At 48.6% G+C, this 243,467-nt stretch overlaps 8 protein-coding genes and 2 non-coding genes across 20 annotated transcripts; 3 read left to right on the top strand and 7 right to left on the bottom strand.

Moving 5' to 3' along the window:
- Positions 1-6,844: 6,844 nt before the first annotated feature.
- Positions 6,845-8,265, bottom strand: Ccl17 (C-C motif chemokine ligand 17). The gene is made up of 3 exons (XM_042689995.1): positions 8,152-8,265; positions 7,480-7,597; positions 6,845-6,960 (listed from the first exon to the last, which is right to left on the bottom strand). Exons 1-3 carry the CDS (start codon positions 8,219-8,221, stop codon positions 6,846-6,848), a joined length of 303 nt encoding a protein of 100 aa, XP_042545929.1. The 5' UTR covers positions 8,222-8,265; the 3' UTR covers position 6,845.
- A 17,606-nt stretch (positions 8,266-25,871) lies between these two features.
- Positions 25,872-38,289, bottom strand: Cx3cl1 (C-X3-C motif chemokine ligand 1). The gene is made up of 3 exons (XM_042689938.1): positions 38,065-38,289; positions 31,120-31,240; positions 25,872-28,144 (listed from the first exon to the last, which is right to left on the bottom strand). The coding sequence occupies exons 1-3, from the start codon at positions 38,132-38,134 to the stop codon at positions 27,130-27,132; spliced, it is 1,206 nt and encodes a 401-aa protein (XP_042545872.1). The 5' UTR covers positions 38,135-38,289; the 3' UTR covers positions 25,872-27,129.
- A 5,762-nt stretch (positions 38,290-44,051) lies between these two features.
- Positions 44,052-47,268, bottom strand: Ccl22 (C-C motif chemokine ligand 22). The gene is made up of 3 exons (XM_042689964.1): positions 47,183-47,268; positions 45,748-45,871; positions 44,052-45,052 (listed from the first exon to the last, which is right to left on the bottom strand). The coding sequence occupies exons 1-3, from the start codon at positions 47,253-47,255 to the stop codon at positions 44,971-44,973; spliced, it is 279 nt and encodes a 92-aa protein (XP_042545898.1). The 5' UTR covers positions 47,256-47,268; the 3' UTR covers positions 44,052-44,970.
- Positions 47,269-67,122: 19,854 nt separating this feature from the next.
- Positions 67,123-67,205, top strand: Trnal-cag. The gene has a single exon. It is a non-coding gene; the product is annotated as a tRNA-Leu (tRNA).
- A 236-nt stretch (positions 67,206-67,441) lies between these two features.
- Positions 67,442-67,524, bottom strand: Trnal-cag. Its single transcript has one exon. It is a non-coding gene; the product is annotated as a tRNA-Leu (tRNA).
- Positions 67,525-75,611: 8,087 nt separating this feature from the next.
- On the top strand, positions 75,612-98,965 carry LOC122116291 (plasmolipin). The gene is made up of 4 exons (XM_042689937.1): positions 75,612-75,875; positions 93,506-93,679; positions 96,865-96,987; positions 98,198-98,965. The coding sequence occupies exons 1-4, from the start codon at positions 75,741-75,743 to the stop codon at positions 98,312-98,314; spliced, it is 549 nt and encodes a 182-aa protein (XP_042545871.1). The 5' UTR covers positions 75,612-75,740; the 3' UTR covers positions 98,315-98,965.
- A 1,393-nt stretch (positions 98,966-100,358) lies between these two features.
- LOC122116313 (ADP ribosylation factor like GTPase 2 binding protein) lies at positions 100,359-110,214 on the bottom strand. Its single transcript, XM_042689972.1, has 6 exons — positions 109,848-110,214; positions 108,051-108,112; positions 104,552-104,658; positions 102,719-102,804; positions 102,493-102,589; positions 100,359-101,648 (listed from the first exon to the last, which is right to left on the bottom strand). The coding sequence occupies exons 1-6, from the start codon at positions 109,883-109,885 to the stop codon at positions 101,547-101,549; spliced, it is 492 nt and encodes a 163-aa protein (XP_042545906.1). The 5' UTR covers positions 109,886-110,214; the 3' UTR covers positions 100,359-101,546.
- Positions 110,215-115,327: 5,113 nt separating this feature from the next.
- On the bottom strand, positions 115,328-161,845 carry Rspry1 (ring finger and SPRY domain containing 1). Of its 6 annotated transcripts, none has more exons than XM_042689910.1 (16): positions 161,632-161,820; positions 154,701-154,703; positions 143,308-143,812; positions 138,109-138,161; positions 136,285-136,397; positions 134,739-134,865; positions 133,285-133,343; positions 130,582-130,648; positions 130,065-130,196; positions 129,208-129,323; positions 127,929-128,072; positions 122,966-123,077; positions 121,856-121,958; positions 121,373-121,525; positions 119,350-119,454; positions 115,328-115,487 (listed from the first exon to the last, which is right to left on the bottom strand). In XM_042689910.1, the coding sequence occupies exons 3-16, from the start codon at positions 143,655-143,657 to the stop codon at positions 115,391-115,393; spliced, it is 1,731 nt and encodes a 576-aa protein (XP_042545844.1). In that variant the 5' UTR covers positions 143,658-143,812; positions 154,701-154,703; positions 161,632-161,820; the 3' UTR covers positions 115,328-115,390. The 6 variants fall into 6 exon arrangements, with proteins under 6 accessions (XP_042545844.1, XP_042545845.1, XP_042545846.1 ...); XM_042689911.1 differs by having other exon boundaries at positions 161,683-161,820; XM_042689912.1 differs by lacking the exon at positions 161,632-161,820 and adding an exon at positions 161,337-161,584.
- A 200-nt stretch (positions 161,846-162,045) lies between these two features.
- Psme3ip1 (proteasome activator subunit 3 interacting protein 1) lies at positions 162,046-195,619 on the top strand. Of its 5 annotated transcripts, XM_042689916.1 has the most exons (8): positions 162,084-162,285; positions 174,430-174,522; positions 176,122-176,259; positions 176,873-176,971; positions 177,372-177,493; positions 182,263-182,396; positions 185,862-185,926; positions 194,699-195,619. In XM_042689916.1, exons 3-8 carry the CDS (start codon positions 176,133-176,135, stop codon positions 194,914-194,916), a joined length of 765 nt encoding a protein of 254 aa, XP_042545850.1. In that variant the 5' UTR covers positions 162,084-162,285; positions 174,430-174,522; positions 176,122-176,132; the 3' UTR covers positions 194,917-195,619. The 5 variants fall into 5 exon arrangements, with proteins under 5 accessions (XP_042545851.1, XP_042545850.1, XP_042545852.1 ...); XM_042689917.1 differs by lacking the exon at positions 174,430-174,522 and having other exon boundaries at positions 162,046-162,105; XM_042689918.1 differs by lacking the exon at positions 174,430-174,522 and having other exon boundaries at positions 162,084-162,262.
- A 5,304-nt stretch (positions 195,620-200,923) lies between these two features.
- Positions 200,924-237,989, bottom strand: Cpne2 (copine 2). 2 transcript variants are annotated; one of them, XM_042689969.1, is made up of 16 exons: positions 237,945-237,989; positions 224,599-224,807; positions 221,155-221,334; positions 218,809-218,883; positions 217,156-217,227; positions 216,428-216,511; positions 216,242-216,331; positions 215,142-215,240; positions 214,685-214,771; positions 213,417-213,476; positions 212,738-212,871; positions 211,723-211,777; positions 208,685-208,736; positions 207,667-207,800; positions 202,413-202,649; positions 200,924-201,299 (listed from the first exon to the last, which is right to left on the bottom strand). In XM_042689969.1, the coding sequence occupies exons 2-16, from the start codon at positions 224,770-224,772 to the stop codon at positions 201,192-201,194; spliced, it is 1,641 nt and encodes a 546-aa protein (XP_042545903.1). In that variant the 5' UTR covers positions 224,773-224,807; positions 237,945-237,989; the 3' UTR covers positions 200,924-201,191. The 2 variants fall into 2 exon arrangements, with proteins under 2 accessions (XP_042545903.1, XP_042545904.1); XM_042689970.1 differs by lacking the exon at positions 237,945-237,989 and having other exon boundaries at positions 202,413-202,646.
- Positions 237,990-243,467: the final 5,478 nt, after the last annotated feature.

Raw genomic sequence — 243,467 nt, 5'->3', positions numbered from 1 at the left:
TAGAGAACAAAGCTTTTCTTGATAACCATGCAGAAAGGAAGTTGTCACGCTGGGAGGTTTGTGGGCAAGAAACTGCAAGTACAAGGTGAGCCTCCTGCCCCCACAGAAATGGAAGTGCTGGGCCAGGGGTACAGCTCAGACAGGGTTGGTGCACTTGAATCAACCCCAGCACCATAGGAAAAAACACCTGTGCTTGTAAAGTCTACCCGGGAAAATGGCTCTTGTCCCATGCCAGAGCAACTAGTTGAGAAAGGTGGTAATTAGTGGCTTTGTTGAGTGGCTAGCTAGATTTTGAGGTGGTTTGTTACTCAGCAAAAAGAAATGGTGTAGACAGGAAGGGGCTCAGGCTCCAACTGCCTAGGTGGAGGACACTTTGGCCTCTAAGCTGAGGTTGACCTGAGCCAGCCTTCCCTTCCTGCGCGCCCTCATCACCGCTGGAGATAATGGATACTGGGGGGCTGAGAAGTTGGCTCAGTGGTAGAGTGCTTGCCTTGCATGCCTGAGGCCCTGGGTTCAATTCCTCAGCACCACATAAGCAAAAAGAAAAAAGCCGGAAGTGGCACTGTGGCTCAAGTGGTAGAGCGCTAGCCTTGAGCTGAAGACTGAGGGACAGCGCTCAGGCCCATTGTTCAGGCCCCACAACTGGCCAACCCCCCACCCCCCCAAAAAAAAAGAATGGATACTGTAGTTAGAGGGGTCAGTGGAGCGACATAGGCAGCTGCAGCCTCTCCAGGGAGTTCAGCAGGAAGTCAGCCAGCATAGTCAGGGCCTTCGGAAGGTGGGAGGAGTGTCTGGCCAGTGAGCAGACACGGTCTCAGCCAGCTGCAAGTCCACAGGGAGAGGATGGGATCCTTGGGTCCATGACTTTGGAGGACACTAGTTTAAGTGCAAGTCTTTTTTTTTTTTTTTTTGGTCATAGGGCCTGGGTACTGTCCCTGAGCTCTCCAGTCAAGGCTAGCATTCTGCCACTTGAGCCACAGCGCCACTTCCGGCTTTTTCTGTGTATGTGGTACTGAGGAATCAAATCTAGGGCTTCATGAGTGCTAGGCAAGCACTCTACCACTAAGCCACATTCTCAGCCTTGTTTTCTTAACTGTAGTCTTCCACCTAGGATCCTTCAGTGTTCATAGGGGACTCCTTTGGGAGTCCCTCAGAAGCAGCAAGGGGAGGGGGCAGTAGGCAAATCATACTGGCCTCAGGTAACCGCTGGAACTTGGAAGGGCTGAGACCAGGAGTCTTAGGGCCGGATAATGGCAAATCTGCTCCAGGGTGAGGTGCTCCAGCTGCCCAGTTCCCCCTGTTGTAACTCTGGCTTCCCAGGGCTATGGGGGCTGGAGGAGAGAGGCCATATTCTGTGGGCAACCACCCTCCACTATTGGGACAGGAATGGGAAGGTTTGGCCAGTGGGAACACTGGAATCACTGCGCAGGTCAGCACTGCATCACCTGAGTAGTTTCTTTTAAAAAATTTCAGGCATGGTCTTACCACATAGCCTATGCAGACATGGAAATCAATCCTCCTGTCTCAGCTTGCTGAGTGCTGGAATTAAAGGTGTGCACTACCATTACAGTCTGGCTGTATAACCTGGATCATTTCTCAAAACCACCTACATTTGGGTTTCCTTTCCAAAGACAAGTTCGAACCTTCTGGAGCCCAGCCTCGGATAGCAGTATTTTTGCAAAGCTTTCCCAATTGATTCTACCATGCCCAAGAGAAACTTCTTCACCTGGCTCTAGAGGAACACAAGAAACTAGCAAAAGCAGTCACTGCAACAATCTGGGGGGCCGTGCTGTGAGGATCCCTGGCTGTGCATACAGATATAAATACAAAGTTGCAGGACCAATAGCAAGATCTTGGTCAAGCCTAGAACTAGGAGATGACTCACCCACCACTTCTCAGCCTGGAGTTGAAGCGGTCCTAGAGAAGCAGTGAAAGAAATGGGAAGAGGGCAGGCCAGCAGGTGGGAGAGAAATTCGTGTTTTTTCTGGGAATGGTAGGGACACAGCCGCCCCCACCCCATAGTTTAGGCTGAGGCCCCTGTTAGATTTCTTGCACTAGTGTGTGGAGCGTTGAGCATGCAGATGGTCAGCCCACCGGAACTGGGACTTGAGGCCTCAGACCACATCCTCAAAAGTAGACCAAGTGTGTGGGGGGAGGGAGGATTAGCTTTGCCACCTTGCCAGTACTCAGCAGGACATAAGCCTCCAAGTTGATAACTATTCAAAAAATACCAAATATGCATGCATGCATATAAATTATGCACACATGGGAAACCCAAGATGATGGAAGGAGATGAGAACGCAAAAGGGGTCTGGGGGGAGGTGGGAGTGGGAATGAAACCGGTTTGGGGTTTGATTTATTTCAGTGCCAGGGTTCGGGCCCAGGGCCTCCCTCACCTAGTGCTAACCCACGCTTTACCACTGAGCTGCAGCCCCAGCCCCCTGATGGTTCTAGGTCTTAAGCAATATGGTAGGAATACAGAGAAAGACAGATGTAGTAAAACATCTGCTAGCAGTGAGGAAATGGAAACATCGCTAGCAAGAATGGATAGTGCTGAATGCAGCCAGCATAAGCAAATTAACCCAAATCACATAGATTGAGCCATGTGTGGGGGTCCATGCCCGCAATCACAGTGCTCAGAAGGCAGGAGGATGGAGAGAGTTCAAGGCCAGCCGACTACAAGGTGAGACCCCGAGTCAAGCAAACTCCCCAAACAATAGGATACTACCAATAACATGAATGAACTAAAGTTTTGTGAGTCCTGAAAAGTTTCTGGTTCATTTCCGGTGGCTTTATCCTGACAGTCCCCTCTGTCTGTCTTTGATTTCACTGTAGTCCTGCTGCAGACAGGCATGATGACAGGAGGGTGGAGTGCTCTTCAGGGACAGACACCTCCAGGGGCTTCGAGTCGCTCAGTCCTCACCATCATCTCTGTAGTCTGACCCCTGATGACCCACGGGACACGTCTAGCATGCCACCTTTCACCTCCTCAAAGCCCCATGACATCCAGAAACCACACTGAGGCTCAACCAGGCACCAAAGGGCCCTCAAGTTGTCCCCATTTCTAGAGAGAAGAGGAACTTAGCATGGTGAAGTCCTCCAAATGGGAGTAGATTTCACTTCTTTTAAAAGGTGAAATTTGTTGGGTGCCAATGGCGCATGCCTGTAATCCTAGCTACTCAGGAGGCTGAGATCTGAGGTTTGCAGTTCAAAGCCAGCCAGGGCAGGAAAGCCTGTGATACTACTACCAGAATGTTGGAAGTGGCACTGTGACCCAAAAGTGGTAGAGGGTTAGCCTTGAGCAAAAGAGCTCGGGGACAGTGCCCAGGTCCTGAGATCAAGCCTCTCCACCACCACCGCCACCCCCAACAAAAGAAGATAAAGAGAAGGAAGGAAGAAAAAATTCACTGAGCATCCCTGGCTAAGTAGAGACTGAAAACAAGTCCCTGAGCCCTCACATTATTATGGACCCATTAAATTTATGGAGGCAACAAGTGACAGCCTAAGGAGAATTTATTAATTTGCAAGAGAGGAAAGGCATACCACACTGCATAGGTCCATAAAGAACACACAAGAGCGAGTCAAGAAGTAGGAGCCAGGAGAGAGGAGTCAGACTGGATAGGGAAGAAGTAGGCTTAGTATCAGTGGGAGGAACAAATCAGAGGACCTGGGCTGTCCTCAGCTGTCTGGTACCTGGCCTAGGTCATTTGGGGCAGGGGAAATAATGACTTGGGTATGTGGGTTCATAAAGGAGAAGCCTGGGGGAAAGGGTTGTCTGGAGGATTTATAATCACACACACTTTTCAACTTGAACTCAGCCGCTTGTGGTTTTCTGGTTGGTTAGTTGGAGATGAGTCTCAAAGACTTTCCTGCCTGGGCTGAAATCAAACTGCAATCCTCAGATTTTAGCCTCCTGAGTAGGTAGGCTTACAGGCAATAGCCACTGGCGCCTGGCTGATGCACACTTTTTTTTTTTTGGTCAGTCGTGGGGCCTGAACTCTGGGCCTGTATGCTATCCCTGAGCTCTTCAGCTCAAGGCTAGCATCTACCACTGGAGCCAGAGCACCACTTCTGGCTTTTTCTGCTTATGTGGTGCTGAGGAATTGAACCCAGGGCCTCACGCATGCAAGGCAAGCACTCTACCACTGAGCCACTTTCCCAGCCCACACACATTTTTTTAAATGGTAGCCAGGTTGGATTTAAATTCTTAGGCTCTAGGGATCTTCTTGCCTGGCTCAGCCTAGATGTTAGCTGAAACTACCGGTATGAGCCACTGTACCTGGCCTTGTGATTTTTGGAATGGGAGAACACTTGCCTAGCAAATGTGAGGCTGAGTTCAATCTCTATAGTGCAAAAAGAAAAGGGAGGAGGAAGAAGAGGAGGAGGAGGAGGAAGAAGAAGAAGAGATAATGATCTTGAATACCCACAAGAGCAGGGCATAGGAGTGTAAATAGCTTCAGTGCTCATCTCCCTGCCAGGAATGGATGCCAAATAGAGATGGTAAGAAATCTCAGAGCAGCACTGCCTGGTGCTCCTGACACTGCCCAGGACCCTCCCTCAAGTCCTGAATTTTCCTCTCTATCCCTCCAGGCCAGGCAGCACACTTGGTATCCTGTCTCCTGGGCCCCATGACAGGAGCCATCTAGCCACAGATACACCTCTACTGAGGCCTTGTACAGTACACTCGCTGTCCCCTGAGGCCACGCTGCAGCCACTGTCCTCCCAGAGTAACCTTAGGATTTTATCATAGGGCCGAGTGTCCTCTAGTGGGCATTCTTTGAACATTCTGATTGTAATTCCCACTCTGCACCATAGGTGGTGCTTCCACTCCAGCAATTAGGGCTCCTGGGGCAATTTCCCTCTCTTGTACCCCTTGTGGAATTCACCCCCACTGTGCTGATGAAAATGTATCCATTAAATATCCACTGTGCACAGAGCACTCCCCCCCCCCCCACACCTTGCAAATGAGTCATATACCGAGTTGCTTGATCCAAATAGCTGTCCCAAGGAGCTTATTGGGTGATGTTTCCCCAGCAAAGCAACTGCAAGGACAAGGACACAGCATGGAGCCAAGATAAGACAGGCCAGGCTGGGAGCAGGCAGGGAGCAGACGGAAGGACCTCCTGGAAGAGGTGCGGATGGGCTGAGCTCTGATAGGGAACTGGATTTCAGATGTGAAGGAGCCCCTCCCTCAGCAGGCCAGTCCCTGTCTGCTTCCTCTCTCCCTGTTCACCAATAGAGGCAGGTGTCTCCAAACAGTTCCTCCCAGGGCCCCTGGGACTGGTAGTTCTTACCCCACCCTCCTCACTCCCTGACACTGGTTTGCAGCCTATCCTGGCTCCACCTCTTCCCTGCCCTGTGACTTAGAAGCAGTCCTGGATCTCACTTCCTGCAGCCACTGCCCCTCTTCCCTGGACTCCCCCAGGCCCTGCTGAGTTTACCACATGGCTGATTTCCCAGTTATTGGTGAGGGGTGAGGTTGTAGAAAAAAGATCTTGCCCAGAGCTAAATATACTCAGATCCTATGGCTCTGGCTTTCAGGGTACAGGGGCCCAGCCCTTGCTCTCCCTACTGTCTTAGGGGCTCCTCTCCTCACCCTTTTAGATAGTACTTTCTCTACCCCATGTATTGTTTTCCCACTGACCCAGGACTGTGAGTCTGAGACCATTGTTGGAGGAAAACTCAGCCTCAGGGCAGGGGGGTGGGTGGACCCTGGTGTCCCAGAGAAGCTGGTTCACCACCACTATCAGCCTCTTAACCAACCTGCCCCAACTGGGAAGTGGACTAGCCTGCAATGAAATGTCTGGCCACGAGGGAGCAGCAGGAGGTCAAAACTTCTTCTGACCTACACTGCTCCAGACCGAGAAGCTTGGCCTGCAGTGCAAAGACCCGATTGTCCTGACCAAGGCAGCTCCTGCCCTGAGCCACCTCTTGGTAGACGGGACTGGAGACTCCCATATCATTCTTCATTGTGCACAGGGTCCCAGCGTGGCTCAGGGAGCCCCCAGTGGGTGGAGGAGCAGGCACTATCATCACTGGGAAGCTGGGGAGGGACGTCAACCCCAGAAATCAACCCCTAAAATGGGGAAGAACCTGCGGGAGGACCTTCAGCCTGTTGGGAGGGGACAGCTTCCCTTCCCCCACCCCTCACCAATCAGGAACCGTGGTGCTGAGGGCATGGGAGGCTGGATGGGATGGGTTTGGGGAGATGAGGGGCTCAGTCCTAGAACTGGGCTGACAGATCATGCTGGACAAGACCAGGGCACAGGAAGAAATGAGCTGCAGGTTTTCTGGAGTCCACTGGCCTGCAGGGAGTGTGGAGAGGCAGAGTGTGGAGGGACTGAGGGGAATCCCACAGGACCCACTCACACACTCCCCACTCAGCCTGGGAGCACCCTGGGACTGTACTTCCATAATGGAGTCAAATACACATGGAAGCATTTGGTCATCCCCAGATGGGAAGAGAATAGAGGTCGGGGGCCTCTGGGAGATTTCAGGTACAGAGGAGGCAGGAGGGGATCCAGGACCCACACAAACCCTGAGAGGAAAGGGCAGCCTGCCTGGTCCCCGCTGAGCCCCTGCCCACGCTTCCCCGCTCCCCTACCGCCCTGGCCTTTCTCAGCCAGGCCTTCCTTCACAAGACGGTTCCCTCTCAGTGTTTCCCTTTCTGACCTAGGACAGGCCAGAGTGGAAGCATATCTGTCCTGAGCCTTAGGGACAGAACAGGCTGATTCAGATTGAGGGAGAAAGGCTTTAATCGGGACTCCTTTGTGCCATGGAGGCTCATGGAGGCCTCTGGACGCAGAGCATGATGCTGGCCATCTCCATGTGGCCCAGAGAGAAAGTCACGATGATTCAGAGGCCTGAGATTTCCTGAGGCTTTCCAAGTATCTCAAAGCCTTCATCGTGTGCTTGGCCTTGGGGTCCGAACAGATGTATTTGTCCTGGATGGTCACCAACCTATGAGGAAGGATGTGGGGTGTCAGGGTGGGAAGAACTTTCTAGAGCCCTATAAGCAGCCCTTCCTTTTGCCAACCAGGTCTCCGGGGTCCCTAGAAGCAAGAATCTGATGTGGTTATACAGCCATCTGTCACAGATCTTGAACCCCAGGCTCTAATGGCTCAGTGACTCAACCTCCTCCCTCCATTGCTCTGCCTGGTTCCAGCCATCCTAGGGGCCAGGGCTGCCCAGACCACCCTGAGCCTGGCAAATAGGGCTGATGCCAGGGCAGGGGGCTGCCCTCTGCCTGGCTACGGCCCAGGCCCAGGATGGTGGAAGTGGCCACATTGCTGTGGCCTGATTGTCCCATTGCAAAGTTGGGCCTCACAGCCTGTGGCCCTTTTTGGTCCCACTGGAACTAGGGGCACAGAGAACATGGACTGTTCGTCGTGCCCTTCCCTAGTAGCCATCTGGGAGTGCCAGAGCCCACCCACTCTACACCTTCAGTCCCAGAAGTCGGGGTGGTGTGGAGAGACTCACACGATAGCGTCCTTAGGACACTCAGCAGAGGTCCTGTACCATGCCACCAGCCTTCTGATGGGAATGGCGCCCTTGAAGAACTCCATGCAACATTCCCGGCCTGCATTGGGGGCTCGAGCTGGAAAGAGAGCAGAGCTGGACTCGTGTGTGTGTGTGTGTGTGTGTGTGTGTGTGTGTGTGTGTGTGTGTGCAGATGGTATACCTGGGCCTCCCTGAGCCTGTGTGTCTGTTACTGGGTGGGTTCTTGTGTGTGTGTTCGGTGGGGTGTCTGTGTGTTGATGTGTGTGTGTGTGTCTCTGTCTGCTGGGCGGGGGGCTTGTATGGGTGTGCATATTGGTACATTTGCTTTAGATCTGCTTTTCTATTTAGCAACCTTATTTCAACTTAACTTTCCAAACTAAATGGAAAACATCATTTCAAGAGCTCCTGGAACCAGTTCTCCTGTCTTTAGGTTCCAGCACATTGTACCTAAACCCTATGAAATAAATAATGCTACAGCCGGGTATGCCTATAATCCCGGCTGTTCAGGAGGCTAGATCTGAGGCTCAGTGGTCATCACCATTGTCTTATTATTTCCTTGGATTGCTTCCCGCTCAGAGCTGCAGCTTTGGGAATGTTGGGGTGTCAGTGGCAGATGTCTGTGTGGAAATAAGGCGAGTCCTTCTCTCTCACCTGCCTGGATGTACTGCAGAGAAGCTTCCAGAAGCAGGACAGTCAGGAGCAGCATCTTCAGAGGCATCATGGTTCCAGAAGTCAGGGAAGTCTCTGTGAAGGTCTCTTGACTTGGGGAAAGAAGTGCCGGCCAAGGTGGAGGTGACCTATTTAACCTCTGAGGGTCATGTCCCGCCTCCTGTCCCCTCCCCCACCCCCTTCCTCCATCTGGGTAATTCAAGGAATTTGAGATGATTCTGTGGAAAGCTAGTCTTGGAATGTTTGTGGCTTTCTCCAGAATGGCCCCTGGACGGAGGCAGAGGTGGGGTCCATGAGCTGGGGCCTCCACAGTGACATGCTTCTCCTTTCTAAGGGGACATTTCTTGGTTCCTCTATTAGCAGAGCTGAGAGCCCCCGGCTTGTTTTGCGACTGTCTGATGATGGTGACTATCAGTCAGACCGGGACAAGACTGTGGTGCCAAGAGGCCAGCACGCACCTCTGGGTCTCCGTTTCATTACAGGGAAGTAAGTCTAGATGGTTCCCCAGGAGCCCAAACAAGATGGTAGATCTAGGTAAACACTGTGGTGCACACCTGTAATCCCAGCTGCCATGCATCTGAAGCCAGCCTGGGCTACCTAGAAAGACGCTCTCCCAAAAACGGAAGGGTAGGGGGGAGAAAAAGACAGCAGAGGTAGGAAAGATGGAGATGCCTTTTGATTGATCTTTGATGGCTCTCCTTTGGCGGGCCTCACACCAGTGTTTATCTGCTTCTCTTGGAATCCTATCTGTCAATGACCTACATCCTGCCCCTCCCAAAGCCTCAGCCTGTCTAGCTGGATTCCATGTGCTCGTGACCTGGGGTAGGCAATTCCAGGGTGCATTGTTTGGGCAGCTTGTCCATACAAGAGCAGGGGTACCCCCTGTGCCCCAGCCTGCAGAGTCGGGGCAGGGGCTGGGCAGCCGGGAAGGCTTCCAGGCAGGAGAGTCTGACCAGAGGGCAGGAAGGACCAGGAAAGGACCAGGCCCCAAGAAAGAGGCCAGTGGAGCCCTCTGAACTGTCCATCCCAGCCCTGGGCACGCAAGGGACTGCCATGCTAGGACTGGCAACACCATTGTCAGTGACTTGACCCCAGGCTCCGGTGCTGTGGAAACTCCCCGTGTGGGTTTGGAACCTTCCTCGCTCTGCTGCACACTCAGTTTTCTCCAGAAAGACCTAAATTCCCCTGTCCTTCTGGAGAACACGTTGCAGCAGCAGGAGCGGAAGGTTCTGGATGGTTACTGAGGTGGTACAGCCTGCCTGGCAAGGGAAGGGGGGGGTGGTACAGAGCAAGCAATTAAGGGAGCTGTCTGGGGGTGCCCCTTGGAGCTGGGCTAGTTCTGTGCAGCTCCTGTCCTTAAGGGGTTCACAGTGGGAGAGGTGGTGGAGCAGGGCCTGGCTGTTCGTAGGGATCTGGTGAGCAGAGGAAACCTGGGAAGGCTGCCTGGAGGCAGCAGCAGTGGGCTGGGCTTTGTAGACCAGAGAGTCAGGAAGGCCATTTTCTACAAGGGCATCACAGAGGAGGAAATGTGCAGGAAGACACTGGGGGAACAGCATGGAACTCTGGTGGGAAGGTGGGGAAAATAGCCTGCCATAGCCTGCCAGGCCCCAGCTCTGTCTTCTCTGCCCCCAGCATCCCCAGCACCAAGTGCACTGGGCTCCATGGGCTGAGAAAGGGGTAGAGGGAGGAGGGGTGAGTGGTGAGTGAGCTCAGGGCTGAGTGCGCCCCTTGCCTGATTTGGAAAGCCACACAGCCCGGTGAGGGGTCCTATCATCCTGCCAGGGATTAACTTCATGCTTTCTATTTCCCCAGCAAGGACCTGGATTCCACCCAGAATATTCTAGGCCTCAACACACCATGCTGGGAGAGAAGGCTGCAGGACTTGGAGGTCCCAGGGGGCAATCTAGGATGCTGCATGGAGGAGGAGGCAGGCTGCAGTGACAGGCACCGTGTGGAAGGGCCGCAGGGAAAGGGAAGAGGAGTATACAAGGAGAGGAGGATCGGGTGGGAGGAAGGCCCAATGGCGGCCCCCTGTTCTGAACCCAATGACTAAACTGGGTACCTAGATACTGCCAAGGCACCTGCCAACACTCAGCAGAATGATCACATGCCCTCCCTCCACTGTAGGAGAAGAGGTCTTCACCCTGAGAGAGGTGGGCAGAAGGAGGGGTGCTCTAGGGCATGGGGTATGGCCAGGTGGCTGCGGAGGGGGAGGGAGGGAGATTTTTCACTTGACACTTGTCATAGACCAGAAGTGTCACCCCAGCTTCTTGTCCAGTGATGCTCCCAGAACCCAATCTGAGCATGGCTCTCCACTCCCCAACCCTTCCCTGCTTCCCCAGTGCCCTCCCATGAGGCCACCACCCCCACCTCCAACTTCTCCATCCTACCACCCACTTTTTTCTGGTTCCTTGAAATGTCAGCAATCTCTGAGGCCCAAACCTTATATCCAGATAGTCCTTCTTGTCTGGAACATTCGCTTCCTCCCCTCCCTCCCTCCTTCAGACCACAGCTTGGACCTCCTCTTCTTCCCATGACCTCTTGTCCCCAGAGACCATTGACTTCCCCACCACAGCTTTCTTCGCATTGCAGTATGGTTACCTTTATTTGTTGTGTCACACACAAAAGGCTGAAATCCTTGAAAACAAGCATCTCCTTTGTGTTCCACCTTCCAGGACTTAGCAAGATGTATTGGGCTAAATAGGTGTTCAATAAAGTATGTTTGTTGAATGAATGAAGAGGTATGTGGCTTGGTGGGTGTGTGGATGGATGAATGGATGGATGAATGGCTGATAGGTGGATGGGCAGTAACTGGATGTGTGGATGGGTGGGTAAAATGATGATGGAAGGATGGATGAACAAATCAGTAAATAGGTGGGTAGTAAATGGCTGGGTAGATGGATAGATGAATGGGTGAATGGATGATGGATAAGTAAATAAGTGGATGGATGGATGGTAGTGGATGGAGATGGATGGATGGATGGATAGATGGATGGGTGGATGGATGAATGATGGGTGGGTAGATAAATTAGTGGATGAGTAGGTAGTGAATGGATATGTGGTAAGTAAATTAGTGGATGAGTAGGGGTGAATAGATATGTGGATTTGTGGATGGATGGGTGGGTGAGTGGGTGGACAGATGGATATGTGTGTGAATAGTGAATGGGTGGATGTGTAGATGGATGGTGGGCAGATGCACAGTTGCATGGACAGACGGGTAGTCACTTTCAAACATCTGAACTGCAGCATGGGTCCAGCTTACATTCTCTGTGCCTTCACCTCAGAACATTCTGGATTCAGTGTGTCTCACTGAGTCACTCTGGAGTTCTCTCATACATAAGGCAGCATTAGTCTACAACTTTGGGGGAGGGGTGGGCTGAACTAAGATTTGAGCTTGGGCTGTTGAGCAGACACTCTACCACTTGAGCCACTGCACCAGTCCCTTTTTGTACTAACCAATGTGAAAAGATAGGATCTGGCTGTGTATCTGGGATAGCCTGGACTTTAGTCCTCCTGTTTGCTTCACTATGTCACTGATGATAGGCGGCTATCACTTCACCCAGACATTGGTTGAGATGGAGTCTCATGAGCTTTTTTTTTTTTTTTTTTTTTCGGTTGTGGGGCCTGAACTCTGGGCCTGGACACTGTCCCTCAGCTCTTCGCTTAAGGCTAGCACTCTTCTACTTGAGCCACAGCGTCACTTCTGGCTTTTTCTGCTTATGTGGTGTTGAGGAATCAAACCCAGGGTCTCATGCATGCAAGGCAAGCGCTCTACCATTGAGCCACCTTCCCAGCCCATGAACTTTGTTTTTAAATCCAGGCTGACTTCAAACAATGACTCCCCATCTCTGAGGCCTATGTAATAGCATTGCAGGCTTGAGGCACGGTGTCCACATGCCTTACAGCTTTCTTGTGGGTTGTGGCTTTTTTTTCCTGCCAAACTTCAATTGCTTCAGTGATTTAAATCTCAGGCTTCCTTCATCCCAGGGATGCCTCCCTCACCTCTTGGCCCTTCCATTTTCCATCCAAACCTCCCATCTTGCTGATACAGGGTCCTGGCTCCCCCACTTTATAATGACCTCTCCTTGACCCCGGCACCTCCCTGCACTGCCATCTTATTCCTCCTCTCACCCATGACCAAACTTCCTCACCATGTGCTCTACACTTCCTACCACTATTTCCCCTCTGCTCACTTGTGATTTCATTCATCCTTAGGTGTATGGATTTGGGCTCAAGGCCCTGCTGGCTGGGGTGGGGGTTGTTGTCTATGGAAGTCAGTCTCTGTGGCTGCTTCCTGAACCCTCCACCCCTCACAGGCAAGCTCAGACTGCCTAGAAGCAGCATCTCCCAATGAACAACCCAGAATGTTGTGCTATCTGCACAACAGGATGATAGCAACTCTCTCAAGGTACAGCTGGGAGGTGACGTACATGAATTTCCTCTCCCCAGTGGGCTCAGTAAATCTGGGAACATTTGTTCTTCCTGATACCCTACCCCTTGTACTGGCATTGGAAAGAGATTCCTCCCTCCTGGGGTGCCCTCTCTCAGGAAAACCTCTATGTTCCATCATGCCTGAGTGGGTTGTAGCAGCTGTCTCTATGGGTCGATTTGTCCTCAGGACAGTTACAGGAGGTATACACTGTGGTCTCGATGTTAACAGGTGAGGAAGTTGGATGGATGGATGGATGGATGGGTGGGTGGGTGGATAGATGGGTGGATGGATGGATGGATGGGTAAATGAATGGATGGATGGATGGGTGGGTGGGTGGGTGGGTGGATGGGTGGATGGATGGGTGAATGGATGGATGGATGGATGAGTAGGTAAATGGATGGATGGATGGATGGATGGGTGGCTGGGTGGCTAGATGGGTGGATGGATGGATAAATGAATGGATGGATGGATAAGTGGGTGAATGGATGGATGGATGGGTAGGTGAATGGATGGGTGGATAGATGGATATGTGGGTGAATAGTGAAAAACAGTTCCTTGGCACAGAGCCCTCAAAGTGTGCCCAGAAATGTGCCCAGACCTCTGTTCTAGACTTTGTTTTGCTTCAAGCAACACTTGCTCCCCCACCCCAACCATGACATCTTCTCCAGACCTTTGTCTGTGCATGTGTGCGCACATGTATGTTCATGTCGTCTGTACACACGTGTATGTGTGCTGCTACAAGGCTTGAACAGAGGGCCTTAGCTTTCCTGCTCAAGGCTAATGTTCTAGCCCTTGAGCTGCACCTCCACTTCCAGGTTTTTACTGGTTAATTAGAGATAAGAGTCTCACAGATTTTCCCGCCTGCTCTTGCTTTGAACCATGATTCTCAGATCTCAGCCTCCTGAATTACTAGGATTATAGGTGTGAGCCATAAGCACCTGGCTGGATGACAATTCCTTAACATCAGTCTTCAGCACAGACAAGGCTCAATTTGGATACATCCACCTAGCAGCAAGGCTGCCTGGGTTTGTCATCTCAGCCCTCAGCCACCAAGTCCTCCAGCTCTAGGCAGGTCTATTCCTTACCCTGCACAGGCTCCTAGGAGCCACAGCTCTCTGTCCTGTTCAGGTTCATGAAGCCCCAAGCACAAGTTCCCTCTCCAGCCAGCTTCACTTCTGCTCAAGCCAGTGTCATCCTCACCTCCCCAAGTCTGGAACGTTGCCCTTGACTCATTTCTCACCTCTAGCTTCCACATTCCAGTTGAAAGGCTCTGAGATACTAAGGGTGCTCAGTTTCCTCCCCGCCTCCTCAGCTCTCTTCCTTCCCTCCCAGACAGCCAAACAGTTGGGCTGCTTCAACACTCCTCTAGCTGGATGCTGTCCAGCCTGAAGGCCTGCTCCAGCGGTGGGATGCTCTCCTTGGAAACCATCAATGGTGTCTGCTGGTGATGCAATTGACAGGTGATTGATTGACTCATCGTTGGGTTAATCCACTGATGAGTTCATAGCTCAATGGGCTATAAGGAGGGTGCCTTGTTGGAAGAAGTAGGTCATTGTGGATGGGCTTTGGAAAAACATACCTTGCATCTCATGCCTGGATTCTGACTCTCTCTCTGTCTCTGTCTCTGTCTCTCTGTCTCTGTCTCTCCTTGCCCCTCCTATTTCTTATTTATCAAGGTAAGCAGCTTTGAACCATAAGCCCTTCTATCATGATGCTCTGACATCTGACTCACTTTGGGCCAACTACAGAGCCAAGTGACCATGAATTAAGATTGTGAACCAAAATTAATCCTTCCTTTATTAATTAATTACTTTTGTGCCTGTACTGGGGTTTGAACTCAAGGCTTAGGTACTGTCCTGAGATTTTTTTTTTTTCCTCAAGGATGATGCCCTATCACTTGAGCCACAGCTCTACTTTTAGCTTTCTGGTGGTTAATTGGAGATAAGAATCTCACAGACTGGGGCTGGGAAGGTGGCTCAGTGGTATAGCACTTGCCTTGCATGCATGAGGCCCTGGGTTCGATTCCCCAGCACCACATAAGAAAAAAGGAAAAAAGCCGAAAGTGGCGCTGTGGCTCAAGTGGTAGAGCACTAGCCTTGAGCTGAAGAGCTGAGGGACAGTGCCCAGGCCCAGAGTTCAGGCCCCACGACCAGATCCCCCCCCCAAAAAAAAAACAGAGAATCTCACAGACTTTCCTGCCCAGGCTGGCTTCAAACTAAGATCTCAGATTTCAGCCTCCTCAGTAGCTAGGATTCCAGGCATGAGCCATGAGTACCTAGCTCCTTCCCACTTTGCCTTCTTCTTCATCTCTCCATTTGTTTTTCTCACCTGGACCCCAGATCTCCCCATCCCTCCAACATGCCATGCCAGGGGTCACTAAGCAGAGGGTTGGGAAGAAGGCTGGGTCAGGTGGCCAGGGTTGACTTCCGCTCTTACGTCAACCGGTGGTAACACTTCAAACTTAAAGTCACTTCTCTCTGAGCTTCAGTTTCTACGTCTCCAAAATGAAAATAATAATAGCAATGACATTAGAAGGCTTTGGTTTGCATACTGCCTTGATACCATATCTGGCAAATAGTACATGTTCCTGACTTTAAATATCACCTAGATGCCAGCGACACTCCAATCACACAAACTCCGCAGCCAGCTGCCTACTCAGCCACCACAGAGGCGTCTCCAAGCTCCATGACTGGGGCTGGGTTCCTCTTTCCCTCACCCCCACACCTGCACCACCCCATTCTGTCAGCCTCTTCCTTCCGGTGACTTGGGCCAGAAAGTTGGGAGTTCTCTTAGCGCCTCTTCTTCTCACACCCACGTCCCATCTGCTGGGCAGCTCCTGGCACTGCCTCCAGTCCAGACTCCATCACCCCCTCCCAGCTGGATTCCTGTGCCCACCTTACAGACAGTCACCCATACCCACCCAGCACTGTGGCCCAAGGGGCCTGGCTCGCCTGTCTCTGCCTTCACTCAGAGGACAAGCTCAGAACCTTGTCCTCTCTGCCCCCCGCAACCTCCTCCCAGCACCCCCCAATTTGGCTGCCACCACCCTGACCTTCCACACCAGATATACTCCCTCCTTAGGCTGTCTGCTCTTCATGACTGGAATGTTCTATCCCCAGAGACCTGCATCAGGCCCTTGCTTATCTCCCTCAGGCTTTTGTTTCAAGGGCCCCTATTTAAAACTCCCACTGTGGTCCCTCTTCTCTTTTGCTGTCTTTCTTGTCCTCAGGCACCCCCGGCCCCCCGGCCCTCACTGTCCCATGGGGTGTTATCCCCTGGGGCCGAGCCTTTGTGAGTAATACCTAGTGAATGACCTCTGCCCGTCGTAGGTCAGTGCAGGCTGGCTGAGGTGAATGAGTGAAGGAAGGACTGGATGAGTGAGTGCTGGCATGAGTAAATGAGCAAGTTTGTGAATGAGTAAGGGAGTGAGCTTGTGAATGGCAGGTGTTGTTCTGGGGTTCCGGAAGCTCTCTCTTGTCTCTGTTCTTGTCTCCTGCCTCTCAGATCCCCGGGCCTCTGGCCTGCAGTCCTGAACATCAGCCCTGCTGCCCACAGCTAGAGCTTGGCTCTTTTCAGGAATGTCTGTTTCTGCTTTCCAGTTTGTTCTTGGGTTCCCCCTCAGGGCTCCAGGAGAATCTGAGGCTCAGCCCTGGTGCACTGACAGAAGTCACTGAGAAGTCTGCCTGCAGCCTGCCCATCTGCCTGAGGGGCTGGAGGCTTGCCTCTGCCTCACTGACCCTGCCATGCACCCTGGGAAGGGTGTTCAGCACCAAGGCCAGCGCTAGCCTCTGGGCGGCCCCCTCCCCCACTGAACAGGAGCACTTGGGACTCGGTCCAAGGAGTCACGTGCTTCTGTCTTCTTGGAAAGGCTGGAGAGTGATGGAAAGAGGAGACCACAGAAGGGTGCTCCTCCTCTCAACTAACCCCAGCCACATTGAGGAAGTCAGCAGGGAGAGGGTCATGGCTCATTGGCATGTGGCAATTGGACCTGTGTCACAGACTTTCCTGGATTGTGGTTCTTCCCAGGGGGCCAAGGTGTGGCAAAGGGGTGAGCAGGGCCCAGACTCAGGAAACAAGACCCTAGAGAGGCCTTTCTGGGGGAAAGCCAGCACCCACAGCCTGCTGCACTTGCGTAGCACCAGCGGCGCCCCATCATCCTCCTTGGATTGCTGGAGCCACCTCCCCTCCTGCCTCACTGGGCTCCTGCCAGCTCCCCCAGCTCATGGCTGCTGCTGCTTCTATTTTTAAATGAAGCTAAAACAATCTAATCCATCTCCAAAAATAAGGCAGCATTTTGATTGAAATTGCATCAAGTTTGTAGAAGACTTAGAACAGACATCTATACCACTTACCCCCTCTGCCCAGAGAGTCAGTCTCTACCCCCACAGCCAGCAACCTCCTGCCAGCCCTGAACCTAGACAGCACCTCCTGCTTCTCCTCCCCACACACTGAAGCCTGGGAGCAGGTACCTGAGCCCCTTCCTCCTCTTAGGTGGATCATGAAGAATGTACTGGACTCTGGTCATCAATGGCTCATACCTGTAATTCTGGCTACTCAGGAGGTTGAGATCAGGATTGAGATTCAAAGTCCACCTGGGGCAGGAAAGTGTGAGACTCTTGTCTCCAATTAACCACTAAAGAGCTGGAAATAGATCTGTGACTAAATTGGCAGAACTGAAAATGAGGGTGGGAGTAAGACTGTTTGAAGAGAAATGTACTCGTTACCTTACTTATGAAACTGTAACCCCTCTGTACATCACCTTTACAATGAAAGAAAAAACCCTAAGGGACAGAGAGCAAACTCAGAACTGGGCATCTATCCATCCTCATATTCCTGAATAGCTTGCTAACCAGCATGTGAATGTCTTAAGCACCTCACATTCACTTCTGTCTCCAAGAGGAGATGGCGTCAGGATCCCTTGAGAATACCAAAGCCCAAGGATTTGCAAGGCCTTTCTAAAAAAGGATGTAATATTTGCATATAAGCTACATGCATCCTACCACATACTTTAGATCATCTCTCGATTATTTCTAATCCCTATACAATGGAAATGCTAGGCAAGTAGTTGGTGCATGGTACACATCAGGGAATAATGTCAGAAAAGGCGGGCTTGCATGTGTTCTGTGCAGATACAATTTTACCCCCAAATATTTTAGATCTGCAGTTGATTGGTTCTACAGAGGAAGAAATTGGAGATGGAGATCTGACTGCTTGGAACTGTTCCTGTATATTTTAAGCTTACTAATTATTATATTAATGCTCTGGTGTCATGTTTTACCTGCTCTTCCACATCTGCCAGCTCTGTGATTGCACTGGTGGGTAATGTACACATTCTTCCTTTTCATTACAGTATGCTATTCCATACATGAGCAATAGCTTAAATAGCAAACCAACCAACCTAAGGAGTTCTCTGAAAGCACCCTGAGTTCTGGCCGAGTCATTTCCTAATTGTGAGACTTTGGATAAGTTCCCTAACCTCTCTGAGCCTTTGAACTCCAAAGCTGAAAAATGGGTCTCCTGTGAGTATGAACTGAAAGCTGGGGCAAGGATTGCATGAGAAGTTCATTCAAAGGGTCACAGAAGCTCAGTGGTAGTGGACATGCTCAGCATGTACAAGGCCCTGGCTGTGATCCCTGGTCCTCTCCCCAAAGACTCACCTGGATGTGCTCAGGACAGTGACCCTAAACAGGTGGCCAATGTTTCTGGCTCCTCCCCTCCCCTCTCTCTTGGCCACTGTGCCCAGGAACAAGGGCCCAGGGATTGGACTGTGCCCTGACTCCATCTCCCTTGTGATTAAGATGATATACAAGCACCAGGAAATGGCATATAGGCCCACAGGACCAGGGGAGAGCCAGAGGCGGTCTAGGTCGACACCCATTGGTGCAGGATCTCGGCACCCAGAGTTGGAGTTAGTAGATTCCCTTTCCACCTGCCACTCCTCTGGGGAGGCTGGAGCAAGGCCTGGTGAGCAGCGTCCTGACTAGGGTTCAGGGGAGACTGGAGCACAATTCCCAGGCTGCCACCTTCAGTCTCTGAGCAGTGAGATGTTCCTTCCTCCCCGAAAGTGCCTTGGTGGGCATCTCCCCCAGGGACCGGGCCTTTTCTATGACTCAGAAAGGGGTGTGGCTGATTCTGGACACAGGAGGCTCTAACCACCCCTCTTCACTCCTGCCAGGTGACCACTGGCAGAGTGGGGACTCCATACATACCTGCTCTCTCTACCTTACACACTCAGGGTCAAGTGAACAGGCACAGTAGGGTCTCCTGAGGGCTGCTGCAGGCACAAACAAAACAAAACAAAAACTGAAAACACCATTAATCTAAGAAGTCAGGGAAGACTTCCTGGAGGAAGAGGCAAAATGTGTGAACCAAAGGCATCAGGGAGATGGGGGATCTCCAGGTAGAAATGTGACTGGTGTTCAGCCGGCCAAGGCACATCCTTGGAAGACATTAACACAGACACCCCCTCCCCACGACCATCAGTCCCAGAACCATGGCAAACTACCTACTTGACTCTAATGACCTCCATCCCAAACCAAGTTGCCCGGCTTTTGCTTCCGGACTTAGGAGATGTAGAAACACTAGCTGATCCTGGTTGCCTGGCAGAATTCCTGCCCAACGTGGTTCGTATTCTTCTCCCCAGCTATGTAAAGTACATCCAGACTCTTAGATCACCTCTATGTTCAGAGGAACCTCAACCCTTCTTTGCAGATACGCTGAGAATTCCCGGTGAACCTGTAGATGACTGATTGGTCTAAGGCTGATGCTCGCCACCCTGCCCCCCGCCCCCATCTGCAAAAGAGTGAAATGAGGGTGAGGGCTAGGAGGGGACCAGTGACCTTATCTCTGTTGAATAACCAGGTCCTCATGCAGATTGCCAGCCACTCATCCAACCTCATCCGAGACACATGTACTTCCTTCCTGGTTGTTATGGAATCAGTATAATCTGGGTTATGCTGTAATAACAAATAATCTGGAACTCTTCCAGGTTAAAAACACATGTTTAAGCTGGGTGCTGGTGGCTCATGCCTGTAATCCTAGCTATTCAAGAAACTGAGATCTGAGAATTGCAGTTCAAAGCCAGCCAGGTCAGGAAAGGCTGTGAATACTTATCTCCAATTAACCACCAGAAAATCGGAAGTGGCACTGTGGCTCAAGTGGTAGAGCACTCACCTTGAGGTGAAGAGCTCAGGGACAGTGCCCAGGCCCAGAGTTCAAGCCCCATGAGCAACAAAGAAAGAAAGAAAGAAAGAAAGAAAGAAAGAAAGAAAGAAAGAAAGAAAGAAAGAAAGAAAGAAAGAAAGAAAGAAAGAAAGAAAGAAAGAAAGAAAGGAAGAAAAGAAAGAAAGCACAGGAGTTTATTCTTCCTTATCCTGCAAGAGCACATCAACCAGTCAGGGCTCTTTCTTTCTGTGGAAGAGGCTCAGATTCACTTGCAGCCTGGGGCCCAGTCACTTCTGGAATGTTCCAGATACTAAGCCAGACCCACTGAACTCTCTGTGGTCTATTCTCAATTTCATGCACAAGCCCTGAGAAGTACACACTGTGCTTCCTTCTGGGCTCTCTGGCCTGATGATCATGAGGTCCCACCCATACCAGGAGGCTGTGGAAGAGTCCCCTGTCATGTGCGGGGAGGTGGCCAACCAGATAATCCACGACAGAATGTTTCAGTCTCTGTGGACCTGGAAACTTACAAACTTCCCTAACTGCCCCAACTGTCTTGCTAGTCTGCTTTCTATTAGGTATGACTGAGGAGTTTGTGGCTTTAAGAATTGTGATTTTTTTTTTTTACTTTGCCCAGTTGAAAAGTAATTATAAACCTCATACCTGTCATCCTAGCTACTTACGAGGCTGAGATCTGAGGATCATTGTTCAAAGCCAGCTTTGGGGGGCTGGGAAGGTGGCTCAGTGGTAGAGCAGTTGCTTTGCATGCATGAGGCCCTAGGTTCCATTCCTCAGCACCACATAAGCAAAAAGAAAAAAGCCGGAAGTGGCTCTGTGGCTCAAGTGGTAGAGTACTAGCCTTGAGCTGAAGAGCTGAGGGACAGCGCCCAGGCCCAGAGTTCAAGCCCCATGACCAAAAAAACACAAAAAACAAAGCCAGCTTGGGCAGGAAAATCTATGAGATCAGTTAACCACCAAAAAGCAAGAAGTGGCATTGCAGCTCAAGTGTAGAGCACCAGTCTTGAACAAAAGAAGTTTAGGGACAGAGCACAGGCCCTGATTTCAAGCCCCAGGACTGGCACACAAAAAAAGTAATCAAGAAAAGGTTTAGCTTAGGGGAATAACACAAGTTACACATCTTTTTTTTTTTTTTTGTCGGTAGTGGGGCCTGAACTCTGGGCCTGGGCTCTGTCCCTCGGCTCTTCAGCTCAAGGCTAGCGCTCTACCACTTGAGCCACAGCACCACTTCCAGCTTTTTCTGCTTATGTGGTGTTGTGGACTCGAACCCAGGGCTTCATGAATGCAAGGCAAGCGCTCTACCACTGAGCCGCTTTCCCAGCTCTCTCTTTTTTTTTTTTTTGCCTAATGATATCATAATATTTCTTTACCCTATTTTTACTGAACAGCAAGAAGACTGACTGTATGGATTAATAACCCGTAATTCTATACTCTGGCTTGATGACCCAGCAACAAAACCAAAATCAAATAGGATCTTTAAAGTCTGTTGTTTGTACTCATGGCTAGCCTGGACAATATAGCAAGACATGCTCTTGGAAAAACAAAACATAACAATGACAGCAACAACAACTCCTGTTGGGAAAATGGAGGAGGGAGGAAGGAAACCGGCCAGAATCCATCTTCCACAGGCAGTCCCGTGGGCTTGGAGACCGTGTGTCAGAACTGGGACAGGAGCTGGGTTTTATGAGGGCTGAGCAAGGAGGCAGAGGCTAATGAAAAAGCTACTAGGTCAAAGGAGGTGGGGGGAGCTTTTTGGTTGGGCCAATGATAGAATGTTTACAGCCAGGCTTAGATAGATTGCCCTGCTGGAGTAAGGCAGTCTGCACTTATCTTCGATGGGTTGCCTGGTATCTATCTGTATGTACCTGGGAAAACAGAGTGGGAGTCAATCCTTCAACCTCAGTTTCTATTTCAAGACCTTTAAAACACCTATTGTATGTCCCAGATTCAATTTCTATTCCTTGGCAAGAATTATCTTAGAACATCTTTGTCTCTAAGATGAGTTATCATTCCCATAGTACAAAGGAAAAAAATCAAAGGCCCAGAGAAGTTAAGAAACTTGTCTTGGGAGGGTCACACAGTTAGAGAGTCACGTATTAGGTTCTGTCTCTGTATTGCTGAGGAACAAAACGCTCTTTGCAAATAATTCCATTCTGTTGTCTGGAAGCAACAGAACCCACCCAAAAAGTTCATGAAAGGCACATCTTCTAAAACACACAAGCTATGCAGTCCCTACTGGTCAGAGATAGAATCTTCTCTAATTTGAGAAGATTAGGAAGGTCCCTGGGGGTTCTATCTGTTGATCTTGGCTCTGACCCAGGACAAGCCAGCCTGGCCTGGATCTCATTCTAAAGTCCTTGCAGCTGAGTCGCTATTTGTGGAGGAAGCATGTGACTGAGTGAGCAAAAGTACCTGGGCTGTGGCCTCCCAGCATTCACTCGCGCGCGCGCGCGCGCGCACACACACACACACACACACACACACACACACACACAGGGGCAGCTAAGTATGTGTGTGCAGTACACACATAATACACACACACTTACACATTGTCCCCCCTTCTCCCCTGCCAGGCACCCAGGCATCTATTATTCAACTTGAAGCTGGAAATTCCCAGCCATTCATTTCTGTGTTTTTCTGTCTGGCCTCACCCTTCTGGGAATGTCCAGGGAGCAGAGAGGAGGGAGTGGGGATTAGAGCCAAAGGCCCAGGGGAGAAAGAAGGACCTGGCTGGCTTCTGCCAAAGGGTTGGTCACTAGTTATAGATGAGTGAGAGGGCAGAGACTTGTGTAGAGTGGTGTGACACCCTACCCTGGAAGGCAAGACATGGTGGAGCTGGAGGCAAGGGAGGGATGGGGTTTCTGCAGCTTGAGGGTACAAGTTCCCAGCGCCCCCTCCCCCCCACCCCCCAGATGAGCAGTATGAAGTGAGTTTCCAGAACTGGCAGCTCACCTGACCAGAAATGGCGCCTACAATTCACATTCTGGAGAAAGAGTGAGAGGAGAGGTGCAGGTCACAACACAGATAGAACTGCTGGGCACTGGGAGATGTTAAAAAATGATGGCTATTATCCTTCCTGTTATTGGATTATCACCTTAGTGGTGGGAATTGCTTCAGCTAGTTCAATGCGTCTGCAACTGAAAAAGAAACCAGAATACACACACACACACACACACACACACACACACATACACACACACACACACACACACACACACACACACACACACACACCACTTCCCAGCCAAAAGGTGGGGCGGTGGCTGCGGCCTGCTTCTTCCAGTGAAGGGTGCATGAACTAGGAGTCTGGGCAAAGCAAAGCCCCCCACTGCCGGGGGGCAGCTTGATATCAATCACAGATTCTCCTAGAAACCACAAACCCAAACCTGGGAGGTGGTAAGGCCGGGAGGGGCTCAGCAGGCAGCCTCATTTCAGGGACCAGCAGGGAGCAGAAGCAAAATTCTGTATAAAATCCACTAGGGTCTGCCATTGAATGGCTTTTTTTTTTTTTTTTGTCAGTTTTGGGGCTTGAACTCAGGGCCTGGGCACTGTCTCTGAGCTCTTTTGCTCAAGGCTAGCCCTCTACCACTTTGAGCCACTGTGCCACTTCCAATTTGCTGAGTAGTTTGTTGGAGGTAAGATTCTCATAAACTTTGCTACTGGGGTTGGCTTTGAACTGTGATCCTCAGTTCTCAATCTCCTGAGTAACTAGGATTACTTACAGGCGTGAGCCACTGGCACCCGGCTCTGCCCTTTAACTGCTTTTGATGGAGACTCGAGACCCCAAGAACAATATCCTTAAGAATGACCAAGACGGGGCTGGGAAGGTGGCTCAGTGGTAGAGCGCTTGCCTTGCATGCCTGAGGCCCTGAGTTCGATTCCGCAAGCACCACATAAGCAAAATGAAAAAAGCCGGAAGTGGCACTATGGCTCAAGTGGTAGAGCGCTAGCCTTGAGCTGAAGAGCTAAGGGACAATGCCCAGGCCCAGAGTTCAGACCCCACGACCGAACCCAAAAAAAAAAAAAAAAGAATGACCAAGACAATGGCATTGGATAGGGCATGTGGCCAGGCACCTGGGAGAGGGAATAGTAGGAAACTAGTATCCTGCTTGGGCCTGGGCACCCCTGCCAGGCTAGGATAGAGAACATGGGTCATGGGTCAGATCTTTTGAGTCACCTGACAGAACATAGGAAGGTGAAATTTTGTATGCAGTTTCCTAACAGTAACATAATCCTCTAATTTTTAAAAATACCATATAAACATCGAAGCCAAGAGGTTCTAAGATGATAAGGTGTTCTGATATGCAATAAACTTTTCGTTTTGGCTGGCCTTGGAGCTTGAATTCAAGACTTGATCACTGCCCCTGAGCTTTTTTTTTTTTTATGGGGCTTGAACCTGTGTCTAGGCGCTGTCCCTCAACTCTTCAGCTCAAGGCTAGCTAGCTACCACTTGAGCCATAGCACCACTTCCATTTTTCTGGTGGTATATTGGAGATAAGAGTTTCACGGCTTTTCCTGCCCAGGCTGGCTTTGAACCAAGATCCTCAGATCTCATCCTCCTGAGTAGCTAGGATTACAGGCATGAGCCACCAGTGTCTGGCTGAGCTTTTGTACTCAAGACTAGTGCTATATCACAGCTCCACTTCTGGCTTTTTTTTAAGTAGTGAATTGGAGATAAGAGTATTGTGGATATGGTGTTTGAGTTGGCTTTGAATTACAATCCTCAGATCTTAGCCTCTTGAGTAGCTAGGATTAAAGGTGTGAACTACCAGCATGGGTTGCAATCAACTGTTAGTAAAGCTTCAACTATGAAATCATTGATGCCAGAGCAATTTCGTAATGTCATGGTGTAGAGAATGTGCCTCCTAGAATCCAGGAAGGGCTATCCGTCAACAGGTGGGAAGATGTGGGCACTTGTGATGCTCCCAACCTAAAAGTTGGCACATGGCAGCCACCAGGAGGCTCATACCAGTCACATCCATGCCCTCCCAGGTCCCTTGAGAAAGCCCTCTTTGGTCTCTCAGCTGATCTAGGAGTGAGTCAAGGCAGGGTCCCATTTGCTCCCCTGAGTCACTGACTCATCACTGACAGAATAGGTCTTCATGAGGAGCAGATATCACACAGTGCTACAAGCCCAGAGAGGTGAAGGCCCTGGCCCAACCTCACACAGCTGGGCAGAACAGAGCCCAGACCCAGAGCCCCTGGGATAACTGCAAAATATCTCTGGCTCCCCTACCAGGTCAGGTGGAGACAGGGCACCTCTGCTCTTCCCGTGTTCCCTCCCATTCCCAAGTCTGCTCCAGAAAAAGCCCCTGTGTTTGACTCACAAGACTTTTAAGTTTTATTAGTAAAATACAAAATGGCACAGACATTGATAATGAGGGCTGAAAAAGCAAAAGGACCCATCAACTCCTTCCAAAGTCCTCCCCAGCTTGTCCTTGACTGCTGGGAGGAACCAAAGCCAGGGAAGGGGGACTCCCTACCTCCAGCAGCCCTAGAAGGTTGTCCCAGCCAGGAGGGCAGAGGTGGGCAGGAGGGTTTGCTCCCTTCCCATCCCCTCCTCCGTAGCCCACAGCTGTTTTCATCCACCTGCCAAGGTGTGAGTCACTGGCCCAGCCCAGGAGAGGCTCTGCAGGTGGAGGACAAAGGTCAGTCTTGGGGACAAACATGATAAGCTGCCACCAGGGGCCCTGAGGAGCCAGATCTGCAGGTCCAACTCTGGCTGTGGGGTGCTGGCCACGCACCACACACCTCCAGGCGTGGCCATCTTCGGCCTCCACCAAACAAACCCTGGACTTTGTGCCCACTGCTCCTCCCTCCCCACAAGGCAAAGTCTCTTCCACAAATACACACACGACTTCTCATTCACCTTCTGTGAGGGCAAAGGTGAGAGGAGAAGGGATTTCCCATCCACCTTCCGTGGGGGCGAAGGTGAGAGGATTCAGAGCGTGCTATCAGGGGACAAAAGGTAGAAGGAGGCCAGGTGCTGGTGGCTCACGCCTGTAATCCTACTCAGGAGGCTGAGATCTGAGGATCGTGGTTCAAAGCCAGAAAACCGGAAGTGGCACCGTGGCTCGAGTGGTGGAGTGCTTGCTTCAAGCTGAAGAGCTCAAGGACAAGGCCGGGGCCCAGAGTTCAAGCCCCCACAAGTGAGGGCAAAGAACAGAAGTAGAAGGGGAAGGGGACTGGGACCACAGAAAAACCCCTGGCTATGTGGGACCACAACAAGCCATTGCTGCATGAGTCCCCACACAGATGCCCCAAGTGTGGCCCCCTCCATCCGCTTACTCCTGGCTCCTTTTACACAGCATCATGGCCTAGAGGTGGGGGGGGGGTGCTACCTCCCGCCCCCACCCCACTCCTCATCCTTCTGGAAGGGCTGTGGAGGTGGAACAGAGAGTCTGGCCAGGGCACAGAAGGGCCTTCAGAGCTGCCTTCTAACTCCTACAGCTGCCCAGCCCACAAGGTCCAAAGAAGTGCCAGTCTAATGGACATCTGCGGCTGTCCTTGGTGCTCTGCTGCTGAGGGCTGGGAGCTGCATCCAGGGGCTGGAGCCAAGGGATGAGTAGTGTCAGTGGGTGCAAGTTATTGCCACCTGCCAGCCATCCCTCTTCTCCTTTACAGATGGCTGTCCTGTTGGGTGGAGGGTGGAGCTGGGGCTGGAAGCCCAGTCTTCAGACAAAGCAAACTTTTACTACCAGGAAAAATAAATAAAAAACAAAACACCACCTCAAAGCCACCAAACACTCTCATCTGGCTCTCTGTGACACCAGAAGCTTTGCAGGCAGCAGTCCCAGGACACACAGCACTGGCCTCATGCAAGACAAGACAGGACCTGGGTTGGGAGGTGGGTTCTGTACAAGGGTCAGGAAGAGAGAGTGAGAGCACCGCAGCTGCCCAGGGGTGGCTGGCGACTGCAGCAGGACCAGGAGATGCAGGAGGTCTGGGGGAAGAAAGGGGTCCAGGAGGAGGGGCCGGGCCAGCTGCTCCTCTGGGAGACGGGAGGGTCACGTGCTCATAGGGTGAAGAGGATCAGGAGCTGGGCAGTCAATAAATAATTGTTCACTGGGGCTGGGATGGTGTCAGGGAGCCTCTAACCAGCCAGCAGCAGAGGAGTGTGCAGGTCTGGGAGCATCGGAGGCCACCTCCTCTGCCCCTGGTAGGTGGAGAAAGGTCAAGGGTGGCCTCCTGGGCCACCCCTGGGGTCTTGGAGCAGCTGGAGGACCGCGGCTCTCCATTCCTATCATTCCAGCTCAGGCCAGGCCCAGGGGTGAGGGTGGGAATGAAGGTGGGGGGGCCCCAGGCACCTTCTGAATCAAACAACAGGATGCCAACAGGTGGGCTGCTCACACTGGCACCAGGACGTATGAGTTGCTACCACAGCTGCGGGGGACGTAACGAAGACCTTCCACCATCTCCCCCGCCATCTTGCGGGGGCAGCCCTGAAGGCTCTGGTAAGCAAACATGGCCACCCCCAAACAGAAGAGGAGACCAAGGAAGGCCAGCAGCCCCACCGCCTGCCTCCGGGTGGCTGCCTGCGAGTCGGGGACAGGAGTCATCAGGACACTGAGCCTCTGGGGGTCTGCTGTGGCATGGATGGGCTCCTCAGCCTTGGGGGACCAGCTACCAGAAGCCACTGGTTCCCTGCTGGGGGCCCCTTCAGAGGAGAGGGAGTTCACAGAAGGATGAGCCATACTACCAGGCACCCAGTCCTGGGAAACACTGGTGTAAGCTGGAGCAGGACCCATCTCTTCAGGTTCCAGAGAGTTCTCCGGGCTGGGGCTCTGTTCCTGGACCCATACTGGTTGGCCTACAGACCCAACATTCTCCTCTGGGGCTAGCTGTGAAATGGTGGGGGTCTGGATGGAGGAGGCCTGAGTGGAGGGGGCCTGGGTGGAAAGGGCCTGCAAGGAGGGGGTTTCAACCCGGAGGCCAGAGCCCTGCCACTCCATGGTAGTAGACATGGAACCTGCACTGGAAATCTCAGTGCCCTCAGGCCTGCCTATAGGCTCTCCATCGTAAGCCTTGGACGTTGGGGGCTGCCAGGTCCTCAAGGATGTAGTCACTTCTACCAGCAGCTCTGGGGATGTCCCTGTGGGTCTCCAGGCCTCCTGGGAAGAAGCAGTCAGCTCGGAACTCTTGCTCTCCCCGGTGGCGGCGGCAGCAGCCTCTGCCATGGCAGGCTGGGGAGGTCCCCTGGAGGTGGGGGTGGTCCCCAGCTTCACCACACCGATTTGCTTCTCAAATGTACCACCATTCTGACTCAGTGTAGCCGCTCTCTCGTCCAGTTGCTTCATCACTTTTTGGACCCACTGCTCCTCTGGGTTAGCACAGAAGTGTCTGTGTTCTATTGTCTCCAAGCTACAAGGAAAGAGGACAGGGATCAATGATGCCCAGAAACCAGAAAGCCTGGCTGAAGTGGTATGGGGCCTAGGACAGACATTGTGCACATAAGCAGACCTAGCTGGAATCTCAACCCCACTTACTAGATATAAAGCTTGGACCACTCAGCTTCTGAGGCCTGAGGCCTCACCTGAAACATGGAGTCAGGCTTGTCTACCTTGGGAGACCTGTCACCCCAGAAGAACTAGGACAGAGGTATTCTCAGGAGGAAGAACTCTGTCTCACTTCCTCCTCCTCTTCTTCTTCTTCTTCTTCTTTTTTTAATTTTTTGTTGTTTTTTTTGGGGGGGGCCGGTCATGGGGCCTGAACTCTGGGCTTGGGCGCTGTCCCTCAGCTCTTCAGCTCAAGGCGAGCGTTCTATCACTTGAGCCACAGCACCACTTCCGGCTTTTTTCTTTTTGCTTATGTGGTGCTGAGGAATTGAACCCAGGGCCTCAGGCATGCAAGGCAAGCACTCTACCACTGAGCTACCTTCCCAGTCCATACTATGCAGCCACATCTTGAAGGAAAGTTTCTTTTTTTGGGGGGGGGGGGGTCCAGTCGTGGGGCCTGAACTCTGGGCCTGGGCGCTGTCCCTCAGCTCTTCAGTTCAAGGCTAGCACTCTACCACTTGAGCCACAGCGCCACTTCCAGCTTTTTTCTTTTTGCTTATGTGGTGCTGAGGAATCAAACCCAGGGCCTCATGCATGTAAGGCAAGCGCTCTACTACTGATCCACCATCCCAGCCCTTCTTCTTCTTCTTCTTCTTCCTTCTTCTTCTTTTCACTGGTCATGGAGCTTGAACTCAACACCTAGGCACTATCCCTCAGCTCTTCAGCTCAAGGCAAGAGCTTTACCACTTTGAGCCACTTGTCTCATGGACAAGTCTTGTGGACTTCCCTGCCCAGGCTGGCTTTGAACCAAGACCCTCAAATCTCAGCCTCCTGAGTAGCTAGGATTACAGGTGTGGGCCACCAGCACATGGCTAGGACCCTGTTGAAGGCCAAGAAAGTTCCAGACAAATAGAGACTGCCAGTCACCCTACTTCTGTGTTGTTAAAAATAGTAATAATACAAGCTGGTTGCTGGTGGCTTACGCCTGTAATGCTAGCTATATGGGAGGCTGGGATCAGAGGATCCTAGTTCAAAGCCCACCCAGGGCAGGACAGTCTGTGAGATTTTTATCTCCACTTACCCACACAAAAGCCAGAAGTAGAGCTATTGCTCAAGTGGTAGATCACTAGCCTCAAGAAAAGTGCCCAGCCCCTGAGTTCGAGCCCCAGTGCCAGCACAAAATTAATCATAATCATAATCAGTATTAATGGCACTATTGTTGCCATTGTGCCAGGGGTTTCCGATTGGGAGCAGATGACACAGATGTTCTCTGACATCAGGTATAGACAGGTGGGCTCTGCAGTGGGAACTCCTCACTCTAGAAGTTTACATCACTAAGTCCTGTGCCCAGCTCTCCTCCCTGATTCAGGGCTACAACCATCCTCTGGACCCCCAAGCCTCCCCTCCCAGTGTGTGCCCTGAGCTAAAGCCCCATATCTGGCGGCCCCATTGGGATCTTGAATGTGTGGCTGGCTCACCCCTGAGGCTATACCAGAGAGCTGGATGAGCCCCACCGTCTATGCCACAGCCTGAAAGGTAGTTGGGCCCCATTTTACAGATGGGCAAATCAAGGTGGAATGTGCCTGGCCCCTGGATACTAGGAAGCCAGAGAAGTCCAGGAAGCCAGGGTGGCCCTGAAGATCCCTTTGGGGCGGTAGGGGGGAACCATGTTGCCCCTTCCCCACTTCCCAGGTCTCCTCCACCTGGAAGACAGCCAGTATTTGGGGGCATCTGGTAGAAGCAATCCTTGGTGGGCGAGCAGAGAGATAAGGCAGGAGCAGGCTCCATACCTGTTAGAAACTACACGAGTAAGGAGAGGACATGCTGGGCTAGATGCAAAGGGCCAAAGGCCACTTCCTGCTGCCAGACTTGGCTGGCCCAGATTGCTCTAGGGCCCAGAGTCAGTCCCGGTGAAGGATCTCAGGACTAGGGGATGGGGGCAGTGATCCCAAGATACCTCAAGAGGAACAAGGGGCCAAGATGATCAGGATTCTCTAGCAGCCAAAAGAAAATGGCTAAGCAATTTGTGCACGTGTGTGTGTGCATGCGTGTGCACGCGCGTGTGCGCATGTGCTGAGGCTTGAACTCAGCGTCTTGTGCTTTCCCTTAGCTGTTTTGCGTAAAGCTGGCTTTCTACCACTTGAGCCACAGTTCCACTTCTGGTTTTTTTGGGGTGGTTAATTGGAGCTAAGAGTCTCATAGACTTTCCTGCCTGGGGCTGGCTTTGAACTGCAATCCTCAGATCTGAGCCTCCTGAGTAGCTAAGATTATAGGCATGAGCCATCTGCATCAAGCTACAAAAATGGCTCAGCTTGATCTGGCCCCAAAGCCTCCTAAGGCTCTGTGTCCTGGCCTGTCACATGGCACTGGTGATCTCAGCCACTTGGCCCTGCCAAGTATTCGAGTGACATTAGCTCGGGGCTGGGAAGGTGGCTCAGTGGTAGAGCGCTTGCCTTGCCTTGCATTGGCTCCTCCACTGTCCCAGCTCCCCATGTCATGGAGAAGGAAATCACCTGTAGAAGGCAGGCAGTGTAATCAGGGGCCAGGACCTGTGCGGTAAGACCCATGCTTTGCTTCCCCATCCCTCAGGGATCTAGTGGGATGGGGGTGGGGCTCAACCCAGTAGGAATTACCACTGTCAGTAGCTGCTCCAGGCCAATAAACTGGGCCATTTAGGAAGCCATCTATCACCTCCGTCTGCGGCACAGAGACTGGGGTCAGTGATGTGGCCGTGGGGCCGGGAGCAAGGGCAGCACATGGAGAGGCCTTTGGTGGGGAGCCCAGGGTGAGGCAGGCAGGGGTGAAGAGACTGCTGGGGGCCGGGGGGGCCGGGGTACCTACATGATGGCACGCTTGCCGCACGACTCCTGGTTCCACCAGTACCGGCTGAGTAATTTCACTGGGATCTTGGAGGTCATCCTGTGGCACATGATGCTGCACTTCGTGACACCCTGATGCTGTCCTGTATCCACAGAGGTCTCTGGTCAGCAGGGTTGTCCAGGGGCATTTGGTTTCCATTGTCCCCACCATTACCACCCAAGACAGAGCTGCATACCTTAAACAACTCTCCTCCTCCTCCTCCTCCTCCTCCTCCTCCTCCTCCTCCTCCTCCTCCTCCTCCCCCCCCCCCCCTCCTCCTCCTCCTCCTCCTCCTCCTCCTCCTCCTCCTCCTCCTCCTCCTCCTCCTCCTCTCAAGCAGGCTGGACCTCTAGTTCCTGTAACACGCAATTACTCTATACACTCTCATGGAGGCTGAGGGACTGGTGAAGAGGAGTTTTATTTATAAAACTTATTTTATCTGGTGTACAGGACGTGTCTAATTTTTTTAAATGAGGCTGTGATTGCTGGCCATACAACTAGCAAGTGAGGGACAGGCTCTCCTATGAGGCTGCTCCATGGCCCTGCCCATCCCCCTTGCTCTGCCTTTAGCTGGGTAAAGTCACCGGCTTAGCCTTGGCCCCGTGTGTGAACTACACCTCTCCTTCCCGTGTGTGAACTATACCTCTCCTTCTTGGGCAGCTTCATGTTCATGGCTCCCAGACCTTTATCCATCCCAACACATTTCCCATGCCCAGGCTATGTGATGTGAGCACACACCAACAAACACGCTGGCACGTACATGCACCCAACCCAGCACGAGTGCACACGTGCACACACAGCCAAGTAATATGCTTCATTAAATAGGTTAAGTACAGCCACCACGTGAGGGCGGGGCTTCTGCCGGATGCATGCCTCATGAAGAAGTGGTACTTGTAAGCCAGACACCAGTGGTCCTCTCGAGTGCTATTCTAGCCACATGGCAGACTGAGAATGGGAGGATCATGGTGACAGCCAGTCCAGGCAGAAAAGTCTATCAGACTTTTTCTCCCAGCAACTCCCGGAAGTCTAAAATGGGAGGATCAGGATCCAGGCACTTCCCAGACAGGAAGTGACATCTTATCTCAAAAATAACCAGGGAAGCCAGGCAACAGTGAATGGCTTATGCCTACAATCCTAGCTACTCTGGAGGAGGAATGTGAGATTCTTGAGGAAGAATGGCAGAATGGGATGAGCAGGGCATGCAGATGGCTGAGGACCAAGTGAACCAATGGGAAACACAGGACAGGACAAAATAGAACAGAGATGAAGGTGAAAGGACCCAATTATTTCACATAAACATTTGATGTAGTTTGCATTCTATTTCTATCCCATTTCTGTCTCTCCTGCTACTCAAACCCCTCCAGCACGCCGACAGCACACTGCATGTGTGCTGTGTACACACTGTGTGTGCGCTGGAGGCTCAGGGAAGATGGGTCCAAAAAAAAAAGAGAGAGAGAGAGAGAGAAAGAGCTTGAGTTTGGTCAGGTTTCTAGAAGGGTTTGCAAACATCCAGAATCCAGGCCTGTGAGGAAGACATAGGAAGATTTAAGTAGCCTCAGACCTTACCTGAAAAATAGCTTAAAGTAAAACAAGGCTGGGGGTGTGGCTGAGTAAAAACCCTGAGTTCAAAATCCAGTACCATCAAATAGTTAAATACCCACAAAACAATAAAACTAGGCAAAGAGCCAATCCCCACCCCTAATCTTTCTCTCTCCCAGGAATCTGCCACCTCCTCTTCTCATAACTCCCTGTTGTCACTGCCCGCCTCATCTTGTGGGAAGGATTTTTAGGGCTATAGGTCTGGGCTGGGTCCTCAAGGGGCTATAACTCTCATTCCTGGGAGAGAAGGAAGGTTGTTTCTGAGGAGCCTGATATGAAGTCACAGATCCTGTTTCCTCTGGGTTCTCAGAATGGCCCAGCTGCAGCCTTCCTGGGTCCTGGGGATGGAGCCAGGTGGGCGGCCACCACTGCCGGTCTGGCAAGGGTCTCCCTGGGGGAAGCCCCAGGACAAATAGCCCTGAGCAACCTGAAACACAGGAGAAGGGAGGCTGTGTAGTGGGTGAGAGGAGGCCCCCAGAGTTGAAAGGCCACTGCCCACCGGCAGGGCTGTAAAGAGCCAGCCACAAAGGCACTTGGGGCCCTGAGCCCCCCATCTTCTACCCCAATGCTCTTGGCTGAGCTCAGGGCTTGGTCCTACTAGGGAGGCTTTGTACAAACCCAGGGAGGCCTTTCCCTTCCTGGGGCCAAGGTTTGTTTTTCTATAAAGGGAGATGAGGCCTCCAGCCCGCCAGTCATCTGCTCTCAAATGAGCATCCGAAGAACAGCAGGGACCTCGTCTGTCTCGGTGTCAGTTTTTTCTAGCATCAAGCACACAAAGTATGTACTCAATAAATGTTCAGAAAATAAAGTCTTGTCTCAGTCCACTCATCTCTCCTTTATGCTCTGACCCATTTACCCATCCATCCATCTGTCCATCCATGCACCTAGCTGCTCATCCATCTAGCTACCTGCCATATCTCCATCATCCATCCATCTACTATCTCTCCATCTTCCATCCATCTATCCATCATCTCTCTACCCATTTGCTTCTCCACCCACCCATCCATTTCTCCATCCACCCCTCCCTCTTTCCATTTGTTCCTCCCTCCCTTCACCCTATCCACTCATCCATTCATCCACCATCTCTCCATCATCCATCCCTGTACCACCTCTCCATCATCTATTTACCCATTCACTCTCTCTCCATTATTCTTCAGCCACCCATCTGCCATATATCATTCATTCATCCTTTTCTCCCCTTTTCCCTTTACTCCTCCTTCTTTCCTCCATCCCATCCACCAATCTACCTACCCCTTTGTCCTCTCCTGTCAATCTCCTGCTCACCCTGTGTACATACCTATCTCCTCTCACTGCCTCATTCTCATCCATCCACCTACCCACTCCAGTCACCCGCCTGGCATCTGTCCATCTTCTCCTACCATTCATCTCCCACAAGCTCATTCATCAATCATCCATCCACCCACCCACCCACCCACCCATCCATTCATCTATCCATCCATCCATCCATCCATCCACCCATCCATCCATCCATCCATCCACCCACCCACCCATCCATCCATCCACCCATCCATCCACCCACCCACCCATCCATCCATCCACCCACCCACCCATCCATCCATCCATCCACCCATCCATCCATCCATCCACCCATCCATCCATCCATCCATCCATCCATCCATCCACCCATCCACTCACCCATCAACCCACCCACCCACCCATCCATCCATCCATCCATCCATCCATCCATCCATCCATCCATCCATCCATCCATCCATCCATCCATCCATCCACCCATCCATCCACCCACCCACCCATCCATCCATCCACCCACCCATCCATCCATCTATCCATCCATCCATCCATCCATCCATCCATCCATCCATCCATCCACCCATCCATCCACCCACCCACCCATCCATCCATCCACCCACCCATCCATCCATCTATCCATCCACCCATCCATCCATCCATCTATCATGGCTCATGAGCACATGCTGAAATACTTCCCAGTCCACACAGACTCTTGTCTCAAACGCTGATCTCTTCCTGAGCAGGTGCTGGGGCTAGGTTGATAGCAAGCACCTCAGTCCCCATTAATGCCAGGACTGCCCTTCATCCAGTCAGCCACACGCTGCTTCCTGCTTCTGGCCCGGCCCTGTGCTGGGTGCTGTGAGGCCCAGGGACATGAACAAGGCCTGTCTCTGCGCTCTGTAGGCTCCCAGCCCTACAGGCAGGTAAAACACACCAAGCAAGGCTTAGAGCTTGGGGGCGGAGGTACACCTACTTGCATCAAGCCCTGTGTCCATCACATGCACATCTGCTCTTATAAATTCCCAATTGCTCTGCAAAAGGAGTATTGTTATCTCTTTTATTTGTTGGGAGGGGGTGCATAAGCTAAGAATCAGAGAAGTTAAGCCACTTGTTCTAGGCCACACAGCTACTAGAGGCAGAACTGTTTCCACCCAGGACCTAGAGATACCAGCATTGCCACAGATACCTGGCAGAAACAGCACATTCTTGAACATACTACAATCATCCTGGGGTAGGGGTGGGAGTCACGAAGGAGAGACTAGAGAGGAGCCAATGTAAGAGATAAGGCAAGGCTTGCTGGTGTGCTTTGTAGGCTGGCCCCAGGACAGCTAAGAGGCTGAGAGCCACTGGGTTTGGAGGTTCTGCATCGTGGTTAGCAGTGTCTGGCTCTACCCACTAGATACCAGGAGTACCTCCGAACTGCAAACAGTGAGAGCTTTGGAAGAACCAAAAATGTCTCCAAAAACTGTCAAATAGGAGGGTCAAAGTTACCCACTGAGGACCCGCTCTGGCGTTCACCTTCCTCTCCTCCTCTCCCCTCTCCCCTCCCCACTCTCGCCCTTCACTCTTTTGATGATCTTCTCTTCTAAGGACCCAAGGCTTCACTGAGTGCAGTGTCCCTCTTCTCCTCTGGAATTTCAGCACCTCAAGAGCCAGGACTTTTGTCCCCTTCGTTCCCTGGGGGGTGGCCCTGGCCCCCAGAGGTGTGCTTGTCAGGCATCTAACACATCATCACCAAATGGATGGGCAGAATGCATTATGGAAATGCGTTGGGACACAGAAACCTTAAGCAACAGAGGAGCAGCGGACAGCTTATTGACATTGGATGGGGGCCTGCATCTGACATCTAAATGTATCCTCTCCTCCCCCCTCCTCCCCCACCGTGAGCAGTGGCGAAGGCTCTAACAGCTGAGAACAGATTTTTTCTTTTCTTTTTCTTGCCGGGACTTGAGTGGGAGTAAATGCGTCAGTGCTGGGGAGAAAAATTCCCTGCTTTGACTTGCATCCGCAGGTTTGTTATATAAAGCGCGGAGCGGCTGCCTGACACAGCTCTGCAGACCCACATTTGGGGCTGACGCAGCGGCCTTGAAGCTGCCCCCCCCCCCCCCCCCCCCCCCCCCCCCCCCGGGAGGAGCTCAGACCGGACCTGGCAAGATGTCTGGTTTTGCTGGAGAAGAAACTGAGGCTCAGGAAGGTTGGCATGATGCTCCATCTCTCAGCAAAACCACGACAGGAATCTGAGGGGCTCAGGCTTGAAGACACCCTAGACTAGAATCCTCCTCTGTCCCCCAATTACCCTCATAGACACAGTAGCCTCCTCACCAGACAGGCAGTAGCTGTACATATGTCCCACACAGTATGTGGGACCAGAGAGGGACACACAGCTGCTCAGGGACACCACAGCAAGGTACTGGCAAAGCACTCTCAATTTGACACCCACACCCATTTCCCAGTGCTCACTGTCCCCAAACACTTCAAGCCTCAGGGCTCAAGCTCAGGTATTGGGGCCCAAGCAGCAGTTTGCTTCCAACCCCTACCCCTCACTCCCCACCTCCTCCCACTCCCTTTTGCTCTGGTGGTTCTGCTCCCATGGAGATATCCTGGAGTCTGGGACTTGTTCTCATTCTCCTAGACTGGCTGTGCATGCTCAGGCAAAGTGCCACCTTCTCTGAGCATCCACCTCCTGGATGAGCTGCCCCAGTGGTGGTGGGGAGGGGGAGGTCCCACAGAAATGGTGACAACGGAGAAGCCTTGCTCTCCTCTGCTTCAAGACCTCTCCTGGTCTACCGGTTAGCTGTGCCTTTTCAGGCCTGTGTCTAAACCTCTCTGGGTTTCCAGAGATGGCTACACCTTGCTCTCCCAGGTCCTCACCTACAGAAAGCAAGTGACTATAGATGAAAGCCTTCCCTACACTGGCACGGGAGGAGGAGGAGGAGATGGCAGAGACCCGACCAGTGCAGACCAGCGCAGCCATGACAAGCCCCATCCCAAACTGCAGTGACCTTGACCTTCATAGTCCTGACTCCCCTTCTCCTGGGAGCCTTGACATCCAGGACAGGAGAGAGTCCTCAGCGCCCCGGGGCTGGAGCCAAGGCGACCCTGGCGGGAAGACCCAGCCCGCTGTGGCCAGGGTCTCCCACCTCCTCCCCACGGAGCGCCTCCCAGGCCTCCCAGCCTCTCCACGTCCGCAGCCCCGCGCCCCGCGCCCCGCGCCCCGCGCCCCGCACACCCTCCCCCGCCCCAGCCCGGGCCGTCCTGCAGCCACCGGCTCTCAGGCCGCCGCAGGGCAGCGGCTGGAGGGGAAATCTCTCCAAGGTGAGCGGTGCTGCACCCCACGCAGTCCTTCCCCTTCCCCAGCAGCGCCCCCCCCCCGCCCCGTGTGTGAGGTCTGGGGTCCCCAGGTGGGGCCTGGGGGTTCCCTGGTGTCAGGCCTGGGGGACCCCTGGTGTCGGGCGTGGGAGGGTGGCGGTGTCGGGGCTGGGGGGGCCCTGGTGTCGGGCGTGGGGGGTCCCCGATGTCAGGCCTGGGGGGGTCCCTGATGTCGGGCGTGGGGGGGTCCCCGATGTCGGGCGTGGGGGGTCCCCGATGTCGGGCCTGGGGGGTCTCCGATGTCGGGCCTGGGGGGGGGTGTCCCTGGTGTCGGCCGTGGGGGGTGGCGGTGTCGGGGCTGTGAGGTCCTTGGTGTCAGGCCTGGGGTCCCCGATGTCGGGGCTGGGGTCCCCGATGTCGGGGCTGGGGGGTCCCTGGTGTCGGGCGTGGGGTCTCCGATGTCGGGGCTGGGGGGTCCCTGGTGTCGGGCGTGGGGTCCCCGATGTCGGGGCTGGGGGGTCCCTGATGTCGGGCGTGGGGGGTCCCCGATGTCGGGCGTGGGGGGTCCCCGATGTCGGGCCTGGGGGGTCTCCGATGTCGGGCCTGGGGGGGGGGTCCCTGGTGTCGGGCCTGGGGGGTGGCGGTGTCGAGGGTGTCGGGGCCGGGGTACCCGGCGTGGGGTCCGGGGTCCCCGGCGTGGGGCCCGGGCCCGCTCCCCTCCTGGCCCCTGCCCCAGGCCTCACTCACCAGCCAGCAGCGCGGTCAGATGGCACAGCGCGGCCAGGCGCAGCAGCCAGGGCAGCGGGCTGGGAGCCATGGCGGAGGGTGGGCGCGGGTCGGCGCGGGCGCCGGGGCAGGCGAGCGGGCGCGGGTCGGAGCGCAGGGCTGTCCCTCCGCCGCCCAGCTCCGTCGCTTTTTATAATGGGGCTCGGCTGCCTCCGCCTCCGGCCCCCGCGGGCGAGGGCGGCGGGAGGGAGCGCGGGGCGCAGCGGCGCTGGATTCCCGGGGACGTTGCCAAGGAACCGGCGGCTCGCCGCGCTCCGCCGCCGCCGCCGCCCGCTGCAGAGGCGGCGCCCGCTCGGGCCCGGCTCCCGCGCCCGCCCCGGCCCGGCCCCGCACCCGCCCCGGCCCGGCCCCCGCCCTGCCAGCCTGCGATGTCCCGGTTCAAAGCGCCGAGTCTCCTCCCGGGTGCACCCCCCGGGGGGCTGGCCCTGCCCCCATCCTACGTGGAGGACCGGCCGGTGCGCCCCCCACCCCTCCCCAAGCCAGGCCTGACAAGCTTCCCGCCCCCTTTACTCCATGAGGGAGCCCCAACTTTCACCCCTAAGCTCCAAACTGAGCTTGCCGGGCACCTGGCTCATGGCTGCACTCTGAGCCAGCGCCAGGCAGGGACCTGTGTGCTGGGACAAGGATGAAATCCCACTTCTTACAGACGGGTGGGGAGACTGAGGCCCGGTGGGCCATGGTGGGGGCAGAGCCGTTCTTGGTCAGACAGAACATTGGGGTGGAGAAGCCTCCTTCCACCACCCCAGTGAAGAGAGTTCAAGGCTTGGTCAAGGACAGGCTGGGACATAGAATGCAGCCCTGGCCTCTAGCTTCCAGCCTCCAGCTCCCCAGCCTCCTTTTCTGCTTTTGCATGGCTCCCGTCTCAAGCCCTGGCCCTGGCTCCGTGTTAACCACACAGCACAGCCCTGGGGCCTTCTTACCATCAAGCCATAATGCCACCTTCTCGTGGGGTGCAATTCTGTGTACAGAAGAGGGGAGCCCACTCACCCACAGGGAAAGCAGCCTTGACCTTCCAGGTACTTCTTCCATGAGACCAGGCAGGACCGGTCAGCAGTGGTTAGGTGGGAGCAGCACAGCTGCCTTCTGGAACCTTCCTTCCCCAAAGGCAGGAGTGATCATCCGGCAGTTCAGAACTGTGGAGCACAAGCCTTGTTCAGTCTCAGCCTTGGAATGAACTGTGCTGGCCAGGTGAGCCCCTAGCCAGAGAGAGGTTCCCAGTTTGTCTGGGAACCTGTGTCCCAGGTTCTGCTGGGCCCTCTCATTCTCTCCTGCCCACCCCATCCTAGGCAGTTGGGTCACCTGCGGGCACGGGGGAAGGCTGGATGCTTATTGTGTGTGGGAGCCACACTGGCAGGGGTCAGTGTTACAGGCGTTCAGAGAACCTTGCCAGCAGATAGTAGATAAGCTAGACTGTCTGGAATTTCCAAAGTCTTATTTGATAGCTGGAGAGACTTAGATACAGAGAGGGACAGGGAGTGATCAAATCAAAGTCCTCAACTATTTGTACAATGCTGCAAAAGTGGAGGTCAGGGCACAGGAAAGTGGGAAAGGAGACGGAAAAGAAGAAAGGAGGAGGGCTGGGAAGGTGGCTGAGTGGTAGAGCGCTTGCCTTGCATGCATGAGGTCCTGGGTTCTATTCCTCAGCACCACATAAGCAGAAAAAGCCAGAAGTGGTGCTGTGGCTCAAGTGGTAGAGTACTAGCCTTGAGCTGAAGAGCTGAGGGACAGCACCCAGGCCCAGAGTTCAGGATCCACAACCAACAAAAAGAAGGAGAAGAAGGAGGAGAAAGGAGGAGAAAGATAAAAGAAAAGGAGATGGGGGAGGAGGTAAGAAAGGTAAGGATATGCTGGTTCTGAGGCTTGAACTCAGGGGCTGGGTGCTGTCCCTGATCTATCATGCTCAAGGCTAGTGCTCTCCCACTTGAACCACAGCTCCACTTCCACCTTTCTGGTGGTTAATTAGAGATAAAAGTCTCATAGCCATTCCTGTCCAGGCTAGCTTTGAATCTCGATTCTCAAATCTCAGCCTCCTGCATAATTAGGATTACAGTGTTCAACTTGCTTTTAATTTTGAACCAGGATCCAGTCTAGGTCTATATATGGTTACTTTCTTTTTGTCTTTTTGTTTGTTTGTTTGTTTGCCAGTCATGGTGCCTGAACTCTGGGCCTGAGTACTGTCCCTCAGCTCTTCAGCTCAAGGCTGGTGCTCTACTACTTGAGCCACAACACCACTTCCAGCTTTTTCTGCTTATGATGCTGAGGAATCGAACCCAGGGCCTCATGCATGCAAGGCAAGTACTCTATCACTGAGCCACCTTCCCAGTCCTTCTTTTTGTTTTTTTTTCAGATGACATAAATGTTCATTGTTTTTGTTTTGTTTTGTTTTTGAATAACACTGACTTTGGAATTGACTTTGCATTATCATGGAAAAAAAGTTCTCATTCTCTACTCACCAACGTATTTCCTTGTGACTCATGTAATGTATTCCTTTATCTCATATTATTTCCTATAAACCAGAATTGAGCTCTGAAGGCCCATTTAGACCAGGGTTACATGCTCTTGGCAAGGGTCCACTGGAATAATTGTGGGTATTTCACTCTTCAGTGACAGCAGGCAAACACGATCATAGCTATTGGTCTATGGACTGATGATGGATGAGCCATTTCTCCACTGCAGTGTTTTCCCTTGTAACTCAGGAAGGCTGGCTCCAGGCAGGATTTTGACACCCACTCAGATAGAGGGAAGAGACTAGTCAAGATGAAAGGTTCAGTTGCCCCCTTTAGGACATGGCTCCAGGCCTTTGGCTCTGAGGATGGGGTCATGAGAGAGGCTATGATTGGACCATAGTATGAAAGATTCTGAAGCCAAGTAAAGAACAAAAGCAAAGGAAAGATGGGAAGGCTTTGAGACAAGGGATAACTAGAAATGACAGTTAGAAAAGTGGACCCAAGGGCTGGGAATATGCCTAGCATGCATGAAGCCCTGGGTTCAATTCCTCAGTACCACATAAACAGAAAAGGCCAGAAATGGTATTGGGCTCAAATAGTAGAGTGCTAGCCTTGAGCAAAAAAGCTCAGGGACAGTGCCTGAGTTCAAGCCCCAGGATTGGGAAAAATTAAAAAGTGGACACAGGCCAGGTACTGGTGGCTCACATGAGCTGGGAAGGTGGCTCAGTGGTAGAGGACTTGCCTTGCATGCATGAGGCCCTGGGTTCGATTCCTCAGCACCTCATAAAAAGAAAAAAGCCAGAAGTGGTGTTGTGGCTCAAGTGGTAGAGCGCTAGCCTTGAGCTGAAGAGCTGAGGGACAGCACCCAGGCCCAGAGTTCAGGCCCCAAGACTGGACCCCCCCCCAAAAAAAACCAAAAAACAAAAAATAAAAACTGATGGCTCACATGTAATCCTAGCTACTCAGGAAGCTGAGATCTGAGGATCATAGTTCAAAGCCAGCCCAGGCAGGAAAGTTCATGGGACTCTTATGTCCAATAAACTGTCACTAAAAGACTTGAAGTGGAACTGTAGTTCAGGTGATAGAGCACTAAATGAGCAAAAGAAGCTGGGGGATAGTGCCCAGGCCCTAAGTTCAAGCCCCAGGACAGGAAAAAATAATAATAGCAAGCAGGCAAGAAAGAGGGTACAGATGCAATGCATATCCTGCAAAATTAAGAAAATTGAGGGAAGGGGTGGGGTTGGGAGGAATGGAGAGAATGATGAAAGTGTGAGATATTGATCAAGTTGTGTTTTATTCAAAAACTGCTGTGTTAAATGGGAGTCCCTTTGTACAACTAAGGATAAGAAAAATGCATTTAAAAAGGAAAAAGAAAAAGAAAAGTGGGTATATGAACCAGGTGCAGTGGCTCACGACACAGGAGGTAGAGATCAGGATTACGATTCAAGGCCAAACGGGAGGAAAAAAGTTAACAAAGCCAGATTTAGTGACAAATACATTTAATCCCAGCTTAAGTAGGAGGAGTCTTAGGAGGAGGATCATGATCTAAAGTTGGCCTAGGCAAATGTAAGACCTTATTTTAAAAAATAAAGCTAAGGTCTTGAAACATGACTCAGGTGGCAGAGCGTTTGCCTAGCGAATATAAGGTCCTGAATTTGAACCTTAGTACTGCACCCCATAAAAGAAAAGTAGACCAGGGGAAAGCAGGTTTCCTGTGTGGCCACTGGGTGTGTTCCCCAATACATCCAGGGAGTATCCCTGCCCACAACTGCTTCAAATGACCAGGATCTGGGCTGGGTGCCCCAGGGGGCAGAGAACCTGGGCTGTGCTTGAGGGACATGAGGGGTCCCCCACTTTGGAAGCAGAACAAAGATGAGGAGATAAGCGTGGGGAGACCTGAGGCTTCTTGCAGGACTTGGGGGAGGGAGGGAAGTTGAGCCGGTCCCCTGGGGGTGGGGGTGGGGGCACAGGCTTGCCTTCTCCTGTCCCCTGACTGGCAGGGAAATCCCACGTGAGCCTGCCATGGAGGGGACAGCATGTGACAGATGAAGAGGCTGCCATCTTGGCAGAGCCAGCAGTGTCGGGTGCCTGGAGGAAGGGGGCTAAGCCAGTGGGAAAGCAAGATCTTTAGTGGATACCAGCACCAGATGACCCCCTCGCACAGCCTGGCTCTGATCCTCAGCGCCCACTGAGGTCAGCAACAGCACGTGGCAGCATGGTGGGCACTGCCTCTGGCCTGGCTCATGGCATCCTGGCACCACAATCCTCCTTCTCTTCCCCTCTCTCATGGAGCAGGGTGGAGCCATGAGAAGCAGGGGAAGGGACTGGCGGACCCCTGCTAGAGTGTGTCACGCAGGCTGGGTGCTGGTGGCTCACGCCTGTAATCCTAGCTACTCAGGAGGCTGAGATCTGAGGATCGTGGTTCAAAGCCAGCCCAGGCAGGAAAGTCTGTGAGACTCTGATCTCCAACAAACCACCAGAAAACTGGAAGTGGTGCTGTGGCTCAAGTGGTAGAGTGCTAGCCTTGAGCTGAAGACAGCGCCTAGGTCCAGAGTTCAAGCCCCACAACCGAAAAACAAAAACAAAAAAGTGTCACCCGGGCAGGCATTGAACAGCTGCCTGGAACTCCAGATGGAATGGCTGGGTCTGTAAGGCCTCCTGATCCTGGTCCCTGGGCCGCCTGGCCAGGTGGCTGAGAGCTCCGGAACACAAGCCTTCACTTCCCAGTTGACACCCATGTGATTGATTGCCTGTCTGGCCCCTGTGTCCACTCACAGTAGGAAGCCATGTGGTGTTTCAGTGTCAGATCCCCCACTGTGGGAGACAGGGACTGTGATGCCTGCCATAGTTCACAAGGACCACAACCAAGCCGATACCGTTGGAAACTATTTATTTTCCAGAAGGTCTAAGCAGCAACAGCATGACATAAGAGGGATTCTGGGACTTGGAGAGCTCTGTGCATGGCCAGCACCCTTCCCTGACATGCTGTGGTGTGTACTTCACCACAGCCAGCTGCCTCTGGGAGCCAGGAAAGTGCCACCTCATGTATCCATCCCTTTACTATCTAAAATCCTCCCATTCAGTCATTTGGTCCCATAGTTACCCTCTTTTCCTATATAAGGATAACCATAATGTATAATACAGAGCCAAGGTAGTCGTTGACACTATATCAAGAATTTGCTTTTCACCCTCCCCCATGGTATAACCCTTGCTTTCACTGTATTCGATGTTGGTATAATTTGTGGAGGGGAAGGGAAAAAACAAATCGTTTAGGGATACAGGTGGACCCATTGCAACAATGAGATGTACAAGACGTTATGTCAAAAACGAACCTTACAACTTTGGTGGCAGGGGGGGAGGCTCGGGTGGGGGGAGGGGAGGAGGGGGAGTATGGGAAGGGGAAACAAAGAGGAGGCAACAATGCTTGATAAGAAATGTACTCGTTATCTTGCCCATGTAATTGTAACTCCTCTGTACAGTATTCTCACAAAAAAAATAAAAATAAATAAAATTAAAAAATAAAAAAGAATTTGCTTTTCAGCTATTGAAGGAAGGAAACAAGGGAATTGGAAGGGGGCAAGCTTAACAGGTCTAAGTGTTGGGACCTGGAAGAACACTAAAAGTCTAATAGAAGAACAAGCAAAAAGACCCAATGTGAGGTTGAAATAAGATGATGACCCAGCTGACTAGAAGGATGGGCGCTCTGTGTTCCAGGTAATTGGTGTTTGTGGAGGGTGGGGAGAAGTTACTTTCACCTATTCAGTCTGAAGACCCCTTCTGAGCCTGGATTCTGAGCCAGGATCAGTGCTGGAGTCCAGAAGTCAAGGAGCAGTGAGGACAAGGGAGGCAGGAAGTTTTCCATTCACCCAGTGAGGCTGGAAGACAAGCCCTGCACCCCAGGAATCATGAGCAGACTGCGGTCACGGTCACGTCAAGAGCAAGCAGAGGGCCAGGCAAGTCTGGGAAGTGAAACTTGCTGGTGCCTGTTTGGGCCCAGCAGAGCTGTGGAGGGCGGGGCAGCTGGACACAGCAGGCAGTGGGAGATGCATTCTGGGTACCAGCAACCTCCCGGGAGAGATCCACACTGGAAATGGTTGGCATGGGCTTGGAGAGTGGGACCAGGTGGTTAGGGGAGGGACACGGGGGGGGGGGGTGAGGGCAGGGGACCAGGCAGAGCTGTGACCTTGCCAGGGAAGAAATGGGCTGGTCTCTGTCCCCCTCTGGCTACACTGGGGCAGAAGAGGGATGAGGAGGTTGGAAAGGAGAGGTTGTGGGTGGGAGGCCTGGCTGGAGGTGCCAGATGCAAGGATGGAAGTGGAGGAATGCAAAGAAGCTTGGTAGATGCTGGAATGGCAGAGAGGCAGGGCACGGTGAGCCTTCCTGGAACAGCCAAGGCTAAGGTCATCAGAGCCCCAGGTCCTTAGCCCAACTTCCGGAGTATCTTCTTCACCCAAGGCATTCTGGGATTGGCACAGATTTCCAGGCCCCTGATGGTTTCCAAGCTAGAGGGAGGAAATGCCAAGAGGCACATCTCAGTGTGGGTGTGCGGTGAGGAAGCCACACATCCCTGACAGCTTAGCTTTTATGAGACATGTACTGTAGGTGAGGCTCAGCATGGATGAGCCATTGATAAAATGTGGTCTGCAGACCACATTTCTCTAGGGGAAGAAGGGCAGGGAGCCCTGCAAGTCTTTTCTGGACCCTCAGCTCCTGAGACTAACAGCCTAGTCATGGGCCACGAAATAAAATTTCAAGTCACGAAATAAAATTTCAGGCCACAAAATAAAATTTCCAAGGGTCTCATGATGTCACTGACATTGCCTTGCAACCAAGAGTTGGGGACTTGGGTGCCTGTCCATCTGGGTTAAATTCTAGCTCTGCCATTTCTTAGCAAGCCACGGAGCTCCTCAAAGCCTCAGTTTCGACATCATGGATTGAAGAGTTGATGAATGAATACACACTGACATGCTCAGAAAAGCATGCCCCATGCATCTAGCCCTGGCCGGCTATCCGGGATATTCTAGGTGTCCCATGATATTGACTGATATATGTATTTGTCTTTATTCTTGGCACACCCAAGCCTGGACTGGGCCATTGCTCCCAGCCAAGCCTCCTGGGTTCCCTTCAGAGCCTAGCTGCTTTTCCCTCACCCCTGTGCTACCTCTAAAACCCTGTGGCCCCAGTCTCCCCCACTCACACGACACCGGGCCTGTGGCAGGAGTCCGAGGTCCAGTAGACACGACTTATCACAGACAGGGGCAGGGCGCGGCGGATGTAGTCACGGCAGCAGACACTGTCTTCCACATTGGTGCCATAAGGGGCTGCAGAGGGACAGGCAAAGGACACGGAGGTCAGCTGTGGCCCCAAAGCCCTTACACTGGTCATTCAATTTTATTCTGCAGCCCTCAGAAACCATACTTTGGGGCTCTGAAATGCCAACGGGGTTCAAAGCCTCCATATACTCTGGTAGGGTCAGCTCTAGGAATTAGGTTCCAAGCAACCAAGCATCAATGACACCCCCAGGCTTCTGGAAGGAGCCTTTGAGGCTTCCTATTCAGAATGAGATCTAAGGACCAGCAGCATGGCTCACCTGGGAGCCTGGGAGATGCTCTCTGCCCCTCCCCTCCCTGCCAACCCCACCTGTGTGCAAATAGCACTGAGAGGTTGCTTCAACTCTGTCTCCTCCATCCCCTTTCCCAGAGCTCCAGGGAGACGATTACAGTCCAGAGAAGGAGAAGTGCTGGACCAAGGCCACATGGCAAAACTGGGGTAGAGCCAGGACCAAGACTCGCACAGGGGATAGGCACACAGCTTTGGGTTCAAGTCCTGCTCTGCCCTGAATTGCCAGATCACCTTGGTCAAGTCATTGAACATCCTTGAGTTTCATTTCCTCCTCTCACCAAAGGAGTAATAACAATCCTGACTTTCTGGGGGTGGTGCTGGGATGTCTCTCTGGAAACCCCAGACCTATGAGCCTTGATTGGTCGTGACTGCCTGACTCCCACTCCAGTGCTTGCTTTTCTGTCTGGCTTGGTGCTCGGCTTCAGAGCAAAGCCAGGTGATGGGAAGTCAGGGCCAGCTTCTCAGGATCCTGGCCCCATGGGCCCTCGGCCTCACATCCTAAGACCCTATGTTCCAGATGTTTAGGGCAGGAATTCCCCCAAGTCAGCTAAAACAGGTTCTAGAAGCAAGCCTCCAACATTGCCCACTTAAGCTGGGCACTGGTGGCTCATGTCTGTAATCCAAGCACTCGGGAGGCCAAGATCTGAGGATCCTGGTTCGAAGCCAGCCTGGGCAAGAAAGGACCTGAGACTCTTATCTCCAATTAGCTAGCAGAAAGCTGTAGTCCAAGTGGTAGAGAATCAGCCTTGAGCAAGGGATAGTTCCCAGGACCTGAGTTCAAGCCCTAGTACCAGCACAAAAAAGACTGCCCATTAGAGAGAGAGAAAGAGTGAGAGCAAGAGCGAGAGGAACATAGAGGCCCAGAGAAGCACCGTAATGAATCCGAAGCTACAGAGCCAATGGCAGATTGGGCTCTTGTGCTCCTAGTCTAGTGCTCGTTCCTGGAAAGGAATAAATGGCTTCGTTTCAGCCCTGGCCTCCACAGAAAGCCGTCCCATCCCCAAGCTCACCTGAATCACTTGCTTGAAACACCATGAAAAGCAGGAGCAGGGCTGCCAGGAGTGGGGCTTGCAGGCCAGCCATGCTCACAGGCCCAGGCCAGGTGTCTACTGGCCAGAGGATGCGGAGGACTGGTATTTAAGCACAGCCCCCACCCACCCGCCTTGAATTCCTGTCTTAGTCACATCACACTGGGAGACGAAGACATTCGCAAGAGAAGTTCTCAGTTCCTCCACTGGTGGGGAACCACTTAGAGGGGACCCCCCAACCCCGTGCTAACCCTGCATCTCTAGAGACGTGTAAAATCCCCTGGCCTGAGCACCCCGGGTTCTGCTTGTGGTGTGGCCCCAGGCATGTCCTGGCGGCCCCAGGGACTTCCTTCTCCAGATGCAGATGGAGAGTTGGGTCTACAGGCCAACCCGTGCATCTCAGAACAGGAGCCAGTGCCTGCCAAGAAGGAAGAAAAGAGGGAGGGAGGGAAGGAAGAAAAGAAGAAAGCAAAAAAAGAGGGAGAGAGAGAAGGAGGCAGGAATGGAGGGAGGAGGAGAGGAAGGGAGGGAGGAAAGGAGGAAGGGAGAAAAGAAAGGAGGAAGGGAGGAATGGAGGGAGGAACAGAAGGGAAGGAAAGGGGAGGGAGGAAAGGAGGGAGAAAAGAATGGAGGGAAGGAAGAAAGGAGGGAGGGAAGGAAGAAATAGATGAGAGAGGAAGAGGGGAAGGAGTGGAGAGAGGAAGGAAGGAAGGAAGGAGGAAGGAAGGAAGGAAGGAAGGAAGGAAGGAAGGAAGGGAGGAAGGAAGGGAGGCAGACAGGCAGGCCTAGCTAGGAGCTTGGGGGCTGGCACCAGGGCCTCCTCTCTAAGGTTCTGGAGAGTCATGGGCTGACCTCTTGGCCCCTCAGCAGCCAGAAGTCTTAAAGAACTTGCACCCACACCTCTGTCCTGTGTTCTCCTCACTTCTCCATCTGTCCCACTGACTACTTCCCAGCTCTCCCTTAGATCCATCTCCTTCTCTCCATTTCCACTGCTCTGTCCAGTCCCGCCAGCTCTGCCTGAGTCTTGGTCCTCGTGGCTGCCCGAGTGAACAGTCCAGGCTCCAAGCTGCACGCACCCCTCTCCCACCTGCTGTGGCCTCCCTGAGGGCAGAGCCCAGGCCCCTGGCTATGACCTTGAGGTCCTCCTTTCAAAACATTTCCCCTCCCAGAGAGATCGGACCACATCACTCACAGTTCCTTAAAGAATCTGTGGCCTGACTCCGGCCATGAATGACATTTTCCACTTCTGTACCAAAGAAACTCCTACTCATGCATCAAGACCCATTTCAAATGTCACTTGTTTGGGCTTCATACTGTTGTGATCAGTGGCCTGGAATGTGGCCCGAAGGACACTGTGTCAAGACTTTTTGTGTGTAAAGTGTGGCCAGCACTAGGTTTGAACTCTAGGGCTAGGTGCTGTCCCTTAATTATTCAAAGTTGAGGCTCTACCACTTGAGCCATGGCTCCACTTCCAGCTTTTTACTGGTTAATTAGAGATAAGAGTCTCACAGACTTTCCTTCCCGGTCTGGCCTTTGAACTGCAATTCTCTGATCTCAGCGCTAAGCAGCTAGGAAGACAGGCTTGAGCCACCAGTACTTGGCTGGGGTAGATATATACTTGAAGACAGTCAGTTTTGCCAGCTGCAGAGTTCTGGAGGAGATGGTAACAATGGTCACACTGCCATGTGATCTCTCACTCAATGCCACTGCATTGCTCAGTGACAATGGTAAATGTACGCTTATGTATATTTTACCAATAAAGTGTTTCCTCAAATTGAATCAAGCCTCTAGAACTAATGTCCAGGGTTTTTGTTTTTGTTTCTTTTTTCAATTTTGAACAGCATGATGGTATTTGTTCACACTTCCTCCTCCCCTTTCTGTAACCCTCCTTTGCCCCCTAATGTCCAGGTTTTTCTTAAAAAAACAAAAACAAAAACAAAAAACACAACTACCCCTATCACCACAGGATTGCACACAGTGGTGCACCTATATAATCCCAGCGACTGAGGCGGCTGAGGCAGGAAGATCACAACGTTAGAGGCCTGCTTAGGCTACACACTGATCCCGTCTCAAAGCGTAATGCAATAACAGCAAACATAAGCCACGATTAAAACCTGGGGTTAAAAAGAAGAAAAAAACTGCTTTGAGCCAAGAGTCTTGCTATGTTGTTCAGGCTGGTTTGAAAGTTCTGGGTTCAGGTCATTGTTTAGTCAGCCCAGGAATGTCTTTTCATTGTGACTTCAATGTGGAAGTCACCCTGAGTGGAATGTCCTCAGAGTGAGTGGTAGCCTTGGCCTGAGGTTCTTGCTCCAGCCTTGGGGTTTTCTCAGAACTCCTCCAGGGCTGAGGCCCCTCCATGCTGGATCCCCAGGAAGTTTCCCCTTGGACAGCACCCTGTATCGCTTGAGCCACACAGCTCCACTTCCATCTTTTTGGTGGTTAATTGGAAACAAGGGTCTCATGGACTTTCCCGCTTGGGCTGGCTTTGAACCTTGACCCTCAGGAAACTTTCTTTCTTTCTTCTTTTGTCGGTCGTGAGGCTTGAACTCTGGACCTGGGCACTGTCCCTCAGCTCTCCAGCTCAAGGCTAGCTCTCTACCACTTGAGCCACATCGCCACTTCAGGTTTTTGGAGTGGTTTATTGGAGATAAGAGTCTCACAGACTTTCCTGCCCGGGCTGGCTTTGAACTGTGATCCTCAGATCTCAGCTTCCTGAGTAGCTAGGATTACAGGCATGAGCCACAGGCGCCTAGCTGCCATTTATTTTCTTGATGACAGCCATTCAGTCTTCAGTCAGCTGCTTTGCACCTAGCTTCACTCACCTAGGCTGGGTGTTGAACGCAGCCTCCTGGACCACCCTCACTCCCCATCGGCCATGAGGTCTGTGTTGTATGAATAGACCATCACCTACATGGCCAAACCCTATTGGACATTTGGGGTTTTCCAGTCCCTTGCACTTACATTTTTAAAACCCCCAAATAACACTTTTTGAGTAAACTTACGAGGAAAGAGAAGGGGGAGGTGGTGGATCCATTCCTAGAAGTAAGGCAGCTGAGCTTTTGATACCCCAGAGAAAATCCCTGCCTGGAGCAGCTGCCGCGCTTCCTCTTTTCAGCAGAGCAAGGGACCGGTGCAGATGAGGGATCCTCTTGGGGCAATCACCTAGCTGGTCCCAGGAGCCAAGAGGAAGGGACATGAGTTGGCGAGTCTGAGGCCCTTGGGAGCAAACCTTGGGAGGCACCAAAGGCGATGAGGCTGAGTCAATTATTCTATAGGCTGGGGGGTGGGGGGGAAGCTTCTGGGATGACTAGAGAGGCTGGAGGACAGGGGGTGGGGAGAAATGAAGGTCATAGTGGCAGCTACCACCACACTAATGATAATAATTAGTAATAATAGCAAAGATAATTTGCTCTAGTTTAGGTCTGCAATATTCTACAAATGCCCCTGTGTTGAGCCAGGGGCTGGTGGCTCAGAGATCTGAGGATCTCAGTTCTAAGCCAGCCGAGGCAGTAAAGTCCAGAAGACTCTTATCTCCAATGAACCACCAGAAAATTGGAAGTGGAGTGGTGGCTCAAAGTGGTAGAGTGCTAGCCTTGAGCAAAGAGCTCAGGGACAGCATCTAGGCCCTGGATTTAAGCACCACAACCAAGACCTCTTCCAAGGGATTGTCTCCACATGCTTGTCAGAAATCGATTGCACTTGTTTCTGCACTTCTGAACCTCAGTTCCAATGCACTGATTTACTGAATTGATTTGTCTATACTTTTACCAGTGGTATACTGTGTTTGTGTGTGTGTGTGTGTACTGTGTGTGTGTGTGTGTGTGTACTGTGTGTGTGTGTGTGTGAGTGAGAGAAAGAGAGAGAACTAAGACTTGAACTCAGGGACTCATACTCACAGCTGGTGCTCAACTGCTTCAGCCAAATGGCTTTTTCTTTTTTTGGATCTGATCGTGGGGCCTGAACTCTGGGCCTGGGCGCTGTCCCTCAGCTCTTCAGCTCAAGGCTAGTGCTCTACCACTTGAGCCACAGCGCCACTTCCAGCTTTTTTCTTTTTGCTTATGTGGTGCTGAGGAATCGAACCCAGGGCCTCAGGCATGCAAGGCAAGCACTCTACCACTGAGCCACCTTCCCAGCCCCCTGTTCAGCTTCTTAAGTGCTAGGATTACAGATATGAGTCACCACACACACTCAGTCCACTCAGCCTTATCTTCTAAATTTATAAAGGACCTATGTAAAACATACAAGTCTTATGATACATAACTTAGATTTAATAGCAGTTGACCTTTTACTGTATTTTGTTTGTTCTCTTCATTAAAAAGTAAAAAAGTATATAAGTTAATAAGTATATTATATACATTATTATAATATTTCATTAGAAAGTATCTTAGAGTCAAAGCTACCCTGTCCAGTCCATTTCCCTCCGTCTCTCTGTATGGATAACCACAGAATCTACCCCCAAAGCTACTGGAGATCTCTCCTCCCCATGATTTTATAAATAAACTTAGGAGCTGGGCACTGCTGGCTCACACCCATCACTCTAGCTACTTGGGAGACTAAGATATGAGGATTGTGGTTCAAAGCCAGCCTAGGCAAGAAAGTCTGTGAGACTCGTATCTCCAATAAACTACCAAAATTCCAGAAGTGGAGCTGTGTGGCTCAAAGAATAGTAGAGCACTAGCCTTGAGCAAAACCAACCAAACAACCTCAGAGACAGAGCCCTGAGTTTCCGCCCAGTACCTGCGTTACCTAAGCAACTGGCACACCTAGAAGAGGTCACATCTGCATCTGCTGAGGTCACATCTGAATTTGATGTGGCCACACCTTTCTCCGCCCATACGCTAGATAAGGCCTAGCGCAGGCCCAGGCGCCCTCTTTTCTCAGCTCTTTCCCAGGCCTTTCCCAGCCGCGTAGAGGGCCAAGATGGCCTGGTGCCAGCCAGGACGATGAATAAACCTACCCCTTACCTGAATACCACATGCATGGTGTGGTTCTTACTCGGTTACCTCTTTTTAATAACCTAACAATCTGCACTGAGCCAGGCACAGAATGTAGGAAAGGGCCCAGAGTGCACAAAATCCTTGCCTGGTAATTATATACAGAGGCTCTGATCGTGTTCCATTGGCTACGGTTCTGTCACTAGCCTCACTAGCTGCAAGGGAGGCAGGGAAACAAGCTAGCTGAGCATCCAGGAAGAAAAAGACACAGGTTTGGAGAAGAGCCAGCCAGTCGGTCAATACTAGCAGTCATCCAAGGAACAAGATTTGGACTGGAAGATGGTTCACCTCCAACTTCTGCCCTGATAGAATGACATATTCCAGTGTAGCTCCCCAGAGCAAGTCATATAGCACAATTGTGATGGCTATCATCCAAGAAGCAGCCCCAAGAATAGTGAATAATCTCATGGATCCCATCTACCTGTCAGGCAACTGCTGTGTGGTGTAGATTTCTGATTTAGGTTTGCTTTTCTTTTTTTTTTTTTTTGTAATATTTGTTGTGGGGCTTGAACTCATGGCCTGGGTGTTGTCCCTGAGCTATTTTGCTCAAGGCTAGCACTCTACCACTTTGAGCCACAGTGTCACTTTCTAATTATCTGGTGGCTCATTAGAGATAAGAATATCATAGACTTTCTTGCCCAGGATGGTTTTGAACCTCAATCCTCAGATCTCAGCCTCTTGAGTAGCTAGGATTACAGGCATGAGCTACCAGCTCCCGACAACGATTTAGGTTTTCAGTGTCAAAGAAACAACAGGCATCTTGGAGCGAGAGACATGACAATACCCTAAGTCCTAGAGGTAGACATCACCAAGTGGCAGCAAGGACTAGACCGCAGTACCCCACACTCTTGTGACTCCATCTCTGACTCTGTGGCATGTGGATTCATAACCCTTGCCCTACCAAGTTGAGGGATCAAGGACTTGTACATTTTTGATTCTCAGTGATCCTCATGGTAATCCTTTGGTATTGGATATATGTAGATGACCATTGGAAAGGCCCAAGCAACACGCAGGCTCAGGGAAGTCCCAACTCACAGTCCCTAGATCTTTGCTGGCTCAAACAAGGAGAGAGAAAGCATCCTCCAGGGAGGAAAGTCCTAGCAGAGGATCACAACAGCCCAGTATTTATGTCCATATGACCATATAAAATGATGCTAATCAAAATGAACTCCATGATATAGAAACAAGAGGTTTGGGTTTTCTTTCTTTCTTTTTCTTTTTTCTTTTTTTTTTTTTAGTGTACTGTTTACAGTTATTTCTTTTTTTCTTTTGTTTTTCCCCCTCTGGTTTATTCACTGTTTCTGATTTCAGTACCCTTTGTCTTGTACATAAGTTGATCTGATTTGGGGAAGGGACGGGAAATCACAGAAATGAGACCAAGGGTGAATCAATACCACAGCAAGGTTCACTAGATACTCTGTTGGAATTAACTTTACAACTTGGTGGGGGAGCAGGTGGGGGGAGGGAAAGTGGGAGAAAACAAGGAAGAAAGTAACATTGTTTGAAGAGAAATGTACTCATTACCTTATTATGTAACTGGAGTCCATCACCTTTACAATAAAATTAAATTAAAAAAGAATACTCATCAAGAACAACAAAAAAAGAGCCCTTCTTGGGGTTAGAGGCATGGGTCAGTTGGTAGAACACCAGCTAATGGGTGAAAGTAGCTACAAGTACCAAGTTCCAGTTCCAGTCTTAGGTCTAGGGGGGAAAAAAGAAAAGAATGAGTGCTCCTGGGTGGGGTCAGGGGAAAGGGGTGGATGAAGAGAAGGGTGGGAAAATGCAGGCAAGACCCCAATGTATATCCTACAAAATTAAGAAGAATGAGGGAAGCTGGGTGCCAGTGGCTCACGCCTCTAATCCTAGCTACTCAGTGTAAGGTATATTAAATAGGTAGGTTTCATTAGGTAGCCGATGAAGAGAGCACCACATGCTATTCAGGCAGGAGAAGAAGTTTATTTACTGAACTGCTGCATGGTGGAGAGGCATGGCTGAAGAGGAAGGAGCGGCCCACCCTTGGGCCAGGACTTATCTAGGCCAGGGACAGGGAGAGGTGTGGCCAGGTGGGGGAAAGGTGTGGCCAGGTGGGGATCCAGATGTGACCTCAGGGTCTGGGACCCTCTTAAGGTCAGATGGGAGGCGAGTGACCAGAGGTGGCCCAGGATGTGACCTAGCAGGAGGGGAAGGTGACTGCTTCCCGGTCTGCCAGTTACCTAGGTAACAGATACTGGGCAGAAACTTAGCCAAGAGATAGGGAGGTGTCCCTGTGCAGACCTTACACTCAGGAAGCTGAGATCTGAGGATCTTGGTTTGAAACTAGCCTGGGCAGGAAAATCTGTGAGACTCTTATCTCCAATAAACTACTCAGAAAAAACCAGAAGTGGCACTGTGGCTCAAGTGGTAGAGCACTAGCCTTAAGTACAAAAAGGCTCAGGGACAGCACCCAGGACCTGAGTTCAAGCCCCAGGACCAACCAAAAAAAAGAGTGCGGGAAGGGGTAGGTAGGGGAAGGATGGGTGAGTATGTTGAAAGGGTGACATTGATCAAGAAATAATCTATTCATAAGCTGCTTTGCTAAATGATAACTCCTCAGTACAAATATTTAAAGATAATAATAAATTTTAAAAAATAGGCACTTTTATTCTGAGCTTCAGAAAGACTCTGTCTAGTGGTGCTGTGCTATTTCTAGCTTCATCACCTTTGTAAGCCTGAATTACCTGAACTCTTTTCTCTAGGAAGAAAGAAGGACCTTCTGTTTGTTTAAACTCAGGCCCTCCCATTTGCTTGCTTAGCTGACACTCTGCTGCTTGAGTCAAGCCTCCAGCCTAGCTTTTTGCTAGTTATTTTGAAGATGGAGTCTCCTGGACTTTTCTGCCCAGATAGTATTCCATTGTATGGACATTTTAGATTTTTCTACTTTTTTGACTATTATGAAGAGCTCCTATGAACATTCCTACACAAGTGTTTGAGTGGGTGTATATCTGCATATTTTCATTGTTCTAGGATGGGGGGATTACGCTGTTGGTGGGAATGTAAACTAGCACAACTACTCTAGAAGGCAGTTTGGAGTTTCCTCAAAAAAACTAAACATACTCCTTCCCTACAACCCAGCCCCCCCACTCTTGAGCATCTACCAGAGCATTGCAAGCTCGTATACAATAAAGACACTCGCACATCCATGTTCATTACTGTACTTTCCTGAGTAATGGAAACAGTCCAGATGCCCTACAGTAGATGAGTGGATCAAGAAAATGTGGCACCGATACACAGTGGAATTTTACTCATCTGAAAAAAATAATATTATGTCATTTTCAGGGAAATGGATGGACCTAGAACAAATCATGTTAAGGAGGTAAGCTAGGCTTGGAGAAACAAACAGGCATGTTTTCTCATATGCAGACATGCATGACAACATATACAGGGCTCTGTACATATACACACACAAGTAAACTGACTGAAGGATGGCCCTCTCTCCCTGTCTCCTGGGCATTTCCTGTCTTGCTTTCCCTGGAGACTTTCCCCTCTGCCTTCCCTAGAGACTTCTCACCACTACCTCCTAAGTCAATACAGTAGTTCCTATGAAGAAAACAGGCATGAGGCCAGAGGTGGTAAAAATCCAGGGGCCCAGGATCCCAGAGCTCTGGAGGCTGAGGGCAGGAGGAGTCAATGTTCCAGAACAACCTGGGCTACAAAGCCAGATCTTGTTGGAAAGACAAGGAGAGAGAGCAGAGAAGAAGGAGGAGAAGGAGGAGAAAGAGGAGGAGGGAGGTAGGGAGGGAAGGAGAACAAAGAGGAGGAAAAGAGGGAGGGAGGGAAGGAAGGGAGGAAGAGGGGAGGGGAGGGAATAGAAGTCCAAAAGTCCAGATGCCATTGTCTCTGGGGAGGGTAATTAGGGGACTGGAAAGGAGCCTCATTTTTTCACTTTTACAAAATAAACAGTATTTGTCTTTATTTCACAATCACTAAATAAAACATTCAATCGCCATTTGACTGAACAGACCGAGGGTGTTAGGAAAACACCTCTCTTGGAGAACGTGTTGGGATGCCAGCCCTTCTCCCATCCCACTGTACTTCTGATGGAGCAAAAAGAACTGCCCAGGAACCTGCCCCCCCCCCCCCCAACTCCCAGCAAGAGGTAACTGGAAGCAGCGAGCAGTGAACCATGTGAGCCAGTGGGGGCCGTGGCTACTCATCTTAGAGAAGCACAGAGTCACAAAGAAAGCTGAGCACTTGCTGCAGGAGTTGGTGGGTCCTGTTTCTGCAGGACAGAGGATGCCCGGAGGCGGGGCAGGAGCCCCAGCGCCCCTCTGGCCTCCTCTGCTATCCCCCAACCAGCTGTTTCTGGTCCTTCCTGCCCCAGCTTTGAAGGCTCAGGACATTCTTTCTGGGTTCTAGTCAGCCATAAATCTGTGACCTTCCTCTCCAGCTGACCTACCCTTGTGGAGCTCTTAGGCATGAAGGCCTCTGCGGGAGACAAGCTGTTTCTGCTCTGTCTTGGCAAGTCCCTTTCCTTCCTGGGCCCCGACCTCCTTGGGGAGTCCCCTCCTTTCTCTTGTCTTGACCCCCAAGATCAGAGCCAAGATGGCAGCTGAGTGGGGCTGGGAAGGTGGCTCAGTGGTAGAGCGCTTGCCTTGCATGCCTGAGGCCCTGGGTTCGATTCCCCAGCACCACATAAGCAAAAAGAAAAAAGCCGGAAGTGGAGCTATGGCTCAAGTGGTAGAGCGCTAGCCTTGAGCTGAAGAGCTGAGGGACAGCGCCCAGGCCCAGAGTTCAGGCCCCAAGACTGGACCCCCCCCAAAAAAAAAAAGATGGCAGCTGAGTTCCCAGAAGTGAAGGTCTTCCTTCTCCCTCTCCACTCTTACAGGATTTCCAACACCCGATGAGCTTAGGGAGATGGTTACTTAGGATCCCTGAAAGAAACCCTACATGGAGCCAAGCCTAGAAGAAGAGCATCAAACAGGAGCCCTGATGCAGATCTGACCCCACCGGCACCAACCTGGACGTGACCAATGGCCTCGCTCTCCCAAGCCTCTGGTGTGGACTCATTTCTCCACTCTCTCTCTCCGTTTTACTGAGAAGGAACTGGAGGCACCAAGAAGCTGGGCCACTGGCCAAGGCCCACAACTGTAAGGACAGAGCCAGGGTTCGAAGCTGAGCAATGCTTCCCCGTGTGCTGCTCACTCCAGACAGAATCGGCTAGTGGCCTCCTGGGCCCATAGACAGCTGTGCCCTGCAGCTGGGCATGGATGGGCAGGGCCATCTTCGCCCTCTGAGCCAGGAGCATTTCCCAGCAGGCCCTGGCCTGCTCCTAGTGCCACGGTCAACCCCAGCCCCCAGGGGCGGGCGCCAAGTGCATTCAGCTTCTGGATTGGGGGGGGGGGCACCTCAATCTCCATGTGCCATGGGCTTTGGGTGAACTTCAACCCCCTCCATCCAGTTGCACCATCTCTAGGCTGAAATCGTGTTTGCTGGGGTTTCTTCTAGCACTGCTGCCCCACTCTGGCTGCTAGGAACTGGTTCAGGACCTCCCCCTGGCACTGGGCCGTGGCAAGGGGTTCCTAAGATGGACTTGGACAGTCTGGAGGAATGTCTGAGTCATGGTACTGCCTTGAGAGAGACTTGGAGCTTGTGACACTCCCTGCCCCCCCCCCCCCCCCCCCCCCCCCCGTCCTGAGCAGCCCTGAGATTGAGAATCATGCCTTGAGAAAAATCATGGCTGTCAGCGGCTGGTGGTTCACACCTGTGATCCTAGCTACTCAGGAGGCTGAGATCTGATGATTAAGGTTTGAAGCCAGCAAAGCACAAAAGTCTGTGAGACTCTTCTTTAATGAGCCAGCAAAAAGGGCCAAGCTGGCAGCTTGTCATCAAGACAATGGACTGGGGCCAGGCCAGTGTTGCTGTGGCTCCTTCCCTCGCCCTCTGCCACCAACCAGAGCCTCAGTTCCCTCATGAAGAATACACCTCTCGAGCCAAGGCAGGGTGGCTCATGCCTGCAATCCTAGCTACTCGGGAGGCTGAGATCTGAGCATTGTGGTTTGAAGCCAGCCCAGACAGGAAAGTTGGTTGAGACTCTTATCTCCAATTAACCACCAGAAAAACAGAAGAGGCGGGCTGGGAAGGTGGCTCAGTGGTAGAGCGCTTGCCTTGCATGCCTGAGGCCCTCGGTTCGATTCCTCAGCACCACATAAGCAAAAAGAAAAAAGCCGGAAGTGGTTCTGTGGCTGAAGTGGTAGGGCACTAGCCTTGAGCTGAGGAGCTGAGGAGCTGAGGGACAGTGCCCAGGCCCAGAGTTCAGGCCCCACAACCGGACCAGAAGAGGCTCTGTGGCTCAAAGTGGTAGAGCACTAGCCTTAAGCAAAAGAGCTCAAGGACAGCATCCAGGCTCTGAGTTCCAGGCCCAACAGCAACCAAAAACCAAAAAATTCTTACCTCTCCGATAGGTTTTTAAAAAAAGGTAGCTGAGTAAGAACAGCACCACGCACCTGGGAAAGAGAATGAGCTAGGAAAAAGAAAGAGCTGGGAAAGAGAGAGAAAAGAGCTAGAAAAGAGGGCATCTGGGCCTGGGCTAGGCCTTATCTAGGGTATGGGCAGAGAAAGGTGTGGCCACATCAAATTCAGATGTGACCTCACGGATGCAGATGTGACCTCTTCCAGGTGTGCCAGTTGCCTAGGTAACCCAGGTAACTCAGCCCACCTCGAAGATAGATGTGCCAGCACTGAGGCTTGAACTCAGGACCTCTCATTCTCACTTAGCTTTTGTCACTAACGGCTGGTGGTCCACAACTTGAGCCACATCTCTACTTCTGGCTTTTTGCTGTTTCACTGGAGGTGAGTCTCTTAGATTTGCTGGTCCTGGCTGCCTTCAAATAGCAAGCCTCAGATCTTAACTGCCTAAGCAGCCAGGATTACAGGCATGAACTACTGATGCCTGGCCAAGACTGGTCATGTGAAAGTCAACCAAAAGCAAATAAAGGCATTTAAGTAGAGGTGTGGGGTTTACTCAGTTGGTCCCTTGATTTCAAGACCATGGTTTAGCTTAGGAGACACCTCAGCACCTGGGGACAAACTGCAACTGTCCTGTTCTCTGTCCTTGGCATCTGCCACCTGATAAATATTTAAATGCCCAAGGATGAGCCACTCTGCTCTCCTTCTCCGGACTCAGTTGCTTTGTTTTGGATGGACTTAAGATTGTCCCCAGGCTGCCATGGACACACACAGCCAAATGTGAATACTGCCTAACTAGCCAGTTCTGTGACTAAAGGAAACTTTGGGGGTAAGGAAATCTGTCTAAGCCTTCATGTTCTTATCAGTGCGATGGGTCCAAATTCTCCCCAAGTCTCCATCTTGCTTTGAGACATTAATGCAGGAGAAGTGCCTGGCATAGATAAAGGACAGTATAAAAGCTCAATTAAAGAATTTTGGCTGGGGGGCTAGGAAGGTGGCTCAGTGGTAGAGCGCTTGCCTTGCATGCCTGAGGCCTTGGGTTCGATTCTTCAGTACCGCATAAGCAAAAAGAAAAAAGCCGGAAGTGGCGCTGTGGCTCAAGGGGTAGAGCGCTAGCCTTGAGCTGAAGAGCTGAAGGACAGTGCCCAGGCCAGAATTCAGGCCCCACAACTGGACCCAAAAACAAAACAAAACAAGAATTTTGGCTGGGTAGATGAATGGATCAAGAAAATGTGATAATATATATATATATATATATTATATATCTATGAATTCTATGCTTCTATCAGAAAGAATGGCACTGCCCCATTTGTAAGAAAATGGAAGGACTTGGAAAAAATCATCATATTATGTGAAGTAAGCCAGACCCAAAGAAACATGGTTTCCCTTCTTTATAATAATTAGTATCTGTCCAGGATAATCTTAATAGATGAGCAGAATAGCTCAATAGCTATGAATATATGACTAAATGCTAAGTGAAATGAACTCCAAGACGTGGACACAAGAGGTTTTTCTTTGTTGTTGTTCTCAATGTGCTATGTGAATTCTTTTTTCTTTTGTGTTTTTCCCCCATGGTTGATCCCCTGTTGTCACTGTATTCGGTTTCGGTACCCTGGGGATTGTATATATATTTATCTGAACTAGGGAAGGGAAAGAACAAAGTGGTGAGACAAAGGACCTTTAAAGGGGGGCCTATGCAACAGCGATGCTCACAAGACAACTTGGGGGGATTGGGGAGAGGGAGAGAAAGAGGGAGAAAAATGAGGGAGAGGGTAACAAGTTAGACAAGAAATGCACTCACTACCTTACTTATTTATGTAACTGTAACCCCTCTCTACATCACTTTGACAATAATTTTTTTGGGGGGTCCGGTCATGGGGCCTGAACTCTGGGCCTGGGCGCTGTCCCTCAGCTCTTCAGCTCAAGGATGGCACTCTACCACTTGAGCCACAGCACCACTTCCGGCCTTTTCTGCTTATGTGGTGCTGAGGAATTGAACCTAGGGCCTCATGCATGCAAGGCAAGTGCTCTACCACTGAGCCACCCATGGCTGTAACCATTAGAGGAGCCAGAAGAAGAGGAAGAGAGACTTAAAGAGGGACCCCTGTAGAAGGTGGGCCTGGAAGCCCAGAGAGGTGAGTTAACCTACCCAATACCACACAGCTTCTTCGGGCCTGGGATAGAGCCCTGGGTGAGATGTGGGTACTGGCTCTAGGAGGCCTCCAGGCAGGGGTGTGTCAGAGTGTGTTCAGAAAGTTCAACTTCCTCTGCACTAGAAGAAACACACCCATAAGCCTTGGGCTACCTTGTTTCATTCATTAAGTGAGCGCGAGCCTTTGGAATAGAAGAGATCTGTGCAAGGGAAGTTTAGCCATCCAATTTCACCCTTCAACTTCAAGAATGGGCCCGGAAGCTGTGGGAACTGCAAGTTCCAGACCACTCTGGGCCTCAGTTTCCCCTTTTGTAAAATCACCACTCTCTAGGCATTCCTATTCTCTGGCAGACAACTGGTAAAACCTGAGGTTAAAAGGGAAATATTACACACTTCAGAGTCTTCTGGGTAAAAGCTGGAGACCCTATCTGAACAGGACACTAAAAGTAAAAGGGCTGAGCTAGGCCCCAGTGGCTCACACCTGTAATCCTAGCTACTCAGGAGGCTGAGATCTGAGGATCACGGTTCAAAGCCAGCCTGGGCAGGAAAAATCTGTGAGTCTCTTATCTCCAATAACCACCAGGAAAGCCCAAAGTGCAACTGTGGTTCAAGTGGCAGAGCGCTTCAGGGACAGCCCCCAGGCCCTAAATTCAAGCCCCAGGACCAGCACACACACAATGAACCCAAAAAGCAAAAGGAGCTGAGGTTGTGACTGAAGTGGTAGAGCACTTGCCAAGTCCAGGCCCTGAGTTCAGACCCTAATATCCCCCAAATATATATGCCTAGATCTAACAGAAAACATATTGAAAAACAGCAATTTACTATTTTTTTAAATTGTATAATGTTGACAGCAGTTTCGGTTTCCTTTTAAGACACTGAGGTTCAAAGAAGAAAAACAGGACATGACTCCTGCTGGAGAGGAAGGCCAGGAAGAGGGAGGAAGCGGGCACAAAGGAAATAGACCTGGAAGGTCAGAAAATTCAAAAGATTGTTAAAGCACCAAAGGAAAGTGAAAGTCTTCTGCCTCTCTACAGAGGCAGGGGAATGGGAAGCAAACTCTGTTGGCTTTGGATGAGTCACTGGGAAAGTCAGGGGGGAAAAACCAAATGCAAATAAAGAAAAAGAAAAGCCAGGCACCAGTGGCTCAGGTCTGTAACCCTAGCTACTCAGGAGGCTGAAATCTCAGATGGGGGTTCAAAGCCAGCCCAGGCAGAAAATCACCCAAAAGTGGGAAGTAGACACACACACACACACACACACACACACACACACACACACACACACACACACACACGTGAAAACAGAGACTTTCGAAGCAAGTTTCCATTCTGTCAAGTGGGAGTCCTTTCAAACTGCAGACTACTGGGCTCTGGGTCCAGTTCACAATCTCAGAGGGCTCCCTGGAGGCAGTGTTTTGTGTCCTTGTCTTCTCTAAATTAGTCAGGGTCATTCCAAGCAGGTTCCATAGAGGGGAAGCATCCAGAGCCTGTCCAGCTGGATGTTCTGTCCCCTGGCAGTAGCCTGAGCCCCAGCTGCTGTCATCCCCACAGTCCTCTGTCTTCAGAACCACAAGCGTTTCCCCCAGCTGGGCTGAGAAAGGAGTGGGGGGGGGTCGCAGAGCACAAAGGCCTGTTTCCTACCTTCTTCCCCTCTACCACCCTCCTCCTCCTCCTCCTTTTCTTTTTATTTCCTTTTTGGTTTGAGAGTCTTACTATCTAGTCCAGACTGGCCTCAAACTCCTGGTCATCCTGCCTCCATCTCCCAGGTGCTGGGATTACAGGCATGTGCAACCATGTCCAACCTAACATTTATTTTTTCTTGTTATGAAGTAGCATGTGCTCATTGCAAGGTCTCCATCTCCTCAGAAGACAAAGTCAGGGGACAATGAACCCGAGTCCTCCTCCCAGGGCCATCCAAAGCTGCGGAGGGTGGGAGTGGATTTGAACACGGCTCATCTGTGCACATGTCTAGAACTTTCCATGAGTCTCCCAGGGGTATAGGCTCTAACTGGCTCCATCTCAAGTTTACAGTGCTTTGTGGCTCCAGCCGTGGTCTTGTGCATGCAGGGCAGCTGAGCCAGGCTGGAGGGCAGGGAGCCGGGGCGGGGATGCAGTGCCAGCAGCTGGGGGCTGTGAAGATGCTCAACCCCCTCTGCAGCTCAGAACCTTTCTCAGTGTACTTCACCTGGAAAAACCCAGCACGGGGCTCCATGGCTTTCATGGAGAGCTTAGGGAGCCCAGCGGCTCACCCTCCATACCGTGGGGGACCTCGGAGCAGAGCCACCCAGATGCCACAGATACTCTCTGTTGGGAATGAATAGGAATCTTGGTGGCGTTTCTTCCTTCCCCCTTTGGAAAGCAGGGACAGGACACCTGCTCTGTGGTGAAAGGCCATGGCCCAGGAATGATGGGTGGCAGCCAAGCCACACACCCCCCTCCCCCCCCTCCCCTGTCCAGCAGCCTTCCCTTTCCACACAGAGCCCCATGGCAATCCTCCGTCATGGTGCCCAGACCAGGGACGCAAGCTGTGGTAGGTGCACTGTTCATGTGACCCATTCCAGTCTGAGACTCTGTCCCTGACTCAACACTGGGTCCCTGACTCAACATGGGGTCCCTAACTCCCTGCTGAGGGTGGCCCTGGGTGACTCTGGCTCTCGTCCTTCCCATCTTACCCCATTAGAGATTTGCACCTGCCACCTCCCACTCCACCCCTGCCCCTCTCGCCCCACCCCTGCCCTACTTTCCCCCTGGGTCTGGCCTGGTTTTCCCTTGATGACTGAGATGGTAGACAGAGCCTTGGCAGAGGTTTGCTCCTGGTGCCTGGTAGCTCCCGCCCTTCTCTCTCAGCCAATGAAAGCAGAGCCCGGAGCACAAAAGCCCGGTCATGCCGCTCAGACAACAGACATGAGCTGGCAGAAAAGAAACACCTACCCTTTCCTTTACGTCTCCAAGAATGGAAGCAGCTAAACATAGCACTCCTGACCTGGCACGCCCTCAGGGCTCTGGAAAGACTTCCTTCCCTTTAGGAGACAGGATGACAAAAGCCCTCAGCATAGTGCCAGGCACAGTGCCAGTCCTCCCGGAAGGGGTGGGCCAAACTAGTCAGGCTCCATCTATCTGTGTGTGACTCTAGGTAAGTTCCTTGACCTCACTGGGCCTGGTTTTGCTCATCTGTGAAGTGGGGTGATGCGTAGTGCTATGGTGCTGGATGGACTGGAGCGCTTGCTGAAACCCACGTTCCCAGCAGGGTTGGTGATGTGAGCCAGGGGGCCCATCTTGGACTCTTAGCTGCACGGCCACGCAGGTCCCACCTGACCAACTCACTCTGTCCACACTGGACAGGGTTCTCACAGCAAGAGCCACGCTGGGACTTCCCTGGTTATAGGTGGGCTTTCCAAGCCTGGCCGGGGACTTTCCCTTGCTTGGACAAGTGCCCAGGGCAGGGCACGGATGTCCAGACTGCTTAGAAGAACCTGAAAGAAACGTGAGCCCTGGCCTGCTCCTGTCCCAACTTGGGTCTTGAGGGGAAGGGGGTGCCTGGGCTGGGCTCTTAACAAGTATCCTCAGGCCAGGGGCTAGGAGGCTGAAGAGAGTCAGGAATTAGCAGCTGGCCACCCCTCATACCCAGGACTCACCTGTCTGTGTGTTCCCCTCACACTCTGGTTGTAGGGTAAGGAAGAGCTGCTTCAGCAAGGACCTGGGGCGGGTCCCTGGGACTGTCTGAGTCTCAGCACCCTGCTTGATAAATTAGGGTGTCTGGCAATCTCCACTTCCCTAGCCTAGCCTGGCTCACCTTCCCCCCCATGGCCCTTGTCCCTGGTCCCCAATCTCTCCTGGCCTCTCATCCATCCTCCATGCCAGTGGGGTCATTCTGAAAGGTCCTTAGGACCTGACACCCTCCTGCTTCAAACACGTCAGCGTCTCATCACAGGTAGACAGAAAGCTATACTGCTTTTCCTGGAACCCTAGCCCTATGTGGTATAGATCTGAGCCTCCTTCCTTCACCCTTGCCCTTACAGTTCTTTTTCCCCTCCCTCAACAGACCATACTCCTCTGCCTCAGGGCCTTTGGACCAGCAAGTCCAACTTTGATCTTGTAAGTGTCTCCCCATTTGGACTCTGGGAAATCTACATACACCCTACCTCTGAAGGTCCCAGACCCCACTCACTGTGAGAGGATGCATTTTTAAAGTAAAATCCTGATTCTCACCAACACACCAAAAGTTTTATTTAGGTCGTTAATCGATGAGGACATCATCACAATGTTACAACTGGTTTAAGGAAAATTCAAGGACATGTACATAAGGCAGCCGGGAATGCTGAGGTTATAAATGGAGGCACTATTTGTCAGTCGCTATAAGACAAGTCGTGATCAACTCCAGCCTGACAAAATCCACTTGTATTTCAATGCCCTTTGCACATCAAAGTAACACAAAGTGCCAGCCATAGAGAACCTGAAGGAGTTGGCATGCCTTCAGAATCCCAACCCTGGAGGCCAGGAGGCTGGAGACAGGAAGACCCAGAATTGCGGGCCAGGCCAGGCTCCGCAGCCAGACCTTATCTCAAAACACCCACACAAACCAACCCAAACCAACAAGCCAGTCAGTGGTAAGGGTACAGACAAGCTATCTTTTGGCCATTTCGAAGTTTTGCACGAGTTTCCAGCCGTCCCAGCCCCCCAAGCCACGGGCTCCCCGGCTCCTGAGCTCTCTCCCTGGGCTCTAAGTTGGAACACAGCTGGAGAGCAGGGATTCCCTTGGTCACAGCCTGTGTCTGGCACACAGTAGGTGCTCAGTCAGTGTCGGGGCAATTTGGAAGTTAGGACGGGACGGAGGGAGAGATGGGGTCATGGGGGCCGGGTGGCACCCGGGGCAGACAGAAAGGCGGGAGGGGGCTCATCAAGGATCTGCCCTCTCCAGAAGGCCACATCCCAAACTCCGAGGGTCCAGAGCAGGGGTGAGGAGTGGACTCCAGCGCAGGCCACCCTGAGCCGTCTCAAGGCAATCTGGGGCCACCAAGGGGTCAATAGGACCCCCCCCCCGCCCGCGCCCCTGGACGCCCCCAGCCCCGACAGCCCCTCTGCACTGATGGGGTGGCGCAGGACAGCTCACACCGCCGGGGGGGGGGGCTCCCGCCTTCCCCCAGTCTGTGCACCTTCGGGGATCCCAGGCAGCCTAGGGTGGGGCCGCTGAGACCCCGTCCCCCAGGAGGAGAAGAAAGAGGAGGAGGAAGAGGAAGGCGGGGGGGGGGGGGGGGGGTGGGAAGGCAGAGAGGGAGGGGGAAGGAGGAAGGGGGGGGAGGAAGGAGGAGGAGGAGGAGGGGGGGGGAGGAAGGAGGAGGAGGAGGAGGAGGAGGAGGAAGGGGGGGAGGAAGGCCGAGAGGGAGGGGGAGGGGGAGGGAGAAGGCGGGGGAGGAGGAGGAGGGGGAGGAGGGAGGAGGAGGGGGAGGAGGCCCACGCCCTTTGTGCCCCGCGGAAATCCGTGCTCATGGACTCGTCCCTGGACACCGCCGGTGGAAGACGAATCTGGGGTTAGGGAAAGAGGGGGGGCGGGGGGACAGGTGGAGAGGGGCCCGAGTGAGGACCGGGGAGACGCTCGGCCGGGGAGCGGCGGCCCGGCTGGGCCCGGCGCGGGTCTGTCTGGCCGGGCCTCTCGGCGGGCGCGGGTCTGTCTGGCCGGGCCTCTCGGCGGGCGCGGGTCTGTCTGGCCGGGCCTCTCGGCGGGCGCGGGTCTGTCTGCCGGGCCTCTCGGCGGGCGCGGGGCTCCCCGGCTGCCGACGCGCGGGCGGCCTGCGCACCGGAGCCGGGGGAGGCCCGCGCGCGTCCGTCGTGGGCGATGAGACGTGCCGAAAGGAACTCCGGGAAGTGAAAGCGCGGTCTTCTCGCTGCTTTGGCTTCCCCTTGGTTCCGTGCGCTCCTCGGTCTGTCTTCGGGAAAGCGGCCGTGCTCACCGGACACTGGACTCGCGCTCCGCGGCTGGCGGGTGTGAACGGGGCGGGGCGGGGCGGGGGGGGGGGGGGGGACCAGGAGACAGCCAAGAAAGGAACTCTTCGCCTGCTACTGTGACCCCTCTGCGCATCACCTTTATTATTCTAATAATTACAATGATATTGATCCTAACGATAACGCAAACAATATAAAGGGGGAGGGGAAGGAATCGGTTCTAAGGATTTGTCCTGGGCCTCCAACCTCTTGGGTTCCCCAGCAAGCCGCGCGCGCCCTCTGCCGGCCACCAGGGCCTCGCCCCGCCCTCCTCTTACGCGCCTTGCTACCCACTGGACATGCGCACGCCGCGAAGTTTCCAAAGGGGTTTGTTTGCGCAAGCAGACACAGGCAGTCAGGATGGCCGAGCGGTCTAAGGCGCTGCGTTCAGGTCGCAGTCTCCCCTGGAGGCGTGGGTTCGAATCCCACTTCTGACAGAGCTTCATACTTTTCTCCGCCGGTAATGAAGGCAAGTGGATAGTATCTCACGTTCTCTTCACGGCCTTTTTATTAGATCATCACGTTTATCTAACACAAGTTTCACTGGACAACGAAAAGAAAAACATCTACTGGTAGTTGTCAACACTGGTAGTTGTCGTCAAAGATCCTCTTTTGTCGTCGTCAGTGGTCAACTCGATGCGTGGGGAGCGAAAATAGGTAAAAACACATTAGTTGTCAGAAGTGGGATTCGAACCCACGCCTCCAGGGGAGACTGCGACCTGAACGCAGCGCCTTAGACCGCTCGGCCATCCTGACTTCCTGCTCTGTGGCCTGTGATGTCTCCTTTCGTTCCTGGCACGCAGGTTGACTCAACCCGTAGTCCGCCGCGGGATCTTGAGCGGCTCCTGCGGGCCCGGGTTACCCGCAGCTGGAAACCACCCGGGCTAGTCAGACTTCCCGCTCCCAGAAAGCCATGTTGTTATTTTATAAATGTCCCTATCTATCTACTTCTTTGTTTTAACTGGAAACATAGCTATTCTAAGTGGAAACTCTGCAGTCTGCGCAGAAATAGAAACGCACCATAGGAAACAACCGTCGAAGCGCCTGCGAGGAAAGGCGCCCCGGCCACCGGCAGCTGGAAAGGATTGTCACCCGCCGCCGCTGCTGGGGCGGAGGCGCGCCTGCCCAGGGGCGGGGGCGCGCGGGTGGGGCGCGCCTGCCCAGGGGCGGGGGCGCGCGGGGCGGAGACGCCCCTGCCCAGGGGCGGGGGCGCGCGGGGCGGAGACGCCCCTGCCCAGGGGCGGGGGCGCGCGGGGCGGAGACGCGCGGGGCGGGGGCGCGCCTGGTCAGGGGCAGGGGCGCGCGGGGCGGAGGCGCGCCTGCCCAGGGGCGGGGCGCGCGGGGCGGAGACGCGCCTGCCCAGGGGCGGGGACGCGCGGGGCGGAGACGCGCGGGGCGGGGGCGCGCCTGCCCAGGGGCGGGGCGCGCGGGGCGGAGACGCGCGGGGCGGGGGCGCGCCTGCCCAGGGGCGGGGCGCGCAGGGCGGGGGCGCGCGGGGCCACCGCTCTGCACCAAAGCCGGCCGGGCCCCCGCGATCCCGACGGGGTTCGGGGTTCGTCCGAGGGCCCATCCGGATCCTTGAGCTGGCGCCTGCAGCGAGGTAGGCGCAGAGCTACCAGGGAAGGTTTCCTGGGAGCGAGTTTGCTGGAAGAAGGCGGGTGGTAGTGAGACCCCGGTGGCCCGAGGTACTCCAGACGGCCCCTGGAGGGAACTTCAGACCTAAGTCCGAGGTGTTATCTATTCCGATCGTAGTTTCATATTGCTCTCACGTTTATGTGGTACTGTTTGGGATAGAGTTGGTTAAATGAAACGTATTATTGTACAATAACCTATATTGCATAAAGGTTATTTGAAGAACAACTCAGAAGAATGTAAATGAAAGCCAGATCATCCGCCTGGTGGTTCATGCCTGTAACCCTAGCTAACTTAGGGAGTCTAAGATCTGAGAATTAAAGTTTGAGGCCAGACTGGGCAGGAAAGCAGATGAGATGCTCCAATTAACCAGCAAAACAAACAAACAAACAAAAGTTGGAATTGGAGCTGTGGCTTAAGTGGTAGAGTGACGATTGTTGAGCAAAAAAGCTACAGGACAGCATCCAGGCCCTGAGTTCAATCCGCATCACCACAGAAAAGAAAAAGGGATGCGAATAAATTATGTCTGGTGGAGATGTAATTGATTTCACTCTGGTAGAGGCCCGTTTTAAATTAGCAAATTCGTTTCAACATTTCTGACTATATGCATAGAGTCACCTTTAAACCATTGTTTTTTCTTTTTGTAAGAGAATGTTGTTGTAGTAGAAGAAACTCAATACAAAACTTTTTTTGTCACTATCTCTATACAATAAAGAGATTCCCAGCCCCCTTCCTGCATCGAGACCCTCCCAAACGCAGGTTCTGCACATTTGTAAGCACTTAAAACCAGTATGTCCCCACTTCACTCAGCACTGTTGAGATCTGTGTGGAATCAGTGCAGTGGCCATTTACTTGAAAGGAAGAATGACAAAGGACCAACAATAAGTGACCTCCAAGTCACATCACAGTTAACAATCAAAACAGGATCTGTATCACTAATTGTGGATACAAAGGAAAACCAGCCAGAGGAAGTGGTGTGCAGGGCAGTCCAGGAAGGTCCTGAACCAAGCCTGCCTGCCCTCTCCCTGTGGAGCCAGGGGCAGCATACTTTTCCAGCAGCATCCATGTATACAATACATCTGGGGCATTGCCATTCCCCACACACAATAGACACTGCCAATATCTACCTGCCCAGCTCCAGGTCCAGAGCTCTAGCTATGTGAGTGGATATCTGTGCCCTAAAGCCCCTATTCGAAGTCACATAATATCCTAGGGTGTGCTCAGACCACAACCTAAATGATACTAGTTGTGCTGCCTGGTGAGGCCAGGCCCACCCTGAATAAAGACATTTCTGTCAAGTCTGACATCCCAAGGGGATATTGTCCCAGAAGCTGGGGACAAAGGCCAGATCTCTCTCTGGTCAACTTTAAATTCTTTCCTACACAAAGGTAAATGATTAAAGCCATAAACTAACAGAAAAGGATACCTGAATGGCTTAGCTCTACTGGCTAAGTATCAAGACATTCAAAAGATAAGCTTTTTTTCTCTCTCTCTCTCTAATGCTCATCACCTTTGTCCAGGGCATTGGCAAATAGTCCATCTCAGTCTTTGGGGTTGTCAATGAATGCTGAAAAAAAATTGAAATGTACTTATGTAACTGTAACCCCTCTGTACATCACCTTTATAATAACAACAAAAATTGAAATGCAAATGCGCCTTCCATCCGGTGCTTCGAAGATTACATCCAGTGGTGTGTGTGCAAAAGTGCTTATGTAAATTACATAAGAGTGCTTTCCTAAACTGGGCACTGGTGGCTCCTGCCTGCAATTCTAGCTACTCAGGAGGCTGAAATCAGGATCACATTTTGAAGACAGCCTAGGCAGGAAAATCTGTGAGACTCTACCACTAAAAAGGCAGAAATAGAGATGTACCTCAAATGGCAGATCACTAGCCTTGAGGGAGAAAAAAAAGTGCTTATGTAACATTAGTTATAGTGTAGAATTATTGGAAGTCACCATTTTTTCCTTTAGTGTTTGCAGCAAGATCTTGCTCTATAGTCCAGGCTGGCTTTGAACTCCAGATTGTTCTGCTTCCTGGAGTACTAGAGTGCTGGCATTACAAGTGTACACTACTGCAACCAGATGGAAGTTACTGCAGTGTCTACCTAAGTGTGATGGGCTGGGCTGGCCACTCTGTGAACTGTCTACATGCATGTAAGAAGAATGAGTTCATCTTTATGGACTGTCACAGACATAATTGCAAGGCACAGTATGTGACAGCCAAGTTTTAATATCTACAATATGGGGTAAAAATGAACACAAAAAATTTTTAATGATGCACAAAGAATGTCTATATTTCTACATACACATGTCAGAAAAAATGGAAGAGACGAAGGAAGGGAGGGAGGGAGGAGGGAGAGAGAGAAGGAAAGGGAAGGAGGGAGGGCCAGTGGGCAAGGCAGAATAAATCTGATATTCGAAACTTAGCCAGTGACTCACTAGAGGCAAATAGCAGGTTTGGAGAGATTTGGGTAATGATATGTGCCACAAGAACAGTTAATGAATTAATTGTGACCAAAAAAAGGAAATCTGGGTGACATTGATCAAGATATATTGAATTCATAAGGTGCTTTGTTAAATGACAACTCCTTTGCACAACCATTTAAGATAATAATTAAAAAATGTATATATTAAAAAAAAAAAGCCGGGTTGGGTTAGGGTGGCTCAGTGGTAGAGCTCTTGCCTTGCATGCCTGAGGCCCTGGGTTCGATTCCTTAGCACCACATGAGCAAAAAGAAAAAAGCCAGAAGTGGCGCTGTGGCTCAAGTGGTAGAGCGCTAGCCTTGAGCTGAAGAGCTGAGGGACAGTGCCCAGGCCCAGAGTTCAGGCCCTATGACCAGACACCCCCCCCCCCCCAAAAAAAAAAAAAAAGCCAGGTGCCAGTGGTTCATGCCTATAATCCTAGCTACTCAGGAGGCTGATATCTGAGGATCAAGGTTCAAAGCTATTCCAAGCAGGAAAGTTTGTGAGACTCCTATTTACAATAAACTACCAGAAAACAGGAAGTGATGCTGTGACTCAAGTGGTAGAGAGCTTGTCTTGAGCTGAAGAGCTCAGGGACAGCGTCCAAATCCATAGTACAAACCCCACAACTGACAGAAAGAAAGAAAGACAAAAAGGAAGGAAGGAAGGAAGGAAGGAAGGAAGGAAGGAAGGAAGGAAGGAAGGAAGGAAGAAGGAAAGAAGCAATCAGAGACCAAGTGTGGAGGTGAATGGCTGATGCCTGTAATCCCAGCACTCCAGAGGCTGAGGCAGGAGGAGGATTTAGAGTTTGAGGCCAGTCAGAACAATATCGCAAGACCCTGTCTCAACAAGAAAACAAAGAAAGAAAACAGTCACACACTGCTGCGTGGCTGCTCATAGAGCAGCCAGAAAATACTCATTATTTGCTGATGGGCATCAGCACCTTCCCAAAGTCAGTTCTGGAATTTGATGAAGCCTACAGAAGCCGGCTTTCCTCCCTCCCTCCCTCTGTCTTCCTTCTTTCCCTCCCTCCCTCCCTCCCTCCCTTCCTCCTTTCCTCCCTTCTTTCCTTTCCACAGGGGTTACCTAGAGGCATGCACCACCACACCCGGCCTTGAGATTGCCTTCGTTTTTTAAAAATCATTTTATTGTTATTATAAAAATAATGTACACAGGGGTTAGAGTTTCATAAGCCAGGTAATGACTTATAAATGATATTCTATTTGGTCCATGGCACTCCTTTCTTTGCTCTCTCCTAGCTGAGAATTTCTTAAGTTTTAAATCTAATAGTGTAACTATCCTTCAATGGCCCGTGTTTTATGTGTCCTTTTAGTTCTTTGTCTCCTACTGTAGCTTACCACTGTTAGTCTGTTTTGAGATTCATTCTTTCTCTCTCTCTCCCAGTGTCTTTCTCTCTCTCTCTCTGTGTCTTTCTGTGTCTCTCTGTCTCCCCCTCCCCCCCACTCTGCCTCCTTCCATTCCATTCCCAGGGGTTTAGGACCCAGCTGATCAACTCCCCCAGACCCCCAAATCCTTCCCATGGGTCTTAAACTTCAAAACTCCCTCATTCCCCTAGCCCATAGCCTTGTGTCCTTCCTCAGAGGCCTCAGGACCTTTGCACACATTGCACTTTTCTATGTTTACAGTTCTCTTCTGCCATGCTTCAGGTGTCTGCTTGAGTGATTAGACTTCGATAACCTGGCTACCTAAATAACACTTTCTATTTCTCAGGATCTCTCTCCCTTGGCATTTCCTGAGGGAACAGGACCATTTTCTATTTCTTGGTTCTGCATCTGACCCTGAGCTCGGCCCCCTCACCACAGTTGCTTTTTTGGGGGGGGGAGGGGCTGGTCCAGTCATGGACCTGAACTCTGGGCCTGGGCGCTGTCCCTCAGTTCTTCAACTCAAGGCTAGCACTCTATCACTTGAGCCACAGCGCCACTTCCGCCTTTTTTTTTTTTTTTCTGCTTACATGGTGCTGAGGAATTGAACCCAGGGCCTCATGCATGCAAGGCAAGCGCTCTACCACTGAGCCACCTTCCCAGCCCCTCACCACAGTTTGGATCCCAATTTTCTGGCACTTGTTGCTCCCAAGGTACCCAGAAACATCTCCCCACTGTACCTCCAGCATGCCCAGTCCCAGCCCACAGAAGGGATCTTTTGCCAAACTGAGAACTCAGAGGTTCATTCAGCAGGTGCTCTATGTGGGGAGACCAGGCCTGGGCAAGGCTATTGCCTCTGCTCTCCACCCTGACACCCCTCCTTTCCAGGAACCCAGGGCTCCCTGGGCACCAGTGGAGATCTGGGTGGGCAGCTGCTTTCAGTCCTGGCCAGGTTCCTTCCCACTTTTTCTGAGGGCCGTGTGCAGTGGGTAGGAAGAAAATGTCCAAGAATAAACATGCACAGGGCTCCAGTCCATTTGCTGCCATTTGAAAGGAATGAAAGTGGGATTCACAGGGAAAAAAAATACCCCAAATCCAAACAAACAGCAAAACAAAAACACCCGACTGTTTTAGCATTTGCTTCAGAAACAATGGCCTTACTGTGCTCTGTGTCATGATAAAATTAAGAACTCACCCGAGCTTTGTTCTGCACTTGGCCCGGTCCACAGAGGCTGTCTCAGGGCCTCGGTACTGCAGCTACTAAAAATGGATTTACATTTGCAGAGTTCTTGCTGGGAGAGAGTGGTAGTGGGGAGGGGTCCCTGATACCTTGGAGGAGGAGAAGAGTTTGAATGGGTTAAAGGTTAGCTAGTGTCAAAGTGATGTTCAGTAGTCTTAATCAGGAAGATTGTTCAAATCTCCAGATCTTGTCATTTGCTGCTTAAAACCTGCCATACCAAGCTGGTGCCTGTAATCCCAGCTACTCAGGAGGCTGAGAACTGGGGCTGAGATCTGGGGATCACGGTTCAAATGCAGCCCAGGCAGAAAAGCCTATGAGACAACAAGATTTTTCTCCAATTAACCAACAAAAAAGCCAGAAATGAGCTGTGGCCCAAGTGGTAGAGCTGTGTTGAACATAAAAGAGACAGTACCCAGGCTCTGAGTTCAAGCCTTACAACTGGCCAGGAAAAACAACAACAACAACTGAACAAACAAACCAACAAACCACCACCACCACCAAACACACACACACACACACACACACACACACACTCCAAACAAAATCCTCTCCCTCCACAAATGCCAGGCCTTAAAATAAATTGCTCAGTCCTCTTTCCCATTATGGTAGATTCAGTAAAGGCCACCCAAAGATATTCTCTGTCCTGGTCCTTGGAGCCTGTGACTGTTACCTAATAAAGACAAAGGCCATGGTGGATGCTGACGGCTCATGCCTGTAATCCTAGCTACTTGGGAGACTGAGAACAGGAGGAACTTGATTGGGGGCCAGCTGGGGCAGAAAACTTTGAGTGATCCCTTTCAACCCATAGCTGGGTACAGTGGCATACACCTGTCATCCCAAGCTGTGTGGGAGGCTGAGATTGGAAGGATCATGGTACCAGGCCACCATGGGAAGCTGTGATGCCAGCTTCCTGGGATGCCAGCCACTTGTGAAGCTTCAAGTAGGTGGATTGCAGCTCAGGCATGTACCTGTGCTGGAGGAAACAAAACTGGGCTGGAGGCATGGTTTATCAATGCTGTGACTAGCCCCAGGCCTTGAGTTCAAACACCCAGAAGGACCAAAACAAAAAGGCCATTCTCAGGCAGTTAACCACTAACCTAGTCTCTGACACAAAATACAAAAGAGATGTGGATCAAGAGGTAGAATCTTTGCCTTAGCTGCTTGAGGCCCAGATTCTATCTCCTGAGAAGGATCCTCACAGACTCAATCAGGTGAACAAATCTGGAATCCATTCTCCTTGATTATGTAACTGAGGCCCTTCCTGTTCAGCTTCAAGTTCCCTTCCCTCACAAGACAGAGAGTTTTTGTGCATACAGGAGGGAAAGGTTTGCTTGGCCTGGTGGCTCAGGCCTGAAATCCTGGCTACTCAGGAGACTGAGCTCTGAGGATGGTGGCTCAAAGCCAGCCTAGGCAGGAAAGTCCATGAGACACTTAACTCCAATTAGCCACCTTGAGTTCAAGTTGCAGTACTAGTACACACACACACACACACACACACACACACACACACACACACACACAAAGGATGGGAGAAAGGGAGAGGAAGGAGAATCCATCTAACTTAGAGGTAAAGATAGGGATGGTGAGAACTTAAATCAAGTGGTACCAGCAGCCACTAGAAGAATCTGGGAAATTCTCTCCTGGAGTCTCACCCAGAGGGAGCAAAACTCTTGCACCCTGAGTTTGGTTCCATTACCTTTATCTGAGTCTTTTTCTTTTTTTTGGTTGGTCGTGGGGCTTGAACTCTGGGCCTGAGCTCTTCAGTTCAAGGTGAGCGCTCTACCACTTGTGCCACAGCGCCACTACCATCAACCACCTGCATTTGAGATACTGGCCTCTAGAATAGTGAGAGACTAAATCTCTGTTGATTTAAGCCCTCAAGGTCGACACCAGCACAACCATCTACATTGCCCAGGTGATGGCTCTCAAGGCTACAGTAGCCAGGCTGGAATTCTTCCTGCTCCAGTCCCACCTGCGTGGAGCCTCTCTGCCCCGCGAGGTTCTGCTTCTCAGCTCAAAGAGGCGGTGGCCCGCACGGCCGGTGGCGCGACGTGGGTTAAGGGGGCGTGTCCGTGGGCGGGGCCCGGGTGCACGGGGCGGGGCCGGGGCGGAGCGTCCGGCCGCACCTGGCGGCGGGGTCCTCGCGCGCCGACGCCTGGCGCAGCTCCGGCAGCCGCCGCGGGAGCCGAGGTCCCGGAGGAGCCGTGCGGAGCTCAGCCACCACCGAGCGAGGGCGGCGTCGCGGCCGGAGCCGCCATGGCCGAGTTCCCGTCGAAAGTGAGCACGCGGACTAGCAGCCCCGCGCAGGGCGCCGGCGTCTCAGTCTCGGCGCTGCGCCCGGACCTGGGCTTCGTGCGCTCCAGCTTCGGGGTGCTTATGCTGTTGCAGATGGTGAGCGCGCGCGACCCCGCGGGCTGGGGGGAGGCGGGGGGGGGGGTCCCCGTCAGGACAGGCCGGCAACGGGATCCCGGGGCAGGGGGGGGGGGGGCATCTGCATTTTGCGCCCAGCACATCCTCAGCGCAGGCTCGCGCGCCCCGACACCCCGCGCCTACCTCGGGGTGCTCTTCAGGATGGGCGCCCCCAAGTTCGCCCTGCAATCTTGTCACCCCGAGACGCCCCCTCCGGCCGACCCCGCAAACCTGCTCTGTGCACCCCTGGTTTGGGCGCCCCAATGTCACCGCGGCCACTCACACCTGCTGCAATCGCGGCGCCTCTGCCTCTCCCTCCCCCCCCCCCCCCTTTCTGTTTTCTTCTGTGTCTCCCATCTTTCTCTGTGTCTCTCGCCTTCAACCCCCCTCCCCCCGCCCCCAGCCCTTCGGTGCTAGGCAAAGTCCACCTCCTGCTCAGCTCCTTGGGCTCCGCCCCGGACCCCTGGCTGAGCCTCCGAGCCTCTGCTTAGCGCTTGGGCCTCGATCCCTGGGCTCCCTCCTCATCCAGGTCCTTCTGGCTTGCTCTGGGGGCATCTGCGAGGCGTTAGCTAGTTCAGGAAGCCCCGAGGGTCCCTAAAATCACGCCCTGCGCTGTAGAGAGTAATTTGTGGGAAGCAGAAATCAGACTCCTAACGCCTCCTGACCAGGGTGCAGACCCCAGCTGTAGCGAACCAGAGGGAACATCCCACCCCAGGCTGCAAAGCCTGGGGACGTCAGCCCTTCTTCTCATGGTACCTTCCTGATCTGCGTGCCAGATGCCTGCTTGTCCATTTTCATTGGACTGGGGTGGATCTGGAGGAAGGCTTGGATCCATTTTCCCATCCACTGAGTGGGTTTTCTCACCTGCCCCTTTCCTGCTGGGGGCTGGTAAGGCAGACCCAGGCTGGGTTGCTGGGTGATCCCCTGGCGCCATCCCAGCGTGGAGATCAGCCCCTCAGGGAGCCCCCCCCCCCCACCTGCTGCTTGCTACCTCTGTCTGGATTCCTCAGATTTCCTCGGGCAGCGCCCCTCCCCACCCAACCTCTGAATGCCTTGCTGTTTGTTTAAAATGAAGATTTTTAGACTGCACACCCCGAAGAAATGTAGAATTTTGATTTGAATCTTAGGAAGTACAGCCTGAAATCCACGTTTTAAACCTGAGTAGCTTTTATTTTTGTTTTATTTATTTTTTGTTCATTGGTGAGATAGTCCTGGGAGTTGATGGCCTCTTCTGGAACTAATCACCTCAGTTTCCTCACCTGGCAGATAGGTAGGAAAAGGAGGACACCAAATCTAGTTCTCCATTTCTAGTGGGAAGAGCCCTGTGAGTGACAGGGCTGGCTGGGGAGCCTCAGGGACTGGGAGCCTGGTCAGAACTACTCAGGAGGCTGAGATCTGAGGTGCACAGTTCAAAGCCAGCTTGTAGAAAAGCCCATGAGCCTCTCATGTCTAATTAACCACCAAAAAGCCAGAAGTAGAGCTGTGGCACAGATGGTAGAGCTTTGAGCAGAAATGCTAAGGGACAGTGTCCAGACTCTGAGTTTAAGCCCCAGGACTGACACACACACACACACACACACACACACACACACACACACACACACACACACACGTCCTGAGTGGGAGATCTAGTGTGCAGCCTGGGAGGCCATGGAGGAAGTGGCTTTTGATCTGGGAATTCACACACACACACACACACACACACACAGGTCCTGAGTGGGAGATCTAGTGTGCAGCCTGGGAGGCCATGGAGGAAGTGGCTTTTGATCTGGGAATTCACCCGAAGCTGAGACAGAGGAAGCAAGTGTGTGAATGAGGCTGGAGATAGGAGAGCTGAGGGGAGTTAAAGGGCTAATTTCTGGGGTGGCCTGAAGCAGAGGGAGCATGCACCTCTGCCAGAAGTGCGGTGGTGGTAGTCACCTGGGTGATCTTGGAGCAGCAGGGGCTGGTGGGGGGGGGTCTGTGTGGAACGTGGGGGTTAGTTCTTATTGAGTAGCCCCTGGTGGAAAGGACAGGAGCATTTTGCATCTAAACGATGAAAAGTCTAATAAAGGGAACAAAAGAACTGGAATAAGAGGGTTCTCTGTGGTTTGAAGGGACTGTGGAAGCTGCCTCTGGAGGAGGCTTGTGGTCTTGATTTGGGGGACCCCGTGAGCTCAGCAGCCCAGCCATGAGCGCCTGGTCTCCTGATACCAATGCAGACACAAGTCTGGGTCTAATGTAGGTCCCACTGGGAGTCATGTAGTGGAGCGGAGCTGCTGGGTATGCAGATTGCTAGGGACAGACAGGCTCTCAGGGTGGTGCTCCCACACCTCAGCTACCATCCCCCCTAAAGGAGTTTGGAAGACCTGCAGGCAGCCTGGAGCTGGTTGGAGAAGCTGCTCTGAGCTGTTTCTGTGGCAACAGGCAATTCCACTGGATCTGAGATAGGGGTCCACCCAGCAAGGCCACAATTGTTTCTACCAGCCAGGCCCATGCTGGGCAAGAGGCCCATTGACCACAGCTTCATGTCCTCCTGTTCTCCTATATTTGACAAGTGAGGAAATTGAGGCTTAGAGGTCATTCTTTTGCCCAAGATCTCACAACTTTGTGAGTTTTTTTTTTTTTACTTTTGTGGTTCATGTTCTTTTCTTTTTGTTGGTTGTGGGGCTTGAACTCTGGGCCTGGGCGTTGTCCCTCAGCTCTTCAGCTTAAGGCAAGCGCTCTACCACTTGAGGCACAATGCCACTTTTGGTTTTCTAGTGGTTAATTGGAGATTAGAGTCTCATGGACTTTCCTGCCCAGGCTGGCTTTGAAACTTGATCCTCACTCAGCTTTCAGCCTCCTGAGTAGCTAGGATTACAGGCGTGAGCCACCAGCACCCAGCAAGTTCATGTTCTTTACTATGACACTCAGCCCTGCTCCTACAAGGCGAGGGGTTTGGTTTGTTAGGAGTGGTTAGGAGCCCAGTACCTGCCTGGGATCAGGGATAGGGGAAGGCTGCCTGGAGGGGGCTGGAACTGAGGCCCTCAGCTTGCCAAGATTGTACTTCATAAAGATGCCCTGCAAAACACTCTCAGTATTTCTCAGATTTGTTTCTTTCCCATTTCCCAAAGCTGCTTCCATAAAGACTATTAGTTGGGGTTATTAAGACGTGTAAGACAGAAAAGTTCATGTATTTCTAAAGGTTGATGGTAGAGCGAGGAATTGACTTCAAAGACAGATAATATGACTACTTTACCAGGAATCTGTAGCAAGTATAAAGCTCTTAGTTCACGGTTGAGCTTCCCAGTAACTTGAGCAAAAAGGGAACCATGAATGTATGCAGCTAGCCTTGAAATGGAGAGATAGACAAGTTTGACCTAGAGACAAGTCTTCTGGTGATAAAAACATGGAGTCATCCTTCAGGCTGCAGTTCTTCATGCAGCCAGGGAATGAAAGAATTTTATGGACGGTGTGGTTAACTGGTGTAATACCAAGCCCAGTAGCCTATTTTTGTCACTCATGGGGCTGGAACTCAGGACTTAGGTGCTGTTCCTGAGCTCTTCGGCTCTAGGCTAGCACTCTACCACTTTGAGCCACAGTACCAATTCTGGTTCTCTAGTGATTAACTGGAGATTAGAGTCTCACAGACTTTCCTCCTGGTTGGCTTTGAACCATAATCCTCATATCTCAGCCTCCTGAGTAGCTAGGATTACAACAGGTGTGAGCCACCAGTGCCCGTCAGTTTGTAAGTTCTGAAATCCTCCCCTACCTGTGGGGAGGAAAATGGCTTTACCTGGAGTTACTGATGAGAAGCTAAGGCTCAGGGAGTGAGGAGCTTGTCCAGTGTCACATAGCAAAGAGTAGCCTACCTCTCAGACAGTCAGGACTCACCCAGATCTGGCAGTCAGAAACCTGGCTCTCATTATACTTCCTGTTTGTTTTGTTTTGTTTGGGGGATGGGGTTTCAGGGTGCTTTGGAAAAGGAGAGCAATTTCTGGCCGGGGAGGCTCATCAGAAGTCTCTTTGGAGGGTTTTCTGGCAGAGGTGAGCATAAAGGAGCTAGCAAAATGGAAAGGGGGAGAGGGTAGGAGGTTCAGAGAGGTATGGCGATCCATACCTCTAATGCTAACACTGAGGTAAGATGCCTGAGGATGATTGCTACTATGTAGCAAACCTGGGCTACAGAATAACAAAAACAGAGAATGGGGGAACTCAGAGTAGATCATACAGTCAAAAGGCCCCTGATGTGTAAGCAGTGTGAAAGCCCTGCAGTAGTAGTGCCATTTGTGCTGGGCACCTTCCATCCAGCCTTGTTTGCTTAGTACTCTCCCTCCTGGGACTGGGGTTGGGGGCAGCGGGTACATAGCTCCCAGTTTTCAGGAGAATAAACAGACCATAGGCCTCACCTGGCACCTGATCACACTGATCCATTAGATCTCAGTGATCTATGAAGTGGAGCTAAGTGTAACAGGTGTGGAAGCAGAGACCCTTGGGTTCAAATCCTGCCTCTGCCCCTTCCAGGTTCAGGATTTGGAGGAAGTTCTCAATCTCCCCCTGAGTCCTGGTAGTGGTGGGAGACTACAGAAAGTCCTGCCCACCCTGGGCAGGACTCACCCTGGTGTGTTTAGGATGAAAGACAGGGTCCACAGGGCTTTGAGATCCCAAGGCTCTTCTTTCTTTCTTTCTCTCTGTCTTTCTTTCTCTCTTTCTTCTTTCTCCCTCCCTCCCTCCCTCCCTCCATCCCTCCCTCCCTCCCTTCCTCCCTTCCTTCCTTCCTTCCTTCCTTCCTTCCTTCCTTCCTTCCTTCCTTCCTTCCTTCCTTTCCTTCTTTCCCTCTCTCTCTCTCTCTCTCTCTGGGTCTGTCTCTGAGCCCTTTTGCTCAAGGCTAGTGCTCTAGCACTTTGAATCACAGCTCTGCTTCCTGTTTTTGAGGGGTTAGTGAAGATAAAAGTCTCATAGGGACTTTTCTGCCCCAGCAGACTATGAACCTTGATCCTCAGATCTCTGCCTCCTGTATAGCTAGGATTACAGGTGTGAGCCACTGGAGCCCCATTCCAGGGCTCTTTCCAAGCCCAAGAAATCCAAGGACTGGGTCAGGGACAGAGGCTCAAAGCCTCCACACTGGGAGGTCAGGCCTCTGAGGCTGGCTGTTCCATTCTTATGCACTGGGAGTGTAGGGAGATTCTTCTTCCATTCCAGCCCCAGCAGGTGGGCCAGAACTCCAGGGAGGGGACAAGGCAGGGTCTGAAAGTTCACTTGGACCTGGAAGGGGGCTGCCTGCTTGTTGAGGTCATGGAATGTGAGCAAGGGCTGTGCTGGAACTCCCCGCCTCTGAGACCCAGTGCTGTGGGGTACACTGGGGAGATGCAGTGGTCCCCATCAGCATTTTGGGCCCCAGTGTTCCCTGAGCCTGGCACACAGGCCCTGTTTTGTACATTTCTGCCACATTCTTGCTAACTATAACTACCTAAGGAGCATATGATGTATGTGTGTGTGTGTGTGTGTGTCCGTGCCCCTATCCTGGGGCTTGACCTTAGGGCCTGGGTGCTGTCCTTGAGCTTTTGTGCTCAAGGCTAGTGCTTTACCACTGGAGCCACAGTGCCACTTCCAGCTTTTTGGGTAGTTAATTGGAGATAAGTCTGGGCTTTCCTGCCCAGGCTGGCTTTGAACTGTGATCCTCAGATCTCAGCCTTCTGAGTAGCTAGGATAACAGGTGTGAGCCATCAGCACCTGGCTTGAATCAATTTTTCTTTAAAAAACAAAAACAATAACAAAAAATCCATAAAGCCAGACATAGACAAGGCTGAAGTTGTCCTTGGGTCAACTTCAACTGTTGGTACAACTGCTTAGGGGTGTGTTTTTAGTCCTTTTCTTTGCATTTTTAAAAACAGTTATGTTTTTCTTCTGTATCAGTAAGTTGCGTTGAGATTTCTTTGTGACCGTACAGCCCCTGTCACCTTCCTTTTTAACTGTGGTAGAGTATCTGTAGCAGTACAATAGTGGCTCATAGAGCTGCTTCTTGATTTTTTCATGGACCCACTGTGGGTTTGTAAAATTCTTCTATTCTTGCTCATGGCTGGCACTCTACTATTTGAGTCATGCCTCCAGTCCAAACTTGTTTTTATTTTTTTTGAAAAATATTGTATACAGCAAACACTCAAATGGTACAAAGACTAACTGGTAAAATTTCATCTCCCATTACAGACCCATACCCTACCTGCCCTCACCCCTAGATCAGCACTGATCATACTGTGAATGTCTTTTTTCTTTCATGTCTTTATTTCTATATTTTAATTTTATTTTTTGTGGTATTGGGGATCAAATCACACATTCTGGGTGAGCAGTCTATTATCTATTCCACAGCACTGTCTTTCTTTCTTTCTTTCTTTTTTTTTTTTTTGTCGGTCGTGGGGCTTGAACTCTGGGCCTGGGCGCTGTCCCTCAGCTCTTCAGCTCGAGGCGAGCGCTCTACCACTTGAGCTACAGCGCCTCTTCCGGTTTTCTGGTGGTTTATTGGAGATAGGAGTCTCACGGTCTCTCCTGCCCAGGCTGGCTTTGAACCTCGATCCTCAGATCTCAGCCTCCTGAGTAGCTAGGATTACAGGCGTGAGCCACCAGCGCCTGGCTCTTCTTTCTTTCTTTCTTTCCTTCCTTCTTTTCTTCCTTCCTTCCTTCCTTCCTTCCTTCCTTCCTTCCTTCCTTCCTTCCTTCCTTTCTTTCATTCTTTTTGGACTCTGGGTCTGGGTACTATCCTTCAGCTCTTCAGCTCAAGGCTAGTGCTCTACCACTTTGAGCCACAGCACCACTTCTGGTTTTCTAGTGGTTTACTGGATATAAGAGTCTCATGGACTTTCCTGCCCGGGCTGGCTTTGAACCCCGATCCTCAGATCTCAGCCTCCTGAGTAGCTAGGATTACAGGCGTGAGCCACTAACACCCAGCTAATTTTCAATATGTTTATTAAAAAACATCAAAACAATAGAATGGAAGAATGCTGTGAAAAATCTACCTCCTTTGGTTAGAGTAGACTCTTCTGTGCCTCTTGTTTCCTATATATTTGAAGACAGTGTGTAAGGTGGTGTATGCAAATATGGATCTGAATATGCAAATACAAATGGAGAATGTGACTGTGGGAGAAGTCCATTTCTCCCTATTTACATGTCTGTGAGCTGTGCATTGCCTTATTTGTGTCCTTCTTGTCTTAGTGCGGGAGCTGCAAAGCCTCCTCAAAGGCTGTGATTGGTGCTAGCCTTTGGATAACAGGAATTTGGAATTTCCTTTAAAAAAATGTTTATTTAATTTTGACCGTTGTGGGGCTTGAACTCTGGGCCTGGGAGCTGGCCCTGAGCTTCTCTGCTCAACGCTAGAGCTCTACCTCTTTGAGCTATATTTTCACTTGCAGTTTGAGATTGGAGTCTCATGGACTTTCCTGCCCCAGCTGGTTTTGAACTGTGGTCCTCAGATCTCAGCCTCCTGAGTAGCTAGGATTAAAGGTGCGAGACACCAGGAACTGGCTTTGTTTTCTTTTTTTTTTCTCTCTTTTGTACCCTGCTACAAGGAGTGGCCTTGCACATGACATCAACGCTCCGATTTCATGGACCAGAGGCAAGTACACTTGTGATTTTGATAGAGGTGGCCACATGCCTTCTGTTCAGGTTTCACCTGTCCCAGGTAGGTTTGTTCCCGCAGCCGCCCCAGCTGCTGACAGGTGCGGGTGCGGATGTGTCTCAATCTGATAAGCCAACATGGCTGGTCAGTGTACTCATTTCTTTTGTCCTCCGAGATATGAGATTGACCTTTAGAAAATGTTGCAGAGGCTGGGCGCTGGTGGCTCACGCCTGTAATCCTAGCTACTCAGGAGGCTGAGATCTGAGGATCGAGGTTCAAAGCCAGCCCGGGCAGGAGAGACCGTGAGACTCCTATCTCCAATAAACCACCAGAAAACCAGAAGTGGCACAGTAGCTCAATTGGTAGAGTGCTCGCCTTGAGCTGAAGAGCTGAGGGACAGCGCCCAGGCCCAGAGTTCAAGCCCCACAGCCGACCAAAAAAAAAAAAAAAAAAAGAAAGAAAGACAATGTTGCAGAGCCTTTTGCTTTTTCTTGTCTGTTCCACAGACAGTTTGGCTTTTTGTCTTGTCCTTTTCTAGGAGCTCTGGAAGCTGTGCAGATAATTTTCTTCCTACTTTGCTTTTGGTGTTGTTGCTGGTTGGTATTTTATTTTGCCAAGGGCTCCGTGAGGGTTTCTCTTTTTCTTTGCTTTTTTTTTTTTTTTTTTTGCAGCTTCTGGAAATTGAGTCATAGTGAGTCCCTTTCCGCTATGGTAATGAAGAAGTTCTATGCAGAGCTCTTGGATCTTCTACACTAATCACAGTTGGGGAGATGGTGTCTAGGAGTGTGGGGGTAGCCAGGCTTAACTTAGCCTTTGACGCCTAAAAGTGCAGCAGTCCCTCTTTCTCCTTGGAGATCTGTTCTAAGCAGATGTCTGAGGCCACCCATAGTTCTAATGCAAAACTGTGTATATATTCCCTCTCTCCCTACCTCCTTTTTTGGTGGTGGTGATGCTGGGGTTTGAACTCAGAACTCTGTGCTTGTTCAGCAACCCCAGTTCCATCTCTTTCTATATGTACTGGCCCCATAGGTATACATAATTGTGATAGTTTTATTTATAAATTGGACACAGAAGAGAGTAATAGCAATAGCTAATAAAATGCAACAATTATAGCAACGAACCTTCGTAAAAATTTTCCACGCAATATTTTCTGGCTATAGGTACCTGGAACCACAGAAATCAAAACTAATGGTGTGGTGTGGTGGTGGTAGTGGTGGTGGTGGTGGTGTGTGTGTGTGCACTGTAGTAAAGGGAAACTCCAGAATTGGCTGAGGACTCTGCTTTATGTTTTTCTGCAATTAATTTTATAATTAGTTGCTGTCATGGCAGGTAATCCAGATTTCCTATTTATTAGTGATTTCAGTTTCCTTTTTGATTAGAGATGCTTGTGTTATGTAAAAATCCATTTGCTGGGTGCCTGTGGCTTACGCCTATAATCCTAGCTACTCAGGAGGCTGAGATCTGAGGATCATGGTTCAAAGCCAGCCTGGGCTGAAAAGTCCTCATGAGACTCTTATCTACAACTAACCACCAGAAAGCCGGAAGTAGCACTGTGGCTCAAAGTGGTAGAGCGCTACCCTTGAGCAAAGAGAGCTCAGGGCAGCACCCCTGAGTTCAAGCCCCATGACTGACAAAAAAATAAAAATAAAAAAAAGCCCATCATTGGGGGGACTCCTTATGTAGGTAGTTGAGTGCCGCCTTCCTGCCCTGTGTAATGATGGACAATGTCTGGGCTGGGGTGGGCAGCGCACACACAACCACATGTAGTCTGGGAGCATTTGTGTGGAGGAAATACAGACATGACTCCCTACCCGCAACAGAAACTGCACACAGCGTCCAGGCGTTTCTTATGTGTCTGTTCAGACACTTTTGGATCGAATGTCACAGGTTAGTGTTTCAGTACTGAAACCTTTTTCATCTGGGTATGGTGGCTCCTATCTGTAATTCCAGCACTTAGCAGGCGTGAACATGAAGGAGGATCAGAAGTTTGGTCTATAGGGTGACACCCTGTCTCAAAGCAAAACAAAAAAATTAAAATAAATGAGGGGAAAAAAGGTGCAGGTACTTTGTGGAGATGGCAAGGCTGTGAGGGACACAGATGAATGTGGCTCAGGCCCAGAGAGGGCAAGACACTTTTCTCAGGACCCACAGCAGCAGGTAGTAGTTGTGAGTTCTGAGTAGTTTGCTCCTGGCAAAGGTAGGAGGTATCCCATGTGTCCTCTGTATAAGTGGAAAGAGGCTATCTAGCTCCTGAAGGGACAGAGGTCAGAGGTTGGGTCTACAGAGCTGTCCCCAGGCCTTGGGCAGTTGCTCTTTTTCCTTGTCAGCTGATGGCTTAGAGTGAAGTTTAGTGCAGGCCAGGCCTGGTTTTCTGCTCCCTGGTGATCTGGGAGCTGCACCCCCACATTGGTCTCTATGGTCACCACAGGATGGTAGCGTGCTAGGCTGTTTTTCTTGGCAGCCTAGTGAACCCCAGCCCTAACACAGAACGCAGCCTTGATGGCTGGGCAGAGTTGGCCCCTCCTGCTTGCCCAGGGAGGAGATGCCAGGGTGGCATGCCAGGGTCCTAGGGAGGCGAGGGCAAAGGTCAGCCAGCAGTCAGAGTGTGAGCTGCCCTGGAACATTCCAGCCTTAATTGAGCTCTCCCCCACTGCCATCTGGGGTGAGGAGGTGGGCGGGTTCTGGCTCCTTCTGGAAGTCAGGCTCACAGACTATGAGGGAGATGCCCTCTCAGGCTGCCCCAGTCCTGTCTCTCGCCCCCTGAGAGTTAGTGACAGGGGATAGAGAGTCTGGACTCCAGAGCTTTCCAGCCCCACCCCATTCTCTGCCTGACCCTCCGGCCATTTCCCCACCTTCCAGGAGCTTCACTGGGGTCCCCTGAGTGACATGGGGAGCTGGCCCAGATGGAGGGAGGGAGGGAGGCAGGGGGGACTGGCAGTCAGGCCGAGGGGCTGCTGCTGGCGGTGAGTGCCAGGGCTCCAGCCCGGCCTTCTCCAGCTAGGGTTTGGCTCTGTGTGGCTGGGGGGTCCTTGGTGCTGGGGTTCCTCTGGTGCTGGGAATCAGAGGGGAAGGAGGGAATGTGGCAAGCTGGTGAGGTGTTGGGGGAAGGGAGAGAAGAGGGATGTTCCGGGACATGCAGAACGCAGGGGTGCTGTAAGGTCTGGAGCCCCATCTAGAGCAACCTCATCCGGCAGCTAGAGAAGGCAGCATGGGCCTGGAGCTGGGGTTTAGTTGGAGGCAGAAGAGTTCCTGCTGGGAAGATGTTCTAACTCCCAGGGGAGCTGCGTGCAGGGGCTGTGTGGCTCGGCCAGGGACCCTCCCCTATCCCAGGGATCTGAAGGCTCATTGCTAAGATCCAAGACTAGGGACCTGGGTGCTGGGCTCCAGGATAGCCCCTGCCATGGACCTAACCTGGGAAGAGTGGTCCAGCAACCAAGTGGTTGGGTTTGGCCCTTCCCAGGCCCATTTCTCAGAGACGGGAAGGGAGGCGGGGGCAGCGTGGGGCTGGGCTCTGACTCCACTGTCAGGCTTCCTGGAGAGCTGGGTAGCAGGGCTCTCTGGTGCTCTGCCCAACCCCAAGTTCGGCTTGGGAATTCCAAGGTGATTTTCTGGCCCTCCCCTGGCATGAGGAGTGGGTGGTGTGTGTGGTGGTGTGGCCAGCCCAGGCGCCGGAGCCGCTGTCCCCTGCCCCTTTGTCTCCCATAATACAATGGGTAGCTTTTGGTCCCCATAAAGTCCCTTTCAGTGTAGGGAGAAGGGCCAGGCGGGGGTGGAGGCTGGGCCTGGGCAGGCCAAGTTCTGAGTGTCCTCAGGCTGCCCAGATGTGTCCCCAGTGAGGGGAACCCCAGGAAGGAAGGGGTCCTCCCCTGTCCTGGGCCTCAGTTTCCTGCTGATGTAGTAGAAAGAGCCAGGGAGCCTGGAGTGGGCTTGCGGCCTTGCCCCTGCCCAGCAACGCCCTCGTGTGGTCTCTTCAAACATCTGTTCAGTTGCCAACAAGTCAAAAACGAGAGCACATAGAAATCCTCGTTCTAGTGTTGCTTAAGACTTGCTGGGTCTGGCCCGTGTTTCCAGCCATCACCCGCATGGTGTTCTTCTCCTGAGGCCTTCTCCCTCCTCCCCAGTCCTGTCCGTGGCCCTGACTCCTCCCGTCAGCCTGCAGCCCCGAGCTGCTCCCCTCCCCAGTGCTCAGGGGGGCATCTGCCACCCACAAGACCACTCCCAGCCTGCTGCCGCTGTGAACTCCTCCTCTCACAGCAACCTGCCAGGTGACAGAGATGGGTACCGCCCTCCCAGCTCCCTCCCGTGCCAGGTGAGGAAGCAGACCTGAAAGCCACACAGAGAGTCCACCCGGGTCTGACGATGCCCAAGGATTGAGCAGGGGGAAGAGCTGGAGCAGTGTCTTGTTCAGGGGAGTTGTCTTCACCCTGGTGGGGTTGCAGTCAGTCTCTCGTAGGGTGTGTGAGTTAGGCACTTAGAGGAGGCTGAAAAGCCACAGCCCTTAGACTTGGGGGAACTGGTAGGGGACATATAGTGGGCCAAGCACAAGTGTGTGTGTGTGAGAGAGAGAGAGAGAGAGACAGAGAGAGAGAGAGAGAGAGAAACAAGGGCCAAAGGGGTAAATAGGGTCTTCCTGTCACCCCTCAGCCTGTGAAGAGCTTGTAAGTACAGCCCAGGGGAGGCCCCAGTCCCCCCCCCCCCCCCCCCCCCCCCGGCCCAGCTGCGTTCTCTGTATCATGGGAAGGGCCAGCACTGCAGGCCCCGTATCTGGGTGGAGCCCCAGTGCCTGGTACTTGTGGTTAGATATGTTTGTTATCTCACTGGGCCCCATGACTGGGGCAAAGAGGAGGAGCTCCATGCTTAGTCCTGGTGTAGTGCTCAGCCTGTGCTGGGTATGATGGAACCACTGGGCCCCTCTGACTTCATTTATACCTCACCACCACCACCACCCTATGAGGTTGGCAAGTGCACATAGCACAGAGAGAGTATGGAACCGGCCTCTAAGTTGGCAGGGCCAGAGCTTGATCCCAAGGAGTTAATTTATACCAAGAGCACACCATTGGATCAGCACATGGCAGCCTTCCACAGATTCAGAAAAATGGAGGAATGTCCCCGGATTGTCCTAGGAAGTCCCATACTTAGCTAAGTGGCTTAAGGCACAGAAATGTTTTGTCTCACGGTTCTGTGGGCCTGAAGTCTGAAATTGAGACTCTGACAATCCTCTCTCCTGGCTTCTGGGAGTGATTGGCAATCCTTGGCAATCATAGCCTGTCTTCATCTAGCCTTTTTCCCTGTGTGGGTCTCTGTCCAAGCCCCTCCTCGGACCCCCCCCCCCCCCCAGCCCTGTTCTAATATTGGGTTTGAAGTCAAGGCTTCGTGCTCAAAGCTGATACTACTTGAGCCATACTTCCAGTTGCAGCTTTTTTGCTGGTTAGTGGGAGATACATTTCCCAGCTTTGTCTGCTTGGGCTGGCCTTGAACCTGCATCCTCAGATCTCAGCCTCCTGAGTAGCTAAGATCACAGGCGTGAGCCACCTGTGGCCCTGCTCAAATTGCCCTGTTCTTACAAGGGCACAAGTCCCCCTAGTCCAGTGTGACCTCCCCGTAACTCACCTGCACAGACAGAGTCTGCAACTATGATGTCACTTTTACTGGTGCTTCAGTATTGAGCACACTCCAGGGACACAATTCTACCCACAACAAAAGGCCTCCTGGGAAGATGCCCCATTGGGAGGGGTAGCAGCTGTGGCAGGGTTGTCCTGAGAGGTCTGCTTCTTGGTTGGGGCTTTGTGACAGATCCTCTCTGGCCATCAGTGGTGATTTTTTTTTTGGGGGGGTCCGGTCGTGGGGCCTGAACTCTGGGCCTGAGCGCTGTCCCTCAGCTCTTCAGCTCAAGGCTAGCACTCTACCACTTGAGTCACAGCGCCACTTCCGGCTTTTTTCTTTTTGCTTATGTGGTGCTGAGGAATCAAACCCAGGGCCTCATGCATGCAAGGCAAGCGCTCTACCACTGAGCCACCTTCCCAGCCCCAGTGGTGATGTTTTATGGAAATCTTTCCCTTTTGCCGAGTTGGTGAGCAATTAATTCTTTGGTGATGGTTCCTTTTGTGAAGGTTCCTTTCTGGCACTGTGATTCGCATTGGAAACTAAGGTTCCTAATCCAAGTTCTTTAAGCTTTTTAGAAAACATGAGAAATGAGTCCCATGTGCCCCTGAGATTTGCAGACAGTCCTATTTGTCTGCAGCAGGGTCTGTCTGGGGAGCCATTTGAGCATTTGGGAGTTTGGAAGTGTGTGTGTGTATGTGTGTGGGGGGGGTGTTGGCTCTGTGTATGTGTGTAGACACCTACAGAACCTTGTGCAGAAGGGCACCCACACAGACATCTGTCACCTCCCTGTCCTCCCTGGTCTGGGCTCCCATGTCACTGTACCTGTGAGATCTTCCTGGACTCTCTCCCTACAATGACATCAGGCCCCACTGCCTTCTTGTTCCCTTCTGCACCCACTGCCCTTCCTGTGACCCACCTTAGTTTGCTTGCAGAGGGTTTTGCCTGACTCTGCTCACTACAGAGGGGGCTCCAGGAGAGCAGTAAGTGCAGCAGAAGGGATTCAGAGAGGTGCACTGGGGACCCTGGGCTGGGGCATTTGAGCTGTGTGAGGGTTGCAGGAGGAAGGCCTCAGGGCAGTGGAGCCTGGACCAGGCCCTGGAGGGGCAGGTTGGGCTCTTCAGACTCACCCTCCTGCCCCCACACCAGCTACTTACTGCCATTTTCCTATCTCTGGGCAGTGGCCATGATAGGACAGGTCCTCTGACCCTGTGCTACAGCTAGCTGGGAGACATGGAGGAAGGGGTTCTGGTGGGTCCTCCAGTGGGCTGGGGCTAAGAAGTCCTACAGCTTCTGGAATTGAGGCCTGGGTCTTACTACCCTGACAGGGCCAGAGAAGGGGAGCCCTGTCCAGATCTGGTTCTCCCTGGGAGAGCTGGGGCCAGGAGAAACCAGTCTATCTGGTTCCAGTGGTAGAATGGGCCTTCCCTGCAGTGGGGAGGGGAGCCAGGCCGCACAGCCAGAAGGAACACATTCCTGCAGGCTGTATTTGCTGATCTGGAAAGCAGGGGTGGGGTAGCAGCTGAAGGGCAGGGACAGGGGTTTTCTGGGTGCCCAGCCCTGCCCTTGGAGGCAACTGAAGTGCCTCAGGTTTCATGTCTCCTAGTCCTTGAGACGGGCAGATCTGGGTTCCAATCCTACCTGGCTTTTTACCCATGGTGACTACAGTCATGTCTCTTGAGCATCTATTCAGAAAATGGGGTGACTCGTGGGGGTGGGGTCACGGGCGGCACCTCCCATGCCTGGCACAGAGCAGGAGGTGTGAGGCCCTGTGACAAAGCCTATGAGTTCAGAGGCAGTCAGGAGAGCATCGACTGGCCTTGCTTGTTTGATCTTGTTTGCTCCACCTTGCCTCGCTTCTTTTTAGATCTACACATTTGTCCCTGAGAGGCCACTGGTCACCTGGAGGTGCCTGAGGTGCCACCTCCATAGTATTTGTTCTGAGGCTTGCGGTGGGGTGTATCTCTTAGGCAGGGTGCCCTTGGGGTGGGTGGTAAAAGGTGGGTGGGCCCTGTTCTAATACATCCTGCCCCGGAGTCCTCACTACTGAGGCCTCTGCCACTGGTGTGCCTGTGGCTACAGGCCAGGGCTCCCTGCTACTCTGCCCCTTCTACCTCTCTGGAAAGTGATCCCAGGGCCACTGGTTGCTTGTGGAGGGGGGTGGTGAGAACAGGTCTGGGTGAGCTGAGCGGGTGCAGAGTAGAGAAAGACTCCCTGGGCCTTCTGCCTAGAACTTGAACTCAGGGCCTTCAGTTCACTTGCTTACATAGGGTTTTGCCTGGCTCTGTTTGCTACAAAGAGGGCTTTTTGCTTAGGGCTTATGTACTACTACTTGAGCCATACCTCCTCTAATGCCTATTTGGTCGCTAACTGGAGAGAAAAATTGCAAGGATTTGTTTGCCCAGGCTGGCTCTGAATGCAGTTTTGCAGATCTCAGCTGCTTTTTTTTTTTTTTTGTCAGTGGTGGGGCCTGAAGTTGGGGCCTGGGCGCTGTCCCTCAGCTCTTCAGCTCAAGGCTAGCATTGTACCACTTGAGGCACAGCACCACTTCTGGCTTTTTCTGTTTATGTGGTGCTGAGGAATTGAACCCAGGGCCTCATGCATGCAAGGCAAGCACTCTACCACTGAGCCACCTTCCCAGCCCCAGATCTCAGTCTTTTTAAGTAGTTAGGATTACAAGTGTGTGCCACCAGTGCCCAGCCTGGTGACCACAGGGGGTCATTGGTTCCCAGGGATGTGCTGTTGTGGCAAGGGAAGGCAACCCAGCCTGGCCCTGTCCTAAATGGGCCCTCTGCCAAGCCATACTCTGTAAGCTCTCCTGCCCCCTGTCCCCTGGCCCTTGCCCTTTGCCCCGATGGGGAAACTGTCCATGTCAAATTCCCTGTGGTAGGGCTGGGAATGTGGCTTAGTGGAAGAGTGCTTATCTAGTTTGCAGGAGGACCTGGGTTTGATTCCTCAGTACCACATAAACCCCCCCCCCAAAAAAAAAAGTAAATAAAATTAAGAAAAAAATAGAATCAAATCCCCCATGGCTCAGAGGGATAAAAGCAAACACTGTCATTGTGTGGGATCATGGGTTCTCCAGTAGCTGTGAGTTTGGTATGCACTGGTACTTTTTTTTGTTGTTGTTGTCAGTCATGGGGCTTGAACTCTGGGCCTGGGCACTGTCCCTGAGTAATTCAGCTCAAGGCTAGCACTCTGCCACTTGAGCCACAGCGCCACTTCCAGTTTTCTGGTGGTTTATTGGAGATAAGAATCTCATGGACTTTTCCTGCCCAGGTTGGCGTTGAACCACAATCCTCAGATCCTCCTGAATTGCTAGGATTACAGGTGTGAGCCACAGGTGTCTGGCAGGTACTTGTTTTATTAGTGGTGATCACAGCACAGAGAGGTTATGCGCTGGGATCACACCAGTGATGAGTGGAGAAGGAATTAAGCCAGGCACACATACTCCTGGCATGTCCAGGCCCCTCCTGCTACTCAGTGCCACATACAGACTTGGGTTTGCTGGAAAGACAGGATGCTAGGCACTTGCAGAGCTGGGCAATTGGGAGTCAGGGAGGTGGGGCAAGAGAGGGCTTGGGGAGACATCAGGTGGCTGGTCATCAGAGTCCTCCGGGACCTAGTCAGCATGAGGACACGCAGGTTTTATTTTATTTCCCTCTCTCCCACCCCCCGGTTGTGGGGCTTAACCTCAGGGCCTGGGTGCTGTCTGTCCCTGGTCTCTTGCTCAAAGCTAGCACTCTACCACTTTGAGCCACAGCTCTACTTCTGGTGTTCAGGTAGTTAATAGGGGATAAGTCTCATGGACTTTTTTCCTGCCTGGGCTAGCTTGGAACTGTGATCCTCAGATCCCAGCCTCCTAAGTAGCTAGGATTACAGGTGTAAACCACCAGCTTTCAACTTCTTTTTAAGAAGTGGATGAAATTTATATCACAAGATTAACCATTGTACACAGGCTGGTGTTTTAATCCCGTCTCTGGGACTGCATGCCCAGACAACTCCCAGGGTCATGCAGGTGACTTGATCTTCCTTGGAGCAGATTTTCCTGCATCCCTGTCCAGGCACAGGTCTGTACTGGGTGTTGGGATACAACCATGAGATAGCTCTGCATCTGCCCTCAGGGAGATCCGAGTCTGGGAAAGAAAACCCTACTACCTCATGTACCGGGTGCCTGGGGCATGAAGGTTCTAGAACCCAGGTTACAGGAATAGGAACTATTATCTCTGCCACATGACACCCCGTATCACATTGCATAGTGAAGGTCAAAGAGAAATGAGTAAGAGTGGCCAGGCAAAGGCCCTGACACAGAAGTACATAGTGGGGGCCAAATCAATAGTTCTTGACAGAAAAAAAAAATGGTCAAGGCCAGAAGCTAGGCCTGTGGTTTCCAGCTGGAGTTGGGGATCTCTGAGAGACCATTCCTGTCTTGTCCCCACAGGTGCTGGGGCTGCTGGTGTGGGCCCTGATTGCTGACACCCCATACCACCTGTACCCTGCCTACGGCTGGGTGATGTTCGTCGCTGTCCTCCTCTGGCTGGTGACAATCGTCTTCTTTGTCCTCTACCTGTTTCAGCTGCACATGAAGTTGTACATGGTGCCCTGGCCGCTGGCGGTGAGTCTCACGGGCACTGGGGGTAGCTCCAGGTTGACCCCTCTGGCCTCTGGGTGACCACAACAGGCCCACTGTGACCTTCCATAATGAGGAACAGTGGGTGGAGGTGGGCAGGGGGAGGTCCTTGCTGACCCCCAGCTCTCCTGCAGAGCTAGGGTCTGGGGAGATCGGTGGTTCTGGTGGCCCAGATTTTTTTTGGGGGGTCCGGTCATGGGGCCTGAACTCTGGGCCTGGGTGCTGTCGCTCAGCTCTTCAGCTCAAGGCTAGCGCTCTACCACTTGAGCCACAGCGCCACTTCCGGCTTTTTTCTTTTTGCTTATGTGGTGCTGAGGAATGGAACCCAGGGCCTCAGGCATGCAAGGCAAAGCGCTCTACCACTGAGCCACCTTCCCAGCCCGTGGCCCAGATTTTTAAGAGCCATGCTTGACTTTGGGTCTGTTGAGTGGATTCAAATGAGGCCATCTAGAATTTGGAAAATTCTGTTCCTTTTCATGGTCAGAATTGGAGCCTGAGTTGCCTGGGCTGGTCATCTGTGGCTGGGTCCGGGCAGGCAGCCCTGTGATGGATGGAGGCTAGGGAGGCCAGAGTGGCCCAGGCTGGGGCCTGGCATGTGTGGGAGGCCTTGAATCCAGAGGCGGGGCACCCCAGGTTTGCTCTGAGGCAGTCCCAGGATGGAGGAAGTACCCTGGACAGAGAGAAGGCTGCTGGGGTTTTCTCTGACCAGGAAGCCTCCACAGCTGGAGTCTGAGCCTTTCAGTGAGCAGAGAGGCACGTGATTACAAGACTAGGCAACATTGTTTGCAATTCAATGACTTGTCAAACCAAGGAAATGTGAGTCACCCTCAAGACAGAATGGGCTTGTTAGACCTTGACATCACTGGCTGGAGCCAGGCAGGATTTGCAGTGGCTGCTGGGGCACAGTTGGCAAGAAGGTGATCTGAGGGCAAGCAAGCAACAGCCTGCCTTGGAGCTCCCTGCCCCATGACCCTGGCTTCTAAGAGGCCTGTGGAGCTGAAGGCCTCCGGCTTCTAAGACATGTTTGGGCTCTGGTACAGCTGTCTGAAGGTGGCTGCTTTCCAAGGCCCCAGTGGCTGGGCACCATCTCTAGGCTCTTGGACCAGTGCCAGGCCAGGCAGAGAGGGTGGGGCTGCCTTTGGAGAGGGATTTATGGACAGCCCATCCTGTGTGGATCTTCTGGTCAGGGCTACTAGTCACAAAGGGTCCAGGCAAGATGATGTGTGAGGTAGGTCAGGAGGGGCCTAGAAAACATGGCCTATTATCTGTCCTGGAGACCCACTACTACTCAGGCCTGTTGGAAGTGCTGGGGTACAGGTCCCTTGGAGCCAAATCTTTTATCTTATAGCACTGAGGACCCAACTCAGGGTCCTGTGTGTGCTAGGCAAGTGCACTGTCACTGAGTTGTATGTCTAGCCCCAAGAGTTTTTATTTTTTAATTTACTTATTTTGTTGGTTGTGGGGCCTGAACTCTGGGCCTGGGCTCTGTCCTTCAGCTCTTCAGCTCAAGGCTAGTGCTCTACCACTTGAGCCACAGTGCCACTTCTGGCCTTTTATGCTTATGTGGTGCTGAGGAATTGAACCAGGGCCTCGTGCATGCAAGGCAAGCACTCTACTACTGGTCCCCAAGAGGTTTTTTTTGGTCATGGGGCTTGAACTCTGGCCTGGGCACTGTCCCTCAGCTTTTCAGCTCAAGGCGACCACTCTACCACTTGAGTTACAGTGCCACTTCTGTTTGTTGAGTGTTTTATTAGTGACAAGAGTCTCACAGAGTTTCCTGCCTGGGCTGGCTTTGAACCGCGATCCTCAGATCTCAGCCTCCTGAATAGCTAGGATTATAGGCGTGAGCCACCAGCGCCTCATTCCCAAGAGTTTTTATTTATTTATTTATTTGGTCCAGTCGTGGGCCTGAACTCTGGGCCTGGACGCTGTTCCTCAGCTCTTCAGCTCAAGGCTAGCGCTCTACCACTTGAGCCACAGCGCCACTTCCTGCTTTTTTCTTTTTGCTTATGTGGTGCTGAGGAATCGAACCCAGGGCCTCAAGCATGCAAGGCAAATGCTCTACCACTGAGCCACCTTCCCAGCCCCCAAGAGTTTTTAATATGAAACTTTTATATAAAAATTTGTTGCCAGGGCTGGGAAGGTGGCTCAGTGGTAGGGTGCTTGCCTCTCATGCATGAGAGCCTGGGTTTGATTCCTCAGCACCACATAAACAGAAAAAGCCAGAAGTGGTGCTATGGCACAAAAACAAACCAGGAAAAAAAAAACCCGACAAAAACAAACAAATGAACAAACAGAGAACTATGGCTGAGTTCAGTGGCTCACACCTATCAGCCTAGCTATTGAGGAGGCTGGGATTTGAGGATTATGGTTGAAAGCTAGCCTGGGCAGGAAAGCCTGAGATTTTTTTTTTTTTTTTTGGGGGTCCGGTTGTGGGGCCTGAACTCTGGGCCTGAGTGCTGTCCCTCAGCTCTTCAGCTCAAAGCTAGCGCTCTACCACTTGAGCCACAGTGCCACTTCCGGCTTTTTTGTTTTTTGCTTATGTGGTGCTGAGGAATTGAACCTAGGGCCTCAGGCATGCAAGGCAAGCGCTCTACCACTGAGCCAACTTCCCAGCCCCAGCCTGAGATTCTTATCTCCAATTAACTACCCCCTCCCCCAAAAGCCTATTTTTTAAAAAAAGCCAGAAGTGGGGTTGTGACTGAAGGGGCAGAGCACTGGTCTTGAACACAAAAGCTCAGTAGCAGCATCCAGGCCCTAAGTTCAAGCTTCAGGACCAGCACAAAAAAAAAACCAGGAAAAATACAGCAAAAAGGGCCACCAGCATTTTGGAGGTGGATCTGGGGCCTGAGTGCAGTCTGACTTAGTGTCCTCTGAGATCCTGACTTTGAGGTTTGCCTTGAGCCTAGGATGTGGCCAAAGGGAGGTGTAGATTCTCCCCCTGGAGAAAGCTGACCCCCATCCCACATCCCCAGCCAGCCTCAGGCTTGGCCTTAGTGCCGGGAGGCAAGGCCTGGACCCTGTGTAGACTTAGAGGTAGATCACAGGGTTTGCCTGGTGCTGCCGTCAGGTCATTCTTCAAGCTTTCCCACCGTCCCACTTGGCTTCAGGGGAGTGTATCACACTTCCTGCCCTGCTGAGTCTTACGTCTTTCTTCCTGCTTCTGCCAGCTAATGGTCTTTAATATCACTGCCACCATTCTCTACATCACTGCCTTCATCACCTGTTCTGCTGAAGTTGATGTGAAGTTCCTGAAGGGCACCCGGTCCTATAACCTGCGTGCTGCTGCCTCTGTGAGTACGAACCCCCCCCCCCCCCCCAATCTCTGCCCGTTTGAGGCCAGGCACTGGCCATCTCCTGGCACTACCTGAATGCTCAGGGGGTCTCCACAGGGAGCTAAGCTCAGGTGGTGATGGAGTTTAGTGAGTAAATCTGGAGTGGCTTGTGGTGTCCAATGGAAGTTATGGGTGAGCTATGAAGCTCTGCTGAGAATCCCTTGTGCCCCACTGATTTGGGGTATGCCAACAACAGATCCTTCCTTGTCCCTGGCAAGTGCACACGCAAATTGGATTTAGGCCCTATCTGGGGCCTTGTAGTCTCTCCTAGCCAAGTCCAAAATTAGGCTCAGTCATCCCCATACCTGTCATACTTGCTCCACAAGGCCCTGTACACTTTGCTGCAGTAAGAAAGGTCTACTGGTCTCTTTACAGACCAGGAAACTGGCTCGGACAGGCTAAGTATGGTACCTGGAGTTGTTATATCTGGGTAGGGAACCTGTTGGTTTTAAAAAGCAGTGAACTCAGTTGGGTATGGAACATCTGAACACAGATAAAAGAAGTGTGAGTGTAGAAAATGTGTGGGGTAGGGCATGGTAGTGCATACCTGTAATCCTCACACTTGGGAGGCGGAGACAGGAGGATCATGAGTTTGAGAATATCTGAACTCCATAGTGAAATCTTGTCTCAAAACCACCAAACAAGCCGGGTGTTGTTGGCTTATGCCTGTAATCCTAGCTACTCAGGAGACTGAGATCTGAGAATCACGGTTCAAAGTCAGCCCAGGCAGGAAAGGCTGTGAGACTCTTAACTCCAATTAACAGCCAGAAAACCAGAAGTGGCTCTGTGGCTCAAGTGGTAGAGCACCAGCCTTGAGCTGAAGAGCTGAAGGACAGTGCCCAGGCCCTGTTCAAGCCCCATGATTGACAAAAACAAAAAAACGACCAAACAAGAAACCTGGATGTTTTTTGTTTTCCTTGTGATGCTAGGGCTTGGCCAGGTAAGCCCTTCCCCAGCCAGAGATATAGAGGGGGCTTTGATCCTGTTACTTTTGTCACATTATCCTGACACTCCCTCCTATGAGGTTTTAACTGTTTTCCCCACTCAGCATGCAATGCCAACCTTCTCAGCCACAGCCACCAGCTTTGGATGAAGGGGCTGGTGCCTCTGTCCTACTGTCCCCCAATACTCCATTCAGATTGGTCATCTGGGTCCCTTTTCCTTTCAGTTCTTCGCCTGTCTGGTGATGATCACCTATGGAGTGAGCACTTTCTTCAGCTTCCAGGCCTGGCGAGGAGCAGGCAGCAACGCAGCCACCAGTCAAATGGCTGGTGGCTATGCCTAAGCCACCTGTGCTGTGGCCCACACCAGTGCAGGGCTACCTACATGCCCAGGGCCGGGGCCCTGTGGGTCAGCGCAGCGCCCTGCTCAAGGGACATCAGCTCTTCAGTACCCCTGAGGATGCAGGCCTGGGATGAACCTGTGTGGGTGTGGTTAAGACTTCCTCATCCCCCTTATTCAGCAGAAGGTGACGGGGGATGTGGGGTTTTCTCACCGGCAGTCTTGCCTTGGAGGACCTCAGGCTCCAAGGCTGGGCCCATCCCTCTCACTCAGCGCTAAATGCACTAACAGACTCCAAGCCTGAGCCCTGAGCTGCCATAGGATAAGCTAACAAGCAACACAGATATCATAGCCTTTGTTTCTGGAGAGCCAAGCAAGCCCACCACCATTCCTTAAGGGGCCACCCTGACCTCCCCCAGGCCCGTGTGTCACCCAGCAAGGCAGCCTGGTAACTTCCTCAGCTGTGATCCTCCTTGTGAAATGGTGACATCCATGCAGACTGCTTCCCCAGGCTGCTGATTAAGCTCATGGAATGCAGGAGGGAGGGAACAGGACTTTGCCTGAATTGTCACATGGTTGGTGGTATCTCTGGGTTTTTTGTTTTGTTTTGTTTTTTACAATTTAAATAAAGATGAAGGAACTTATTTGGAAAAGATGTTGAAATCGTAACTGTGGATGTGTGTAAACTCCAGGAAGCGGTAGATGAAGACTGCAGAGACTCCAAAATGCCTATTCGAGGACAGGCCAGGTTGCAGAGTTACTCAGTGCCACTAGCCAGCTGTCCTGAGGGAGGATTGCTCTACTTGCTGTAGACTCTGTCTCAAGTAGTCCTGGCCTAATGTATCTGAGGGTGGAGCTCAATGGCAAAAGATATATATGATTACTGCAGTCCCTCCATACTGCACCCCCAGGAGTCCAGATTAGCTACCCTTGTGCTCATAGCAGGGATTTCAGTAACATTATTTGCCTCGTAAGTGTGTGAAGCTTAGAGATGCTGTCATCTAGGTGGCTGCCTTCTGTACCTCAGCTGGTAGACAGCAAGCGGAGGGCAGCCCAGTCTTGAGCTGATTTTGCCACTACCATGTAAGCAACACCCTCTGAATAATAAACTAAAAACACTTCTAGGCACCTTTTAGTACTTCTAATATATATATATATATATATATATATATATTATATATATACACATATATATGTATATCCATAAGCTGGGTGGCGGTGGTGGCTCACATCTGTAATTCTAGCTACTCAAGAGGCTGAGATCTGAAGATCATGGCTCAAAAGCCTGTCCAGGCAGACAAATCTAAGAGACTTTTATTTCCAATTACCCAGCAGGAAGCCAGAACTGGAGGCATAGTTCAAGTGCCAGTGCCAGTCATAAGTGAAAAAAATAAAGTGAGAATGCGTGGCTTAGAGTTCAAGCCCTAGTACCAGTATTTGTGCCTGTGTTCATGGGCATGTACACACCACACAGACACACTTAGGTTCGGCTGTGGATGGGCCTCGGCTATAGAGGGATAGGATCAAGTCCAGCTTCCATCTCAGTGTGTACTTGCTGTCCTGGCTATTGTAAATATTAATGACACCGGCTTTACTCTCCAGTGTTAGAATTTAATCATTTCTTGTCACTCCAGCATTAAGTCATAAAGAGAGGCCTAGTTTTAAGGAAGAGGCTTAGAGCCTACCCCTCCATTTCAGGCAGCACTGCTTGGCAGCCCACCCACCTTAGGCACTTTCTAGTTAAAGTTATCTGCAAGATCACTTAGAATGCTAAGCTACTAGTCTTGCTTTTGCTTTTTTCCTAAGTAGGAAGAATGGAAAGAACAGTTTACCTTCCTTCTCAGTCTTCACCCGACTTGTATACTTGCCACTTCTCCACTAGGCAGGCTGCCCGTGGACCTTACTATGCACTCCCACTGTGTCCACTGTGATGGGCAGTTCTGCAAGGAGCAGGGAGGGCAGGGCCCTGGGGGCAGCATCTATAAAGCTGTTAATAACCAGGTGGCGCTGGGTACTTTAAAGAGAGGACTGCTCGTTTAGAATGATGGTTCTTGCAAAACACCTCGAAATTTTACTCAGGTTACAAAAGTAGCAACAAACTACTACAGAAAAACACATAGTATAGCTTAAAGCTCATCCTCTGAAACTGCAACAGTCACTGAAAAGCCAGGATGGGTTTTCGTGTGGAAAGTACATATTAGGAATCGAACTGCTTTCTGGCTAGCTATAGTCTACCAAATGCTGTTCTAAACCAAGGCAGACAGGTGACCAGCAGAGCTGTCCCCCATCCACTCTATGCTGAGCTAGACCTTCTCAGATAGGTTTTTGACAGAAGAAAAAATTGCTTCTCTACCTCCTCCAAGAAAGCCCACCAAACTGGTTTATGCAGAAAGGATTTTAAGCAAACCTGCACATACACTTAGCATGCTCCAAAAGCAGGGCAGTTCCTACTCTATTTCTAGCACATAGCCTATGTTCACTGGAGCCAATACAACAGGTGCACCAGTGCAGACAGCATCTTTGCCTTCACAGAACTAACTCAAAAGAACACAGAGAATACTTTGATCTTAAGTGGGGGATCATGACAGTTCCATGACCATATATATCTACCAGGCTAGCCTGAGTTTTCATCTATAAAAATATTTTTTTCAAAAATAATGCCTAAGAGATTTCTAGAAAGTGGGACTACATGAGAAAAACAGCAGAGTGGTACAAGCACTGCAGATGTAAGATGGTTTTTGGGTAGAGGATATCTCTCTCGGTTCCTACAGCCAACACACCTTATGGCGGACAGCTGGCACGAGGATCTGGCAAGGTGAGTAGTCCCAGACAAAACCCTCTGAGGATGCAGGACTGAAACTGACCCATGTGACAGAGCTGTGCACACACTGACTTGTGCAAAGTCTGCTGGGACAAAGGGCTCATGATGGCGGGTTATTTCACGCTGTTGACACTCCATGTGCCCTGGAGAGGGGTCTGGCTCAGAAGCACCTGGGAGAGGTGTCTACATGGGGAAGGAAAGAAGCACGAGGGTGGCTGAATACAAGAAGGTGTTCTAGGAGAAATGGTCCAGAAGGGTCAGGTCATGTTGTCTGTGACCCATCAATACTTAACATAAATGGCAACACAGCAGCAGTCTTTCAGAGACCATGTCTGTGGGCATAACTGAAGTCTCTAAGCCCACCAGGCTAGTGACATCATCCGAGATGGTCCCACCCATTGCCTGGAGGTGGGCCCTAGTGACGTACATTGTTCTGGGAGGCTGGTGTAGAAGATGATTTGCATAAGGACGTCACCACCAAGCCACTGCTCAAGTCTAGTCCTCGTCCTTCTTTTTCCTACAAGAGGAAAAAAAAAAATGTTCAAGAGGCAAGGAACATAAAAAGGGCTTTCAGTTTCAGGCCCCTGCTTTTAGCCTGGGAAAGGGGAAGGAGTTTATAGTGGCAGAGTGGCTGTGTGGCCCCACAGGGGAGTACACAAAGCAGGGTGGTTGGCCTTAGGTGCTCTTAAAAGTGATCCTTTTCAGCCAGGTGCTGGTCTCTCATGCCTGTAATCCTGACTACTCAGGAGGCTAAGATCTGAGAATTGATTCAGAGACAGTGGCCAACCCCTGAGTTCAAGCCTCAGGAGCAGCACCAAAAAAACAAAACAAAACCCCCCCCCCCAAAACAAAAAACAAAAGAACCTCTCTTCTCTAGAAAACACTTCCTGCAAAGAGCCTGCATTACAAGCTGGCCTGGAGGAGCACACTCGTGGCATCTTGAGAGGTAGGGTAGGAGGACTGTCTCAGGCGGACTGGGGCATAGTGGTAGGGCCCTTGCTTAGTATGCATGAGACCCTGGGTTCAATCTCCAGGCTTGCCAAAAAATAGTGAAAACTAAAACCTGGGTTGCAGAAAAGGTGAGGAGATTCTATCTGTTCTTTACTTTGAGCTCTTGTGACTATTTAGAGACGCCCTCCTCCACCACCACCCCTGGGTGGTACCTGGGCCTATCTCTCCAGCATATGAAAAGGTCTGGCTTTTGGGGCAGCCCCCTTGACTGACACCTCGCTAGTTGTGTAGCTGCTATTGCCCAGTTGTAATGGGAAACATGATGGGAAGCAGGGGAGGTTGTGTTTAATACCTCTGCTTGGAATTCTCTAAGAGGTTCGGGACAGCAGGTAAAGGTAGTCAGAACTTACTGCTCTGTAGTCCAAAAACATTTCTTTAAATGCCAGAAAATCAGTAAATGTGAGCAGCATGTCAAATATGTCACCAGCTACTTCATCTTTATGGTGCCTGCAAAAGAAAGGGCTGTGATGATGCCCGTGGAGTGGGGAGGGCCTCCCGCCCAGGACCTCGCCTGGGAAGTTGCAGGAAGGAGGGAAGGAAGTTAGGACAGAAATGGAATGGAGTGAACAAACTCACTGTAGCGCTGTTGTGAAAGTGGCCATGTTGAATCCAGGGATCCGCTCCAGCAGCTGTTCTTCAATATATTTTTCTACCAGAGAAATCTACAACAGTGGAAAGGATCTTGGTTAGACCCCGCTTTAGGGAAACAAGACTTCCTTTCAGAAAACCTGCCCCCATCCTTGGCGAGCATCTCCTGAAAGCCTATGCTGAGTGCCAGGGTTACGAAGGGAGACAAAACCCAGCTGTCCTGGGCCTGCATGGTACAGAGAGGGGCATTTGTGGGTAACTGTGCCTAACAGGATGATCGCTCTAAGGCAGGTGGAGAGAGCCCCCAGTAGGCTCTCATAGGAAGTGGGGTTATTCTCCCCAAATAACCCCACCTATGAGGTCTGTGCACACAGAAAACATATGAAGCACAGGAAGAACACGGTTCACAGGTCCTGCCAACCTGTTTTTCTCCATGGTTGTGTGTTCAGAAAATAAAATCCTGGAGGCTCAAACCTAGTCTTAGATAGATGAAATAATTCCAGGAGGCCACAAGAGATTTCAGGGTTCGATGTAAAACCCAAGGGTGAGGCGAAGGTCCTGTATTCTAGTCTTGGTTTCTCACACTTAGTGACTCTCTCTGCTTGTTCTCACTTTTACATAGTACCTGACTAGCTGATAAAGAATACAGTGTTTGGGGCTGGGAAGGTGGCTCAGTGGTAGAGCGCTTGCCTTGCATGCATGAGGCCCTGGGTTCGATTCCTCAGCACCACTTAAGCAGAAAGAAAAAAGCCGGAAGTGGCGCTGTGGCTCAAGTGGTAGAGCGCTAGCCTTGAGCTGAAGAGCTGAGGGACAGCGCCCAGGCCCAGAGTTCAGGCCCATGACCGGACCACTCCCCCCCCCCCAAAAAAAAAGAATACAGTGTTTGAACAATATTTATTAAATTGGGCATGGTGGTACACACCTATAATCCCAGATTTCTGGAGTGTGAGACAGGAGGAGGTTAAGTTCCATGCCAGCCTGGCTACACACACTCCTGCTGTCTCAAAAACCCAAAGGCTGGGAATGTGACTCAATGGAAGAATACTTACCTGCCATGCCTACGGCCTAAAGTTTCAGTCCCAATACTGAAAAATAGTAAGTTTGCTGAAACTGAAGGTGGGACATGGTAAAGCCAAACTTCTCCTAAGTGAGAAGTTCGTAGGCTCAAATATTGCCTGAAAGCCTGTTGAAAAGCAGCCTTTTGAAAACAGCTCAAATACTGCCTGACTTTTGAAAAGAGCTGGAGAAAAATGAACCAAAGCAGATTCTAACCATAATCCCTGGCAATATTTCAAAAGATGAGCAAGTTTCAACACCTGATTCTAAATCCAACTTTCTTTTTCTTTTTGGCCAGCAGTGGGGCTTGAGCTCAGGGCCTGGGCACTGTCCCTAAGCTTCTTTTGCTCAAGGCTAGTGCTCTACCACTTGAGCCACAGCACCACTTCTGGCTTTTTCTGTGTATGTGGTACTGAAGAATTGAACCCAGGGCTTCGTGCATGTGAGGCAAGCATTCTACCATTAAACCACCTTCCCATCTCCTAAATCCAACTTTAAAGAAACCCTAATCTATATTTATTTATTTTTGGGTCTGATCATGGGGCCTGAACTCTGGGCCTGGGCGCTGTCCCTCAGCTCTTCAGTTCAAGGCTAGCGCTCTACCACCTGAGCCACGGCGCCACTTCCGGCTTTTTCCTTTTTGCTTATGTGGTGCTGAGGAGTCGAACCCAGGCCTCAGGCATGCAAGGCAAGCGCTCTACCACTGAGCCACCTTCCCAGCCCATGAAACCCTAATTATTAAGAGAAGCACAAATCTCTACTTACATATTCGTTAAAAATGGGCGTGTAGGTAAGTTTATTCTCTTCGGTGTCTTCAAACTCCTGGTAATACTTGTCCATGAAGTTTCTCTGTAATAACTGGAACTCATCATCTGAGCCACAAAGGGGAAATGTATTGTTTTTAATGGAGACTAAAGCCATTCAGATTTATGGGGTGGGGGAGGGGGGAGGGGGAAGTACTGCTTCTCAGCAGCCTGCCTCTAGAGAGGAAAGGCTAGGATTCAAGAGAGGTTAAATGGGACACCAGTGTTCAAATAGAACAATCAGTCTTCTTAAAAACTGGGAAGATATTTTGCCATTTACCCAGTACTCAGTGTACAGTTTCAGGGGCTTCAAAATGTTCACACTGCTGTTTAAGCAGTTGTAAACATCCATACGGATGGCCTGGAACTTTCTTACCTGGCCTGTCAGCAAGGAAACGACTACGTCCCCCCAACCTTCTCCTTCCCCTCTCCCTGCACAAAATTTTATTGTGCACACAGAAGGTCAGTTCCCCAACTGGGGGACTTCAGATGAATTTTAGCAGCAACACGGAAATAACAGGAATGAAAAGTGCGGCCGACAAGAGGCTGGACATCCTCAGTTCCCTCAGTTCCTCAGCCATGTACTAGTTGTGAGGCCTCAGACTATTTACTTATTTATTTATTTATTGCCTGTCATGGAGCTTGAACTCAAGGCCTGTGTACTATCCCTGAGCTCTTTGGCTCAAGACTAGTGCCTTAGTAAAGCCTTAGCTTTACTTCTGGTTTTCTGGTGGTTAATTGAAAATAAGAGTCTCATAGGGACTTTTAGGCTTAGGCTGGCTTTGAACTGTGATCCTTAGATCTCAGCCTCCTGAGTAGCTAGGATTAACAGGTGTGAGCTACCACACCTGGCTTCATACCACTTATTTCTATCAACTCCAAATTCCTCATCTGAAACATGCTGATTTTATCATATGGGATTGCTAGATGAAATTTGGATATTCATGTAAATAGTAATATTCCTGCTACTGAATAGGATCTTATTTCTAAATAAGAAGAATGCTTCAAGGGCAGCTCCCACAACCTGCCTCTGGGTTAAATACCCTGAGCTTACAGAGGCTCATTCCCTCACAGCAGACAGGGTGCCTGGTAAGGGGCAGTATTTGAGAGAGCTGAGGGATAAACCATTCATACTTGAGACTTCAGAACACTGACCTTTACAGGACCTGAAGGGTCACAAACTTAGCAACTTCCACACTACACTGGATTAACCTAGATAGCCAGTAACTGCAAATCACTTTTTTTCCTAATTCTCAGAGAACATAAAAGACTATGGACAAAAAGTTCTCTCAAGTTTAAGTTTTTTCCTTCCCCATGTTTGCTTTAAGTTCTGGGGCCTATTACTGCTTATTTGATACTTAGCAGCATTTATTAAGGTACTAAAGGAATCTACAAATGGGAGTTTTGTTTGTTTTTTTTTGGTTCGTGTGACTTGAATGCTGGGCTTGGGTGCTGTCCCTCAGCTCTTCAGCACAAGGCAAGTGCTCTACCACTTGAGCCACAGTGCTACTTCTGGCTTTCTGGTGATTTATTGGAGATAGGAGATAGGACTTTGCTGCCCGAGCTGTCCTTGAACCACGATCCTCGGATCTCAGCCTCCTGAGTAGCTAGGATTACAGGCGTAAGCCACTGGTGCCTGGCTTCAAATGGGAACTTTTAAGCTCAGGAAAACAGAACCAGCTGAATTCTGATTCCTTATATTATTCATGGACATGTGTGGGTTTTATGTTGTTTTATGGCATAAAAATGCTAGAATTTACCTGGCACTAGTGGCTCACTGTAATCCTAGCTTTACTAAGAGGGTGAGATCTGAGGACTGAGGTTTGAAGCCAGTCCTGGCAATAAAGTCCCTGAGACTCTTATTTCCAATTAATCTCTGCCCTCCCCTCACAACTGGAGGTGGAGCTGTGGCTCAGGTGGTAAAGCACTAATCTTTTTTTTTTTTTTTTTGGGTCCAGTCGTGGGGCCTGAACTCTGGGCCTGGGCGCTGTCCCTCAGCTCTTCAGCTCAAGGCTAGCGCTCTACCACTTGAGCTACAGCGCTACTTCCGGCTTTTTTCTTTTTGCATATGTGGTGCTGAGGAATCGAACCCAGGGCCTCATGCATGCAAGGCAAGCACTCTACTACTGAGCCACCTTCCCAGCCCCTAAAGCACTCATCTTAAGCCAGCCAAAGAGACTAGGAGACTAGGACAGTGCCCAGGCTCCAAGTTCAAGCCCCAGGACTGGCACCAAAAAAAAAAAAAAAAAAGGCCAAAACTCAAGCCAGATGCTGATGACTCACTCACACCTGTTATCCTAACTACTCAGGAGGTTGATACATGAAGATCTAGGTTCAAAGCCAGCCCAGTAGAAAAGTCCATGAGACACTGATTTCCAAATAACTATCAAAAAAGCTAGAGGTGGAGCTGTGGCTCAGGTGGTAGAATGCAAATCTTGAGCTCAAAGCTCAGGGACAGTGCCTGGGCCCTGAGTTCAAGCTTCAAGACAGGCACAAAAAAAAGGGGGAAAACTAAAAAAGCTGCCACTCAAAACTATCTAAAAACCACAGTACTCTGTGTGGGCAATAAAGCAGACCAAAACTCCTAGAAGCCTCAGCAAGAGCACAGAGTACTTCTATGGGCTGTCACCTGAATATGTTTTGAGTACTGTGCTGTTTCTAAGACATATCCCAGTGTAGCTCTTAGATATTGAGTTGTACCTTATTAAAATATACATGAGGGGCTGGGAAGGTGGCTCAGTGGTAGAGTGCTTGCCGGAAGTGGCGCTGTGGCTCAAGGGGTAGAGTGCTAGCCTTGAGCTGAAGAGCTAAGGGACAGCGCCCAGGCCCAGAGTTCAGGCCCCATGACCGGACCCCTCCCCCAAAAATATATATATACATGGAACTTGAAGTTCTCTATTGTTAGAAAACTTTTAAATAAGTAATTTTTATTGTGATTAAGTGATTACATAAATTTCACAGTATTGTGAGATAGTGGTACTTATTTAAAGTCACAAACACATTCTAACCTTCATAAGGCAAATTTTCATTATCATGGTCTATAAAGTTTGTGAATTCTATGACAATACAGCTATTTCTTCCACATTGGGTGGGATGCACATTTCTTTCCTTTTGCTTAGTTAGCTGTTCCCTCTATCCCTCTCATTCCCTCCCTCCCATTGCTGCCCTTGGGTTGCTTAGTCCATTTTCATCAGTGTCCAGTGCAGCTGATGGGCCCCTCTGTTGTATGTTTTCGCCCGTTTCCCTCTGATTCTGTGTCCTCCTCCTAGTTTCCCTCAGATGTGCATGTATACCATATATGTGGTCAACAGCTTGGGGTCATTTAGTAATGATACAAGATGAGTGAAAGTCTTTTGATTTTTGAGTTCTGTTGAAAACTAACTTTTAAAATTAAGTTCAATGTCCATAAAAGCAAGGATCTAAGAACCAGAGAACACAGGCCAGGCTGCAGAATACTTTACCCATGATAATGTCCTCTAGACATCCGACCACAGCATCGAATTCTGCATCAGAGGCAGAAGAGCTGAAAAATAAGCCAGGATTAGATGTTGGTTCAAATAATTATTTTAAAAAAGAAAGTTGGGCTGGGAAGGTGTCTCAGTGGTAGAGTGCTTGCCTTGCAAGCCAGAGGCCCTGGGTTCGATTCCTCAGCACCACATAAGCAAAAAGCAAAAAGCCGGAAGTAGCACTGTGGCTCAAGTGGTAGAGTGCTAGCCTTGAGCTGAAGAGCTGAGGGACAACGCCCAGGCCCAGAGTTCAGGCCTCACGACCGGACCCAAAAAAAAAACAAAAAACAAAAACAAAAAACAAAACCAAGAAAGTTATTCCTGGCAGGGGTGAAAAGGATAGCAAAATCAGTATCTCGTCCTTCATCTTCAAGAATTAGGAGGACCCTGCCTGGTTTGGTGGCTCATACCTGTAATCTTAGCTATTCAGGAAAGTTGGGGTGAGGTAGAAATTGGAGATAGGGAAAAGCTCAATGGCCTGATTTAGCCAACAAAAATATGGTGTGCGCCGGACTCTGGTGGCTCACAGCTGTAATCCTAGCTAGTCAGGAGGCTGAGATCTGAGAATCGCGGTTCAAAGCCAGCCCGGGAAGGTAAGTCTATGAAACTCTTCAATAAACCACCAGAAAAACAGAAGTGGTGCTATGGCTCAAGTGGTAGAGCACTCACCTTGAGCTGAAGAGCTCAGGGACAGTACACAGGCCCATGGCGGACAAACAAATTAAAAAAAAAAAAAAACCCAACAACAAAAAGTTGTGTGTGGTGCTCGTCCATCATCCCATGCCCTGGTCAAGTTTTTTGTTGGAGAATCTAGATCTATGCCAAGGTAAAAAAGATCCTATCAAAAAATAAAGAGAAGGGGTATGTGGCTCAAGTGATTCAACCCCCCCCACCCTCCGTACCTCCCTCCCTGTCCCTCCAAATGAAGTCCAGGTCCTGTGGCTCAAACCATAATCCCAGTTACTTGGGATTATGGTTTGAGGCCATCTGGTGGAAAAATGCAAGACCCTATCTGAAAAATAAAATGAAAAGGGCTGAAGGCTTGTCTCAAGTGGCAGGGGCCCTGAGTTCTATCCCCAGCATGGTCAAAGAATGAAAAAATTAAGCATTATTAATTTTTTGTTGTTCAGGCCCAGGGCCTGGGCGCTTGCGGTCCCTGAGCTTTTAGTGCCCAAAGCTGGCACTCTACCACTTAAATACGCCTCTACTTCGGGCTCTTTTAGTGCTTAATTGGAGGTAAGAGTCTCCAGGACTTTCCTTTCCTTGCCGGGGCTGGCTTCGAACCACGATCCTTAGTAGCTAGATCGCAGGCGTGAGCCTAGGGCACATGCTTATTTCTGATCTAAAATTTCAAACAGAAGGAAAACACCCGTGACCTGCCGCCTCTTTCATAAAACTTAACATCACAGACCACTGAAAGGGAGCGGAGGATGGCTTGGCCATCTCCAGGCGGCAGATCTCTTATCCCCTGGGGGTCTACTCACCGCATTTTAGCGATCGCACCACACCTGGCGCGGGGAAACTGGATGGGAGAGTGCTCGGGTCGGAGGTCGTTGGGGGACAGGTGCGGGGGGAGGGGGTGGGGAGGACAAGCGTGTTGGGGGGAGGGGATGGGTCCCCGGACTGCGGGCCACGCCTCGCCGCTCAAGTGCGCCGGGCCGGCCTGGGATTGTGATGGAGGGGTGACAAAGCCCCACGCCCTCGGAGGACAGGCCCAGGCCCGCGGCGCATCCTCCAGCCACGGTCACTCACAAGGACAGCGCGATGCTCTCTTCCTCCAGGGCGTCCATCGCCGCGGCGCAGCATCCACCCGCAAGGGTGAGCGGGCCCGCCGCCTCCGCCTCTACTCCGCCCGCCGCCCCGCCCCGGCCTCCGTTAAGCTCCGCGGAGCCCCTACTCTCATGGAGGGCGCGGCGGGCCCGAGGAGGCCTCACTGCCCAGCCGCGGGCCCGCTCACGGCGCAGCTGGGTCAGGGATCACAAGCAGGGCCGAGCCTCGGGTCGAGCCTCGGGTCCCGGGCTGCAGCCCAGCGCCGGCGGGGCTTCCACGCGCGGCCACACCGCGCTACTCGCGCCGCGCGCAGCCACAGTCGCCCAGCTTGTCTGACTGTCCGTTACTAACCGCCGCACGCCGTGCCCCGCCTCCCGTTACCATGGCTACCGCCTTCTGGGCTCTCAACAGCCAATCACAGACGCCTTTTGCCGCCGCCAGGGGCGGGGCAAAACGGGGAGAGGAAGTCCGGGAAAGAGAACGTCGTGCAGTGATGCTGGTCCTTGTCAATCATTCAGTGAAGCGTGGAGAGTTTCAGGGCTTAGTCGCCGAACTTCACCTGGTCCGTATATTATGGACGAAGAAATCGAAGCCAAGATCCTCAGTTTCCTCACTTGTTGGGTGTGTTTTTCAAAGAGCCTTTTAAAGAACGCCGTAAATTGTTAAATCGTTTGAGCCAGACTTTGATCTTGCAGATTTGTAAGTTACTTCCCCCTTAGGGGAAGATGGAAAAAAGGCTCTACTGCATGTGGTGGAACTCTTGCAAGTTGCATCATAATCTTTGCATTATAGATTATGAGGCTTATTATGGATCTAATTATGCAAGTCAGAAATTGAGAACACTACTTTGAGCCAGTCAATCAGAAACTGAACTGTTCCAGAAGTTTCATCCAGAATGTTAAACCTTTTTTGGGTCGGTCGTGGGGCCTGAACTCTGGGCCTGGGTGCTGTCCCTCAGCTCTTCAGCTCAAGGCTAGTGCTCTACCACTTGAGCCACAGTGCCTCTTCCAGCGTTTTCTGCTTATGTGGTGCTGAGGAATGGAACCGAGGGCCTTATGCATGCAAAGCAAGCACTCTACCACTGAGCCACCTTCCCAGTATTCCTCCATCAGGTACTTTCTGGTCTCGAAAAGAACTTACCTACTAAGTCATGAGGTCAGAGTGGAGAATGAATGAAACAATGAATAACTTCATCTGTTTTGATTGCTGTTACAAACCACACAACCTACTGGTCTAAAACAATTATGTTCTCACTATTACAGCTTGCGCAGGGCTCATCATGAAGCCAGAAACTCCTTCAGAGGAGCTCACTCACCTGGCCAGCAAATTAGTGTTGGCTGTTGCTAAGAGATCAGCTGTGGATGTGTATATTTAACCTGAGTTCCTCTGCATAGAGGTCTTTCTGGGGATATTTGGGTTTTCTTACATCATGGTGACTGGGCAAAAAGCAAGCATTTCAGGGACTGTCAGTCACTTAAGGGTCTGGAATTGGAAATGGACAGAGTCATTCATATGTTGTTCGTAAAGCATAAAGAATACATAGAATCTACCCAGATTTAAAGGTCATAAACCTTTAAAAAAAGGGGGAGGGAGAAAGGGATATTAGGGATTGATACAGAGATTCATGTTTGCTAGGTAAAACTCTACCACTGAACTACACTCCAAATGCTATGAACCTCATTTCTTCTTTCTTCACTGTTTTCTTTTTGCTCTGGTTGCTTTTTTTTACAGTCTTACTTTTCTATCAGCCTGGACTGTGATCCTGCTTATGCTTCCCCAACATACCTGGGATGACAGGCACATGCCTTCATACTCAGCTATTTCTGTTGAGATGGAGGCTTAAGAACTTTTTTTTTGCTTAGGCCTGCCTCAAATGAAGATCCTCCCCTTCTTCCCCGAGCAGTTAGGACTTACAGGTGTAAGCTACTGGTGCCCAGCCTTAAACCTCATTTTCTTGAAGGTCTTGCTGACACCCAGGGTGACCTCAAATTGGTGATTCTCTGGAATTACATGTGTGAACAACCACACCAGGCTTTAAACCTCATTTGCTGGGAAGAATACCAAGGATTTTGCAGCAATCTTTTAATCTATTTTGCCATGTTTGGCTCTAGGAAGAAAGGATAAAGATAACAGGTACCTGCTTACTTAGGCATTTACTAGACACTATATTAAACATTTATAGTTTCCTTTAAAAGTGCTTTGAGGAAAGGGCCAAAACTACAACCCTGGTTAAAAGAATATTACCTCTATTTAACCGATGAAGGCCTGGTGGGCACTGGCTAAGTTCTACTGCAAAGGATCATTGATCATACTATATTGCTCTCAATGCCTGCTATTAAACATACTCTTAGAACATGAGGTTTTTCTGCTGGAAACAGAATACTGGCTCCCCCCCAATAAAGTTCAAATTGAATATATCTAAATGATGCTTTTCCATTAATAAAATTTAAAAGCCTTTGTGGATTAGCATTAAGAATAGTTGTAAGTGATGTTTTCATGGATACACCATGAAGATGGCTGAAACACAGGCCAAAGTTTCTGCTTCTAAGACTGAATCACTATTTCCTGGCACTCTGCAAATGACAATTTTCTCCTGCTTTATTTACTAACAACAACAACAACACCCCAGCACTTCATTTTTTCCCCTCCTGAAACCTTAATTTTCTTAACATTTGGGAAGTGTTATTACTTAATCTGCCCCTTCCAGCCTGTAGCAACATAACAAGAATAAAAGACTCCCGTTTAATTTCTCTTAAATGGTTTCCTTCAGCACAGGATCTTGTCCTAGTTTGCCAATCCTTCCCTTCTCCTCTGTGGAGTAAACCAATGTCTTTCCTTTGTAATTCAAAGGTTACACTTTTGATTCCTTCATGAGTGGTTAAATCAATTTTAATATTTTAGCCTTTTGCTTCTGTGGTCCATTTTAAGGCCAAAGGCCTGACATAAATGTATGGAATACTGATAGGTTCCTGTGTTCCTTTGATTCCTCACAGATTAACAGTTAATTTCATCTCTTTTCTCTCAAGAGTTTTCATACAGCCTTCAGCTGGACTATTTCAGCCTCCTTACTGGTCCCACCTCTTCTATTTTGTGCTTCTGTAACCCCAACCCATTCTTCCATCCCAATCTCCAAATACAAGCTAGAGCCATCTGAAATTATCAGATTACTTCCACATTCAAAGTCCTTTTTTTTCCTACTGAATTTAGGACAAAATAGAAAACCCTTCACAAGCTTCCAACACTAGCACATACTATTTTTTCTTGTTTCTCAACAGAGACAGGACCTTCCACCATATCCCAGCCTTGAGCTCTTTAGTGAGGACCTGAGCTTCTAATGCAGTGCTTATCTAGTTACCCAGTCCTCAGCCCCTCTGCCTGGCTGTAGCCTTTTTCCTCCTCCTGACAACCTCCTACATCCAGCTAAACATACAAATAGGTCTGCCTTCTTCCTTAGAACTAACTATATTCTCAGTTGGGCGCCGATGGCTCACACCTGTAATTGTAGCTACTCAGGAGGCTCAGAGGTGAAGACTGCAGTTCAAAGTCAGACCAGGCAGAAAGGTCCCTGTGAGACTCTTATCATTAACCACTCAAAACCTGGAAGTAGAGCTGTGGCTTAAAGTGGTAGAGAGCTCACCTCGAGCATAAAAGAGCTCAGGGACAGCACCCAGGCTCCGACTTCAAGCCTCAGGACCAAAACCAAACCAAACCAAACCAACAAAAAAATAACTATATTATTTTTCTTCAGGGCACTAACAAATTATCACAGCAAAAACAAAAACAAAAAACCACCAACAACAAAAAACCACACTCCCCCTTCCCCACAAACTCCACAAACACAAGTACTGTACAACAGGCAGGGCCCAGGGTAGATTAGGAGCTCAGTGGGGACCTGGTCAATAAAGAAAGTAATCAAACTTCTTCAGTGTGTGTGTGTACACGGTGGTGGTGGTGAACCTAGGGCCTTAAGTATGCTGGGGAAGTGCTCTACCTCTGTGCCCTTTACTATTCTTACATGAGTCTCTCCTACTCTGAAGAGTAGGGACTTCAGCAGAAGGCAGCAATGAAAGCTATGAAACCTTAGTTAAAAAAGGCAACAGATGTTTTATTCTTCAATGCAAATTACTGTATTCACCACAAGCTAAAGAGAACATATATCTCTATAGATGTATATTTATATATATATATTTTTTTGGATTTATGGAAGACTAGAGACATGGAAAAAAAATCCAGCACCCCAACAAGTACAGCCAGGAAGGAAATCTCTGTAATGGACAGATTTAATGAACTACAAACAAGAAAGGGTGGGAAAGGAAGAAAAAATGTGCATTGAGTTTAAGACGCTATAAAACTCAGAAGACATATTTACTGTTCAAGTATAAACTCAGTAAGGACTTGGCGTAAATTGAAAGGCAGCTGCTGAGGTACACCATTATAAAGTAAGCTCTATGAATTTACAGTTCTACCTTCCAATTTTCTGGGAGAAAAAAAAAATCGAACTCTTGAAGGTCTTCACCAGAGACCCTGAGAGGGATAAACACTTTTGATGAAGACAGTCAACAATCCATGATTGAATTTACTATTCAAAACCATGTATTTATTTAAAACAACAGAAATAAGTGTTCTCAGACTGTCCTTTAGAGTTTTTGAGACTACTGGTTCAAGAGTTTCAAAGTGTATTACTTCCCAAAACAATACTGATTAAAAAAATTTTTAAACAAAAAAACCAAACAACAACAAAAAAACCTGATTTGAATGGTACCTTAAAAATACCCTAAATACCAAATTTTCTCCAGTCTAACATTACAGTTGATTTAAGAATTCCTCCTGCATTGGTAAAACATTTTTTTTCCTCATAAAATATGGGTACGGAGATTGGATAGAAACACCATGAATGTGAAAATACCACCAATTTTCTGCAGTTAAAAAAAACTAGAATGTTCTTTGGAATCACTGAAGTATAAAAAAATTTGTGTTTTTTTCTACAGTCTGCACCTTCCTTCAGGTTCTCCATGTTGCTTGGTGATGACCTGTGGAATTTTACTTTTACAGATTCAGGTCTGCCATGCAACATCCATGCCAAATGACCTGTACACCTGACAGGTGATGTTGACCCCAGAAACACTGTCACTCACGTCTCCAAAAGGACTCCTCCCCCAAATAAAAACTTCAGATTGTGACACAAAGCATCCCCTGTTAAACAATCAAATGAACCCAACATGGAGAGTTCTGGTGGTTTCAGCACTCAGAGGGCATTGTCACTTATTGATTTTCATGGAAGTACCACAGGCCTGGCTGCTGGCGTTCAGCTTTCCTTGGCCTTAAAAGGAATTCAGGGCTGGCAAGTTGGATTAGATTCTAAGAGAATTTTGTCTTTGAGAAACTACCATTTTTAGCATAAAATCTGGCCATGGCTATAAGTTTCAATGTGCGTACAACTGATTCGAGATGGATTTTTTTTCTTTTTCTTTTTGACATTGGCTGGAATTGAGTAGAAATGAGTCCATGACGCCTCTTCACATGTGTCATGAAATATGAGAAATCTGTCTGACTCTAGACACTATTTCTTTACGACACAATGGGCAGGTCTCCAGTTGCAAGGCACAATCCATGCACAGGTCACTGGGGAGAAAGACATAAAAGAAGTTAATGCTTCAAAAGGTCAGACTCTACCTGCCAACTAAATCTAAACTGTTAATAAGTTAGGTGAAAGGGTAATATTTATAGATGGCTTAAAAAATAAAATGAAGGGGCTGGGAAGGTGGCTCAGTGGTAGAGCGCTTGCCTTGCATGCCTGAGGCCCTGGGTTTGATTCCTCAGCACCACATAAGCAAAAAGATAAAAAGCCGGAAGTGGTGCTGTGGCTCAAGTGGTAGAGGGCTAGCCTTGAGATGAAGAGCTGAGGGACAGTGCCCAGGCCCAGAGTTCAGGCCCCACAACCGGACCCAAAAAAAAAAAAAATGAAGCCAGCTGCTAGTGGTTCATACCTGTAACCCTAACTACTCAGGAGGCTGAGATATGAGGACTGAAGTCTGAAGCCAGCCCAGGCAGGGAAGTTTGTTGAGACTATTAAAACGACTGCTGGAAGTAGAAATGTGGCCAATATGGTAGAGTGCTAGCCTTGAGTAAGAAAGCTAAGGACAGCACCTAGCTCTGAGTTCAAGCCCTAGAGAGTCTTGCTTGGATTCTTTCTTGCAGATGGGAAGGTTAATTGCTGTGCTGATCTTCTCAAATGTTAATTGCTGTGCTGACCTTTTCAAGTGTATTTTAAACTGGGATTTCCTTCTATCTATATTTGTGTTATAATATTCCATATGTCAAGAATGGGTATTGGCCAGGCACTGGTGGCTCATACCTGTAATCCTAGCTATTCAGGAGGCTGAGAGCTGAGGATCATAGTTTGAAGCTAGCCCAGGCAGAAAAGTCCATGAAACTCTTCTCTCCAATTAACCACCAGAAAACTGGAAGTGGTGCTGTGTCTGAAAGCTCAGGGACAGTGCCCAAGTCCCACAGCCGGGTTGGGGGGTGGGAAGGAATGGGTATTGACCAGGAAGTAGAAACATGTCTTCTTTGGGAGGGGGAAAAAGAGGACACACAAATGGAGGAAGGGTGAGCATATGCAGTCATTGTATTCTATGTACATTATGTAAAAATTGAACTCTATAACTTGAGGGCAGGGGTAGGAGGAGGAAAGTGAGGGAAAACAATGGAAGGGGAGACACTGATCAAGACTCATTGTACTTATAACCTGACTTACAGAATTGTAACCTCCTTGTATGACTACTTGGTATTAATAATTAAAAAGAATTGATATTGAGCTGGGCACTGGCAGCTAACACCTGTTGATCTTGCTACTCCAGAGGCTAAGACCTGGAGAATCTCAGTTCAAAGCCAGCCTAGGCAAAAAAGTCTGTCAATTAACCAGCGGAAAGACAGACTAGAATGTAGCTCAAGTGGTAGAGCCTTAGCTATAAACAAGAAAGCCCAGTGAGAGCTTAAGGCCCCAGAGTTCAAGCCATGGTACCCTCCCCTGGCAAAAATAGAATGGACAGTGAATTTTCTTGGTTGAAGCAATAACACCCTCTCAACAGCTATATTTGAGTAAATTATATTAGTAGATTTACATTTTGCCATTTTTGCATCCATTTGCTTTGCTTTTTTCTATTTGGTGGTGATGTAGAGGACCAAATCCCAGATTCTAATTCATGCTAGGACTAGGCTGTACTACTGAGCTACATCCCCAGCCTACCTGTGAATATTTCATTTACATTTTTTATATTTTTAGATTTATAATCACAAGCAAAAAAGTTTTCTTTTTTTTTGGGCTGGCCCAGGGGCTTGAACTCTGTGATATCCCTAAGCAAATTTTGCTTAAGGGTAGTGCTCTCTACCACTTGAGCCATAGCTCCATTTCTGACTTTTTCTGTCATTAATTGAAGAATCTCACAGATTTTTCTGCCTGGGCTGGGTTCAAACTATGATCCTCAGCTCTCAGATATCAGCCTCCTGAGTAGTTAGGATTATAGGCTTGAGCCACTGGTACCTGGCAGTTTTCTTTCTGTGTGTGTGTTTTCTTTATCAGTTTTTGATATGATTAACATGCAGTCTTTGTAAAAATAATATTGTGGGTTTCTATTTTTTATCTGTGGTCTATTGAAGTTTAGCTGGAATTTGACCTCTTCCCTGAAAATTATGAAGAATTCACCTGTGAAACCATCTGGGCTAGGTGCTTTGGAAGGGAAGCAAAGGCAATCTCTTCTGTAGTACTAGGAATGCTTAAATTTTCAGTTTATTCTAGTAGTCCAGTTCTAGTAATTCAGATTTCTTTTCTTTATTGTCAATCTTTAAAGATTGTTGCTAACTCAAGTTAGGCTAAATTTTCTTATCATTCCCTTAATTTCCTGTTTTGAATATGCCTATTATAGAAACTATGATCACGTTTAAGATAGGTGGTCCTGTTTTCACTTTATACAGTAGCACTTTTGAACAAGCCCTTATTGTATGCCAAATCATAGGGAAGGACCAGAGGGCTCTCAGATGAATACCAGGATCCTGTTGTTTAGGATCTTAACACTCTTACAGAAATAAAAATAGAAAAGAGTATCAATATCAGCATTCAAGAGGCTGAGGTATTCAAAGCTAGCCTGGGCTATAAGACCCTATCTTAAAAAAGTAAAAATCCAAAAAAAAAAAAAAAAAGGTACAAAGACAAAAAAAAAAAAAAGTAAAAATCCAACCTTTAAACTCTGTAAGGCCCCAATAACTAATACCTGCCTGCAAAGGCAATCATTTGGAAATTCTGGGCTTTGAAGAGAAACTGGTATAACTATGGGTGAAATGAAACAGCCAGATAGCAACCCATCTCAGAAGATAAGTATACAGAAGCTGAGTCAGGAGTCAGGCTGGCTCATTCATGGGGATGATGAACTAAGGTTTATATTCCAGGTTCTGGACTGCAGGAGATCAGGTGGCCTAAGCTTTGTGAATAGCATGAGAAAGACAACGTATGGGATGTGATGAATTACAAGCAGCTGGCTATAACACTAGCATGAGTGTTTTTCACTTAGACTGGCCAGGGAAGCTCTACACCTCTTCCTCTTTGTAATCTTGGTTGGGATGGCTTTCTTCGGGCCCAGATTATTTGCTGCTCTGGCCAATGCTTAGATACTATGTCATGAAAGATCTAAGCTGTCTGCTAAGTTCATCCCCTACAGCTGATTTTTTTTTTTTGTAGGTCGTGGGGCTTGAACTTGGCTTGGGTGCTGTCCCTGTGCTCTTCAGCTCAAGGTACTGCTCTACTGCTTGAGCCACAGCATCACTTCCAATTTTCTAGTAGTTTATTGGAGATAAGAGTCTCACGGACTTTCCTGCCTGGGCTAGCTTTGAACCGAGATCCTCAGATCTCAGCCTCATGAGTAGCTAGGATTACAGGCATGAGCCACTGGCACCCAGCTTACAGCTGAAATTTAAGATGGCAGGGAGGGTGTTAGCCTTCTCAACTGGCTTTGAACTGCCATCCTCAGATTTCAGCCTCCTGTGTAGCTAAGGTTACAGGTAAGAGCTACTGGTACCTGGCTGTAACCCACTTTTTTTTTTTCTTTCCCCTCCATAGCCTTTTTTCTATTTTAAAAATTAATTCATGCATTTAGGAAAAATTCTTCAGGGGCTGGGAAGGTGGCTCAGTGGTAGAGCACTTGCCTTGCATGTGTAAGGCCCTGGGTTCGATTCCTCAGCACCACATAGGCAAAAAGAAAGCCGGAAGTGGCGCTGTGGCTCAAGTGGTAGAGTGCTAGCCTTGAGCTGAAAAGCTGAGGGACAGTGCCCAGGCCCATAGTTCAGGCCCCACGACCGGACCAAAAAAAAAAAATTCTTCAGTGTGTAATCCACTTTTGATATAAAATTCCTGCTTAATGGCTAGGGAGTTGGCAGTACCCTAAAAGTGAGTCAAGAGAGGGGTAAAATGTTGCCTCTGCAATGTACAAACCTGTGTCCACATGGCTTCAGCTGTGTGTCTGCTACTTCATCACAACAAAGGGAGCAGCAGTTCTCACGGATGCTGACTTGTTTCAACAGAGCCAGACGCCTGTGCCTGCATAGACAAAGCAGTTTAAAATTCATTCTCCTAGCAGGAAAAGGGGTTTCTTGTTAATTGCGATGCATATAAAACACTTTGAGTAATGGCCTACCTATGAGAGATATACTAAGCCTTGCTTCTGCTTTGTTCAGTAAAGTTTTCAAACATAATACCTCATACTTTACTCTCAGGAGGCAGTGAAGGAGACTTGGACATTCTCATTTTACAGACAAATTAAAGTTCAAGGGAATGATTTACCCAAGATCACGGTTACTAAAGTCAGAAATCAAATTAAAATCCTTTGATTCTAAGTCTAGTGCTCTTTTTACTTTTTTTTTTTTTTTTTTGTTGGTCATGGGGCTTGAACTCTGGGCCTCGGTGCTGTTCCTTAGCTCTTCATCTCAAGGCAAGCGCTCTACCACTTGAGCCACAGTACCACTCCTGTTTTCTGGTGGTTTATTGGAGATAAGAGCCTCAAGGACTTTCTTGACCAGGCTGGCTTTGAACTGTGATCCTCAGATCTCAGCCTCCTTGGTAGCTAGGATGACATGCGTGAGCCACTAGCGCCCAGATTCTTTTTACTTTAAAAAAAATCTGAACTATATTGGTCTATTCACTTCATACAGAGATGTGTTTGTAAACATATTTTCAGAGTTCAGAGATGTTGAAATAATAAAATTCCATTGCAGAAAAACCCAAACTAGGGCCGGGAAGGTGGCTCAGTGGTAGAACGCTTGCCTTGCATGCATGAGGCCCTGGGTTCGATTCCTCAGCACCACATAAGCAAAAAGAAAAAAAGCCAGAAGTGGCGCTGTGGCTCAAGTGGTAGAGCACTAGCCTTGAGCTGAAGAGCTGAGGGACAGCACCCAGGCCCAGAGTTCAGGCCCCACGACCGGACTCGCCCCCTCCCCCCCCAAAAAAAAACCCGAAACTATTAAAAACCAGTTTTGTTTTTGTTTTTTTTTCCTAGGCAGGTCTCAGTATGTACTCTAGATCAGATTGGAACTCACTATGTAAACCAGGCTGGAGCAGAAAAAGCTCAGGGACAAAGCCCAGGCCCTGAATTCAAGCCCTAGGATTGGCACAAAAAGAAAAAAAACAACAAAAAAATGGGTATCAATCTAACTAAGGAAGAGAAAGACTTCTACAATGAAAAATACAAGACTGTGAAGAAAGGAATTAAAAAAGATATCATTAGATGGGAAGATATCCCATATCATGAATTGGCAGAATATTTGAAAATGGCTATATTGATAAAAGTAACATACAAATTCAATGGAATATCTACAAAAACCTCATTAGGGAGGTTGGGGGTGGGAGAAGAGGAACAGACGTTATGGGGATTAGTTGGATGGTGGGTGGGCTGGAGGGGAGAACAAAGGTGGTTAAATACTGTGGAAATAATTTGCAACTATGAAAATGAATCAACGAAACTGGTTGGGGATGCTATTTTTTAGAAGGAGGTGAGCAAGGAGTATGATAGAGGGGGTGACATTGGTTGGAATACAATATAAATGTGTGGAGCTATAGCAATGAAATCTCTTCTCATTTAACAAGCCAATTTGAAAAAAAAAAAAACTTTCTAGGTTCTTCAACACTAAATAACAGCAACGTTATTACCTACATATTTGGTCTTAATCAAATTCTAGAAATCCCTGTGAAACCACTTAGTACTTTAGGGAAACATGGGTCTTAATTATTTTCCCAATAATTTCATATTAATAACTGGTTCATATATATATATATATATATATATATATATATATATTTTCCTGATATGTTTCAGTTAATTTATATTTCCAAGAAAGTCAGCATGTTTAGTGAGGGTTTCAAAATTTCTTAATAAAAGTTGAAAAATGTCTCTCATAAATGGTTTATCCTAAGTATATAAGTATATGTAACAATCAGGAGACAGCCTTGGTACATTTCTCACCTTGGCAAAATTATTTTTTCTTCAGCTGTTAGGAAGGCATAGTCATTAAAAGTGCTGAATTTCATAGATGGAGGGTACTTGAATGGTTTTGCTCCAAAATTGAACTCACATTGTTGATATGACATGAAACTAGCTGCAGCGAAAAATCCAGATCTATAAATAAAAATGAATATGGGGTCAACAGAATTCATAAAGCCAAAGTAAATCCTCACATATATTGGTTTTCAGAGTCAAGGTGAACCAGTCACATGCTGGCAGAGAGAAAGGAGAACAGTTGCTATGTATTAAGCTAGATAAGCCTGTAAGCCCGAGAATACTACACCTTTATCTTTTATGTCAAATAGGTTTAGGTCTTACTATAGGCATTCCTAAATAAATAAAAAATCACTTTCTCATTATGATTGTTTACATAAAATAAAGTTTTTCTCCTGGAGAAAAGTATATTCCGTGCATCTACTTGAATTTCTGAGACAAGCTACTTACACAGTAGATGAAAAGACTTGCTTCTCAGGAGGCAGCTGGTTGCCATTTAAAAAGAAGATCATTTGCTTTTCATTCAAGTCTAACAGAAACCCGACTGTGTCTCCTAGCAGACAAAACAAAATGCTGTTAAGGATAGTGCTGTGTATTATCAAGATTTTTTTTTTTTTTTTTTGGTACATTGTGGGTCTGAACTCAGGGCCCAGATACTGTCCCTGAACTCTTTTGCTCAAGGCTATTGCTTTACCACTTTAAGCCATACCCAGATCCTTTTTTTTTGAGTGGTTAACTGGGGATAATGGTTAATTGGGGATAAGAGTCTCATTGAGGACTGTCTTGCCCAGGCTGGCTTTGAACTGTGATCCTTAGATCTCAGCCTCAGGATTACAGGTGTGAGCCACCATAACCAGCTAATAAACAACTTTTTTGTTGTTGTTGATTGTGAGGCTTGAACTCAGGGCCTGAGTGCTGTCCCTGAGTCTCTGTGCTTAAGGCAAGCGCTCTACCACTTGAGCTACAGTGCCACTTCCCAAGATTCTCTTATGTGCTTGAATGTCACTGTTCAACGTTAACCACAAACTCTACATGCTCATCCTTTTTTTTTTTTTTTCCCGCCAGTCCTGGGGCTTGAACTCAGGGCCTGAGCACTGTCCCTGAGCTTCTTTGCTCAAGGCTTGAGCCATAGCACCACTTCTGGTTTTTTCTGTTTATATGGTACTGAGGAATTGAACCCAGTGCTTCATGCATGCTAGGCAAGCACTCTACTATTAAGCCACATTCCCAGCCATGTTCATCCTTTTTTCTTTTGCAACTGATCTGACCTCCACATACCAGTGTTTTCATAAGCAATTAAGAAAACATACTGCCAGTTAAACTCTGACAATGTAGGATGCACAATTTCAAGGATGTTAAAATGTGGAAAAAACTGTGCGTTATGTGAGCAATGAAATATCGATGAAATCATGATTTATTTGCCTCTCTGGTAAGATGTGAAACTCCCTAGATAACATCTACCCAAAAATATGCTAAAGAGAAAAATGTTAAGGCCTAGGGTGAGAAATGCGCCATTATACCCAACTGATAAACTCATGATGGAGAATTCTGAATGAATACCTTCTTTCCAGCATGGGTGTGCATGAGGCTTACTTCTGGCATTGTACCAAATCAGCTGCCGGCAGCCATCATACGCACAGGAGTATTCATCATCCCCAATGCCATACCCTTCCTGGAGAGAGACAAGGCCCAGAGGATGAGCAAGGTTCTGCCTGCTCTGACCTGGGAAGAGAGTGTATCATATGTAACTATTAACCTGGTGGCCGGACTTTAAACTTTTTGGATAAAGGAAAAGCCTTATGGTTCCTAGTAAATAGATTACAGCTTTATATACTGTATTGCTAAGTATCTCCTTTGTTTTAGGCATTTTCACATTTTTATTTCTCACTAAGCACCATAAGGCTGGTGGCTTACACCAAGGTGGAAGAGGTAACACAGGCACAGAGAGGTCCATCAACTTCACCTACAGACATGTTACATGAGAAGCAGAGGCAGGTGTGGACTTAAAAGTCTTGATGCCAACATCACTACTCTTTCTACCTCACTGTGGCCAGGCAAACACTTTCCTGCAAGTAGATTAAAAATATTCAAATGCTTATAGATTTTGAGACAGGTTAAAATGGCCCCCCTTTTAGAGGTTCCACCAGCTAAAAGCTACTTTAAGAGTAGCCCAATTTGAGTGTCATACAAGTCCTTGATAATTTTTCTTTAATTACACATTGCCTTTCAATTATCTCCTAGAATTATCAACACAGATTTATAAATAGGACCCTAATGAATTACTTTCAGTGCTTACAAAAAATAAGAATGTTCTGATATTTTGCTTATTCTATGGCCTAAACAATGAAGCCAGCCCCTTGTGGAAATGTAAACCACCCCCTGTCTGTATAGTCAAAAGCATTCAGAAAAGCCAGAACAATGTCTACTTGAAACAAAGTTGTAAGTATGGGGAAAAAAATCAATAAAATCCTGTTTGGGAAAAGGCAGATTTCATCAGTTTATAATAGGGACTCAATTAGTACTTGGATTAGAGAAATGCATTTGTTTGTTTTTAAAGAACGAAATCATCACAATATGAAGGGTAAGAAAAGTTCCTGCAATGGTATTCACTGGACACTATGTTGAAAATGAACTATATATAACTGGTGGGTGGGGATGGGAGGGAAAAACTGGGAGAGAGCATTTCAAAAAGAAATGTACTCTTTCCCTGACTTCTGTACTGTGACCCCTCTGTACATCACCTTTATAATAAGAATAAAAAAATTAAAAAAAATATCTAAGAGTAAGAAAGGAATCCAGAACACCAGTGGAGAGAGTAATTGTCAAGTGCTGGGGGAATACCTAACTCAGTGGTTACAAGAGTAAATGATTTTGTATGTGGGGTTAAAAAGCAGAATATGAGACATCAGGGCTGCTCTTGGTCAAAAATACATGAGTAAACCTCACTAAGCAGTTTCACTTACTCAAGCAATGGTCATGGGCTTGATCTTTAAATAGAACTAAAAGTGCTACCGAGGCCCATAGTGTAATAGTTAGACTAAAGGCAGATTTATAAACTAATGATGTGATCTGAGTCTAACTTGCATCTTAAATACTAATATAACATTTACAGGTCAAGAGGGTTACTTACAGAGTATTTTATTTTCTTTATCGAATCAATAAACAGAAACTGGAAATAAAAAGATAAATTAAGAAAAAAAAGAAACGCTCAACTTGAATCAAACATCTGCAACTATATGGCAGAAATCAGTCTCACTCAGCAGATGGAATGATTCAGCTTCACTGGCCACTAAAAACTATGTGTATAGAGGAAGCAAAGGAAGGGGTGATATTGTCCAAAAAAGAAATGTAATAATCACCTGACTCATGAAATGGTAACCCCTCTGTACAAGACCTTAATAATATCAAATTATATTAAAAATAAGTCCAGGGGCTGGGAAGGTGGTTCAGTGGTAGAGCGCTTGTCTTGCATGCATGAGGCCCTGGGTTTGATTCCTCAGTACCACATAAGCAAAAAGAAAAAAGTCGGAAGTGGCGCTGTGGCTCAAGTGGTAGAGTGCCAGCCTTGAGCTGAAGAGCTGAGGGACAGCACCCAGGCCCAGAGTTCAGGCCCCATGACCGCCCCCCCCCCCCAAAAAAAAAAAGTCCAAAAGATAAAACTCTATTATGTGTAACATTCATTGTCAGATGCCCTATGCCTAGAATTGTGCCTAGATTTCATATAGAAGCTGCCTTCATAGAAGAATCCATACTTGCTCTAGCTCTAGGATAACTTTTCAGTGCCAAATGTCTCACATTCTCCTCATGTTTGGGGGTTCGAAGAGGGTTTTGTGGGGAGGGAGGTTTTTTTTTTTCTTTTTCTTTTTTTGGTTGTGGGGCTTGAACTCTGGGCCTGGGCCCTGTTCCTGAGCTGTTCAGCTCAAGGATAGTGCTCTACCACTTGAGCCACAGCACCACTTCTAGTTTTCTGGTGGGTATTTGGAGATAAGAGTTTCATGGACTTTCCTGTCTAGGCAGGCTGTGAACTGCAATCCTTAGATCTCAGCCTCCTTGGTAGCTAGGATTATAGGCAAGAGCCACTGGTGTCCAGGCTGGGTGGGAATTTTTGAGACAGGGTTTCACAACGTAGCCAAGGCTGTCCTCAGGCTTGTGATCCTCCTGCCTCAGGGTCCTGTATGCTGGATGATAGGTATGTGCCACCAAGCTTGGAGGATTCTCCCCATATTTTGAGTACAAAGTAAATGACTGCTATAGACCTTGAATGGAACTGAATTCTAGTCCTATTTTCTTGTCTCAGTTTTCTCATCCGTAAAATGGAAATTGTAATATTGCACATGAGTATCAGTATGAATTCAGCATAAGATTTTTTTTTTTTTTGGTGCTGGTACTGGGGTGGGGCTGAACTCAGGGCCTCTCATGCTCTTGTTTAGCATTTTATTCAAGGCTAGCTCTCCACCATTCAAGCTACAATTCTAATTTGCAGCTTTTTGCTAGTTAATTTGAGAAAAGAGTCTCTTGGTCTGCTGCTTGGGTTTGCTTCACATCTCAAACCTCAGATCCCAACCTCCTGAACAGCTATGATTACAGGCATGAGCATCAGCTTCTGGAAATATGCATTTTTTAAAACTTAAAAAAATGGTCTTTTGGGCTGGGAAGGTGGCTCAGTGGTAGAGTGCTTGCCTCATATGCATGAGGCCCTGGGTTCAATTCCTCAGCATCACATAAGCAGAAAAAGCCGGAAGTGGCACTGTGGCTTAAGTGGTAGAGAGCTAGCCTTGAGCTGAAGAGCTGAAGGACGTGTTCAGGCCCAGAGTTCAGGTCCCACAACCGATCGCCCCCCCTCAAAAAAAAAAGGCCTTTTAAAAGGGGTAACAATGATCAACAAGTAATGCACTCATTGCCTTACTCATGTAAGTAACTGTAATCCCTCTGTATAGCATCTTTATAATAAAATTTTTAAAAATGACCTTTTAAAAGTCTTAAAAAATAAATCACCTCTAGGGACTTTATTTGGAGTAGGCAGTCAGTATAATTGGTAAACTAGTGCTGATGTTAGAAAACAGACACTGGAATTTTTCTTCAGACCCAGTTTCTTTTGACCCTTTGGAGGCTCAAAAAGGCCCAGACTTTCAAATGTCAATGTATGGCCTAGAAAGAGGGAGGGGAGCACTTTTGATGGGAAGTCTCAGCAGAAGAAATGGAAGACTGTGCTTTACTTTTCTACTTTTACCAGAGTTCAGACTTCACTTGTACATTAACCCTTTTATTCCAACATTTTTCTTTGTCTAGGAATTTCAGTAAAATGCCATGAACAATTTCAAGGCATAATAAAGGGCCCTTAAATATATTAATATTTATTATGTACAATATATTTATATATATATTCCCCTACCCTCCCACCCGCCCCAGTACTGGGGCTTGAACTCAGGGCCTGAGTGTCATCCTTGAGCTTCTTTGCTCAGTGTTAGTGCTCTACTACTTGAGTCACAGTGCCATTTCCAGCTTTTTCTGAGTAGTTTACTTGAGATAGAAGTTTCAAGGACTTTTCTGCTATGGCTGGCTTCGAACCATGATCCTCAGCTCTCAGCCTCCTGAGTAGCTAGGATTAAGGTGTGATGCCCAGCTTTAAAATATATTCTTATGGCTGGCAAGTTTAGAATGCTCTTATTGGATCACTTCTACAGCCAATCTCAGGATCTTACATACGGACTGGAGTATTATTTAGATTAATAAAACAATCAGGGTCTTTTCCTATCTCAAGGGATGAAAGTCATATGAATGCAAAATACTTAGTAGAAACTGATTTAATTTTAAGTAGCTTACAATTTGGCCAAAAGAATAGTCAGTTGGGCTGGGCTTTGGAAGACTATAACTTGGCCAAAAAAAACATGTATCTGCAGGATAGGGAGGAACTCTAGTGCTCTCCGGTTTAGTAGTAGCCTAGGACTGTGTAGTCTAATGGATTTATTAATCTTCCCTTTTGTATCATTGCTTTCTGTAAGAAAAGGTAAGCACTAAATTTTGACCATAAATGCATCTACGATTTATAAAGTAAAAGTCAAGTGAGAAAATTCAAGTCAACACTTAGTATTGTATGAAAGGAAGAGAATTCCTTCAAGATTTCTCAAAGGAATTCCTACAAGATTCTCAAAGGTTAATCTCATTGTAAAAAGTCATCCTGACTCAATATAAAAACTAAGCCAAAAATATGGTTGGTTGGGGCCATAACACAGCCTACAAAGATAAAGGCCCACCCAACCCCTAGTTGGACAATTAGATGAACTTTAAAACTCAAGGGAAAAACCCACAAAACAAAAACCACAGAAGAAAAAAATGGCAGAGGGGCAATTTCGCTTGTGTTTTCCCATTTTTCAATCACTTTAGCAAACCACTGTTAGGAATCGGGCACTAGATAGTTACTGAGCAAACTTGTTCAAAAAGTGTGTGGCCCTCTTCTGCCCATCCACCAGAACTGCTGAGCAGAACTGCTGTTGCTTCCTCTGCATGGCTCCATGGTACTCACATGATTGAGAAATTTGCTGTCTCTAGTGGCCCAGCCAATCTGCATGACACCAGAGGTGACCACAGTTACTTCATAGTACCATACTCCAGCATCTACACAAAACGTGCAGCGCACACTTTCAAAAGAGGAGGCATCACAGCGAGCCTGGAAAAATAAAAAAGTACAATAATCTACCATTAGTGCCTGGAAACCACCAAGTAAGTGAGACTGGCAGAGCTGAGTGTAATTTTCCTTGTTAAACTCTAGCCCATCCTCAGTGACAAAAAGTATAAAAGCAAATGAAACACACTGTACATATTTCCTAGTTTAACTTCCAGGGAGATCTCATAAGATTGGCACTAATCTTACAAGACCTTGAAGATGGCTGCAATAAGAAAGGCTTTTGGCTTCATTTTTCAGTACTTAAAAAGCTTTGCTTTCAGACTAAAACCTTTTACAAGTGCATAAATCTTCACCTGGCAAGGGGAGAGAAAGGCATAAAACAGGGTACTGAAGTATAACCTAAGAAAGAAAATAACACAAAAGATTGGGCAATATATAGAAGAACTGTAGCCATCATCCATCTAATTCTTTGCTTCTGACATGCCTAGATGACTGGCACCTTCTTGTACATAAGCAACCTTAACACTAACCTTCACACCAACATGGGTAGCATTCGCTACACAAGGAGAAAAGAAAGCTAGGCCCTCTGACAACTGGCTGTAGGGTTATTTAAAAAGAAGGGGCTTCTGTTTGAAACAGCAGTCTTTGGACCTTTGGTTGAGCAATGGCCAAGATGAAAAGCAGAAACTTGAACCAGTCAGGCAGTATGACAATGCCTATAGCAGGGTAGCAGCATGTGTGACATTACAGAGTAGATGAGCCAGGAGCTGGTGGCTCACGCTTGTAATCCTAGCTATTCAGGAGGTTGAAATCTAAGGATCGTGGTTAGAAGCCAGCCTGTGCAGGTAAGTCCATGAGACTCTTATTTCCAATGAACTTCCAAAAAAGCCAGAAGTGGAGCTATGGCTCAAGTGGTAGAGTGCTATCATTTGAGCATAAAAGCTCAGGGACAATGCCCAGGCCTTGAGTTCAAGCCCCCAAAAGACAAAAACCCCAAAACCAGATTAGATAATGCTCTATAATAACACTAGCTCATATCTTCTGCTCTTAACTACCCTCCAGCTAGAAAATAAACTTCCACCTGTTCTGCAACCCATTTTGCTTTTGTTCAGAAGTAGGGCATGAAAATGGGAACAAAATGATTTTATTCCCTGGAGTCCCTCTGTGAGAACTTTACCTCCAAGCCATGAGGTGAGATCTTCAGGTACTCGCTGACATCATTGCTATTCAGCATGGCCCTAATGCTACTCAAATCCACTTTCTCATAAGTCAGTTGTCTACCTTCTTTTAAAACTGCAAAAGAAAAAAAGTGGTCATGTTTCCTAGACAGGCTGCTATGGGAAGAAAACGAAAGCTACTGTCAACTGCCACCTCCATCTACCACTAGTATCAAGGAGCAGAGAGAATCAGTGGTGAGCTTAGCGCCTTATATGTGCTGCTACACTATCACATGAAGGCGACAAGCAATTCCAGGTAAGGAAGCCCTGGGGAAGCTCATGCTTTCATTCCTTGTATCTATTATTTTGCATAAAACAACATTCACATTGCACTATTTCAGAAGTCTTAACCGTCTTAATTATCACTATACTGAACTCACAATGATGAGGCAGAGGAGGGAAGTTTCACATCCAACAGTGCATTAGCCCAGTGCTAGCAGTGAGGAGTGAAGAACAACTGTTACAGTGTAAGACATGACTAGGGTTTAAAGTACAAAGCTGAGAGGGGGGAGGGAAGTAAAACGAACAAAGTCCAAGTGCAAGGAACAGGTCCAGAGGCAGAAGTCACTGGGGTTTGCTTTCAAGGAGGTGAGGAGACAGTATGCATTGGAGAGTTGGTTACTTAGAGCCGTATGACTAATGAACCTCACTGCAGTAGGAAATGAGAAAATAAGGTTTAACATTCCTGTAATTCTTATCTGAAGGGTCTCTTATAAAGGGCTCACATCCACTACTATGAAAGAAAGGCCAGTGAACCTATCAAAGAAATAGATTTAGAAATAAAAGCACATTTTAATGAAGGACAACTTCTACTTACAGAGATTGTCTAAACTCCACTGGGCACAGAAGCCAACTTGACGTTTCAGATAATCAGGTTCATAAGCCCAGGACTCTAATGTGACAAGCCGGTCGCTAATACTGGATTCGGAGATAGTCAATTTATTTTCACCTGTTGAGAAAGATGCAATTGTTGAATTACCCATAAAAGAGTGGAATGATTTGCTGGGTGAATTAGTGGCAATAGGAAGTGATGAAAACCAATTGGAAAAGTAGAAGCCATAATGGACTTCTACTAAAGCTTCCAGGGATGACACAGCCAAAAAGCCCTGAGTACATTCTGGCGATCTCTCCTCTCTAAATGCTTAGTGACTTAGGTGGGAAAAACCCTTGCCTTTGTCCCTGTTGCACTTCACTGGCATTGAAGTGTCTATCCAGGCAAAAACAGCGTGTACCACAACTGCTAGGATGTAAAGCGTACGCTCATTCAATAACTCAGAAAAGTAAGATTTTTACATCATAGAAGGTCGTTAATGCAGAGAAGTCACTATACCTACTTGTCTGTGCAAACTTTTCCAGTGCGATAAGTGCAAAAAGCATGACAGTGGGGTGGGACTGTAACTTCTGAAAGACAACACAAGACAGAAACAAGTTATTTCCAGGCAGAGGCAGCAAGTTATCAGTTCCTTCTTCTTGCTCAATATGTGGTAGATATATGTGTATATATATATATATATATATATATATATATATATATACACACACACACACACACATATATTTTAGCAGTCAGAAAAACTTCACTCATTCAAGTCCTTTATTGTCCATTTGGCTAATAGTGTTTGTAATGAAGAACTATGATAAGAATCTCGTAATCTATTTTTTTTCAAGTCACTGGGGTTATCTATAAATATGAAAATTTCAACTGTATGTATCATTAAGTATATTATATCATTTTACCTAGCAAAATTTGTATTAGGGCTTTGTTAAATAAAATTATTTTTTATTATCATATTCTTTAAAAGCAAGTGATCTTTTATTCAGAATAAGAACACCAGGTTCCAGAACTACAAATAATGAAATTAACAACTGTTTTTAACCTGGTCTCTGAAAGGATTCCTACAAATGCTGCTAACAGAGGAGAGAGCAACAAGTGTGCTGTTCATACATGTGAGTCCATATCCTGTAAGCTTGCACTTAAAGAAAGGTCTACCTGTTTTCTTGTTTTTATTTTTGTTTTTTGCTGGTCCTGGATCTTGAACTCAGGGTCTGGGCTCTGTCCCTGAGCCTCTCTATGGTCAAGGTTTGAGCTCTACCACTTGAGCCACAGCACCATTTCTGGCTTTTTCTGTTTATGTGGTACTGAGGGATCAAACCCAGGGCTTCATGCATGCTAGGCCAGCACTCGACCACTAAAGCTACATTCCCAGCCCATAGTCTACCTGTTTAACATCCTATCTTCTTATAGCCATCCTTCCCCACAGCTGTGCTGTGAGCCTCCAAAGTGCTCTAGAACACCAGAGAATGCCCATTTATTTTTCCAGTGCCCACCTCAGCAGGGAAAAGCTCATATAGCCACCATCCTGCTCTGCCACAAAGCTACGCCATTCTTGTCTTCCTGTCTCTGGGCTTCTACTTGTGGGCCAAGAACTCATTGTGTCTTCTGGGAAGAATCAAGTCCTAACTTTATGGCATGGCCCAGCTGAGGCTCATCTTCATTGAGATGTGTGTCTCACCCTTCATATGCCATCCGCCTTATTTTCTTGAATTTTTATGGCACTTAAGAAGAAGTTTGTCCTTGATCACATCCTGTCTTAAGATGGAGGCTCTGTTGTCTGAGCAGTTCTGTCCATTAACTTACTAGGAAAACTCCTTGAAGGGAAAACCATGAGTTGCCACTCCTGTTTCTTCAGTGTTTACTCAAAGCAGCAGTGTAAGGGTACTCTTAAGCAATATCATGTAGGCACTAACAAATAAGGTCTTTAACACTGGAGTTTTGAAAAAGGCCAAAATTTACTGTGAAAGTAACTAAATCTATCTATCTATCTATCTATCTATCTATCTATCTATCTATCTATCCATATATCTATATATATCTATATATATACACACATACACCACTCTGTATAACTACTTAAAGATAATTTTGAAAAATGAGAAAAAAATATAGACCAGTCAAGACTAAAGTTCATCATGATGAGGAATCTGAAGGCATACACAGCCTCACTAAACAACAAGCTTCACAAACGATATACAAAATACTCAGAAAATAGAAGCTTTAAGAACAGTAATAGAGAGGGAAAGGGGACAGGCCTAGAGATTTATATATACTAGGATCCTGGCCTGATGTTGGAATGCCACACAGTTTTGTTCCCATTGAAGAAGTCCCTATTACCACATCGGAGACTATACAGACACACAAGTTAATAATGGCAGCTATCTTATGGCTAAATTTAAAACCAACCCAGGTGCTGTGGCTCATGCCTGTAATCCTAGCTACTTAGGAGGCTAAGATCTGAGGATTATGGTTCCAAGCCAATATTGGCAGAAAAGTCATGAGATTCTTATCTTCAATTAACCACCCAAAAACCAGAAGCAGAGCTGTCGCTCAAGTGGCAGGCTGCTAGTGTTGAGCACAAATAGACTCAGGGACAGTGCTCAGACCCTGGATTCAAGCCCCACAACCGACTAAAAATAACTAATTTAAAACCTAACAAATTCAGATATTTTTGCTTATAATAATTTGCATCCCAGTTTTGGTTGTTATTATTGTTGTTAAAGATAAAGGAGCCAGGTACAGGTGGCTTATACCTAGCTACTCAGGAGCTATTCACAGGAAAGTCTGCGAAACTCTTATTTCCAATTAACCACCAGAAAGCTGAAAGTGGAGCTGTGGCTCAAAGTGGTAGAGCGCTAGCCTTGAGCAAAAAAGCTCAAGGACAGTGCCCAGGTCCTGAGGAGTTCAAGCCTTATGGCTGATGAGAGAAAAAAAAAAAAAAAGGATGTGGGCTGGGATATAGTCCAAGGTAAAGTCCTTGCCTGGAGCACATAAGGCCCTTGGGTTCAATCCTCAATACCATAAAACAACAACCACCACCACCCTAAAAACAAAAACAAAAACAAAAACAAAAAAAAAAACCAGGACAGAGTAAGTAAACAAATAAAATATAGACCTGATTCTACTTTCTGTGCCAAGAACTATACTGGGAAATTGAGAAAAACAAACAATTCTACATGACTAAGAATAACTAGCCACTTACCAGACACTGCAGCAAATATTCCAGTATTCCTGGGCTAAGTAAACCTATACTTGCAGGACCTAGACAAATACAAGAGACACTGGATATAATTAAGAGTACCATGTTATTTTTAATTGATAACTAATGACAAATTGCTAGTAGAACTCTGAATGCTTTACAAAGTGCTCCATGCATATTCTCTTCCTCAAGCCTCCTATTCTTATTCTTCTTCCTTTTTTTTTTTGGTTGGTGGTGGGGCTTGAATTCTGGGCCTTGGCTCTGTCCCTGAGCTCTTCAGCTTAAGGAGAGTGCTCTACCAATTGAGCCACAGCACCACTTCTGGTTTTCTGGTGGTTAATTGGAGATGAGTCTCATGGACTTTCCTGCTGGGGCTGGCTTTGAACCAGCCTCTTAAGTAGCTATGATTACAGGTGTGAGCCACTGGCACCTGGCTGAGCCTCCTATTCTATGTGTGGTTATAGTTACCATGTTCATGGCACAGCTGAACAACTGAGCCAGAGTGCAGAGATCAACCCAAAGGCACTGAGGCCCATGCCAGAGTAGAAACTAGCACCCATGTTCTGATTTCTAATCACTCTGCCAGTGTACTTGAAGGAATTAGCTGAGCTATTTATGTGAAGCTTTTGTTGTTAAAATTTCTAAAATGAGTAACATTCATAGATAAGTCAAATAACTCTGTCTCAGGAACTGTTCCAATTTAAAGTCCTTTCTGTTAGGCATCGGTGGCTCATACCTGCAACCCTAGCTACTTAAGAGGAGTAGCTAGGATTTGAGGAACATGGTTCAAAGCCAGCCTAGACAGGAGAATCCATGAGACTCTTATCTCCAGTTACAAAAAGCTAGAAGTAGATTTGTGGCTCAAGTGGTAGAGTGCTAGCTTTGAGCACAAAAGCTCAGGGACAATGCCTGGGTACAGAGTTTAAGTTCCAGGAATGGCAAAATAAAAACAATAAAAATAATATAAAGTCTTTTTCTTTTCCCCTGTTGTCTGGTAAGTGTTCATTATCTAGGTACATTTTATACAATGTATGTCACATGTTATTATATCCATGTGTAATTGTTGTTACACTGAATTTAGCTTTTATCTCATCATCATCATTACTATCAGTTAGGGTTTTGTTTTTTTGGTTTTTTTTGACAGAGTGTCTTACTATGTAGCCCAAGCTGATCCTCTTGCCTCTACCTCCCAGGTCCTGGAATTACAGACCCTTATCATTACACCAAGCTTTCCTTTAATTTTAAAGAAAGTAAATACAATTTTTACCTTTTAAATTCCTCTGAAAAGTAACAAAATTAAATTAGATCACATTTAATTCTGTATCCTTTCATTATTTTCCTTATTAGTCCTTTCCTTCCTTCTTTTTTCACCAGTAGGTTTGATGACAAGTTCACACTTCAGGTTTCCCCTCAATGTCAGACTAAGGGTCTTTCTCCACAGCATTTCCTAGACTTACCTGCTAGTTTTTCGGCCAAGCAGCCTAGGACTGCAGATGTGTTCCTATGTTTGGCAGGATGGCCTGAGTCCTGGCAAGCTACTTCTCCATTTAAATTAAGAATTTCAGTCAATTTCTGGAGTGCATCCTAAAAACAAAAATGTACAAGTATTTTCCTAAGAGAATTCTTTGAGGACAAAGTTAAAGCCAGATATTAAATAAGCTCAGATTGTACATAATAACCCTAATATCCTTATTCATGAGAAATATTATTTGATCAGCCTGAAAGTTTTCTCATACAAGCTGCTAGATTCCATTTCATTCCAAATACATGATACTTAATCTTGAATCATTATGCTAACTAAACCCACTCAAATATGCTTAATAGTATTAGGCCCTAGTAATACTCAAGTAAAAAGTTACTTTTTAAAGTTTTACCAAGTTAGAACAAATCCCACCAGAGTTTTTGCTTGTACTGGTGCTTGAACTCTGGGTCTTTGAGCTCTTGCTTAGCTTTTTCCAATTAAGGTTAGTGCTCTACCACTTGGGCCACATCTCTACTTCCAGCACTTTGATGGTTATTTGGAGATAAGAGTCGCTTAAGATTTGCCTAGCAGGCTGATTTCAAACCAAGATACTCAGATCTCAATCCCCTGAGTAACTGGGATTACAGGCATGACCACTGGTGCCCAACCACTATAGTTTTTGAGGTAAATTAAAATGGAAACAGCTTATAAGCTTAGGTATAAATATTAATCAAACATCAATGACTAGTTTAAAGACTTCCATTCTATCCATAACACTTTTACTGCACAGGACCCGAATGTCTGAGGCTTAAGCAGACAAATGAAAGATACTAGAATTAAAAAAAAAAAATAGGTAAAACATATGATTTTTGTTCTAAGGTAGGAATAATCACTATAAAATCTGTAATGTTTGAGGAAGACTCTGAAGTGCTTTTTGCATAAGACTATTCTGTTTTATTTTATTTTATTTTTTGTCGGTCGTGGGGCTTGAACTCTGGGCCTGGGCACTGTCCCTCAGCTCTTCAGCTCAAGGCGAGTGCTCTACCACTTGAGCTACAGCGCCACTTCCGGTTTTCTGGTGGTTTATTGGAGATAGGAGTCTCACGGTCTCTCCTGCCCAGGCTGGCTTTGAACCGCGATCCTCAGATCTCAGCCTCCTGAGTAGCTAGGATTACAGGCATGAGCCACCAGCGCCTGGCTGACTATTCTGTTTTAATAGAAAGCCTTTGTCCTTTGTTCTGAGGAAATTGGTTAGAAAAAGATAAGAAAATCAGCTTAGTAACTGAACATTCTCTTCTAGTTTCCAGATTGTCACTGTAGATAGAAATACTTTTACTTTTAACAGTTGGAAAACATTAAACTAAAACCTTAATAGTATACTATTATAGACTAGGTAGCACATCATTAGTAATAAAACTTTTCAACATGAAATCATTAGTGAATAAAACATCTCAAACATATATAATGTATTATATCAATTTTTTATGGTTATTCATCCTGTGAAAAGATGACAGCATTATACAAGATCAGTATTTACTTACTTTAGTGGGCAATGGACATTCATCTAGTAACAATGTTATAACAGCTGGTCCCAATGGATCTTCTAATGGTATTACTCTAATTAAAGATTGGACAACGTCCAACCATCCTTCATCTAAAGGCAAACCAAGAAGATTATGTAATGGACTACCTTGAAAAAGTGAAAATATGCAAATAAAAGTCACATAAGGGGGCTTCATGTTAGCATGAATTTGGCCTTTACTGTATAACTTTTTTGGCGGGGGGGTCAGTCCTGGGGCTTGAACTTTGGGCCTGGGTGCTGTCCCTGAGTTCTTCAGCTCAAGTCTAGTGCTCTACCACTTGAGCCATGGTGCCACTTTGGTTTTCTGGTGGTTAATTGGAGATAAGAGTCTCATGGACTTTCCTGTCCAGACTGGCTTCAAACCATGATCCTCAGATTGCAGCCTCCTGTGTAGCTAGGATTACAGGCATGAGCCACTGGCAGCCAGCCACACTGTGTAACTTTTAAAAAGCTAATTAATACCTTTCATGGACATAATCACCTATTGTTAACTGTTAAAAATCTAGTTTCATGTGTCTATAAATTCAGTTACATTTTTTTTTTTTTTTTTTGGTCCGGTCGTGGGGTCTGAACTCTGGGCCTGGGCACTGTCCCTCAGCTCTTCACCTCAAGGCTAGCACTCTACCACTTGAGCCACAGCGCCACTTCTGCTTTTTTTCTTCTTGCTTATGTGGTGCTGAGGAATCGAACCCAGGGCCTCATGCATGCAAGGCAAGCGCTCTATCACTGAGCCACCTTCCCAGCCTCCAGTTACATTTTTTTTAATGTTGGTTCTGAGACTTGAACTAATGGACTGGGTACTTTCTCTGAGCTTTTTTGCTCAAGACTACCACTTCAGCTATACCTCCATTCCAGCTTTTTGATGGTTAATTGCAGACAAGAATCTCATGGAGGTTCCTGTCTGGGCTGGATGAACACTGATATTCAGACGTCAGCCTCCTGGGTAGCTAGAATTACAGTCATGAATCACTGATGTCTGGTTCAGGGACATTTTTTTTTTTTTTTCAAATTCTCATTATTTATTTTTTTTTAATCTATTTTTTTTAATTTTTTTTTTTTTGTGAACATACTGTACAGAGGGGTTACAATTACATGGGCAGGATATCAGGGACATTTTTATATGGAGAAAATTTAAGCTATAGTTTTTGGTTTTCAAATCCTGATTTAATAGTAAGAGAGCTGGATACCAGCTGGATATTCAGGAGACTGATATTAGGAGGATCAGTATGAAGCCAGCCCAGAGACTTCATATTCAAATGACCAGGAAAAAGCTGGTCTGGAGGTACGGCTCAAATAGTAAAGTGCTAGCTGAGAAAGCAACCAAGCAAGACAATAAGGGTGTGAGCTCAAACTTTGGTACCAGCAAAAAACAAACACTTTCCATCATGTAGGACTTATTTGGGAAAAGTAAATATTACTAGCAGTTGGCTCTATTTTTTAAATTACACTTAGGAAATAAGTAAATATTACTAGCAGTTGGCTCTATTTTTTAAATTACACTTAGGAAATTGAGGAATAAAGTTTATCTTCCCATTCTAGAAGTTATGACCAAAGATTTATCAATGCCAAAAAGACTTTCTTTTCTTTCATAATGTCAAATAAGATAAAATAACCACAGAGAAATGCAACTGATATAATATATGGTGCCTATTACACTTTTACTGGGAAATCTCCATACTCCAGGGCATTTTCCTGTGAACATTTAAACATTTTTTATTTTACGAAAGTGGCTATATTTCTTTATTATTAATTAAAATCAGATCATATTGAAAACAAAAATTACCTGTTTCTGCCATTTCATGTAATGTAATCATTGAATAGGGAGGTTCCTGATCACTGGAAAATAAACATTTGAGGAATTAAAGAAGGCAATAAGGTGAAATTCCAAATGCAAATTCTAACTGGAACTGTGGGATGGGAAAGAAAGAAGAAATGACCATGAGCAAATGTAGAGAAAGCAATAGAAGAATGAAGCGGAGCTGGAGGCTCTAAGGACAAATGTATACTATATCCTTGACCCTCATTTCCACTGATACTATCCATGATAGCATCTAAATGAGCAGATAGACACACAAGAAACTATGTGGCCTGAGGGAAAAACACTAAAACTGGAGACCAAAGTCTGCTCTAGGTTTACCTCTAAAGGCCCAAGACCACCTGACCTGTAGCAGGAAGACTAACAGCATCTTCCCCACTTACCTGGAAGAAATGCAGGATAAGAGATGGCAATGAGCCGGGAGCCAGTGGCTCACACCTGTAATCCTAGTTACTCAGGAGGCTGAGATCTGAGGATCGCGGTTCAAAGCCAGCCTGGGCAGGAACATCTTGTGACTCTTATCTCCAATAAACCACTAGAAAACCGGAAGTGGCACTGTGGCTCAAGCAGTAGAGCGCTTGCCTTGAGCTGAAGAGGGCAGGGTCAGTGCCCAGGCCCAGAGTTCAAGCCCCACAACCACCAAAAAAAAAAAAAGAGAGAGAAAGAGAGAGAGATGGCAACGAAGGGTTTGGAAGCAAGGGCTTACAGAAACAGCTTCACTTGAGAGTCCTCTGGGAAATATTACTGCATGTTTAAACTTCATACAATGGTATTATAAAAAGAAGCCAAATGTAACTGAGAACTATTTAGTATCCCAGACACTGTTCTAAATGGCATTTTGTGTGTGTGTGTGGTGTGTGTGTGTGGTGTGTGTGTGTGTATATAAGATCTATCTATCTCTATACATATATATGCATGGGGTTGCACACTGCAATCCCAGACATCCTCAGGAAGTACTTTAGGAGAACTTCAATGCTGAAATATTTGTCATTGAACAACGATAATTTCTTTGTTTACATATTTTAGATCTCTTTTTCCCTGTCTTGAAAAACACCGTAACAAAGTGGCGCTGTAGCTCAAGTGGTAGAGCGCTCGCCTTGAGTTGAAGAGCTGAGGGACAACGCCCATGCCCAGAGTTCAAGCCCCACGACCACCAAAAAAAAAAAAAAAAAAGAAAAACACCGTAACATTGTTATAAATCATGTAATCCTCAGAGCAATCTTGTAAGGTAGAAATTACTATGTCCATCCCAGGTTCTCATTAGGTGAGTTTGCATATCTTGGATACTTCATAATAAGGGAAGATTTGTATGTAAAAAGAATTTGTATGTGAGTATGGTGGTGAATGCCTATAATCTAGCAATCAGGAGGTAGAGGCAAGAGGATTGTTGAGATCAAGGCCAGCATAGGTTACATAGAGAGACCCTGTCCAAAAAAAAAAAAAATAGAATTTTAAAGAAATAACCAACTGTTACAAACATTTCTAGGGAATAATCTGACAACTGGGTATAATCTATCTAATAATTATAGAGAAAATAATTAGAGAAAAACAGCACAAGGATTTGTGTTATTTACTAGAGTTATTTGTTGGAACAAAAATTTAGCAGTGACCTAAGTAGTTAAGATGAAAATAACTAATGCGGCATAGCAGTATGAAGCAGTTGTACTTTTACACACAGCAATAAAGGTTTCAATACATATATATATATATATATGCATATATATATATATATATATATATATATATATATATATATATATATGGTTTACATTTTTTTGAGACAGGTACTTGTTGTATAACTCATACTGGCCTGTAACTTGTGATCCTCCAGCCTCTTATATATATATATATATATTTTATCACAGGGCTTGAACTCAGGGCCTGGGTGCTGTCTCTGAGCATTTTCATTCAAGGCTAGTGATCTACCACTTTGAGCCACAGCAACACTTCTGGTTTTCTGGTGGTTAATTGTAGTCTCATGGACATTCTTACCCAGGCTGAATTCGAATTGTGATCCTCAAATCTCAGCCTCCTGAGTAGCTAGAATTACAGGCATGAGCCACCAGAACCCGGCTTCTGTTATAGAAAAAATTTAAAGCACACACACAACTCTTATAGGAATAGTTTTCCTATAAACATCTAAAGACAGTGTCTAAACTCATTAGAATGGTGACTGAGTGATAACTGGAGGTGTGTAGGAGAGAATGGGATTAAGGAGAAAAATGATAAAATACAACTGATAAGGAATGGGAGTACTTCAGTTCTATAGCAGCCCTTAATGAAAACATATACACACATGATGAATAGGATTGGGCAGACATGCAAAATGATGCTGGGGCATGGTTCCCCTCTCAGAGAAAGGAGCTGGAAAAACTACGAATGATAACCTGTATTACAAGTGGTATGAGGCACAAATTTCCAGGGTCAAAAAAAGGCAAAGAAACTATGCACATAGAACTGAGCTTTTTACAGTGGGTTGGGAGCTTAGAAGCAGTCAATTATAAGGTTACTCAGAGGTGGAGGGAGTGCATCGGCTCCTTCAAGTGAGCACAGCATGTAGATACACATAACTAGTGAGAAAAACAATTCAAATCTATCATGAGTAGTCTGTCTGGAGCAAGGGGTGTGGTGTATTTAAATAGTAGACCACCTGCCTGGTAAGTTTAAGAACCTGAGCTCAAACCACAGTACTGTAATAAGTTTCGATATCAGCATAGGTAACACATTTAGGTGTACTTTGTCTGAACTCACCTGCTTTATCTTTCATATCCTGTCTTAATAGCTCTATAAATTTAATAGATTAAATCTAATTAAATTAAGATTAAATTAAATTAATAGATTAAGTCATTTTCCTGTAATAGTCTAAAAAATAAGCTGTACATCCATGTTTATGAATTCGATTTTGTCATTATTTTCTCCATGTCCCCTTTCTATTTGTTCTTTATCTGCCTAATTTCTTCCATCCTTGTAGGGGTGATTCCTATCATGCAGTAAAACCAAAACCAAAACCATAGCTGTTACTTAGCTCCTAGAAGTGAATTATGGGCTTTGAAAACAAGGCGACTTATAATTTGTGGTATCTTCCTGGGAGCTGGGATAAGGCTCTTAGCTTGCTCCTATTTACCTTAATCATTCTCTTTGAAAATTTGGCAAAATCTGTTCTGCACCTGTTTATCCAATGGGCTTAAATTAACATTGTATGTGGGTTTCCTTCCTTGCTTGGGAAGGATACCTTTTCACTACAGTTTTACAGTATTAGAGAAACTTTTTTCTACACATATTATTCTTGAAGACCAGTGAATAATCAGCATTTTGTGGGAGCATTTAACATAGTTCTAAGGATTTGTTCATACATGCAGGTATACACTATTTTATGTTAGAATTTTTTTTTTTTTTTTTTTGGTTGGTCATGAGACTTGAACTCTGGGCTTGGGCACTGTCCCTGAGTGCTTCAGCTCAAGCCAAGTGCTCTACCACTTGAGCCACAGTACCACTTCCAGTTTTCTCATAGTTAAATGGAGATAAGTCTCACGGACTTTCTTGCTGGGGCTGGCTTTGAACCGTGATCCTCAGATCTCAACCTCCTGAGTAGCTAGGATTATAGGATTACAGGCGTGAGCCCTTGGCATCTGGCCTTATGTTAGAATTTTTGAAGAACAAACTTTTTTTTTTTTTTTGGTTCAGTCGTGGGGCCTGAACTCTGGGCCTGGGCGCTGTGCCTCAGCTCTTCAGCTCAAGGCTAGTGCTCTACCACTTGAGCCACAGTGCCACTCCCGGCTTTTTTTTTTCCTGCTTATGTGGTGCTGAGGAATCGAACCCAGGGCCTCATGCATGCAAGACAAGTGCTCTACCACTAAGTTACCTTCCCAGCCCAGAAAAACAAACTTTTGTTAGTATGATTATCAAATCATCTGAAATTTACTAGCAAGGTCTAAACCAAAATTAATCCAGAAATAACTTTTAAAAAATGTACTGCTATCTCTTGAGTAACTATTGTACACCATTATCTCACTGTAGTTCCCTTATGAAAAGCATCATTTCCATTTTACAGAAGAGGGCTCTGAGGGCTAAGAAGTTCTTCCCAATGTCATATAGCTAGTAAGTACAGGCCCAGTGGTGAACTCAGGTCCATGATGGTCCTAAAATTTATGCCCTTACTTTCCAAACAAACTTAAGTTAATCTGTTTTTTCAACTTGAATAATGCCCTTTAATTTCACTGTTATTCAATCTGAGATTTACTTTTCCTGAGTTACACAAACCAGGGGAGAGACAACACAAGTTCAGGTATGCCCTGTGGTTTCAATTTACAAGTGCCCGCAATGGATCTAAGAGGCCAAATAAATATTAAAGCAGAGTTGGGAGCAAGGGGCTCATGCCTGTAATCTTCACTACTTGGGAGACTGATACTGGAAGAATGGTCGTACCAGGCTAGCCCAGGCAGAAAGGATCACAGGATTCCATTTCAACAGCAGAATCTGAGCCTGTGATGACAGATATCTGATGACAGATATGACACATATCTGTCATCCCAGTTATACTGGAAGTCTAAAATAGGTGGATCACAGCCCAAATTTGTCCAAGGCAGGAATTGAGACCCTATCTCAAAAATAACCAGTGTCAAAAATGAGCAGGTGTGGCTTATCCGTAAGTCCCTGAGTTCAAACTTACCATCTGAAAACAAACAACGAAAAACAAATACTAAAACAGGAGAACAGGGTGTGGTGGGGGCAGGCATGGGAGGGGGAGAAGAAAAAGTTTCCTGACCCTTGGTGCATAACTGTCAACAAAAGCTGCATCTAAACATGCCCTTGGTAAGACAATTCATGATGACTGCCCATGTAATAGGCAGACATAAAACTATTTCCCATTGTAGCTGGCATCACAACCACTCTGTATTTACTAAATTCCCTACTAGAGATGGTTTTACTTGGCATTTTCTGCTACCAAAATGTTTTGACATTTGTACACAGTAGTAGGTGGTAGAAGGGAAAACATCAAATCTTATCATTTACTCTGTCACCACAGGGAAGAAATATTCTCCTTTGGACTATGAGCACAAGGTTTGACGAATACATCCTGAATGAACTGGAGAAGTCCAGAAGTTGAGGCTCCTAGCAGAACATTTCCGGTACACTGGAGGCGGCACTGAATCAGCAGATACTTACTTGTCAACTAGAGTCCGTATAACCGCCAATGTGTCCAGCACTAGGCCATCCACATTCTGTTTCTTTCGCCTTGGCTCATGGGGTCCTCGGCCCCTCCTAGGAGGCCGAACAGGGTCTCTAGGTTGGCTCCTCGTGTCAGCAGTGGGGACTGCACTGTTCTCGGCCTGCTGCTGGTGGGTGTCAACACTGTCTTCTGCTCCACTGTCATCACGGCAGATACAGGAATTGCCCATGGTAGTAGTGGCACCTATAGTCCCCAATAGGTGGGCTATGTGCTCCTCAAAAGTCAACAGCAGACCCTGGCCAAGGCTTCTGCTCGCTAAGAACACGGCCCAACCAAAGACAATCATTTAGATAGTTTTCAGTTTTCCAAGTACTGTTTTCATAATCTGGAGTTGAGGAACTTGCATTCTATTCGTGTTTAAAAACTGAATTCCAAAGAAAGCTGCAGAGTTGTTCTTCAACATTATCAGCTACAGGGAATGCTGGTCATCCACTGGGAATTCTGTAAGAAAGGGAAGAAAAGAAAAATGAATAGAAGATTCTTGGCCACGCAATTATACAAACTTTCCTAGTTTTGCTTATAGGTCTTCAGATTACAACTAAGAATCATCTTTGGTTGCTTTATAGGTTTCCAACCTGAAGAGCTATTTTTGGATTACAGTATGACTGACTAACCAACCAATTCCTTTCTTTTTTTTTTGGTCGGTCGTGGGGCTTGAACTCTGCGCCTGGGTGCTGTCCCTGCGCTCTTCAGCTCAAGGCAACACTCTACCGCTTGAGCCACAGTGTCATTTCCGGTCTTCTAGTGGTTTATTGGAGATAAGAGTCTCATGGACTTTGCTGCCCGGGCTCGCTTTGAACCGGGCTGGCTTTGAACCACGATCCTCAGATCTCAGCCTCCTGAATAGCTAGGATTACAGGCATGCGCCATCGGCGCCAGGCCAACCAGTTCCTTTTAATCACTATATTATAAAGTTGACTGCTAGGGCTGATAATGTACCTTGTTGCAGAGTGCTTGCCTAGCATGCAAGAAGCCCTGGGTTTGATTACTCAGTACCAGAAAAAACTGGAAGTGGTGCTGTGGCTCCAGTGGTATAGTGCAAGCCTTGAGCACAGAAAGATTCAGGGACAGAGTCCAGGCCCTGAGTTCAAGCCCCAAGACTGGAAAAATAAATAAATAAATAAATGTGACTGCTAAACCATGTCCTTGTAAACCAATCAGGAGTTCCAATCAGTGCTTATAAACACGAGCAAATGTTGTAGTGATGTATCTTCCTATCTGTACAGAAACACAAGCCTCAAAGGAGGCTTATCCAAGAATTTACAGAAATCATCCAATTGTTACAAAGTTTTCCTGTAGGGACACAAGACACTGGGAAACACAAATTCTTATCACAAAGCTTCATTCTCATGATGATCAGTTTGCTGCACAGCATGTCTGTGACTGCTACAAGAATAAGATGCAACCATTATTTTTGTCTAAAAATACTAAGAACTATGTGCAAAACACCAGGCAGGGAGCAGAAGAACAAAGACAACGAAGGCACAGTTCCCTGCCCTCTGAATTCATGTGGGGCTATTCTCATCCCATATAGTCACTTACCCTAAACCCACTGAGCTAGGAAAATTGGCTTAAGTCTGGAAAGATGGAAAGACTTAGAAGTAGCAGACAAGGCATAAGGCTGGTAGCAAAAAGTAAAAAAATCATGCTGACAGCCCTGATATTCAGTATATGTGGGAAATGAACTATGCAACTTGTGGGCAGGGACAGGAGGAGGAAACGGGGAAAAGCCAAGGAAGGGGTGACATTGTCCAAAAAGAACTGTACTCATTACCTGACTTATGAAATAGTAACCCCTCTGTAGAACACCTTAAAAACAATAAAATTATATTTAAAGAATCATGCTGACATTTGCAAGCTAGCACATATAAAGAACAGACAACTAATTCCTCATGTCCTGAGCACTTGATCAAGATTAGATGTAAATAACATTTATAACTTAGTGGGATTAGAAGAGAAAAATTATTCCATTATTCTGGATGGATTCATAGCATTTTCCCAGCTTCTACTTATAGGGGAGAATCAGAAGGAGAGGAAGGGATATGGGAGATATGAAAAGTCTATACTTGACCCGGGCGCCGGTGGCTCACGCCTGTAATCCTAGCTACTCAGGAGGCTGAGATCTGAGGATCGCAGTTCAAAGCCAGCCCGGGCACGAATCTATGAGACCCTTATCTCCAATAAACCAACAGAAAGCCAGAAGTGGCGCTGTGGCTCAAGCGGTAGAGCACTCGCCTTGAGCTGAAGAGCACAGGGACAGTGCCCAAGTCCAGAGTTCAAGCCCCACCACAGACCAAAAAAAAACAAAGTCTATACATGTATGTATATATACATATTCACATATGTAAATATATACACATACAAGTAAATATGTATGTAAAAAATACAATTTAGCATAAAGGAATGGGAGGGAATAAACGAGAGGAGAAAGGAAATAGATATCTTCCCCAGACTACCAAGAGAGCAGAGGCTGAACCCCTATGGATCTTCTTAGTTCCTCCAAACCAGTGAGGCTGTCTTTTAAAGTTTAGAGGTTGCACTTAAAAGAATGAATATATTGGGGCTGGGGGTTTTAGCTCAGCGGAAGAGCACTGGCCTGGCAAACGCAAGGCCTTGAGTTGGGTCCTCAGCTCTGGCAACAACAACAAAAAGAATGAATAAAGTTAGAGGTCTAGGCAAGGAAGGGAGAACACATTCAAATCAGCAAAGAATTCAAATAAATGACATCTACTGCAGGCACAAGCGCATAATTTCTTCCAGATAGTAGCAACTGAGAGACTTAAATGCTTAAAAAGATTGAGACGAGGGGCTGGGAAGGTGGCTCAGTGGTAGAGCGCTTGCCTTGCATGCCTGAGGCTCTGGGTTCAATTCCTCAGCACCACATAAGCAAAAAGAAAAAAGCAGGAAGTGGCGCTGTGGCTCAAGTGGTAGAGCGCTAGCCTTGAGCTGAAGAGCTGAGGGACAGCGCCCAGGCCCAGAGTTCAGGTCCCACAACCGGACCCAAAAAAGACAAAAAAAACCCACAAACAAACAAACAAACAAAAACCCAAAAAGATTGAGACGAGACCAGAAATAACTATATGTTAAAAGGGTCTGTGGCATAAATTTCTATTAATCTTCTAAGTTATGCTGGATTTTGTAACAGACCACAAAGCAACATTTAAGTACCCATGTTCTAAAACCAACATGGTGATATACACTTGTAATCTCATCCTCCTGCCTCAGCACCTGAGTGCTGAGATTACAACAAATACAATGCTCTGGACCTTCTCAGATTTTACAAAGATAGGCACTGCTAAGATGATTTACATGAAAGGTTTTCTGGCAGGCCTATGGCTGGCTAGTAGCTCAGGCAATTATGCCACTTAAGTACTTCCTTGAAATCTTGCACTCTATCACGAGCCACAGCGCCACTTACAGCTTTTACTGCTTATGTGGCACTAAAGGAATTGAACCCAGGGTCTCATGCATGCAAGGCAAGCACTCTACCACTGAGCCATCTTCCCAGGCCCCTCCTTGAAAGCTTAACATATCACATTCTTTCTTTTTCTTCTTCTCTTTCCCCTTCCCTTCATTTCCTTCATTTCTCTCTCCCTTTCTCATCCTCCCCCCCCCCTTTTTTTTTAATGTGACAGTATTAAGATTTGAATTCAGCTTTTTAACTTAAGGCTGTCACTCTACCACTTGAGCTACCCCACATCTTCCCTTCTGGCTATTTGTTGATCAACTGGAGATTAACAATCTATGGGATTTGTCTTCCCAGGGTGGCTAGAATCTTGATCCTCAGATCTCAGGAATTATAGGTTTGAGCCGCTGGTGTCCAGCTAGCAATATTTGTGTGTGTGTGTGTGTGTGTGTGTGTGTGTGTGTGTGTGTATGCGTGTGTGCATGTGAGCTTGAACTCAAGACCTGGTCACTATCCCTGAGCTATATTGTTGAAGGCTAGTACTCTACCACTTGAGCCTCAGCTCCACTTCCAGCTTTTTGGGGGTTAACTAGAGATAAGACTTTTCTGCCTGGGCTGGCTTTGAACCATGATCCTCGGATCCCAGCCTCCTGAGCGGCTAGGAATACAGGCATAAGCTACCAGTGTGTCTGGAAAGTTATTAATTTTTAAGATCTTATCAAAAAAAAAATTGGAAGGAGCCGGGCGCTGGTGGCTCACGCCTGTAATCCTAGCTACTCAGGAGGCTGAGATCTGAGGATCGCGGTTCAAAGCCAGCCCGGGCAGGAGAGACCATGAGACTCCTATCTCCAATAAACCACCAGAAAACTGGAAGTGGCGCTGTAGCTCAAGTGGTAGAGTGCTCGCCTTGAGCTGAAGAGCTGAGGGACAGCGCCCAGGCCCAGAGTTCAAGCCCCACGACTGACCAAAAAAAAAAAAAAAATTGGAAGGCTGGGAAGGTGGCTCACTGGTAGAGTGCTTACCTTGCATGTATGAGGCCCTGGATTCAATTCCTCAGCACCACATAAGCAAAAAAAAAGCCAAGTGGTAGAGCGCTAGCCTTGAGCTGAAGAGCTAAGGGACAGCACCCAGACCCAGACAGCACCCAGACCCAGAGTTCAGGTCCCATGACTCACCAAAAAAAAAAAAAAAAAGGAATGTTGGGCACTGGTGGCTTACACCTGTCATCCTAGCTACTTAGGAAGTTGAGATCTGAGGATCACGGTTCAAAGCCAGCCCAGGCAGGAAAGTCTATGAGACTCTTATCTCCAATAAACCACAAGAAAACTGGAAGTAGCACTATGGCTCAAATGGCAGAGCACTCACCTTGAGCTGAAAAGCTGAGGGACAGCACCCAGGCCCAGAGTTCAAGTCCCACAACCAACAAAAAATAAAAATAAAAAATAAATAAAAATAAAAAATTGGAGACTGGGTATTGAACCCAAGGCCTTATAATTGCTAGGAAGGCACCTTAACCATGCTCCAGCTTTATTGGTTTGATTATTTTTCTGGTAAGGTTGGCTTTTTAAAAATTATTATTTTTGCAGTTCAGGGCAGGCCTGAATTGCAATCCTTTTCTAAACCCAGCTACTTGGGAAATATGAATAGAAGGACTGCAAAGGTTGTTTGCTTATTTTTTAAAAATTGAGGTGGGGCTGGGCGCTGGTGGCTCACACCTGTAATCCTAGCTACTCAGGAGGCTGAGATCTAAGGATCTCCCGTCAAAGCCATCACCGGGCAGGAAAGGCCGTGAGACTCTTATCTCCAATTAGCCAAGTGGCGCTGTGGTTCAAGCAGTAGAGCGCATGCCTTGAGATAAATTGCTGAGGGACAGCGCCCAAGCCCAGACAGAGTTCAAGCCCCACAACAAACCAAAAAAAAAAAAAAAATTGAGGTGGGGTATAGCTATCTTTTTGTCTGGCTGGCTTTGAATCCTGATCCTTCTGATTTCTGCCTCCTAAATAGCTAGAATTATAGGTATGAGCCATCATGCCGCGATCATATTTTATCCACCATGTTACAATAAAATCCATTATTTTATATAAATAGTTGATGCTAATAAAAAAAATAGCTCCATATATTTCTAATCTGTAGCTAAACCAACCAACACACTGGAGATAGTGGAAGGCAGCAGTCCAAGGTCCAATATAAAGCAATTCCTGAGGAATGCTTTTGCCCTCTAGGAAGCGCTCTCAGGTTCCAAACTCCTTCCCCATGGTGAGGGCCCAGGACTGTGCTCAACATTGAGGGCAGAGTGGGTTCCACTGGCTTCTCTAATATGTCAGAGCCTTTCCACACATCAGTATGGGAAGCAGGATGGGATAGGAGATGCAAACAACAGATTCAATCCATCTAGACATCTTAGACAGGAGAAAGCAGATATTAAAAACAACTAGCAATGATATGAGAATGTTAAGGTGAGCTCAAGAGAAGACGGGATTACATAGAGTTTAATGTCAAGAGAATTAAGCTACATTAAGTTATTCAGAATACTTAACAACAAACAAAGAGGATCACTTGAGTCCAGGAGTTCAAGCTCAAGGCCCTGAGTTCAAAATTCAGTGGTATAGGGGAAAAAAAAAAAGAAAAAAAAGAGGAGGATCACTTTGTTGAGTATGCATGTGAAAGAGGATCTCAATTTTCTCTAAATCTCAATTATTAATTTTATCCTACTTAAACATTTTTTGCTAAGACATATCAATAGAATACAGAATCATTAATTTTCCCCCTAGTACTGAGTTTTGAACTCAGTACCTCTTGCTCACTAGATAGAGTTTTACTGAAGTAATTATCTTGCCTCAGCCTCTCAAGTAGCCAAGACTACAAGCTCATGACACCCACTCTGACAAGAAGTTTTCACATACTTTAAAACTAGTCTCTTTCAACAAGATAAAATGTAAAGACCAGATAAAAGAAGACTATTATGAGGTGGTGGAATCCCTGAGGTATTACAACAGAGGAAAGCCTATGAAACACCCAAAACACGAACTATTACCTTCAGAATTTCCAAAATGGGCAAAGAATGCTTAAGGATGACTGCCATAGGCAGGGCACAAAGGACGCACAAAGGATATGATCCTCTGGATTTATTAGAACTGAAAACATATAACTTCAGGCTGGGAATGTGGCTTAGTGTGGAATATTTGTCTAGCATTCATGAAACCCTGAGTTCAATTCCTCAGTACCACATAAAACAGAAAAATCCAGAAGTGGTACTGTGTCCCAAGTGGTAGAGCACTAGCCTTGAACACAGAGAAAGCTCAGAGAAAGCTCAGAGAAAATAGGCCCCGAGTTCAAGCCCCAGGACTGGCAAAACAAAACAACAAACAAAAAAAAAAAACCCACATAGTTGCCACCACTTCCCCCCTTCTTCCTTTATCTTTCGTTCTTTCCATCTTTCTCTTTCTTTCTTTCTTTCCCTTCCTTTCTTCCCCTCCCCCTCCTTCTCCTCCCTCCCCCTCTTTCTCCTTTGAAAGGGTGGCTACTTAAAATACTTCTCTTCGTCCCCCTTAACAGTGTCTTATTATGTAGTCCAGACTGGGTTTAAATTTATAAACTTCCTGAGACTAATGAAGTATACCAACACAATAGTACTCTCATGATATTTAACAAATTACCAATTGGATAATAAGGTTAAATAAATACAAAAACAACTTCCTTTTATCTCATTTAAAAAAAAAAAAAAGCAGGCTGGGCCCTGGTGGCTCACACTTGTAATCTTAGATACTCAGTCCTGAAAATGGTCATATCAGGTGTAGCTAGCTCACTCCTATAATCCTAGCTATTCAGGAGGCTGAGATCTAAGGATCAAGGTTCAAAGCCAGCCAAGGCAGGAAAGTCCATGAGAATCTTATCTCCAATAAATCACCAGAAAACCAGAAGTAGCGCTGTGGCTCAAGTGGTAGAGTGCTTACCTTTTGCTTAAAAGCTGAGGGAAAGCACCCAGGCCCAGAGTTTAAACCCCACGGCTGACCAAAAACAAACAAACAAAAAAACAGTGTCCCATTTTCCTTTTTATTTTTTTTTATTTTTGCAGTACTTTATCGCTGGAGCCACAATTCTGCTTCTAGCTTTTTGGTGGTTAATTGAAGATAAGAGTCTCATAGGCTTTCCTCCCTGGGCTGCATGATCCTCAGATATCAGCCTCCTGAGTAGCTAGGATTACAGGAGTGAGCCACCTACACCTGACATGACCATTTTCAGGACTGAGTTTACAGTAGTTCCACAGGATGTCAGAAGCCAACTACAGAACGAGCTTTACAGTCAGACATGGTACAAGTTCTAGCTCTGTAGTGTTTACTGTTATACATCCTAATCAACCTGTTATACAGTTTATAAAGCAGAGATATTCATAGTTCTTACCTCATAGTATAGCTCCAACACAACCAGAATCCAGGGTATTGCCAAGCCTGGGTTCTCTTAAAAGCTTCTCAGGTGATTCTGATGGCAGCCAGGTCTGAAAATCTGTTATAGTACTTAACCACTGAACCTGGCATAACTAATAGGACCAACTGACTACAGGAACACACTGAGATGCTAAAGGGGTGTGTGTGTGTGTGTCGGTCATGGGGCTTGAACTCTGGGCCTGAGCACTGTCCCTCAGCCCTCAGCTCAAGGCAAGTGCTCTGTCCCTCAGCCCTCAGCTCAAGGCAAGTGCTCTACCACTTGAGCTACAGTGCCACTTCTGGTTTTCTGAATGGTTTATTGGAGATAAGAGTCTCATAGAGAGCCAGGCGCCGGTGGCTCACGCCTGTAATCCTAGCTACTCAGGAGGCTGAGATCTGAGGATCGCGGTTCAAAGCCGGCCCGGACAGGAAAGTTTGTGAGACTGCTAGAAAACCGGAAGTGGTGCTGTGGCTCAAGTGGTAGAGCGCTTGCCTTGAGCTGAAGAGCACAAGAGCAGCGCCCAAGCCCAGAGTTCAAGCCCCACGACCGACAAAAAAAAAAAGAAAATAAAAGAGTCTCACAGAGTTTCCTGCCCTGGCTGGCTTTGAACCGTGATCCTCAGATCTCAGCCTCCTGAGTAGCTAGGATTACAGGCGTGAGCCACCTACACCTGGCTTAAAGGGTGATTTTTTTTATAGGGTCCAAAAATGTTGATAACCCTTCCTGGAAACATGAATGGAAACTACCTTTGAAGATGTTGACCAAAATAACCACTGGAGAATAGTATCCATTAGTTAGATGTACAACACATAGCAACGAAGTGAATAATATTTACATCTGAACATGTCACAATAAAACACACTGTTCTACAGAAGTAACAGATGCTATAAAAATTAGCTGCATATGTCTATTGCAGGAAGCATCATTATGTATGTATGCTGTAGCCAGCTTACAGATAGTATAATCCAGGGTTGGAAGATTAAACAGAATCAGCAATGGCTCATAAAGTCAATTTTGAGAGGTGAAAAAAAGTTATTCACATAATTTAAATATACATAATTATGTAAATACATCAGGTGTAAATCTATGGTCAAGACAATCATCAATGGATTTAATGACAATTTTTATGACTCATGTCATTATTTAGTGGACTATCTAAATAGCAAAACTTCTAAAGCCATTAGATTATTGGTAACTATTTTGCTGCAAGATCATAATTACAAGTAAACATTTCTTTTACACGTACATTATTTTTAAGTATAGCATTATTAGGTCTGGAGACTTAGCTCAAGTAGTGGAAGTGCCTGTCTAGCAAGCACGAGGCCATAAATTCAAACTCCAGTATCACCAAAATAATAATAGTAAAAAACTTGTGTAATCATTATCATCATTATTTGATGGTTTTGGGAATTGAAGTTAAGGCCTTACGCTGTGGAGGTCTACCACTTGCGCCATGTTCCCAGCCTCTTTCAGCCTTGGTTATTTTTGAGGCAGGATCTCACTTTATGTCTAGATTTGACTCAGCTGAGATCGTCCAGTTTGTGCTTCCCTGTGTCACTAGGGATAACAGGCGTGTGCCACTGCATCTGGCCATTGTGCTTTCCTTGTAGTTGGGATAAGAAGCCTGCACCCAGATATCAAGTAAAATGGAATTGTAAATTTGTTTGAGTCATCTCACTTGACTGAACTGTGTCATTATTATTTTGTTCCTGCTTTTTTTGGGGGGGGGGTGCTGGGACTCAAACTCAAGGCCTCATGCATGCTAGAAAAATATTCTACTGTGAAGACATACCACCCAATTCCTTTTTAAAAAAGAAATATTATTATTCACTTTTCTATATTGTTTGTAATTTATTAGATTTTTATATTTTCAAAGCTTCTCCGACAGAAATAATAACTCAAACTTAAGAGTCTCAGTGAACTTCTGCTAAAGCAGTGAGGTTCTGGTACTTGCTGTCAGTGTAAAACACAAGCCTTGGGCTGGGAAGGTGGCTCAGTGGTAGAGCTCTTGCCTTGCATGCATGAGGCCCTGGGTTTGATTCCTCAGCACCACATAAGCAAAAAGAAAAAAGCCAGAAGTGGCGTTGTGGCTCAAGTGGTACAGCGCTAGCCTTGAGCTGAAGAGCTGAGGGACAGCGCCCAGGTCCAGAGTTCAGGCCCCACGACTGGACCACCCCCCACCACCAAAAAAAAATAAAAAAAATAAAACACAAGCCTCTACCCTCACAGCTAGCTAACCACCCAGGCATCTGGCCAGCTGGTCTAACCCTCTCCAACAAATGGTCCAGGAATCAGTGATTCATCTCTTCAAATATTTGCTTGCATTTGGTTATTAAGCACATCGGTTACAGAGAGAACTTTCTTTTCCATGAAAAAAGGACTTCAGGATTATACTTTCAAGGGAGAAATTTCTTCAGTGCATAACCATAAGGAAGAAAAAACTAACACTGGGCACAAAATTACTATTGCTGGAATCTTCACCTCATCATTCCAAGTAGCATTATAGGATGTAGTACTTTTTCCCAATCTCCACCTTCACCCCACCCAAGGCTAAACCAAACAGCACAGATGGCAGCCATATATCATTGATTTTCTGGAAAATGTTTTCAGATTTTCCCTCAGACAGCAAGTATGTTACAATAGCACCTGATGTCATATTTACTGCCTCACCACTATTTTATTATGAACAATTTCAATCATACAGTAAAATTAAAATTCACTATGAACAGTAAACATCTACACGTAAGTCACCTAGAGCCTGCCATTAATATTATATTTGCTTATTTTTATTATATCTATTCATCTCCATTATCAATGTATATAATTTTCATTGCATTTCAAAGTAAACTACTGGCTTTAGTGTGCCTTCCCAAAATAACTCAGCATATCTATCACTAGCTAGACCTCAATGATTTTCATATAGTGAAATGTGCAAATCTTAAAGCTTATATATTCTGAGTTTTCTCAAATGCACACATCTGTATCTTCAAAACCTATGAAATTAGGGAACTTATCCAGAAACATATCTGCTTTGAAACTACCATGCAGGCCACCCCACAGACTGTAATTTCCTTATTGAAGATTAAAAATAGAAGGAGGAAAACATGGAAATCAAGAGGACTGATTATTTGATACTATAATATGTCAACAGGAAATATAGACATATTTCAAGAGTACATTTGCTAGTTGAAACAGGTGTTTCTGTATACTGGCTCTAAAGAATCTGGCATTTTGTTCATGGAGGAGAGAAAGGAAACACTGAATGAAATACAGTCAGCCCTCCATATCCACAGGTTCTGAATTTACAGGTTCACTAGCTATAAATTAAAAATATTTGAAAAAAATCCAAAAATTATGACTGAAACTCCTTTGACAACTACATAAAGATAATTTTAAAAACAACAATGTGTACTGAACACGTACAGATTTATTTTTGATCATTATTCTCTTAAAAAATATAGTATAAGCTGGGCCAGTGGCTCTTGCCTATAATCCTACCTACTCAGGAGGCTGAGATCTAAGGATTATGGTTCAAAGCTAGCCTGGGCAGGAAAGTCCGTGAAACTCTTACCTCCAATAAACTACTCAGAAAAAGTCAGAAGTGGCACTGTGGCTCAAGTGGTAGAACATTAGCCTTATATAAAAGAAGCTTAGGGACAGAGCCTAAACCCAGAGTTCAAGTCCTAGGACCAGCAAACTCCCTGCCCCCCAAAAACCTCCCAATATACAGCATTTGCATTTCATTAATTAGTAGTAATTTAGACATAGTGTAAAGAAGAGGGAAAATGTGCACAGTTTATATATAAATATTGCACCATTTTACATAAGGGACTCAAGCATGGTAGATTGTGCTATCTGCAGTTTTTGGAACCAATCCTTTTGGAATACTGAGGATGGAATTTCTCCCCCATACAAAAAGGAAAGAGCCTTTGCACCTGGTGTTCAAAATGACCTATTTGCTATAACATTAAGCCCAGGAGGTTTAAATTACATATGATACTATTATCCTCTGAGTTGTAACCTTCATGAAGTCTAGGAGAAGCACAGGAGGATTCTGATACTTTCTTACTCACTGAAGTTGGTTTAAGAAAAAAAAATATGCCTTTGGGACTAAAGTGTGGCTTAAAGTATAGGGTGCCTACAAGGCCCTGAGTTCAAGCCCTAGCATCCTAAGAAAGTAGACTTTTGAAGGGACTTTCATTTTTCTGGGGGGCAGGGAGAAAGGTTCCCTGAGAGCTTTTAAATTGTAGCAGTGGTCAAAAACTTATATTGTGGCCGAAAAAAAGTACAAAACACATTCTTTACCTGAAACAGTACAAAGGAGAAAGAACAAATCATTTTATCATTCAAAAAAAGTATTGAAAAAGGAACATTTAGGGCTGGGAAATATGACACAGTAGTAGAGTACTTGCCTAGCTAGCACAAGACCCTGACTTAAAAATTCCAGAACTGCCAATGATTAAAAAAATAAAAAATTTAGGGCTGGGATAGAACAAGGAATTTCCAGAAACAAATGAGAGAGAAAGGGGAGGGGGGAGAGGAGGGAGGAGGAGGAGGAGAAGAAGAAGAAGGAGAAGGAGAAGGAGAAGGAGAAGGAGAAGGAGAAGGAAAAGAAGAAGGAGAAGGAGAAGGAGAAGGAGAAGAAGAAGAGAGAAGTAGTAAATAATTCCTGGTAAAGTCTCAAGGATTGAAAAATCTGCCTTGGCCCCAAAAAGGAAATCCAAGGAAGAACTGAGGTAAGTGTTAATGACATCTGCAGTCAAGGGAGAAAAACAAATGTTAATATTACACACTACTTGAGTTTTCCTCCCCAGGAGATCAAATAACATGAAGTCATATAGTTGTATTATACAAATACTCGAAAATGTGAAGGATAAAGATTTTTCTACTGAAAACTTTATTCTATTAAGAAAAGCAAACAAGATTTGTTTAAATGTTCTAAAAACGACCAAGTACATACTCTACTGGGTATCTGTTAAGACCTAATAGTAGTCAATAAAAGATTTTAAGTAAATGTATTCTAAAATATGTAAACAAAGAAAAGTGTCCCTAAGCTGGGCGCCATTGGCCGAACTTGTAATCCTAGCTACTAAGGAGGCTGAGATCTGAGAATCACGGTTCAAAGCCAGCCAAGGCAGGAAAGCTCAGTGAGACTCTTATCTTCAATTAACCATCAGAAAACCAGAAGTGACTCTGTGGCTCAAGTGGTAGAGCACTCACCTTGAGCTGAAGAGCTGAGGGACAGAGCTTAGGCACCGAGTACAAGCCCCACCACCCACCAAAAAAAAAAAAAAAAAAAAAAGTGTCCCCAGAACATTTACCGCTTAAAACACCTAAGATGTTACCATTGGATGGGAAAAAAAGATAGATGGGTAGATATTGCAAAAAGGAAAAGCTTTTGGCAAAGTTGGGGGTTCAGGAAGAGGGAAGCAATGGACAATACACAACTCCCTAACCAAAGCCTGGAGATAAATACATGAAGCACACTTGGAGACCTCTGGCCTCAACCAACTTTTTGGGGATTAAAGGATTGAGTAACGTAAGTTTCTCAGAACAAGCAAGTTTTTAGATGACCATATAAATTAGTATTGATAAAAGGGAAATAGAGGACTTATATTTGCATCACAACACCTTCACTTATTAGTGTGCATGCCAAACTATAGTGGCAGAAATATCCTCATTCACATAATGAAAGATTTGCCAAAAGCTCATAAGTCAAATTGAAACAAAGCTGAATTTAAACAGTCAAAGTCTTATAAAAAAAAAAAAAAAGCAAGGAATCACAATATGAAGAATTATAATGGAAAACCAAGATTATCTTAAGACAATATGGACGATGGACCCTAAACTAAGCACCCACCCTTAATATTTCAGGAATATCCCTATTCCATACATCTCTGGTGCCAAGTTTCCTAAAATAAGTGCCTAGGAAAGAAAGCATTACATAGCCAGTAAATTCTAATCGCTGGCTTTGGATAACCAAATAATAATTAATAATTAATAACCAATTATTAATCTATAATAATTCATTTGATACTTTATTAATAAGCAGCTCTTAGGCATACGTGCATATGAATAACTATGAAGCAGTAAGCAACTAAGAAAAAATGAGCTATATTTCTCATGAGGAGGGGTGGGAGTCAAAGCCTTATTTTAAGAATCACTGCATTAAGGAACAAAGGAGATGAAACTTGATTCTTCAGTAGGTAGAAGAGGTAGGAAAAACTAACACTGAAACTAGGTGTTAAATTGTGAGGTAGGGGCTGGGAAGGTGGCTCAGTGTTAGAGTGCTTGCCTTGCATGCATGAGGCCCTGGGTTCGATTCCTCAGCACCACATAAGCAGAAAAAGCTGGAAGTGGTGCTGTGGCTCAAGTGGTAGAGCACTAGCCTTGAGCTGAAGAGCTGAGGGACAGTGCCCAGGCCCAGAGTTCAGGCACCACGACTGGCAAATAAAAAATAAAAATAAAAAAATAAATTGTGAGGTAATAATATACTTGCTGAGTAAGGAATTCAAACCTTCTATCTGATGTATATAGGATCCCCAAAATTACTCCTGGAAAATTGCAATTTCAAGTAGCAAGAAAGCTACATACTGAGTTTAATCCTTAACAAACTTAAGGGGTGCATCCATTCTTGCTATTTCAAAAATTTTCTTAGTTCTTCCAAAGCTTAGAAACAGAAAAAAAGGAATATTCTCTTAGAGCCCACTAGTGTTTACAAGATAACTTTACCTGTTTTAACCTTGTATGTAACACATATTTATCTGCAGTTACTGCTTTTACATAGAAAACCAGCAACCACTAACCTTTTAGGATGGATGAGAGAAAAACATGACACATTTGTAGTTATAGTTATAAATGTTGGCAGGAAAACTATTTAAAAATGCTTTTCTTTATAGCTGAAAGAATAGCTAGTATGGCTGGGTACCAGTGGCTCACACCTTTAAACCTAGCTACTCTGGAGGCTGATATCTGAGGATGACAGTTCCTAGCCAGTCCAAGCAGAAAAGTCCCTATGAGACTCTTATCTCCAATAAACCACTCAAAAACTGTAAGTGCCACTGTGGCTCAAGTGGTAGAGTGCTAGCCTTGAGCACAAAGAGGCTCAGGGACAATACCCAGACCCTGAGTTCAAGCCCTGCAACCAACAAATAACTAGTGCAAAGGGAAAATAATCATTCTTTTGCACTTGAAAAGTTGTAGAGGTTGTAAAGGTTTTTTTCTAAAGATGGTGGTCCAAGTTTTGGCATCCACTACTTCTTGACTATTCTGTTTTTCAATTTTTATAATTTGAATACTAGAATAAAACTATCTAAATTCAATGGCAAATGCCTTAAAAATGCCAAAAGCTTGAAGAGAAACTAAATCCATAGCTTACTGTACTCAAGTAACCTTTTTTGTCAGTAGTGGGGCTTGGAACTCTGAGCCTGGGTGATGTTCCTAGCTCTTCAGCTCTTACACTCTACCACTTGAGCCACCATGACCCTTCCAGTTCTCTGGTGGTTTATTGGAGATAAGAGTCTCATGGACTTTCCTGCCCAGGCTGGCTTTGAACCATGATCCTCAGATCTCAGCCTCCTTACTAGCTAGGATTATAGGCGTGAGCCACTGGCGCCCAGTCCCAAGTAACTCTTGAACTAGATCTCTGGTTCTATTGTGATTCTCATTTGGGGCACTGTTTGACTTTCCGCTTTTAGATCCTTATAATGCTTATATTCTACTTTATAAGGACCTTGTTCCAAAATACAGATTATTATCTTTGAGAATTCCTAATAACTTCTCTAAGCTACATAAGTTCTGTGGTGTCAGAGAAAGTTGTATTTTCAAAGATGTAAAGTAATTTCCCACTTCCTTATAATAAGTTATTTCATTACTATAGAAAAGATAAACAATCTTTGATAGGCTGAATTAAGCTAATGAGTTGAAACAGATTGCTGAAAATGTACTTCAGAAATGCACAACAATTTCGCTCATTAAATTCTTAAAACACTTCAGAATTATTGTTTTCTTCCCTATTCTGTACAGAATAAAACATTATTAGACAAAGTACTTAATTTTTGTTTTCCCTAGATCTGACTAATTGAAGTTATTTTGCTGACAAAGCAGAAAAAGTCCACATATTATGCTGGAACATATAAGCTATAATCAATAGCTTAAAAATATAATTGAGAACAGACAAAAAAATAAAAGGAATGGGCTAGGAAGGTGGCTCAGTGGTAGAGTGCTTGCCTTGCATGCATGAGGCCCTGGGTTCAATTCCTCAGCACTACATAAGCAGAAAAAGTGGGAAGGGGTGGGTGCTGTGGATCAAGTGGTAGAGTGCTAGCATTGAGCTGAAGAGCTGAGGGACAGCACCCAGACCTAGTGAGGCCCCACAACCAGAAGAAAAAAAAAAAGGAAGGACTTGTAAAAACAGCACAAAGCAGGACACAGACATTAAGTAGTAGGTCAGGATATTGTATCCTGGGAAATCAGGAAGCTGACAAAATCACCACAGTAATAAAAAAAATCCATAGACTATAAGAGTATAAAAGCAGGAAATTCAGATCAGTGTTTTAAAAATTCCACTTCAAAATCACAAATTTCCCAATCTTGAGAAAACCAGCTCTAAACTGTCACTAAACACTAGTGAAATAGCAGAGATGTATTTTGTAATCTGATAATTAAGGGCATCATCTCAGTAAATACAAACTCTATGTAAGGTAAACAATTAAGAGAACCCTTGAAGAAATTTAAAAGCATCTACCTAGGGCAAGCACATAAGGAATATATACTCATAGAGGGAAGAAGTTCATGCATGAACCATGATGCTCACTACCTGGTGATAATTCAAAAGATACGAATGGATGGAGATGTGTGTGTGTGTGTGTGTGTGTGTGTGTGTGTGTGTGTGTGTGTGTGTGTGTGTGTGTGTGTGTGTGTGTGTGTGTGTGTGTGTGTGTGTGTGTGTGTGTGTGTGTGTGTGTGTGTGTGTTGTGTTGACAATTCTGAGAAGGCAAATACTTGAAGGCAAATTTCAGCTGAGAAAAACTTCCTGAAAGAAAAGATTATAATATAGTATTTACTCCCTACCAGCACCATCACAGGTTCAAAGTAAATTAAAACTCAAGAGAAGAAAAACTGGAAATCCCTGCCCCCATGGAAGCAGAGTTTGAAATCTCCCGTTTAGATTGTAAAAGGACCTAAGAAACTGCAAATCTGGAAGCGTTCAGGCCAATATGGCTCCCAGTGTTCTATAGGTGATCAACGACAGTATTATTGCTAATCTCTTTCATCTACATAATGCTTTAGAGTTCAGTGGTTTCATTCCGATTCCTCAACAGCAAGCCCGTTTGGTAATACAATTACAACATCTTACTTTCTCATCACTACAGACTGTAGTTTGTACTTTCACACACCGAGTTAGCTAGTTTATAGAAAGAAGTCGAGAGGGTTAATTAACAACAGCTGATGGTAGGTGAGGAGCTCGGAAAACTTCAGGATTAGACTTCATCAATAGTAGACAAGTTGCAACCTCTTAAAGTTCGAAGTACACCACTCCTGGGGAAGCAACCTCGGAAGGCTAGCCCACTTACTTAGGAGCTCAGAGTCTCCGTGGATCAGCAGTGCCCTCTCGTTCTCTAATAGGAGGGAAATCGAGGCAAACTGCAGGGCCGAAAGTCTAACCCGGAGGCAAGTAAGGATGTTTGTTGGTGGGATGGCCTGCCCCCGCCCCACCCTGGCCCTAAGCCCAGAAGCAGCTGGATCCTGTGTCTGGGACACCTGGTTGGTCTCCGGAGGGAGGAAAGGACCTGGCCATTCTCATTTCCTTTCACCGCCTTCCCACTCGCGCTTTCCAGTGGATGGGGCTGTGTTCTTCCCCCAACAGCCCCGGTTCCTCTCCGCCAGGCGTTCCGCTCGGGCCTCCGGAGTAGGAGAATCCGCTAGGTCTGGCTCCCACCCCTTAGCCGCTCTCAGGGTCACGTCTCCCGACCCCCAAGTCATTTCTAAATCTCCCTGAGGAGCAGGTCCGTCGCCCACCTAAGCCACCAACTCCACAAAGGGAAATCCTCCCGAAGCGTTCTCCCGTCCGTCCCTTCCGTCCCGGGAAGCTCCTCTCAATTAGGAGCCTCCCCGGAGATACCTGCCTCTCACCTGAGCCCCGTTAGCCGAAGCCTCCTCTGAAGGGTGACCCCAAGAACCTCCTCCAGTCAGGACCCCCCCCTTCCCCCGAGGGGGAACACCCTCTTCCAGGAAGCTCTTCAGACAGCTTCAGCGCGGGCCTTGGTGGAGAGCTTCCCGGCGGTTTCCCGGGCTCGGCCCGGCGCCGCCCGCTCCCAGGCGCCGTCCGGGAGCCGCCAGGGGCCCAGTCCGGTCTCTCCGCCCCCCAGTTCCAGCGGCGGTTCCCCTCCCTCACGGACGCCCCAAGCCCTCGGTCTTCCCCCCCTACCGCGTCTCCACAGGGCTTCCCACAGCAGCGCGGTCTGGCTGCGGCACCGACTTTCTCTAGCTCCCGGGCCCACCGGAGGGAGGGGACAGCGGCAGCTGTGCGTCTCCTTTGTGACAGGTCCAAGAGAGCGGTAAAGATGGACGCGAGGCCACGGCGCTGCCATTACGCGCAGGGCCCACCCCCGCTTCGTACCGCCCCGGCCCTCCCTCAGTCCCCTAGGAAACGCCCATTCCTCTGTGGCAAACCCTCCCCTCTCACAGCCAATCAACTTTCAAGAGTCGTGTCACATGACCCCGCGGACCGGCCCGCCCTTTAGGCGTGAACTGGCCAATTATCTTGGCTGAAAGGCGAATGGCCCAATCAAGTTTCTCCGGCTCAGTTTGGGGGCACCGGATTTCCATCGCGCTCTCGGAGAGGAAGAGAGCTGTGGATTGGGTTTCGCCGCCGGAAGCGGGGTGGAACTTTGTTGTGGCGGTGAGGAACAGGAAGCCCGAAGGGTCAAAAGAAATTCTAAAGCAAAGGCTTATCTTCTTTTCTTTCCCCCTCTTTTTCTTTCTGTGTTTTTTTTTTTGGTCTTTCTTCGTTTTTCTTTTTAACGAACGAGTGGCGATTTGGGGTGGGCGCCAGCAAGGTGAGGGACTCTCGCTCTGGTAGGTGAGTGCGGCCTGGGTCCTGGACCTGCGGTGAAACCTGGACTTGTTCGCTGAGGAGATGAACTGTGGCTAGGGTTAGGGTTAGGGCCAGGCGTGTTTTCCGTCCTTGCACGCCTCCGTCTCCCGACAGTTTCTGGGACCCAGTTTGAGCGCCGCCGCCGGAGCCCGCGGGAAGGCTCGGGGTCGTGGTGGTGGGAGGTTCCCTGGTCCGCTTTCTCCACCCTTGGCCTAGGTCGGGCCATCCTGCCCAACTCCGATATAATCGTGAGAGGTGGGGGACGCCTAGTTGGATGGACATGGTCGAATCCCAGAATGTAATTGAAACACATTTTAGTAGGTAATACGTGCCAGTTGCTCTGCTTAAGTGCATTTTCTTTTAGTAGAAAACCAAGCTAGTGTGTCGGGTTTTCGGAACGCTTAGATGAACTGAGAGTTGAGGGGGAACTCGTTTGAGAATTGGTGTCCTTGGAAATCTCAGTCCACGCTGTTGGGAAAAGGGGAGACGTGTTTGATCATAGCAGCAGCTCTTAAACATTAGTAGATGGAGACAAGATTTTCTGTGCCCTTCTATTTTTAAATGAGGGTTTTCCTATCCCCACACACAGAGGATTCTCCTCTCCCCACCCTCAGGTAATGAGTGGGTCCAGAATGGAATTCTGGAAGCCAAATGGGAATCTATCTGTTAGAATTCCCAGTGACTTCTTGTGTAGCAGCTGTGAAATGAGTTATGTTTATTTGCCTTTTTTTTTTTTTTTTTTTTGTCGGTTGTGGGCCCAGAACTCTGGGCTTGGGCGCTGTCTCTCAGTTCTTCAGCTCAAGGCTAGCGCTCTACTACTTGAGCCACAGCACCACTTCTGGCATTTTCTGCTTATGTGGTGCTGAGGAATCGAACCCAGGCCCTCATGTATGCAAGACAAGCACCATTGAACGACCTTCCCAGCCCCAGTTATTTGCTTTTTGATGTGTCTACATGAAATGATTTGGAGATCACCGCTTCCCAAATCTTTGAATCAGTTTGGACACTTTTCGTTGAAGCCAGGAATTGAGTTAAAGGCAGCTTTCTTTCTATTTTAAGTAGAGCTTGAAATGACATGTGAAGGTCTTGTAGAAGAAGTCTGAAAGTAGAGATTTATGCTTGTTTTATCTTTCCCAACAACACTCTTAATGCCTTTGCCCTGAGGGACGTTTATCACTGTTTTAAGAAAGGAAAGTTGTGTGCAGACTTCTACCTTGTTATCAATCTTTTACCTTCTAAAATTAATGTTTGGTTAGAGTCAAGCTGCTGCTTCAGCAATGGAAAACCACCTACCTAGTAGAAGATAATTTTAAGTGCATGGTTCTGGCCTGTAATTTAGCTTCTCAGGAGGCTGAAATCTGGAGGATCATGATTTGAAGCCAGCTGGGGCAGAAAAGTGTGTGAAACTCCAATCAACTCCAATCAGAATGCATGAGACGTGGCTCAAGGTAGAGCTGCAGCCATGAGCAAAAAAGCTGAGCTATAGGGCAAGGCCCTGAATTCAGGCTCCGCAAATGGGGACACACATACAAAATAAGTTCATGGTTCAGCAATAGGCTCAATAATAGTATAATATACCTTTGGGACAGCTAAATTAAGCCTTTTGATTCATCACTTTTTTGTGTGTGTGTGTGCCAGTCCTGGGCCTGGGCCCTGTCCCTGAGCTTCTTTTGCTGAAGGCTATTGCTGTACTAGTTGAGCCACAGCTCCACTTCTAGCATTGTGTGTGTGTGTGTGATTAATTAGAGATGAGTCTCAGTGACTTTCTGACCAGACTGGCTATTAATCACCTTTTACAAACACTTAATTCTTCAATGTATTGTTTCACTCCTTTATACAACGTGTTTTAAAGATTGTTTTCTCATCCTGGTTTTCATTAGAATGAATTTTTCTTCAAATAACTCCCACTGCTTTTCAGTATGCATTGTCACCATTGCTGTCAGCATTCAGCCTCCTTGATGGTTTGTTCTAATGTTCATTTTCTGAACTCCTTAGTACTTAGCTTCTACTTCTCTTGTAGCATTAACTCTACTACTTTTCCTTCAATTACTCACATGCCAACCTTTTGTCTTAACTAATGCAAGTTTCTCTCTTGCTACAAAAGTTTCTCTTACCAGGAGAGTATTGTGCTTATTTAATTGTACCTTTTAAACCAAAAATTGGCTGGGGAAGTAGCTTAGCTTAGGGTATTCTGGGCCCTGGATTTTACCCCCAGCACTGTACAAACCAAACCAAAACAACAACCCTGAATTGGTTAGCATAATGCTCACTAGCATAATGCAAAGCTTTTTTTTTTTTTTAAAGATAAAGATGGGTGTTAGATATGATTTGGTGTATGGATTGGGTTATAAAGGCTGCCCAGATTGCAAACTAGTTTAGAACCAAAGGCCCTTGAAAATCTCTTAGGGAGGTACCATGTTTGCTGTGAAAATAGTAGTTCTAAAACAATTGGACATTGTCTGGTTTTCCTCTTGCTTTGTGAAGAACTGCTGCTTTTTTCTTTCTGTGAACCCAGATGAAGTAGTTTTGCATTTACTTTGTCACAATTTGTAAAAAAACACACAACTAATATTAGAAGCACTCATAGTGAGGGATTGCCTATATTCTGAAAGGTATATGTGAACTAAGGAACTCAAGACCAGCTAAGTGAGCAATATTTAAATTAGTTATCTTTGTCTTACAGCACAAAGAGATGAAGTCAAAGTAAATTCATGAAGAGACTGTGTTCCTTATAATTAGGGAAAGAGAATATGTGTATATTTAAATTGTGTGATTCTTCAATGTCTAGAAGGCTGCTACAAATATTTTTTTATGATTAACACTTTAAATATGGATGGAATTGCTTATGTTGTCTTATTTTAGATTTTTTTAGTTTCCTTTGCAACTGTAGTATATTAAGCTTCACTGTTAGAAGACTGGCTTTACTATCTTTAGTAATTACTTTGTCTAGTAACAACTACTAACAGTATCTTTTGCATTAGTTACTGAAGAAATTTTGTACTTTATTTAGAGGAAAACTCAGCTTTGTCTGAATTACTGTTTCTTGATAGAAGTGTCTTCTAGCCAGAAAGTAGTGGGGGTTGGTTGGTTTGTTTTTTTTTGTGTGTGTGTGTTTGTGTTTTTTGGGGGGGAGAATAGTTGGGTTAGCCAGAAGGAAAATTACTCTTAGTTGCTGTCTTGCATTTTGAAATACAAGGTGACTGAACAGGGTTCATACTTGGGAAAGCAGTAAACTACATATTTATTGATAAAAGGCAATAGATTGGATTATTCGTTTTGCTACCCGAAATAAAGCTTTAGAACACCAGGAATCTGATTCCCCTGGCATATTTTACATGTAAAATCTCTCTAATTTTAGAATTAGAAGGGCATGGTAGCCAGTGATGTAAACACTTAAGTTGTCTGCCATCACAAAATTCAATTCCATAGGAAACCAGATCTCATTAGCTTGCATCATGGCACTGTCTATGTAGAATAATTTGTCTATTCAGGGATAGCAATTATTTTGGGGGCAGCAGTATAAGTTTTGGATTTTAAAACTTGTGCAGCCCATTCCATCATACCAACAGAAATTAAATATGACAATTTCCAGTTAAACACAGTGTTTGTTACTTTGGATTGAAATATAAGAACAGAACTTTGCCCAAAAATAAGTACTTTATCCTATGCCACTGAATCATGCCTGTAATCCTAGCTACTGTGGCAGCTGAGATCCAGAGGATCGAGTGACTGAACAGAAAAGTCTAGAGACTACATCTCAAAAATAACCACAAAATGCTTCGTGAGAGGTGTGGCACAAATGGTAGAGCACCAACCCAGCATGCATCTGAGCCAGCTTGAGGCCCTGAATACAAAGCCTGGTACTTTGTTTTGTTAACTGTCAAACAAATTTGAAAATCCTATTTTGTGTGTGTGTGTGTGTGTGTGCATTTGTGTGTGTACACATGTGTGCATGTGTGTGTGTATGTGTGTGTGTGTGTGTGTGTAAGCAGGGCCTCATTATATGGCCATGCTAGCCTTAACTCAAGATCCTCTGCCTTTGTTGCTGTTTTTTTAATTGTGAAAATACCATACAGAGGGGTTACAATTACATGGGCAAGGTAATGAGTACATTTCTTATCAAGCATTGTGGCCTCCTCCTTTGTTTCCCCATCCCATCCCTTCCCATCTCCCCCGCCCCCCATCCTCTGCCTTTGTCTCCAGGATTTGCTAGGATTTCAGGTGTGAGCTACGACATCTAGCATCATGTTCTTTATTTTTGCCAGTTTGAAACTTTTAAGTTTGGAAAAGTGATTTTGATATGGTTTTGGTTTTCCATGAATTCATTACTTGAAGAACTTAAATAATTCTTTCAGAAATAATGTTGGGTTGAGTGTAGAGCATGCAAGAGGTTCCAGATTTGACCTCTAGCACACAAAATTAAATGAAACAGTAATATTTAATTTAATATTTAAATTTGAATCATCTTGGAAAAAAAGCTATGTAGGTAAGAGAAAGTTGACGCCTCCTTATTTGTGCTAAACTTGAACAAAGTAAGGACAAAATAAGTGTTTTCTTAATGTAAATCCTCTGAAGCATTGATCTTTAATAGATCTCACATTTGCTTATCTTTTGTTTTATCATTATTTTAGCAAACCAAAGAGAAGAAGAGATTTGTGAACATTTTAGTTAAGCAATAGGCATTAGAAGTCAGTGCAATGTAATTTTCTAGCTTTGCTATTTCCAGAAGGGATAAGTTGTAGAGACTTGTCACTCCTTTTTGCAGATTACACAGCCAGTGAGTGTTGGACTCTTCACAAGAATTGTGTATGTGTGTGCATGCATGCTTGTGTGCCAGTATTCCAGGTTTTACACTCTTGGTTGGCTTTTTTGCTTAAGGCTGGCATTCTGCCACTTGAGTCACACCTTCATTTCTGTTTTTTGCTGGTTAATTGGCAGTAAGAGTCTCATAGGCTTTTCTGCCTTGAGCTGTTTTTGAACTGAGATCCTCAGGTCTCAGCCTTCTAAGTAGCTAGGATGACAGGAATGAGCCACTAGCTCCCAGCTAACCACTATTTTTAGTCAGCTGAAATTAAAGTAGTGAAAGAGAGAAAGAAGAAGGGAGTGAGGAATGGGAGAAAAGAAGGGAAGGAGGGAGGATGAAAGAAAGAAATGAAAGAAGGGAGGAAGGCAGGCTAATGGGAAGTAGCAAGAGTTATCTTTTTGGCAGCACTGGGGTTTGAAATTTGGCCTTGTACTTGGTGCTTTTCCACTTGATCCACATCTCTAGCTCACAAGAGTTAGGAAAGATAGACCCAATTATATAATAAAGTCATTTAATTTTTATGTATTTATTGCCAGTTGTGGGACTTGAACTCAGGGCCTCAGTGCTGTCCATGAGCTATTTTACTCAAGATTAGTGCTCTACACTTTGAGCCACAGAATCACTTCCAGTTATCTGATCGTTAATTGGAGATAAGAATCTCATGGATTTTCCTACCTGGACTGGCTTTCAACTGGGGTTCTCAGATCTAAGCCCCCTGAGTAGCTAGGATTATAGGCATGAGCCACCAATGCCTAGAATAATTTAATTTTTATTACTTTGTTTCCTGCTGCAGAAATTGTGTACTTTTGGTTAGAATCCCTTGTGTGATGTTGAAGAAAAAAACCTTCTTATGCTTAATGGCCACCATTCTCAGTAACCTATATGAAAAATAGTTAAGATACCTATAAATCCTAGGTACCAGATGGAGAATCTAAGGCTGGCTGTGGGCAAAAATGCAAGACCCTAGCTGAAAAAAATAGCTATAGTTAAAAAAGGCTGGGAGCATGGCTGCTATAGTAGGACACTTGCCTCATAAGTGTGAGGCTGTCAGTTCAAACCCCTTTGCTGCTAAAAACCAACAAAAAAAAGATAGAAGTGAGACAGATTCAGAGAGATCATGTGAATGGAAATGGACTTTATAACAAGTGATTTTTCAGCTGGGGTTAATTTTACCTCACAGTACTTTGGCCAGTGGTGTGTTTGTGAAGGCTGTATCTGGTACTTTTAGTGGGACAGGAGTAACAGTATTAAGTTTGCCTTTTCGATCATTTGGCTGACACTGGAGAGAATGCGTTGAAAGGAAGGTAGAAACAGGAGACTCATGGACTACTATTGCAATAAGTATATGGAGGATTGAGTCCCTGAAAAGAAAACAAATAGAGAAAGGGAAGAGCTGAGCTCCAGTGGCTCTCACCTGTAATCCTAGCTACTTAGAAGGCTAGAATCAAACTTTGAGGCTAGCATGGGCAGAAAAGTTCAGGAGACCTTGTCTTAATAGGTGGACATGAGCTTGGCATTCTAAACTATGTGGGAGGCTGAGATTGGTAGGCATGAAGCTCTAGGCCACCCTGAGCAGAAAAATTCTTGATTCTAACTCAACAGAGTAGCTAGCTGTTGTGGTACAGGCCTACCATTCAAGTTGTGGCAGGAAAAGATTAAATAGACATATTAAGTTCCAGGTATGGTCAAGACCCTGTCTATCAAGACTCAGTCCAAAAAAAGGCCCTGCTGTAAACTTCAGTTTTGGCTAAGAAGAAATAAAGGGGAGCCAGACACTGGTGGCTCATGCCTATAATCCTATTTATCAGGAGGTTGAGAGCTGAGGATCATGGTTTGAAGCCAGCCCAGGCATGAAAGTCTGTGAGACTCTTATCTCCAATTATCTACCAGAAAGCAGCCAGAAGGGGAGCTATGGCTCAAGTTATAGAGCATGAGCCTTGAGCAATAAAAGCATAGGGACAGCTGGGTACTTGATGGCTCACCTCTGTAATCCTAGCTACTCAGGAGGTGAGATCTGAGGATCATAGTTCAAAGCCAGCCCAAGCAGAAAAGTCCCCATGAGACCCTTATCTCCAGTTAACCACTCAAAACCCAGAAGTGGAACTGTGGCTCCAAGTGGTAGAGCCTTGAGCAAAAGAGTTCAAGGGACAGTGCCTAGGGCCTGAGTTCAAGCCCTAGGACTGGCATTAAAAAAAAAACAAAAGGATTCATCCCTCAATGAAAGTAGAGGTTGGATTCAAAAGCGACCATTATGAAGTGGAGAAAGCAACTTGGATGTAGGGAAGTGGGAGAAGGAATGTAGATACACTTTCAGGTTTTGAACCTAGGAAACTGGATCCAGTCATATTTGTGTCCTTCAATGCTACCTATGACTGTCCTATTCGCTTTGGTGACTTGTGTACACTGCTATCTGGTATAAGTAGTGCCTGAGTACTATATATTAAAGCTTATTTCTCTTAAAATTTATACCATCCAGTACAGTGTAGTGCTGGACCAATAAAGTTCAGCACAATGCTGAATTTATTTAAATTGAACTACTAATAAAGTAAAATGATAAAATAAATAACCAGGAAAGGACAAATATTATATTATCAAATTCTGTAGAGAGACAATGTTTATAATTTGTTATTTTTGTTAAAGTTAAAGGTGTGTCTTTGCTAACTTCTCGGTTTGGTGTAGTACCTTTCCCACTTCAAATGTTCTGTTTATGTCACTGATCTCTTTCTGACTCCTTGAGAGCATAATATAGTTCTTTGTAGTAGTGGGAAATCTTTAAAAGCACTTAAAGCTTGTGCCAAACAGTGTTAAGTACTTTGCATGAATTATGTTGCTTTCCTACACAAAAGCTTTATACACAGTGCTATTTTGACCAACATTGGTAATTGCTATCTGAGGATGAGGCCCTCAGGGATCAAGGGAGTTTAAGTGATTGGCCAGTGTCACACTGTAAGAGGCAGAACTGCTTAGGTTTTGAATCCAAGTCTCTTGATTTCAGGCAGAGTTCATAATCTTTCTCATTACCTGTAGACCTCTTCATAAGGAGACTACAACAGAAGGAACTTGTTAAAGAGTCATTGAATTGAATATGGATACTGAAATGTGTCTAAAATTAAGCTTACTTATTTGGCTGTTTATTGATAGTAAAGGTTTGAATCCTGAATATTTCCAGAGAATAATTTTTCTGACTTAAACCAGAATATTCAGGAGTATGGCTTCTTGTTCATGGATTTTTTTGCCTTTCTTGGACTTTTCCTAATTTAGAGTAGAATCACTTAATGGTGTTGGAGACAAGGAAGGAGCCATAGCAGTTGACTTTCCAGAGAATGGGAACCTACAGAAGGAAATGCAGATTGAAAAATAGATGATCATGGGCTGGGAAGGTGGCTCAGTGGTAGAGCGCTTGCCTTGCATGCCTGAGGCCCTGGGTTCGATTCCTCAGCACCACATAAGCAAAAAGAAAAAAGTCGGAAGTGGCGCTGTGGTTCAAGTGGTAGAGCTCTAGCCTTGAGCTGAAGAGCTGAGGGACAGCGCCTAGGCCCAGAGTTCAGGCCCCACAACTGGACCCCCGCCCCCCCCCCCCCAAAAAAAAAAAAAACAAAAAGAAAAATAGATGATCTGAGTGTGATAGAACACCTGCCATCCCACTAGTCTGGAGGCTGGGGCAGGAGGATTATGAGTTTGAGGCCAACCTGGACTATATAACAGGACCCTCTCTCATCCCCTACCCAACCCCCAAAAGAGATGGATAGCCCAGTCTGTTTAAGATAATTCCTTTTAAACTATAGACTTTCAGAGCTGGGAAGGTTAGCATAGTCCTGTAATGTCAGCACTTAGCATTTAACCAGTGTGAGTCAGGAGAACCATGAGTTTGAACCCAGCCTGGACTGTATATTGAAAGAGAGGGAGAGGAGAGAGAGGAAAAAGTATTCATCAGTTTTAACCTTGTAGCAGGATTTTCGGGAATTATTTTTGGGATTTTTTAAGAGCTGATGGGAAATAGTTTCTCTATTACTTTTTTCCTTATTTTCACTAAATACTTGTGATTGTTAGCTTTGTAAATGAAAGAGGATAGTGCATACTACCTCCACTTGTATAGAAGGTGAATACTTTTTGGTTATTACTGGAGAAAGCTCATAAAGAATAAGAAGCATTTCTTAGAATCTGTAAGTTTGACTTTTTCCAAATGATTCATAAATACTAGGAAGATTCTTACTCCTCTAAAACTTCTATTTCAAAACCAAACTCCTATTCTAGATTTTCTTTTGGCCTGTTGGAAGATTTCTTTTTCAGAATATGTATTGTTTTCATTTTTAAAAATACATGAGAGTGAGCTGGGCACAAGTGGCTGATGCCTCTAATCCTAGCTACTCAGGAGGCTGAGATCTGATCATGGTTGGAAGCCAGCCTAGGCAGGAAAGCTTGTGAGATTCTTATCTCCAATAAACTATTCAGAAAAGGCTGCAAATAGCACTGTGGCTCAAGTGGTAAAGTGCTAGCCTTGAGCACAAAGAGGCTCAGAGATGGCGTTCAAGCCCCAGGACTGGCAAAAAAACAAAAAAAAAACAAAACAAAACAAAAAACAAAACAAAAACATGAGAGTGGAGAGATTTAAATCAAGTATACAATCTGATGAAGTCACTGCTATGAAATGCTTATTTCTCTCCTTTTTTTTTTTTTTTTTTTTTGTCAGTGGTGGGGCTTGAACTCTGGGCCTGGGCACTGTCCCTCAGCTCTTCCAGCGCCACTTCTGGCTTTCTAGTGGTTTATTGGAGATAGGAGTCTCACGGTCTTTCCTGCCCAGGCTGGCTTTGAATCGGGATCCTCAGATCTCAGCCTCCTGAGTAGCTAGGATTACAGGCATGAGCCACCAGTGCCCGGCTTCTCTCTATTTCTAAAAATAAAGCAACAAGGAAAGTTTGGCTCAGAAAAGCAACCGTTAAGAGGAATGTGGGAGTTGTCTTCAAACAATTGAAGTCTTGTCTTGTTGGAAAAAATTCCACTCAATTTGTGTCACCTCTGTGAATTGAATTTATGTATGAAATGTGTAGGGAAACAGATCTCAGCTCAATCTAAACAAAAACTGATGCCCGAGAACCAAGCTGATGGTCCATGTTGAACTTTTAAACTTGGGTCAAATTCAGATGCCAGTGGAGTGTCATCTATCAGGTGGGTTGGAAGGACCTGTCATACTCAGAATTATTGACCAGGATCAAGGGGTAAGGAGAGAAAGTCAGACAGCTAATACAGTATAAAAAGGACAGCAGACAGTTATGATAAGAAAGAGGCAAAGTGAGGGTTTGTGTCCTGTCCATCAGAGCCTGACATAGTTTACATTTTCTCTGCCAGGGACATTAAATAAGAATTGTTGGCTCTTATTTCCTAAGAGGTAGTTGTGCAGAGCTTGAGGAATTTTTGGCTTTGACATAGAAACTGAAAAACTCTTTTTTTATAGTAAGTCTGGCTGGAGACATTGTGCTACTAAATCAGAAATGTCCAGACTGGGTCTTAGGTAGGAGCAACAGCTTCTGGCAGTTGGTTTAGTTTTCTCTGAAGTAATTTTCCCAATTCTCTCTCATTGTTGATACAGTGAACTAAAACCTCAATAGTAGGATTCAGGCAGAGATAATATCTTTCGTTCTGAAAGTTTGGATTTGCCCCAAATTCCACATCTATCTTACGGAATAAAAATGTTTTGTGAGCATTCTCGGCACAGGGAACTGATGTAGGAAGAACTCAACTTTCAACCAAAGTTTAGTGGTTTCTGGGGAAGAGGATATGAAGTGGGTAAGAGTGTGAATATTCCACATAAGCCTGGATTTGAATCTTAGCTCAAGCCATTCACCACCTATATCTCACACAAGTGACCTAACTAACTTCTCTAGGCCTCAACTTCTTTATCTGTAAACCATCCTTATATGTGGAGATGTTTTCGCATACATTAAAAAAAAAAAAAAGTATGTAGCACATGGGCCAGGAGCCAGTGTCTCATACTTAGCTACTCAGGATACTGAGGTCTGAGGATTGAGGTTCAAAGCCAGACCAGGTAGAAAAATTTGAGACATTGTCCTCAAGCTACCCAGGAAAAAGCTAGAACCAGAGATAAGGCTCAAGTGGTAGAGTGCCAGCCATGAATTGGAGAATATTTTTTGAATTTTATTTTTGTGGTAGCAGACAAATTAGTCATAATTAATTTTATTGTTCTTGTTGGTGGAGGCATCTGAACTTTGGATTGAGTATGTGCCTCCTTGTTAGAGAATATTGTTGTAAATATCATGTAGCATGTCTGAGTAGAGCATGAATTCTAAAAGCAAATGGAATTGAAAGGAAAGGCAGAAGGAGGTTTACTCATTTTCTTTTTAAAAATTAACTTCAGTGAGAATGAGGGAATAGATGATACTATGCAATAGAAAATGTACATCTTAACTGATGTATCTAAAGGTAACCCTACTGTATATCACCTTTAAAACAAAGTTATAAAGTAATTTAGGGGAAAAAATCATCATCAAATAGTATATAAAGGGATTTCAATTTAGCATCTCCATTTATGTGGACAGTGCATCTTGGTTGTTGTCACCCTGTCAGAGAGGTTTACTATAAAAGGAACAATACATATTCTTCTGTTTCCTTCTCCCCTCTTCTCTGAATTCAGGTTCAGGTAGATATATAGGGAGAAGAGATTTGGGAATCTTCTGCATCATTAAAAGCGAGTGAGGTCTGGAGGATTACAGTTTAAGGCTAGTCCTGGAAAAATGTTAAGGAGACCCCCAACCTTAACAAAAATAATTTAGGTGTGATGGAAGTACATCCAGCTACTCAGAAGGCATGGCTAGGAAGATTGTGGCCAAGACTTTCTCCAGGAAAAACATGAGACCCTAACCAAAAATTAGCAAAAACAAAAAGGGCTGGATAAATGGCACAAGACATGGGGTTTAAACCCCAGCCCTCATTTCCCCAAAATGCATAACATAGTTGAGATTGTTGAGGGAGTGAGATATTGTGTTGGGCTGGGAATGTGGCTTAGTCGTAGAGTACTTACCTTCATTATGAAGCCCTGGGTTCTCTCCCCCCCCCCCCCCCCCCCCCAGAAGTGATACAGTGGCTCAAGTAGTAGAGTGCTAGCCTTAAGCAAAAGAAGCTCAAGGACAGTGCCCAGGGCCTGAGTTCAAGCTCCAGGACTGACACAAAGCAAAAAAAAAAAAAAAAGGAATAATGTGCAATAACAGAACAAAGTCAGGCCAGATTTAAGGAGTCAGCCTATACTAGAAGTTGGCAGATCCAGATTCTTCTAGTCTTACTCTCCCCATGTATGGTTTGTGTACCCCTAGGCCTGTCATTTCCTGCTCTACAGACTGGAACCCATCACTAAGTCTTTGAGAACCTAAGGTTCTCTGTCTGAATCTCTCTGGAAGCAAGATCAGGTAAAAATCAGGATCGTGTCACATCTCTGGGACAACTTTCAGGAAGCTATAATATTACATGTGAAAGAAAACTGAGTGCCAGATGCACCCGCAATCCCAGTTGCTAAAATTGGGATGATAATATTTCAAGGCCAGCCCAGGTGAGACCCTTCCTCAACTAGTAGCTGGGTATGGTGGTTCAAGCATGTTCTCCCAGCTACGTAGGAGGTTAAGATTGGGAAGATTGTTGTTCAGGCCAACCCTAGGCAGAAGAATGCATGAGGCCTCATTTCAGTAGAAGCTGGGCATGGTGGGACTTACCTGTCATCCTATCTATGACAAAAAGTATAAAGTAGGAAGAATCAGTCTAGGCATAGACCTGGGTAAAAAGAGAGACCCTTCAATATATCCAATGCAAGCCAGGGACTGGTGGCTCATTCCTGTAATCCTAACTACTCAGGAGGCTGAGATCTGAGGATCATGGTTCAGAGCCAGCCTGGACAGGAAAGTCTGTGAGACTCTTAACTCCAATTAACTGCCAGAAAATCAGACGTAGAACTGTGGCTCAAAGTGGTAGAACACTAGCCTTGAGCAAAAAAGCTCAGGGACAGGCCCCAGGCCCTGAGTTCAAGCCTCACAACTCACCCCTTCTGCCCCCCAAATATATATCTCCAATGCAAGCCAGATGCTGGTCGCTCATACCTGTAATTACTCAAGGGGCTGAGATCTGGAAGATCATGGTTTGAAACCAGCTTAGGCAGGAAAGTCTATGAGACTCCATCTCCAAAATAACTAGCAGAATACTGGGCTGGAGACATGGTTCAAGTGGCAGAGCTGATGAAGCAAGCCAAATGAGTACAAGGCCCTGAGTTCTAGTACTTGCAAAACTATAAATAACCAGTGCAAAAAAGGTATGGCCCAGCTGTAGAATGCCTGCCTAGTGAATTTGAATCCTGAGTTCAAATCCCAGTATCAGCTGCCCCCCCCCCCCAAGAAAAAGAGGCGCAGAAATTAAAGTCCAGTGAGAACTAGGGAAAAGGTGAGGTGCCCAGGAGGCCAATTTGATTAGAATAGAAGGACAGAGAGAACTGCAGACGTAAGGTTTACTGTGGGAACACCAGGTAGTGAGAATTACTCCAGATTCTCGCTGGCTTTGTAGATAGAATAGATGTTAATAAAAACTACCTGACAGTCAGGCAATGGTAGCTCATGCCTGTAATCCTAGCTACTCAGGAGGCTGAGATCTGAGGATTGTGGTTTGAAGCCGGCCTTGGCAAGAAAGTCCATGAGACTCTTAATCTCCAATGAACTACTCAGAAAAAAGGCCAGGAGTGGCACTGTGGCTCAAGTGGTAGAGCACTAGCCTTGAGTAAAAATAAGCTCAGGGACAGAGCCTAGGCTCCATGACCCCAAAAAAACTGGAAGAAAAATTTAAAAGTCGATTTTTGGGTGAGCCAGAGCTAAATCTTGTTTCTCTTTGGAATTTTAATTGCAGTCTCTCCTCCCTCCCTCCCTCCTTCCTCCCTCTCCCTCCCTCCTTCCCTCCCCCCCCTCCCCTTTCTCCTCTCCTCTTTTTCCTCTCTCCTTCTTTTCTCTCTCTCCCCTCTCCTCTTTGTACAGACTGTCCCATTATGGATGGAGGAGATGACGGTAACCTTGTCATCAAAAAGAGGTTTGTGTCCGAGGCAGAACTAGATGAACGGCGCAAAAGGAGGCAAGAAGAATGGGAGAAAGTTCGAAAACCTGAAGATCCAGAAGGTGTGTAGACCTGTACCTAGACATTCAGCATAATAATCTCTCTCTCTCTTTTTTTTTTTTTTGGGGGGGGGGGGTCTGTCGTGGGGCTTGAACTCTGGGCCTGAACTCTGGGCCTGGGCGCTGTCCCTCAGCTCTTCAGCTCAAGGCCAGCGCTCTACCACTTGAGCTACAGTGCCACTCAGCATAATAATCTTAATCCTTACAACAACCCTGTCAAGGAGGTGCTAATCGTCCTCACTTGAGAGACGACGACCCCGGCCCAGAGGGTGAAGCAGCCTGTGTAAGGTTTATATAGCAGAACCAGGATGCTCTCCACCACACAGCTTCCAGGAAATTCTGCCAGCCTGTACGTTCCTTGAAGGTGGATCCATGTGTGGAGGGTTTGGTCTGGCTGCACTTCCATTGAGCTGTCTCAGGCTCTGTTGACATGACAAATGGCTTTGAGAACTGCTTGCCCCTCTCAGGTGCAAAGGGAAGTTGTGGACTTTGTGTTATTTTTCTTATCTCCTCAGTTCTTGCTGTTATCTGTACAAGTCTTGGGATTCCAAAATAATATGACATAATTCTGAAGTATCTTCTTTCATTCCCTTTCCTTTCCTCATTTTCCTTTCAGAATGTCCAGAGGAGGTTTATGACCCTCGGTCTCTATATGAACGGCTGCAGGAGCAGAAGGACAGAAAGCAGCAGGAGTATGAGGAGCAGTTCAAATTCAGTAAGCTTCAGAATATACACAGTTGGGGGACTCCACTGGGCCTTTTGATGCACTTTTGCCTCGTGCAACACTCTTTCTAATTAGCAATGGAATTGTCTTGATTACCTAGTCTCCAGATTCTCATTTGGTGGGAAAGAGACTGCCTTCAGAAGCACATTGAATATTTTTGTTTAGAGCTCAAGATACCATTTTAATTCTCTGCTAATATCTGTTAATATCTAGTAATGGGAGAAATGTCTTAATTTTATGCTATGCTAATCTATTCAAAAGCCATGATGTTTAAAAGTTCTGTTTTCTAAACCTCTAAAGACTTACTGTTTATTAGGAAAAAGAAAAAGTCAGAAAAGACTGTCTTTGCTCCTTAGCCTGCACAGTGATCCTTGTTTAATTTTTTCCTCAGAGAACATGGTAAGAGGCTTAGATGAAGATGAGACCAACTTCCTTGATGAGGTTTCTCGGCAGCAGGAACTAATAGAAAAGCAGCGAAGAGAAGAAGAATTGAAAGAACTGAAGGAATACAGAATATCCTTTGTACTTTGAGAAACCTGTCATGTGTCACTTTCCATGTGGTGATCTCTAAAGTCTCTTCCAACACTGGTACCTGCCACTAAATGAATAACTGGCAGTCATTTGTGGAGTGTGTTGTAATAAAAAATTCACATCCTTTAGGATTAACTGAAGGCATAAATCCTCAAAGTCAGAGCAGAGTATTCTTGCCATGTGGGATTAGAGAGACAGATGGGCAATTCAGTCAACCTCATCCAGGGAGAAACTGCTTCTGAGTCTAAAAAGGACATGTTTCACAACTACACTCTGTTAATTTTTTTTCAGGCTATACATATCAGTGTTCATTGAAATACTGAAAGTCATTTTGTTGAAAAAAAAATTGACTTACAGTATATCTCCTCTGTTCTCAGTAAGACTTTCCTCTTGGTACAGTGTGCTTTGTCTCTATAGAAGAGCAACAAAAATTACTTCAGACAGGGTCTCATTGTATAGTGCTCCTGCTTCAAGCCCTAAAGTTACAAGACGTGCATCATCAGGCCCAGCTTGAAGGTCTTAATAGGCAAATGTAACGTGGCTGAGTCAGAATTTCAGTTCAATACCATATACTTCTGCCCTATCACTGCCCTCCACTGTAGTCTCTTTATATGGTCTTCCTAGTCTCTAGTCTCAGTAACTAGTGCTCTTCTACTTCCAGATGCCTGGGCTAAAAACTTTCAAAATGTTCTCAGAATCTAATTCTTGTTGTCTCTATTGTCACTGTAGTAGTTATGGACACTCTGACCATCTAGTTTCTGTTTCTACTTTCATCCTCTTGCAATCTGTTCCTTAGACTGCAAAAAGACCTTTAAAAAATCTACAAGGCATCCTGTCACTTTCTTACTTGAAACACTCTGACTTCCTTTATACTTAAGTCTACAGTCTTCCCCCAACCCGCCCCCCACCCCCAATACTGGTGATTGAATCCAGGACCTCCTGCATTCTAGGCAACCACTTGACCAAACCTGAAGTTACCTTCTTCATTGTAGTCCACATGATTTAAGCCAGCCAATGCTCTTGTGAGGTCAAACCACTCTTCCTCGTGTTACCTGTATTCCATTCTTCTAGTCTTCTACTTCCTCTCTCACATTGAACTTTGATTCTAGTTCAACACCTCAAGCTTTTACTGTTTCCTTGGTCTGCAATGTTCTGCCCTCATATTTTACAAGACTAACATTTCATGGCACTCAGGTCTCAGCTCACCATTCCCTCTCTGACTCCTCCCCTAAGTACCCAATTCCATTGTCCCCACTCCATTGCTATCTGTTACAACTTTTCTTCTTTGTGCTGGGGATAGAACCCAAGGCTTTGTACATGCTTTGCACTTGCCATACCATTGGCTGTAGCCTAGCTCTGTAATATAATTTTAAAAATAGCACTAGTTACTGTCTGAAAATCTTCACTTTTTCTGGTTGGTTTTATTTCTTTTTGAAATGTAAAGTTAAAGTAAGCTCTATCGGAATCAGGACTTGGAGCTAGAGGCATGTCTCAGTGGTAGACAGCCTGCCTCATAAGCACAAGGCCCTGAGTTCAAACTCTAGGACAACCAAACAAAAAAAATGCCAGGACTTGGTCACTACTGATTTACCTAGTGCCTGCTATATAGTAAATATGTGAACAAGTGACTAGCAGGACACTGATACGGTCATCCTAACGATTGCCAGCTTATAGGTTGAATAGCCTCATTACTACTATTGTGTTTGAATAGGCTTCCCTTTAGGAATTCTCTCTAGAATTCATCATGTGGCTTGCATATGTTAATTGGCATTTTCATACCCAGGAGTATTCAAGAGATTTCAGGAGGGAGCTAGGTGTGGTAAATACCTGTAATCCCAACCTTAGCAGTCTAAGGTTGGAGGATTATGAGTTTAGGGGCAGCCTGGGCTACATATTGAGATCCTATCTCAGAAAGAAAGAGAGCTGTGTGCTGGTGGCTCACACCTGTAATCCTAGCTACTCAGGAGGCTGAGATCTGAGGACTGCAGTTATAAAGCCAGAGTGAGCAGGATGGAAATAGAGCTGTAGCTCAACAGGATGGAGCTCTAGCCTTGAACAAAAGAAGCTCAGGAACAGTACCCAGGCCCTGAGTTCAAGCCCCATGACCAATAAACAAAAATAGATGAGGGGAGAAGAAAGGAAGGAAATGAAAGAAAAAGGGAAGAAAGAAAGAGAAAGGGAAGGAAGGATAAAAAGGAACAAATGTGGACAGAGTCCCTGGAGTTATATGTAGATCTGAACTGGCAACAGAAGTCCTGGCTCATAGTCTCAGTTTGTCAGTGGCATTTAGGTGCAATGTGGAGATAGTTGTTGGTCTAAGTTACATCTTTGTCTCCACTGAAGCACTGAGATTGAGTCTTCTGCACCCCCTTCACTCCTGCCCTGATGGACCCCAGAATAACTATTAAATGCTGACATTTGTAGAACAAGGCAGTTACGTGTTTTTGGGTTTTTTCCTGTGAGGGAATACGCTAATTGCACCTCTCAGTTGAATTTTGTCTTGTTTTACAGCAGTCTAACAAATAAGACAGAATGTCCCCCAGAGGACATTCTGGATAGCAGGGCTGTGAATGTGAGAAGCCCTTCAGTTTTCAACTCAAAGGAAAGAAAGAACAAACACTTTGCTGTTCTGTACCATTTCAGTGCAGCATTGAAGAGACTCCAAAGGTAACTGGAAAGTTCTGCTTGTTTAGAAAAACTGAAGAAACATGCCAGTAGCCAGAGACATGTGGAGATAGGAGTAGAAGGACCTGATATTGTTTATAAGATCTCTAGATTTGGATCTGGCTCTTACATTTGCGCATAACATGATACATTTTATTTTTTTGCAGTACTGGGGATAAACCCAGGGCTTCCTGTCACATACTAGACAGGTACTTTTCCACTGAGCTACACCCCCATGAAACAATTTGTAATGTGATACCACTGAATACAAATACGATGTAGTTTGTGCCATGTAAATAGAACAGATCTTGTTGGTTTATTCTTATGCTAACCTAATATTTAACAATATTGTATAATATCTTTTTAAGTTATTTGTTTTTATTTTTAATTTTTTTTGTCAGTTGTGGGGCTTGAACTCTAGGCCAGGGCTCTGTCCCTTAGCTCTTCAGCTCAAGGCTAGCACGCTACCACTTGAACCATGACACCACTTCCGTTTTTTTCTGCTTATGTGGTGCTGAAGAATCGAACCCAGGGCCTCATGCATGCAAGGCAAGCACTCTACCACTGAGCCACCTTCCCAGCCTCAAATTCTGTATTTTTAAGAAATTATCTTTTAAGTAGTTGGACAAAGAGGTTTCAATTCAACATGTCAGTTTGTGAGCACAATATATCTTGATCAGTGTCACCTCTTTCATCATTCACTGGCATCTCCCAAACCCACCCATCCCCTTAATTTATATAGTTCCATTTTCATACTATATTCTATATTATGTCTAGTGAAACAAATGTTTTAAAATGTCTCATTGAACCAATCCTTTTTTTTTTTTTTTGGTTGGAAAATACAAAGACAGACATGCTCAACTGATGATGTCTCTTGCGGCTTTGGGCTGCTTCTCAGGTTTCTTGGGCACTAGATGTCACTGTTGTTCCAGTAATGCACAATGGCAACTTGGTATCTAGACTTCTTAGCTGCTCTCTAGTAGTGTGCAAAAGAACATAAGGAATGTTCAGGGGTGGGGTGGTGGTAAGGGGTGAGGAGCTGTGAAGAAAACAGCAATGTCCAACCTTGTGCAGCAAGATTGGGCCCAGGAATGAAAAATGAGGTGACATATACTTTTTATGCTCCCCGCACCGCCCCCTCCCCCGTGTGTGTGTGTGTGTGTGTGTGTGTGTGTGTGTGTGTGTGTGTGTGTGTGTGTGTGTGTGTGTGTGTGTGTATGCATGTATGCGTGTGCACTCCCCCCCCCATTCTTTTCTGAGATAGGGTCTCACCATGAAGCCCAGGTTGGCCTGGAACTCCTGCCCCAGATTTCTGAGTGCTGGGATTTCAGGTGTGTACACGCACACCCAACCCTGCTTATGTTTGTTTTTCCGTTTTTATTTTTTGCCAGTCCTGGGGCTTGAATTCAGGGCCTGAGCTCTGTCCCTGAGCCTCTCTGTGCTCAAGACTAGGGCTCTACCACTTGAACCACAGCACCACTTCTGGCTTTTTCTATTTAGGTCCTACTGAGGAATCAAACCCAGGGCTTTATGCATGCTAGGCAAGCACTCTACCACTAAGCCATATTCCCAGTCCCTGCTTATCTTTTTTAAAACAGCCTCTTTGCATAAAATTTCTTCCCTCATTGAAATCAATTTAAGAGAGAGCCTTAAACAGACCCAGGGGCACAGCAGTAGTTCGATATTGCTTGTGTTCTTGCAGCAGAGCATTAGGAGTTTGGTGGAAACTGAGGGCCCCTGCGGTCATGAGGACATTGTACACAACGCAGATTCACCCCACAAAGGAGGAAGCTCCTATTTGCTGAGAAGCCACTTCTCCCAACCCCTTTCCTTTTATTCCTTAGTATCTTTGTTTTCCCCTCAGGCATGATATTGACCGTGTTATCAGTTACAATGGGTTTCTGGCTATACTTAGATGATCATTTTAAATGAGAGGAAAAAGTTGTTTCCCTGGTATTTTGGCCTTGATTATGCTATCTTCCTTTGGGTTATTTGTGTAAGTAGGCCAAACATGATGGTTTGGAGGGGTTTGATGGCCTTGTGGCTGCTCTTCCTTTGTTTAGTTTGAACCTTAACCTGTAACTCACAGTAATCTCAACAAGGTGGGTAATTCCACAGAAAATAAGAAAGAAACGGAGAAGAAACTGGCTGTGAAACCCATAGAAACCAAGAACAAGTTCTCCCAGGCGAAGCTGTTGGCAGGAGCTGTGAAGCATAAGAGGTCAGCCGGCACTCATACAATGAACCTCCCTCTGGCCTTGTCCCCTGCTAACTGTACTTGTAGTGATATCTAGAGCAAGCGGTTACTCAGCCTATGTCTCTGGAAAGCTTCTTCAGTGTCTACAATTCTCTTCCTTTCAGATTTGGTATCTCTTGTAGCCTTTGACCCTTGTGTGTCTGACCTTTTTTTTTTGGGGGGGGGGGTCCGGTCGTGTGGCCTGAACTCTGGGCCTGGGTGCTGTCCCTTAGCTCTTCAGCTCAAGGCTACCGCTCTACCACTTAAGCCACAGCGCCACTTCCAGTTTTTTTTCTTTTTGCTTATGTGGTGCTGGGAAATCGAACCCAGGGCCTCATGTATGCAAGGCAAATGCTGTACCACTGAGCCACCCTCCTAGCCCCTGTTTGACCATTTTTAACATCATAAAGTTGGTCTTGCTTCCTGTGCAAGCTCTTATTTACTCCTTTCCTTATTGATAACTTTACTACAGATTATTATAATTCCTGTCATACTAATGGGAAGCCTGACAATTGGAGAGGTTGAGAACTTTTGTTCAGGATCACACAATGGTAGAAGAGCAGGAACTCAGTATTTGAGCCTGTTGCTAGGCACATGAAGCAGCATGCTTGAAGCAGGGACTGTTAGAGGGTAATGAATACAAGAAAGAAGAATGTATTCTGCTCGGAGATGTGTGAGGTCTAGCTAGGGACAGCATTTGAAACATGATGCTTGAAGCCAGGTATAGTATAATGGCACATATTTATAATTCCAGCCCTGAGGAGGTGGAGGCAGGAGGATTGTGAGTTCCAGGTTAGCTTAGACTACGTATAGTCTTAGCCTACTATATAGACTCTGTGTTACGTATAGTCTTAGACTATATATATAGACTGTGTGTGTGTATGACTACATATAGTCTTAGACTACGTATAGTTTTACTTTCAAAAATAAAACAAAACAAAAAAGCCAAGTGCCAGTGGCTCACACCTATAATCCTAGGTTCTCAAGAGGCTTAGCTCTGAGGATAGCAGTTCAAAGCCTGCCTGGGCAGAAAAGTCCACGAGACTGTTATCTCCAGTTAACTACCAGAAAACCAGAAGTAGCACTGTGGCTCAAGTGGTAGAGTGCTAGCTTTGAGCACAAACAGACTCAGGGACAGTGCCCTGGCCCTGAGCCCTACAGCCAACAACAACAACAAAAGACAAGAAAAAGATGCTGATTGGGTAGGACACTAGGGCTTTGATAAATAAGAGCGAGAACATCCCAAGCAGAGTGAACAGCTGCTTCAAAGACATTAAAAGAATGTGGCAGCTGTGACAGGGTTACAGACCTGGCTGTGGCTCAGTTTGATTGATGTGGGGGGGTGGTAGTACTACCCAGAGATTTTGCTAACTTCTTTCTTATGCTCCTTCTCCCTTTTCAAGACCTAAAATGGTATAGAGTGGTTGAATCAGTTGGACCAACCAGACCATGAGCAAAATGATGTTAAGTTTAAGTGTAGTCTATTAGGAAAATCAATATGGCATATTGGCAGCTAGCCATGTGTTTTGAAAGGAGTGTATTGATGCAGTCTTGGGGTTTGGCACATCAGCCATCTGCCGCAGATGTTCCTAAGAACATTGCCTACATGTAAAATGTCGTGGTACAGCAGAGGCGAGGGGAGGATGAGTAGCCTGAAAAGGGCCCACAGCTATGAATCACTCCTTGCAAGAACTCACTAAGGAAGTGGCACTGTGGCTCAAGTGGGAGAGCCCTCGCTATGAGCTGAAGAGCTGAGGAATAGAGCTCAGGCCAAGTTCGAGTCCCATGACTGACATCAAAACAAAGCAAAACAAAACAAGAACTCACTAAGTTGCTACACAAGCGCTATAGTCTTAGTATTCAGACCTGGGTAGTTTTACTGGATTATGCCAAGGAAGAGTTTTTCAGGTAGACACCTCTTGGTGGTGCTCTTGCTCTTGCTGGTACCAAGTGGGTATTTTACCTGTTTACCTTAATTAAATCACCTCAGAAGTGCTCTGTTAACTTATTTGGTGACCGGCATAGAAGTCTTCTTGGGTTTTGAAACTATATCATGCTTTGCACAAGCAAAGTAATGACTTTGCCTCTTGGGGCAGGAATTCCCAATAACCCCCGCCCTGGGCTTATGGATTTGCCTGTGAATTTAAGAATGTGAATTCCCAGGCCTCATTGGTGCACTAATTTGAAGTGTGGACTCTTGATTGTTCACATTTGTGGTTGATTCTGATGGCTGGTGAAGATCTGAAGCTGCTCGTGTGTAGGAAGACTGGAAGCAGCACCTATTTCACGCCTTCTTCAGAGAGATCCTTGCTTTGTTGGTATAGACAACTGTTGGGTACCTAGCTGATTCATATTCAGTTATAAGTTCCAGTGCTACAAAATTTCCTCAGCTTTTATTGAATGCAAGTTTTAGATTTCCTTCTAAGTATTTAAAAAATTTCCCATGTGACTTAGGTTCAGGAACAGTTGAAAAATATATTTTAAATTTTCTGTGTTGAAATAACCATATTTCAGTGGTTCTAAAATAAACCTCTTTCTTACCCCACATTTTAACACATTCAGTGGTGTCTTAGAAGCTGTGAAATATGCTATTCATTATGTATTACTGATACCTAACTTAATTACACTGGCTTGTATGCATATTGAGGGGTGTGTGTGTGTGTCCCTGTGTGCGTGCACATGCTTGTGTGTGCTGGTTCTGGGGGTTGAACTCTGGGTTTCCTACTCTCATTTGGCTTTTTCATTCATTCATGCCTGGCACTCTGCCACTTATGCCTTGTCTCCACTTCCTTCTTTTTGCTGGTTAATCAGAGTCTCTTGGATTTGTTTGCCCAGGCTAGCGTTGAATTGCCGTCCTCAGATCTCAGCCTCTTGAGTAGAGTTACAGGTGTGAACCACCAGCACCCATCTAGCACTGCCTTTTTAAGGGTAGTCACTGCCTCTTTAAGAGTAGCCACCATCTTACAAGAAGTTATTTTAGTTAAGCCACTCCTGTTATAAGAATTGCTGTTATAGGGGCTGGAAGCATGGCACAAGCAGTAGAGCACCAGCTGACTTCTGACAAGTCAGAATACTTGGCCAAGTATTCTGGTTTTGGTTGATTGCTCAGATAAACTTTGAACCATTTCAAATTAGCCAATCAAAAGATTATGAACAGTATAGTAGCTTTACAATAAAAAAAAAAAAAGATTATGAACATAATTTCTGACCAGTCAGTATAAAGGGCAGTACTGTGTTAGGGATAAAACCTGGTGCACTGCCCACCCTGAGCACTTGCTTACTTGGTTTCCTGTTTGTAGCAGGCGTTTTGACACAAGTGAACTTTGATTAGGAACCCAAATAAAGGCTTTCCATTTCCGATCATTCCAGCATCCCGAGGCTGCCCATGACTCTCTTAAGCTTTGATCCTTGAGATTGATCATAGCTGAGATTACTGTGTTTTCATTACAGCTCAGAGAGTGGGAACAGTGTGAAAAGACTGAAACCAGACCCTGAACCAGATGAGAAGAGCCAAGGTAGGTGGCACCTTCCTTTCTCTTTTACTCATACACCTTGTGAAGCATGATGAGGAACTGGGATCATTCCATTCATAAATTAGGGGATTCCTGTCTTCATACAAACCTTCCTAAACCTGGTTTCCAAACTTTTATACCAAGCAAGATTTGTATTTGAGGCTAGCAGCTGCCCTGCAAAAGAAATACATTAGATGCCATGAAGCTGGAAAGTGACAATTGCTGTCCTGGGAGTGCTTATAAAGCCCTGGTCAGATGACCTCTTCTCACAAAGGGCTTTGTCTCTGTCTCCGCCAAATGTCAAGTTTCTTGATTTCACCTGGTTTGCTACCATGGGAAGTTGAATGCCTAGCTCCTGCTGATGGTTGGATTGAGCCTAGAAGTTTAATAGAATTCCCAGGAGTACGTTTGCTTTGCCTAATGATTTTTATGTGATGAATCTGCTTCTATATCAAGTGGCACCAAATAAGTAAAGGCGAATATTCTTAGAGACTGGATTAGAAATGAGAAATTCGCTGGGCACTGGTGGCTCACACTTGTAATCCTAGCTACTCAGGAGGCTGAGATCTGAGGATCACAGTTCAAAGCCAGCTGGGGCAGGAAAGTTGTGAGACTCTTATCGCCAATAAGCCACTCAGAAAATCTGAAGTGGCGCTGTGGCTCAAGTGGTAGAGCGCTAGCCTTGAGCTGAAGAGCTGAGTGACAGCGCCCAGGCCCAGAGTTGAAGCCCCATGACCAACAAAAAAAAAAGAAAGAAAAATGAAATGAGAAATTCAAGTCTGTTTTTTATCTGACTCTATTAAACTTAGCAGGTCATCTAAAAAACAGAGCTTATGTTTCTTTATCTCAAAAAAAAAAAAAAAGCACTTTTAAAAATGACCCATAGAATACCAGTGATGGCTATTACTTTTATCCTTTGGCTCTAGAATCTGCTTATAAAAAGGACTATGAGCGAAGAGCCGCTCTTTCACCAACACTGTCTTCAATCTAGTTCTTTTCCACATGGAAGAAATATTATACATTTCTATGTACCCATCCAGACCTATTCTGTGTATGTACAAACATATATGTACTTGCTGGGCACAGTGGCTCACTTCTATAATCCTAGCTACTCAGAAGGTATAAATCTGGAGGACTGTGGTTTCAGGCCAGGCCAGGCAAAAAAATTTGCAAGACCTATGTCAATAAACTAGGTGTGGCAGCATGTTCCTGTGATGCCAACTACACTGAAATCTGTAGATGGGAGGACTGTGGTCTCAGGCCAGCGCTGGCAAAAATGCATGACCCTGCTTGGAAAATAATGAAAGCAAAAAAGGGCTGGAAGTGTCGCTAAAGAGGTAGAGCTTCTGCTTGGCCAGCATAAAGCTGAGTTTAAACCCTAGTACCACCCAAAAGAAGAAATCCCCCATTTTATTATAGATAACTTCAAAGAGATTCAGAAGTTTGAATAACAGTATAAGAACTTCTATATCCTACTATCAGTGTGTGTGTGTATGTGTGTGTGTGTGTGTGTGTATTTTGTGTGTGTGTGTGTGTATTTTGTGTGTGTGTGTGTGTGTGTGTGTGTGTGTGTGTGTGGTGCAAGGGATTGAACTGGGACCTTATGCACACTAGGCATGTGTTTTACCACTGCGCCCTTAAAGGCTTGTAGGATGTATCCAGTGTTCACTTACACCTTCCCAAGTATGGTGTTTGGTGGCAAATCCCAGAAATCATTTCATAATTCTTTAATATATTTCTAAAAAGTAACTTAGTTTAACAATAGTAATACCATGACCATATCTATAATAATCACAATAATTATCAAATGTCAAGTTAGTATTATTTTCCTAGTTTATCTATTTTGGAAATAGGGTCTCTGTTAGCTTTAGCTGGCTTCAAGGTTGCAGTCTTCCTCAGATTCCTGAGTGGTGGAATTACAAGTGAAGTACCACTGCACTTGGCTTAATTGGCAAATTAGTTTGTTTTGTTTTGTTTTGTTTTGTTTAAAAAAAGGATCCAAGGAAGGGCCAACCTTTGTATTTGGCTCAAAAAGATTGTCTTAAAGTTACTGGAATATAACTCGCCTGTTAAAGTAATACTGCTCAGTGATGTTTTGTGTGTTGACAAGGTTGTGCAGTCGTCACAATTGCTATCTAATTCCAAAACGTTTTCAACAAGCAAAAGAAAGCCTTTACCTCTAACAAGATACTCCGCATGCCCTCTTCTCTTTAGTCACTGGCAACCACTGATCAGTTTCTTTGTGGATTTGCCATTCTGGACCATTTCATGTCAGTGTAATCAAGAATTATGTGTTCTTTTGTGTTTGGCTTCTTTTAAGTTAGTATGTTTTCAACATTCATCCATGTTTTAGCATGAAGTACTATTTACTAGTGGCTGCCTAATGCCTGTTTATATAACATACACATTTTGTTTGCCCATTATTCTGGGCATGTAGGGTTTTTGGCTAATATGAATTATGCTGCTGTGAATATTTGCATACAGGTTTTTGTATAGGCAACTGTTTTTAGTCTCAGGTCATGTGATAACTGTATATTTAACTTTTTGGGAAACTACTACTTTCCAAAGTAAGTGCACTATTTTTCCTTTGTACCAACAGCATATGAAGGTTCTGATCTCTTTACATCCTTACCAATACTTACCTCTCTCTTTTTTAAAAAAATTATTATATACATCCTCATGGGTAATTTCTTTTATAGTGGAGGTGATTTTTTTAAATGTAGTTTGCTGTGCACTTCGTCACAGATTCATTGTGGTTTTGATTTGCATCTCCCTAATGATTGATGACAATCATCATCTATCTCTTTGCCATTTTTATGTTTTTCTTTAGGAAAGCATATATTCAACCTTCAAGTTAGAATTCCCTATATATTTTGAATATTGGGCACTTAATCAGATAGATGATTGCAAATATTTTCACTTTCTCCATAACGTCCTTTGAAGCATAAGGTTTTAGTTTTGGTGGCATCTTTCTTGTGCTTTAGGTATCATGTAAGAAACCATTAACTAATTCAAAGTTAAAAAGGTTTATGCCTGTTTTCTTAAAAGAATTTCACCCCATCTTTGTTTAATTCTGGGGAATATAGGCATATGGCATGAAGTAAGGATCCAGTGCCAGTCTATAGGAGTGTTGAGACAGTTGTTCTTTCCTGCACTGAACTGTCATGGCTTCCTTGTTGAAAAACCATTGACTATAAACATATGGATTCATTTCTGGGTTTTCTACTCTGTTGATCTTTACATCTGCCCTTATGCCACTACTAGTCTTGATCATGCTTACTTTGTAGCTTAGTTTTTAAATTGGGAAGTATGAGTCCATCAGTTTGTTCTTTTAAAGATTATTCTATTTCCATTTTGAAATAAGCTCATCAGTCTGCCAAAGTAACAGCTAAGACTTTGATAGAGATTGTTGGAATCTTGGATTGAGTTGGGAATGTTGTTTTTGTGTGTATGAATGTATGTGCATGCCTGTGCACACATGCATGTGCACACATACACACTAGAACTCAGGGCCTTGACTCTATTCCTCAGCTTTTCTGCTCAAAGCTAGTATTTTACCACAGCTCTACTTTAGGCTTTTTAGTGGTTACTTGGAGATAGGAGTCTCATGGGCTTTCCTGCTTGGGCTGGCTTTGAACTGTAATCCTCAGATCTCAGCCTCCTAAGTAGCTAGGATCACAGGTCTAGCTTTTCCTTCTTTTAAGTTATTGTTTCTTTTGTATTTGCAAAGAAAGTGAGTCTGTTCTGTGTGGTATCCTATATTCTAGATTTCACTGTGGTGTTCCTTGTAAAATGAGAATTAGATCTAGGAGCTTGACTAGTTTGAAGTGATTTTTTTTTGTAAGAATACTCAATCTGTTGATTTTATATTTCTAATCATTATGAGTTTTACTGTATTTTAACTTTTTTTTGGGGGGGGGTCTGATCGAGGGCCTGAATTCTGGGCCTGGGTACTGTCCCTCAGCTCTTCAGCTCAAAGCTAGCGCGCTCTACCACTTAAGCCACAGCGCCACTTCGGCTTTTTTTTTTTTTCTTTTTCTGCTTATGTGGTGCTGAGGAATTGAACCCAGGGCCTCATGCATGCAAGACAAGCGCTCTACCACTGAGCCACCTTCCCAGCCCAGTATTTTAATTTTTGTATTACTTAATTCACTTGTTATTGTACTGTGTGAAACACTGTATAAGTACCCATGGAGAACTTTTTTCCCTTCTTTTTCTTTTTTTGTCAGTCCTGGGTCTTGAATTCAAGGCTTGGGCACTGTCCCTGAATTTATTTTGCTCAAGGCTAGTACTCTGCCACTTGAGCCACAGCGCCACTTCCAGCTTTTTCTGTTTATGTGGTACTGAGGAATTGAACCCAGGGCTTCATGCATGCTCTACAAGTACTTTACCACTAACCCACATTCCCAGCCCACCATGGAGAACTTTTTTTTTCTTTCATATATATATATTTTTTTAATTGTGAAAATACCATATAGAGGGGTTACAGAGAACTTTTTTAAGGCTGTATAGTATTGTGCTATAATATATCCCATTTTTAAATTTATGAGATTTTTTTCCCCTATTCTGGGGTTTAGTAATAACCTCCCACATGCATAATTTTTATACACATGAAAACTAAACTCAGGTCAAATACTTAGAACAAGAATTGTTCCTTAGAACTAGAATTGTTTCTTAGAAATAGAAATTGTTTCTTAGAACTATAAATGGAACCAAATTGCCATTCAGAAAAACGATTTCAGTTTATACTTAGGAAGTCCTGTTGACTTTTTTTTTTCTTTTTTGGTGACAGTACTGGGGCTTGAAGTCAGGGCCTGGGTACTGTCCCTTAGCTTTTATGCTCAAAGCTGGTGCTTTACCACTTGAGCAACAGCTCCAATTCCAGCTTTTTGCTAGTTAGAGATAAAAGGACTTTCCTGCTCAGGCTGGCTTCAAACCAGGATCCTCAGATTGCTGAATAGTTTTGGGTATAAGCCACCAGCACTCGCCTGATGGCTTAACATATGGGAAACTCATTCAAACATGACTACTTAGATAGTATAAATGTGTGCACTTGGTGTTTTGTATCTGTGGGTTCAACTAACCATGTTGAAAAACTTGGAAAGGAAAACACTGCATTTGTACTGAAAATGTATAGGCTTAAAGTATATGGGAGGATATGCATATTATATTCATATATATATATATATATATATATATATATATATTACATGTAAATACTATACCATTTTATATAAGGGCAAGTCTTGGAACAAATTCCCTGAGGATACTGAGGAAGATACATACAGTATTTATATATGCACATACACATACAAATACATACAACTTCATAGGAATCGTAAGCACATTTCAACCAATAAATTGGTTAATCCTGGGTAGGGATTGTTGGAGTGAATCAGTGGAAAGGAAAACTATGAGGCTTCTTTGAATTATCCCAGGCAGACATTTGTGTTTCAAATCTGTTACTACTATTATTTTTGTCGTTCTAAATGCCTTCTTCCTACTCCTGCATCCTTTTAGCAGAAGATAGGCAGGGGATCTCCTCCTTAGTTGGGAGGAAAAGCCCCAAAGAGAATGCCTCCAAAGCTTGCTTCAGAGACTTGTCCTCAGCAGTAGATAACCTGAAGGTAAGTCCTGCAGAAGATGTCCTGGAAAATATTTAGCTTCCATGCCAAAGACTAGCCTGGGCAGAGCATTTGAATGCCCGGTTGGTCCCTCTACTCTCAAGTCACGTATCTGCCCAAATCCCAAGAACATTTCCTATTTGTAATTTTCTGTGTTAATTTGGTATGACATTATAGTCCAGCAAATGCAGAAATTGGCAGGAAACTTCACCAAATGGGCGAGATCAGAGGGCACCTATTTATTCTGTTTTGTTAAGACTTGTAGTCTTTCTTTCTTGAAGCTTCCTAGATGACTAAAGTCTTTTCCCTTAAACTCCTCCAGTACCAGGTGGTCCGTTTCCTCAGTTGCCGTTCTATAGCTGGCTTCTTCCTTCCCTAGTCCAGCCCTTGTCCTCTATAGGTGCTCAGAACTTGATTCTTTTTTTTTCTCTCATCCTCTTCAGTTACTTTGCAGAATTTTTCTGCCAGATTACTGACAGTATTATTCTACATGTGATACACAATATACAGTGAGTACTCAAGTAATGACAGAGAGAGAAAGAGAGTGAGAGAAAAAGAGTGCTGATGTCTTTTACACTTTAAAGAGTATCTGATTTTGGCCATCACCCTTCCCATCCGAAGCTTGCAATAAAAGCATATTTTCTTGCATTCTCACACTTTGTGAATTCAGGCCTGCCATGTGCCAGATCCATGCTGTGTTCCTTGGGGCTGAAACGGCAAAGAAAGAACCCTCACTTTTCAGGGCTCTGCAGTTACTGGGGTACATAAGCTCACAGGCAAGAGTTAGGAATGAATAGTAAGCTTCCCATGTTCCCTACCACCCGCTCCTGGTAGCCATTGCTACCAGATTTTTATGTAGCTCTCCTCAGATATAGTTACACATATGTATTGGCATACACTGCCCCCTAAAAAATTATTATGTACATACACTGTTTCTGCACCTGGCCTTTTTCATTTAGTATATTATCTTGGTGAATAGGTGATTGTAGTACATAGATGCTTTATTCTTTGTTTTGTAGTGCTGAGGGATCATGCTAGTAATATTAGCACATTGCTGCTGAGCTATACCCTACCCCAGGGAGAGTCCATTACATAGCCTGTAGCCCACCACTTATTAATGGACCTTTGGGTTATTTTCAGCTTTCTGCTACAGTGCACAACACTTCAGTGAATGCTTTCTTATGAACATCACTTATGTTTGAAGGTCACTGAAATTTCAATGACTTGTTAGCTTCCTCACACATTCCTTCCTAATAAATTGTTTATATTTCTGTGTGAAAACCCATGTTTCTTTTTCTGTGAACTGTCAATGTCTTCTGCCTACTTTTCTTGGAGATTATAAATCGGAAGGACTCTTCTTATCTTCAAGACATTATTAGCTTTTGTGGTATGTGTTGCAAGTATTTGCCTCTGCTTTTGTATGCTTGTCACTGCTGTCTCTGCAATTGTTTGCTATTCTTATTTTACTTGTCTACATGTACGTGCTTCAACATTGCTTATCCCTTCGCAGCCTCATTCTCCTTGTTCTCCCTTTTCAAAGCATCCAGAAAAGATGAGCACATAAACTGAGCTGGCGTAGGATAACTTTTTTAGCCTCTTACTACTTTTCTTTGTCTTCTGAGAAAAATACTTCCTTTCACAAGTCTGTTTTCCCCCTGTGGTACTTGGGCTTGACTCACAGGGCCTTATGCTTGTTAGGCAAGTGCTCTACCACTTGAGCCATACCTCTAGCCCTCTTCGGCTTTTTAATCTTTTTCGGTTAAGGTGACATATATATTTTTTTTTGGGGGGGGTGGGTCTGAACTGGTCTCTAACCACCATACTCCCGTGTTTACCTCTTGATAGTAGCTGGGGTGAGAGGAGCATACCACCACCATTTCTAGCCTATTTTTGATCATTATCTTCCTGTCTCTGCCTCCTGAATATCTGGGATTACATGTGTGAATCACAATATCTGGCTCTTTTTGCATTTTCTTAAGGCATAGTGAGATGTTGGTGCTTTGAAGAGAAGTTTCAGAAAGGGCTGTGCTTCCCAGACTGAGGCAGTGGCAAGGAACTCCATCCTTTAGTTTGCATTGAGCTTCAGTATCCTTTAGTATTTTTTTTTGGCGGGGGGGGGTCAGTCTTGGGGCTTGAATTCAGGGTCTGGCTCTGTCCCTGAGCTCTTTCACTCAAGGGCCACTTCTGGTTTTTGAGTGGTTAGTTGGAGATAAGAGTCTCAGGACTTTTCTGCCCTGGCTGGCTTTCAACCGAGATCCTCAGATCTCAGCCTCCTAAGTAGCTAGGATTACAGGTATGAGCCAGCGGCACCTGGCCACTTTAGTACTTTTTGATTCAGGTTTGGTTTAATGTGTTCTACTGTAAATAGCCTATAAACTTGTCAAGTCATCCGATTTCCCTCTGTTAGTAAACAGGGATAATACAGGTTGTTGATAATACAGTTGTTACAGCGGTTATAAGAGGATGGAAAAAGGGGTGGAGAGGCATCTTTTAACCTTCTAGCTTGAGGTGTTCCATCGTTGGAGTGACTGCATAACTAGACTTCCTGGGAAGAAAAGAGGTGACATGCATGTCATTAAACATGGTCTTAAAATGTTGGTTGGTGTGGTTTCATTGTCCTCAATTGTAAAAGACACATAGACATAGAAAGCAAAGGTTGTGTTTAATCCTCTTCCTGTCTGGGAAGAGTGCCCTTGATAATAAAACATGTTATTCTGCTGCAATTGTTTGGCCTTCAGCATGCGTTGGTGCTGGCTAGCATATTGGTCAAGTGTGGTGTAAGGAGGATATCAGATCTGAGTGCAACTGGCTGTAAGACCATGACTTGTAAGTACAGGCAGTCAGACCAGGACAGGTGACACTACAAGGTAGTTTGTCTTCTATCTCTGAGAGGAGATGAGCATTTAGACAGGCTGTGGGGTTCAAGTCCTTTGTGTGGTTCAAGTCCTAGCTTTGCCTCTTATCTTTGAAGTTATTTCACCTCCCGGTGTCTCACTTCCTCCTGTAAAATGAGGATAAGCAGAGTCTTGACTGCACAGCCCCATTTTGGGGTTCCACGGCATCTGTGGGAGATTCCCTGGCATAGTACTGGACTGTGGTGACAGGCCCTCACTTTGAAAAGAGTTAACCATTTGTCCCCTTTTTTTTGCAGAGACCCCATCGTGTGTGTCTCTGGGAAGCGCATCTCTGAGCAGCCCCTCCATCCACTGCCCCTCGGCTGCTGTGTGCATCGGCATCCTCCCAGGCTTGGGCGCTTACTCGGGGAGCAGCGACTCTGAGTCCAGCTCAGACAGCGAGGGCACCATCAATGCCACTGGCAAGATCGTCTCCTCCATCTTCCGAACCAATACCTTCCTCGAGGCGCCCTAACTTCTGACCTTTCCACAGGAGGCTCCTCCCCAGAGGGTTCAGACTTTACACCACCCTCACAGAACTCCTCCACCTGCTTCCTGTGCACACCATGGCACTTTTAACCTGACCTGAAAATGTGCCAGAATCCAGTTATGGCCTGAACTGTTTGGTTTTCTTTCCACTCCAGCACAGGTGACTAGACCTGTCCACTGCCTTTCCTCACTGATGGTTAGGGTGGGATGAGGTCCAGAGGAGGCTCCAGCCAGCTCCCTGGGGATAGGCTTAATTGGCTTGCAGAAGGAGTCATTGAGTTTTATTGCTGTCTTGGTTTTTCCTTTCCTTTAGCAGCACAAGGAAGCAAGGGCAGTTACTGGACCTGTTTAAATGTTCTGTTGTAGACACATGCTGTTTGGTTCTGCTGTGTTTGGAGCATGCGGGGAAGGAGGGCTGACTTCAACATGGTGAAAAGCCTCCCTGGAACTAAGTCCTGACGTGTGACTCAGTAAAGATGATTCCTCCATACCTGCAGGGCTGTTGGTGAACACCAGCCTTCTCTGTAAAGCTTTTTCTTGTTCTCAGCCGCGCTCTTCTCTCCACCGACCCGAGTATAGGAAGGGACTAGTAAGAATAAGGTAGCCATCTTCTCAGCTTTTCTTTACCTGGCAATTTATCTTGTTTTTGTTCTTGAAATAAAAGACTTGCTTTAAGATTCTAAACATTAGAGAGACAAACAGGCCTTATTTAATCGTAGCCAGAAACCAGAACTGCTGTTAGGTATGTTAATGAGATGACTATTTCTAGAAGCTTCTGGAATCTTAATACTGCAAAGTAGTGGGACACGCCTGTGTTATGACTGTACTCTGAACTCCTCTGAGGCGCTGCTCTACTTGATGTGTAGTACAGTTGTGGCTTTTGACTGTGGAAGCTATTTCTAGCCTAAGGTGCTGCCCTAGTACTTTTCCTTTATTTAGTACCCTGCAGCTTCTTCTCTTCCCAAACAGAGCAGACAAAGAACCTCTTTGTCGCTAGGGTACCAGGGACTCAGCACTTTGAGAAGGAGGGAGAACAGAGGGAAAGAAGAAGAGATGTAGAGGTCTCGAGGACCCAGGTGGATGTGAGCTCGAAAGACAGCCTATGTTTCGCTGCTTCAGCACAGACCTGAGCAGTGTTCTTCCCCTTGGTTTAGCATCAATTGTTTCTCCTTCCCTGGGTGTGAGACTGAGCGAGACACATACTGAATGTGTTGGCACTGTGATGCTGGCAGGCAGAGAAACTACTCACTTTACCGTGGGCAGAGAGGCCTCCGGATCTCATCCAACCCACTTCTTTTCCCCTTCCAGTACAGCAACACATGGGTGCCTATTGGCAGATGGTGGCTTCCCTTCGCCCGAAGCGCATGCTTGTAAGTGCTGCCTTTCTCAGGACTTCTTGGTGCTAATTGTTCCTGACTGTCGGTGTGGGCACGTCAGGGTTGTGCTAACAAACAAGAAGTGTAGGTAAAACTGTGTAGGCACCTTCTGCCTCTCTGTTCCGTTGTTCCTGTGATGGTGCTGTCATGATTACAGCTTGTACCCGAAGCAACCCCAAACCATTTTAGAAGGCAGACCAAGGCATCAAAGTCACTATTGTTATGCGGTTTGACTTTGCAGAGGCCATTACTGCACCTCATGGCCTCTGTTGATGTTGGAAGAAGTTGACAAATGGTTGCAGGGATTAAAACCATACATTAACTTCAGTGCTTACAAACCTGTCAGAGGATGAGCTCATGCTTCCCCCTGTGCTGCCAGCTCTCTGCTCTCACTGCTAGACTGTCTTAAGCAAACAGTCTTCAGACTTCTTCTTTCTCTTACTATAGAAGCCAGATTAGCCCTCAACTTACTACCTTCCTACCTTAGCCTCCCAAGTGCTGGGATTGCAGGCATGCACCACTACATGGGAGCAGACAGATTTCTGCTGTTAGTGTCTCAGGAGAGATTGTATGTCCGTGGCTCTTGTACCTATCCATGCAGAGCCCTGGAATTGAAATAAGCTTCTGTAGAAACCATTGCTGGCAGGGGCTGGGGCTGACTAATGGGAAGGGAAAGCAGCTTGGGGAGGTGTTCAGGGTAGACATAATGGTTCTATCTTGGAATAGACAGACAGAAACACTTCCTTAAACCTTGGAATATAGTCATTGGCTCCAGGTTGGCAGTTCTGAGTCTGCACATTAATCCAGCTGTGAATGGGAGAATGTTTGACTTTGATCCATACTAAACATGCACATTATTTCCCTAGTACTTTTTTTTTTTTTTGGCCAGTCCTGGTGCTTGAACTCAGGTCCCTGAGTCCTTTTGCTCAAGGCTAGTATCTCCCACTGGAGCCACAGTACCACTTGTGGACTTTTCTGTTTATGTGGTTCTGAGGAATGGAACCCAGGGCTTCATGCATGCTAGGCAAGCACTCTACCACTAAGCCACATTCCCAGCCCAGAGTACAATTTTTTACATGTTACTTACACAGTATTAGATTCTATTTAAGTAATCTGGAGACAACTTCAAGTCTATGAGATGTGTGTAGGTCCTATACAAGTACTGGATAGAAAAGACTTGAGCCATCCGTAAATCTGGATATCCAATGTGGGTTCTGGAACCAGTAACCTACTGACTGTACTCCTGCCTTACCAACGAGGATTTTACAACCAGGTAAGAGGGCTACAAACAGGTTTGGGGTATGTCTCTTAAAGCCTGCTTACGTTGTCCTCAGTGGCAATATAACTAACCACATGAGTGGGGAGCTCGTTATAGCTAAAGACCGTCTCCCTGGTAGGCCTTCTAGGTACTTCCTATCATTCCTCCTGGGGCCTGTCACTCACCTGGGTGGGGAGAAAAGGTGCTTGCAAGTCAAAAGCACCTATTTTCCTGGAGGCTGATGTGACTGGACCCAGATATCACTCCAGCTTCTGTGGTCTTTCTCTCTGATTGCCCCATCCTACCCCAGCCCCTCGGCTTCAGCTTTCCCTTCTCCCTGGGAACTCAACCTCATTACAACTTCATGGACATACCAGTGATTCCGAACTTAAGAGTCAGATGTTTGCTTGCTGTGTTACTCTGGCAAGGTCCTCACTGGTAAAGACTTCACTTTCTTCCTGAGCAAGCAGAAATAGTACCACCTCCTAAGGAGGGGGAAAGTCACATGGAGCAGGTGCTTGGTAAATGGTAGTCACCATGAGTGCTGTCACCTCGGATCTCCATTTCCAGGTTGGTGTGCAGAGCATGGAGAGGTGTGACCTGTATGGGCTTATGGACTGTGCTGGCCTTCCTAGCCAGGCTGGGCCTTTCCATGACGTGCTGGGGCTCAGATCTGGTGTCCGGAGCCCCAGTGCCAGCTTCTGCAGTGCACTCCTCTCCCAGCCAAATGTGAACGGCTCAGGCACACCTGGTTCCTTACTGCCATCTCAGACCCTCCAGGAAAAACAAGGAGAGCGCAGTGGCAGCAAACAGCCATTTGGACTTGGGTGTTTTCTTGGCTTCTTGGCATGCCTAGCCTACTTATGCATTCTGCATTCCCGGGTGGAATGCAAGCTCTGCTCTGTGGGAGGCTGGAATCTTGGCAACACTTTTGTAGTCACAGGTTGAGTACAAGAAGGGAGTCACACATCTCATGCCTTAATGATGCTGTCAAGGGATGGCCTTTTGCTCCCTTACCTGCTGGAGCAGCGGCTTCAGGGAGGGGTAGTCTCAGCAATAGGCAGAGTATGGCTCAGGCAGAAGGGAAGGCAATTGGCTGGAGCTTTCTGCCATAGTCTGTAGTCTCATTCTAGCTCAGTGATAGTCACTGTATTGGAATTGGTGGCATTCTGGGGAGCAGCCCTCTTCCGCATTTTTTTTTGTCTTCTTTTTTGGTACTGGGGACTGAACCTAGGACATTGCATTTGCTAGGCAAGTGCTTTGCCACTGAGCCACATCGCAACTCCCCTTCTCTCAGTTCTAGAGGAAATCAGAACCCCCCATCTCAGTGACTTGACTGCACTGCACTGCTCCGTGGTGGAACTAGGATTTTCACTGGAGCATTTGAAAGACTGGCTTTCTATGGTTTCAGAAACAAACACACTGCCTTCATGGAAGCTTCTGTCTACTCAGGTTCCCAAGTTACCTCCTGCCATCCGTGTGTGATAGGAGAACCAAGTAGCAGCTCTGAGACCTGGGGAGTTAAAAGGGATTGAGTCCTGGTCTGGGTGTGGGTTCCCCTTCCTCCTGAGGACTAGGCCAGCAAGAGTGCACTGCATGCCTCACCTTGGTGTCTCAGACAGGGCTACGGCAGACCTCAGAAGGCTCAGAGGCCCAGAGGCTCAACCCTGGTCTACACACCTGATCACAGGGGACAGACCTTGATTGTTGGCAGGGACTTGGCCTTACCATTACCTTAGCCAATCTGGGAAGTTACTGTGAGGTGCTGCAAGGATGGTGTGGAGGTCTGATGAGAAGTGGTCACCCAATGTCCTTGGAGGGCAAAAAGGGAAGGTGGGGCTAGGAAGAGGCTGTTAGCCGGTGGTGGTCTTCACTGCCAAGCCAGGGCTAAACAAAAAGTCCTGGGTTAGTGTGTGTCTAACGCCCAAACTTGCAGACGAGCCAGAATGAGCCAGGTATGCTGGTGCTGGGTTTCAGCGTGTTGCCTGCCTACTGGGGTGCTGTGCCTTCCTAAAGGACGCAGAGCCCCATTTCCTGCAGTCTCTGAGAAAGGATGGTGTCCCTAAACCCTTCATCTAGGTTCCTGGTGGCCACAGTATCAGCAGGCTTGGTGTGGAGGTGTCCCTTCTTCATTTCCCAAGACAGTGTGGCTCCTAAGCTTGCTGGACACCAACAGTGGGACCCACCTGGTACTGCCCAGTTCTCAGAGGCCTCCAGAAAGAAGTACTGACCTGGGCGAGCAGGTGGGGAACTAGCTTAGGGAATAGCTAGGTCCTTAGCAGCTTGCATGCACCACTTCTGTACAGACCAGCAGGCACTGGTAGTACTGGACCAGCTCAGGCATAGAGCTGGCCTGACTCATCTGCAATCTGCCCCTGCCTCAGTCCTGATAACTTTTCTACACATTCCACGGTCTCTGGACATGGTCAGTGCCTGTAAAGCACTATAGTGTAGTGACCAGTGTTCACTGCTACTGGCCACACACAAGGGCCTGCGTCAAGAGACTCCTGGGAAGAAACTGGGGGGAGTTAGGAGGGAATGGGGAGCAGAGAGGGAGTTAGGTCCAGATGGTGCTTGGGCTGGTCTCAGGAAGCTGGGCTTGTGCGTGAGGGAGGTGCTGCAAGGTGCAGGCAGCCCTAGTTCCGGTCCTCAGGGCTTTAAAGCGGCTTTTTTTGGGGGGGGTGGGGTGGTTGATCATGGGGCTTAGATTCAGGGTCTAGGTGCTGTCCCTGAGCTCTTTTGCTCAAGGCTAGTGCTCTACGACTTTGAGCCATATCTCTACTGCTAATTTTTAGGTGATAAATTAGAGAAGAGTCTCCCAGCCTTTCCTGATTAGGCTGGCTTTGAATTGCAAACCTCAGATCTCAGCCTCCTGAGTAGCTAGAAAACATATGTGAGTTATCAGCCCCCAAAGAGGCTTTCACACACTATAAACCATGTTTCCCAGCAGTCTCAAGAGGAGGAGAGAGTAAGTGGCAGGAGAAATGTGAGAGTGGGCCCAGAGAAAGCGGGCAGAAGGTCAGGTACACTAGAGACATGGCATGGGCCTGCATGTGTGTTCAGTGTACCGTGTCCACTCATTTCATGGAGTCCCCACACAGAACACCCCAATTCCTGCAGGGGTGCTAGGTAGGGAGAGGAATTCTGGTTGCACTTTTTCTGGATCACTGAGCCCTTAGGGTCCTGGCTGAAGAAGGAGCTGGTAAACGCAGGGACATCGCAAACTCCTTTATTATTCTGAATGTAACAAATAGAACACAATATAAAAACACATCAGAAATTGAGTGCCTGCCACTACATAAAGTATTGACTGGGGACATATTCCTTTCTACAGCTAGTTACTTAGAAAAGGCCAGTTAATGATTGTAAAAACTTTATTATCTTGAATAACAATTCCACGAGAATTATACAAAGTACATTCAATACTTAAGGGGAGGGGGAAGTTTGGCCTGGAAACATCAGGGGTTGACTTGGACACCGGGAGCTGGGCTGCGCAGGGGGAAGGTAGGGGGTGGGGTGGAGGCTCCATTGTAAAAAATAAGAATGTGGATTGGTAGAAAAGGCCACCCACGAGGAAGCAGGGTGAGCGTGCACGGCTGGGAAGGGTGGGTGCTGCTGGGCACAGGCTCAGGCAGGCTCCGAGTTCGTGGGGGCCAGGTTTTTGTGTTTGAAATACTGTACAACTTGTTGGGGCAGCTCCGCCAGCACAGCTTTGGCCAGGGTCTCCTTTGCTGCCTACGGGGTTGAGGGTGGGGTGGGGAGGAGAGAGGAGAGTGAATGAGAACTGGGAAGGACACCATGTCCACAGAGCACAGGGACAGGGCACTAGAGAGGACCAATGTGGGGAGGCCCAGTGCATGCCCAATCCCCACTGCAAGCAGCGGCTTCCTTGACGAGAACTCTTACCTTGTGTGCTGCAGATGCCCAGAAATAACATTTTAGGATGAGTTTGTCAGTGGGAAGCTTTTAGGGCAAAGAGAGAGCTGCACAGCCTAATCGGCTGGCAGGCATCGCCTGCGCACCTCTTTGGCTATGAGTGATAGGACTGGTTTCCAGTCACGTGAGACTGTCCTGTGCACCAGCCAGTAACCCGTGCCCAGCACTGGGCCCCAGGAAGCCACCACTTCCTGAGATAAAGCACCACCTCGGCAAACCCAGAGGCTGCTGGGAGACAGGAAGTGACCAAGTGAAGTCCACTCGGGACCCCTGAGCTCAGAGCTTGCAAGGGCCATGCAATAAGCCACTGGTCTCAAGAGGGCAGTAGCATGGCTGGGCACAGGCAGCATCTGAGACCCTGATCCCCTCTGAAGCTCCTCACAAGTCCTGCAGCCAACCCCCTTTTCTTATGGGAGGACCTGAGGGGGGGGGGGGCGCTGGACGATGCCAGAGCCAACTCGAGCAACAAGATAGGAAGGTCATGAGTCCCTCCTACAGGGGCTTTTGGGAAGAGGCTGAGAGGCCCTCCATCTTTCCATACGCAGAATGAAGGGCTGGTTGAGCGTAATGGGCAGGGAAGCCTCTCACCTATGGGACCTTTGCCCTCATTCCTCTGCCTCAAATGCTTTGCCTCTAGGGTGCCAGTCTAGATTGAATACTGCTTGCTCCCATGCTCCCTCAGCTGTGGCAAGAGCTCACAGTGGCACCATGGCTTTGGGGCAAGGCCAGGCACAGCACCCAGCAACTCATAATCTCATAGTTCTCCAGGAAGCCAGTGGGTCTGAAGATGCAAGGTCTAAGGCTGAGCCAGACAAGCTCACCCCCCCCACCCCCCCCACCCCAGCCACCTTGACTGTGAGCCTTGGCTGCTCGGTCCTGTGACTGCCCCTCCTGGCCCAGACCCACACTCACGTTTCGGAACTCCCGGAAGGGCACAAACTGCACGATGTCACGGGCTGCCTCCTCGCCCGTGTGGGAGCGCAGCCTGCGGCTGTCTCCATCCAGGAATTCCATGGCAGCGAAGTCTGCGTTGCCCACGCCCACGATGATGATGGACATGGGCAGCTTGGATGCCTGCACCACGGCATGCCTTGTCTCCTCCATGTCGCTGATGACGCCGTCCGTGATGATGAGGAGGATGAAGTACTGCTGCAGGGAAGGGCCACCCAGCACTGAGCAAGCCAAGTGCCTCTCCTCCTGGCCTGTGTAGCAACACGGGCCTCCCCTCCTCCCCTGTTCCGGCATCTGAGCCCCAGGTTCAGGGCTGCCTCTGTGAGTTGCTACACTTGGGCAACTGGGCCTCAGTCACTGGGCCTCAGTGTCTCCATCTGCATGATGGGAACGCTGCTCAAAGCCATGCTGTGCCTAGCACGTGGCAGCAGTCCATGGCATTCCTGACAGGCTCTGGCTTGTGCAGGAATTTATTTTACTGAGAGACTCTGGGGCAAGCCTCCCCATTCCTGCTCCCCCTGGGCAGGAGAATCTGTATCCCATTCTTTCCCTGCTCAACACAGCAGGAGAGGTAGATAGCTGCAGGGGCTGGGAGCAGGTCATCTGGGCCAGCACTTGTGAGTTTAAGTGCGTCTGGGTAACATCCCAGCCTTGGCATTGACCGTCAGGGGGTGGGGTGGGAAGGACTGGTCCGGTATGGTCTTCCCTTTCTATGCACTGTCCAGGAGACAGCCCTGGCAGCGTGCCAGTGTCTTACCCTCTCTTACCTTCGCTGGCCTCCAGAAGGCAAGAAATTCAGGGCTAACGATGGCAGTGAGCTCTGGCCATTACCTAACACTGTGTGTTTGCTGTGTTTACTTTTACGTTTACCTCCCTCCCCACTCATGGTGAGTGACGCTGCCGATCATTCATATATAGTAGAATAGTTCTAAATTATTTTGGTAAAAAAAAAATACTGAATAATTAGCGTGGGTGATGTGGGGGTAAAGTACAAACTGTGACAGGTAGGAAGGTGAATATTCAGTTCAGGAAGCGGGCCCAGAAAATTCCAAGCCTGGCACCTCATTTTCAACTCATCTCTGTTCCAGGCCCCCTGTTGCCCTGCTCAGGGGACTCTGTTCTCTTCTCCAGCTCAGGCTTGTGGGGCTGCACTTCACTGTTGAGGTCTCTGCCTTCAGAATACTACAGCCCTGACTAGTCCTGGTCACCAGAAGTGACCAGGTTGGTTCTGAGCCACCTTTACACCTAGCAGAGCAGCTCCCTGGGGAACTTGCAGAACCTTCCAGATCCACCCCCAGGGTGCCTTGTGTCCTGTGTGTCCTAGCGGGGAGGGAAGGAGTGGGCTGTGCCAGTGGAGACATACACCTTACCCCTTTCTCACCCCCAGCTCTAGACAGCACTGTACCTTTAAGAGACCAATCCTTTGGCTGGGGATACCTGTTGCCATGGAGATGGTAGCCCAAATCCTGCAGTGGAGAGCTACTGCCAGCCTTCATCCCAGGCTTCATGAACTTGAGAAGCCCAGATAGACCCTGTTCCTCTTCCCCACCACTGTTCCCCTAGGAGACCCTTTGACCCCACCACAAATTGTCCAGAGAAATGTTCCTGGGGCTGGCAGCAGGGAGAGCACAAGGAGGAATCCTGGCCTTTGACTAACTGGCTGCTCCAGTGAGGAAAGGGCCTGCTGTCCAGCCCCTTCCCCCTCACCCATGCCCCCCCCCCCCACATACCCTGCCCTAGCTCCCATGTCAATCAGCCCACAGCCTTCCTCCCCAGGGATCGGTGAGGACCCAGTTCCTGCAAGCGGTGGGTCCCAGCAGACAGGCCGAGGAGTCAAACGCAGACATTCCCTGTCAGCTACAGGCTGAGTCCCATTTTAGAGATGGACTCAGAGACCACTGTGTGACTTGTTAAGGCCTAACAGGGACCTGACACAGTCCAGGTTCAAAGCTAAGTCAGGCTAACTCCAAAGTTGGGGCTCTCCTATGACATCCTCCTCTTCACCCACTGTACTAATAAGACCTGTCATTGTGATCCTGGCGGGGTAAGTCTCTTCTCTCCCCCCACCAGTACCCTGTTTCTGAGCTGACCGGGAGAGCCATCTTGAGCAGGTATCAGAGGCTGGCCCTAGCTGTGAGCCCTCACTCCTGTGGTCAGTGAGGAGCGTAGCTGGCAGGTCCTGGGCTTCTGGCCCAGCCTGGGCAGAGCTGGCCACCCTGGAGTCTCAACAATCCATTACCACCCCAGGGCAGATTAGAAGGACTAGAGGGTTATGGATAGCAGAACGGGGCAGAATCAGGCAGGAGGGGGCGCTGCAATCCCCACAGACAGCCCCGGGCTACCCAGCACCCAACATGACCTGTCTCTGCTCCTTCCTTCCCAGCCACAACTCCAAGTCCACCAGAGTGTGGATTCTCCATCCCCAGCAGATGTGAACTCTGCTTCCACTGCCAGCTAGGACTCCAAGCAAGAACCCTCTGCACACTCCTCTCCCCCACACAGCCCGGACAGCCCCTGACACTGCATCTCACCAGTCTGGCATCCCATCCAGGCCCAGAAACAGAAATCTCAAACTCAGCCTCCCACACACTTTGGGATGGACCCGCTCTTGCCTGTCTCTGGGCTTCTAGGGTTGTAAACAACCTAATGCATTTCACTTGCGTTTGATTTAGAACAAATTGACCAACCCACAGCAGTTCCAGGTACTGAGAAAGCTGCACTCACCACACTCATTTCTGAGAACTTGGCCCTGAGGGATGGGAGTGAAGGAAACTCCCAGGGTGCCGCTGGCTTCCTGGCTCCCTCTTGGTGGGGACACCAACCAGGAATGGGCCATGCGCAGCAGGCCTGGGCGTCCCAAAACAGAGGAAAGGATACCGAGCCATGATGGGTGTCTCCTAGGCTAGCTGAACCTGCTTGGAACCCTCCTGTGGCTCTCTTTTGCCCTCAGTAGGTCCCCAGCCCCAATGGCTCCTGAGGTCTGGCAGGAGCTGGTCCTACCTCCCACAGCCCTCATACAGCACACACCAAGCCCCAGGCCTGGCCACGCGTGGCCACTGCTTGGACCACTCTGCATGCACACATCCTCTAAGGGGTAATTCTCAGGACACCCTCACCCCCATGGCCCCGTGTTCCCCAGACCCCCTGTTGGTTGAGGACACTACTGTGGACCTGTACTATCTCCATCACAGGCCAGTCCCGTGGTATCGCTGCCAGTGCCCGCTGACCTGTCCCCTCCCTGCTTTGCCTGTGCAGGGCACCCACTGCCTTCCTAGCATGGTGTAGGGCCATACTGAGGAAGACACCCAGAGCGAATGAATGGGAGAGTGGGCCTGCCTAGAGAGACTCCACCACCTGCTCTCCGTTTCCTGTATGTGGGAGTGAGGCATGTATGCACATATGTCTGGGAACAGGGAGAATGAAGCTACACCAAAGACTCCTCCCCAACGCCCCCCCCCCCCCACAACAAAACACCACACACACACACACACACACACACACAGCTGAACAAAATCATCAGTCACAAATTGCTTCCTTTGCTGTGGACCTAACAGTGCTACTCCTAGCACCCCCCAAAAAAAAAAAAAAGAAAATTCCCTACTAGCAAGCACTTCTCACAAGCTATACACCCACCGAGCTGAGTCCTCACATTGCTTCTAGAAAGCAGGGACTGTTGTCCAGGTGAGGAGAATCAAATTCAGAGAGCTTACGCTGCCTGTCCTGGCCACATAGCCAGGAAGTGGGGGAGATAAGGCAAGCTCCCCAGAGTGTGGGGTGGGGAAACTGGGTGGCCCCAGGCCCCTCCTTTGCTCTGTCCTGAGACCGGAGTAACAAGACAGGAGGAGATGGCCATGTCCACTCCTGGACCTCAGGGCAGAGGGCCACACAACTTACCCAGGGGAAGCGGGACAGGGAGCAGGAGGCCTAGCGTGGTCCTCACACCCTTCTGCTCAGCAGAAGGGCCTAGTTCTACTCTGAATTCAGTCTTTTCGTCCTGTTCCCAGAACACAAGCATCCTTAGGGCTTCCCTGAGCCCCAGCCTCTCCAGACACAGGGTCCAGGTGTGGCCCACCTTCCTCAGGACCCCAGCCCACCTAGTCTAACCTCAGCTGGCAGAGGAGCCCCAAGAGCGCTGGCCTAACTCCTGCCCTTTATGAGAGTGGGTTTTCCCTGGGAGAAAAAAAAAGGCAAGCCTCTCTCCCATCTCTCAGATGACACCAAGAGATGGGCCACGGCTAGCAGCTCATGGAAGGGGATAAAGCTAACACCCTGTCCATTGCCAATGAATTCAACCCCAGGACTACCATGAACCAAACACAATGACCTTCCCAGGCCTCCATTACTGGCCATTGGGGTGGCTCTGGTCATCAGACCATTCAGTGGGCAGCATTCTCATTTTATAAGAGGAAGCTGACTTAAAGCATGCGGAAAGGACTTGATCATGTCTCGGGGGCCATGGTCAGGGCCTGTCCTGATTGTCCCTGAAGAGAAGCACTGGGTCCTTCCACTGAGCAAAAGGGCATGTCACGTTCACAGTGGAGTCCACCAGCCCCTACCTCAGGACTCCTACTTGCCGTTCCCTCTCTCCTGCGACACCGTTCCCTGAACTCCATCTGGGTAGTGGGAGGGTGAATAACCTAGCCTCCGGCCCTGCTGGTGAGGTGTGCCTGGCTGGGTTCAACTGCATGGGTGAGGAAGGGAGAGAGCCAGGAACCCAGACCATGCGGCAGCCTTGGCAGCCTCAGCCCTGCCAGTGAGGCCAGGGCCTGGACAGCAAGCACCAGGCCAGGGCCAGGCAATTCCTTCGCCTTCCTGTGAGGCAGGTGAGCCTCTAATTGGGCCTGGGGTCAAAAAGGTCAGCTCCAAGACCACAGGGACCACAGACTCCTGGTGACCATTGTCCTGGGAGAGTTCTCTGTCCTGATTGGGGCGGTGGGGGGGGGGGGCGGGGAGAAGAGGGGAGGAGGCATCTCCCTGGGTCACAGGCCTACATCCTACCACGCACCAATGAAATTTCCTTCCCACGTAGCTCCAGGAATCCAAGTTTGGTTCAAACCCTTACAACACAAGTGAACAGAGACAAGCAGCATCTCACCTGGATTTAGGGCCAGGGGACGTGGACTGTCCTGCTCACCAGCCCTGTGGCAGTGCCTGGTAGGGTGCCTGGCCACCAGCAGCCCAATGCCAGCATGCACATATACCTGTGGCTACTTACCGTGGCTGTCTGCTGCTGCGTGGCCTGGGCTGCAAAGCGGGCCACGTGGTTGACGATGGGGGAGAAGTTGGTGGGACCGTAGAATCGGATGTGGGGCAAGCAGGCAGAGTATGCCTGGGCGATGCCATCCACGCCTGCCGCAGAGAGGAATCTGCATCAGCCCCCACCCTCAGTGCTGTACCCATTCTCTGCTTGGCCAAGTCTGAGGTGATGTGGTAGCCACCTGGAAGTCCATGGTGGACACGGAGGCATCTGCTCAGGGTGGGGGTCCTGTAGTTAGCCTAGCCCTGACATACTATGTATTCGAAATAGTTGCTGCTCCAGGCCCTCAAACATCTATCTGCCCTGTGTTTCTGCCCAGGGGCTGTGGCCCAGTGAAGTGGACCCACTGGAGATATTTGTGCCACCAGCAGGGGCACAGGGCCACACTGCTTGGCCAGGAGATTCCATGGTTGCCAAGCTGCCGCCTAAGCTGGTGACCTGATTGATTTCCCTTTGGAATCAAGTCTAGCTCAGGCTTGGGTCCTCCAGGGAAGATGGTTGCTAGGCCCAAGCCGCATCCCAGGCTGAAAGGTCCCAGGTGTGGGTTCCCAGCCCTACTCCTCCTCTCACAGTCCATGTGCAATCCCCCTCACCTGGGGTCAGATGAGCCCAGGCCCTCCCCTTACATCCAGTCAGGCCAATCCATGCTGGGCCAGCAAGAAAGAGGTGTAACTGGCCCCTCTCCTATTCCTGGTATACACAGGGCCTAAGCCAACCTCTTCCTCTAGCTCTCACCCAGCCACCAGGGAAGAGCAAAGCAAGCCCCGGGAGGAAAGGGGCAAGGCTAGTGACTTCCCCAAGACCCCATAGCCAGGACTGCATACCTGCAGCAGCTCTGCTTAAATTCAGCATGGCCTGACTCCAAACTCTAGCTCGCCCTCCACCTGTCACTCTGAGCAAGGGGGCCAAAGAAAGGAACAGCAACCTGTGCCCGACCCCTCCCTCTACCCAGGGAGATGGTGGGGGCCACACTCACCTGAGCAGAAAGGGTTGGTGGGGTTGAAGTTGATGGCAAACTCATGGGAGACCTGCAATGCAGAGCAGGTGCTGAGCTGCAGCCCTCACCCCAAAATCAGCCCTGCTCCCAGCCACTACCAGATTGAGTCCCCTCGAGGGCTTTCTCACACACACACACACACACACCCTACACTCACTTCATGGGAAAACCAAACCTGCTACATCACTTCCTTCTCTTCTGAGTAGCCAGAGGGTCTAAGCACTGCTAAGATCTTCTCAGTCCACTGGTAAGGACTGCATACCTACTCTGTGCCAGGTGCCACAACAATGAGGAGACCAAGTATCTTCCCAAAGGCCACCAGGACAGTGCCCAGGCAGGGAGGAGCCCCCCATGTGAGCATGGACAGGGCAAAACTCCCAGGGAGAAGGAGAAGTTAGATGAGAAGCCGGGGGGAAGGGAAGGGGGACAATAGGCTGAGTGAAGGTCATGTGCAAAGGCTCTGTGGTAGAAGTAGGGGAGGAGAAGGAAAGAAAAGGGAAAGGAAGGAAGGGAGGGAGAGACGGAGGAAAGGAGGGAGGGAGGGAGGGAGGGAAGGAGGGAGGGAGGGATAGCTTGTTTGTAGGACAGGAATGAGGCAAGCCAAATGCAGAGAGGGCTAGGCCTGACAGGTTCTGGCCGCAGGGAAGGAGGGACAGGGCATCTGGCATCTCCTAGTTGGTTCCAATGTCCTGCTTGGCACTACTGGGCCTTTGGCCTGGCCAAGCCCCACCTCCCCAGAGTTGCCCTGTGACATTTCCAAAGAGGCTTTTGCTCAAGAAAACATCTCATTCAGCTGAGTTCTTTGAAAGCTAGCTGGTGTCCTAGCAACAGGCTCGTGCTGGGCCCGGCTGCCAGCTCGCCCTGCCCCCCACATGGCATCCATGTAGGCCCAGAGGCCTGGTGTGGGCCCTCCAGGTTTGGGCCTCCAACCACATGGGGCTAGGCCACTCACCTCCCTGGCCCTGGCCCTGTAAGTGAACACAGTGCTCCCCAGAAAGGACCGGGGGAGATGGAGGGAAGCCATGGCTTGTTCAGGAAAGGACGAAGCGGGACAGACAAGTGGCAGGGACACTGGCTGTGACAGACATCCCTCGCCCCTTGCAGCTACTCATCAGAGAGGCAGGCCTGGGTTCAGAGGAGAATCCCCGAGTCCATCTGCCTACCTGGAATCCGGGCCCCTATGACCTTCCCAAGGTGACCTTGGGAAGTCACGGTATGTCTCTGAGGCTGTGGCTCTCCAGCCCCACAGCTCCATCCCATTGGCTTCTCACTGGAGCCTCCATGCAGCCCCGGGTTATATGAAACCTTGCCTGCCTCGTGCCCCGGCCCTCCCACACCCATCCCTAGCCACCCCTCTACTCACCTCTACCTTTTTCTCCTGACCCCTTCTGGGCATCTGCCTGCCTGTCCTTCCTGCTCTCTTACTAGTATCTAGCTAGGCTTGGGCCTCTCCAACCAGCCAGGTATACCATTTGCTCTCAAGGGTCTCAGGGCCCAGCCTGCAGGTGGCCTCAAACCCATGGCCACTCTGTCTCACTGAAACCTGGCTCCACAGTCCCTCCAGGTAGAATGGGGGAACAGAGCCCACGAAAATGTATCCAGCACCTTCCAAGTGCCCCACGAACACTGCTTCTTCGCTGTTTGCTTTCCATGGCTTCATGCTGCCTCTTCTCCTCCTTACTCTGCTCCCCTGGTTCCATGCCCCATCCCCAGCTTGGCTGCTTCTCACCAGTGGCCAGAGTCCATCCATCTTCTCAGAGCTCCTAAAACATCGTCTGCCTCTCTCTTGCGCCTCCCTCCTTTCCATCTCCCCTGTATAACCTGCCTCCCCTACTTCCCCATTCCACCAGGGTACCTGCCGCCAAATGCCCAGAAACCTGGTGGCCCCACAGCCAGCACCCAGCCAGCCCTGTCCTTCCCTCCCCACCACAGCCCTTGCCTCCACCCTCCCTCCCTGCCTTCACCAGCCAGGTTCTACTCAACACCCTGATTAAGACACCTACGCAGCTCCCACAGTGGCCCTACTGCACATAAACTCCGCCCTCTTCCCATTGCCAATGCTAGGTCCATCACCCAGCTTCTGTCAGACTTCCCTGCTCCAGAAGAGCCTCTGGGCCTCTGCTTCATTGCCTCCGTGTTGCTCTGCAAATCCCTGCCTCCCTTCCCCCCGTATGGTTTGGACTGAATCCTCCAGGAAGCTTTCCCTCATCCCCTAGGCCGGGCTGGATCCCTTCCCCTGGGCTCTCTGTCCCCAGGCCTACGCTGTCCCATGTCAGCCTCTGTGACATTGTCTGCCTTTAGGGACACTAGACAGGGTACAGAAGCATGGTTACACTGAATCTCAGATGAACAGTATGGGTGATTTCCAGTAAAGTATGCCCAAGTATGCCCCCCAATATACAGCACATTGTTATGCTTAAGAAATTGATGCTCAGCTGGGTGCTGGTGGCTCACGCCTGTAATCCTAGCTACTCAGGAGGCTGAGATCTGAGGATCGAGGTTCAAAGCCAGCCTGGGCAGGAAAGTCTGTGAGACTCTAATCTCCAATAACCCATCAGAAAAAATGAAAGTGGCACTGTGGCTCAAGTGGTAGAGTGCTAGCCTTGAGCTGAAGAGCTAAGGGACAGCGCCCAGGTCCAGAATTCAAGCCCCACAACCAACAAAAGAAAAAAAAAAAGAAAAAGAAATTGATCCTCATGTTACATGAAAACTGCAGTAGGCATCCTATATGGTTACTTGCCAAATGTGGCCGCTCTGTCTATCATCCCTGTTCAACACAGGCTTCAAAGAGCAGGAAGCCTCGGTACCTGCATGCAGTCCAGGCCTAAGACATGAATGGGCTCTGCAGACTGAACACTGGGCCTCCTACCCAAGACCTTCCCAAAGCAGATCCTGGGGAAGATACACACACACACACACACACACACACACACACACACACACACACACACACACACACACACACACACACACACACCCTTTGCAACTAGAAGAAAACGAAGTCCAGCTTCACTCACCTTCCAGTCTGGTGGTAACTGGGCCCCAAATCCTAGAGCTGGAAACATCTTGTCACTAGTCACAGAGCGGAAAGAAAAACAGGCTGACGCATCTGGACATGGGCCTCTAACCACCCACATTCTCCCATCCTGGCCCCTGACCACGTCCCTGCCTGTATACCTCCATCGACAGAGAAAAAGCTGGTCCCTGAAGGAAAAGCTGTTAACAACAATAACAACAACAACAAAATTTCCACTGAACCCAGACTCTGCCCATGGCAGACATTGCTAATCAACAACAGCACTGCTAACCAGTGCCTGGATACAGCTTACTAGATCCTTCTCAGACTAAGACCTTGAGCAGCCACTAAGCCAAGGTCATGTTTATGGCTGAGGAAAATGCTCCTAAAATAAGAACTCTGCTTTAGCAATCAGGATCATCCACTATCTGGCCCCAGAGCCTGCCTGTCCCCTCTCTGTCCCCCAGCCCTGGCCAGTGATCATTTGCAGTTCTTCACACACAATAGGATGCTTCCTTGTCTCAACCTCAATTTGGCTGTGTCCCACCTGTCCCCAATCTTTTCCCTCTTAGCAAACTCCTATTTGTCTTCTAAAACCCAGCTGAAATGGCCCCTTCTCTCTATGGGCTATTGATGAGCCCCTAGACCCCATTAAATGTCTCTTATTGAGTCATGTAAACATGACTCAAAGAACTCCAATGCTTTCTTCTCCCTCCTTCTTTTAGTTAGGCTCCTGGAGGGTTGTCATGAAGCTGTCAGTGTAGAGCAAGGGAGACAGACCAGTAAGAAGGTAGCTTAAATGAGCTCGGTGGAAGGTGATGGTGGCTCAAACTCAGTGCCTTGAGCTCACCAGGGCCTGGCCATGTTGGAATACCTATTTGATGGCCAAATGAAGGGCCTGACTGGTCAGTGAACAGAGGAGTCTATACAGCAGCAACACCAGGGTCCACAGGTGGCAAGCCAGCTCCCCAGGCTACAGGAAAATAACAGACCGGCAGAGTCCTCTCCGAGCTTACCTGTCGTAATCCTGGATGATCTGCCCCACCGCCCAGATGGCTGACAGGTATTCGTTGGTGCCCATGGGGTTGATATAGTGCAGAGAAGAAGGGTCGAGGGGATTCCCATTGGAGGCTGTGAAGTCTATTCCCACCTGTGGAGTAGGGAGAAAGGCCACTCAGCATGGCTGCTGGGAAGAGGCTGAAGGGACCCAGGAACACCACTGGTCTCCAAGCCCCAAGCCTCTATATAACATGGCCAGAAGCCAGAAGTGTCTGATTCTATCACTCTTGGGCTCTAACACCATCCATAGCTCCCTCCTGCCCAAACATACAGTCTACTGCCCAGGTGTGATACTAGACAAATTCATAGCCTCTGGCTCCTTGGTCTCCTCACTATCATCTACCCACCCTTTCAACTATTCCTGTTCCCAGACCTTTATCTTTATCTGTAAGGCTTCCTGGGCCTGAAGACCTGGGCCAGCTTTTTTTCCCCTAATCCTTTTTCCTGGCTCTATTAAGCTGCCTCTGCCCCACTGAACCTCTCCCAGATCCTCACCCCAAACCCAAGCCACCTGTGCCCTCTCTTCTGGGGCCAGACATGTTGTTGCCCCTGCAAAGTCCTTCCTGAGGTTTAGCTCAAATCCCTTCTGTGGCAATAAAGCCTAAGTCCCCGGGAGGCTGGGGAGAAAGGACTTACGGTGAACATGAGCTGGCAGCCACCCAGGATGTAGTCCAGGAAGGAGTAGTCTCGGTGAATCTGGAAGAAGTAGAACTCAGTGGGTCACATTGGTCACCCATGCCCTCAGGGAAGTGTCACTCAATGTCCCCACGTTGGTAGCCACCAGGAGGCCAAAATCAGCAGAGGAGATTGATCAAATTATAACAAATCCCAGAGTTCTTGGCAATAAAGGCCTCAGAAGACAGTTGTCAGTGGGCAGGGATACTAGCATGAATGTGTGTGTGTGTGTGTGTGTGTGTGTGTGTGTGCACGCATGTACAGACACACAGATCCAGGCAGGGTCCTGGTGCCAGCATTAATCAATTACCCCATGGTGCAAGTCTCCTTCCCTTAGTGTTGTCTGGTCCCTAACCTCCTCCCAGCCCTAAATGCTGTCTAAACAGGAGTCCTGGCCTGGGGCCATGGCCTCCTCATGAGTTAATGAAGTTGTTCCTGACTGCATCCGTTTGGCTGGCCTTGCCTCCTCCTGGCACGGGTGCACTGGCCTTTCCATTTCAGTGGAGTTGGATGCTTTCTCCCACGGACATTAATGGGGGAGAGGGAAAGGCTGAGCAGGAAAAAAGGAGAGGAGTGATGGAGTGATGTGGGAAATGAGGACAGAAATGGTGCCTGGTCTCTGCAGCATGCATTTTTGTGGCACTGCCACTGAAGCGTGGTGACGATCCCATGACAGCGGGCGTCCCGACTAGAAATGGACATCAGGGCCTGACTGGCCTCTGAGAAAGCAGTGCCACACAAGCCCCGTACCTTACCTTATACCCAAGCCCAGGCTCTTGCTGTCTAGCCCAGGGCTCTTGCCCTAACGTCTTACCTGTCCAGCAGGTAGGTGACCACCACCTATCCATGACAACAGCGTGGCCATTTCTGCTGTGAGCTCTGCTGCATTCTAGGCCTCAGTGGCCCAGCTATATCTTGGGGACCACAGCTGCCTGGGCCTCACTGATGTTAGGGAAGAAAGTGCCCCATCCCTGGTCCCCTGCCCACCAATGCCCAGCATGCACTGAGTAAGCCACCAGCATGGGCAGCGGTGGCTGCTAACAACTTGCAACCAAGGATAGACGGAATATGAGGTGAATCATACACGCTCTATCTTGCTCACCTACCCACTCTTACAGATGTGGAGACGGAGGCTCAGTGAGCCAATGCATGGCAGGGGCAGATCTGATGCCAGGCCTCACTGATGCAAGCTCTGTAGGATGCCCATCCGCAGTGTTCCCGCCACTCACCTTGCAGGAGCGCAAAATGATCACACCAGAGTTTCTGTAGCTCTTCTTCTTCCTCTGCTTCTTGGGGTTGATGCACTCCAACTCCAGCTGCCACCGGAGCGGAGAGAGGCTCAGCTGCGGCTGAGTGGGGTCAGGCCCCCACAAACCCTCCCAAGTCTCCATCCCTGCCATGACACGGGACAGCTGGCCCCGTGCCCGACACGGCAGGAGACTCGCAACTGCCCTCCAGAGCCCAGGGCCTGACCTTGGGCTTAGGAACAGCTGTGACTATAGGCCACAGGCCAGGCCTGCTCCATCTCACTTCACCCCGCCCTACACCTCTGCCCCCCAGACAGACGGAGAAACTGAGGCCCAGGCACCGTGAGAACTGATCAGGAAGAGGCAGGATTTAAACCCCCGTGGGCCTGACTCAGAGCCCCGGGGCCCCAGAGGTGGCTGACAGGGGCCCACAGCTCACCGGGACGCCGTCGCGAGCCTCACTCATCTGCAACACGGAAGTCTGGAACTCACCGATGAAGTCGTGGCCACCATCATTGTCATAGTCGTAGCACATGACCTGGGTGGGCCCAGCATGGTCACCTCGGGGCTGTCCTGTGTCAGGACCTCGAGAAAACCCTAGCATCTGTCTCAATGTCTTTGGGGCTCCAGCGATGCCTCCTACAGGAAGCCTTTCTGGACTACCCAGGAAGGAGGCTCCAGGTGCACAGAGCTCACCTCCCAACGCCGCTGACCTGGTCCTCTCTGGTTGGGATCCTCCGGCTCCTATTAGCTTTGAACTTTGGGCCTCACTCAGCTTGCTTTCTTGGTGGGCATTCTATCACTGGAACCATGCCTCCAGGTCAGCTTTGTGCTGGCTACTTTTGGAGAAAAGTCACATGACCTTTCTGCTCAGGCTGGCTTTTTTTTATTTTTTAAAGCAATTTGTTTTGTGCCATCGTTGGAGCTTGAACTTAGGGCCTGGACACTGTCCTTTAGCATTTTCATTCAAGGCTTAGCTCCACTTCCAGCTTTTTGGTCCTTAACCAGAGATAAGTATAAGCCACAATCCTCAGATCTCAGCCTCCTGAGTAGCTAGGATCACCAGTGTGAGCCATCCATCACCCAGCTTAGACTGCTCTTCTTAGCAGAGATGGTGACAGAGACCTGAGCTCAGTACCCATGATACTGGGAGGCTGAAGGCAGAGACTGTTACACCCATCCTATTGACAGGTACTCAGAGGGCTCAGAGAGCAAAACACCTGGCCAAAGCCTCAACAGCACCAAGCAATCATCCGGGGACCAGGGCCCAAGTGCTTTGGAACCATCCACACCCCCATCTTTTTAGAGAGACAGTGGCCACAGTCCTCCTGTGACCATACTTGCAGGGCAGGTGTGTCTTTATAATCCCAGCCAGCAGTGCCGCAGGCTTTCTGGAAGGACGGGCATTGTAGAAGCAGGGCTCTGGGAGACCTTGACCAGGGAAACACAGGACCCAGCTTCCCACGCCCACCCTGCAAGAGGGGGGCTATCTTAGTGAAATCTCGGGCAGGGCGAGGCGCAGGCCCCTGAGCCCATTACCTGAATGGGCTTCTCCAAATCTCCGTCGCACAAGGACACCAGGGGCACGGTGAATGGCTTCCACACGGGGTCCAGTGTGTACTTGATCACCTGCGGGGCAGCGAGGGGCAGGACTGCGCTCAGGCCCAGTGAGGATGGGGCTGCAGAGATGGGGGCCCTCTGTGATAGCCCAGGCCCCACACCCACCTCAGTCCTGTGCACCAGCATCCATTTGCCATCGTCCCCTGGCTTGTAAAACTCCAGAAACGGGTCTGATTTCCCAAAGAGATCCTGGGGGGGAGACAGGACATGAGCAAGAGACACACATGGCTTGTCTTGGGCATGATGTAGCCTGGACACCTCCCATTGCACAGCTGGGCCAGCCTGGCTCCTTCCCTTTGGACTCGGTAAAGCTAGGTAAGAGATTGGGGCAGCGGCAGCCCGGCTGAGCCTGAGAATCCAAGAGTGCTGGAGCCGAAGTCTCTATGGCACAGAAGGACCTCAGCCCCCACCCCCACCCCCAGTACAGGCCCAGGCTACCCAGACAGGAGTTTATTTTAGTGAGACTGAAAATAACAACTATGTTGTTGAAGGAATTACTGACGGGATCGATGGCCTTTAGAAATCCTGTAAAGAGGTTAAATGCCAGTGAGCAGACGGAAAGCAAAATGAGTAGAGTCTCCATTAGAAATGGAAATGTGGGAGGGCGGGCTGACCAAGGCTGCTGCCATTTCCATGAGGTGTCGCAGGTCATGTGGTGTCAGAGGTCGTGTGGAAGAGCATCAGAGAGGGCACCACGAGAATCATGAGAATGTTTAAGGAAGAGCGAAAGACTGAGTGTAAGTGCGAAGGTCCTGAGACGAGAGGGCTCCTGGTTTAATCTGTGGCAAGGAACGGGACCCCTGTTCCCACACAAGCCCTCCCATGCTGCTCACCTTCTTGTCCAGCTTCCTGCCTGCCAGGCTCAGAGTGATGACCCGGTTGTCTGACAGCTCCTGGGCGGCAATCTGTAAGGTAGGGGGTAGTGAGGGGGTGCCAGCTGCTCCCACTCTTCAACTAGCCAGGCATAGTGGGTGCAGGGTGCCCCAGATCCAACTGTCTGGCCTTGGAAGGGGGACGGGGTGCAGGAAAGTGGACTGGTCTCTGGGCTTCCTCAAATCTTGGTTTCCAGTTTCTAGAATCCCATCCAGCTATGAGCAACTAGAAGCGACTCCATGTGGCTCAGAGAGGGGGCTTAGGGTGTGGGGGAGATGACCCGGGGACCAGATTGGGGGCAGGGAGGTCCTTGAGCCGTGGGGAGAGGTTTGGGAGTAGAGTGTAGTACAGTCTCCCCAGGCTCCCTCTGTAGTCCCTACCATCCTCAGAGGGCCAAGGGACCAGTGCTACAGCATCTGCACTGTGCAGCTGGGGAAAATGAGGCCCCCAGCAAGGGCACGAGCCAGTTAAACACCCTGAGGTGTCCCATCCACTGGCCATCTGTCCTGTCTTCTCCATAGCCATGGACCTCTAACCACAGCCCAGCCGGCTGTGACCTGAAGGCTGCCAACAGTCCTCTCTGGCTGCCCTGACCCCCCTCCTCCAGCAACACAAGCAGGCTGAAGTCCTCTCAGCCTGGCTAGGGCTTCCTCTCACTTCTCGGCCTCCAAGATGGCCTCCCAAGGCAAGCTAGTCTTCTGCCTCAGGCATCACAGCCTCTCCCCTTTCGGTCCTCCAGCTGGCCTCATGGGAGGGCAGAACCTAGCATCACCCCATTTCCCAGAGGAGGCCAGAAAGGAGGCCTAGCACGGAGGCTGGGCACCTTGCACACAGTCTAGGATGCTCAGGGGACAGGATGGATGGAATCAGTTTGCCTTGAACCCAGGGCATGAAGTAAAGGAATGAGAGCTAAGTGGGGGAGGGTGGGGTCCTGCATGGCTCTCATCCGCCCTGGGCAGCATGGGCCAGGGAGGGGCAGACAGACACAGACTGCGCATTGCGGGGGTCAGCTGCCTTGGGAGATGTGCCCAGGGGCTTCTTCGGGTCTCACTGCCCTCATCTGTGAAATGGCGGGGGAGGGCGGGGGGGGTGGGGGAGGACTGCTTTCTAGGGCTCTGAGGAAGGAGGCAATCCTCCGCAGGAAGGGCTTGTGCAAGGCCGAGATCACTGCGCATCCCAGGGGGAAATCATTGCGCATCGCTGAAATCACTGTGCATCACATACTCGAACAGAGCCCCGTGTGTGTGTGTGTGTGTGTGTGTGTGTGTGTGTGTGTGTGTGTGCCAGGCTGCTGAAAGCCCAGGGGAGGAAGGCGGGGGGGTAGGGGGCAGTACAGGGAGGGGGCGCTGGAAGGATGCTGGAGACCCCTGGGATGAGAAGATGGCCCCTGACCCAGGAACTGCTGCGTGTGGGGCTTTCTGACTGGCAGCCCCCCAGCACGGCAGCCCCCAGCGCGGTATTTGTGGAGCCAGGAGCCGTTGCTAAGAGACCTGTTGCTAAGTTGTAAGTTGGGCCTTTTTACTCCCAACAAAGCTGGTGATTATCTTCCAGAGGAGCAGCCCATTGATGGGGGAGGGCGGGTGGAGAGGCGGGGGATGGAAGGGGAGCCATACCGTAATCATGCCCTTCCCTGCGGGCTTGTCATTCAGCAGCACCAGAGGCCGAGTGATCTTCTTGCTGGAGACAATCTAAGAGGGGGGGTGGGTGGAAACAAGAAATGGGGGAAGGGTGGTGGTGGGGAAGGCTCCCAGGGGATCCTTAACAGCCAGTCCACCTGCTGCCTCTTGCCAAGACTGGCTTAACCGCAGGTGCAGGATCCCGGGCACAATGGCACAGTGACCAGCATTTGCCAAGCTGGGAAAGCCCAGAGAAGGGAAGCCACTCTCCCAGGGTCCCACAGCTAGGTCTGGCAGTCTAACAGGCACGGACCTGGCTTGCTCTCTGGATAAAGCTCCCTGCAGGGCTCACCCCACAAGGTCTTCCCCAGCACATGCACAGACCCAGCCTGCCTCGGTGGGAGCCCCCACGCACAGGGCAAACTGTGATGTTTCCCATGTGTTTCCGTATGTCCAGCTGATAACACATGCACCCAGGGGTGCACGGAAGAGACCCACTGAAAAGCCCTTTGTGGGTGTGCCTGTCCGCTGCACCTCACTTCATGACAAGGTACCCAGTCTACAGTGTACCCCAAACACTGTATCACCAGCTCCCCTGTCCTCTAGGGCAGAGGGGGGCTCAGCCTAGGGCTGGCCTGGCCAGGGATGGGCAGACAGAACTGGAGACACGCTGGGGCCAGTGGCTCAGGGAAAGTCGCACAGCTGTTTCAGCCCGAGGCTGTGTGTCCATCCCTGCCCTGCCTAGCACCAAGCTCTGGGCTGCTGTCCTGGCCCGTGTGGGTTCCCTGCCCCACCTATGTCTTTAAGACCTGCTCCGCCTGCATTACCGTTTTAGTTTTTTTCTTCTTCAGACCTATGTAGGCCAGGTTAGCCTCTAACTTGCTATCCTCCTGCCTCAGCCTCCCAAATAATAGGCTTACAAACTGTGATTCCACACATCTGGCTTCTAATCTTCTGTTTCATTCCTTTACCATTCCTCTAGGCTAGACAGACTTACAATCATCATCTTGAAGTGAAATTTGGGGAAACGGAGGCCCAGAAGGAGGTGAGGGCTTGTCTAAGAGCATTCAGCTGGCTGCCAGTCCACTCATGCCTATAATCCTGGCTACTTTTGAGAGACGCTCTAGAGGATCACAGTACAAAGCCAGCTTGAGAAGAAAAGGCCTCAAGACGACATCTCCTATTAATCAGCAAAAAGCTGAGTTGGAGGCATGGCTCAAGTGATAGAGCATTAGGCATGTGAAGCAAACTGAGCAATTGGAGGGTTCTAAGTTCAAATCCCAGTAGTAGCCAAAACGCTAAAAAACAAAACAAACAAACAGAAACGGGACAAAGCCATAAGAACTGAGACTGGGGTGGGGGGCTTCTGGCTCTGTCCTGCTTAGACTCCAGCATCAGAGCCCAGGACTGAGCTGGATAGGGAAGTGTGGCTCAGAGAGGAAAAGAAAAGCACTCAAGGTCACACAGTAGGTGGGACGGCAAGCATGGGTGTCTCGTTGTTCCTTCTGCAGGACACCAAGACCATACCTGAGCTGGTGCTGGTGGCTCATGCCTGTAATCCTAACTACGCAGGGGGCTGAGATCTGAGGATCTTAGTTCCAAGCCAGCTGGGTAGGAAAGTTCATGAGACTCTTATCTCCAATAAACTACTCAGAAAAAGCCGGAAGGAAGTAGCACTGTGGCCAAATGGTACAGCACTATCCTTGAGCACAAAGATGCTCAGGAAGGCCAGGTGCTGGTGGCTCATGCCTGTAATCCTAGCTACTGAGGAGGCTGAGATCTGAGGATCCTGGTTCAAAGCCAGCCTGGGCAGGAAAGTCTGTGAGACTCTTATCTCCAAGAAACCACTAGAAAACCAGAAGTGGTGCTGTGGCTCAAGCGGTAGAGCACTTGCCTTGAGCTGAAGAGCTGAGGGACAGCACCCAGGCCTGGAGTTCATGCCCCACAACCGACAAAAAAAAAAAGATGTTCAGGAACAGTGCCCAGGCCCTGAGTTCAAGCCCCAGGACCCACAACAAACAAACAAACAAGAACAACAAAAAGGCCACACCTGATGAATTTCACATCACTAGGGATGGAACCTAGGACTTTGTACCTATGAGGTAGGCGCTGTGGAGCTGAGCCAGCCCACACCTGATGACTTCCAATCACCGCATCCCTGCTCAGGCTGCCACAGGGCATGGCTGCCGCTGCCAGCAGATCTTCAGCCTGGCTCCACTCCACCCAGCCACATTCCCTCTGGGCCTATTGGCTCCCCGGCCATCCACATCCACACAAAAGGAGCCAGCAGGGAGAGACTGAGGGCAGTGCCCCACGCCTGCCCGAGGGAGGAGCTGGACTGACCGTGCCCAGGCTACAGGAGAAATGGCCCAGAAAGTCATGCTCGTCCAGCTGCGTGCTGGACTTGTCCTGGTCAAACAGGGCGAACTTGAGCTTCTGCACCTCTTCGAAGTGGTAGTCGAGGACAAACTTCTTGGAGAAGGCAGGGTTGAGGTTGTTGATGGCCGTTTCTGTCCTGTCGTACTGGCACAGGGGGCAGGGAAGCAGAGGAGTCAGTGTCCACCTTTTCCTTCCACACAGAAGCACACAGAGGTCACGGGATGTACCCAAGCTTGAACGGCAGAGCCAAATGTCAAAACCCAGGCCTGACTGTTACAGCCCTGCTTCATTCCCTGGTGCCAGGGTTAGAGGTCAGGCCCTGGCCTGGCCTGGGCCAGTGACAAGAAGACAACTCCCCCCCCCCCCCCCCCCAGTTCCCACTGCTGTAAAAATGGAGGATTTAACACTTTATACCTTTGAAGCCCTTTCTTTGTTCCTACACATTTTACACAGAAATAGGAGGGAGGGGTGCGGGAGGCGGGGAGGGTGGGAAGGGTCAGGGTTACCACACTCCAGATGTTCACATCTTACATAGAATGAGGGCCTTCCACAGCTGACACACTCCCTGTGGGAGACCCCCAAGCTGGGAGGTATTGTGGGTGGGTACCTGGCAGCACTGACCGGAACAGAAACCCTGTCTCTTGACCTCCGGACCCTGAGGCCGCAAACTACGGAGTGTGGGTGACAGTCTATTTTGGGGGCCCGGCCGGTGTTGACTTTCCCTCTCACCTGGGCCATTTCCAAGGCAGGGATGGAAGAGGTCTTGGCCTGTGCTATTTATAGCCAGGGTGGCCGGGCTGGGGAAGGGGGGGGCGGCACACAGATGGCTGGGGGACCAGGTGAGCCCTAAAAAGGGAGATTTCATTCCCAAAGAGGGTGCAGGAGTTCCACGGACCTGGTAGGGAGGACTGTGCTCCAGACTCGCCTAAACTGGCCTGGGGTGCTCCCCAGAGGCCAGGGCGGTCCCTCTGTCTGTCTTCCATCTGTATGCCTTCATGCCAGGTAGCCCAGGGTAGACTCTACCCACTCTGGGCTCGATCCCCTTGGCGAACAAACCCAGCTCCTTTCTTTTTTTCTTTTTCATTTTGTTGGTCATGGGGCTTGAACTCAGGGCCTCAGTGCTGTCCCTGAGCTCTTCCACTCAAGGGTAGCGCTCTACCACTTTGAGCCACAGCGCCACTTTTGACTTTTTCTTTTTCTTTTCTTTTTGAGTGGTTAAGTGGAGATAAGAGTCTTACACGGCCTTCTCTGTGGGCTGGCTTCAAATCACAATCCTCAGATCTCAGCCTCCAGAGCAGGTAGGACTATAGTGTGAGCCACCAGTGCCTAGCTTTAGCTCTTCAGTTAGCTGCCCACCATGGCCCGGGGCTCTTGGAAATTTTACACACATGGAGACTGGACAGGACCCTAAGCTGGTAATAGGAGCTCCTCCTCAGAGGTGACCAACACATGTCCACTGCCTTCTCTAGGGTCATCTGAACTTTCTCAACTTCCCACAACAGATGTCGTTTCCTTTTGGACCGGGAAATGAAGCAAGTCTCCTAACCTCTGGCAGTATGAGCAGTGTAGGTCTGCCTCTCTGCCCAGCCCTCAGGCCAGTCTTGTAGCTTAGGTGCCCTTGACTGGGACACCTTGCAATGTCCCCAGCTTTGGGGCCCTCTGCTATCAGCCCTATTTCAAAGGTGAAGAGAAGGCTCAGAAAGGGGCAACCATCTGCCTAAAGCCACACAGGAAGTAGCATGGCTAGGCCTGAACCAGTTCCCAGGCAGAAGCCCAAGTTTCCTGTTTGCCTTTCTTGGGGACTGTGTGCTCATTACAAAATAAAGTCAGAAGGGGTTATGAGTGGAAGTGAGCACTGGGTGCCGGTGGCTCACACATGTAATCCTAGCTACTCAGGAGGCTGAGATCTGAGCATCAAAGTTTGAAGCCAACCTGAACAGGAAAGCCTGTGAGACTCTTATCTCTAATGAACCAGCAAAAGGCCAAAAGTGGAGCTGTGGCTCAAGTGGTAGAGCACCAGCCTTGAGTGAAAAAGCTCAGAGAGAGCACCTAGGTCCTGAATTCAACCCCCAGCTGTTACACACACACACACACACACACACACACGCACACACGCACGCACGCACACACACACGCACACACGCACACGCACACACACACACACACACGCGCACACACACACACGCGCGCGCGCACACACACGCACACACACACACAAATTAGTAAGCATTTTGCAAAACTATGAAAGTTTTTTGTTTTTTTTTTTGTCATGGGGCTTGAACTCTGGGCTTGGGTGGTGTCCTTCCACTTTCAGCTCAAGGTGAACACTCTACCACTTGAGCTACAGCGCCACTTCCGTTTTTCTAGTGGTTTATTGGAGATAGGACTCTCACGGTCTTTCCTGCCCAGGCTGGCTTTGAACTGGGATCCTCAGATCTCAGCCTCCTGAGTAGCTAGGATTACAGGCATGAGCCACCAGTGCCCAGCTAAGTTTTTTTATTTTTTTAAGTTGAGGCTTTTCTTAACTAACCAAGTAGCTCTATCACTTAAGCTATACTCTAGCCTCCAAAAGTTTTTTTTTGTTGTTGTTTTTTGTCAGTCGGGGGGCTTGAACTCTGGGCCTGGGTGCTGTCCCTGAGCTTTTCAGCTCAAGGCCAGTACTCTACCACTTGAACATAGCGCCACTTCTGGTTTTCTGAGTGGTTTATTGGAGATTAGAGTCTCACAGATGTTCCTGCCCAGGCTGGCTTTGAAATGTGATCCTCAGATCTCAGTCTCTTGAGGAGCTAGGATTATAGGTGTGAGCCATCTGGGCTTCCCAAAAGTTTTAATCATATAATATAATGCTAAAACTATTGTGACATAAAATGACAAATAAAACATACACCTCTGCGTGACAATAATTTAGACATAGAGTTATTTTAAGTAATATGCTTAAAAGACATATATGTTCTTTGCAGTACTCAGATTTTTTTTTTTTTTGGTCCGGTCATGGGGCCTGGACTCTGGGCCTGGGCACTGTCTCTCAGCTCTTCAGCTCAAGGCTAGCACTCTACCACTTGAGCTACAGCGCCACTTCCGGCTTTTTTTCATTTTGCTTATGTGGTGCTGAGGAATCGAACCCAGGGCCTCAGGCATGCAAGGCAAGCACCCTGCCACTGAGCCACCTTCCCAGCCCCTGCAGTACTCAGAGTCCTGACACTTGCTAACAGGCACTCTACCACTTGAGCCATGCTCCCACCCTTAAATATACATAAAAGAAAAATGTAAGAGTAATGATTCTCTAAGGAATCCCCTTCTGCCAGCCCACATCGCGCCTACTTCCAAGGGTTGCCTGGATCCCGAAGGAGCCCCCAGCCCAGCCATGGACCCCCCTGTTCCACCACAGATGCCCGCAGAGGGCCTCACCTCCATCCACCTGCCATTGTTCTCTGTGAAAAGGACACAGAAGGGGTCAGACTTGGAGGTGACGTCCCGGTCCAGCAGGTTCTGGCCACTCACAGACAGCTCCACCTTGCACACGCAGTACTGGGAGCCCATGGGGGCAACCCCCGCTGCTGAGGGGGTCGGGATGTAGGCCATGGGGGTGGGTGGGGGCAGCAGCAGCTCCTGGCAGTCTGGGAGAGAGGAGGGAGGGTCAGGAGGGGACACACATCATTGCGCTACCTTGCAGCCAGGAAGCCTCACCCACTGACCTTCAAGAAGTGGGAAGAACCTGGGGACTGGTGGTTCACACCTGTAATCCTAGCTACTCAGGAGGCTGCGATCTGAGAAGCAAGGCTTGAAGCCAGCAGGCATATCCAAGAGGCTTTTATCTCCAATTAACCACCAAAGCCAGAAATGGAGCTGGGGCTCAACTGTTAGAGCAGTAGTCATGAGTACAGAGAGCTAAAGGACAGCACCAAGGCTCTGAGTTCAAGTCCCAGAACTGGCACACAAAAAGTAAATAAATAAAATAAGAGAGTAGAGACAGAAGGTGAGGGGTGAGGTAGTAACGTGGGCCAAGGCTGGAAGGAACAAGAATGGGAAAAACACAGGGCTGAGGCGTGGCCAGGAAGTGCTGGAGCTTTTCTCTGCTTTGGTTAAGTCCTTGTCCACAAGAAGGGCACAGATCCCCGGCTTCCCAATACGTGTGGTATCCCATGGCCATGGTTAATGTGAAGCATGTGGCATTCCGTGGCTTTGGCAGGTGTGACATGGGTGGCATTCCATGGCCAAAGTAGATGTGATATTTGGTAGCCAAGGCAGCTGTGAGATGTATGGCATTTTGTGGCTATGGTAGCTGTGTGATGTGTGGCGTTCCGTGGCCACGGTAGATGTGCAGTGGCTCAGAGGGCCGTGATTGCTTTGGCCTCTGGGAAATTCATTTCCAGTAACTTAGCCAAAGCCTAGCCTGGCTCACCGTCTAGCATAGTGGCCCCTCACCTGCCCAGGCACAGTGACTTGCGAGCAAGATGCTGCAGCACACACTGATTGGATAGAAGAAGGATGAGCGTCTAAATGAGTGAACTGAAAACCCATCACCTCACTCCGTAGATGAGTCAGTGAACTAACACATCCACTCATCCATGACTCCCCCAAACCCCTGCCCAGGCTGGCGACAGGCATTTGCTCCCAGTAGGGGTTTCTGTTTCTCTCTGGGGATGGTGAGGAGCCCTCTCTAGGTGGAGGGGGGCTCTGAGTCTACCCCTCTCCCCGCCCACCTGCTATCACAAGCCTTGCAGACCAGCACCATCGCTTCTTACGCCTCCGTTTCCTGAACGTCCTCCTGACATCACACCCCAGTAAGACTCTGGCGATCAGATCTCCGCTCTATGGGTGCCTGGGCATGCAACATGGGGGACAAGTCCAGTTCCCACATCCCTGTCCCGAGAGGGTCAGGCTCCAGCTCCTCTATCCAACATTCTGTCCCCTTGCTACAGGGTGGCTGACCCTGCATGTCCCCCGGGAGCAAGTGTGAACATGCAGCAAACTGAGGCCTGTGTGTATCCTGAGCATCTACTAGGTCTCAAGCTCTGTGCGTGGGCTGGGAATCCCATAGAAAGATGGCAGTCTTATTCTAGTCCTTGCACAGCCTCTCTGGAGGAACACGGGGAGGGCTGCGGACAGGGACGGGGACAGGCCCAGGACGACAGGAAGCTGGGCTCCAGGCTGAGCGCATGGCACGTCTTAAGAGGCACGAAGCAATCTGCTTTTGTCTCCCTTAAGATATGGTCTTTCTAGGTGGCCCAGGCTAACCTTGAACTCATGATCTTCCTGCCTCACTCCCAAGAGCTGGGATGGCTGTGTGTCATTGGGCTTGGTGTGCGTCACCAGGGCCGGCATGATTTGCCTTTTCAATAGCTAACTATGGCCGTGGGAAGAGCAGATTGTCACATGCAGAAGACGCAGCTGCTGGCACCCACAGGAAGGACCACGGTCACGTGGGAGCCCCTGCCCCCTGGCCCCAAGAAACAGCCCTGGCTGGGTCCTGAGGTGGGTCCCCTTTCTCCTGCCCCAGGGCCTGCCTGGCAGGGAGGGAGTCCTGATGAAGCCATTCATGGTCCCCAACCGTGTCCCCAGAACCACATTATAATCATACGAGTCTGGAGCACTGGGCAGGCGCTGCAGTTTGCTTATGGGATTTATTCTTGTCTGTTTCCACCAGAGCAGCCAGTGCTCGGTGCGCTGGCTGGCGGCGCCCAGCTGGGGGTGTGCGTGCAGGAGGAAGACCGCTGTGCTGCGCGGGGCCAGGCCTCAGCCTAGCCCCGGTGCAGCAAGGGGCCGGGCAGCAGGCTCACTACCCTGCTTCATAGACAAGGCCACATCTCGGTAAAGGCCATGCACAAACCAGGGGTGGGGGGGGGGGGAGGGAGGGTCTCAGGCTGGGCATGGTGTGGACCCACAGGGGAGTTCCAGGGGGGCTGGAACTCAGAGGATGATGGGGCTATGACCACGGCTGCAGGGCTGGGGGGGGACAAAGCAAGTGCTTGCCCCCCCCAGCTTCTCTAGGGGTCACCCCTGGCCACAGCCCTGCATGACACCAGTCCGCTGCCACCTCTCCACTGCTGGCCCTCCACCATGTGTTAGACACATCCTGGGCTCGGGCTCCTTCGGAGGGATAGGGTGGGATCCAATGCCCAGCCTTGCTCACGTCCTTGTCCCATAACACACGTGGGTCTGGTCACGTGGCTCTGGGACATGACTTCCTGTCCCCACAGCGCGGCTCCCCAGAGCTTTCCCTCCCACGGGCGCAGCTCCTGCTTCCTAGTGGGCAGAAAGGGGATGGCTCGCTCCCCCACCCCCCGAGGGGACCCGTCCCTCCTCTCTCACTCACCCTCAGGCAGGAAGCTCCGGGATCCCCGAAATGGGGAGCACATGATGTCTGAAGTTGGGGCAGGCAAGGGGTCAGAGTGGCCGTGGGTGCCAGCCCGGCAGCGGGGCCGGTGGGCCGGACCCCAGGGCCTGACGCAATGGAAAAAGAAACCACAGCTCGGGCTGGGCCAGCCCCCGCCCCCCGCCCCAGCCAGCACAAGGCGCAGGGTGTCATTAAGGGGGGGTGGGTCTGCCCTGTGCATCTTGGAAGCATCAGCTGCAGGTAATTTGAGGTTTCAGGCAGGAGGAGGGGGCATGGGAAGCCAGGGCTTGCTGGAGGAATGGTCCTGACTCCTGGTTTGGCTGGGCACAGGCTTTTGGGGGGTGACCCCAGTTCCACAAAAGGGGTTACAAGGCGGCCACACACACCCAGTGCTCCCTCTCACAGAGGCATTCATCCTGTCACGAGTTCGCATTTTCATTCCACAAGCGAGCACTCAGGGGCTGGGTGCATGATGCAGGGCATGGTTGGGCCTCCCTGTAAGCTCAACCCTTGGGAGACTGAAGCAGGAGGAGAAAGAATTACAGGCCAGCGTGGACTTTAGAGCAAGACTTTGTCTCAAAATGAAATTAAATAAAAAGACATGTTGAGTTCTCCTGCCATTGAGCCCTGAAGTACAGAATCCCACCCCCAGGCCGAAGGAGCCCTGCCTAACCAGATCCCATCTTCTGCCACCTGATCCTAACTCCCTCTAAACTGCCATTCATTCCCTCTGCTCTCAAAGGTGTCTATACTCTGGACCCAGGACCTTTGCACTTCCCACATCTTCTCCTGATGGGAAGTTGTCAGCTTACTGTCACATCCTCCGAGGACTTCCCTCATCACTCAGCTAATGTGTTCAGGACCACGCTGTTTCCTTCACCAGCCATGCACTCCACAGGGAAATCATCTGTCATTTGTCTACATGCCTGTCATCTGTCCCCCTAAAGCTAGGTTCCCAAGGGAGGCACCAGCAGCACTTTCTGGGCGCTAGAGCAGGTCTGCAAGTGGGTGCCCAGCAGCCTCACTTTTACATGAGGCGCTGGGAGCCTGCAGGAGGCTCCTCCATCTGTCTTCCCAGCTCCAAGTTCAAGGTCACCATACGCCAAATTTCTGGCCCTGAACCCTCAGAACCGCTCTGAGAGGCCAGCAGCAGAGGGGCTCACTTCACAGGGGAAACTGAGGCCCCAAGCTATGGCATAGGAAGGATAGAGGCTGGATGCAGAGCCAAGGCTGTGGTGACTTCATGTCGCCAAGCCTGGGGCGGGCAGGGCACCTGTGGGACTTCCGGTGCGAGGCTGCCTACATCATCAGAAAAATCAAAGCCTGGCTTGATATTTGGAAAATGAAAAATCCCTCTGTTCTCTGTGTGACCTCAGGCAAGTTACCTAACCTCTCTGGCTCCCCAAGATTGGGCAATAAAAGTGTCTTCCTAGGGGGTGGTGGGGTCAACTGTAGCTCAGTTCTGGAGGGAGCATGCCAGAACTCCTGGGGAGGCGGGGCCACCGAAGAGGTGGGCCAAGAAATAAGGCTCTAGGCTACTGTGCTGGAGGGCCTGGGGCACAAGGGTGGTCGGGACACAGCCACCCACACTCCTTCCCAGGTGGACCCCCTGGGGCACTGAGGCTGGGGAGCCTGTTAAAAAGAAGCTGGGGGGGGAGTCAGAGGAGGGAGGGAGGGAAAGTGGGAGAAAATCGGTGGGGGGGGGCAATGTTTGACAAGAAATGCACTCGTTATGAATGTAACTGCAACCCCTCTGTACACCACCTTGACAATAAAATTTAATTAAAAAGAAAAAGAGGCTCTAACTTCAGACAGCATAGCCTGAAAGTGGGAGGGACCTCTAATCTCTGACAGCAGAGCCTAGGAGAGGGTACACAGCTTCCAGGGGTGATCTAACCTCTGACTGCACAGCCTCATGGGGGGGGGTCCTCACCTCTGACAGCACAGCCTCCATGGGGGTGTCTAACCTCTGACAGCACAGCCTCCATGGGGGGGTCCTCACCTCTGACAGCACAGCCTCCATGGGGGGGGGGGGTCTAACCTCTGACAGCATACCCTCCATGGGGGATCTAACCTCTAACTGCACAGCTTTCAAGAGGGGGGTCTAACCTCTGACCGCACAGCCTCCATGGGGGTGTCTAACCTCTGACAGCACAACAGCCTCCATGGGGAGAGGTCTAACCTCTGACAGTACAGACTTCTCTAACCTCAGACACACAGCCTGAGGGGATGGGGTCTAATCTGACATCAAGGACTCCCAAGCCGCTCAGGGCTCTACCTGCTACTGTGGTCCCTGATAGGTGGCCCTGGTCTCCCCAGAGCCCAGGCAGCGCCGGGCCCCAGGAGGCTGCTGCGGCCTTCAGAGGTGAGCAGCAAGAGGTGGTACCTCCCTCTTCCCCTCTCCCCCGCTCCCCGTTTAAGCAAACCCTCCAGGCCACTCTGGTCTCACGAGTACTCAGGTGGGGCTCAAACGCCTCCCAGATGGGCCTGAGCGGCTGGCCAGACCTGAAGCTTCCTTGCAAATCCCAGGTGAGGAGGGCCAGGGTGACCACTAGCCATGGAGAGGGCAGTGGTCCCCTCCAGGTTCTCCAGGGAAACTGAGCTCAGTACATAGCTGTGTGCAGAGGGGCCTCCTTTGAGGAATGGGCAGGTGTGGAGGGGACGGGGAAGTCTCAGGACTTCTTGGAGGAATCTCAGCCTCAGGCTGAGGCCCACATTTGGGAGGATAATCTGCTTTACCCAAAGCCTACCGATTTAAATGTTAATCGCATCTTTAAAATACCGGCACAGCCACGTTCAGACTGGGGTCTGACCAGATGACGGATCCCCACGGTCCAGCCAAGTTCACAGCCATTGCTGTGGCCTTGAGCACCCAGGGGCGGAAACTGGGTCTGGGTGCTTCTGGGCTCACCGTCCTTGGGGTGTGGGAGCTGGAGAGGCCAGCCCCACAGGGCTAACAGGAAGACAGCCGGAGGTGGGAGGGACCAAGCGGACGGAGGCAGAACTGAAATAAATGAGTCACAATAAAGCTGAGCTCCAATTTCTGGAGCCTCCTGGTAGCCCTGGGGTGCCGGAGCCCCAGGGCAAAGCCTGTCACCACAACCATTCTCCATATGGGCATGATGCCTTGGGGGCGGGATGATTTGGCCCAGTCAGTCTGGCCTCCTGGCTCCCAGGCTAGCACCACTTTAACTTGGGAGAGGATCAGCCCTGCAGATGGATGAGACTCTGGGCCAGTCATCTGGTCTCTGGGCATCTGTTGTTTTCCTACCCATCCAATGGAAATGACTAAATGTCTGGCATGGAGAAGCCTCTCAGGGCTCAGCTCTCCGCCCCTCTCAGCACAGCCTTCAAGCCCCACCCCCCTCCCAAGGGCTCCCAGGTCCTGCCCTTGCCCTTGGGGCCCTGGCTGAATTCCAGCAATACTTTTTCATGCCTCCCTAATTTTGCACGTGCAGTTCCACACACCCTTCTGTAGCGTTTTCCTCTCCAATCTCAGCTCAGTGAAACCAAAAGCAAAACGGAGTACCTGTTTCCCTCTTCCCCCAACTCCACCCCCTTCTTCTCCCCTACCCCCCCCCCCCCCCCCGACAATTCTCCTATTTGGCAAGCATTTGGAGCAACAAGAACTCACAGGTTGCTGGAAGAAACAGGAATTGGTGCAATCATTTAGGACCAACGGTTGGCAGAGCCTGTGAAAGCTAAATTAATGCATCCCCCTGGGGTGACCCCAGCAACACCCAGCACAGATGTTCACCAAAAGACATGGGCGAGAATCTCCACAGCAGTAGTTACACGGGAGGTGGAAATGGGAAGGTTGTCGTTCAAGGGCTGCCAAAGCCAAAAGAAATAAATAAAAGTTCGTGAGACCCCAACTCCACAAACAAGCCTGGTGTCATTGCACACACGCGCGCACACACACACACACAATCATCATCATCATCATCATCATCATCATCCTGGCTATGTGGGAGGAGGAGGTAGAAAAACCATGGTCCAAGGTCAGCCTGGGCAAAGAGTGTGAGACCTTATGTGAAAAAGTAACTAGCACAAAAAAGGGCTGGGGCCATGGCTCAAGTAGTAGAGCACCTGTATCACAAGTGTGGGACCCTAAGTTCAAATCTCAGTACTGCCAAACAACAATGGCAAGCTCCATGGCAGTGCTATTCATAAGAGCCCTCGGCTGGAACCGCCTGACCCTGAGCACCAGGAGGGGTGATGGTGGACGGCATACACAGACGGCCTGGGCCAGGGCAGCGGAAGTGGCCAGCACAGGGACAGCCTCACACACCCACTGAATGAAGCAGATAGACAGAGAAGGACAAGGCCTCGTCTGTTTTCCTTTACACGAAGTTGCACCCGGACACAGAAATCTATGCTGCTGGCAGCAGGGACAGTGGCAGGACAGGTGGCCTGTGACGGACAAGAAGGGATGCCAAGTACCTGCATCCAGGAGCTGAGCCGGAATTGTTGGTCTGTGGGCTGTCATGCCCTCACATGCAGGCTGGCTATTTTCTTTTCTTTCCTGTCCTTTTCTGGTGCTGGGGATTGAACCCAACACCTTGCAAACGCTAGACAACTCTCTATCACGGAGCCACATCCCCAGCCCTTTTTATTTTGAGACAGGGTCTTGCGTTGGAGCCCAGGCTAGTCTTGAACTCTCCATCCTCCTGCTTCAGCCTCTTGAGTGCTGGGATTACAGAATATGCACCACCGTGTTCACTGGCCATTCAATTTTGGGGGGCTGTACTGGGATCTGAACTCAGGGCCTTGCATTTGCTAGTCTACTACCTGAGCCACGTTCCCAGCGCTGGCAGAATTTTCTGTTACTTCAATACACTGTTTAAGGAGAACCCCAAGGACCCACGGCCCTACCTCAAGCCTGGGCCCTGCAGAACACCACTTCTAGCATGGCACCTCTATAAATACAGGCTGAAGGAACTTACCACCACTTAAGCCTAAGGCAGGATCCAATCTTATTGTCACCTCTGCCGGTCACAGAATGCGTGCTGGATGAGTTACTGACCCTGAGGAAAAGTGACAAGGAAAAACCACTGTAGCACCTTGGAATTATAGAAGCTGGGGCTGATAGAACGCCCGGAGCTGGGAATTCTGCAAGTTCTTTGACGATCTGAGCAGAAAGGCTTTACAATGTACCTGACCCGCTTCCCAGTCACCTAAAAGCCCTGGCTATCTCCCCCTACCCCAGCGTCCTACAACCCAATCCTTGGGTGCCAGAATGGTTCAACCCCAAGATGCCCATTTTCTGGGGTCCTAGCTGTGCACCCTGGCTGTCCCATCCCTGCAGCCCCTAGGGAGCAAGCTGGTTCTCTGAGCATACACTAACCAAAATGCCATCTTAGCCATGGCACGGGCCACTGCTCTCCAAAGACACCCCAGTCCACCAGGCTGCCAGGCCATCAGGGGGATAAATAGAGATGCAGACAGCCAGGCCATGAGGCTGCATCAGGGATCAGTCCTGATGCGCCCGCAGGTCCCCAGATTCTGTCACACTAAGCTGGGTAACCCACACCTCATCACTAAGTCTGGCCCTTGGAGGTGGGGCCTCCTTTGGGACCGCCCCCCCAGACCTGCCCAGCCTATCACTGCAGGCCTACCCCCCCCCCCAGAGTTGGCAAGGAGCCACCCCAGGAAGACAAGGCTGGGTCCTGCCCTGCCACCCCTGCCTTCTGGACCTCAACGTTTTGTGCCAAGTGTGCTGGTGGTGCCCCCCCCCCACCTCCCTGAGAGCCCAGGGGCTGGTGCAGAGGTTTTCTGGGCTGCAGGGTATACTTTGCACTTTGGGGACCTGAGGTCTGGTCAGGCTAATGGAGGGTTGCAGGCCTGGTGACCACATGGCTTCACTTTAAGTGGTGGGGGACTTTGGGGAGGGGATTCTCCCCTGGGATGTGCACACCCAACAGGAGGGTACCGCAGGGCAAGAGTAATGGAGGAGCCCTGGGTCTCTGAAAACCTAGGCAAGTCCTTTCCCTCTCTGTGCCTCATTTTCCCTGCCCGTGAAACCCTTCCAGCCTTGGAGAGGGGGGCGATAAAGACCTCTCCATCCTTCCAGCCTCAGCTCCACCCACAGTCTCTGGGTTCAAAAGGCCTGGAAATCAGCAAGACACCCGAGCACCAGGTTCCCTCTGTGGGTGCCCAGCACCCTTATCCTGTCTCTCTGCAGAGGATCCTCCTCACCTTCCTTCCTTTTCTTCTTTTTAGGTCTGAGACCAGGACTCGAACTCAGTACCTGATGCTTTTGCTTTCATTCACTGGCTATCACTCTACCAACTGAGCCATGCCTCCAAGCCCCTTATCATCTTCTTATGATGGGTCCTTACAGCCCAGTGGCCTTCAGACTGCCTACCACACCTGGCCACATTGAAGGGGGGGGGCCTCCAGGCTGAAAGCAGCCCCGCCCGCCTGAGGCCAGTCCCTTGGGCCAAGGGTACAGACACCTGCACTTCAGCCCCAGGCCCTGGCTCCCAGTAAGTACCCCCAGAAAAGACAGGATCACAGTACCAACAAGATTCTTCTGCTCCTGTGTGCCCAATGGGCCTTGCTATTATCTCCCCATTTTCCAGATCAGAGAACTGAGGAACAAGAGTTAAAGAGTCCATCTGTTATAAGCGGAACTGTGGATACCCTCCCCCAGTACAAAGATAACCAGCAGTCCCTCAGAACATGAACTAGGAAATGTTAGGCCACTACAGTTGCAAATAAACCAAGTTCCCCTGGTATCTTGAAGCAAGGCGGCAGTGGGAAGAAGGAGGAGCCATGGGCTGGGAATATGGCTTAGTGGTAAAGTGCTTATCTAGCATGCATGAAGCTCTAGGTTCGATTCCTCAGTACTACATAAACAGAAAAGGCTGGAAGTGGCGCTGTGGCTCAAGCAAAAGAAGCTCAGGGACAGTGCCCAGGCTCTGAGTTCAAGCCCCAAGATTGAAAAAACAAACAAACAAAACAACAACAACAACAAGGAGGACCTATGTGAAGAAGACTGTGATGTGGCCACAAGCCAATGAATGCTGGACCAGGCCTACTAAGGGCTGGAAGGGGTGGGGCTCTCCCTGGAAGCTTTGGGCAGAGCAGTGGCTGTGCTGACAGCTTGATTTCAGACATAGAGCCTCCAGAACTTGGAAGAGAATAAATCTCTGCTGTTTGAAGCCACCCAGAACGTGTTGCTCAGCCAGAGCAGCTAGGTTCCCAGCATCCTGTCCCCTGAGCCAACGTGGGGGGCGGGGGGAGGCTCTCCCAGGGGTAGGAAAAATTGTCAGGCCTAACTCAAAAGAAGGAAGTAAGGAGAGAAGGAAAGAAGTCAGACATGTCAAGAAACTTAGCACAGGCCACGCAGGGATGGGGCTCTTCCCAGCACATTCAGTGCCCTGGCACCGTGTGGTAACAGCTACCAGCCACTACCTCCTCCACCTTCCTGGCCCCCAGGCTTTTGGTGCTAGACAAACCCCTTCTTCTCTGACACACAGTCTTCCCCATGGCTTTTTCCACCGGTGAGTACACTGCCCTTTGCTAGGTACCCAACTCCCAGCACCAAGCATGCCCACACCCGACGACTTCCAGGGTGAGCTCTTCCAGGCTCCACCCCCAGCGCCACTGGGCTCAATTTGCTCCAAGGGGCCAACACCCTCTTCACACAAGCATTTACTGAGCAGCTGCTCTGTGCCAGGCGCTGCTCTAAGTGCAGGGATCCAGCCCTGGTCCTGCCCTTCGGTAGAGCTGATTCCCTGTGACCAGGAGGGGCAGTAAATAGATACACAGGTGGACAGAGGGCTTCAAAGTGGTAAACACCTTGAGAAATAAGCATGCCAGGAGTCCTCCCGGACCCCAGGAAGGTGTGATGGAGACACACAATAGCCACGGGACCCTGAGAGCCAGGTGGCCACGGAGGGCGGAAGACACGGGGCTGAGGGCCAGGAGGCACTGCAGACAGACAGCGTCCATCATGATGGTGAGAGGTGGGCACAATCAGATAAAATGGTCACCCTGTCCAGCTACTGCCTGTCAAGACTGTGGGGGTGACTGGGCCTCCAGGCCCCCACGAAGCCCACAGGATCCTAAGGCCACGTCCTTTCTAGGGGAAAGGGAATGGATTCTTGGGTGTTCTCCTGACACGGCAGCCCCAGTGGTGTGGAAGGGCCAGAGGAGGGCAGAGGGACCCCTGAGTGGCCGTGGCATCTGAGCATGGCCTGAGGCTTTGCAGTAAGGACCTTACCTGGCACAGATTCCCCCTGGAGAGGAGGGAGAGAATTGCTAGAAAGCTCCTTTGTCTCTGACCAAGTTGTTGTCTTTGTGTCCTCTGAGGCCGGCCCCAGGTGAGAGCAGATCACCCGCTCTGCCCCAGGAGGGGCCCAGGGGGCTGGCTGGGACTGAGCAGATCCCAAAAAGGATTCAAACAGGCTAATACTTTCATGAACACAGCCAATGAGAGCCATTCTCTCCCGCACGGGTCACAGAGCCAGTACCAAGCCCTTTGCCATGGAATCGGGTCTCACAACTACCTTTCAAGAAACACACAGCTGCCCGAATGAGGGTGTAGATACACAGATAACTCCCAACTGCACACGCAGGGAAACTGAGGCTCCCTCTTCATCAGGGACGCCCCTGTTTTTAATTCTCCTGCTATTCCGGGGGAGGGGAAGCCCTTCAAACACCACCTAAGATCCATAGCGTGGCACACCAAGCATCCTCATTTTGCAGAACACTGCCCTGTTTCCTGGCCCCTGAAAACAGGACCACGTCAAAGTCCGCTTCCTTTGCAGATGGAAAAAACCCAATGGGAGCTGAGCAGGCACCAAGGCAGGAAGTGCCAGGGGCAAGGAGAACCCCAGCATCAGTGTTGTTTGTCTCTGGGTCTTGCCATGTGGAAGTGTGCCTGGATGCCCCCCTTCACTCCAGTGAGCTGTGCCACCCGTCAGGGGCAGTCCTAGAGATCACGACCCCGCCAGGACGTCAGTAAAACCACTCCTTCTTGTTTGTGCCCGGAGCCGGTAGCCCTGGCGGTGAGCCCATTTTACAGATGACCTGAGGGCACAGCCATGTCTCCCATGACCCCACTGTGATGGCCAGTAAGTCAGGTCTCAGCTAATGGAGCTTATAGACCCCAATCAGAATGCCTGTCTTCTTGTGGGTGAAGGGGCCCCCCCACCATCCATCCAGACAGAAGTCCCCAACCTTACCACGGAAAGGAATCAAAGCCAAGTGGCCAGGGAGGATCCAGGGGATCCAAACATCCTCCACGCTGGACAGTGAGGGATGCAACCGAATGAGATGGACACCCTGTCCAGATTGGGGGGGGAGGGCGCTCCCACAGTGCCCTCGGTGTCCTCCAGGTCTCCACAGGGAGGGGGCTGGGCTCTTGGGTGTCCTGTTCCTAACGTGGCATCCCAGGTTGTGTGGAAGGCCAAGCAGTGGACAGAGGAAGGGGAGGCTGGCAGGAGGACCTGACCCTGGGGTCAGGGCTGGGGCTTCTCAGCCCAGATCTTTCTTGGCCAGGGAGCCACCAGCCACAGAAGCTGTAAGACAACAGCGTGGTGGATGCGACCCCCACCCCCTCTCGGTGATAGTCTCCATCCCCTCCATAACCAAAACCTAGCGGCAGACAAAACAGGAGTCACCCAGCCCCCTGGCCCTGGCCCCCTCCCCCAGGGCCTGGGAGGCAGGAGGAGGCGGCAGCAAGATGAACCTTCGATGCCCAGCGGTCTGTCACCCCAGCACCCTCCCTCCCGCTCCAAGGTGGCCCCTCGCCCACAGCAGAGCTCGCTGAGCCGGAGGTGGGGCTGCGCTGGGGACCAAGGGGAGGGGCAAGCCTGTCCCCCCCTCTTCCTAACAAGGAGCACCCTGCAAGACCGGCGAGAAAGCAGGGGCCTTTCATCCTTTTAGCACACAGGTGCCAGACAGCTTTTACGCAAAAACTAGTTTGCAAACACTCCGACTCCTGGGACGCTGCTCGGCTCCACTCCCCCTTTCTTTTCGGGCAGGGGAGCTGCCAGATCCCGGGCCAGGCAGGGATGAGGGGGAAGTGGGGCGAGGGGCGCGCGGGGGCCCGGGGCCGGCCGGCCTCACGCCTGCAGCGGCGGCGGACCCCGGACGCCCTCCGGGCCGATCGCAGGAGACCGGGGCTCCCACCCGACCCCTAAACCGCAGGGCCCGGCCCGACGGCCAGGCGGCCCTCCCTCCCGGGCCCGCCCCGTCCCTCGGTCCCCGCGGTCAGGGCGCGGGCGGAGCGCCCCCGCGTGGCCGGGCCGGGGCGGCGCCACCCCAGCGCGGAGCCCCGGGCGGGCTCGGAGGGCGAAGGGGGCCTCGGGCTCGCTCCGACCCCGCCACCCGCACCACCGGCTCGAACCCCGAGACCGAACTTGACCGCCCGCGCCAGCCGCCCCGCCCGCCGGGCCCCACTCACCGCGCGCCCCGCTGCTCACCACGCGGCGGCCGTTACCCGCGCGCCTGGCCGCGGGGCATCGCCCGGCGCGGCGCCGCTCGGCGGGGCCCGAGGCGCGGGACGGGTCAGGGCGCTGCCCGCGCGGCCATGCCCGCTCCGTGCGCCGCCGATCGCTCGCTCGCTCGAAGCCGGTCCTCCTCCCGGGCCGGCGGGCGGCGGCGGCGGCGGCTCGGGCTCCTCCCTCCGGCCGAGGGCGGGTGTGGGGGGAACGCGGGGCGAGGCGGGGCGGGGCGGGCACTTCCTGGAGCGGGGGCGTCGTCCCGCTCGGAGGCCGCCGCCGCGGGGGCCCGGGGCACGACGAGGGTCCCGGAGGTGCGAGGCTGGCACGCGCGGCTCCCGAGGGTGCGGGCTGGGAGCGCGGGTTCGCGCCCGCCCTGGGCCTGCTTGGTCTCGGCGCCCGGCCCCGCCGTGCTCCGCGCGCGCTCGGCGCTCAGCCTGGCGGGCGCGGGACCCGAGGGGCGGGTGGGCCCGGAACCGGGGACCTCAGGGTCGGATCGGCCTGGGACGCAGCCCCGGGACCCGCCTGCTTCCTCCGGCCCGGGCCGCTGGGCAGCACTAACGCGGCCGCGGGGGAAGCTTCTTTTTGTGTGTTGTTCTTTCGGTGGAGAGATGACATATTTCTGGAACCTGGACGGTAGGAGCGGGGTGGGGTGGAGGTCTGGGGCCGTCGGCGGGAGGGCGGCCCCCGGGGCCGAGGACGGGCCCAATCGGAACGACACTCCGCTGGGCAGCTGAGCCTGGAGGAGCGGGGAGTCGGCGTGGCCCGGGCCCCGGCCGCGGGCCAACACCTGAAGCTTAGGTTGGGGGTTTTCCATGGCCAGGCCGGTGAGGGTTAACGCGAGAGCCTCAGCTGCAGCCTGCGGACGCGTCCTCCACGTGAGTCACAAGCACTTTGCAGCCTTAGAGGGACCATCACCAAACAGCGAAGGCTCTGAGCTTTGGCCCCCGTGTGACTGTCCCCCAGACACCCCCACCTGCCCACCAACTCTTCATGTTCTCCCAGTTGAAGTCCATTGCCCCGCCCCAGCCCTACTTCCTCCAGAAAGTCTTTCCTGCTTGCCTTGATCCCCAGTTGCAGGAGAGCCCGACACTGGGGTGGGGAATGATGCTTGGGGTGCCAAGCCTGGGCCAGAGTCATGTGACTGAAAAGTGCAAAGGTTGGAGGCTGATGGCTTCCAAGATTCAGCCATGGGATTCTGTCAATTCTCTTCAAAGAGACCAGAGGGATGAGAGGTGAGAATAGATACGTGGGCACAGAAACCCATAGTGAGTGCGCACAGTAAACCAGGAAGTCCAAAAAGTGGGAGGGACCTAGTGTGCACCCACCCACTCACCAAGGGATGGAAAAGAATATGGGAGACACCCATCCAGTGGAAAGGTAAAAGTACTAACCCATCTACCACGGGGATGACCTTCAAAAACATTGTTAAATAAATGAAGGCTGCCACAAATGACCCCACATTGTCGATTCTATTTGGAGGAAATGTCCAGAATAGACAGATCTTTGGAGATACAAAGCAGGTTCTAGCTTGGGCCTGGTGGGGCTGGGAGAATAGGGAATGTTTGCCGTTGATACAAGATTCCTTTGAAGGGAGGATAGTGGTTATGATTTGGGTGGAGCAGGTCACTGGGGCACTGGGGTATGTCCTGGAAGGTTCACCTTGTCCCTGGTGCTCGTGCCCCTCCCTCCCGACTTACCCACAGCTTTGCTGCCACAGCCTTCTACCATGCTTTGCCTCACCACAGGCCCTTTGAAAAAGCCAGGAGGCCACCCCTGGAATCATGAGCCATAGAACCGTTTCCTTCTTTTAAGTTGTGGGTGTCGGGTAATTTGTCACAGTCAAGGAAAGCTGACTGCCACAGTTGTGTAGGTGTGTTCTTAAGGGTAAATATCACGATATGGGAATTTGTAAGAGACAACTTAAGAAATGCTTTTGTGGGGCCCTGTAAATTAACTAGAAACCCCCAACTTTCTATCTTTGCCCTTTGATCTAAGCTGTTCTCTGTTACAGGCAAGTTGGTCGCCATCACCTTAAACTACCCTTCAGATAGGCAATGCCTTCTTAAAAGCAGCAGCCAAGCCAGGGGCCTGTGGCTCACACCTATAATCCTAGCTGCTCAGGAGACTGAGATCTGAGGATTGTGGTTTGAAACCAGCCTGGGCAGGAAAATGGAGAGGCTGGAGTAACAATGTAGCTTGGTTGGTAGAGTGCTAGCTCAGGGACAGTGCCCTAGGGCCTGTGTTTAAGCCCCAGAACAGGCACAAAAACAAAAAGAAAGCAGTTAAAAATTGAAGGGACCACCTTGTTCCTGTTTTGTTCCAGTAATAAAGTGGTAATAAGGTTTCTGGAGCTCCTCCAAGGACAAAGACGGAGGGAATGGTCAACCTGGCCTTCCTTGCAACTTGGGACTGTTTTAACGCTGCAAACCGTTATCACCTCCAGCCCCCAATTCTATTTAACCTGAGGAGGATGTCTGCACCTGGGAAGATGGTTGAAGATGTACTGAAGTGCTGTCTTCCCATAGCTGTGATATAATAAATCTCCTTTCTCTGCCCTTCTCCATGGTTCTTTATTTGGCATGTGGGGACAAGTGGCCAGACCTAATTTAGGACTCCTGGATTGTGGGCCTGGGGTCTAAACACCAGATTTTGAATTGATGTCAACAGAGTTCTTAAAAAATCATCAGGGACCAGGAAAGCCCAACAATCAGTAGATAGGCACGTGTTCCTCATGGGTTGGTTTTTGACCCATTGACTACAGGACTGTGAATTGTGGAACTCAGCTCTTCTAAGCCCTGTGAGAATTCTGCTTGGTAGAAGGCCCCTAGGCAGCCAGGATGAGCTCTGTGTGTGTGTGTGTGTGTGTGTGTGTGTGTGTGTGTGTGTGTGTGTGTGTGTGTGTGAAGTCCTGAATGTTTCTAGAATGCAGCCTGCTGGGGCAAACTTCAGAATAACCAGGACGCCTGAGACCAGCCTGAGCAGTTAGCTAGAGACCCTATCTAAAAAACAAAGTAATACCCCCACCCCACCCTCAAAGAAGTGGGGTGTGTGGCTCCAGTAGAAGAACACAGACAGGCCTGCAGCCTCACTAAGTAAGGCCCCATAGTTACCTGCTGGCTTTCTCGAAATGCAGAATCCCAGGCCTCACCCCAGCCTACATAGCCAGAATGGGCGCGTTATGTGTGTGTGTGTGTGGGGGGGGGGGGAGCGGGGAGCGTTTCTCACCACACTTCAGTTTCAGTAATCTAGGCTTTCTAGGGAGTTTCTCTATCAACCACCTGTGGCACTTTGAGTTGTACTGGCCTAGATACTGGATGTCAGATGGGCTGGACCATGTGTTAGAGGAAAGATGAAGAAGGTAATTAAAAAGAACTAGAGCCTAGGGCTCATGTCTGTCGAATTCTAGCTATTCAGGAAGCTGAGATCTGAGGATCAAAGTTTGAAGTCAGCCTGGACAGGAAAGTCTGAAACTCCAAGCAACCACTAAACGGCTAGAGATGGAGCTGTGGCTCACATGGTAGAGTGCCACCTTAAGTGAAAGTAGCTCAGAGGTAGCACCTAGACTCTGAATTCAAGCCTCAATAACCAGGGGCAGGGTGGAGGGAACAACACACCAAACCCTATAACTGGAGGTCTGTGGAACTGGGAATGGAGACTGTGTTATTTCCTTGGGGGGGGGGGGGGGGGGAAGAACAGTCCATCGGTGAAATCAGGCTGAAGCCCCGTGAGAAGGCAGCTCATCCAGTTCTTCCCACACTGGGTGGAGTGGGTGCCCCCAGAGCCCCCAGCACCCCCAGCTCCATCAGGCACAGCTGCTTACTGCTTCCTGGCCCCCAGCCTACAAATTCAGCCTGAGCTGAATTTGTATTCATGTAAATATTTAAACTGAGCCTACTTGAGGAAGACACTGGGAGAGAGACTGGCCCCTACTCTTGTTGGGTGAAAAATTAGTTAAGGCCCTCAAGGGGGTAGGCAGCAGGAAAGGAAACTTTTTTAAATGTTCTTTTTTTCTTTTTGTGCTAGTGCTAGGGCTTGAACTCAGGGCTGCAAGCTTTTTTCCCCCCCTCAAAGCTAGCATTCTGCCACTTGAGCTATACCTCCATTTTTGGCTTTTTCCTGGTTCATTAGGAATAAAGAATCTCATAGCCGGTGCTGGGAAGGTGGCTCAGTGGTAGAGCGCTTGCCTTGCACGCATGAGGCCCTGAGTTCAATTCCTCAACACCACATAAGCAGAAAAAGCCGGAAGTGGCACTGTGGTTTAAGTGGTACAGTGCTAGCCTTGAGCTGAAGAGCTGAGGGACAGCGCCCAGACCCAGAGTTCAGGCCCCATGACCGACAAAAAAAAAAAAAAAACAAAAGTCTGATAGCCTTCCCTGCCTGAGCTGGCTTTGAACTAATATCCTCAGTTCTCAGCCTTTAGAGTAGCTAGGATGGCAGGTGCATGCCACCAGTACCTGGCAGGATAGGACAAAAGGAAAAGGAGATTCCCCAGCAAGTTGAGGTGGTGGCCAGCCTCCTGGTTGTGTTCCAGAGCTGCTGCAGCAAGGTCATGGAGTTTAGCACCTCAGGGATGAAGGGGGAGAGGTGAAGAGAACAGTGTAATAATGATCAGTAAATGAAATCATGTTCTCCAAGCTCTGGGCTCCCCACTCCCTCCCACCACCACTTTGTGTGTATCACCTGGTCTGTTGCTTCTGTTGAGCACTCTGCATGTTCCTCAACCTTGGGTAAACATCTTGGAGCTTCTACCTGTCTACTGAATCCCCATGGTCAGGCTGGTGGATGGTGGCAGGTGTGCCCTGACCCTAACCCGATAAGGGTGTCCCTGGTGTGGGTGCTTGGCACTTGGCTGGAGGACTTTCTCCTCATGCTTGCCTTGGCGGGATGCCGGAGACTACGTGGAGTGCTAAAAAGGGCTTAAGTCATTCTGGTGAGTCACAAACAATCACAAACATCCCAAGTTCTTAGCCTAGATGGAAAAAGCCCCTGGCATCATCTAACCTGGCTGCACTGGCAGGGGAAGTTAGTTTAGGAATCATCAGTGGGCCAGCCTGCCCTCCAGTGAAGATGAGTTGTAACTGCACCCTGTTGGCTCGGCTATTCAAAACATGGTGCAAGATTCCGGGAAGACAGGCAGGCAGGCAGGTGACAGTTTGCTGTTCTCTGGACACTTGGGGTATCTCTCCACCTTATGTAACAGCTGAGCTGGAGGCATGGCTAGATGGTAGAGCAGAGGCCTAGGAAGTTGTGAGTCACCGAGTTTAAGCCACAGTACTTCCAGAAGAAAAAAAAAAGGCCTAAGAATGCAACCCCAGCAAATTAGAGTTTTAAGTAATAGTTCCCAATTTCGAATGCTGATAATTCAGAAAAGAGTTTGACTCTTATGCAAGGCAAACACAGCTGTTGCTGATATTCAGCGCTGTATCACTCCTGTGTGTCAGGTAAAGTGTGAAGGGAGAGGAGTTGCCCACAGTCCCATAGCC

Source organism: Dipodomys spectabilis, unplaced genomic scaffold, assembly GCF_019054845.1.
Source record: "Dipodomys spectabilis isolate Male_0828 unplaced genomic scaffold, ASM1905484v1 ptg000130l, whole genome shotgun sequence".
NCBI classification, from domain to species: domain Eukaryota; kingdom Metazoa; phylum Chordata; class Mammalia; order Rodentia; family Heteromyidae; genus Dipodomys; species Dipodomys spectabilis.
Note: the sequence above shows the minus strand (reverse complement) of the source record. Positions and strands in the feature narration are given on the sequence as shown.

Bases quoted from the DNA above. Each gene is read 5' to 3' on its own strand.
- Ccl22 (XM_042689964.1), bottom strand. From the start codon at position 47,255: ATGGCTGGCCTGCAAGCCCCACTCCTGGCAGCCCTGCTCCTGCTTTTC. The intron at 45,872-47,182 runs GTGAGCTTGGGG...GTCCCTCTGCAG, and splicing joins GTTTCAAGCAAGTGATTCAG to CCCCTTATGGCACCAATGTG. The intron at 45,053-45,747 runs GTGAGTGGGGGA...TCCTCCCTCTAG, and splicing joins TGCCACAGGCCCGGTGTCGT to CTTGGAAACCATCAGGGGCC.
- Cpne2 (XM_042689969.1), bottom strand. From the start codon at position 224,772: ATGGCCTACATCCCGACCCCCTCAGCAGCGGGGGTTGCCCCCATGGGC. The intron at 214,772-215,141 runs GTGAGCTGTGGG...CTCCGGTGGCAG, and splicing joins AGGCTCGCGACGGCGTCCCG to CTGGAGTTGGAGTGCATCAA. The intron at 212,872-213,416 runs GTAAGTCCTTTC...CCTACTCCACAG, and splicing joins GCTGCCAGCTCATGTTCACC to GTGGGAATAGACTTCACAGC.
- Cx3cl1 (XM_042689938.1), bottom strand. From the start codon at position 38,134: ATGGCTCCCAGCCCGCTGCCCTGGCTGCTGCGCCTGGCCGCGCTGTGC. The intron at 31,241-38,064 runs GTGAGTGAGGCC...CTGTGGATACAG, and splicing joins TCTGACCGCGCTGCTGGCTG to GACAGCATCAGGGTGTCACG. The intron at 28,145-31,119 runs GTAGGTACCCCG...CTTTCCTTGTAG, and splicing joins TGCGGCAAGCGTGCCATCAT to CTTGGAGACAATAGAACACA.
- LOC122116313 (XM_042689972.1), bottom strand. From the start codon at position 109,885: ATGGACGCCCTGGAGGAAGAGAGCATCGCGCTGTCCTT. The intron at 102,805-104,551 runs GTAAGTAGAGAT...CCACTGTTGTAG, and splicing joins CGCCCATTTTTAACGAATAT to ATTTCTCTGGTAGAAAAATA. The intron at 102,590-102,718 runs GTGAGTTTGTTC...TTTCTTTTGCAG, and splicing joins ACTTTCACAACAGCGCTACA to GCACCATAAAGATGAAGTAG.
- Ccl17 (XM_042689995.1), bottom strand. From the start codon at position 8,221: ATGATGCCTCTGAAGATGCTGCTCCTGACTGTCCTGCTTCTGGAAGCT. The intron at 7,598-8,151 runs GTGAGAGAGAAG...CTCTCTTTCCAG, and splicing joins TCTGCAGTACATCCAGGCAG to CTCGAGCCCCCAATGCAGGC. The intron at 6,961-7,479 runs GTGAGTCTCTCC...CCTTCCTCATAG, and splicing joins TGTCCTAAGGACGCTATCGT to GTTGGTGACCATCCAGGACA.
- Psme3ip1 (XM_042689917.1), top strand. From the start codon at position 176,133: ATGGATGGAGGAGATGACGGTAACCTTGTCATCAAAAAGAGGTTTGTG. The intron at 176,972-177,371 runs GTAAGCTTCAGA...TTTTTTCCTCAG, and splicing joins TGAGGAGCAGTTCAAATTCA to AGAACATGGTAAGAGGCTTA. The intron at 182,397-185,861 runs GTCAGCCGGCAC...TTTTCATTACAG, and splicing joins GGAGCTGTGAAGCATAAGAG to CTCAGAGAGTGGGAACAGTG.
- LOC122116291 (XM_042689937.1), top strand. From the start codon at position 75,741: ATGGCCGAGTTCCCGTCGAAAGTGAGCACGCGGACTAGCAGCCCCGCG. The intron at 75,876-93,505 runs GTGAGCGCGCGC...TTGTCCCCACAG, and splicing joins TGCTTATGCTGTTGCAGATG to GTGCTGGGGCTGCTGGTGTG. The intron at 93,680-96,864 runs GTGAGTCTCACG...TGCTTCTGCCAG, and splicing joins TGGTGCCCTGGCCGCTGGCG to CTAATGGTCTTTAATATCAC.
- Rspry1 (XM_042689913.1), bottom strand. From the start codon at position 143,657: ATGATTGTCTTTGGTTGGGCCGTGTTCTTAGCGAGCAGAAGCCTTGGC. The intron at 138,162-143,307 runs GTAAGTATCTGC...TTTATTTTCCAG, and splicing joins ATACGGACTCTAGTTGACAA to TGATCAGGAACCTCCCTATT. The intron at 119,455-121,372 runs GTGAGAAATGTA...TTGTCTATGCAG, and splicing joins GAAAAAATAATTTTGCCAAG to GCACAGGCGTCTGGCTCTGT.